The following is a 288,358-nucleotide window of genomic DNA, read 5'->3' on the forward strand; positions in this document are numbered from 1 at the left end:
GTTTCTTGATATCACATGCAGTGAATCGAATTGGCTGAAGACTGGCTTCTGTGATGGTGGGGATATCGGGAGGCGGCCGAGATGGATCATCCACTCGGCACTTCTGGCTGAAGATGGTTGCAAACGCTTCAGCCTTGTCTTTTGCACTCACGTGCTGGACTCTGCCATTATTGAGGATGGGGATGTTTACAGAGCCTCCTCCTCCCGTTAGTTGTTTAATTGTCCACCACCATTCACGACTGGATGTGACAGGGTTGTAGAGCTTTGATCTGAACCGTTGGTTGTGGAATCGCTTAGCTCTGTCTATAGCATGTTGCTTCCACTGTTTAGCATGCATGTAGTCCTGAGTTGTAGCTTCACCAGGTTGGCACCTCATTTTTAGGTACGCTTGGTGCTGCTCCTAGCATACTCTTCTACACTCCCCATTGAACCAGGGTTGATCCCCTGGCTTGTTGGTAATGGTAGAGTGAGGAATATGCCGGGCCATGAGGTTACAGATTGTGCTGGAATACAATTCTGCTGCTGCTGATGGACCACAGTGCCTCATGGATGCCCAGTTTTGAGCTGCTAGATCTGTTCTGAATCTATCCCATTTAGCATGGTGGTAGTGCCACACAACACGTTGGATGGTGTCCTCAGTGCGAAGACGGGACTTCGTCTCCACGAGGACTGTGCGGTGGTCACTCCTACCAATACTGTCATGGACAGATGCATCTGCGACAGGTAGATTGGTGAGGACGAGGTCAAGTAAGTTTTTCCCTCGTGTTGGTTCGCTCACCATCTGCCGCAGGCCCAGTCTAGCAGTTATGTCCTTCAGGACTCGGCCAGCTCGGTCAGTAGTGGTGCGACCGAGCCACTCTTGGTGATGAACTTTGAAGTCCCCCACCCAGAGTACATTTTGTGCCCTTACTACCCTCAGTGCTTCCTCCAAGTGGTGCTCAACATGGAGGAGGACTGAGTCATCAGCTGAGGGAGGGCAGTAGGTGGTAATCAGCAGGAGGATTCCTTGCCCATGTTTGACCTGATGCCATGAGATTTCATGGCTCCAGAGTCAATGTTGAGGACTCCCAGGGCCACTCCCTCCTGACTGTATATCACTGTACCGTCACCTCTGGTGGGTCTGTCCTGCCGGTGCAATGAGTGCTGGTTCACTGTTTACCTTCAAGAGAGAGCTGGACCAGTTCCTGGATAGGGCAGAGATTGGATCATACAAGAGATACGTACAAAATCATATAAGTTATGATCAATGTGATCGCCTGGACTAGATTTAATCGCCCAGAGGGATCGGAGAGGAATTTTCTAGATTTTTTTCCTGATTGATGTTGCATTTTTTGCCTCTCCCAGGTGACTACATGCCACTTGGATGGTAAGGAGTCTCTTGACGTGATGGCATCACAATTGAATGGGACAGGCTACATGGACCAACTGTTCTTTTCCTGTCCAATGTTTTTGTATATAAAATCAAGTGAGAAACCTGTCTGGAAGCTCCATAGTAAGGCTGACCAAGAAAAGATATTAAAAATAGATTTATTATAAACATCTTTCACTCATTCTCGTACATTGACCTGATAGTGCAGAACAACATGCCACTGCCTCCATTTATTTTTGTGACTGGGTACCACTCCATAAAATCTAGCTTACTTAAAGACACACAGATTGCCACACAAGAAGGTTTTCTAGGCATTCCAACAACCCACTTCAAAATTTCTACTGCTGGGCACCGTTCGAAGAACAGCTGTGGGCAGTGTGTGGCGTTATTCGAAGAACATCAGTGGGCGTTATTGGAAGAACAGCAGTGGGCATTATTGGAAGAACAGCAGTGGGCACTATTCAAAGAGCAGCAGGCACTATTCAAAGAGCATCAGCGGGCACTATTCGAAAAGCAGCGGGCACTGTTCAAAGAACAGTGGGCACTATTGGAAGAACAGCAGCAGGCACTATTCAAAGAGCATCAGCGGGCACTATTCGAAAAGCAGCGGGCACTGTTCAAAGAACAGTGGGCACTATTCGAAGAACAGCAGCAGGCACTATTCGAAGAGCAGCGGGCACTATTCGAAGAGCAGCAGCGGACACTTCAAAGTAAGTCAGTGTATGACATAAGCAGTGTCTCAGGGTCCAAGCGCTATGGAAACCACCCATGATGTAAATGGAGTAGATTACTTAGCTCTTACATCAACAGTAAAACAGCTGCACACATGCAAGCTCTTGTCGCACAGTTGATTTTAAGTTGCGATTGGTGGCTTTGGTTTAAAAAGAATTTCTGTGACTTTAAATCTTTAGGTGATGGAAAACAGCATTTAACTTTTAACAAAATTAAAGAATTTATGTTTTTTTTTAAAAGTTAAATTCCTTTAAATGAATAAGATGTATATCTATTGGTTATCTTTAACCAAGGTATTCCCTTCACGTTTAGGTGTATATGTTTTCTGGGCAATAGTTTTGCTTCTGATCATCTATATAACACACCAATGAACTGTGCTAAGTTTTTTTTATTCATTCTGGGGATATGGGCATCGCTAGCACAGCCAGCATGTATTGCCAACCCCTAGTTGCCCTTGAGAAGATGCTGGTGAGCCTTCTTCCTGAACCACTGCAGTCCATGTCGTGTTAGATAGGGAATTCCAGGATTTTGACCCAGCGACGATGAAGGAAAGGTGATATATTTCCAAGTTGGGATGCTGTGTGACTTGGAGAGGAACTTGGAGGTGATGGTGTTCCCATGCACTTGCTGCCCTTGTTCTTCGAGTAACACAACACCATGCATTTTAAAAAAACACCGACATCATGTTCATTTTTATAACAAATGAGGCATAGTAAAGATACTGAAGGAGCATTTTCATTCTTTCCAGCAAAAGTTGGCATTTTACAAGTATTCTTGTCCTCTTGCAATCACTCCAAAAGGCCTGACACCCAAGACAGTTTTGTTGATGACCTTATACTCAGGTGTTAAATAACAACCACTATTAATATGCACCTGTCTATCAACTGGATAGTAGCTGGCTGCCAGCATCAGCCAGAATAGAAATGGCCATTGTAAGTATTCATTAGCAATCCGTTGGCAGCAGTTGCATGGGGCATATTAGCTACCACCTGGGTCTCTGGCCTGGCATTCCGATCAGTTTCTGCTGCCAACGTCGAGGGTATGGTAGAATAGTAATTATGTTACTGGATTAATAATCCATTCATGAGTATGAGTTCAAATCCCACCATAGCAGCTGAGGAATTTAAATTCAATTAATTAAAAATAAAATCTGGAATAAAAAAAAACAGTATCAGTAATGATGGCCATGAAACTACCGGATTGTCGTAAAAACCCAGCTGGTTCACCGATGTCCTTCAGGGATGGAAACCTGCCGTCCTTACCCGTTCTGGCCTATATGTGAAACCAGACCCCCAACAATGTGGTTGATTCTTACTCACCCTCTGAAATGGCCTAGCAAACCACTCAGTTGTACAATCTCACTACAAGAAGTCATAATAAGAATAAAACCGGAGGGACCACCCAGCATTGGACTACTGGGCACCGGACACGACAAAGGCAAACCACGCCCAGTCGACCCTGCAAAGTCCTCCTCACTAACATCTGGGAACTTGTGCCAAAATTAGGAGAGCTGTCCCACAGACTAGTCAAGCAACAGCCTGACATAGCCATACTCACAGAATCATACCTTTCAGCCAACGTCCCAGACTTTTCCATCACATCCCTGCGTATGTCCTGTCCCACCAGAGGTGGCGGTACAGTGATATATAGTCAGGAGCGAATGGCCCTGGGAGTCCTCAACATTGACACCGGACCCCATGAAATCTCATGGCATCAGGTCAAACATGGGCAAGGGGACCTCTTGCTGATTACCACCTACCGCCCTCCCTCAGCTGATGAATCAGTCCTCCTCCATGTTGAGCACCACTTGGAGGTAACAAGGGCACAGAATGTACTCTGGGTGGGTGACTTCAATGTCCATCACCAAGAATGGCTCGGTAACACCACTACTGACCGAGCTGGCTGAGTCCTGAAGGACATAGCTGCCAGGCTGAGCCTGGGGCAGGTGGTGAGCGAACCAACACGAGGGAAAAACCTACTTGACCTCATCCTCACCAATCTATCTGCAGCAGATGCATCTGTCCATGACAGTATTGGTAGGAGTGACCACCGCACAGTCCTTGTGGAGACGAAGTCCCATCTTCAGACTGAGGACACCATCCAATGTGTTATGTGGCACTACCACCGTGCTAAATGGGATAGATTCAGAACAGATTTAGCAGCTCAAAACTGGGCATCCATGAGGCGCTGTGGGCCATCAGCAGCAGCAGCAGAATTGTATTCCAGCACAATCTGTAACCTCATGGACCGGCATATTCCTCACTCTACCATTACCAACAAGCCAGGGGATCAACCCTGGTTCAATGAGGAGTGTAGAAGGGCATGCCAGGCCTACCTAAAAAGAAGTGCCAACCTGGTGAAGCTACAACACAGGACTACATGCATTATAAAACAGCGGAAGCAACATGCTATAGACAGAGCTAAGCAATTCCACAAACATTGGATCAGATCAAAGCTCTGCAGTCCTGCCACATCCAGTCATGAATGGTGGTGGACAATTAAACAACTAAAGGCAGGAGGAGGCTCTGTAAACATCCCCATCCTCATGATGGCAGAGTCCAGCAGGCAAGTGCAAAAGAGAAGACTGAAGCGTTTGCAACCATCTTCAGCCAGAAGTGCCAAATGGATGATCCACCTCGGCCTCTTCCCGATATCTCCACCATCACAGAAGCCAGTCTTCAGCCAATTCGATTCAATCCACGTGATATCAAGAAACGGCTGAGTGCACTGAATACAACAAAGGCTATGGGCCCCGACAACGTCCCGGATGTAGTGCTCCAGAACTAGCCACGCCTCTCGCCAAACTGTTCCAGTACAGCTACAACACTGGCATCTACCCGACAATGTGGAAAATTGCCCAGGTATGCCCTGTCCACAAAAAGCAAGACAAATCCAATCCGGCCAATTACCACCCCATCAGTCTACTCTCAATCATCAGCAAAGTGATGGAAGGTGTCGTCGACAGTGCTATCAAGCGGCACTTACTCACCAACAACCTGCTCACCGATGCTCAGTTTGGGGTCCGCCAGGACCACTCGGCTCCAGACCTCATTACAGCCTTGGTCCAAACATGGACAAAAGAGCTGAATTCCAGAGATGAGTTGTGAGTGATTGCCCTTGACATCAAGGCAGCATTTGACCGAGTGTGGCACCAAGGAGCCCTAGTAAAACTGAAGTCAATGGGAATCAGGGGGAAAACTCTCCAATGGCTGGAGCCATACCTAGCACAAAGGAGATAGTAGTGGTTGTTGGAGGCCAATCATCTCAGCTCCAGGACATTGCTGCAGGAGTTCCTCAGGGCAGTGTCCGAGGCCCAACCATCTTCAGCTGCTTCATCAATGACCTTCCCTCCATCATAAGGTCAGAAATGGGGATGTTCACTGATGATTGCACAGTGTTCAGTTCCATTCGCAACCCCTCAGATAATGAAGCAGTCCATGCCCGCATGCAGCAAGACCTGGACAACATCCAGGCTTGGGCTCATAAGTGGCAACTAACATTTGCGCCAGACAAGTGCCTGACAATGACCATCTCCAACAAGAGAGAGTCAAATCAACTCCCTTTGATATTCAACGGCATTACCATCACCGAATCCCCCACCATCAACATCCTGGAGGTCACCATTGACCAGAAACTTAACTGGACCAGCCACATAAATACTGTGGTTACAAGAGCAGGTCAGAGGCTGGATATTCTGCAGCGAGTGACTCACCTCCTGACTCCCCAAAGCCTTTCCACTATCTACAAGGCACAAGTCAGGAGTGTGATGGAATACTCTCCACTTGCCTGGATGAGTGCAGCTCCAACAACACTCAAGAAGCTCGACACCATCCAGGACAAAGCAGCCCGCTTGATTGGCACCCCATCCACCACCCTAAACATTCACTCCCTTCACCACCGGCGTACTGTGGCTGCAGTGTGTACCATCCACAGGATGCACTGCAGCAACTCGCCAAGGCTTCTTCGACAGCACCTCCCAAACCCGCGACTTCTACCACCTAGAAGGACAAGAGCAGCAGGCACATGGGAACAACACCACCTGCACGTTCCCCTCCAAGTCACACACCATCCCGACTTGGAAGTATATCGCCGTTCCTTCATCGTCGCTGGGTTAAAATCCTGGAACTCCCTTCCTAACAGCACTGTGGGAGAACCTTCACCACACGGACTGCAGCGGATCAAGAGGCAGCTCACCACCACCTTCTCAAGGGCAATTAGGGATGGGCAATAAATGCTGGCCTTGCCAGCGACGCCCACATCCCATGAATGAATTAAAAAAAAGTAATATTGAGTTGTACCACAGAAAAGATTCCCTGAAATGGGCAGTGGGAGTACATTGAAAAGAATAGAAAATGGGTTGGGTTTCTAAAATTGAAGTCTCATAAACCTGGATTTTTCCTTAATAGGAAGAAAGTCTTGGATTTATATAGTGCCATTCATGCCCTCAGGACATCCCAAAGCACTTTACAGCCAATTAAGTACTTTCGAAGTGTAGTCACTATTGTGATGTAAGAAACACAGCAGCCAATTTGCTTACAGCAAAGTCCCACTAATGTCAATGTGATAATGATCAGATAATCCATTTGTTTTAGTGCTGTTGGTTGAGGGATAAATATTGGCCAGGACACCAGCGAGAGCTCCCCTGCTCTTCTTCAAAATACTGCTATGGGATCTGTTACATCCACCTGAGAAGACAGACGAGGCCTCGGTTTAACACCTCATCCGAAAGACGGCACTACTGACAGTGCAGCACTCCCTCAGTACTGCAATGAAGTGTCAGGCTTGATTGTGTACTCAAGTCCCTGGAGTGGGATTATGAACCCACAACCTTTGGATTCTATGATGACAGTGCTACCAACTGAGCCACAGCTGACACATAAAAGGATTAAGTTGTATAACTGCTGAAAAAGCAAACATAACCTGTCAAGGCAAAATCTAATTTACTGTTGAGTAATTAATCATTAGTGATTTTACACTGTACATCAGCTTGCAGATTGTCATCCATTTTCCGAGCAGCATAAAAACAAACTTATAGGTTCAACAGTCTTGATACATCATACAGATGTTTTAAAATATCAGCAGCTGAACAGTTTATTGGAAATTACCATTTCATATTTGTGTAAAACACTAAGGGCCCAACATTCTGTTTTAATTAAATAACGTGTTAAGTGCCTCTTTTTCTTTGTGATTAATGAACCACTAATGGAAAATCACAGAAACGGGCGAGTTTGAAATATGCAATTTCCAAATAATACGATTCTTTTAGTAACAGTGGAAAAGCACCAGTCAATCACAACCTGTAATAATGATCCTTTAATATCTGTCAAGAAACTAATGAGGCACTTAATGGTTAGAAATGTTGAAAATTGATTCATCTCGCTTTGAGATACACACATTTTGATGAAAATGGTTGGATTTATTTATTTTGATTTAATAAGGAGCCCTGTACATTGCCGCAGTTTCTGTAATGGAGCAATACAATGCTTTTAGGGAGCTGTTCCACCAAGAATTGAGCCAAACGAGAGTTGTCCCTTTTGGCACTGAAGGACACCTTCCGAACAGGAGAGCCATCCAATCTGCATGGAAGGAGGTGACATTAGGGTCAACGTGGTGCCTTACATTCAGCATTGGAGGAAGAAGTTTACCAACCTCAGAAAATCTGCCACAGTAAAGCTACTTTGCTCATCTACTTTATGTAGAGAAATGCGAAGTATGCATACCACAAAAAAGAGTTTCCTTTCAAATTGTTGGGCCCTGTGTGAGTCCACACGTAAAGCACTCAACCGTACAGCCATTTACATGTATATCTTGCAGCAGGGTAAACTTCCTAGCAGCACTTTAAATCTGGAACTATTGTTGAGTTAAAATCTCTAAAAGTGAGCCCACAAAGCAAACTTCCAACAAAACCTTCACTCACACATGCTGGGATGCAGCATCAGCAGTTGGGTGTACTCTTCAGACTTCCAACATCTCAAAACTGCTTCTCTGCTCACAGGACTAAGCGACACAACAGGAGGGTGGGGGGTGGTGGCGGGAAGCTGCCCAAGAAGGCCCTGAAACTTCAGTACATTTAAGGAAGCAACAATGGAATTCCCTTGTGCTAGAAATTTTAGATGGAGAAGGGCAGGGGGAAGCTTGAGGCCTCCCCCAAGCGTAGGGCTGGTGTCAGCCTTTACCTTTTCTTCTTTTTCCCCTCATTTACATGCATACATTCAAGTGCAACACCATGCAAGGGCTATTTGAAGTGATGTTTCGTCGCCAGCATTCTAAGATACATTCCCCTTCTCTTTCTACAGCAGTTTCCACAAGAACCAAACAGAGGTCCCAGTGACACAAAAGAAGTCAGCACTTCACTGACTCAAGCATCAATTATTCCACTTGTCCCAAGCACCTTGCCTTTTCCACTGCTCAATGACTAGGCAAAATTATGTTGCATGTAGCAGACAGTAATGACCTTGGAGATTCTAGAGAGGCTGCACTGTATTATGTCTAGGATTTGTCCAAGCATTGGAAGTGCTGCCTCGAGATGCCGGAAGTATGCTCAATAATTATCCAAGTGGCGGCACAAGCCTCATCATCTCTTAACTCAGCTGATATTGCTAGTTATCACAAGGATGTCATGAGCCAAGGATGAAGGAGGTGACCTTTGTCTTCTAGGAACCTTCATAGCGCCCAGGCATAGAAAATAAGGAATCATAATGCTGCTCAGAAAGTGGGCATTTATGGAGTGGAAGATGAATGACCCTGTGTTACTGGCCCCGACCACCTGGATACTGGTACAGGTCAGGAACACCATAGGAATATGCATAAGAGTACAGTTGGCCACGTGGATGCCATCAATAATGCCCTGGACTTTGGATAATTCTGCAATATGGGAAAATTGCTGTTCTTTTATCAATCTGCTGCTGGTTTTCCATAGCCTTTCTGATCTATCTATGCACTGTGCATTATTGCTATTACTGATATCCTCTGTAGTAGATTGAAATGAGTCTGCGGCATAAAGGTTCAGGGTTGTGGTGTCTTTTTCTCTGTTGGTGGTTGTCTGCAGGTCAGATTCCAGCAGATATCACAACTCCATTACTGACTCTATGCACATCATATCTCCAGGTCCTCATATTTCCAGGTAGCTGTGCCTGGGACTGTAGTCTCAGCTGCATGGAGGTAAGGGCAGATGCGGAGAGGCCGCCTCTGCTGTGAGTGAGCCTGCCTTGATTCCTTTCATTCTCTCCTTCTGCCGCGAAAAACAATTCAAATAGGAGGACACAATCCACTATCCTTTGAAAAATTTAGGTTGCAGCAATGAAAAATCCAGCAATATAGCTTTAAGTGCTCAATTCCTGAAATAGCCTTCCCCTTATCACCCATTTCAAATAGGAAGCCAAGTGCAAGGTGCATTTCCTGTGAGAAGATCGGTGAATTACACCCAGCCTCACTTTAATCTAATTTCCCTTGATTATAATATTTAAATTGAGCTTTCACACAGATAAATGAGAATACTTTAGGCCAGCCGAAAAGGTGGCTGGCAGACACAGTGATACATGATTTGAGTCGGGATCTGCCGATTATGGATCTCCACCTGGTTTTCAAGGCCTCACTCACCCATTCCGTACCAGTGTGAACCATCACACGAGCCAGAAAATCCAGCCTAATGTTCACTACTTAAGTTAGTTTGGCTCAGAGTGGATCCTAAATTTGTCCTCTAATTGCTAATGCTGCCTGGAATCACTGAATATCTGCTGTTGGTTCTCATTCTCCGTTATTACTATTACACTTGCACAAATACAAGAGGATAATCGATGAGTAGCAACGAGTTACAAGATAGTCAATGGTAGTGACATTAGGCTTGGGCGGCAGGCAAAATGGGCAATAGCAAATTGGCAGCCCGTTTTACACCCCGCCTGGTTTTATTTACCATGGAAAAGAAAACCAGGCAGGGGTAAAGCGGGTGGCTGATTATCGCCCGTTTTGCGTTATCGCCCAAGACATATTGCACCTCCAATAAATCTCAGGGTTCTGAAGACATAGTAAAACATAAGAAAAAAAAGTCATTATCATCATATCCCTGAGTTGAATTTATTATTTTCTATTCACCGTCAACCATTTGCTATGTAATACTTTGTTCCTATTGAAGCATAAAGTTGGTATTATTTCTGATACAAAATAGCAGCACTGAATTTTGATAAATGATTACCACCTCATTGATGTCTCCTTGGTGTGTGAAACAGAACTTTAAATAACATAAGTGAAATGGCCAATATAGAGGGCAGTGGCCTGAGGTTAGAAAAGCTTACATGACTAGAAAAGTCATATAACCAGCAACGGTTTTGTTTTGGTCGTAAATTATGAGAATCAAAACCTGTGTAAATAAAACAGGAAAGTTTATAAAGAACACGGTCATGATTTTGCTGCAAATAAGGAACAGATGAAACCTTCCTCAAGACTGTCGTAATAAAACAAAACCTTTGCCTAACTTAACTCAGCCTTCCTGTATGTCTCCCACCTGCCCTGCTGTGGTAACATTTTCCTATCTATGGGATATTTGAATTCTGCTTTTTATTTTACATTTCCATTAGGACTGTCCATCAATGTAACTTGTTCTTGTAAAAACTGACCAACAACAGTAAATGGAAGCCTCTGGCCTGGAGCCTCACCCACTGAGCGCAAATATCAGGACATCGCAAACATACTTCCCATGATTGTTCCATTGATTATTTGGAATGGTGCCTGGAATCACTGACTGTCTGCTGTTGGTTCTCATTCTCCATTATTACCATTACACTTGCACAAATACAAGAGGATAATCGATGAGTAGCAACAAGATTAGACACGCAAAATGGGCAATAGCGAATCGGCAGCCCGTTTTACACCCCGCCTGATTTTATTTACCATGGAAAAGAAAACAAGGCAATAGCAAATCGGTGAATCAGCTGCCAGGTTTGTAGATCTGCTTGTAAACTGTTAGGAGTACCAAACTCATGGGAGATGAGGAAAATTGTTTTTACTCAGTGAGTGGTTATGATGTGGAATGCACTGCCTGAAAGGATGGTGGAAGCAGATTCAATAATAACTTTCAAAAGGGAATTGGATACATACTTGAAAAGGAAAACATTTGTAGGGCTATCGGGAAAGAGTGAGGGGAGTGGGACGAATTGGATAGCTCTTTCAAAGAGCTGGCAATGGCACGATGGGCCAAATGGCCTCCTTCTGTGCCATAAATTTCCATGATTCTATATGACAAGTACAACCTCCTGGGATAACAAAGATTTGAGGTCATTCGGATTTTTACTAAATGCATAAATTATGAATCATGCATTACCTGCCTGCAAAAAAAATAATGTAGTCACTGTTGTACTGGCTAATTTGTCACATTAATCATTAAGCTGTTTCATTGACATTGCTTTCCTCTTCATGACCTACTGTTTAGCAGGTGCTTGGGTAGCAATTCATTATTTTTTTTTGCATTAAAGGATGCAAGCACCAGGCACAAGTTGTACAGCAATGCAGTGTTGTTTAATGGACACAGGATGAAAGTGTACCTAATAAAGACTGGAAATGTATGAAAACACTGTACTGACAAGTGCTCAACCTTGAAAAGGAGGATTTAAAACCAATAGTTGAGGTGGGATGCACCAACTCTCATTTTATAATTTCATACAGTTTTAAAGATATGGCCTGAACTTTGCTTCAGTCATCAAAATATAGCCAGTGTCAGTATACGCTTCAGCTTACAAACATATGAAAGGACCAGCAGGTCCATCAAGCCTGCCCCACACAGTCGTGATACCTTAATTATCATGATTCACAATACCCGCCCACCCACCAGCAGCCATGTAATCTCCTGGGAGAGGCAAAAAAAACAGATTTTGAAAACCCAAAGCCAATTTAGGGGGGGGAGAAAATCTGGAAAATTTCTCTCCGGCCCCCTTATATGTTCAAAACTAGGCTGGGAGACAAAAATTGACCATTATTTATATTATCTAGTATTCCAACTAGCTTTTCTATGCCGTGATCACCCCACTCCATCCAGGAACTGCTTGAGGTCTCTTTTGAAGCTATGCAGCGAAGCAGCATGCACCACATGAGCCGACAACTTCTTCCTTAGCTTTACTATTCTCTGGTACAAGAAGAACATCCTGGCATCTAACCAAATCCTGCCTTTAGGTAGCTTCCAATGGAGTAACCAGTCATTCGTTACTGCAATCACAATGCAGTGACCTTGTTAGGATTAGACCCCTGTTTCTGAGCTATAGAGAATTGCAGACCAAACAATACATATTAAATTGAAATCTTCATTCAATGGTAAATAAGGAAGACCTCCCATTTCTCCAAAAGACATTGAGAAAGAAACCAAGAGCATTTCTGAACTATTTTAAATTATACTTTCAAAAAATAATTATCATTAGCAACTCCAGTGTTGGTATTTTAATGTGTACACCTGGAATGACACAAATGGAACTGATCAACCATTCATTCGCTTTAGAAAAGAATAAAGTCCTGCAGCAAATAATCTGGTTAAAGGTTTTCACCTTTCTTTCTTTAATAGGAGAGGGAATGGTGGAGAGGAGATTTAAATTCCAGTTTGAGGTTAACAGTTTTAGTTACAGTTTCAAACTGAACTCAGCAAGAAAACTATCAGAAAATGCAGTTTGCAAAAAATATATACTGTAACATTATCTGTGTTGTGGTTTTAGATTTTGAACTATGAGCACACAACACAGCTATCAGATTCAGCAGAAGTGCACTGATCCATTGATCTGTTATCCAAGATACAAGCAGTTGTAGAATAAATCAGACAGAATCACCGCATGATAGAAAGAAAAAGGGATCTACCCTCAATCGAGAAAATGCTTTAGCCTTGAGCCAAACATGACAAGAAATTAAGACCAGAGTTTAATTATTGAAAATAATATTTTCAAAAATGTTTGAAAATTATTAACTGTGACATTCAGTTTATAATTTTTATTTTTCTGGTTGAATGTAGAAGAATTTTTAATAGCTTGCTTTTAAAGACTTAAATGTTTATCAGACCCAAAGGATGATTACAACGAGGCTCTAAGGAAAGCACAAAAATTTTAAGTAAACAAGTTATTTTGTAAAATATAAATCAATGAAGATTTTGCATTAACTAAAAAGTGGAACTGAGGCAATTAATCCCACTGAAAGACATGTATTTGGAGGGACTGGCCTCACTGTTCATTAGCATCATTGTTCCCTCTCTGTGATCAAATCCACAGCATCCCAGAGAGCAAGAACAATCCAAACTCCTCTTCTTCACCTCCTCCGATCTCCCTTCATCTCTCCTTCCATCCTCACCTTAAGCATTATATGTGAGGGATTAAGGGACTAATTTATGTCCAAAATCTAGGTCATCCTTACAGCTACCTCTGTATCTCCTGATCCCTCCCTAACCCCTTCCCCCTAACTCCCAGCTGTACCTTCTCCCCTTGAGCCCATGTCCCACAATCCAAAGTTTCTCCCCTCCCCCACCCCGATCATATCCATGAAGCCCCCTCACCAGCTCTCCTGTCCCAGCTCCACAATATATGCCACCACACCCAGCTTTACCTCTCTGACACCCACCTTTGATTCTATTGGTATTGGCACCCTCCCCAACTGCCTGTCCAAATTAGACCTGGATGAGTTGCAACTTCCTCCAAATTAATGTCGGTAAAATCAAACAATCTTTTGGCCGCGGCCAGAAGCTTTGTGCCTTTGCCCTGGCCTCCATCAACTTCCCTGTCTCCTATCTCAAGCTTAGCCCCAAGGAGTGAAACTTCAGCATCTTGCTTAACCCCAAGCTGAACTTTCTTCCACCTCCAAAGTATTACCCATTTCTGTCACTCCCTCTTCCTCACCGCTGTTGGAAGCCTTTATCATCTTATGGCTTGAGTTCTCCAATATTCTCTTTGCTGGCCTCCCTGCCTCCATCCTTCACAAACTACAATTTATCCAGAATGGTACAGCTTACACCCTCTTCCTTGCCAAGTCTCACTGGCTCTCTGTATCTCAACAGATCAATAAGATTTTCATCATTATGTTCAATCCTTCTGTGAATTGTCTCATCCATGCACAGTCTGTGCTCCTCCAACACTGGTCTATTTTTCATTCCCTGTTCTCTCTATTCCATGTTTGGTGGCCATTCCCTCCGCTATTTTGTCCCTGTCCTCTGGAGCACCCTCACAACATCCACATAACAGATTTATTCAGAAAATAGAAGCACATGGGGTTAATGGGACGGTGATAATTTGGGTACGTAATTGGCTAAGGGATAGGAGGCAGAGAGTAGTGGTGAATGGATGTTTTTCTGACTGGAGAGAAGTATGCAGTGGGGTCCCCAAGGGGTCGGTATTAGGACCATTGCTTTTTTGTTATCTATAACTGACCTGGACTTGGGTATAGGGAGTACAATTTTGAAGTTTGCAGATGATACAAGATATACCACAGAAATGTTGGTTCTTAGAAATTTCAGCACAAAATGGTGACCAGCTTTTTGATTGAACAGTCAAAACACTTTAGCGCTATCATCAATCTATGTTCAAGCAATAACAGCGTGTATGGTAGCAGGCTATTGAGGTTGGGCAGGTCAACTGAAGGCCATGAATTTACTACTTTATTAATAAAAGCGGTGGTTCTCTCTCATCAATTTAGTAATAAAGCTGACAAATTATTTAATATCAATTCAGTAATAAAACTGGTGAATTATTTAATATGAATCAAATTTTAAAAGTATCAGATTCTGAAATATCAGTGCAGTAATCTAAGTGGCAAATTCACAATGGATAACAACCGAGTAATGCAGCATGTGGCGTTCTAACATATTGCCCCATAGAACAGACGGATATGGGTTCTCAGTCTTTGTCATATCATCACAGGAAGATACTTAGTGGAGCTCAGCCACTTGCAGCATAAGATTGGGAGGGGGGGAGCGGGTGGAGAAGGATGTGGAGCAGGGAGAATTGGAGGGCACAAGGAGGTGCTAGTGAGAGAAGTAGGTAGAAACTGAGGTCAAGTCAGCCTGAACTGCTAATGTGCACCATCCAGTGACTGGGTATATAGCAGCAGTGCTTCTGACCACCTTCAAACTTAGAGGTGGTGCATGGCATGGAGAGATCTAAGTAAAAAGGTGAACAGTTTTTTAAAAAATAACTGAAGACATGATAAGATGCTGGATAAATTCACATTCTTTCTTTTAAGGGACAAATTCCGTCATTTCAATTTGCTTGAGTTTCACGAAAGCGTCACTTATTCACTCCAGTTTCACTTTAATGTTTTAAAACACGTTGCACTTTTCACATAAGAATTGGCTAAGTAACAGGCTCTGAATACATGAGACTGCATACAACTTCAAGGGATGAATATATGAATATTCCCCACAACACTGCCACACACAAATTTCCATCAGGAATAGAATACGCACAAGGAAATATAAAAATTGTAATATGCAAGTTTTTTTAATAACAATTTCTCTTGCTGTAAAAAAAGAGACTTACTGTTTACCCCTTCAGAATAAACATCGTTGTGCAAAAGCATATTTGCCCTTGAGGGCATCATTTACAAATCCCATTGACTGTCATGTACATAAATACAAAAAGCAAAAAGACAGATTTTTTAGGCAAGGTTTCCACTGAATTAATTATGTGTCACATAAGATGCAAATAGGCTTTTAGACACTCATCACCTATCATTATATTTTGCTCTCCATTGGCAGCAATCACAGCCACGTGCCTGTCAAGCATTTGCTTAACAGGATTAAGTGCCAAGTAATGTTGCTATGTTCCTCTGGGAGCTAATTCTTAAATGTTTCCTGTCTGTTTAGCTTTCTGGCATTGACTGGGCCTTGCAAATGATAGCTTCACCACAGGATAGAATTTACATGTCATGATTCTTCAGGGTTTTAAAGCAAAGACCCCTTGTTGTGAATTAAAAAGGAAGATTTTTTTCCCCTCTTTGTATACCTTATATTATTTGCTGGTGATGAGTTTTTCTTTTATTTATATGTGAATGGTATAGGCAGGTGCGCAGCATAGCAGACAGGGTATTCAAACATTCGTTTTTCAGTTGTCGAGTGAAGGTAGCCGTGGGTCAGAGGTCGATGGCATTTCCAATCTGGGGAGGGAGAGGGTGGGGGAGAAAAAAATGTAACCAAACATTTCTGTTAGGCTTGCAACATGGAGACAAGTTTGTCAAGATTTTCAGAACAAATGTAATTTCCAAATACATAACTTGCATATTACTTGTAGAATCAGAATGTAATTCAGGAGGGAAAGGGGGATAGAAAGTCCAAGCCCATTACCAGAGCTTCTTGCATTAAACAGATAGTCTTACTATGTACACATTTGAACGTAAAACATGGATAAGAATTAAGTGCATAATAATAGATGAATTCCTTAATGTAACCACAATTTGAAGAAAAATGTATTTCTCGACAGTGCCTCATGACGAGCTTATTCTCAAATGTCATAAGGTATATATGTCATTGCCCATCGGTGAATTCTATTTATGCCACAGGTATAAATTTAGACACAAAACAAATTTTATATTTATTCAATAGGTTACTTTTACCTGTGTTTCAACACTAAAGGGAGCTTAATCTCCTTTACCCTACAGACTACCCTTCCATTATTAACTATTTTCACTCTGCATACATCAAAATAAGGTTTGAACTACAACAGTTTTTTTTCAAAGATTATTTTTGCTACTTTGAGATAATGTTACCTTTCCTTTGATGTCATGACATCACCACATCTACAGCCCGCTACCTCATGTTATTTCTTTTTCAAACTTTAATAACAATCTAAGTTTATCTATTTCAGGCCTGAGGATACTTTGGAGACATAGGAACATAGGAACAGGAGCAGGCCATTCAGCCCCTCGAGCCTATTCCGCCATTCAATTACATCATGGCTGATCTGTATCTCAACTCCATTTACTCACCTTTGTTCCATATCCCTTAATACCCTTACCTAACAAAAACCTATCTATCTCGGCTTTGAATTTTTCAATTGACCTAGCCTCAACAAGCTTTTTGGTAAGAGAGAGTTCCAGATTTCCACTACCATTTATGTGAAAAAGTGCTTCCTGACATCACCCCTGAACGGCTTAACTCTAATTTTAAGGTTACGCTCCCTTGTTCTGAACTCCCCCACCAGAGAAAATAGTTTCTCCCTCTCTACCCGATCAAATCCTTTAATCATTTTAAACACCTCAATTAGATCACCCCTTACTCTTCTATACTCGAGGGAATACAAGCCTAGTCTATGCAACCTGTCCTCATAATTTAACCCTTTTAGCCCCAGTATCAATCTGGTGAATCTACGCTGCACCCCTTTTAAGGCCTTCCTGAGGTGCAGTGTCCAGAACTGAACACAGTACTCCAGATGGGATCTAACTAGAGCTCTATACAACTGTAGCATAACTTCCGCCCCCACTTTGTATTCCAGCCCCTTTGAGATAAAGTCTAACATTCCATTTAGCCTTTTTAATTATTTTTTGTACATGTCCATTAGCTTTTAGTGACTTCTGTACATGGACTCCTAAATCTCTCTGCTCCTCCAAAGTTCCTAGCTTCTTACCATTTAGAAAATGCTCTGAGCTATCTTTCTAAGGACCAAAGTGTATGACCTTGCACTTCCCCATCAATCATAATATTCTTTCCAGGCCATCATTTTCCATGCAAGATGTAATCACGCCATCACATTCTTGATACCGAAGCTAGTCTTTTATTAATTCCTTTTCATGTCTAGGAGGAAGGTTTTCTCTGTGTGCTTTGTGCAGTAAGATAGTTTGCCTGTGCTTTAGTTTGTAATAATCCATATAATACTCATTTGCAGAGTGGAACTGGTGCACAGGTATGAGAGCGCACTTTACGGCAAGATCAGCAGTAGACAATGATTTGTTTTCCAGCAGTATGCTCCTCTCCCAGAGGGCAGTATTCTTTTGAGCTCACGATACTCAGTATCCAGCACTCCCTTGTCATCGCACGTCATTTCAGAGCTCGGCACCTGAATGGACTAACAGCACTGACCATCCTGATGTGGAATAACAACTGGATTGTTATAAAAATATATTATACCAAAAATGGTAAGTTAGCAATGTTTTTTAAACATTGTATTCTGCTAGTTTCTAAGTGAAAGTTCAAAAGTGTCACTTTCACCAGCCTCTGTTGACATATTCATTTGAATTTTTAGATGTATGGCATCTAATTCAAACTGGTTAGTGCATCATCCCATTCAGATTGCTGATCTATGCAGAGTAGCACCTTCAGATTAGTAGTGTTACACATCAGACATTCTGTACACCCCTGCTTGCTGCCATATATCTCAGTCATAGTACTGAGCACAACTCACTTGCAACTGTCATTAAATGAGTTAACCGATCCGCCCACTCCTGGGATATAAATGCTTCCCAAAGCTCCTCATCACTGATCCTTCATATACGCCATGGCCACCAGTCATGCCATATGATGACTGTTACGTTTATGGATCTTTTCCTCCCTCCGTATTCTAGGTTTTATGACTTCTATATTTTAGATTACTGTTATAGGAGAGTCCCAACTCCCTATCTCTTCAAGAGTATCCTCACTAGCCTGGATTCCAGGTGCGCTTTTGATAACATGCCCAGGACAATGAACAGCAAAATCTTTCTGATCAATATTTTTAGCTATTGGAATTGACCGGTGCCTCTACAATTCTCTCAACCTCGATAAACAGCAGTATATCACACAATCAAACCTTGTTTTAGGTTTAAAATATCACATTTATTGAACAAAAAATGAACTAACTAACACAACACATATATATTTACAGTAGATGTTACACTATCTAGCTCCTCCAAAAAAGCTTCTCAAAAGAAAAGGTTGGTATCACTATCCTAAATAACTTTTTCACACAAAGGGTAGCAGAAATCTGGAATCCTCTCCCCCAAAAGGCTGTGGATGCTGGGACAATTGGAGCTTTGAAGACTGAGATCGATAGATTTTTGTTTGACAAGGGTATCAAGGGATTTGAAGCAAAGGCGGGTAAATGGAGTTGCGGTGTACAATCAGCCATCATCTAATTGAATGGAGGAGCAGGCTTGAGGGGCTGAATGGCCTACGCCTCTTCCTAATGTTCTTATTCTTTTCAATGAATATTTTATCTAATGATTCTTTTCTTATATTTCTCACCACTACAGAAGGTGGTCTAGCTTGATTTAACTCTTGAAAGTACTAAGCAGAATCTCCCAACTCACTTCCATTTAATTCAACTCGGTCACATATATATTCCGCAACAGTTGTGGATTTGAATAACTGACAACCAATTCCAAAATAACTGTCGGAACAAATAAATACATAGTATGAGTTTGTTTGAATGTTGTTTGGCCCCTCTTCAAGTCTATAGCTCTAAAACCAGGGTGAAACATCCTTGCAACATTTGTAAGCCAGGATATTACACTGTGCGATATTATAGTACAAGCATCTATTGCAACCATATCAAACTGATCTATCTGCTGGTTCAATAGAATTCCACTAAAATACCCATTCCCACTAAAATAGTGGAGAAAAGAATTTGATAAAATGCATTAAGTGTTCATACAATATAGCACAGTGTGATTTTCAGGCTTATATACATTTTGAATTTGATACTGTGTATACTTTTGTAGCTACAATGGGGACCTTTACAAGCGTGACGAGCTGGATAACAAAATTGCATACGCAAACAATTCTGTTGCAGGCTTTTATGAAATATGTGTGGATGATGCACCATATGAGCAACATGTGAACAACACCATGTGAGCAACAAAAATCACAAGCCAGTTATTAAATTTTCAACACATATTTAATAAAAAGTCATGTCACACTTCGGTGTGTGGGATCCTGTCAAAAGAGGTGATTATTGCATGTTATTAAAATTTATATTCTTTAATGGCACAGAGTGAGAGTTAACAATAATAACAGGGTATTAGAGGGAGAACACTGAGGAAAATAAGTAGTCTGTAAAGACAAAGGGAAATTTAAATTTGACAGCAAAAGATATCTCACCAAACACGATCACTCATTATATAAAATGCCACCAGATGAGGACTGCTAGAACTTTAACAAGTCATTTCTAATTTCAAAAACGCATCCTCTCTAAGTAACTGAAGTAACTAAACCTATACATGATGCAAAAAAGAAAACTTGCATTTATATAGCGCCTTTTACGACCTCAGGACATCCTAAAGCAATTTACAGCTGATGAAATATTTTTGAAGTGTAGTCACTGTCAAAATGTAGTAAACATGGCAGACAATTTGTGCACAGCAAGCTCCCACAAATAGCAATGTGATAATGACCAGATAATATGTTTTGGTGATGTTGGTTGAGAGATAAATATTGGCCAGGACAAACAATGCTATCACAACATGGTCTGTGTCAGGACTACATCATAGAGTTGTGAATATTTCCATGCCAAATTTATTTTCTGGAATATTCCCCCTCCCCCAGTACAATTCTGATAATCAATCACAGACGGTTACAGCCCAGCTAATTGATTTAACCAACCAAACATCACCTCAGCTGTTTACAAATCGCCTCCCGCCCCCACCGCCCCCCCCCCACTCCCGCTACAGTTTGGTCTTTCTGTTCTCAATCCCCATTGTCTTGCTGTAGCTTTTGCTCCCTGTCTCACCCATTTATTGTAAAATATCATAACTATTTGCTCACTCATCTCTCCGTCAATTGGCCATACATCTGAGTGTTATGTGGGAGGATCTTGCTGTGTGCAAATTGACTGCCATATTTGCTTGTATAGCAGTGATCTCATTTCAAAAAGGAATTTGCGTGAAGTGCTTCGAGACATTTCTCAGATACATGATAAGATGCTATGTAAATGCTAGTATTTATTTCATGTTTAAGTGGACAGAAGGAACTCAAGGTACCATTTGGGCAACTAAATGGCTCACGTCAAAGGAAGACGGGTAAACAATAGCATGTTCCCCTTTATATAGCACTACTTCCATTTTTAACTGTTCGTTTAAAATAATTTGTGAGGAGGTGATATAGAATCTTTACTATTAGTTACAATAAAATTAGGGAAACAAAAGTGATGCAGTTAATTTGCATCCCATTTAAGGATTGCCCATTTATCTAGAAAGCATCATTCATTCTCTTCCAAATATAATTTTAAAAAATACTTGAAAGAAACAAAAGTACCGACACACACAATAACACAGTGAATCCATTGCACAATTAACACCACTTAAACAGATTATCTGGTCGTTAGCTCATTACTGTTTGTGGGAGCTTGCTGTGTGCAAATTAGCTGCTGCGTTTCCTACATTACAACAGTGACCACACCTCAAAAGTACTTCATTGGCTGTAAAGTTCTTTGGGATGTCCTGAGGTCGTGAAAGGCACTATATAAATGTCAGTTCTTTCTTTCTTTATGTAAAGCTCCAGCATTGTAAATAATGGATTCTCAGATTGTTCTGAAACAAAGTTGCACTGGAAACAATCATATCATTTATTCTGAATTTAGAGTTAGATTCAGATTAGTTGTGTATTATTTTTACTGATGCTCCACAACTGAAGCACAAACTGGACTTGCCCATTCTAATCTGTGTTCATTTGTTTCACAGAGAGCAGAGATCTGTAGTTGAATGTGCAGCCTGCAGACCCCAGCTCACTAATGAAATGATCTGACCATCACTTCACTGTCATCTGAGAATTAGATTCGACCTGAAATCTCAGAAATGAAAGCATCCAGCCAAAATATCCATCCGACTGTTCCACCATTAATTTTGCTTTGTATGACTTTTTCACAACAGTCAGGAGTGTGATGGAATACTCTCCACTTGCCTGGATGAGTGCAGCTCTAACAACACTCAAGAAGCTCGACACCATCCAGGACAAAGCAGCCCGTTTGATTGGCACCCCATCCACCACCCTAAACATTCACTCCCTTCACCACCGGCGCACTGTGGCTGCAGTATGTACCATCCACAGGATGCACTGCAGCAACTCGCCAAGGCTTCTTCGACAGCACCTCACAAACCCGCGACCTCTACCACCTAGAAGGACCAGAGCAGCAGGCACATGGGAACAACACCACCTGCACGTTCCCCTCCAAGTCACACACCATCCCAACTTGGAAATATATCGCCGTTCCTTCATCATCGCTGGGTAAAATCCTGGAACTCCCTTCCTAACAGCACTGTGGGAGAACTTCACCACACGGACTGCAGCGGTTCAAGAAGACGGCTCACCACCACCTTCTCAAGGGCAATTAGGGATGGGCAATAAATGCTGGCCTTGCCAGCGACGCCCACATCCCATGAATGAATTTTTAAAAAGTCCTAGGATCCATTCTTTACAGTTCTGGAGATTTACATTATACAATGGATTCTGTGCATTATTGCTTTTGTTGGTATTTTGAAAACTCAATCGTTTTCAATAAGATTTTATTTAAAATCTAATAAGGTCTTTTTTTTTTACTATCAATCCCTTTATGTTGTCACATTTGCTACAAACCTTCCCTGTGTACATTTTTTAAAAATTAATTCTTGAGATGTGGGCATCGTTAGCATGGCCGGCATTTATTGCCCATCCCTAGTTGCCCTTGAGAAGGTGGTGGTGAGCTGCCTTCTTGAACCACTGCAGTCCGAGTGGTGAAGATGCTCCCACAGTGCTGTTGGGCAGGGAGTTCCAGGATTTTGACCCAGTGACGATGTACAATCATTTTCCTGTGCCAGTAGATGCAAGTATTCATAGCGCCCTCTGATTGGCCAATCAGCAGCTCTATGTAACATTATAGTTGCAGTTACTGGAACGTCTGGCTGGTTTTAATGCCAAACAGCTCGTCTCTACTCTTTCCCGAGGAAAGTGGCATCTACTGGAATCAAGGCCCGTCACTTTGTGATTGTTGTCAACTTGGGGCAGGAGAACTGAAAAGGACTGCAGCATAAATCCACTGGAAAATGCATTTGTGCCATGAGCTGCAGTCATTTAAATTTTGTATCAGCTTGTTCATTCTCAGGGCTAAAAGAACACTTCAATAACTCGACACCTCTCAGAATCACACTTCTGTCTCCACAGACTGCAGGTGTAACACGAGAAAGGAAACATCCCACTGGTCACATTTTCATCTCTCATTCTTGTGACTGAGCAACATTGCAATATCATTGGGAAATTATTTAATTAAAAACCATTTCTCTCCTGGTCCCGCTCCTGCCCTGACTCTCCTTACATCCCACAGCATCGTTTACAATGAATCAAACCTCCAATATGACAAGTTGCACAGTTCTAAGTCTTTAGAAACTCACAGAAAGGAATTGACACCAAAGGCCGATAACAAAGGAGGGCATTTCTACAGCCTGAAAGGGAGAGGAACAAAGTCAGAAGAAGAAACAAAACCTCAGTAAGGTAAATGATTTTGCCAGTGCCCTTCCTACATGTCACTACTGACTTTTTAAAAAAAACTGTCCTCTCCCTTCTGCCCCCATCTTCCCTCTTTCCTTTGCTCTCCTCCTTCTACCGGAGAAACACGAACCAAATATTACCTTCTTTACACGCAATATGTTAAAACTGCAGATTTTCTCATCAACCAATAATATTCAAGGGCCGTGGACACACATGGTAGACAGTTCCTCTGGACGGCTCAATTTCTGGAACAATTTGCTTTAAAACTTCAGTCAATGGGGGTAATTTTGATTTTGGGCGATAGTGTAAAACTGGAGATAACGGATCAGCCGCCCAATTATACCTCTCTTCCGATTTGCATTTCCATTGAAGTCATGTTTTCTTTATGCCTCTGAAGCTCCTTGGAACATTTTTTTATGTTAAAAAGTGCTATATAAATGCAAATTATTGTTAATAATTTCTTATACTTTGAGCAGTGGAATTAGTTTGAATACTGTGAGTCCAAAGGTAGGTAGAATGTAGGTCAGTGGTCCAATATTCTACAATGCAGTCTTGCTGAACACTGGGTGGCAACTTTCTCCTGGTAGTTGTTTGAAAAGTTGAGATCAAGCAGAGGAACCGTAGTTTAAAAAGAGGAAAATAGGCCTCTGGAGAGAGGATAAGCTCAAGTGAGAAAGATGAAAGGTACATGGAGATACAAAAAGATGCTAGACATGATAAGAAGTTCAAAAGGGACCAGCAGGTGGGAGTGCAAGACACAACAGTAAAAAGCGTCTGGAAGTACAACTTATGTCAAGGACCCTGTATAAAGAGAGTAACAGACAATAGCACTATGATGAGCAGGCGGAAGATATCAGACAGCAGATGGTGCTGCTGAGTTTGAAAGGCAAGTAAGAGGCCAAATAAGGGACAGATACAAAATAGTGAAAAGCAGCATAGAACGTATGGGTCAGTAAGGAACGAAAGAGAGAGAGAAAGACACATTGAGATTGATTTTGGGCAGCAGCATTTCTTGTGCATGCATGAAATAGAGACAGATTGTGTAGAGATAGAATCACTTTGTGGAAGAAAAAGAGAGCAGAGAGGAGGTGACAATTTTGGTACCAAAAACTCTGGGAGAGGAAAAAACATTCTAATTTTCATAAAGACATGATGTGAGAGAAAGACAAAGGACAGAGAGATTATTTTAGCTATCAATAGGAATAAAAGCCATTTTTGGGAAGGAGAAAGAGAAACTAAAGACACAGTGTCACCTTAAGGGTTATTCCCCACATCTGTTTACTTGTAAATTATTCCACTTCATAACTGTAAAAATCTGCAACTCAGTCTTTAAATGAATGTTTATTTCCTTGTGTATACTGAAAGGTTTCTCTTCTGTACATCATGAAGCAAATCTAACAATTAATTTTCTCTAAAACTAATTAATTTTTTAGCTCAGAATATAATCATTCCAATTTACTGATCCCTGCAGCCAATTCTAAATCCACAAGGTAGAAAAAAGTCTAATCTTATTTTAAATTGACAAAGAAAGTGGTCCAGTTACTGCAATGTCCTCCTGACAGGAGTTAGCTAAGATTGGATTGTACATTGAATGTTTTTTGATTAAAATAGGATCATTTTATTTAATTTGAATATTTTTAATCATCAGGATATTGCAGATTACATAATTGTAAAGAACAACCTCTACAAAATAATACAACATGTAACATGCTGGACATGTGAAACTGAACTCCAGACCATTATCCAGTGATCTATTTTAGAAATTCCACTTGTATGGAGTTTTGGCGATGACTAGTTCAAGCTCATCTGTGATGTCCCCGACTCCCCAATCAAATACCATGCTGACACCAAGTGTCTGGACTCATACTTGAAAGACTTCCCACCTTGCACCCTCTGAAAACTTGAGTTCATCCAAAACTCTGCTGCCTGTATTCTAACTTGCACCAAGTCCCGTTCACCCATCATCGCTGACCTACATTGGCTCCAGGTCTGGCTGCACCTCGATTTTAAAATTCTCATCCTTGTTTTCAAAGCCCCCCCCATGACCTCATCCTTCCCTATCTCTGTGACCTTCTCCAGCCCTCCGAGATCCTGCAGTCCTCCAATTCTGGCCTCTTGCACAGCCCCGATTTTCATCGCTCCACCATTGGCGGCCATGCCTTCAGCTGCCTAGGCCCTAAGCTCTGGAATTCCCTCCCTAAACCACTCCGCCTCTCTATCCTCCTTTAAGATGCTCCTTAAAGGACCAATCTTTTGGGCCCCTGTCATAAAATCTCCTTATGTGTGGCTCAGTGTCAAGTTTTGTTTGATAACGCTCCTGTGAAGTGCCTTGGGATGTTTTACTACATTAAAGGCGCCATATAAATGCAAATTGTTGTTGTTGTTAAAATAGGACCATTTGGGTGAGGTACTGGAGAAATATCAAATCCCAATATGAGTCAATGCTGTCGGAGTAGAAGGGAACTTTGGGAGGGGGAGGGGCGGGAGCAAGGACAGAATTATTTAAAAGGAACATTTATTTCTCAATAATAGTAAGATTTAAAAATCTAACATTTTAGACTGAAATAATATAGTCCTTAAGACATTAATGTTACAACTGAAAAAAGCTCAATGGTCAGAACTATTGCATATTGAGAATTGCCTAAAATTATTTTTGGTTATTCCCATTAGTTATTTGTTCCCTTCTGTTTGGTATCTTCATGTAGTGTGGGTACAGTAGCATATGGTTATGTGACTGAACAAGTAACCCAGAGGCCTGGACTAATAATCCAGAATCAAAAATCTCACCATGGCAATTTGATAATTTGAATTCAGTTTTTAAAAATCTGGAAATAAAATGGTGGTATCAGTAAAAGTGACCATGAAGATTGTGCTTTAGGGAAGGAAACCTGCCATCCTTACCTGGTCTGGGCTATATGTGATCCGTCCCACATTAATGTGGTTGACTCTTAACTGCCCTCTGAAGTGGCCTAACAAGTCACTCATTGTATCACCACCTTCTGCGAACAACTAGAGATGGGCAATAAATGCCGGCCTTTGCGGTGATATCCACATCCCAAGAATAATTTTTTTTTAATTCCCTGAGAAAGTGTACAAGCGACCTTCTCCCAAGTCTCCAATGCTCTTATGTATTGTAACTTACTATGAGAAGTTAGGTGAGAGCAGGTGAGGATGCCTTGCTCTTTGAGCTTCCCTCCCTTCTCCCTGTGGGAGAGGAACAGATCTCTGCTCACTACCTTCCTGTAACAGTCCAGCTAAGATCAGGAATGAGCCCAAGTTTATACTATACCAGGTGCAAAGTCCAAATGGTGCAAGACTGCCTCCTGGAGGCACTCTCACTCATCTTAAAAACTTAAGTACACTCAGGAGTCAGTTCATTGACCTGATGCCCAAGTAACATTACAGGTTTTCCATCGATGCACATTGTGCCAGTTTGAAAGCCTTAGTATATCAACACTGTCACTCTGACTCCCAAACTTACACTTGTGTAGGTGAGATATTGTGACTTATCAACATAGGAATAATAACTGTTTTAGAACCTACTCTATTTTAAAAAAACAGGTACTTCTTACTAAACCTTTTTCAAAAGTATAAAGCATACCCTTTTTGTATATAGAGCTTATTCAGATCCATGTAGAAAGGGGATTTTTGTTAAGTGTATAGTATTCCAATCAATATAAACACCACTTACTTAGACAACAGATCGATGGCCATATCTTTCACCTTTGCAATTGCTACCCCATTAATACTCGTTTGGAAAGGTCAGTTTACTTTATTATTCACTGAAGAGCAGCTAGTATAAACGACACGGTTACGTGCTGCTTAAGTTGTCCTAAGATGCCCCATTGTCATTATAGGACCGCATTGTTTCACACAGCTGTAGACTTTATAAAATTACTTTGGTTAGTTTATACGCTGGATTGTCATAATGGTGTCTCAGTATACACGCATCTGGCATTTTATAAAACTGCATGTGTATCACAAGAGTTCACTGTCGCGAGTCTTTTCAGAGCTCGCTCGCCCCGATGGTCTGCATTGCTTCCTAGGCACTAGTATCACAGAACTCGGTTCTTAGAATCAGATTGATGAACAGATTGAATTTTGTCACAGTTAATGGTGAAAATGTTGTAAGACATGCTGTCTGGTGTTAGCTCCCGCATACAAATGGGTTCCTCAAAGATCAGGCTTCATACACCATGCAATATGGAGTGCCAATAACATGCATACTAACAATAAACTATATTTAACCCATTCAATCTCTCGATATATTCTTGTGCTTTTCATTATGTATTGCGTCTGCTCCCGGTTCCACTGAATTGTTACACACATCCGTTATTATTTGTCTGTTTGCAAACAGAATGCCAAGACAGAATAAGCTGCAACTGTACTGTACAAATGTAACGGGTTTACACCGACACTAATACCGTGGGTTATCAAAATATTGCCCACTGTCCCATTCACATCATTTGCCAACAGGAGCTCCGTTTTATTTTGTTTTCCCTCCAAAGTAACCAGCCAAAATTAATGTTAAATTGTGCCCATTTTCACTGCAGCAAGCAACAGAGCTGCTAAACCCAGTAAACTGCAACCGTGCCCGCCGGTGTAATTTGGAACATTTAGCACCTGCACTGAATCTTGTTTGCCACTTTATACCGAATAACGTGCGCGTGTAGTGCGCTTACATTGGGTGTACACTGAGGGTCTGTGCTAACGCTTGTCTTGTACCAGGAGGGTCTGTGCTAATGCTTGTCTTGTACCAGGAGGGTCTGTGCTAACACTGATCTTATACCAGGAGGGTCTGTGCTAATGCTTGTCTGGTACCAGGAGGGTCTGTGCTAACACTGATCTTGTACCAGGAGGGTCTGTGCTAACACTGATCTTATACCAGGAGGGTCTGTGCTAATGCTTGTCTTGTACCAGGAGGGTCTGTGCTAACGCTGGTCTTGTACCAGGAGGGTCTGTGCTAACGCTGGTCTTGTACCAGGAGGGTCTGTGCTAACGCTTGTCTTGTACCAGGAGGGTCTGTGCTAACGCTGGTCTTGTACCAGGAGGGTCTGGGCTAACGCTTGTCTTGTACCAGGAGGGTCTGTGCTAACGCTTGTCTTGTACCAGGAGGGTCTGTGCTAACGCTGATCTTGTACCAGGAGGGTCTGGGCTAACGTTTGTCTTGTACCAGGAGGGTCTGTGCTAACGCTTGTCTTGTACCAGGAGGGTCTGTGCTAACGCTTGTCTTGTACCAGGAGGGTCTGTGCTAACACTGATCTTGTACCAGGAGGGTCTGTGCTAACGCTTGTCTTGTACCAGGAGGGTCTGTGCTAACGCTTGTCTTGTACCAGGAGGGTCTGGGCTAACGCTTGTCTTGTACCAGGAGGGTCTGTGCTAACACTGGTCTTGTACCAGGAGGGTCTGTGCTAACGCTTGTCTTGTACCAGGAGGGTCTGTGCTAACGCTTGTCTTGTACCAGGAGGGTCTGTGCTAACGCTGATCTTATACCAGGAGGGTCTGTGCTAACGCTGATCTTGTACCAGGAGGGTCTGTGCTAACACTGATCTTGTACCAGGAGGGTCTGTGCTAACGCTTGTCTTGTACCAGGAGGGTCTGTGCTAACGCTTGTCTTGTACCAGGAGGGTCTGTGCTAACACTGGTCTTGTACCAGGAGGGTCTGTGCTAACGCTTGTCTTGGACCAGGAGGGTCTGTGCTAACACTGGTCTTGTACCAGGAGGGTCTCATCCTCAGATCACGGACCCATAATTTGAATTACTTGTCTCCCGGAGCGTAAACAGAACTTATGAAATTACAATTTTGTCAGCATTTGGAGAAAGGGAAGATAGGTTATGTTGGAAGGAGACTTCCACTTAAAAATAAACACCAGCATAAGTAGGTTAGAAACACAACGTGGTCCTTGTCGAGGTGATAACAGGAGTCCGATAATAGGCATATTAATAGCACAGTTAGCAAATGATAGGACTTTCCTTAGACCCAAGCATGTTACTTATAAGTGGTGACATGCAGCCTCCAAACTGGTTTGCTGGATAGTAGGTTGGCTGATGACACAAAGTCGATATGAATAATAATTTCTTCCATTCATTGGATCATAGAAACCAAAAACAATAAGATCTTTGTTGCAGAAACAGTAATTAAACCTATAAGAGATAGCTCCCTCTTTGCCATAAGCTGTGTTACATCAATTATACAGCTTTCCCCAAGGATGCATGTGATCCTGTATCGATTAAGACTGCAGTGGAACTTTATTTGCAATCTCGTTGCATAACAGACGCCCTGAGATAGCTGCTTTGTACTAAAAGACGAATTGCAATTATTCGCCACAGTTTTCCTTCTCTCTCTCCCTCCCCTCCAAACTCTTTCACGACCTCATTCAATGCAAGTATTTTTCTCCCCTTCATTCCTTCCGCAACCTTTCGCCAGAACTTGGGTCTGAATGATATATAAAAAACTTCAACAACCACCAACCAAACGCCCTTAAGAAACTCTTCGAACTTCCTCGCCTCGCTCAGGCTTCTGATCGTCGAAACTTGTTTCCTGAACCGTGTCCCAGGCTCCCTTTTCAGGTCTAATCCTATTTAACCCTATCCCACTCCTGTCAGTGGTTAGACCACGACTCGCAAATTGTACTTTTAAGTACGAGCCGCAACTAAAAGAATTATTGATGGTTAGCGTGTAAGAAAGAGGGAATTCAAACATCCACAGGACCCCTATTTAGCAAACCTAATGGTCCCACTAAATACACCGCTTTATTATTTATGAAGTATATGCGATCTCGTTACAGTTAGCATTAATCAGGATATAATTGTTATTAATAAATATCAATAGTGCCTCAGCCGGCAAGAGTCTAAATGTTCCTTAAACACACACGTAGACACACACACAACCACTCACATGTATACACACACACGCTCACACACAGGGACACACAGGGACACACACACAACCACTCACATGTATACACACACACGCTCACACACAGGGACACACACAGGGACACAAACACAACCACTCACATGTATACACACACACGCTCACACACAGGGACACACACACAACCACTCACATGTATACACACACACGCTCACACACAGGGACACACAGGGACACAAACACAACCACTCACATGTATACACACACACGCTCACACACATACACATACACACAGAGACACACACACACAGACACACACACACCGGGACACACACACACACAGACACACACACACCGGGACACACACTCACCGGGACACACACACACCGGGACACACACTCACAGAGTGATCTTACCTTAAAAAGTCTCAGTATATTGGCCACCATGATGGAGACTGAACTTGCAGAGGCTCCTATAACTCCCACGATCTTGTCGGGTTTGGTCACGATCGGAGGCTCTCCGCTGGCACATCTCACGTCCGTGGCATCTTTTTCGATCAGGGCTTGGACGAAAGTCAGAGACTGCTCCAAGGCATAAGTGTCCCTGGAGCAGGTATCGAGGATGCGGACACCCAGGGTGATGTTAGCCAGGAGCTCGGGGTCACGGTTGAGTTGGTCCACGGCGTGCAGCATCGCCTCCATCCTGTGGATCCCTTTCTCCTTCTTGATCTCGCCGCAAGCGGCCCCGGACGGTCCCCGGGAGTGGACGGGGAAGAGCCCCCCGAGGATGATGTCCCCCTCCAGCCGGATGGAGTGGGCATGTTCTTGGGCTTCGCTCCCCTGCATCACGGCGAGGAACCAGTAACACTTGGCGGCGAGGAGGAAGAGGAGCCGGTGCCGGCAAGAGGCTGGTCGGCTTCCCTCCAGCCTCATCTTCCCAGACCCTGATCTTCCTGGCTTTCTTGTGCGAGCTCGGTGGCTTGGGGCAGGTGAAGTGGCGGCGCATCAAGGCTCCGGTGGCCCAGGGGCTACTAGCAGTGGCGGCGGCAGTAGCGGCGGCAGATGCTGCCCAGGTGGACGGGACGGAGGGTTGAACATTGGCTGCAGGCTCCCAGCGCTTCTTTGATCAGGTCCGTGCCCAGCATCTCTCACATTGCTTGCAGCTCACTCTCTCTCTCTCTCTCCCCCCCCCCCCCGCCCCCCCAAGTGCCTCGTACAGGCGGGGTCCACGCCGTTGCAAGGAGGGGAGCGGTGGACCGTTTCTCTTCCCTTCGCTCTCTGACGCTTGGGCGCTCCTCTCGGTTCTTCGGCGTCAGATTTATTTTGCAAAAGATGAAGAAGAAGCGGCTTCACACTCTCTTGCCACTCGGCGCCTCTCCCTGAAGGAGCCCTGTTGATGTGCAAGAAGAAACTAAATCAATAAATAAATGAAAACGATCCCAAGATCAAGGGTGAGACAGTTAACCGCTTCTCTTATGTTTCTACTGTTGGTCTTATTTTCTATCTCTCCATTTGGGTGAGGTGAGCTCCCTGTAACTCAGGAGAAGTACCTGGGACAGTACTGACCCCCAGGTCTGCAACACCGAACCATCAAAACAGAGTGTTCCAAAATCCAAACACTCAAAGATTCAGATACTAATATCTAAATCGATATATATATATAGATAGATTATATATCATAATCTATTTCCACTTCATGCCAGTCACATTTTCCAACTTCACGTTCCATCACTGACATGTCAACATTGTTCCCACATTTAAAAAAATAATTGCCAACCCAAGCACTTTAGATCATCGACTGTTACTGTGCGTCCTTGTGTCCATCGGCGCAGGGACTGGAGTTGTGAGGTTGGAACTCCCCCTCCAGTATCAGTATCCGGCACTCCCACGTCAGGCACAGCATTACATTAGATTCTCCACACGAATGCAGTTCCGTGTCAGCTTGGTTCCTTTGGTCTGGTCTCTAAAGCTCCCTCTAAAGGTCTCCATCTCCTAGCATCTGGATCTCCCACAGCTGGCAACAACTTAGAAACATAGGAACAGGAGTAGGCCATTCATCACTCGAGCCTGCTCTACCATTCAATTTGACATCATAGAATTTACAGCATGGAAACAGGCCATTCGGCCCAACAGAACTATGCTAGTGTTTATGCTCCACAGAAGCCTCCAACCACTCTACTTCATCTCACCCTATCAGCATATCCTCTACTCCTCCCTCTCTCATGTACTTATCCAGCTTCCCCTGAAATGCACCTATACTATTTGCCTCAATTATTCCATGTGGTAGTAAGTTCCACATTCGAACCACTCTTTAAGAACATAGGAACAGGAGTAGGCCATTCAGCCCCTAGAGCCTGTTCTGCCATTCAATTAGATTATGGCTGATCTGTATCTTAACTCCTTCGACCTGCTTTGGTTCTGTCACCCTTAATACCGACCAAAACTTTATCAATCTCAGTCTTGAAATTTTTAATTGACCCCCAGCCTCAACAGTTTTTTTGGGAGGGAGAGTTATAGATTTCCACTACCCTTTGTGTGAAGAAGTGCTTCCTGACATCGTCCGTGGACAGCCTGGCCCTAGTATTAAGATTATGCACTCTTGTTCTGGACTCCCCCACCAGGGGAAATAGTTTCTCTCTATCTACCCTTTCAAACCCTTTAATCATTTTAAACACCTCAATTAGATCACTTGAGGGAATACAAGCCTAGTCTATGCAACCTGTACTCATAATTTAACCCTTTTAGCCCCGGTACCATTCTGGTGAATCTGCGCTGCACCCCATCAAAAGCCAATATATCCTTCCTAAGGTGTGGTGCCCAGAACCGATTGTAGCACTCCAGATGGGGTCTAACCAGAGCTTTATACAACTGTAGCATAACTTCTACCCCTTGGCAAATACACTAAGGCCAGTGGCCAGGCAGACTCGGTAAAAAAAATGAGTCTTCCCCATCACAGGCCTTAAAATCTGGTTAAGTTTACTTTGGTGTTGCTGACGGTTGCACCATGCCCACTCTGAGGGAATTCCAGCACCCAAATTAAACTCAATGTGAAAGAGCTTGCAACAGGAGATTGCGAATTCAAGGCCCACTCCAGGGCGCCAGTACCTAAATTTGACTGGCAATACAGTGCAGTGCTGAGGGAGCACTGAGTTGTTGGAAGTGCTGACTTTTGGATTAGATGCTAAAGGTGCCAACACATGCTAAGCTAAACTTGACTCACACTTGGCTGTTTGCAATGATGGGGTGCATCACAGCCAAGACTAATCCAGTCCTCACCTGATGTCCACACTTTCTGGCAGGGGTGACTGGAATACAATTAGGAGTGGGAACCCTGAATGATATGCCCCTCTACCCCTGCCCCCCTCCCCCATGATTTGCACAGAGGCTAATTGCAGTGTCAATCCTGACACCCTGGCTCAGAGCAATTATCTCAGCACAGAAATTATTGATGGCGAGTTAACTGCTCAGGAAGATATTGCATTTCAAACATATAAATCTAGTTGTCCGCCCTTGACTATAAATAAACAGATATCTAGCCTGTAGTGTGTGTGAGTACAAGCAATATATATGCATTAAATAATCATTTTAATAATAATCAGCAATTCAACCGGCTGAGCACATATTGAGCAATACCCGATCATAATATACAATTTCACATTGGGCAATAAATTTACCAGAGCTAGAAATGGAACATAGGAACAGGAGTAGGCCATTTAGCCCCTTGAGCCTGTTCCGCCATTCAATGAGATCATGGCTGATCTGTGACCTAACTCCATATACCCGCCTTAGCCCCATATCCCTTAATACCTATGGTTAACAAAAATCTATCAATCTCAGATTTAAAATTCACAATTGAGCTAGCATCAACTGCCATTTGTGGAAGGAAATTCCAAACTTCTACTACCCTTTGTGTGTAGAAGTGTTTTCTAACTTCAATCCTGAAAGTCCTGGCTCTAATTTTTAGGCTATGTCCCCTAGTCCTGGACTCCCCAACCAGCGGAAATAGTTTCTCTCTATCCACCATATCAGTTCCCCTTAATATCTTGAAAACTTTGATCAGATCACCCCTTAATCTTCTAAATTCCAGGGAATACAACCCTAGTTTGTGTAATCTCTCCTCGTAATTTAACCCTTGGAGTCCAGGTATCATTCTAGTAAATCTATGCTGCACTCCCTCCAAGGCCAATAGATCCTTCCTAAGGGGCACTGCCCAAAACTGTACACAGTGCTCCAGGTGTGTCTAACCAGAGCTTTGTATAGGTGTAGCATAACTTCTACCCCCTTGTATTCTAGTCCTCTAGATATAAAGGCCAGCATTCCATTAGCCTTTATGATTATTCTCTATACTTGTCCATGACAATTTAATGATCTATGTACGTGGACCCCTAAGTCTCTTTGGACCTCCACTGTTACGAGCTTATCATCATTTAGAAAGTACTCTGATCTATCCATTTTAGGTCCAAAGCAGATGACCTCACACTTGCCTACATTGAAATCCATTTGCCACAGTTTTGCCCATTCACTTAATCTATCAATATCTCTCTGTAATTTTATGTTTCCATCTACACTGCTTACAATGCTGCTTATCTTTGTGTCATTGGCAAACTTGGATATGTGGCTCTCTATCCCATCATCTAAGTCATTAATAAATACAATGAATAGTTAAGGCCCCAACACAGATTTCTGTAGGACACCACTAGTGAGTGCAAAAGACAAGGCTGAAGCATTTGCAACCATTTTCAGCCAGAAGTGCCGAGTAGATGATCCATCTCAGCCTCCTCCCGATATCCCACCATCAAAGAAGCCAGTCTTCAGCCAATTCGATTCACTCCACCTGATTTCAAGAAATGCCTGAGTGCACGAGATACAACAAAGGCGATGGGCCCCAACAACATCCTGGCTGTAGTGCTGAAGTCTTGTGCTCCAGAACTAGCCACGCCTCTAGCCAAACTTTTCCAGTACAGCTACAACACTGGCACCTACCCGACAGTGTGGAAAATTGCCCAGGTATGTCCTGTGCACAAACAACAGGACAAATCCAATCTGGCCAATTACCGCCCCATCAGTCTACTCTTGATCATCAGCAAAGTGATGGAAGGTGTCGTCGATAGTGCTATCAAGCGGCACTTACTCACCGATAACCTGCTCACCGATGCTCAGTTTGGGTTCCGCCAGGACCACTCAGCTCCAGACCTCATTACAGCCTTGGTCCAAACATGGACAAGAGAGCTGAATTCCAGAGGTGAGGTGAGAATGACTGCCCTTGATATCAAGGCAGCATTTGACCGAGTGTGGCACCAAGGAGCCCGAGTAAAATTGAAGTCAATGGGAATCAGGGGGAAAACTGTCCACTGGCTGGAGTCATACCTAGCACATAGGAAGATGGGAGTGGTTGTTGGAGGCCAATCATTTCAGCCCCAGGTCATTGCAGCAGGAGTTCCTCAGGGCAGTGTCCTAGGCCTAACCATTTTCAGCTGCTTCATCAATGACCTGCCCTCCATCATAAGGTCAGAAATGAGGATGTTCGCTGATGATTGCACCATGATCAGTTCCATTCGCAACGCCTCAGATAATGAAGCAGTCCATGCCCACATGCAGCAAGACCTGGACAACATCGAGGCTTGGTCTGATAAGTGGCAAGTAACATTCGCGCCAGGCAAGTGCCAGGCAATGACCATCTCCAACAAGAGAGAGTCTAACTACCTCCCCTTGACATTCAACGGCATTACCATCACCGAATCCCCCACCATCAACAACCTGGGGGTCACCGTTGACCAGAAACTTAACAGGACCAGCCACATAAATACTGTGGCTACAAGAGCAGGTCAGGAGCTGAGTATTCTGCGGTAACTGACTCACCTCCTGACTCCCCAAAGCATTTCCATCATCTACAAGGCACAAGTCAGGAGTGTGATGGAATACTCTCCACTTGCCTGGATGAGTGCAGCTCCAACAACACTCAAGAAGCTCGATACCATCCAGACAAAGCAGCCCGCTTGATTGGCATCCCATCCACCACCCTAAACATTCACTCCCTTCACCACCGGCGCACCGTGGCTGCAGTGTGTACCATCCACAGGATGCACTGCAGCGACTCGCCAAGGCTTCTTTGACAGCACCTCCAAAACCCACGACCTCTACCACCTAGAAGAACAAGGGCAGCAGGCACATGGGAACAACACCACCAGCACTTTTCCCTCCAAGTCACACACCATCCTGACTTGGAAATATATCGCCGTTCCTTCATTTTCGCTGGGTCAAAATCCTGGAACTCCCTTCCTAACAGCACTGTGGGAGACCCTTCACCTCATGGACTGCAGCAGTCCAGGAAGGCGGCTCACCACCACCTTCTCAAGGGCAATTAGGGATGGGCATTAAATGCTGGCCTTGCCAGCGACACCCACATCCCATGAATGAATAAAAAAAGCCACATGGGCAGGTACTCATCCTGCCAATTTGAGTACCTGCCCATTATCCCTACCCTCTGTCTCCTGCCGCTCAGCCAATTTCCTAACTCGGTCAATAATTTGACTTCAATTCCATGAGCTTCAATTTTAGCTAACAATCTCTTACGAGGGACTTTATCGAATGCCTTCTGGAAGTCCATACAAACAACGTCCATAGACATCCCCTGTCCACTACTTTAGTCACTTCTTCAAAAAATTCAATCAGGTTCATCAGGCACGACCCACCCTTTACAAATCCAGGCTGGCTCTCTCTGATCAGCTGAAAATTTTCAAGGTGTTCAGTCACTCTATCCTTAATTACAGTCTCTAGTAATTTCTTGGAAACAGATGTTCGGCTAACTGGTCTATAATTCCCTGATTTCCCTCTCTCACCTTTCTTAAATAGCAGAATAATGTGCAATTTTCCAATCTAAAAGTAACGGTTCCTGAATCGAGAGAACTTTGGAACATTATAGTTAGAGCGTCTGCAATGTTCTCACCTACTTCCTTTAAATCCTGGGATGGAAACTATCTGGTCCTGGGGATTTGTCACTCTTTAGTGCCATTATTTTCTTCATTACTCTTAATTTGCTTACATTAATTATGGTAAATCCCCATCCCTGATTCAAAATTAGTGTCCTTGGGGTGTCCAACATGCTATCGTCTTGCTCTACCGTAAATACTGACACAAAGTAATTATTTAACACGTCCGCCATTTCCTTATTTTTATTATTCGTTCATGGGATGAGGGCATCGCTGGCAAAGCCAGCATTTATTGCCCATCCCTAATTGCCCTTGAGAAGGTGGTGGTGAGCCGCCTTCTTGAACCGCTGCAGACCATGGGGTGGAGGCTCTCCCACAGTGCTGTTAGGAAGGGAGTTCCAGGATTTTGACCCAGCGACAATTAAAGAACAAGTCGGGATGGTGTGTGACTTGGAGGGGAATGTGCAGGTGGTGTTGTTCCCATGTGCCTGCTGCTCTTGTCCTTCTTGGTGGTAGAGGTTGCGGGTTTGGGAGGTGCTGGCAAAGAAGCCTTGGCAAGTTGCTGCAGTGCATCCTGTGGATGGTGCACACTGCAGCCACAGTGCGCCGGTGGTGAAGGGAGTGAATGTTTAGGGTGGTGGATGGGGTGCCAATCAAGCAGGCTGCTTTGTCCTGGATGGTGTCGAGCTTCTTGAGTGTTGTTGGAGCTGCACTCATCCAGGCAAATGGAGAGTATTCCATCACACTCCTGACTTGTGCCTTGTAGATGATGGAAAGGCTTTGGGGAGTCAGGAGGAGAGTCAGTTACTGCAGAATACCCAGCCTCTGCCCTGCTCTTGTAGCCACAGTATTTATGTGGCTGGTCCTGTTAAGTTTCTGGTCAATGGTGACCCCCATGATGTTGATGGTGGGGGATTCAGCGATGGTAATGCCGTTGAATATCAAAGGGAGTTGATTTGACTCTCTCTTGTTGGAGATGGTCATTGTCTGGCACTTGTCTGGCGCAAATGTTAGTTGCCACTTATGAGCCCAAGCCTGGATGTTGTCCAGGTCTTGCTGCATGTGGGCTCGGACTGCTTCATTATCTGAGGCGTTGCGAATGGAACTGAACATTGTGCATTATTTTCATTTACAGTATCACCATTATCAGTTTTTAAGGGGCCCACATTGCTCTTGACCACCCTCTTTTTCCTAATATTGTGAACATTTTTTGTGTTGATTGATATCCCTTTCAAGTTTCTTTTCATACTCCCTTTTTGTAGCTCTTACTATCTCTTTTGTCACCCTTTGCTGTTCTTTGTATCTCTCCCAGTCACCAGGATCTGTGCTACATTTTGCATTTTTCTATGCTTTTTCTTTTAGTTTGATGTTGTTCTCTATCTCTTTTGTCATCTATGGCTTTTTTTTTGGCAAGTAGAGTTCTTGCCCATTAGGAATATAAACTGGTTCTGTGTCACGTTAAATTCTTTCTTGAACACCATCCACTGATCTTCAGTCGTTTTACCCATTTACAAATTTGCAGTTTAATGTGGACAGTCTCTGTCTCATACTGTTGATGTCGGCCTTACCTAAATTTAGAATCTTAGTAGCTGATACAGGTTTCTCCCTTTCAAACACAACGTGGAACTCGATCATATTATGATCACTATTAAATAAATGTTCACACACCATTAGGCTGTTAACTAAATCTGGCTCATTACTCATTGTTAAATCTAATATGGCCTGACCCCTTATTGGTTCGAGGACATATTGTTGCAGAAAGCTGTTCTGAACACACTCAAGAAATTCGTTACCTTTCTGACATGAGCTCGTCTGCTTACCCCAGTCAATATGAAAGTTAAAATCCCCCATTAAAACCACCCTACCTTTGCTACATGCTTGTCAAATCTCTGCATTTATACATTTTGCCACTTCACAGCTGCTACCAGGGGGCCTATACACAACTCCCACTACAGTCTTAAATCCTTTTATATTTCTTAATTCTACCCGTAAAGTCTCCAATGCCTGCTAACCTCTCATTATATTCTCTCATCATTGAAGTAATTTCAGCCTCGATCTTTAAGGCTACTCCTCCCCCTCTCCCAGTTTCTCTATCCTTCCTATAGACCTTATAACCTGGTACATTCAGTTCCCAGTCCTGACCGTCTTGCAGTAATGGCTATCACGTCATGCCCTCTAATTCATTCAGTTTGTTCCTTATAATCCGTGCGTTTGTATAAAGAACACTTATTTGGCCACACACACTAACCTGTCCTGCTGCTCGAATGTTGTCTCTCCTCACATATTTCTTATTTCTTTCTCCTAATTTAGTGCTTTACATCTTGTAATTTTCCTTTTTCCTGTTGGGCCTAAAACATAATTTCTGACTATTACTCTACTCTCTTCTTTATCGTTTGTTTTAGAATTATTATTTATACTACCTTTTCCATCTGAGCCCCCTCTCCCCATTTACTAGTGTAAAGTCCTCGTGACCGCCCTGTTTAACCTTTCCGCAAGGACCCTGATCCCAGCCCAGTTCAGGTGGAGCCCATCCCCACGGTACAGTTCCTTCCTGTCCCAGTACTGGTGCCAGTGTCCCATGAAATGGAGCCCCTCTCTCCCACACCACTCCTTCAGCCACATGTTCACCTCTCTATTCTGCTTATCCCTATGACAATTTGCACGTGGCTCAGGAAATAATCCAGAGATTATAAACCAGAATGGAGGCTATGACCTTATGTGCTTGCAAAGTGTGGACTTTGTTGCGATAGGTCTTTTCGTATGCTGGCTTGACCGCTACATCCACATAGGGGCTCCATCAATACTGCAATGGCAGTGAAGGGCAACCAGGCATTCGGCCATGGTGTGCGAAACACTGTCAGGGTGACGGTAAAAACAGTTGATAGCGTTACGCCGATGGATCGTGCGTTTTTTGTGAAGCAAGTTTTGTTGCACAGTTGTGGATTCAAAGCAACAGACATCTTCTGCCTACAGGATTTCCCTCGAAGCGGATACTTTGACGTCACCTTCAAGACCGTCGCTGGATGCCAGAAGTTTCTTCAGGTGTTCGAGGAGAAGGGGAGTGAAGGACCGCTGGCGATCCTCACTGCGGAGCCGCTCTTCACCCTCCCAATGCAGAGGAATCGGAAACTGATTGTACACATGTACAACCCACATGTCCCGGTCGTCGACGTGCTGACGTTCCTCGCCGGATACGTCAACGGGGCGGAGAACAGCGTTGGCGTCCACGACCGTTTCTGGATCTGGACCAGTAAGAGAGAAATCACAGCAACTTTGAGAGTGGACGATCACGGCAACATCCTCCACCCCCCCCTCCAGCTTCGCCATTGGAGGAAGTCGAGGGTACATCATGTACGTGGGGCAACCCAGAGTCTGTTGCACCTGCGGAAAATCTGGACACATGGAGGCCTCCTGCACTGCAACCATCTGCAAGAACTGCAAGCAGGAAGGGCACCAGACTAAGGACTGCAAGGAGAGCAAGCGCTGCAACCTGTGCGGGGAGGATGGCCATCTCCACAGGGCCTGCTCCAAACGCAGCTTCAGCTGCGCCCAGCCGGCCAAGAGCAACACAACGGAGGAGGAGGGGGCAACAAGCAAGGCTGCTCCAATGAAGGCCAAGAACCCTTGCCCTGCTGCGACCCCCCCCAAAAAGACCATGACCCAGGAAGACAAGGAGCGAGGAAGGAGTCAGGCTGAAAACTGCCAGACCTCGACATCCAACTCCGAGCCTCCCCACCAGACGACAGAGTCCATGGACGAGGAGGCAGCAGAGGGAGAATGGCAGCTTGTCAACAAAAAAAACAGGAAAAGAAAGCCAGAGGAAAAGAAACGAGCCTCTACCGACACTGCAAACAGGGGTAAAAGAGCGCTCGAGTCACAGTCGGACGACAGCGACTACCCCGCGTCTGACGAGGAGGGACGACAGGAGCGAGGCAGCCTGGCTTCACATCGTAAGCGTAAAAATACACAAGGCGACAGCGACGGGATCAACAGCCCCCACCTCTAGAACACTGGGAGCGACAACGCCTCCAGCACCCTCCAGCTCCGGAATGCCGGGAGCAGCGAAGTGCCCAGCGCACACAAGCTCCGGGACACCGGGAGCAGCAACAGAGAGAGTGAAGACCAGCTCCGGGAGACTGGGAGCAGCAACAACGAGGAGCCCCAGCCGATCGAGGATCGCAAGGACCCTCCACCCAACACCACATCGCTGATGTCACCCAGGCGGAACTACGACCCCCTCTCTGAGGCAGAACAAGACTCGTACCTTAACTCAGGGAACGTGGAACACTTTGCAAAGATCACCTTGATGCAAAGACACGGCCAAGAGCTGGAAGCAGCAAACAGACTGTTGGGTGAGACTTTAAACTGTTGTTAAAATGGGTTTGAAAGTCGCATCCATTAACGTGCGTAGCGTTAAATGCACTCCGCGATGTGTGTCGACCTTGGACTACCTGGCCCAGGTCAAGAGCGACCCACTATTCTTGCAGGAGTGCGGCCTACCACATCTCAGCAATTACTGGCAATGGTCACAGCGGTGGGCCCACGGGCCGTCGATCTGGTCAGGAGGCAACGACAGCCGTGCCTCTGGCCTGGGGATTCTGCTGCAGGGAGGCAACTTCACCATCACCGAAGTAAAGGAGATAGTGGGGGGCCGCCTCCTCGTAGCAGACGTAATGTACAAAAACGCTCCGCTCCAGCTGATCAACGTGTACGTCGGGACTCTAAACAGTGAACGGCTGGCCGTCTTCCAGCAGCTCCCACTGCTGCTGGCAACGTCCAAGCCGGTCATTCTCGGCGGTGACTTCAACTGCATCATCGATGTGGCTGGACGATCCGGCAGAGCTGACAACAAACTGGACACAACGTCCAAACTCCTAATGGAAGCGGTGAAAGACGCCAAGCTGTGTGACGTCTTCAGCAACCTTGCAGACGGAGCAGCGCGTCAATACTCCTGGTCCAGACCAGACGGGTCCGTCCGTTCCAGGATAGACTTCCTGTTTGTGTCCCCGAAGCTCAAGGTCAGATGCACCAAAGTCACACCGGTGTTCTTCTCTGACCACTGCCTCCTCCTGGCCGACTGTCACCTACAGGACGATCAGAGAGTGGGCAGGGGGATATGGAAGCTGAACGTGAAACTGTTGACCCCGGGAAACATTGAGGAACTAAAGAGGGATTACAAAGGTTGGAGAACCGTAAAGCCCCTCTTTGACTCCCCAATGCACTGGTGGGATGCCATCAAGGCAAACATCAAGAGGTTCTTCATCCTCAAAGGTGTTCACAAGGCGAGAGAGAGGCAGAGGGAAACATCCCGACTCCAGAAAAGCATGCAGAATTTTCTCCTGCTGCAGTCGATGGGGATCGATGTCGGGGAGGAACTCAGAGAGGTGAAGGACCAGCAAGCCTCGCTCTTTGCCTCCGAGGCCTCCAAGAACATTTTCCGGTCCAGAGTCCGCTCCGTGGAGCAGGACGAGACTTGCTCGCGTTTCTTCTTCCAAAAGGTGCACAGAGAGAGTTCTGTGATCAGCAGCCTGAAGGAAGAGGATGGCTCGGTCACATCCTCGCAGCCCGACATAATGAGGATCTGCAAATCCTTTTATGCCGGACTGTACGACGCGAAGCCCACAGACAGCGCGGCCTCCTAGTCCTTCTTGTCGTCTATCACGGAGGTTTTAGATGACAACAAGTGGGAGAGACTGGATCAACCGCTAACTCTGGACGAACTGACAAAGGCCGTCCGTTCCTTTGAGAAGAGTAGGACTCCCGGAAGCAACGGTTTACCGGTGGGGTTGTACTCGGCTCTGTGGGACTGGATAGGCCCAGACCTGCTGGAAGTGTACGGGAGTATGCTTCTGGCAGGCAGCATGTCAGACTCCATGAGGAAAGGCATCATCACCCTCATCTACAAGCGGAAGGGGGAGAGGGAAGAAATCAAAAATTGGCGACCCATCTCACTGCTTAACATGGACTACAAAATTCTGTCCAAGGTCATCGCCAATTGGGTCAAGTCAGTCCTGGAGGTGGTAATTCACCCCGATCAGACCTGCGCTGTACCCGGCAGGAAGATCTCTGATAGCCTGGCGCTACTCAGGGATACGATCGCCTACGTACAGGACAGGGGGGTAAATACCTGCCTGATCAGCCTGGACCAGGAGAAGGCCTTTGACAGAATATCCCACACGTACATGATGGACGTGCTCTCCAAAATGGGGTTTGGGGAGGGAATCCGCAATTGGATCCAACTGCTCTACACAAACATCAGTAGCGCAGTTTCAATCAACGGGTGGGAATCAGAAAGCTTCCCGATCAAATCTGGAGTCAGGCAGGGCTGTCCTCTCTCCTCCGTCTTGTTCATGTGCTGCATCGAACCCTTTGCCGAGTCTATCAGGAGGGATGCGGGCATAAGAGGGGTGACGATCCCAGGTAGCGGAGGCACTCAGGTCAAGGCCTCCCTGTATATGGACGACGTCGCCGTCTTTTGCTCGGATCAGCTGTCGGTCCGCAGATTGACGAGCATCTGCAACCAGTTTGAACTGGCCTCAGGGGCCAGGGTAAATCGTACCAAGAGCAAGGCCATGTTCTTTGGGAACTGGACCGACCGATCCTTTGTCCCCTTCACCGTCAGGTCGGATTACCTGAAGGTGCTGGGGATCTGGTTCGGGGGGGCCGGGGCGCGCACCAAAAACTGGAAGGAGAGTATTTCCAAGGTGAAGCAGAAACTGGGACTGTGGGATCGACGATCCCTCTCGATCGTGGGCAAAAACCTGGTCTTCAGGTGCGAGGTGCTCTCGGTGTTGCTGTACTTGGCACAGGTCTGGCCCATACCTCGCTCCTGCGCCGTGACAGTCACCCGAGCCATCTTCCGCTTTATCTGGAGATCAAAAATGGACCTTGTCCGCAGGGACACGATGTACAAATCTCTGGAAAAAGGGGGGAAAGGTATGCCCAACGTGGCCCTCATCCTGATGGCCACTTTAGTGTGTGGCTGCATCAAGCTTTGCGTGGACCCTTGGTGTGAAAACACAAAATGTCACTACGTGCTGAGGTTCTACCTATCCCCAGTGTTGCGAAGGATGGGCCTGGCCATGCTGCCACGGAACACTCCGTCCAGTTGGACCGTTCCACCCCACCTGTCCCTCATCGAAATGTTTATGCAAAAAAACACTTTTGACCACAAGGCGATCAGTAAGTGGTCCGCACGTAACGTCCTCGAGACCCTGCGGGAAAAGGAGATGGTGGATCCTGTCAGTTGGTTCCCCGAGCAGACTGTCAATGTCATTTGGCAGAACGCCTCATCACCAGAACTTTCAAACAAGCACCAAGACATAGCTTGGCTGGTGGTGAGAAGGGCCCTTCCTGTCAGATCATTCATGCACTCCCGGACTCTCAGCGCCACCGCACATTGTCCCCGAGGAGGCTGCAGTGCAGACGAAACCGTCACCCATCTCCTTCTGGAATGCGCCTTTGCAAAGAAGGTCTGGAGAGAGATGCAGTGGTATCTGTCCAGGTTCGTACCAAGCAGTTCCGTAACACACGACTCTGTGGTCTACGGGCTGTTCCCGGGGACGCACACTGAGACAGACATCAACTGCTGCTGGAAAACCATCAACTCGGTGAAAGACGCCCTTTGGTCTGCCCGAAACTTGCTGGTCTTTCAGTGCACGGAGCTGTCCTCGACCGAGTGTTGCAGACTGGCACATTCCAAGGTCCAGGACTACGTGCTCAGGGATGCACTGAGGATGGGTGCGGCCGCTGCAAAGGCTCTGTGGGGAAAAGCAACCATTTAGAGCCTTCCCATCATTGTATACCGAGGGGCTGCAATCAGGGAAAAACCCCCTCAGGCAGAATGTAAAATTCAAATTGCTGCAATGCACCTGTAATGCACCTGTAATTAATCTGTAAACAATAATCTGTATTGAGTATAATGCAATGAGACACCCCAGAGTGTGATGAACTGTAATTATGTACAATGTGTTCACTGAACTGTACTTGATGTAACCGGCAAATTGTATAATCTGTATTGTGTATGTTTGGAATGTGATATGACAACTGTTTTTTATGTTTTTTGCTACAAATTTTATGAAAAAAGCATATTTTTTGGAAAAAAAATGGATAGAGAGGTCCTAGTTGGGGAGCTTGCAGTGCTCTGTACCAGTAAGCTGCATGGTTTTACCTAGTGAAATGCCAGCAGTATCCCTGCACTCATTTGCGGTCCCGAAGCCTTTCTTTCACCTGCCAACTTGCCACTGTCTTGACTGAAATAAATAGGTTGTGCCGCCTACAGGGAGACAGTGTGCCCTCCATATTAGAAAAACAGAACCCTTCTGAAACATAGTGATGGGTTTCCACGTGTGTCTGATAGGAAACAAATGTTAATTCTACTTATTATTTATAAATATGTGTTGCGCGTATGTTATTTGCCTGATTAAGCGTGTTGGTCTTTTTTGCAGCCTTGACCCGAGGCTCAGAAGCTGTAACGAGTCTCATGTTGAATGTTGCCAACTTTGTTTTGTAATCTTTCGATGATTTTAGCATGCTACAATTCACGTGTTAGTCGGAGAGGAAGGTTATTAAAGCCTTTCTCTCAGGGCCACAGCAAAGCGGCTGATATGTTCCCAACGCTCCCTAGGAAGTCCATGAAATGGTGTAAACATGACTCTCCCAGACACTTGGCTTCTAGTTTGATGCTTTTCCACAGCAGTATGACTGGGGTTTGGACTCAGCAGGCTTGGGTGGTGGTGGAGGGTGATTAATGATGCATCCACACTCCTCAAGATAAGTGTCAGCACAACTTTACACCAAAGCTAAATTGGGAGTGTAAATCGGGTTTGAAGGCCTGAAGTGAAAGGGGAAGAGAGGGGGAACTCTGCTTTGTTCCGCTCTTAGGTCCGGCCTCGACTTCAGATTCAGGCCTCATTTACACAACTGCAGCATTGGTGTGATGCCACATTTGCATTGTAAATGCACATTCAACCATTCTACAGCATTGGTGCTCCATCATCTCAGCTAGCATAATTTAATATTTATCTGTGAACGTTTATTTTTACAGGTGTGATTTACAACAAGGGAGTGAGGCCATCAATTGAATTTTCCAGAGCTTACCTACAAAAGAAACTCCAGGAAAAAAATAATTCAAATTAATTAGTTTCATTCGCAAACATAATGCAACTGTTACAGATATTTTATGGTCCTCAATATATTCTAATTTCTTCTTCCATCTCCTTGCTTAGCTATTTGTTTAGCCTTTTCAGTATAATATAATTACACTGGCAGCCTTCCATCAATGTGCTGGTTCTTTCAGTTGTGCATCGGTGGTGTTATACGTCTTCAATATTATCAACTTTTAACATTAACCTTCAGAGCCACTTTTACTTCCCCTCATCAGAATGGTTATTAGCCCATGAGATCTTGGTGTTTCCCTATTAAGATCTAAGGAATCGTATATTCAGACCCACAGCTAAAACCCAAAAATGTCTCCATCAATTCTTCAAGAACCACATTATACGATAAATTTGCCATCGTTCAGAATTAAACCAAACTTTTGCAGCCTGACCGAGTTTGCATCAATCAAAAATAATTTTCTTCACAATGGCCTCCAGTCACGGTTGATCAGACATTAATTTCTAAAAAGTGATCCTGCGTCAGTGCAAGTCATCCGTTCCTCCGGACTGATCAGAGTGTGTGCTGGCTGCTTCATGGGGAAGGCATGTTTCCTTGTTACTAAAGCTGTAAGTCCTGACTGCGCTCAGATTCCAAACTCTGTTTTTCTATGTATTACATCCATCGTCATTAAACTTCATAAAATGTAACATTTCTCAAAATTAATATGTTAAAAACGTGAGAGGTCAATAGTTTATAGACTACGTCAAGGAGGTCATCACCCAAGTGTCACTATCTGTCAGTGTATTTGGTCCAGTGACAACATTGCTTTATTCCTATTTAGCATAGAGTAAGGTTGTCAGTCTGGGGCAAGCGCTGATCTTTGGAAGCATGTCTTGTAAATGATGTATAAATGTTTAACAGAGACGTGTATACAAACACAGCTTCATGCATTTGTCTACAGTTGCAAGTTCCCTCTTTATCCTTTGCTAGGTCACATAATTTTTTTAAAATCACATGTTTTAAAGTTGCATGTGACACTATCTGTTACAGGTTATAATAATTCATTCTGCTCACAGACACCTGGGTTCCCCAGTGCCCACTGTTTCTCTATTCATTACATCCATCACATTTCAAAATTATTCCAACCTTGCATAATTATGAAAGTAGACTCCTGGTAAAGTAGAAATTCGCGGCATCCATTTTTAATAAAAAAGTGAACAGCAGATGTACGATATTAATTATTGGAAACATTACTTTGGACTCGAGCCAAAGCTAAGTGACAAAGTTAATTTTGAAACACGTAAATTAATAGTAACCATTATCTTTTAAGATGGCAATATGGAATACTTAATTTAAAACACACTGCTCCACTAATGGGATACACTAGCGGCATTGTGTAATTGTAGCCCTTTTGTTAGGTGAGTGGTTTTTGCTGTGTTGTAGATCATCACCTTCACATTCTGAAGCAATGTTATGCATAAATTTAACAAATATGCAATTATTACAGATTGCTCCTGAGTGACAGATTGTCCATAGGGGGCACGCAACACCATTAACCTGGTTTCCTCGTGTATTCTGTCAAAACACTGCCGTCGTTTTGTTGGCATGTTACAAACACGACCTGTAATCTAGCTGAAACATGAGTCAACAAAGCTACAATTCGCCTGCATCCCTTGCAATAAGATCACAAAAATGGTTATCGTTCTGGATACATAGTGTTTAAATTCTGTGAATAACAGATTCCCAATGTGCCGGGACTTACTCAAGGTACAAGTGACCCATGATACTGCACTCCAATATTCATGACAAAAACAATTTCAGTGATTGGAGACATTAAAAGAAATGCATGTCTAGTTCATTAAACAGTTAACAGTTGAACCATTTTGTAGTTCTAACACTATTTAAGAACATAATATGTTATGCTTACACTGCCACCTAAAGCCTCAATTTAAAGCAAAGCAGCAACTGAAATTACTGTATCACACATTCCTGTATACCCGTAATAAAGATAATTTACAGTGGAATCCATTCTTTCTCATGATAGCTACTTTTAACAAGAACAACTATCATCTTGAGAGTCTTACTACCATTACACGAGTGGCAGGTTTAAATGTCAGTTAATTTCATTACGGCCTATTGTGATCTGCTTTACACAATTTTACACACCCTGGGGGTAGATTTTCGCCGTTAAGCATTGCCTGGGTGGAGAGCAGCAAGGAAAATTTTGCGGGGTGGTGGGTGGGGGGTGATTGCACGCCCCCTGCAGAACCCACCAGATTTTCCTACTATTAATTTGAATATCAGACAGCTTCTGCTGCCAGAGTGCGATGGCATGTAAATTAACTAGGTTGCTGAGTTTCTTTTTGCTCAATTTAAACTGTAAAATAATAACCTCGCGTACTCAAAAGGTATGTACAGGAAACAATACAAATTAATAATCGGCCGTGATGTACCTTATTAATGTCAGTCAGCTGGGGATGCTGATGGTAAACATTCGCACTTTCTCTAATCTCCTCTGGCCTTTCATCTACTTTGATGTTGATTCTCTCAAAAAGAACAAAAATCAAACACTATCTGGGTTGAAATGCTGCATGGCTGTTGGTTCTCCAGACACAGCAAATGTCCCAGTAACACCGCCGTTTACAATCATCAGCGGTACCAACAGAGTGTGCCCGAGGCACCATAGATCTTGTCTCTACAAGCACAAGCCAGTCTTACAGACTTCCACAGTAATCTCCACATTTGTCATTTTGATGAGAATAACGAGTGATTCATCAAACTACATGACTCACCTCCACTGTGTTGAAGTCTGGTCACTTATCATCTTACACTATTTTATTAGATCCATTAGATGCAAATCATTTCATACAGTTTTATACGGTAGACTCCATAAAAAACTGATTTATGCCAGACATAATTTGCTAAAATTAGTTTGACTTGTACTGGATCATTTTGGACTTAAGATGATGCCTATCGTATTTTATCGGTTCATTCTTAGAAGAGCTTGGTTGAGACTGCTTTCTGAATGATTGAAAGTTCTGGACGAGTAACTCTGTTCAGTACGGTCACGAGCATTACGTTATATATTTGAGCATGTCCCAATTTTATATGTACAAAAATCAAGTAGAAACAGTGTAATTCAACAAGAACAACAATTTGAATGTATATAGCATCGTTAATCGAAAAAATAACCCACGGCATGTTATAGAGGCATAGGAGAAATGGAAGCCGTGATTAGGAAGGGTGACCAAAAGTTTAGTCGAAGTGGGTTTTAAGGAGGGTCCTAAAAAGGAGTGAGAGGTGCAGAGGTTTATGGGGGGAATTCTAGAGCCTGGAACCTAGGCAACTAAAGGCATGGCCGCTAATAGTGAGGCAATGGGAATGATGGATGCACAAAAGATTGGAGTCATAAGAATGTAATTTGGAGCTTATAGGGCTGGAGGAGGTTACAGAGATAGGGAGGGTGAGGTCATGGAGGGATTTAAACAAAAAGGATAATAATTTTAAATTTGACATGTTGAAAGACTGGGAGCCAATGTAATTCAGTTGGATTAGCTGATGGTCCAGCACCTGAGAAGAGGGAACCATTTACAATACTGGCTAAAATGGGGGTTAGGAATGGAAGTTGGGTAATCAGGACAATCGTGGCAGTGGGCTCAAAGGAGCATAGGGTGAGTTTCATGGATGAGATGAGCTCAGAGAGGGCAATGGCGGTGGAGATAAGGGTAGAAACTAGAGAGACAGGGGTTCAGTGCTAGGGTGGAAACAACAGAACAGGCTTAATGAGCAACAGGAATGGGGAGAAGGGAGTAGCACAGGCTGCAGAATGGATTGTCTCTACCTTGGAGATGAAGAAATTTTGAGTTTCTCACACTGGTTTTCAGAGGAGAGTGGCAAGGAGACAGCGCTGGTCGAGAAAAGGAGCCTGGGGTTAGTTTTGTTCTCTAGGCTGATCCTATAGTAGTGAGCCATTTTGGCATAAGAGGGCAAGGCCCGTAGAACTTAATATGATCAAGCCAGATCTGGAAAAGGATGGCTGTAGTTTTAGACTCAAGTTTGCACCTTTAGACTTGAAGATCCAATATGGGGACCATATATGGAGGAATGACCAGAATGGGAGATGCTGATGCTCTGCTGGAGACAAGCATTTCAAAGGTGGAGACGAGGGTGTGGTTGAGCAAATCAATAGTTGCAGCAGGAGCATAATGAATGGAGGGCTAAAGGCTGTGCAGAATGAAGTTCCAGAGTGTGGTTGTAAGAAATTGGAGGAGGGTGAGTTTTTTCCCATCTCCAAGGGCAGTTGCAGGAGGAAATGGGGTTGAAAGAGCATAAGAGGAAGAGGATGGTAAGGAAGATAGAAGGAAGTGGTCAGAGATGGCCATATCAGTCTTGGAGATGATAGGAGTGGAGAGGCCACTCGAGGGGTATCTCGAGGGCAAGCCATGAATATGGGTAGGAGAGATTATATGGAGGAAGGGGTTTAGAGAAGACAGGAGAGCTGTGAATTCAGAGGAGAGAGGGCAAGGGGAGCTGAGATGGACAGTGAAATCATCGAGAATGAGGAATAATTTGGTGCAGACTGAGGAGCCCTCCAAGCCTTTCTCCAACTCTGGCCTGTGCATCCCCGATTTCCTTTACCCCACCATTGGCGGCTGTGCCGTTTAGGCCCTAAAGCCTGGAATTCCCTCTGTAAACCTCTTCACCTCCTTTAATACCCTCCTTAAAACTTAGCTCTTTGACCAAGATTTCAGTCACCTATCCTAATACCTCCTTCTTTAGTTCGGTGTCAATTTTACTCTTATTACGCTCCTGTGAGGCGCCTTGGGACGTTTTATTACGTTAAAGGTTTATAATAAATGCAAGTTGTCGTGCGATATGAAATAGGTTATAATTCTAACATAAAAGAAGGAAGCGTTAAGAAGCGAGCAGCAACTGCTTGCCTTTCAAAAACAATTCGGTCTTTGCATTGGTTTTGATTAGCTCACGCTGCAGAAAAGCTCAGTTTCAACGGTTGACCTTTCACTACCTACCCGGCGTGTCTGACAGATAAGTTGTAATTTATAAACTGCACAACAGCAGCGAAATCCTAGTATAGTTTTACAGGCAGGATATTTAATATAAAGCACAAGGTTGGCCGGGTTTACAGGTCAGAGCTGTGTGAGTGTTCCGCAGAGTTTGATTACAAAAATGACCGAGCTTATTTAAGACAGTGCTGCCTGGGTTGTTTAGCTGCAATACTGGGATAGCGTTTTGTCTGCTTTGTAAAGTCACTCACACTTTGGCTTCGCGTGAACTATGATTCTCCAAACGATTCAAAATAAGGTACAATTATCAACTCTAACATTTTAATCAAAAGCAAAATACTGCGGATGCTGGAAATCTGAAATAAAAACAGAAAATGCTGGAGAAGCTCAGCAAGTCAGGCAGCATCTGTGGAGAAACAGTTGTGACAAAAGGTCTTCGACCTGAAACATTAACTCTGTTTCTTTCTCCACAGATGCTGCCTGACTTGCTGAGCTTCTCCAGCATTTTCTGTTTTTATATCTAACATTTTAATCGTTGCTTTTAACAATCAGAAGACTCCGGTGGCAAAAAGAGCTTTAGTAAACGGTTATGATAGCTAAACACGAGGACTTTGTGATGAGACCCACATTAGAAGCAGAAAGCAAACTTACAAATCGGATCATACTGATTCTTACCAAACCAGCGAAATGCAGACCATCCAGAGAATGGACTCCTACTACGGTACCGGATAATTAAACACCTTTATGGTAAGTGGTTGGAAGCTGCAATCGGATTCATTTTAGAACCAATCTCTAGCAATGATTGACCACTCTGGGGGTATATTCACTTGACAATCCCACAAACTCTCATGAATTGACTGACTGGTCTCAACCGAGTCTCCTGAGTACAATGAATCCGCAAGACAAATCTCCCATCGGAATTCCGATTCGGTATTAACTGACTTTACAAAAGAAAAATGCAATCGCGAAGGAGGATATAAAGAACTTCAAAGCAGAAATAAGATTTCAACATTTACAAAATAAAACATCTGGGAGGCGAGATGACGTTATATATCGGTCAGTAAATTTAATCCACCGGTTGCCAATCAACTAAGGGGCTTATTACAGCATTAAACTGTGAAGGGGGCTCATACATTATTCATGACAGCACAACAAGCGAGCCCAGGAGGCTTTGTTTTGGGAAGGTACGTTGCAAAATTGATCCAAACATCAGTCCTGTCATTAATATTTCTCTCAGCTATAGGAGACTCAAGGAACCTTAGGTGTCAGCCTTGGTTCAGTGTTAGCATGTCCCCTCTGTCAGAAGGTTGTAGAGTCAAGCCCCACTCCAGAGACTTGAGCACAAAATCTAGGCTGACACTTCACTGCAGTACTGAGGAAGCGCTGCACTGTTGGAGGTACTGTTTGGATGAGACATTAAACGGAGGCCCGGTCTGCCCTCTGGGGTGGATGGAAACGATTCAACTGCACTATTGGAAGAAGAGCAGGGGAGTTTCTCCCCGTCCCTCAACCAACAAATTAAACAGATTATCTGCTCGTTTATCTAATTGCTGTTTGTGAGACCTTACTGCACCCTGTGTTTCCTTCATTATAACAGTGACTACACTTCAAAAGTATTTCATTGGCTGTAAAGCGCTTTGGGACATCCTGAGGTCAAGAAAGGCGCTATGTAAATGCAATTTTTTTTTCATGCTCTTCTGACCCTAAAATTGCACAGATAAATAGCTTCAATAACACCTATCAGCATTCCAACAGGTTGAAAGCTGGGTACAGCCATTAGGGCGAGGGAAAGAACAGGGTAACATAACTTGTGCAATCCACAGCGAGCACAGAACCACTCGACCTGTCTTACTTTGCAGCAGTCTTCGAATTAACCCTTTGTGAGCCACCCTCCAACATGTAGTCTCGTGTCGCTCTTTATCTGTGTGCTGACTGGAATGTGTCACCAACACGGCAAACCGTAGGTAAAGTGCTGAACAAAATAAGAAATAAAGGCCAATCTAAGTTCTTGAAAGCAGAACATTGAACAGATTCCAACTTGGCAATGACCCCCAACCGCCTTCTCGAGAGTAGTTGAAGGTTTTCCAGTACCGCCCTTGTCTTATCTCACTCCCTAAAGGTTTACATGCTGCAGGAATAGTGACATTGGTTTACTCCATTCACGTTGACAATTTACGTGTTTTGAGACCAGCAACAATATATCTCATCGACTTTCTGAGTTGCTCTTTAACTCTGGATGCTGTGCTTCGGGGCAACGGCTCCATCATAGGGACTAGGTGTGCGATTGGTGCCCGCTCGTAGGACGGGAGAACTTAACATTAATAGAAATGTCAAGGGAAACCTGTTCCCCAAGTTCCAGACTCGTAGACTGTCGGGCTTCGGGATATAAGAATTGCTTTAATTCAAAATAAACTACTAAGCGGTAGATTCTGTATGCAGCAGGATCGGATAGCACAGGGGCCAGGTCTATTGCAAGTTTTTTTTAAATGCCATTAGCAGGTAATGGCCCAATTTCATAAAATGGAATAGGTTTCTATGCTGGAGATTTTGAATAAAGAATGACAAAATATGCTACGCGAAGCCTGAGATCATATCATACATTTGAAACAACGCAACTGCACATACTTGTTATCCCGAAACAAATGCAACGGTTTGTGTGCGAAATCTTACTCCACCAGGACTACATGTGCAGGTCGAGCTATCGGTGTCAATCGGAGATGGGCGTGTGACAGGTTCCTGGGTCAGAATTAAAGTGGAAAAAATTGATTTATCAAAAAGCAATTGGCACAATATGATTGTTGATGGTATGATCAGGGATGTTTAGATTTACATGTCAGTAGTGGTATCACTGAGAACGGTTTGGAGATTGTTGCACGACCAGTATTTCGCAACAGCTGTACAATTGCACGTCTGCATTCTGCAGTGATGAAGCGTATTAGGCGGGGGCAAAGCGCCAAGACATCAAGTGAGCGAACAGATAATCAGATGGTCAGACCTGCTGCACTTTTCTGAATACAGAAGATTTATTCTGCCCACATCTGGGATCCAAAAATACAACAGCAACTGTAAATAGCAACATACAAGTGGGATGCTACAATCTGATACTATTGTCTATTCCCCATTAACTGCCAAAAACATTATATAAAGACTTAGAAACTCCTCGCAGCTATGGATAATTCATATGTAATCGGTATTACCTGCTCCCGGAGCTTGCTACGCCATTTTTCGAAGCATTTGCCGGATCCGGAGAAGGAGCTGGCCGCGGTGCTGAAGCGCCGTTTCCCAAGGCACGAAGCTCTCCAGGCAGCACACACCAGGGTCACCACCTGTCCCCAACTCGCTGCGCTGCAATAAAATGTTCCGAGATGTGTTCGCAATCCCAGGGACGGCTCAGTCAGGCGACAAGCTGCACCTTCGGAGAGCGAAGCCCCCTATATGGACCTGGTCCGTTAACACCGACCAACGGAGCAGAGATATTGGGGGGGGGGGGGGGTGAGGGGGGAGATGGTGGTCACTGGAGAGTTAGAAAACGATTCTGCGATAAGCAGCTCAGTGCATAGCGATTTACAGTTAAACAGAGACTCGTGGTACAGTACACCGTGGTTTGCAGTGTGTCTGAGTGTCGTATCTTTACATTAGATAAGGTTGGGATACAGGAGATCCGAAGGCAAAAGGTAGGAAGAATAAAATGTTCGATTAAGGAGCACTAGGCATTCAAAGTGATATATTACAGGGGAGTCCTGATAGGAATCACTTCATTTGACCGAATGAATTGTTAATGAAGTCCAACTGAGAAATGATCTTATCAGGGACGTCGATGCATGAAACGTGATAAAACATCTTACGTATGCAAACAGGAAGGAAAATGGTGCCAGGGATGATCAGAGTGGTCCAATGCAGAAATAATATGGTAAGGGATGAAAAGACATTTATCGCTTTAAATGAACTTAAACAGCATTAGAATTAGTGTAAGAGATGTATCACCATCAAGAACCATTAAAACCATGTTACGCTAATGGATACGTGTTGTGGAATGGAGGTTTGGTATGAAATTGGTATGTCCATGATGGCTATTATGTACGTTACTGGAACTTCACTTTGACAGTGTTACTTCTGTTTGATTAGATGCCGCCAGTTATTTTCACGATACATTCAGTGCACCGTTTCGCGAAGAACTTTACATCAAATTCACCACACACTGTGTTCAAATTGTATGTTTATTACCGTTTTTTCGATCATACCAGTTATATTCCTTCTCCGGTAAGTATAATGAAGACTGTGAGACACGTTCCCTTGTCAAAGAATTAATGAATGCAACAAGCCACCCATTGACTTGCTGGGGTGTTGGTTCATTTCATATGGAATTTCATACGGTGGCAGGTAACTCTCGGTAATGTGACTATGTTTTGTTCGCATTATTCATAACACGACCCAAATATTAAGATTGAAGGCGGTAGAGTCTGTGTTTGATGATATTTAATAAAATTTGAATACTATTTAGTTTTTAATGTCAGATTTGGCTCAGTGGTAACACTCTCACCTTTGAGTTAGAAGGTTCTGGGTTCAGGTCCCACTCCAGAAAATTGAGTAAATAATCTAGGCTGGGACTTCAGTGCAGTACTGACGGAGTGCTAAATTGTCAGAGGCGTCATTTTAGTGATGAGATCTTTACCCTAGCTTATGGAAGTAAAACATCCCATAGCCCTATTTCGAAGAAGAGCAGAGGAGTTCTCCCAGTGTCCTGGTGGGACCTTGCTGTGCACAAATTGACTGCTGTGTTTCCTACATTACAACAGTGACCACACTTCAAAAAGTACTTCTTTGGCTGTAAGGCACTTTGAGAGTCCTGAGGCTTTGAAAGGCATTATTTAAATGCATGTTGTTCTTCTCAAATCAGGGAAAATGTATAAGCCACAGTCCGAGTGCACTCCACCTCAAATAGTTCAACTCGATGGCTCCTGTATAGGAAGTACAGATAGATATCAATGAACAGGTGTTTACTCCAGGTTCCTTCTGGTGGACAAATAACTAACTACAAAATCAACAAGTATTTTCTCCAGAAAGGAAATTGATTGAGATTGGCACTAAAATGCACATCTTAGTTTGCACTCTCTCTAAAAGATAGTTAGTCATATTATTAGAATGTAATTAGTCCTCACTCTGGTGTGAAAACCATGATTTAATGACCCAGTAACAGGTTATTTTAATTACTGTATAAATCATTTTTTACTAATTCTCAGGATGTGGGTGTCGCTGCCAAGGCCAGCATTTATCGCCCATCTCTAGTTGCCCAGAAGTGGTGGTGGTTGGCCTCCTCTTGAACTGCTGTGTATAACAGTTTGATACAACTGAATGGCTTGTTAGAACACTTCAGAGGGCAGTTAATCATATTGGTGTGGGAACTAGAGTCACATATACGTCAGACCTGGTAAGCACACAAGATTTAATTCCCTTAAGGACATTTGCGAAACAGTTTTTTAAAATTCATTCATGGGATATGGGCGTCGCTGGCGAGGCCAGCATTTATTGCCCATCCCTAATTGCCCTTGAGAAGGTGGTGGTGAGCCATCTTCTTGAACCACTGCAGTCCGTATGGTGAAGGTTCTCCCACAGTGCTGTTAAGTAGGGAGTTCCAGGACTTTGACCCAGCGACGATATATTTCCAAGTCGGAATGGTATGTGACTTGGAGGGGAACGTGTAGGTGGTGTTGTTCCCATGCACCTGCTGCCCTTGTCCTTCTAGGTGGTAGAGGTCAAGGGTTTGAGAGGTGCTGTCAAAGAAGCCTTAGCGAGTTGCTGCAGTGCACACTGCCGGTGGTGGAGGGAGTGAATGTTTAAGGTAGTGGATGGGTGACAATCAAACGGGCTGCTTTGTCCTGGATGGTGTCGAGCTTCTTGAGTGTTGTTGGAGCTGCACTCACCCAGGCAAGTGAAGAGTATCCCATCACACTCCTGACTTGTGCCTTGTAGATGGTGGAAAGGCTTTGGGGAGTCAGCAGGTGAGTTACTCACCGCAGAATACCCAGCCTTTGACCTGCTCTGTAGCCACATTTATGTGGCTGGTCCAGTTAAGTTTCTGGTCAATGGTGACCCCCAGGATGTTGATGGTGGGGGATTCAGCGATGGTAAGGCCGTTGAATGTCAAGGGGAGGTGGTTCAACTTTCACTTGTTTGAGATGGTCATTGCCTGGCACTTGTCTGGCGCGAATGTTACTTGCCACTTATCAGCCCAAGCCTGGATGTTGTCCAGGTCTAGCTGCATGCGGGCACAGCACAGTACTAGCATAAACGTGAAGTCATAATACAGTCCTTGCTGCTAACCAATCCTATAATCTCTAAACTAGTTAACTGTGCTATTCTAATCAATATGTAAATATGTTGTTGATCTGATCAAATAGTCATTTGTAGAAGAGTATAGCTATTTACAGACACCATAAATGACATTTCAACATAGAATCATAGACTGGTTACAGCACGGAAAGAGGCTATTTGGCCCATCGAGTCCGTGCCGGCTCTCCGCAACAGCAATCCAGCTAGTCCCACTCCGCCGCCCTTTCCCTGTAGCCCTTCAATTTTTTCCCCTTCAAGTACTTATCCAATTTCCTTTTAAAAGCCATTATTGAACCTGCTTCCACAACCCCTCGGGCAGTGCATTCCAGATCATAACCACTCCCTGTGTAATAAAGTTTTTCCTCATATTGTCTTGGTTCTTTTGCCAATCACCTTAAATCTATGTCCTCTGGTTCTTGACCCTTCCACCAATGGGAACTGTTTCTCTCTATCCACTCTGTCTGGACCCTTCATGATTTTGAATACCTCTATCAAATCTCCTCGCAACCTTCTCTGTTCCACGGTGAACAACCCTAGCATCTCCAGTCCCTGGATCCATTCTATTAAGTCTCTTCAGCACCCTCTCTAAGGTCATCACATCTTTCCTTAAGTGCAGTGCCCAGAATTGGACACAATACTCTAGTTGTGACTGAATAAAGGTTCATCATGACTTCCTTCCTTTTGTACTCTATGCCACTATTTATAAAGCCCAGGATCCCGTATGCTCTTTTAACCGCTTTCTCAACCTTCCCTGCCACCTTCAAAGATTTGTGCACACGTACTCCCAAACTCTCTGTTCCTGCACCCCCTTTAGAATTGTACCCTTTAGTTTATATTGCCTCTCCTCGTTCTTCCTACCAAAATGTATCACTTCTCTGCTTTAAATTTCTGCCACGTATCCGCCCATTCCACCAGCCTGACAATATCCTCTTGAAGTTTATCACTCTCCTCCTCACTGTTCACTATGCTTCCAAGTTTTGTGTCATCTGCAAATTTTGAAATTGTGCCCTGTACACCCAAGTCCAAGTCATTTATTTATATCAAGAAAAGCAGTGGTCCTAGTACTGACCCCTGGGGAACACCACTGTACACCTCCCTCCAACCGTTCATCACTACTCTCTGTTTCCTGTCACTTAGCCAATTTTGTACCCATGCTGCCACTGCCTCTTTTATACCATGGGCTTCAACTTTGATGACAAGCCTATTATGTGGCACTTTATCAAACATTTTTTGGAAGTCCATATGCACAACATCAATTGCATTGCCCTCATCAACCCTTTTTGTTACCTTATCAAAAAACTCTATCAAGTGAGTTAAACACAATTTGCCTTTAACAAATCCATGCTGCTTTTCCTTAATTAATCCACACTTGTCAAGTGACTGTTAATTTTGTCCCGGATTATCGTTTCTAAAAGTTTCCCTACCAACTAGGTTAAACTGACTGGCCTATAGTTGCTGGGTTTATCCTTACACCCTTTTTGAACAAGGGTGTTAAATTTGCAATTCTCCAGTCCTCTGGCAAAACCCTCGTATCTAAGGAGATACAGATCAAAAACAGGATTTGAGAAACAAAAGCAAAATACTGGGGATGCTGGAAATCTGAAATAAAACAGAAAATGCCAGAAACACTCAGCAGGTCAGGCAGCATCTGTGGAGAGAGAAACAGAGTCAATGTTTCAGGTCAATGACCTTTCATCCGAACTCAGGATTTGAGAAACGTCGCAAACTCTTAGACAACTACAACAACCAACAACAACTTGGATTTATATAGTGCCTCTAACATAGTAAAACATTCCGAGGCGCTTCACAGGAGCGCGATCAAACAAAATTTGGCACCGAGCCACATAAGGAGATACTAGGACAGATGACCAAATGCTTGGTCAAAGAGGTAGGTTTTAAGGAGCACATTAAAGGAGGACAGAGAGTTAGAGAGGTAGGGAGACAGAGAGGTTTAAGGAGAGAATTCCAGAGCTTAGGACCTAGGCAGCTGAAGGTACGCCTGTCAACGGTGGAGTGATTAAAATCTGGGATTTGCAAGAGGCGAGAACTGGAGGAGCGTGGAGATCTCGGAGGGTTGTAGGGCTGGAGGAGGTTACAGAGATAGCCATGAGGCCATGGAGGGATTTGAACACAAGGATGAGAATTTTAAAATCGAGGCATTCCCGGACCGGGAGCTGATGTAGGTCAGCGAGCATAGGGGTTGAAAGACTATTCCACTATGTGTCAAACCTGTATCATGTGTATTTTGTGTAGTCACCCTTTGATTAATCAAGCATAGATGACTGTTAGCATATTTTGACCCAATGTACCACATGTATCTTTGATTTGCAACCTTTACTGTTTTAAATGATCGCCTTTTGTATTAATCAGACAGCATAAAATATTTAATTTACGCAAGAGTGTTTTGTAAGTTTTACAAAGCCATTGAGTGTACGCGTGTGAAACGAAGCGTTTTGATTCTAATATAATTAATAGAATTGTGAAATTGCTAACATAGCAGTAGTTGTAGCCGCACTAACAAGGTTGTGCAGTTGTAGCCACAAGATGAAATAGCTGTCCAAACTGCCAAAGGTCAACCTTAAACATGACAATGGGGCCTCAGAATTGGTAGATGGAGAACAGACATAGAATGTGAGATAACAGGCCCAAAGTTGCTAACTCCAGCCTTGGGAAAAGCATAATGAGATAGGATGGAGAGGCAGCCCCTTTCTGGAGTTGTAAGCTGAGGATTGGCTAACTAAGGGGTATGGCATCTTGAGGACCACTCAATCATCTTCTGCTCACGAAAGGTAAAGATAAGGAGCAGGTGGACTCCTCTCCCTTTGTTAGGTCACTTTGCCCTTTGGAAAGGCCCCAATAGGGTAATGACTTGTGTCAATACCAGCCATGTGCCCACCCTCAAATGTGGCATAAAAGAGAGACCCATTGTGAGAGTTAGGTTGCAGAGAACCAGGACTGGAGCAAGGGCTGACCCTGGAGAGGAACCAGGCAGCAGCGGCCAAACAAGGAGAGGTTCTGGATCCGAGGAAACCCCAGGCAGGGCAAAAGCTTCCTTCAAGACTCCTACAAAGTGAGCATGAACTCTACCCAGCACAGAACAGGTGCTATACTTCCCGTTCTGTACTGTTAGCTACTGCTTAGACAAGCATAGATGCTGACCATTGTGTAAAGCTTAATAAAACACCATTGTACCATATTGGAGTCACATCAATCATTGGGAAAGGGCGAATTCGCCCTACAGGGTGAATGGGTCTTGGTGCAAGTTAGAATGCGGGCAGTAGAATTTTCGATGAATTCAAGTTTATGGAGGGTGGAAAATGGGAGGCCGGCTAGGAGAGCATTGGAATAGTCAAATCTAGAGGTAACAAAGGCATGGATGAGAGTTTCAGCAGCTGATGAGCTGAGGCAGGGGTGGAGATGGGTGATGTTACGGAGGTGGTAGTAGGTGGTCTTGGTGATAGAGCGGATATGTGGTCGGAAACTCATCTCAGGGTTAAATAGGATGCCAAGGTTGCGAATGGTCTGATTCAGCTTCGGACAGTGGCCAGGGAGAGGGATGGAGTCGGTGGCTAGGGAACGGAGTTTGTGGCGGGGACCGAAGACAATGGCTTTAGTTGGAGGAAATGTTTGCTCACCCAATACTGGATGTTAGACAAGCAGTGTGACAAATCAGACAGTGGAGGGGTTGAGGGAGGTGGTGGTGAGGTGGAGCCGGGTGTCGTCAGCGTACATGTGGAATCTGATATCATGTTTTCAGATGATGTCGCTGAGCGGCAGCGTTTAGATGAGAAATAGGGGAGGTCAAGGATGGATCCTTGCAGGATTCCAGAGATAACGGTACAGGAGCAGGAAGAGAAGCCATTGCAGGTGATTCTCTGGCTATGACTGGATAGATAAGAATGGAACCAGGCAAACGCAGTCCCAGCCAGCTGGACGACGGAGGAGAGGCATTGGAGGAGGATGGTGTGGTCAACCGTGTCAAAGACTACAGACAGTTCGAGAAGGATGAGGAGGGATAGTTTACCATGATCACAGTCACATAGGAGGTAATTTGTGACTTTGATAAGAGTAGTTTTAGTACTGTGGCAGGGGCGGAAACCTGATTGGAGGGATTCAAATATGGAGTTGCGGGAAAGATAGGCAAGGATTTGGGAGGTGACAACACATTCAAGGACTTTGAGAGGAAAGGGAGGTTGGAGATGGGCCAGTAGTTTTTAAGGACAAAGGGGGTCAAAGGCGGGATTTTTGAGGAGGGGGGTGATGATGGCAGATTTGAAGGGGAGGAGAGGGATCCGTTAACAACATCAGTTAACACGGGGACCAGGAAGGAAAGTTGGATGGTCAGCACTTCGGTGGGAATAGGGTCGAGGGAGCAGGAGGCGGGTCTCATGGTCAAGATGAGCTTGGAGAGGGCATGAGGGGAGATAAGAGAGAAACTATAGAAAGATGCGAGTTCAGGGCTACGGCAGAGGGGAACCATGGGGGAAATTTGGCTTGGTGGGCTAGGGGAAGGGAGGGAAGCAGCAGAGGCAGCTGAATGATGGTCTCAATCTTAGTGACAAAATAGTCCATGAGCTCCTCTCATTTGTTGTAGGTGAGGGTAGAGAAAGCAGGAGAGAGGGGTTTAAGAAGACAGTTTGTAGTGAAGAGAAGCCAGGAGTTATCTTTGCATTCCAGGATGATCCTGGAATAGTGAGCAGTTTTGGCAGAGGAGAGCAGGACTCAATAGTGCTTTATGTGGTCCAGCCAGGTCTGGCGATGAATGGCTAAACCAGTTGGCTGCCATAAACATTCAAGTTTGCGTTCCTTGTTCTTAAGCGAGTGGAGATGAGGGCCGTACCAGGGGGAATGACCAGGGTGAGAGGGAGTAACGGTTTTAATAGGGACAAGGGCATCAAGGATGGAGGTGAGCAGATCGGTGGTTGCAGAAATGTTGTGGTGAATGGAGGGCCAAAGGCTAGACAGTTGGGAATTTGAAAGTGCCATTATAAGTGACATGGGTGAGATATTTTTCCAGGGCAAACATAAAAGGAAGTGGGATTGGGAGGGGGAAGGGGGAAGTGGATGGAGAGGGATACAAGGAAGGGATCAGAGATGGCCTTATCCGTGATTGACACAAGGGGAGTAGAGGTGCCACGTGAGATGGCAAGATCGAGGGGATAGCTGTGAATATGGGTAGGGGAGTTTATATGGACGGTGAGATTAAGGGCAGATGGTAGGGCAGTGAACTCAGAGGAGAGAGAGAGCATGATGAGTTGAGATGGAAGTTGAAATCACCGAAGATGAGAAGTCGCTCGGTGCAGAGGCTGAGGGAGGAAAGCAGTGAAGATATTTTGGTGAGAAACTTGGCGTGGTACTTTGGTGGGTGGTAGAGAACGAGGATTTTATAGGAGAGGCGAGAGGGGTGGAACAAGATGAGATGCTCAAAGGAGGAGAAGGTGCCAGAGGAAAGACCAAAGTGTAATTTGGTAATAACGGCCACATTGCCACCATGGCGGTCTGGGCAGGGCAAGTGGTGGAGGGTAAAACCGGGCCGGGAGGTTTCCTCATTAAGGAGGAAGGTGCCATCACCCATCAGCCAGGTTTCCGTCAAGGCCATGATGTCGATGCAATCATCCATGATAAGTTCACGGATGGCAAGGGCCTTTTTTCAAAAGTGAACGGACATTCTGGAGGGAGCTGTGGAGAAGGGTGGTGATAGCTGATCCACTAGCAGAGTCCACAGGGCCAGCGCTGGGGTGGGGAGGGTGAATAGGACGGGAAAGAGATTGGCTAGATTTGCCCCCAGCGAGCGCACTGGGCGGGAAGGTCGGTGTGAGTGTACGATGAGGCAGTTGGGGTTGCTGCTGGTAAGGAGGCAGCGACGAGTGCCTCGATGGGCCCTTTGGAGGATGCTAAGAGGGGCACTGAGGGAAGCTGTAGCCTTATCAAAGAGGGAGTCAAGCCTGGGATGGCGGCAGAAGAATAGGAAGGTTGAGGAGTGCTGAAGAGTTGGGGTAGGGATTTGAGGGGGCGAGTACCCAAGAGGGGAGAAATGAAATGAGGCATGACAGGAGAGAGGGGCCTAGGAGGGATAAAGAGAAAATACGAACAAAGATGAACAAAGGGGAAATAGAAGCAATGTGCTTGGGTACAAGAGGCATTACATAGAAAGTGCAGCACAGGAACAGGCCATTCAACCCAACAGGTCTATGCCGGTATTTATGCACAACACGAGCCTCTTCTTCATCTCACCCTATCAGTAGAACCTTCTATTCCTTTCTCCCTCATGTACTTATCTAGCTTCCCCTTAAATGCATCTATGCTATTCGTCTCAACTACTCCTTGTGGTGGCCAGTTCCACATTCTAACCATTAGATACAAATACATCAGGAAAGCTACATTCCTTCGCTATAAACAAGTTGGATGCTTCATTTTTGAAAGAAGCATGTTTCAACTATCATGTGCAACCGGAAGATCAAGGTAAGTCCGTGCACCGAAAGGAAAATATAGCGAGCAGTGTGGACCATTGTAAAACCAGTAAGGCACTGTTACTGGGACAGTGTATCAGCCACATGCCAATTCAAGCACTTCACACCTCCAGGCTCCAGTGCACAGTGACACTCTCATCTCTTTCTTTTCTGTTGTCAGTGGGACCTTAATCATTGAGCTAAAAGGCTGTTCTGAATTTAGCGATCACAGCAAGTCAGCCCAGTTCTCAAGAACCTTCCATTTGTCCAGCGGTCAGTTTGTCTTAATTCCAGCTCAAGGTAAATGACTTCCTTGTATTTGGCACTGAGTTAATTATTTTGATACATTTTTCTGTACAAGGTATGGAGCATGAATTGTTATTGGTGTTTGATGATTTCCAGGAAATAAAGCTGCATTCTATATTTAATGAATCGGCGAGATTTCAATAAAGAAGTAAACACAAAGAATAGTATCTAATCCACAGAATGTTTCCTGAATGTAAGACAAAAATCGATTACCGTGAAATTGACAAATGTTAGAATAAGTGGCAGCTACAATTTATACAACTGTTTGCAACGTTCAGTGGTTATATTGTCCAAAGATCTTCGAATAGATTGTTGTTAATCAAGATACTCAACTGGGAATACCACGGTGATAAAATACTGAGTTGTTTGTCTGTGGTGATCGTTTTAGAGTTTTAAAGAGATTTGGCCAGCAACCTAAAAGCTGAGAACAGTAAAATGCGACATCTAGCGATTTACATTCGTAGCTACGGTCCAACATGCTCTGCCTGAGGCTATACTAACCTTTGAACCCAGTTACATGGATGCTTCTGAAATATAACAGATCAGTTCTACTGCACAGTTTATGTCAAGATCTCTTTGCGTCAACACAAACTGCGCCCTGTGAGTTGTCGGGAAGTCACTGGAAAGCCGCTTAAGCAAATTTAAAAATAAAGTTTCCTAAGTGCCCGGTAATTTGGCAGTAATTCACTATTTATCACACCACAGAATTCCCAATTTGTGAAAAATTGTGTGTTGGTAGAACTAAGAGATAGACAGCAACTGCCCAATTCATTTCACATAAGACCCCATACAGCTAACATACAGAGACTTTCAGCTCATCGGTCTGGGCTAGATTCCAACCCAAGTCCCATGAGGTGAAAGAAGGTACAATGCATCATCCAGCATGGTCAGTGAGAATCCTAATGTGATTAGCTGGCCTCACAATACCATAAATGTAATGTATTCTGACAACTTTGATCCAGGAATAGCTATGTGCCTCAGTAGTGGAAACCTGCCAAAAGACACACGTCCAATGAAAGACATTGCAAGCCATTCTTTGTTGATACCTCTTGAGTAGAGAGAAGGGAAAAAAAAAACCAAAACTCTGAAAGCCATCCTTGGTTATGAACCCCAGACTGACAGTAGACCAAGTAGATGGAAATACACCAATTTGGTCCTTGCAATCCCTCAGCTACAAGTTAGACAAATCAGGAGTACCGCATCAGCGGCATTTCCCAATAGTCAGGAGCAAATCCATAAAATGCAGGATAATACCACCAAATGAACATATAAAATGAAAACAGATATATATGGCATTTAACTGCACAAGAACATCACATGCCACAATTGAACATCGTTCAGTTTGTGTTTCCCTGAATTTCCATTCCCCAAACCAGGCTTATTACAATGTATGCATAACCGTCTAACATAATTACACTGGTACTCACCTGTGATTAATTATTTAAATTCCAGGCAAGGAATGGTCCACAAACTTCTCAGTTAAAGTTAGATTTACCTTTAAATACCAGGTTATCTCCACACCTGATCTCTGAAAAGGTCGAAATATAACCCTCTGCATTCTGGTCACCAGTATCCCCCTCTCCCCGAGTCTATTCGGCACAGTTCCTTGTAATGCTTCCTGTAAACACTGGTTCACTCTTAGGAACATGGGAACAGGAGTAGGCCATTCAGCTCCTCGAGCCTATTCCGCCATTCAATTAGATCATGGCTGATCTGTAGCTTAACTCCATCTACCCGCCTTGGGTCCGTAATCCTTAATACCCTTACCTAACAGAAATCTAGTTTGAAATCGCAGTTTTGAAATTTTCAATTGACCCCTGGCCTCAACAGCTTTTTAGCGGAGAGAGTTCCAGATTTCCACTGCCCTTTATGTGAAGAAGTGCTTCCTGACATCACCCTTGAACGGCCTAGCTCTAATTTTAAGATTATGCTCTCTTGTTCTGGACTCCCCCACCAGAGGAAATAGTTTCTCACTATCTACCCTATTAACACCTTAAATCATCTTAAACACCTCAATTAGATTATCCCTTAATGTTCAAGGGAATACAAGCCTAGTTTATGCAACCTGTCCTCATAATTTAACACTTTCAGCCCCGGTATCATTCTGGTGAATTTTTGCTGCAACCCCTCCAAAGCCAATATATCCTTCCTGAGGTGCAGTGCCCAGAACTGAAGGCAGTATTCTGAACGGGGGCTAACCAGAGCTTTATATAACTATAACATGACTTCCATCCCTTCGTATTCCAGCCCCCTTGAGATAAAGGCTAACATTCCATTGGCCTTTTAAATTATTTTTAGTACCTGTCCACCAGCTTTTAGTGATTTCTGTACTTGGACTTCTAAATCTCTATGCTACTCTGCAGTTCCTAATGTCTCGCTCCTCTCTGCCCCACACAAACACAATTACAGGCAAAACAGGCCCAGGATACATGTACCTCCTAGTTGAAGAAAGTCTATTGAACATTCAGTAAGATGCAACCATAATTACGTGGGGACAGGTTGGAAGTCAAGTTTTTAATATCCATTTTGAGTAACAGTGCTAAGGAGGAAAAATGCACATTTATTGTCCATTAATCCATAAACAATAAAACAAACGAGACAGTGTTGGCCACGGGTAAACCAGAAGTGGGAACATTACCAGAGAAAGGTACGGGGAAGGTATGGATACATCCAAAGTGAGATGAAGAAATGTAATTGATTGGACCAGTGACTGTTGCCAGCAACATTACACTGACAACATAGCAACTTATATGTTTATGGTGCCTTTAACATAAGTGCTTTACAGAACGGAGGGTGGGGTTAAAATACATAAAGGAATGGAGCCCAAGGTGAGGAGGAAGAGTTAGGAGGGGTGACTGAAAGCTAAGTCCAAAAGATTCATTCTGAGAAGCTTTTTAAAGATGGAGAGAGAAACGGAGAGACCAGAAGTTCAGAGAGGGATTTCTAGACAATAAGGCCCAGGTACATATGCTGTTTTCTTAAATATAATACTTTCCAATCAAATGTGATTTCTTTTAATGGGAATGTCTGTTTAAAAGCGGCACTAATTCCTCTCCCAAACATGCCACATGAAAAAATGTAGTTTGGGGTTTACGTTTCCACTGGTATAATTGCTAGCCAGCTATAACAGCAGCCAACAACCCACTGTTGACACTGGATGTATTTTAGCATGTTAAACATAAGGAGCAGAGTTTTATTTTGAATGTGTTGATCAGGCATTGTAACCCCTTGTACTGGTTTGGTTTCTCCTAAAAGATTATGGTCCAATTTTACTGGACACACGGCACCAGATTGGGCCATGCATGCAGTACAACACTGCCGGTGTCGGAGTGAACAGTTTGGCATTACCAAAGTTATCTGCTACCATTGCCCGTGCAAAACTTGTAAAACCAGCTTTATAAACGCCAAGATTAAAATTTTTAAAAAGGATTCTGGCAATCACCTCACATTTAAAATTCTCATCAACTGTGTTCCAACCCCTCCATGGCCCTGGTACCTCCCTATCTCTGTAACCTCCTCCAGCTCTACAACTCTCCAAGAACTCTGCATTCCTCCAATTCTAGCCTTTTGTGCATTCCCGACTCCTTTTGCACCACCATTTGCTGCCGTGCCTTCAACCGAATAATTACATCAAGACTACATCACAGAAACAGGCATTCGGCCCAACTGGTCTATGCCAGCGTTTATGCTCTATATGATCCTCCTCCTTCCCTACTTCATCTAACCCTATCAGGATATCCTTCTATTCCTTTCTCACTCATGTGTTTATCTAACTTCCCCTTAAATGCATCTATGCTATTTGCCTCAACTACTCCTTGTGGTAGCGCGTCCCACATTCTTACCACTCTTTGGATAAAGACATTTCTCCTGAATTCCCTATTGGATTTATCAGCGACTATCTTATATTTATGACTCTCGTTTTGGACTCCCCCACAAGTGGAGACATTTTCTCCACATCTAACCTATCAAACCGTATCATTACCTTAAATACCTCTATCAGGTCACCCCTCAGCCTTCTCTTTTCTAGAGAAAAGAGTCCCAGCCTGTTCAGCCTTTCCTGATAAGGATATGCTCACAGTTCTGGTATCATCCTTGTGAATCTTTTTTGCACCTTCTCCAGTGCCTTTTTATCCTTTTTATAATATGGAGACCAGAACTGTGCACAGTATTCCAAGTGTGGTCTAACCTAAGTTCTTTACAAGTTTAACATAATTTCTTTGCTTTTCAATTCTATCTCTCCAGAAATGAACCCAAGTGCTTGATTTGCCTTTTTTAAGGCCTTATTAACCTGCATCACTACTTTTAGTGATTTGTGTATCTGTACCCTGAGATCCCTTTGCTCCTCTACCCCATTTAGACTCTTATTATCCAAGCAGGATGTGGCCTCCTTATTCCTCCTACCAAAATGCACCACCTCACACTTATCCATATTGAAACTCATTTGCCAATTACATGCCTTTTCTGCAAGCTTATTGATATCCTCTTTTGACGCATTCTTCCTTTTTATTAATTAAACCCCCCAATTTGGTGTCGTCAGCAAATTTTGAAATTGTACTTCTGACTCCAAAATCTAAATCGTTAATATAAATTGTGAACAACAGTGGTCCCAGCATTAATCTCTGTGGTACACCACATCCCACCTTTTGCCAGTCTGAGGAGCTACCCTTAACCCATACTCTCTGTTTTCTGTTTTGCAGCTAAATTGCTATCCATTCTGCTACCTGTCCCCTGACTCCACAAGCCCTGACATTAACCGGGTGTCTACAATGTGGTACCTTATTGAAGGTCTTTTGAAAATCCAAATATATTACATCTACTGCATTACCCTTATCTACTCTTTGTTACTTCTTCAAAGAATTCAACAAGGTTGGTCAAGCATGACTTTCCTTTCTGAAATCCATGTTGACTGTTCTTTATTACATTTTTGTTCTCTAGAAGTTTTTCTATTATATTGTTGAGTAAAGATTCCATTATCTTTCCTACCACCAACATTAAGCTAATTGATTTATAGTTCCCTGACTTGTTCTATCTCCCTTTTTAAATATAGGAATAACATTAGCTGTCCCCCAGTCTTCTGGCCTATTCCCTTTTCCAGTGAATTTTTATATATATGTAAGTACCTCTGCTCTTTCCTCCCTAACTTCTTTTAATATTCGCAGATGCAATCCATCTGGACCAGAGATCTTATCCTCTCTAAGTTTGACTAGTTTATCAATTATCTCCCCTTCTATCTTAAATGTTTTAATATCATTTTCGACCTCTTCTTCTAATGTCCTGCCCACCTTGTTAGTCTCCCTGGTAAATACTGAGGCAAAGTAACTATTCAATATTTCTGCCATTTCGCTGTCATTACCTGTGAGTATATCTTGTGCATCCCTTAGTGGCCCTATCTCTATCCTGATTTTTGTTTTGTTAGTTATGTGGCTGTAGAATACTTTACTATTTCTTTTTATATTCCTTGATAATTTAATCTCATAGTTCCTTTTTGCTTTCCTAATTGGCTATTGACCTCTTTCCTAACCTCTTCGTATTCCCTTTTGTCATCCTCTCCTTTATTGTCTATGTACTTAGAGAATGCCTTTTTCTTTAGTTTCAATTTTACCCTTATCTCTTTATTCATCTATGGTGTTTCATTATTGGCTAGTTTGTTCTTGCCTTTAGAGGAATATATTTCTCCTGAACTCTACTGATTATCGTTTTGAATATTATCCACTTCTGTTCTATTTCTTTGTCTGTCAAAAGTTTTTCCCAGTTTACCTGCCCTAGTTCCACTCACATCTCCTCAAAAATTAGCTTTTTTCATGCTATTGCCTAGATATTCCTGTATGCTTACTTCTCTTATCTGTTCTGGTTAATTTCCCATTACTAGATCCAGCAGTGATTCCTCTTTTGCTGGGCTTCTCACATACTGGGTAAGAATGGAGTCATGTACACACTGTAAAAAAACTCCATTCCCTTTTCTCCTTTCCCTACCTCTTCTTGCCAGTTTATTTGGGGATAGTTGAAATTTCCCATGATTATTATTTGATTTTTTTTTCTCATTTCATAGATTTGACTACATATTTCATCCTCCACTTCCCTTCCACTATTAGGTGGTTTGTAGAATATACCGAACCTTGTTATCTTTTATCTCAATTCATATGGATTCTGTTGCTATCTTAATGTTACCTATGTCACTTTTTCCTTTGCCACTATGTTGTCTCTAATTAGTACAGCTACCAGCAACGACCCCCCCCACTTCCTTCCTTCCCTATCCTTTCTAAATACATTATATCCTGAAATATTTAACCTCCAGTCCTGTTCCTTATGTAACTATCTTTCAGTTATCCCTACCACATCTGCCTTCTCACTACAAATTATTGCCTCCAGTTCCCCCATTTTGTTTCAGATGCTCTGCACACAATTTAATTTGTTTTTAGTAATTGTTCCCCATCCTTCATTTTTAACAGTAATTTTGCACTGATGTTCTATATCCAGTCAGCGTGGATTTGTTAAGGGAAGGTCGTGTCTGACTAACTTGATTGAATTTTTTGAGGAGGTTACAAGGAGGTTCGATGAGATTAGTGCGTTTGATGTAGTGTACATGGATTTTAGCAAGGCTTTTGACAAGGTCCCACATGGCAGACTGGTCAACAAAGTACAAGCCCATGGGTATCCAAGGGAAAGTGGCAAGTTGGATCCAAAATTGGTTCAGTGGCACGAAGCAAAGGGTAATGGTCGACGGGTGTTTTTGTGACTGGAAAGCTCTTTGCAGTGGGGTTTCACAGGGTTCAGTACTAGGTCCCTTTCTTTTTGTGGTATATATTAATGATTTAGACCTAAATGTAAGGGGCAAGATTAAGAAGTTTGCAGATGATACAAAAATTGGCCGTGTGGTTGATAGTGAGGAGGAAAGCTGTAAACTGCAGGAAGATATCGATGGACTGGTGAAGTGGGCAGAAAAGTGGCAAATGGAATTCAATCCGGAGAAGTGTGAGGTAATGCATTTGGGAAGGACAAACAAGGCAAGGGAGTATACAATAAAAGGAAGGATACTGAGAGGTGTAGAGGAACCGAGGGACCTTGGAGTGCATGTCCACAGATCCCTGAAGATAGCAGGACAGGTTGATAAGGTGGTTAAAAAGGCGCACGGGATAGTTTCCTTTATTAGCCAAGGCATTGAATATAAGAGCAGGGAGGTTATGCTAGAACTGTATAAAACACTAGTTCGGCCACAGCTGGAGTACTGCGTACAGTTCTGGTCACCACATTACAGGAAAGATGTGATTGCACTAGAACAGGTACAGAGCAGATTTACGAGGATGTTGCCGGGACTGGAGAATTTTAGCTATGAGGAAAGATTGGATGGGCTGGGGTTGTATTCATTGGAACAGAGGAGGCTGAGGGGTGATTTAATTGAGGTGTATAAAATTATGGGGTGCCTAGATAGAGTAGACAGGAAGGACCTATTTCCCTTAGCAGAGGGGTCAGTGACCAAGAAGCATAGATTTAAAGTAATTGGTAGAAGGATTAGAGGGGAGCTGAGGAGAAATTTCTTCACCCAGAGGATGGTAGGGGTCTGGAACTCACTGCCTGGAAGGGTGGTAGAGGCAGAAACTCTCGACTCATTTAAAAAGTATTTGGATATGCACTTGAAGTGCCATAACCTACAAGGCTATGGATCAAGTGCTGGAAAGTGGGATTAGGCTGGATTTCTCTTTATCGGCCGGCACGGACATGATGGGCTGAATCGCCTGTTCTGTGATGTAACTTTCTATGATAACTGTATTTGTTCCCTGACCGTTTATGTTACCCTTATTCCTTAAGGATCTAGGCTCTAAGCTCTAGAATTCTCTTCCTAAACTTCTCTACCTCTCGCTCATCCTTTAAGATGTTCCTTAAAAGATACCTCTTAACCAAGCTTTTGGTCACCTGTCCTAATAGCTTCTTTGGCTCAGTATCAAGTTTTGTTTGTTTACGCTCCTGTGAAGCTCCTTGGGACGTTTTTCGACATTAAAAGCTGTTGTTTTGTTGTCTGATGAGTTGTCTTTAAATTGCTGATGATGAAGAACAGTTGACCCTCCTGTTGGCTCTTTCTAACATTCAAACTTCACCAGCATTTGAATGCTTGTGAACAAAGTTCTGCTTGTGCATTTGGCGGGCAGTATAACCATCACTGTTCGCACTGCACCTCCTATCGTACTGAGGTGAGGCGTAGTATAACCGAGGCATTAGTTGGTATGCAGCAACTCTTACATAACCTTATACTAGTGTCATCAACTCATCGCATTCCAAGGAGCTCAGTGGCCAGTTTTACAAGCCTCATCACTTCCTGAAAACCTGCAGCTGGATTTCGGTTAATGTCTATTTCTTAGGTTTCATTAATGGCTTCCTTCCATCTGGCATTAGTACAGATCATTTTAATAATATATACTTCTATCCTAAAGCTACCTATAGTGCGGAAATGAATTACCAGTAACTCTTCTGAACAGTGTTTCCACAGCAGGTTTTGAATATTTTACTTACTATACTCCAGGAGCGGCAGAGCCCGTCATTCCACAGCAAAATTTTAAGGCATTAGGACATTAAATTCAAACATATTTTTATATTGAACACTGCACAATACCTTAAAAATCGGAGATCAATTCAACTGCAATGGAAACAAATAAGATTTTTTTCCTGTATTGCAAATTAATATTGTTTGGAACTTTAAAAAAAACTGTAGACAGCGCAACTTTCTCTCTTTCAAAACTTACATTCTACACCATCATACCACACAAACCAGACAACAACTAACCACCCCTCTTCCTTTTTTGCATTCTGCTGTGTTGTTAATGCATTCTGCTGTGTTGTTAATTTATTGAACAGACTGGCTCCCAGTGTGATAAACATTGGTTTACTTTAAACATTCAAAAGGGAATTGGATGGATTTCTGATTCACCAGGTGGGAAAGGGTGGGGCAAAAAAAATGGAAAATCTTAAAAGATAAAAAGAAAAAAAAACCGAAAATATTGTTAATCTGAAATAAAAACAGAAAATGCTGGAAATAAACAGCAGACCCATCAGAAAGGAGAACAGACAAGTTAACATTTTGGCTGTGGACCCCGACTCCAACATTCAAGTGTAGTTCTTTGTGTCTTTTCTCTTTGCAGATGCTGACAGACATGCTGTGCATTTCCAGCATTTTCTGTTCTGATTTTAGAAGACATTCTGATAGGATCTGGGAAGGCAGGGAGCTGAATGGGATTTCTTTTCCAACTGCTAATGATCTGACTGACTGTGATGAGCATCCAGTTGCCACCAAACAGAAACACAGACTGATTACATTAAACTATTGTAAACAATTTTACAACACCAAGTTATAGTCCAGCAATTTTATTTTAAATTCACAAGCTTTCGGAGGCTTCCCCCTTCGTCAGGTGAACGATGTGAAATTAAATCCTCGAAATGAAATCGCATTTATAATTCACAGAACAATGCTTGGTGAGTACAGACAGTTTTTTCAACTGCCCGTTGCCAAGGCAATCAGTGTGCAGACAGACAGGTGTTACCTGCCAGGTCTCACAGAATATACAAATCACCAAAAAAAAACAACAAACAAAAAAAAACAGAGATAGAGAGGTAGAAACATAGAAAAGACAGCAACTGACCCGTTATATTAAAAACAGATAACATTTGTTCGCTGGTGGGGTAACGTGTAGCGTGACATGAACCCAAGATCCCGGTTGAGGCCGTCCTCATGGGTGCGGAACTTGGCTATCAATTTCTGCTCGACGATTTTGCGTTGTCGTGTGTCTCGAAGGCCGCCTTGGAGAACGCTTACCCGAAGGTCGGTGGATGAATGTCCATGACTGCTGAAGTGTTCCCCGACTGGGAGGGAACCCTCCTGTTTGGCGATTGTTGCGCGGTGTCCGTTCATCCGTTGTCGCAGCGTCTGCATGGTCTCGCCAATGTACCATGCTCTGGGGCATCCTTTCCTGCAACGTATGAGGTAGACAACGTTGGCCGAGTCACAGGAGTATGAACCATGCACCTGGTGGGTGGTGTCCTCTCGTGTGATGGTGGTATCTGTGTCGATGATCTGGCATGTCTTGCAGAGGTTACCGTGGCAGGGTTGTGTGGTGTCGTGGACGCTGTTCTCTTGAAAGCTAGGTAATTTGCTGCGAACGATGGTCTGTTTGAGGTTGGGTGGCTGTTTAAAGGCGAGTAGTGGAGGTGTGGGGATGGCCATAGCGAGGTGTTTGTCCTCATTGATGACATGTTGAAGGCTGCGGAGAACATGGCGTAGTTTCTCCGCTCCGGGGAAGTACTGGACGACAAAGGGTACTCTGTTGGTTGCGTCCCGTGTTAGTCTCCTGAGGAGGTCTATGCGATTTTTTGCTGTGGCCCGTCGGAACTGTCGATCGATGAGTCGAGCGTCATATCCCGTTCTTACTAGGGCGTCTTTCAGCGTCTGTAGGTGTCCATCGCGTTCCTCCTCGTCTGAGCAGACCCTGTGTATTCGCAGGGCCTGTCCATAGGGGATGGCCTCTTTGACGTGGTTAGGGTGGAAGCTGGAAAAGTGGAGCATCGTGAGGTTGTCCGTGGGCTTGCGGTAGAGTGAGGTGCTGAGGTGCCCGTCTTTGATGGAGATTCGTGTGTCCAAGAAAGAAACTGATTCTGAGGAGTAGTCCATGGTGAGCTTGATGGTGGGTTGGAACTTGTTGATGTTATCGTGTAGTCTCTTCAGTGATTCCTTGCCGTGGGTCCATAGAAAGAAAATGTCGTCGATGTATCTGGTGTATAGTGTTGGTTGGAGGTCTTGTGCAGTGAAGAAGTCCTGCTCGAACTTGTGCATGAAAATGTTGGCGTATTGGGGTGCGAATTTGGTCCCCATGGCTGTTCCGTGTGTTTGGGTAAAGAACTGGTTATCGAAGGTGAAGACATTGTGATCCAGGATGAAACGGATGAGTTGTAGGATGGCGTCTGGAGATTGGCTGTTGTTGGTGTACATTAAACTAGTGATGGATTGTTCAATTGGTAACAAACAAAACCCTTTCCTTTTAGGAGAACAGTTCAGTTGCATACTAGCCTAGAAAATAATTTCCTATTTTTATGCCATAAAGTCGTCACATGCATACACTTCCTACTGGGAAATGTGGATCTCCTAATCTATAAGTGAACATCAGAGACTTCTTCTGCCATGTAAATATGGTACAGGCCACTGTGGAGTCAGCTAATCCCTTGGAACACAGAAACAGGGTTGTGCCATTCAGAAACCCCACCCCCTGAGCCTATTCCATCATTCTATTAGATCATGGCTGATCTGTACTTCAACCCCATTTACCTGCCTTTGATCCATATCCCTTGATACCTTTACCTAACAAAAATCTGTCAATCTCAGTTTTGAAAGCTTCAATTGACTCAGCATCCACAGCCTCTTGGGGGAAGAGCGTTCCAGATTTCTACTACTCTTTGGTTTCCTTCATTATGTACACTTTCTCATATTTTACCTTGAGCCACATTACAGGTGGAATATTGAAAGGTAAATCCTTTTGCCTGACAATGCATTTGACTTCTCAACTGAGAGTTCAGTTTGCATATTTAGATATGTGGACTTCCTTGCTGGGTTTTCCTTGCTCTTGTTTCCAGGTTTTGTGAAAGATTGCATTTAATTTCGGTATCACAATAGTGTGGTAGCCACTGCAAGGAATGGTGAGCGTGGTCAGATTTAAAGTCCATTTGAAACGTTAGCCCATTTATTAATGATCAATCATTGGTTAAATCTTATCAGTTTAGCTGCTCATTCTTATTTGGCGCTCTCGTACTTTTGGGTTAAGTGACTGATCACCTTACAGGATGATCAAGATTCATTGTATAATAAAAGAATATATTCAAATCATCAGCAATAAATGATATAAATCACAATTATTTATAATTACTTTCTAAAAGCAGCATGAATTTCTCTTGCAATTTAGGAATACAACATAGTACAGCCTGCAGTTCTAAACAACGCATTATGCAAAGTGCTTTGGGATGTTTCTGAGATATATAATAGGGCACCATAAGCACAAGTCCTTTCTTTATAATGAAATAACAATGAAGTACTAGCAGTAAAATAGTAGTGTGAAAGTAAGACCTGCTTAAGTTTTTTTAAATTCGGTCATGGGATGTGGGTGTCGCTGGCGAGGCCAGCATTTATTGCCCATCCCTAATTGCCCTTGAGAAGGTGGTGGTGAGCCGCCTTCTTGAACCGCTGCAGCCCGTGTGGTGAAGGTTCTCCCACAGTGCTGTTAGGTAGGGAGTTCCAGGATTTTGACCCAGCGACAATGAAGGAACGGCGATATATTTCCAAGTCGGGATGGTGTGTGACTTGGAGGGGAACGTGCAGGTGGTGTTGTTCCCATGTACCTGCTGCTCTTGTCCTTCTAGGTGGTAGAGGTCACGGGCTTGGGAGGTGTTGTCGAAGAAGCCTTGGCGAGTTACTGCAGTGCATCCTGTGGATGGTACACACTGCAGCCACGGTGCGCCAGTGATGAAGGGAGTGAATGTTTCGGGTGGTGGATGGGGTGCCAATCAAGCGGGCTGCTTTGTCCTGGATGGTGTCAAGCTTCTTGAGTGTTGTTGGAGCTGCACTCATCCAGGCAAGTGGAGAGTATTCCATCACACTCCTGACTTGTGCATTGTAGATGGTGGAAAGGAGGTGAATCACTCGCCGCAGAATACCCAGCCTCTGACCTGCTCTTGTAGCCATTTTTTGCCTTTTTGTATGCCCTTTCCTTTAGTCTGATACTATCCCATACCTCTTTAGTTGTCCATGGCTGTTTTTTATTATAAGTAGAGTTCTTGCCCCTCAGAGGTATAAACCGGTTCTGTATCTCGTTAAACGTTTCTTTAAACATTTCCCACTGATCATCAGTCGTTTTACCCATTAACAGATTTGCCCAGTTTACTGTGGACAGTCTCTGTCTCATCCCATTGAAGTCGGCCTCACCCAAGTCTAGAATCTTAGCAGCGGACTCACTTTTTTTCCCCTTTCAAACACTACATTGAACTCGATCATGTTATTGGATAGATCATCGCTATTGGATAGATGTCCACGCACAGTTAAGCTGTTAACTAAATTTTTTTTTTTTTATTCGTTCACGGGATGTGGGCGTCGCTGGCAAGGCCGGCATTTATTGCCCATCCCTAATTGCCCTCGAGAAGGTGGTGGTGAGCCGCCTTCTTGAACCGCTGCAGTCCGTGTGGTGACGGTTCTCCCACAGTGCTGTTAGGAAGGGAGTTCCAGGATTTTGACCCAGCGACAATGATGGAACAGCGATATATTTCCAAGTCGGGATGGTGTGTGACTTGGAGGGGAACGTGCAGGTGGTGTTGTTCCCATGCGCCTGCTGCTCTTGTCCTTCTAGGTGGTAGAGGTCGCGGGTTTGGGAGGTGCTGTCGAAGAAGCCTTGGCGAGTTGCTGCAGTGCATCCTGTGGATGGTGCACACTGCAGCCACAGTGCGCCGGTGGTGAAGGGAGTGAATGTTTCGGGTGGTGGATGGGGTGCCAATCAAGCGGGCTGCTTTATCTTGGATGGTGTCGAGCTTCTTGAGTGTTGTTGGAGCTGCACTCATCCAGGCAAGTGGAGAGTATTCCATCACACTCCTGACTTGTGCCTTGTAGATGGTGGAAAGGCTTTGGGGAGTCAGGAGGTGAGTCACTCGCCGCAGAATACCCAGCCTCCGACCTGCTCTCGTAGCCACAGTATTTATATGGCTGGTCCAGTTAAGTTTCTGGTCAATGGTGACCCCCAAGATGTTGATGGTGGGGGATTCGGCGATGGTAATGCCGTTGAATGTCAAGGGGAGGTGGTTAGACTCTCTCTTGTTGGAGATGGTCATTGCCTGGCACTTATCTGGCGCGAATGTTACTTGCCACTTATGAGCCCAAGCCTGGATGTTGTCCAGGTCTTGCTGCATGCAGGCTCGGACTGCTTCATTATCTGAGGGGTTGCGAATGGAACTGAACACTGTGCAGTCATCAGCGAACATCCCCATTTCTGACCTTATGATGGAGGGAAGGTCATTGATGAAGCAGCTGAAGATGGTTGGGCCTAGGACATTGCCCTGAGGAACTCCTGCAGCAATGCCCTGGGGCTGAGATGATTGGCCTCCAACAACCACTACCATCTTCCTTTGTGCTAGGTATGACTCCAGCCACTGGAGAGTTTTCCCCCTGATTCCCATTGACTTCAATTTTACTAGGGCTCCTTGGTGCCACACTCGGTCAAATGCTGCCTTGATGTCAAGGGCAGTCACTCTCACCTCACCTCTGGAATTCAGCTCTTTTGTCCATGTTTGGACCAAGGCTGTAATGAGGTCTGGAGCCGAGTGGTCCTGGCGGAACCCAAACTGAGCATCGGTGAGCAGGTTATTGGTGAGTAAGTGCCGCTTGATAGCACTGTCGACGACACCTTCCATCACTTTGCTGATGATTGAGAGTAGACTGATGGGGCGGTAATTGGCCGGATTGGATTTGTCCTGCTTTTTGTGGACAGGACATACCTGGGCAATTTTCCACATTGTCGGGTGGATGGCAGTGTTGTAGCTGTACTGGAACAGCTTGGCTAGAGGCGCAGCTAGTTCTGGTAGGGATATCGGGAGGAGGCTGAGATGGATCATCCACTCGGCACTTCTGGCTGAAGATGGTTGCAAACGCTTCAGCCTTGTCTTTTGCACTCACGTGCTGGACTCCGCCATCATTGAGAATGGGGATGTTTGCAGAGCCTCCTCCTCCCGTTAGTTGTTTAATTGTCCACCACCATTCACGACTGGATGTGGCAGGACTGCAGAGCTTTGATCTGATCCGTTGGTTGTGGAATCGCTTAGCTCTGTCTATAGCATGTTGCTTCCGCTGTTTAGCATGCATGTAGTCCTGAGTTGTAGCTTCCCCAGGTTGGCACCTCATTTTTAGGTACGCCTGGTGCTGCTCCTGGCATGCTCTTCTACACTCCTCATTGAACCAGGGTTGATCCCCTGGCTTGTTGGTAATGGTAGAGTGAGGAATATGCCGGGCCATGAGGTTACAGATTGTGCTGGAATACAATTCTGCTGCTGCTGATGGCCCACAGCACCTCATGGATGCCCAGTTTTGAGCTGCTAGATCTGTTCTGAATCTATCCCATTTAGCACGGTGGTAGTGCCACACAACACGTTGGATGGTGTCCTCAGTGCGAAGACGGGACTTCATCTCCACGAGGACTGTGCGGTGGTCACTCCGACCAATACGGTCATGGACAGATGCATTTGCGACAGGTAGATTGGTGAGGACGAGGTCAAGTAAGTTTTTCCCTCGTGTTGGTTCGCTCACCACCTGCCGCAGGCCCAGTCTAGCAGCTATGTCCTTCAGGACTCGGCCAGCTCGGTCAGTCGTGGTGCTACCGAGCCACTCTTGGTGATGGACATTGAAGTTCCCCACCCAGAGTACATTTTGTGCCCTTGCTACCCTCAGTGCTTCCTCCAAGTGGTGCTCAACATGGAGGAGGACTGATTCATCAGCTTTGGGAGGGTGGTAGGTGGTAATCAGCAGGAGGTTTCCTTGCCCATGTTTGACCTGATGCCATGAGATTTCATGGGGTCCAGAGTCAATGTTGAGGACTCCCAGGGCCACTCCCTCCTGACTGTATATCACTGTACCGCCACCTCTGGTGGGTCTGTCCTGCCGGTGGGACAGGACATACCCAGGGATGGTGATGGAAGAGTCTGGGACGTTGGCTGAAAGATATGATTCTGTGAGTATGGCTATGTCAGGCTGTTGCTTGACTAGTCTGTGGGACAGCTCTCCCAATTTTGGCACAAGTCCCCAGATGTTAGTAAGGAGGACCTTGCAGGGTCGACTGGGCTTGGTGTTTTGCCGTTGTCGTGTCCGGTGCCTAGTGGTCCGATGCCGGGTGGTCCGTCCGGTTTTATTCTTATTATGACTTTTCGTAGCGAGATTTTACAACTGAGTGGCTTGCTGGGCCATTTCAGAGGGCAATTAAGAATCAACCACATTGCTGTGGGTCTGGAGTCACATATAGGCCAGACCGGGTAAGGGCGGCAGGCTTCCTTCCCTGAAGGACATGAGTGAACCAGATGCGTTTTTATGACAATCCGGTAGTTTCATGGCCATCATTACTGATACTAGTATTTTAATTCCAGATTTTTATTTAATTAATTGCATTTAATTAATTAATTGAATTTAAATTCGCCAGCTGCCGTGGCAGGATTTGAACTCATGACTCTGGATTTGAGTCCAGGCCTCTGGATTACTAGCCCAGTAACATAACCACTATGCTACCGTACCCTGGTTCATTACTCATCACTAATCTGGTATGGCTTGCCCCCTTGTTGCCTCTAGGACATACTGCTGTCGAAAACTATCCTGGACACACTCAAGAAATTCACTGCCTTTCTGACAGTTGCTAGTCTGCTTTCCCCAATCTATGTGAAGGTTAAAGTCCCCCATTAAGACCACTATGCCTTTCTTACACGCTTGTCTAATCTCTACATTTATACAATCTTGCACTTCAGAGCTGCTGCCAGTGGTCCTATACACAACTCCCACTATAGTCTTAGATCCTTTCCTATTTCTCAATTCAACCCATAAGGTCTCTGTTGGTCCATGTTTGGACCAAGGCTGTAATGAGGTCTGGAGCCGAGTGGTCCTGGCCGAACCCAAACTGAGCATCGGTGAGCAGGTTATTGGTGAGTAAGTGCTGCTTGATAGCACTGTCGACGACACCTTCCATCACTTTGCTGATAATGAGAGTAGACTGATGGGGCGGTAATTGGCCGGATTGGATTTGTCCTGCTTTTTGTGGACAGGACATACCTGGGCAATTTTCCACATTGTCGGGTAGATGCCAGTGTTGTAGCTGTACTGGAACAGCTTGGCTAGAGGCGCAGCTAGTTCTGGAGCACAAGACTTCAGCACTACAGGCGGGATGTTGTCGGGGCCCTTAGCCTTTGCTGCATCCAGTGCACTCAGCCATTTCTTGATATCACGTGGAGTGAATTGAATTGGCTGAAGACTGGCTTCTGTGATGGTGGGGATATCGGGAGGAGGCCGAAATGGATCAGCCACTCGGCACTTCTGGCTGAAGATGGTTGCAAATGCTTCAGCCTTGTCTTTTGCACTCGTGCTGGACTCCACCATCATTTAGGATGGGGATGTTTACAGAGCCTCCTCCTCCCGTTAGTTGTTTAATTGTCCACCTCCATTCACGACTGGATGTGGCAGGACTACTTAAGTGAAGAGTTTATGAAGCCACATTTTAAAAATATCCAGGGTACCTCCTCAGCACTTGTTAAACTTACTTTCACCGGTTTAATTGGGAGAAAATGGATATGCCTGTCTGCTCTCTTCCGTGTGTGCATTGGCAGTTCAGGGGTAGAATTCTCGCCTGCACTATCAGAGGTGCTGTCTTTCGGATGAGATGTTGAATCGAGGCCCTATTAAGATGGATGTCAGGTGGATGTGAAAGATTCTGTGACACTATTACGAAAAAGGGTAGGAGAGCTATCCTCGGTGTCCTGGCCAACATTTATCCCAACATAACTAAAAAAGATTATCTGGTCATTAGCATATGCTGTTTGTTCGCGTTTGCTATGTGCAAATTGGCTGTCGCGTGTTCTGCATTGCAACACTTCAAAAAGTGCTTCAATCGCTTTAAAGCGCTTTGGGACGTCCTGAGGTCATAAAAGGCACGACATCAATCCAAGTCTTTCTTTCTCCAAGGTTAAAAATTGGCCCGAGGGGTAGAGGGGCTCTACGCAAGCGCCCCAAGTACTTTGGACTGAGATCTGTAACTTCAGTATACCTGCCCCCTAAACCATCAGCTTCTAGTTTCATGTCACTATTACTCGAAGTAAATCCTAGGGAACTTCACCTCATTAAATCCCTGCGTTCAATCCTTCAAAACCTTGAATCTGTACCTTGTTACTAAAATTCTTTCATTCCCCCTCTTTTGTGAACAAAGTATTTTACCAAATGAGGTGATGAGTTGAGCAAATAATAGGAAGAGAATGGCTCAGATTCTAACCCGTGATAATAGCTCTGGAAGAGTTCAATAAGAGCGAGGAAAGCATGATAAATTTGCCATCAAAATTCAAGTGATTTATTCAGGATTTTAACAGTATCATTTTAATGAGAATTCTGCGACTTGACAGAATTCCATTTTCGGTTAATAATTTAGGCTGTGACTAATTTAATTTTTTTTCTACCTGCACTGCAAAAATTATCTTATCTGTGACTGTCTTAAAATAAAATCACTGCAAGTGCATTTTTACCACAGTATTTGGCTAAATAGTTAGGGTGTGTACATTTTCGTATGTTGCTGGTTACGGTCTTTAAATTTGGGTCAGTAAAAATATACCATGCACGTATATCCCCAGATAACTATTTTTACTCTTTTTGTTGAAAGCTGCTGATATAGATGTCAGTGTAATTTAAGAATAGCCGCAGCTGCTACTTCCCCAGCTCCCAGTTTCACAGATCTGTGCCGATAATACCATCTACCTTTACCCAGCAAAGAACACCAGCACGAAACCAATAGCTACTTATAGGCAGGCGATCTTACTGTGACAGGCCATAAGAATGGTTGCTTTGGGAAGTGGGAATATTCACAGAGAGAAAGTCACGTGCATATTTTGAGGTTGGCTTTTATGTACATTGCTGGGATAAGGTAAGGTAATGGATTTCAGTACAAGGTATTTTCTATTCAATGTCCACCATGAGTCAATCGCTTGGACACTTGGACTAAGAGCTCCAAAATTGGTCAGCGACCTTGTCACTCATTCAATTTGATTGCCTGACTTCCCCAGTCAGAATCCTGGTCACTCTTGCGGTTAGATTCCCCCAATTACCTCGTCTATGGATTAGGTATCAAATGTAGAAAAATTAATCCTATTTTCAAGGAAAAAGACTTTCAGCACCAGAGCAATCATATCAGGAGCAGTGAACAGCAATAAATTGTGAATGTCTGAATGTCTTGAGTTAGCCCTTCTTATGCACAGGAGATGTCTCCAAGCGTTTTAAGGTGGAGAGGGGGGAAAAGTGGAAGCTGGGCAGAAATGGAAAAGAGAAAGCATAATGAGTTGTGGGGGGGCGGGGGGGTGCGGGGATTGGAATCAAAGGCATGATCGAAGAGGAGTGTTTTGAAAGTAGGGAGTGCAGTGGCAAAACAGAGGCATGATAGAAGGACATTACAGAGGGCAGGGGCATAGTGACTGAAAGGGCAGCCTGCCAATGTTACAGCACAGGGAACAAGGAGTAGTCTGGTAATGCAGGAATGAAGAATGTGTGGGGTGTATGGCTGGAGAAGATTGAAGGTAGGATGGGAAAAGGTATCTTGAAGTGAAGAACAGTTTCCTGCATTTTCATTTCCTGGAAGGAATATTTACTCACGAAGTCAGTTAGATCCATTATGAAGGTATTCTTACTGAGAGAAATCAGTGTTTAAAATGGAGCTATACAGCATCCAGAGTAAAAAAAGTTAGAGACGATGTGCACAAATGAGATTTAAATATTTTTCAACGCCTATTTTTAACTCTGGTATGGACAGACAATAAACCCATCTGTGACTTGGGGTGAATGTGATTCAATATTTGCCCATTTCAATTCAATTTAATTTAATTAATTTATTGCTGACTAGATTCCATACCAATCACTATATAAAGCTGCTGGTTGTTTGATTTTTAAATACTCTAAATTAAAATGACTTGTAATTGATGATTATTAAGAACAGGATATTTCCGTATCTTAAAGTTCGAATTTTAATCTCCCACGAACCCACTGGAAATCCGAAATAAGATTATTGTTACCAATGTTCAATTTTTTCTCTCCAAAGTTCTTCCCTTCATTTCCTCCCCTGAAGGGGCAGACTCAGCCCCTAGAGCAGATCCACAAGTGGCAGTCATTGTCCATTCCTCGCTCAAGTGGGCATCATTCTGTGAGACCTTTGACAGTGAGTGCTGGCAGACTATCTGACAGTGAAGGCATTGCAGCCAAGCCTAGTCCTGTCCTGTCCTCACCTGACTTCAACACACTACCAGGAGTGACCGTATAGTAATCAGGAGATCGAACCCTGGCTGATTTTCTCCTGTCTCATCCAGGGCAACCAGTGCTCTGTTAATATCAGCTCATTCAGCACAGACAGGGGGATCAAATTTATCAATGTTCAATTTTACTTTGAAACATCTGTTTGCACTATTCATGATGTGGAGATGCCGGTGATGGACTGGGGTTGACAATTGTAAACAATTTTACAACACCAAGTTATAGTCCAGCAATTTTATTTTAAATTCACAAGCTTTCGGAGGCTTCCTCCTTCGTCAGGTGAACGATGTGAAAATGAAAACCTCGAAATGAAATCGCATTTATAATTCACAGAACAATGCTTGGTGAGTACAGACAGTTTTTTCAACTGCCCGTTGCCAAGGCAATCAGTGTGCAGACAGACAGGTGTTACCTGCCAGGTCTCTCAGAATATACAAATCACCAAAAAAAAAACAACAAACAAAAAAAACAGAGATAGAGAGGTAGAAACATAGAAAAGACAGCAACTGACCCGTTATATTAAAAACAGATAACATTTGTTCACTGGTGGGGTAACGTGTAGCGTGACATGAACCCAAGATCCCAGCCTTTTCCAGCTTCCACCCTAACCACGTCAAAGAGGCCATCCCCTATGGACAGGCCCTGCGAATACACAGGGTCTGCTCAGACGAGGAGGAACGCGATGGACACCTACAGACGCTGAAAGACGCCCTAGTAAGAACGGGATATGACGCTCGACTCATCGATCGACAGTTCCGACGGGCCACAGCAAAAAATCACATAGACCTCCTCAGGAGACTAACACGGGACGCAACCAACAGAGTACCCTTTGTCGTCCAGTACTTCCCCGGAGCGGAGAAACTACGCCATGTTCTCCGCAGCCTTCAACATGTCATCAATGAGGACAAACACCTCGCTATGGCCATCCCCACACCTCCACTACTCGCCTTTAAACAGCCACCCAACCTCAAACAGACCATCGTTCGCAGCAAATTACCTAGCTTTCAAGAGAACAGCGTCCACGACACCACACAACCCTGCCACGGTAACCTCTGCAAGACATGCCAGATCATCGACACAGATACCACCATCACACGAGAGGACACCACCCACCAGGTGCATGGTTCATACTCCTGCGACTCGGCCAACGTTGTCTACCTCATACGTTGCAGGAAAGGATGCCCCAGAGCATGGTACATTGGCGAGACCATGCAGACGCTGCGACAACGGATGAACGGACACCGCGCAACAATCGCCAAACAGGAGGGTTCCCTCCCAGTCGGGGAACACTTCAGCAGTCATGGACATTCATCCACCGACCTTCGGGTAAGCGTACTCCAAGGCGGCCTTCGAGACACACGACAACGCAAAATCGTCGAGCAGAAATTGATAGCCAAGTTCCGCACCCATGAGGACGGCCTCAACCGGGATCTTGGGTTCATGTCACGCTACACGTTACCCCACCAGTGAACAAATGTTATCTGTTTTTAATATAACGGGTCAGTTGCTGTCTTTTCTATGTTTCTACCTCTCTATCTCTGTTTTTTTTGTTTGTTGTTTTTTTTTTGGTGATTTGTATATTCTGTGAGACCTGGCAGGTAACACCTGTCTGTCTGCACACTGATTGCCTTGGCAACGGGCAGTTGAAAAAACTGTCTGTACTCACCAAGCATTGTTCTGTGAATTATAAATGCGATTTCATTTCGAGGTTTTCATTTTCACATCGTTCACCTGACGAAGGAGGAAGCCTCCGAAAGCTTGTGAATTTAAAATAAAATTGCTGGACTATAACTTGGTGTTGTAAAATTGTTTACAATTGCACTATTCATCATTAACTTATCTCAATAACAGAACAATACCTCACAACAAAACATTACAAATGCCACAATGGCATTACCAGAATCACTATGCCGTCTGTGTGATAATATAGGTTCCATTCAAACTTAAAATTTATATCCAACTTACCATTTTAATTCCTCAGCTATTATGATATAAATGAATTACATAATGGATTAAATCTCTATCTCACATTGCTGACCATAACTCATGAGCAAGTTAGATCAGTCCACTGGTGTGTTATAAATCAGATCCACTGCTCCTAATCATATATCGTTTCCCTTTTCTTTTTTTGTTATAGGGATGGGAGACCTTGTTGATCTCATCACCGAACAGTGTGCTGAGATGTCCTTTACACCCAAGGACAGCTCCCAGTGAAGGCTTTTATTTGGCGTGGGAATGGAAATCCAAAATGCCGCTACACAAAGTTTTTTTTAAAAATTGAATTTTCAAGAGTTCACATTTAAGAAGCCATTGCATATTCTGGTTACCAAGTGCTTACAGAATGAGGGCAATGATGCATTAAAGTTTCTTGCGTTGTTGTACTCATGGAAGCAATGTGGGTTTAAGGGTGTTGAGGCAAGTTTCTAGACTTCAATTGAGTCAGGGAATCGGTGGGTGGGGGGAGGTGGTGGAGGAGGGGGAGGGACAAGCTCATTTCGAGCAAGTCATATTGGTTTGGTCATTTCAAGAGCTTTTAATTTTCTTGATCGGACAGGCTGCCTTACCTTGGGCATATGTAATGCATCAAATAAACAATCTTGATTTTTGTCCCAACAGAGAACTAGTCACACTGACCTTTGCCAAGAATACATCAAGCTACTCAAGCCTCCACAACATAATTTCCTTGTTCTGGTGCCATGAACACATACAAGTCTAAATTGACAAGATCCAGAAATCCATTTTCCTCTCTTAGAAGTGAAGATCTTTAAAACTTAACACGTCTGCATGTTCTCGATGGTTAAATTTTGTTGCACGTCCTCCAGGGAGCCTACCTGAGAAGAACCAAATGAACTCATTAACAGTACGAGAAAGCCAAATTTAAAATGTAATTTCTATGTGGGACTTGCAAGCTGTACTGGGGCTACGGCGATGCTTCTGGCTCAGAGACCTGTTCAGTTTATTTCAGTGTATTTAATTGTGAAATATCTATCTGCTGTGCATAAAGTCTATTAAAATTTAACAGTGAACCTCAGATGTACCACTAATCCCAAAAAACTGACTGACCACCCAACTTCCCTTCTTGGCTCCCAATTCTAGCTGACATTGTAAATGGTTCTATCTTCTCAGGCATTCTCCACTTCCCTTTCAAAACTGCCTTCATCTACCTCCTGAAACTACCCATTCTCTACCCATCTCTCCTTGAAAACTAGCGCCACAAATCCAACCTCCTTTTCCTCTCAAAGTTCTTCGATGTGTGGTTGCCTCCTAAATCTGCGTATTTCTCCATCAACTTCCTGTTAGAATCTCTCCAATCAGGTCCCCCTCCTCCAGCACCTAAATCAGTCACAAACTATATTCCCATGTGACCGTGGTGTATTATCCCTCTTCATCCTTCTTGATCTCTCTGCAACATTCAACATGGTTGACCAAATCATCCTCCAGTGCCTCTCCTCCATTGTCCAGCTGAGTAGGACAATAGAGAAGTGTTGAAGGAGGACGCTTGGTTCCACTATTACCTACCCAATTGCAGTCGCAGCATCTCCAGCAACGGCTTCTCTTCCCAGCCCACACTGTTACCTCCAGAGTCCCCAAGGAGCAATCCTTGCCCTTCCCCCTTGCTGATCTACATGCTACCCTTGGTGATATGATCCGCAGTCACGCTGGTCAGCTTCCCTATCCACACTGGTGACACCCAGCTCGACCTCTCCACCATTTCTCCTGGTTATCCACTGTTCATCAGACTGCTTGGAAATGAAAATTGTGCGGGTTCTATGAAGAGTGGGTGATCCACTTTATTCCGTCAGATTATTGCCCAGGCAGTGAAGATGAAAATCCACCCTGATATTTGTGAGTTCTATTGAGAGTGGATGCGTGCCACAGGACTGGATAGTGGCTAATGTAACACCCATTTTCAAAAGAGAAACAGAGCTAATCCAGGTAATTACAGGCCAGTTAGTTTAACATCTGTGGTAGGAAAATCTTTGGAATCTTTTAACTGAAAATGAAATTACTAAATAGCCAGAGAAAAAAAATAATTAGAAGCAGCCAAGGTGGATTCCAGAAAGGAAGATTTTGCTTGACAAACCCGATGGAGTTCTTTGAGGTGGTGAAAGATATGGTGGATGGGGGAAAATCTAGTGAATATGGTATACATTGACTTTTAGAAAGCCTTTGACAAGGTAGCACTAGGAGACTATCAGGAAATTTAAGGGGTATGGAATTAGTGAAAGGGTAGCAAATTGTATTACATTTTTAAAAAATTTGTTCTTGGGATGTGGGTGTCGCTGGTATTTAATGCCCAGAGAAGGTGGTGGGGCCTTCTTGAACCACTGAGTAGCGGTTTGATACAACTGAGAGTGGATTGCTAGGCCACTTCAGAGGGCAGTTTAGAGTCAACAACCTTGGTGTGGAACTGGAGTCACATATAGCCTGGACTGGGTAAGGACGACAGGTTTTCTTCCCTAAAAATCATTAGTGAACCAGTTGGGTTTTTACGACAATCTAACAGCTTCATTGTCACTTTTACTGATACCAACTTTTATTTCCAGATTTTTTTTAAAAATGGAATGGTGGGATTTGAACTCACTTCCTCAGGATTATTGGTCCAGGCCTCTGGATTACTAGTCCAGCAACATAACCACTACCAACACTACTGTACCCGATTTATTAGGTCGGAAAGGAGAAGAGAGAGAGTGGGAGCCATGGGGAATTTCTCAGAGTTAGAAGTGGGTAATTGTATCCTACAGGGATTTATTCTGGGACCACTTCTGTTCACTGTGTACATCAATGATTTGGATATAAGGCTAGGCGGAGTGGTGTCCAAGACATAAATGTATGATGCTCAAATATGCAAAGCTCAAAGAAATACAGTAATCTAAGGATGCAGTCTGAGAACTACACTCCAGCAATATGGATGGTCCTTCTGACCCCTCGAAGAGTAAATATGAAGACCGTACATGTTGTGGGTTGGTAAAGGCAATGTAAATATCATCCAGTACAGAAATTCTTCACTTTAGAGTTGAAGTCTGAATGCAGACACTGTAGGACCAAGGTGAAAACCTCCTAAAACAGAAGTAATTCTGCAATCTATAACAGAGAGACAACGTGCACAGAAATTCAAGTTTGAATGGCTTTATTTACTGTTATACTTAATGTGGTTGCCAGTACAATACTCTATTGCTAGTCACTGCCACCCAGAGGAATTTTTAGGCAACTTTTCTTTTTTGTTTTCTGAACAATATTCAGGACAAACTGTCGTATGATGAGATCACAAAATAAAATGATGGACAGATTAATCAGGGATGGTATTCGATTGCTCTGCAATGCCAACTACTCTTGTTGCTGCACCAGTGCAGTTTCTTCATCAGTCTTCCTCAGTATACCTTTGTTCCTATATTTTGCTCCACAAAGTTTGTCTACATTCAATTTACCTATAGCAGCAAGTAATTGAAAACACATTCCTTCATATATACACACACACAGAAGCAACAAGATTCTGCAATTTTCTAAAGAAAAAATACTCAATAGAAAATTGCCCACTATAAATTGAACATCTGTTCTAATTGAGCAGGTCCATCGCCTAACCAACCTGACTTGTTTCCACCATGTTTCCTTTTCGCGCCAGGGTAACAAACTGTGCCGGTACCTGTCGCACTCTCTGGAACCCTGAAAAAGTACCCTTCCAAAGAACGAGGTTGAAAACTGATGACCTCTCGTTATTGGAGCCAAAGGTCAACTGTCGCAGTGATTTGAGAGCCTGTTTCAAGCTTCAGTAAGCAGGTGTCTCTCACTAGAAATCAAAGAACAAAATAAAAGTTGCTCAATGCAAATAGGGGTCAATTGTGTCTGGAAGTACAGGTGACATTGGTTGCCTAGTCCTAAAATCAGGTAATGCAGTTCACTAATTTCTTTATTAAATGGACTCCTTATGTATTCTCCATACACACGTGTTAGTAATACTGTAGCACTCTGGATTCTAGTTTACAATTAAAATTATGTGACAGGTTTACTCAAAAAGTGTCCTTGTAGCCTCATTGTTATAAGAGTAGTTTCACAGGTTGGGGTTTTAGGGCTACTCGACAGTCACATCCACAGGTAGGATGTATTTAATTGGTTCTTGGTCTGACAGAACAGACACAGTTTGCATAAACTAAACATTTCATCTTTTTCTTGGTGGCGGGAAGGAGGGAAAACATATCTTTTTTCTTCAATTTTTTTGTTTTAGTTTTCTCCCCTCATCTCCCCAAGGTGTCGACTCCCTCACCGGAGGAAGCAGTTTCCAGTGCCTCATCCATGGAGCCATTATTCACAAAAGACTTGACACTAATTGCCGACAAGCTATTGGACCGTGGAGGACATCACAGCCAAGCCTGATCCTATCCTCACCCCGTGACCACATAACCATGTATAACCATCAAAGTTGGGGGTGGGGGGGGGGGGGGGGGGGAAGAGACACACGACTGTGTCCCAACTTTTCCATTCTGTAACACGGAGTACAAAAGCCAACCACAACATTCCTATGACAGGCCTCAGATATGATCAGATAATTGAGCACCGATCAGGGATCAAACATTAATTCTCTATCTCACCCCGGCATAAGCAGGCCACCTGCCAGCTGATAATAGAACAGCGGCCAAACTGAAGCTCGTGTAGCCAGTAGCCTAGATAACTTTGTGACTCTCCATGCTGAAAGAAAAAAAAAACAAGAGATGCTGCTGAAGGACTTCAAATTCTTGGTTGTGTAAATGATTATCATAGTTGACTATTGTTAACTATCTATTAAATAATGCTCTTAACAGATATCTAATTTCCTCAGAATAATAAGCCGTAGACAAACTCATTGGACCTTACCAACATGCATGTGGTCAACTATAGTGTTTGATAGAATGTTATGGTTAAAAAAACTAAATGAAAAATGAGCAACGGTCACCACCCATTTTGGTGCATTGCAAAGAAGTAAATATTAATAGGACAAGGATAAAAATGTCGTCATTCATCTGCCTTATTTATAACTACTATAAACAAATGTATTAACTTTATCCCTTCACCTTCAACTAATTCCTTTTAACACATCAGTTTAGTGCTGTTTTTGTGGTAATATGCAACACACAACTGAATGCAATTTTGTTTCCTCAAAAGCAACATTTTGCTGAAACCTCCATTGGTGCACATCATTTAAACTGTTCATTAGTTGGACTGGAAGTTGTTCTTCCTGTAGAACAGCTGAAATGGAGAATTTTGCTTTTAGGTCCTTAGGAGTCACTGCATTTACTTAGTGCAAAGCTTTAGTAAGACTATTTTTGTGCTTCAGTTCAGAAAGTATCCATATTGTCATTACTACAGCATATTATGATATTACATTTGTAGGCTTGCCAAGCTTTTTATTAAAAAAAAATCTGCAAACTCTTAATACAACAAATCCAGACATGTGTACTCAACAAGGACTGGACAACAACACAACTACAGTGCCCAAGAACTGCTCATTTCATTGCCAATGTACTTCAGAAGTACTTCACTCGTATCCTTATTTCTGTATGGTCAATCAAAAACAAAGTTGTCATATACTCCAAGTAAGAGTATACACCGACAGGATTGCCAGACAGTTGCATACGTTTAGCCAGAGGATCTTACTGCCAACTTTTGGGGAGCGTATGTAGACCAATATTCCATAGATGCCATACCCTTAACACAATGAGTATGAAGATTCCTGTTCAATTAAGACTTCCCCACCCTTTCATTTCAGTAAAGGCAAGGTTTGTGATCGGTACCTCCACAGACTGATCCAAACTAGACTGCTGGCCCTGTGTTACTCTTTGGCCAGGGAACACAAATGCCAGTAGCAGTTGGCTCGTTATTAACATTAAAAATTACATTTTAAAAAAAAGCACCTGGGAACTTCACACTAGACATGGTCTCGGACAACTTGACAAAAATCAATTCGATTGACTTCACACCCATGTCACATCACACCGCTGCATCAATGAGAAGGCAAAGCTGCTTCACGACACAGAATGTGTACAGCTGACTTTCAAGCAGACTCCTACATACAGAATTCTGTTCATCTATTTCAAACATCTGACTAAACATAATAATTTGTTGTGCTTCTATTTACTGAAAATTGGTAATGCAAAAATAAGTTCTTTTCCGAAGTATTGGAGCATTTCTGAAACATAATTTTTTTGATATTAAATCTTATGAATACTTTAGTTTTTCAGAATTTAAGAAACTCTAGAAATAAAAATAAAAAAACTGTTCAGATATTTACAGAAAGAGATTCTGCCATTCTCTGCAGGTGCGCATTGTTTCCTATATTTTAATAGTTATCTCTTGATTCACAGAAACTAGACAGTTGTCCTGTCAAATTGCATTGAAAGAACACTGACAATAAAAGCTTCTGCTGCCATCAGTCCAACCGATCAACCTAAAAACAAAAATTGCCGGACAACAAATGGACTGAACTCAGAAGAAAACAATTTGTAGTCTTGCCAAACATTAACTACTATATTACAAGGCTCATTATCAGCAAACCATAATTTTGTTTGGTAGTTCAAGACCGTTTTGGACCAATAATCATAAAAATACTAGGCCATTTATAAGGAAAAACAATTAAAATTGGCCATGGTAGTTGATTACAGTACAATTTGCACTAGAAAAGGTTAGCAGATTTTAGAGGATATACAGTTGAGGGCAGTAAATGGTGTTACAGCGTTTGCATATTCTGCTTTCGTTCACTTTTGCAACACAAACCTTTCTTTTCCGTTTCTAAGAACATCCCCAAATAAAATTACACTTCAGGTGAGCATATTGGACTTTTAAGTGCAAACAGTTTGCTGTACCTAATCACAAATGTTTCATTTTTTAAACTGGCTTCTCAATTTAAAACACAAAGACACAAACAAAAAGTCATGGTTTTAAAAAAAGCTTTCCATCTTCAAAAATCTATTGCTTTTTCCTGTGAATGACTATCAAAACATCCATACTTTTAGTGTAAGTGTTAAAAGAAAAACTACTTACTATGTAAGAATTAGGTATAAATTACAAATTCTTCTTGCTATCAGGATATAATTCTGTTACTGTTTCTAATATCTGCTATAAGCACGGAGCAGTTAATCGTATTTTCTTATGACCCTTTTATAGATATGTAAAAGTTTTAGACGTGACCGTCACACATGCAAAAGTTTTGTATTACACTTAAAAAAATATATAAAAAGGAGAAGAAAAAACAAAGTCATTTTCTGCTGGTTCCTTTGTCCTCTAGTTGATCTCAGGAACACACAGCAATTAAAATTTGTGATCTTAAAAGGGACATGATAGGTTGCACACTGCTGAGTCTTTGCTGCAGAATAATAGTGTGCACTGCCTGGTGTAGTGCTCCTTCCTGTTCAAAACAACGTTCCTCTGACTTACCCTGATCAATGTCATGGGAGATCTGCCAGCTGTTCATAACAAACATACAACACACTAGTAGCAGACTTATACTGTGTCATGATTTTTGATAACCTTGTTCTGAGGTGATTCTCACTCAGGATTTGTAGGACCGGCTGTACGGTTTGTACACTCGTGAGTGCAGATCGCATTTCTGCGAAGATGTTGGAAAGAAACTTGGTATTCAAAGCCTGTACAGCTCAGTACATTGCTGTCATAGTGGCTTCACAGTCAGTCTGGAATGTTGTACCATCTTACATTCGGTACGTTAAAAAGGGCCATGGTAATTTGAATGCCATTACCGTCTCTCGTTTTAAACGTAGTTTCATAGAATCGCTCCTAATTTTGTGTCTGTGCTGCTTTGGTTTCATGTTCTTTCACAGCCTGGTATTTAGTCAGAATGACTCTCAATGGCTCGGCCACCAAATTCAGGCTTCAAACTACAAGAATCCCATGAGGTCCATTTGTTGGCATGTCATCTGGAAGTATCTGGGGAGGGAGGAGATTAAAAACAGACAAGTTTAACGTGCTGATGTTTGCAACAATGTTAAGCAGTGGCAATAACTATACATTAGATTGTTTAATCCATTAAAACCTTCATACTTCCAGCAACCACAGCTAAATAAGAAAAAGGCTACTCACTGTAGTAACTTTTCTTCTTCAAATACTGTATTTCTATCAAATATCTTTATTTGCTGGCTATGCCACCTACTGTTGGGTAGGCAAGTGCAGCTTTTAAAAAAAACTAGCACAGTAACAGAGTCTGTAGCTATTACATGACCTCCATAGTCATACTGAATCTATGGTAATAGAATTACATTTATCTGCAAGGTCTATTGGACCAAGACGATAACAAGCCAGGGAAAGATGTTACAATCCTTTCGGCTTGCTGCAAATATAAGAGACATCATCTTCGAATCAGCGCCCAATAAACGTTCTCTCTCAAAGGATGGATCAAGGCGTTTAGCTCGGATACCAAGGGCCTGTATTTTGTTAGAAATGTAACAAGCTTTCGGCCTCTCTGGGCCTGGGGAGAACCATTACTCTCAACTCCAGAACCAACCAACTTGGGACACAAATTTGTTGTCAATTGCATGGACCATCGAACTTGCCTTGAACTCTATTTGCACATCTTATTAAACTCCTTTGTCCTGGGTTTCTTATTTCTGTGTCTCAAAATAATTATAACTTCTTGTGTCTATCTAGAAAGGTTCACTGGCTTTTTGCTAAAGACAAATCAGCTATTTCACAGGACAGGAAGTTTTTTTTTAAAGTAGGCATCCCACACATCGATTTAGAATAGACTGGGAAATAATGGGAGTTCGAGTACAGTTTTGACTAAATCAGGAAGAAAAGGGAAATGACCATCTCATGTCCAAATGAAACCCAGAAGTTCCAATTCGAGTGACAATTCAAAAAAAGCCTACCTGCTGTGAATGAAATTACCTCTGTACAATCTCCAGGTTCTCACATTTTTGTTTCTGTTCTGAATTTTTACTGGCAACAGTATGAATTGAGGATAACGTCTATTGTATGAAGCAACTGAATCAGCTCCAAATCAGCACAGGAATTATCCACGCATAGGTCTCAGAGGAGTTCCAATTTAATCGCTTGTGAATACCTCCCAGAATATAACAGCCAAATCAAATCCCTACTGCTGCATTACCTCTCCTTCCACACTGTCTGCCACTGCCCAACTTGTATAGAATCATATAGCACAGAAGGCGGCCATTTGGCCCATCGTGCCTGTGCCAATTCTTTGAAAGAGCTTTCCAATTAGTTCCACTCCCCTAATCTTTCCCCATAGCCTTGCAATATTCTCCCCTTCAAGTATTTATCCAATTCCATTTTGAAAGTTACTACTGAATCTGCTTCCAGGCAGTGTGTTCCAGATCATAACAAATCGTTGCATAAAAATGTCTCATCTTCCCTCTGGCTCTATTGCCAATCATCTTAAATCACTGCAATCCAAAACCAATATTAATTTTGAGTAATAAAAATCATACTATCCATACACACCTAACAGGTAGTTGTTCTTAAGGTATGCAGAGGTGATTTTGAGTTGAAGCAAGCCGCTTCCACCAGTAAACCCAGATTAAAGCAATGAGCACCCACACAAGATGCAAGAACTTACTGTGAGGCAGATGGGTTAAGGTAAACATGGAAATTTTTAAAAAATCTTTCATAAATAAAAGAAAATGTTTTCTTTTAACATGGATGTGACTAGTGGAGTCCCGCAGGGATCTGTCTTGGGGCCTCAATTATTCACAATATTTATTAACGACTTAGATGAAGGCATAGAAAGTCTCATATCTAAGTTTGCCGATGACACAAAGATTGGTGGCATTGTAAGCAGTGTAGATGAAAACATAAAATTACAAAGCGATATTGATAGATTAGGTGAATGGGCAAAACTGTGGCAAATGGAATTCAATGTAGACAAATGTGAGGTCACCCACTTTGGACCAAAAAAGGATAGAACAGGGTACTTTCTAAATGGTAAAAAGTCAAAAACTGTGGATGTCCAAAGGGACTTAGGGGTTCAGGTACATAGATCATTGAAGTGTCATGAACAGGTGCAGAAAATAATCAAGAAGGCTAATGGAATGCTGGCTTTTATATCTAGAGGACTAGAGTACAAGGGGGCAGAAGTTATGCTGCAGCTATACAAAACCCTGGTTAGACCGTACCTGGAGTACTGTGAGCAGTTCTGGGCACCGCACCTTCAGAAGGACATATTGGCCTTGGAGGGAGTGCAGCGTAGGTTTACTAGAATGATACCTGGACTTCAAGGGTTAAGTTACGAGGAGAGATTACACAAATTGGGGTTGTATTCTCTGGAGTTTAGAAGGTTAAGGGGTGATCTGATCGAAGTTTATAAGATATTAAGGGGAACAGATAGAAACTATTTCCGCTGGTTGGGGATTCTAGGACTAGGGAGCACAGTCTAAAAATTAGAGCCAGACTTTTCTGGAGTGAGATTAGAAAACACTTCTACACACAAAGGGTGATAGAAGTTTGGAACTCTCTTCTGTAAATGGCAATTGATGCTAGCTCAATTACTAATTTTAAATCTGAGATCGATAGCTTTTTGGCAACCAAAGGTATTAAGGGATATGGGCCAAAGGCAGGTATATGGAGTTAAATCACAGATCAGCCATGATCTTATCAAATAGCGGAGCGGGCTCGAGGGGCTGAATGGCCTTCTCCTGTTCCTATGTTCCTAATCTACGGTACCAGACGAAGCAAAGGGGGCAATTTTAACCTAACTCACCGGGCGGGAAACCCAGTTTCGGGTGGAATGCTGGTTTTACACCCTGTCCAATATTCAGTAATATTGGGCTGTGTGTAAAACCAACGTTTCACCGGATCCTATGGGTTTCCCGACGGGCGGGTTAGGTTAAAATTGTCCCCATTAAAGCTTTAAATATAAGGACACAAACTTTGAACTAAAGGAGGGTTGGGGGCGGAGTGAAGGGTAATGAAATAAAATTTGTTTTGAAATCACGAAATGAATGACATCAGCGCAGGCTTACCAGAAAGAAGGGCCTTGGATCGGGTGCTGCGGCCAACATTTTTGTTTTCTTCTGGTGCTACAATTGTGTTTTTGTGGGTCTTCTTGTGATGCTCCAGGTAAGTCTTTTTGGCAAACGCTTTGCCACACTTATTGCACTTGTGCAGCGAGAAGTGTTTGGTGAATTTCACTTCAGTGCCGGGCTCTGCTCCGTCGGTCCTCCTGCTGACGACGGTGCACGGAACTGGGGAGGTGGAGGTGCCGTCGTGCTTGTTGGCGTGCCTGGCTTCGTCCCTCTGGGGCCCTCTCCTAGGCACTCTGTTCAGGACAAATTCAATCGGTTTCTTCACCGCCCGGCTCTCTAGGTTGGCAGTGATTTTGCCCAGGTAGCGGGTTGACTTCTTGTGCACCACCGTTATGTGCCTGACCACGTCCCTCTTGCGACGCGTCTCATAGGTGCAGAGGGGGCACTTGTAGAACTTGACGTAGAAGTTATTGCCGTCCGTGTGCAGCTCGATGTGCTTCGTCAGGTTCTGCTTGGAGGTGAACTGCCGCTTGCATAGCTTGCAGTAAAGCTGCTTGAAGTCAAAGCCCATCGAGAGCTTGGGCTTCCTGGGTTTGGGATGGCCAGCTGCAGCAGCTGGGCTCGACGCCTTTGGGCTATCGTTCTCTTGCTTCACTTTGTTTTTCAGCGTCGGAGTGTTTTTCTTCTCCCCCATTTGACTCGAGCCCTTGGGCTCGCCCTGAGGTGACGGCCTAATGGCCGGCGGCGATGCCTCCACGCTGCCCGCACAGTCGGCAGCAGCTTCAGCTGTCTCCATGCTGCGGGCCACTGCCGCGCCCTGCTCCGGGAGCTTGGACGGGCTCTCGCCCAGATTCATCTTGTGCACGATTAGCATGTGCCGCTTCAGCATGACCTGCGAGCTGTACTTCCTCTTGCACAGAAGGCACTTGCACGCTGTCAGGTTGTACTCGGCCTTCGAGGAAGACTTGCGTCTGCGCGGCGGAGGGGTGGTGAGCTGCTCGGGGGATGTTTCTTCCAAGCTCAGCGGCTGCCCAGGTTTGGTGGCTATGTCGGGGGTAATGCAGTCCCTCCTCAGGCCTCTGTGTACCTCGTCGAAGTGCCTGCGCACATTCGCTTTCGTGGCAAAGAACTTGTGGCAGACAGGGCAGTTCCTGCCAACGGTGACCACCCCGATGCCCCTTGAGCGCCCCCTGGTGGTAGATAGGGAGGACTGGTGCCCTGTGCTAATCTTAGTTTCAATGTACTTCTTCAGCTCTTCCATCTTCTTCTTGTGCACTTTCCGGATGTGCCGCCTTACACTGCGCCGGGAATTGAACATTTTTGCACAGAGGCAGCAGACCAAGTGGGGAGCAAGATCGGAACCATCGGAGAACTCCACTTCTGAGAGGAGGGGATCCGGGCTTTCTTCTAGTCTTTGGGCTGCTACTTCTTTCTTGATAAGCTCTGCAGGAACCGAATTGACGAGTTCCAACTCTTCCTCTGGTACAACCTCCGGCATCTGCTCAACATCCGACTCTGGCGCTGGTATTGGGCTTGGGGTTTGGGTACTGTACGTCTCTATGTTGAGGGTTGGATCGTCGAGTCTAGTTACGTGCTGGTACACTGCATTTTGATTAGTTTCTATGGGTTCTAGTTTGATGATGTACTCTTGCTTGTCAACCCTAGGATAGATTGCTTCCAAAAGTTCCCGTATAGTTTGACTCTGTTTATCACTTGAATCTGGGAAATCTAAAGCAGTAAAAATATCTTACTTGGATGCAGTGCACAAAATAATAATCTAATAATACCTTAAAATAACTTCAAAAGATGAATTTACAAATTCAACCAATACAAATTAAAATTTCCCTGTATAATTATTTTAGTGTAGATTATTGAAAGAATTGAACTGCAGCTTTAACACATATTGTAAATATAATCTACAAAGGTCAATGAATCATATTTTCGGTAGACTAATTTAGTATCTGTGCAGATACTGGCAGTTTCCGTCTCCATTTAAACTGAATAAGTTTGCAGTCGGTGAACTATTATTTCCTGGACAAAAGATAATAATGAAACCAAAAATAAAGAAAAATGTATTTGTAAGGCTCTGACTAACACCATCTTCTCACGTGATGAAACAGTAAAGAAATATAGCGCCTTTCACGACCTCAGGATGTCCCAAAGCGCTTTACAGCCAATGAAGTACTTTTGAAGTGTAGTCACTGTTATAATGAAGGAAACACAGGGTGCAGTAAGGGCTCACAAACAGCAATTAGATAAATGAGCAGATAATCTGTTTAAATTGTTGGTTGAGGGACAGGGGGAGAAACTCCCCTGCTCTTCTTCCAATAGTGCAGTTGAATCGTTTCCATCCACCCCAGAGGGCAGACCGGGCCTCCGTTTAATATCTCATCCAAACAGCACCTCCAACAGTGCAGCGCTTCCTCAGTACTGCAGTGGAGTGCCAGCCTAGATTTTGTCCTCAAGTCTCTGGAGTGGGGACCCCACAACCTTCTGACAGAGGGGACATGCTAACACTGAACCAAGGCTGACACCTAAGGTTCCTTAAGTTTCCTATAGCGGAGCGAAATATTAATGACAGGACTGATGTTTGGGTCAATTTTGCAACGTACCTTCCCAAAACCAAGCCTCCTGGGCTCGCTTGTTGTGCTGTCATGAATAATGTATGAGCCCCCTTCACAGTTCAATGAGGAAACGCGGCAGCTAATTTGTGCACAGCAAGGTCCCACAAACAGCAATGAGATGATGCCCAGACAGTGATGTTGGTCAAAGGATAAATATTGGCCAGAACACTGGGGAGAACTCCCCTGCAACCACAGAAAGCCAGGACGGTTAAAATTACGAAGTAGGTTTTCTTGGGTAGATGCCACCCCTGGGGTCAAGAACAACAGATTTAACTGGATGGAGTAAACAAAGTAAAAATTCCACAGAATGTTTATCAGGAAATATATATTTTTTAAAATGATCAAATTTACAATGTTTTCCTGGAAGGGGAGGAATTTTATTGCGAAGCAGCGCTGTACAACTGTACATAGTTGACAGGCAATGTAGTCCAACCTTTAAATGAATGTGACAGGGACACTTTATTGAATGGTCCCAATTCACTGTCAAGTGCTCAAAGCAATCACTGCAGTGTGCTTTAAATATTGATCCCTATGCAAGTTCACAAAAACTAAATGATATTTGAAGATAAAATTTGGTGAAAAGCAGCCCTCAAGTTTTTTTTTTCTCTTTTTAAATATTCCTTCAGGCATCGCCTATCAAGTGGCACTTCTTCAGCCTTACAGGTTTACTGAATACATAAATAATCAGAGTGTCATAACAGTACAACACTTTGGAATGCAACAAATTAGTACAGAAAAAAAAGCATGGCCCAAGAACATCAGAAGTGCCAGAGCAGGTCGAGCACTTGCACTGCTAATAATGGAGGATGGTCTGGCTTATGAAAGGAGGGTGAGCCGCCTTACAGTATTTGTAAGGTGACGGTTTAAGCAGTGTAAATGGCAGAAAAATAAGCAAATGAAAAATCCCATTGTGTGAACGTCTACCCGACCAATGTCATTTACCTTCAGACACCCCTATTCTTGTGCAAGACAGCTCGTCGGATAGAAGGTTATCAGTCAAACACTCAGTTACATTTGTTGCATTGTGTGGGGAGGAATAAATAAAGAACAAATTTGCATTTCTTGACCTCAATGTCCCAAAGCGTTTCACAGCCAATGAAGTTCTTATGAAGTGTGGTTATTGTTGTAATGTAGGCAATGTGGCAGCCAATTTATGCACAGCAAGGCCCCATGCAGAAAGCAATGAAATAATGAGCAAATAATCTTTTTTTTTTTTTTAAAAGTGATGCTGGTTAAGGGATAAACGTTGGCCAGGAGAATTCCCTGCTATTCTTCGAATAGTGCTGTGGGATCTTTTACCAAGAGGGCAGACGAGATCCCGGATTAACATCTCATCCGAAAGACAGCACCTCCGACAGTGTGGCACTCCCTTAGTACTGCACTGAAGTGTCAGCCTCAATTTTGTGCTCAAGTCTCTGGAGTGGGATTTAAATATGACAGTAGAATAACACTTCGGAAACTACTGCATCGGTCACTGTTCCACATATTGTCTGCAAATAAAGACTGGTTACATATGGATGGAAAACAACAACTGCAGTCCATTCAGCACCACTCCCCCCCATTCTTTAAATGGTGACCCTGGTAGACAGCAGGAATAAAACCTGCCTTGCTATCAGCCAGTGCTGGCACTGGGTGTATTAGCATATTGAAACCAATATCCTATATTAAATATCCCACTTCAGCCAGACTGCTTATTTCATGATACTCAATGTATCACCTCAAATGTCGCCCACTCTTGCCTCCATCGTCATCGGGAACAGGCTTGTAATCACCTGTGTTATTAAACTCAAAGTGCTGTCCAAAGACGCAACCCAAGTTTGGAAGAACAAAATCTACAATTGTACGCACTAAATCTCTACCTTTTCACATTCAAGTGGACATCATATGAAAATTTCTCAGACACACCGTAACACTTCACAGAAATCCTAGTAACAACATTGATTGCTTTTTATCAAACTGAAGCACAAGATTAACAATGGTCCTACCCATTTTTTTTCCCATTATAGCCTACCATTTCACATATTAATGTAAAATGAAAGACATGAAGGCAACCATACAGACAAAAATGAATGCTACAAAAGACAGATTTCAGTCTTTTACTGGATGCAACTGGCATTCAATAACAATACAGGCAGAATTCACTGCTCATCTGCCTGTGCTGATGGAAAAATAATGCAGCCACACAAACCATTATTCCACACAAGGTTGCTTGCCATTAATCAAGAAAGGAAAACTTCTGGCACGAAAGAGAGTCATATTTATTTAAGGTTTTTGAGCTACACTTATTGACATCAGAAGTAGTGGCAACATTCCCGCAGACAACACTTACTCGATTCTGAGATTTACAATGACCAGTTTCACAGCCTACTACAGGCTGATTACATTCAGCCAGAGACACATAATTTAGTTAAGGCAGTAAATCTATAAAATCTGATGAGAATCCTGAGGTTTACTTAAGTAAGAACTGCTGCTACTTTCATTACCTGAAGATGACTCATACTGATGTACAACATGTATTGGACAAAGAATTTTCAAATAATTAACCAAAAGCTACTTTTTTTGATCGAGCTCCAGTAAGTGAATCCTTGGGCGAGGACAGTAACAGTAACAGTCATTGTCAAAATGTAACAGAACAAAAACCTTGCATAAAATCTAAACTTTTGTACATGCACGATGAAGTGATTCCAGGTTGAAGCATTCGGCTGCTGGCTACAAACCGCAACTGCTGTGTTCTACCTGATTCGGCTATCAACCAGCTTCTCAAACTCCAACTACCCCATCCTTGAACTCTAATTTCTTGTTCCTCATCTGCCATCCCACACCCTCTTCCGCCTTCCTGCATTTCACTGAATTTAAATGAAGACACAATTGATGTCTCCGAACCAAACTTGTTTTTTCCTAGGATCCCAAAGTCATGGGTCTCCTTACCTCCCTCAGTCTTCCCTCTCTCCCTTTTAAAACTCAAGCTTTGTGTGACCTAATCCTTACTTTGAGATTTTCTTCATCTCTTCTACTTCTTTCAACCACAGTGGTGTCCTGCACTTTGGGCCTCAGTCTTTCACCCAGGTGTCTTAATAAAAAATGATGAGCATCATGGATGATCTATGCAAATGACCTGGATTCAGAAACTCAATACAAGTTGGCCAAATTTTCAAATGATATGAAACTGGAGGGGGCAGTAGAGTTTGATGAAGCAGCTAAGGAGTTACAGAGAACTTAAGACAATTTGCAACTGGTAGAATTATGGGAAATGAAGTTCAATGCAGATAAGTGGATGAAAAAGGAAAGAAGCTAATGAATGGGAGAGGCTGAAATAGATTGGGAATCATAGTAGACCCAACAACGACCTTATCCAGTCATTGAGAGCAACAATTAGCAAAGCAAAATATTGAGCTACATTGCCAAATCAGTGGTGTTTAAGTTTGAGGTGGTCATATTGAAGTTGTACAGTGTTCTGGTCACGTCACACCTCAAATACTGAATTTAGTCCTGATCAGTGAGGCACAAGGAAAGCATCCAAGCCCTGGAAATGGTGCAGAGAAAGACGGCAAGTTGGATCTTCAATGTCAGAGGACTATGATGAGGGAAGGTTAGTGTGGACTCTTGGACCCTGCACAAAGGCACTTAAAAAAAGGCATTTGAGAAGGGATCTTATAGGGATACTTAAGATACTTAGTGGAATAGAAAAAGTTAATCATGAGCACAATTTCAAATTAAACCACAACTGCAGGAAATGGGAACATAGATGTGAACTGTAAAAGGCAAGTTCAGAACTGATGGTCAGGAAGCACTTCTTCATACCAAAAGTGATGATTGCCTGATGTTTCTTCTTGGTCGGGTAGTAAAGGCAAAAATCCTGAGTCATTCAAGAGGCAGCTGCATGCTGTAATGAGGAAGTGGGAACTGTATGTTTCTACAAATGATGAGCTGGATGGGGTGAATGGACTCCTCCTCACCTATCTTTGTGATGATAATCTGATGCCAACTTGGAAACAAGTATTCTGTGAGTCTGTTAGTATAGGACCCAAAAGTTTCAGCATGTTCAGGTCCTCAAGCAATTGACAAGGGTTCATATCTAATAACATTTCGATGCTGAAGCAATTCTAACATTGCAGGCATTCAATACGTTATGTAAATAGTACAAGTTCCAAATACTTGCAGAAAACAGATGAAGGGAGGAAAAATAGATGCCCTTGCATTTATATAGCACCCTATCAAAGGCTGTCCCAAAGTGCATCACAACCAATGATAACTGATGTCCTCTTCTGTCATTATGTTGGCGACATGGGAGTAAATTTGCACATAGCAAGGGCTGGAAACATCAAATGCAACAAAGAACCAGTTCATTTTTTGTTGTGGTGTTGATTGAAGAAGGAATATTGGCCAGGAGACAAGAGAATTCCATGGAATCTATAGCCTCCAACTGAACAGATTGCCAAGATCTCAATTAAATGTCCTATCTAAAAGAGGACACCCCCCCCCCCAACAATGCACCAGTCCCTCAGTACTGCACTGAAGTATTTGGCTAGATTTTGTGCCCAAGTCCAGGTGCTCTGACTCAGAGGTGAGTGCTACCAACTGAGCCAAGCAATGCTTGTCACTACACAGTTTTTACATAAAAAAATCTTCTGGAGCCATAAAAGATGGGCTCTGAAAATTAGACTAATGGAAGTTTGCACTCACATTCAAAATAAGGGGGCAAGATTTCCTCTGTGTAAACAGGTTTACAATTTGAATCTTCCCCCATGATTTTTAACTAATTTAAAATAACCACAAGGGACTGATTTGCTCTGCATAAGAGCTATGGCATGCACTAAACGCATATTATTGGAAAGTAATTTTGTGATTAGGCGTTAAGTGGGCAGATGCTAACTTTGGCCAGAGTTCCAAGAGCTACTCCAAGGAGTAAATATTTCTAATATATGTTATCCCACAGACTCAGCATTAACAGTTTATATTTGTTTGTTAGCTGTTTATTAAGCCGCAATTGATGTAGAATGTGCAACTTTACTCATCCGAACATATGAAATTGACAGGCAGGAAAAGACCAGCTGGTCCAACAAGCCGGTCCAACACTCATGATGGCCAGAGCATCATGACTAGATACTTCCCACCCAAAGATAGAAAAACCCAGGGTCAATAAGGGAAAAAATACCCTGGAATATTCCTCTCTGACCCCCTCAGGCAATCAAAACCAGGCAACCAAAATCATGCTTAAGATGATTAAAGGATTTGATAGGGTCGATAGAGAGAAATTATTTTCTCTGGTGGGAGAGTCCAGAACAGGGGGCGGGGGGCATAACCTTGAAATTAGAGCTAGGCCGTTCAGGGGTGATGTCAGAAATCACTTCTTCACACAAAGGGTAGTAGGAATCTTGAACTCTTTCCCTCACATCAATGGAAGATATCACTTGGGTCAATCAGTCGAGTTTACCATTGCATTACTGAGGTAAGTGTCAGCCGTGGCTCAGTGATAGCACTCTCGCCTCTGAGGGTCAGAAGGTTGTGGGTTCAAGTCCCACTCTAGAGAAGAGCACAAAATCCAGGCTGACACTCCAGTGCAGTACTGAGGGAGCGCTGCACTGTCGGAGGTACCGTCTCAGGTGGACATAAAAGATCCCATGGCACTATTTCAAAGAAGAGCAGGGGAGTTACCCTCAGTGTCCTGGCTAATATTTATCCCAACATCACTAAAAAAGATTATCTGATCATTATCACATTGCTGTTTGTGGGTCTTTGTTGTTCGCAAATTGGCTGCCACATGTCCTACATTGCAACAGTGACTGCACTTCAAAAAGTACTTCACTGGCTGTAAAGCCCTTTGGGACATCCTGAGGTTGTGAAAGTTAATATATAAATGCAAGTCTTTCTTTATAACCAATGTCCTTTTCCACCATGTGTCACCAAATTCTTCAGCAAACTGTTGCTTGCTGAGCTCCACGTTGGCAGTTCTCATGCTACCCCAGTTGCAGCAACCCAAGTCCGTTTCCTGTGGCTCAAACTTCCCAGGTAACTGGCTTCTCTTGTTGCTGCAGCAGAGACAGACCTAATTTTACCAGTTGTACCACTGCCCAAGTACAAGGCACCACTGGTTACACCATGTCACTATTCAGACACAAGCAGGCAATGCCCTCCAGAAAGGTTACTGTTCCCCTCCAGAAAGGTTACTGTTCCCCTCAGATGATACATGACTACCAGTCAAAATAATTAGGCAAATTAATGCTCATTTTCCAGGGAATCCTCATGACACTTCCTGAGGAAATCAAGGATTCCACAATTGTTCCCGTTGGAGTCTGTGCTGTCTGAGAATAGACACTACTACTCTTCTCCTACACAGACACATTTATAGTTTGTTATTTTGCAAATATTACAGCTTTACATCTGATGTTCAGTTTTAACAGAACATTTGTTTTCTGGTGCAGCTTCCAGCTGTGTTCCTGATGTAATTCAGTTCTCCTCACAACATGCACAATTACTTCCTGTACCTGTGAAATCATGTACTTACAGTCAGTTCTGTAGATTAATAATGTCACTAACCTGCTAACTGTCACTCATTTGGAGTGAAAGTAACTTAGCTTATTTTTTTTTTTAAAAAGTCTTTTGTTTTTTTGTCAATCTCACTGATAGTAAATGGCACTCTTAACATTCACACACTGTTGAAAGCTCTTGATGTATTTGTAGTTCCCAAAACATGTATTTATTACCTGGTGCACCGCAGAGATCCAGTAATTCCACAATATAAAATATCACTGTACATTAAGGGTGCCAAACTGTGATGGACTAGAGTATTCAGGGGCTCCTTTACTGTAAAGCTAGTGTGAATACAGATTAGTACACCAGTATTTTGCGTCATCCAGAATTTGTCTAATGGAAAACTATTGCACTTGAAGGCTGCTTTACTTTTATTTATAGACTGCTTTACAGGAAATTTTTAAAAATGATTTTACTGGAAGTATAAGTCAATATGTTAATGCTTTTCAGTAATAAATGCAATGGTATGCCTCAGTACATCGGCCTGCAAATACTTTTGAATATTACAGGGAAGGAATATGTCTATGAACACAGAAGATTTGATCTTCACTTCCTGACTGCAATGTAATCAAATCCTTACTACACACAGAGCCTTGTGGATTTTCTTTATTTTCACGATTAATTAAGGAAGAACATACTTGCATTTATATAGCGCCTTTCAAGATCTCAATGTCCCAAAGCGCTTTACAGCCAATGAAGTGCTTTTGAAGTGTAATCACTGTTGTAACATAGGGAAACGTGGCATCCACGAGTATTGCACAGCTGGATTATGACAATTTTTACAGCACTTCTTACATAAGGAAAATACCTTGGAGCACTTGACATAGCAGGAAAAAATATGGATGCTTAGTGGGAGAAATAGGGGAACACAATTTTTGGGTTGGGAGCTGCATTATCGCAACACTCAGTGGCAGTCAATAAAACAAATCAAATGATGGGATTTATTAAAAAGGTCAATATTGAGTCGAAATCGTGAGGAATTCCTGCCACTTTATAAATTATTGGTGGGGATACAGAAGGCAGCAACCAAAATAACTGAGGGGATGGAGGGATTGGATAATGAGAAGCGATTATGTAAATTGGGCATGGAGAAGGGAAGGTTGAAAGGTGATATGATTGTGGTTTTTAGGATTCTAAAAGGGACTAGATAATTTCGACCATGACAAGCTATTTCAGCTTGTCCAGAACAGTAGAACCAGAGAACACGCCCTGCGCTTAAAGGGGGGTAAATTCAAAACTAATCTGCGGAAACAATATTTTAATGAGCGAGTTATAAATCTATGGAACAGACTCCCTATAACAGGGGTATCAAACTCAATTTACATGGTGGGCCTGATCCTGCATCCTGGCACTTGGAATGGGCCACATTCAGAAGTTATTTGGACTCATTGGGATAGAAACTAGTATGCGTTCTGCCCGTATTTTGGGTGTAAAGTGGGTGCAATTTTTTATAAATTGTAAATTCCCCTCCATTCTTCCTCTTCTGTTCTCTTTCACAGATCACCCTGCTTCATCTAAAAAAACAGAATGGACTGAGCCAACGTAAGGCACAATTCAGGTCGGACAAGTTCCTGTTGCTTCCTGATCCCACAGGTGCAGCACTGCATCTAATTACCCTAAGGACTCCAGATGTACATTTAACCAGGAAAGAAAAGTCAAAATTACAGATGGTACCAGGGTACAGACACCCAACCTTCTGATTGGGAATCCAGTATTCAAACCATTTTGAGTGGTTTACGTGCACTCCAATTAACCATTTTTCTCCATTGCTTACTAAACATGCTTTGTCTATAAGTCTGACCAGCATGTGCACGGCAGATTACAATACTGTTGCAACTCTAAGATTTGAGTCTGCATCAGATAGCTTTAAAAATACCCTTGGCAGCTAGGGAAGAGAGTTTGGGTTGTTTCAACTCTGTTCCTTGTTTGGAACTGGAACAGAATAAAAAAAATACATTTTTAACTTTTAATTGTGGCCAACAAAGAACATCGTGGGCAAAGTTTTTACAGTTTGATTTTGGCAAGATGTGTAAAAAGCAGCTTTTCAAAGAAAGGTTTTGCATGAAACATCCAACTCATGACAATATAGATCTGTCAGGAAAAACAAGAACTCTTTTAGAGATTGATAGAATGTTTGTTTAAAGAACCTATCCTGTGCGACACTAAGCAGTGAAAAGGCTGCAGCAGACAACGCTAATTAACGGCATTTGATTACTGCACTGTAGGGCACCAGAAAGATTCCCAACTGAGCCCCATTACTGTCATAACTGCAAAGCACACACTCAGGATTTGGCAGGCATAGAATATAGTTGTTGCAGTAACAACTATAACAAAACACCAGGAAACAATGGAAATACAATTTAACTCCAACTGCGTGTCTGTTAAAGCAAATTTCAGTTCAAGGGACAGCTCCTTTGCAAAATTTCCGGATCTGTTAAAAAGTTACAGTGCGCATAATAACTCACGATAAACACAAAGTATACCAGATCACAAACATTTATTATAGTGCCCAGCAGTACGATTCTGCATCAAAGAAAGTACAAGCAGCCCATGCATGTTAGAGTAGCTGGAAATCATAGGTTTTGAGTAGTCCATGCAGAATTAGAAGTTAGTAATGTTTAAATGTTGCTTACTTTAAAGGGGGCCACTATCCCTGAAATACTTTATTTACATAGCAGAAATCTCTATTAAACGAACCCACAAAGTATAGGCACTAGTAAAGTGTAATGGCAGGTTTGACACTTGGTACTACCAGCAGATTTCCATGGAGCTGCTCACAATATGTAAGGTGTGCACTGTTTTACAACAGCAGGAGCATTATATCATGTAATGCACAATGTATTATTAGGAACACAGGAACGGGAGTAGACCATTCAGCCTCTCAAGCCTGCTCAGCCATTCAATTAGATCACGGCTGATCTGTACCTCAACCCCATTTTGCCACCTTAGCTCCATATCACTTGATACCTTGACCTAGCAAAAATCTATCGCTCTCAATCTTGAAAGCTCCAATTGTCCCAGAATCCACAGCCTTTTGGGGAAGAGAATTCTAGATTTCTACTCCCCTTTGTGTGAAAAAGTGCTCCCTGATTTCCCTCCTAAATGGCCTGGCTCTAATTTTAAGATTATGTCCCCTCATTCTTGATTTCCCCCACCAGAGGAAATAGTTTCTCTGTATCCACCCTATCAAATCCTTTTAACATTTTAAACACCTCGATCAGATCACCCCTTAATCTTCTTTACTCACGGGAATACAATCCAAGTTTAAGCGTAATTTAACACTCTAAGTCTGGTACCATTCTGGTGACTGCAATTATTGTGCTGCTAAGCTGGAAGTGTGTCCCTTAAGCTCCACTAGGTCTAACTACTGTAAATAGATCTTGGAGAATGATTAGAGAGTGACGGCTTCTCTTGAGATTGGGAGTTAGCTGTAAATCCCTGACTCATCATCAAAGTACAAAGAACCCAACATAAAATGTCTGGCTTTCTTTCTGTGTTTAAGACTGTTTTGCAAATGTAACAGTGAAAGACATACACTTGAAGGAGAGAGAGAGCGAGAAAAAAAAGAGGAGAGGGAGAAAAAGGGAGACAGACAGAGACATTCTTGAACTATGAAAAATACCCTGCAGTACAACTGTTTTGTCCTTCCAAACTTGGCTTGTGTCTAGAGAGAGCATTTTAAGTTATATAGCACTAGGATAATGTACTGATGGCTACAGGCCTGTCACTGCTGGTGCAGTGGCAGGCTCAATACAAAGTGATGAATTAAGAGTATGGCACAAGCGTGATGAATTGAAGATTGGTCTCATTTTTAATCATGAGCAACTCTTATTATTATTTCTTCACAGAATTTTGATGGTTGGCCAGCTAGTGGTCACTATGTTTGCTGCTTGGGCAGGCGGGTGAATGAGTCATCTCTGTCTAAATCAACTGGCAAATGAGTGGTAATTGGCAAACCCACACAGATGACAGAGAGACTTAATATTAATGAGCTGGCTTTGAGAAGTTGACAGAGATAATTGTTTGGGGTTACCAGCCCACCAATCAGGAAATCTAAACTTGTTCTGTACAGGTGCAAACACTGTACCAGGAAATCCTGTCAAGCCAATTCTTGCCTTTGAACCCTATTTTAATTCAAAGCTTTGTCTATTATGAAAGTGTCGTTTTGATTGCCCTTCATCGCAATTCAGCCTTCAAAGTGATGATAGGTACAATTTTGGGGTTGTGCATCAAGGTTTCTTTAGCGAATACCTGCCTCATAAGGCCGTTGATGAGCTGAATTGAGTGGAGATATTCCATGAATGTTTGGTTTCATATAAGTTTTTCCTCACAGGCATGTGATCCATGTTATGAGAATTACAGACATTCTGAATTGTTTTGTTATTTTGAACCAGATTCTGTAAGCTAAGTAAGCCACTGTGATTTTCCATTAGCCTGTTCTCAGATTTTTCTACTGCTAATTTTATTTTTCAATATACCTAATTCATATTATGTAACCCAATATTTATGGTAGTTTGCTATTTGTCCACCAGTCAGAGAGGTCAGGAGTTATTACTGTCAGTGAGATTATCAGCAGCATGTCAAGTTTATTCTAGGAAGGGTCATCGACCTGAAACGTTAACTCGGTTTCTTTCTCCACAGCTGCTGCCTGACTTGCTGAGCATTTCCAGCATTTTCTGTTTTTATTGTAGACCTTATTGCTCACCCTGGTCATGTTACATTATCAGATAGTTTTCACACAAGGTCATACTGCAGTTCATTGGGAGCAAAGGCTTGTAGTTGTGTGTGTCGGGCACAAGAAAAATGTATTTGGCGGGAACTTGAATCGTAACAATATTAAAGTGTGCTAGCATAAAATTAATGCCTATTAGCACAACATTAAAGCATACTGGTTTAAGTATGATTTTTCCTATAGTGTATTGCTTGCGAAAACTTTTGGAAGATTAAGCAGGATATGGAAGGCTAAATATATTATGGTAAAAACAAGATTTTATGAAGTGATGGTTATCCCCATATTATTGTACGGATCTGAGTGTTGGAATATGAGAAAAGTTGATGAGCGAAAGATACTAACAGCAGAGATGAGTTGGTTGAGAGGAATACTGGGAGTGTCCAGGATGCAAAGAATCAAGAATGATATAATAAGAACATGATTTGGACAAGAAACAACGCTGATACAAAAGAGCCAAAAAAGATGTCTGCGATAGTTTGGTCATATTTCAAGAATAGAAACAGCTAGAATATCTTTCATGCCCTGCACACAGAAGTGCATGGAATAAGAAGCTGAGGAAGACCAAGGAAGTGCTGTATAGACAATGTCAAGAGTGACTTGTCACAGAAAGGGATAGAGATGACTGAAGCGACCAGTCTAGTTCAGAACCGACAACAATGGAGTGAATTCATTCGGCCCCATCATCGCTGATGAGCTGATGGATGGGAATTTAGTAATAGTAGTAGTAGTACTGGTATCGATACATTAAGTATGCCCAGTGACAACATATTAAAGTTAGACCCACTTCCACTAAGATGGCACAGTGGATTACCACACTAGCCTTTCAGCTTTGGGAACTGGATTCAGAACCAGGCCAAACTAATGGAATGAGTATCCCTTTTGTCCATTGGCTCCTGTGATCCAATATGAAATGTTTGTGCAGTCTCAATCCAATGCCCGGTTGGCATGGGCACAAAGCATGTCAATGTCAATTAGCAATGTCACTCAGAGTGGCGAAAGGATTGTTGGTGGAGGAGATGGAAAATGATGCCGCAGAGGGTGGGTCCGAGGTCCACCACCGAGGCAGAAAAGAGGCCGTTTTACACTTCAGTTAGTTAGATATTTGATGATGATTTGGAAAGGACAGCCTACCAAATCTCAAAGATTAAAAGTCAATCTGGCTACCTCTTATAGCACAAGGGAATCTTTACTGCTGCGAGGGTTTATCTGGTCTGTCACTACCAATGGGACATCAGACATGACTATTTAATGAAATTTTAATCTCTACACCATAAAACTCACATCAAGGGGATATAGATTTACCAAGTGAATATCAACACTGGACTTTAAAACACAGCCAGGAACAGAAAAAATAAGCATGCTTGCCTCAGGACCAGAGAAATTTGAGAATTAGGTAGTCAGAACTGGCCTGAATAAAAGGAAAATCTATACACCAGAACAAAAAAAAGGCTATAAACTTACTTTCATCCATCTTCAGACTCGGGAAGCAGTAAAACTCCTTATGTGTAATCAGATTGGGCAATCCTCTGAATAGACTGCGACACAGTTTGCATTCAAAGATGGTGTCCACCTCTTTCAGTAAAATATGTTTCAGTTGTGTGGTCCCTATGTGCATGAAATATCACATATATTCAATAGGGATTCCCAAATAAAGGTTCTTAAAGTAAAGGTTTTCTTAATAATATCAACATGTTATCACGATTATATTTATTCATTACTTTACATGTTTTTGTCAAAAATCAACATGAAGCAACAAGAGTTTTCTTTTAGTTGAATTAAAATTTTGTTAAAAACAAACTCAAAATTGAACAGAATATATGTGGTAAAACAGTTAATACTATGACAAAATGTAAAACTGCAATCACTTTCACTGCCTTGACTTGCATGGTATCAGCTTGCAGCAAAATTTGATATATTCTTAAAATAGCCATTGAATTTTACAGTGTATTCTTAAAATAACCATTGAAGTTTACAGTGCGAGTGCTGGAAGATGAGGAGAAGTGAGGACAGCGGGGAGAAGTAGAACTAAGCGTTCCACTGAGTGACAGATTGAGGGTTTAAATTTAACTTCTGTTCACGTTGCAGATAATGATAGGACATTGACACTTAGATTTGGATTACACTGGGCTCTATAGGGGTGACTCTGCAATTCCATGCATCCAGTCATGCTTGCAGGGAGCACAGTTCTTAGATAGGAGTAGAATCATAGAAAACTTACTGCACAGAAGGAGGCCATTCAGCCCATCGTGTCCATGCCAGCTGAGAAACGAGCCACCCAGCCGAATCCCACTTTCCCGCATTTGGTCCCTAGTCCTGCAGGTCACGGCTCTTCAGGTGCACATCCAGGTATTTTTAAATGAGTTGAGGGTTTCTGCCTCTACCGCCCTCTCAGGCAGTGAGTTCCAGACCCCCACCACCCTCGGTGAAAAATTTTTTCCTCATTTCCGCTCTAATCCTTCTACCAATCTCTTTAAATCTATGCCCCCTGGTTATTGACCCCTCCGCTAAGGGAAATAGGTCCTTCCTATCCACTCTATCTAGGCCCCTCATAATTTTGTACACCTCAATCAAATTAGTACAACACTGTGGCCCCAATTCTCCAACATGAGCTTCCTGCTGGATGTATAAGACTGCAGAATCACCCCTTATAACTCATGTTAGAAACTTGATGCTATAAATTTGGAGGTTTTGGCAGTGTTTATAAAAATATTACTGTGCTAAACCAATCATTAAAAGGTGAAATTGATACAATGATACCAACATTTATTTTCCCTTTTAAAAACACGTTACTTTTTTTGGCAAGATTTCATTTTTAACTGCAGTTAATGCGTATTCTTATCAATGAGAGACGACCGCTGCCAGGTGGTCTTGCATTGGTGCACATTTGCCCATTTTAAACTGTACATCTGGTGACAGACCAGCATTCAAGAAGATGCCACACTGACACTGAAAGAGCAGTGTGAAAGCACCACTAAAAGTCCCTATGGCAGAGGCAACATACGAAATTCATGGGGCCACCTTTTCCATAAATACATATTACAAATAATGAGCGAGTCATGGATTTAGAATGAAGACTTAATGCCATACAAGTAGTATGAAAATTTAATAATTTATAGTCAGCCATTATATTAAAAGAAACACCCTCTTACTGTCTCAGTTAGAATTAAGATAGCAGTCAGAAAGGGAGTAGACATTCCAGTTGCAATGTCATCACTCACTGGAGTGTGATAAATTCGATCTGTCTCATTTTACTTATTCTTTGCTTCAAACCATTAATGAAAATGGACAAGATTATTTTGTTCAATTAAGTCCATAATGGGCCATCAGAGTAATCAGTTATTAAAGTAGAGACACGTTTTACTCTGCGGAACAATCTTGAGGAGACAGGAGTCAAAGATCCATCAGTAACAATTTCTCTGTACCTGTTCGGAAACACTCAATGATTTGCTGAATTCCTGATTTTGAAGTTGGAAGCTGCTGTTGTAACAAAGGAGGGTCTCCTGGCTCCTGTGTGTAAGCTGTAAAGTTTATATATAAAAAAAAGAGCAAAGTGACACTGGGACATAGAAATATGGTCGACACTTCTTGAACACACGATACTGTGTTAATTGTATCCATGTGATATCAATTAGTGTTAATTGTATTCAGGTGGTGTGCATCAATTGGGGCTCTCTTGTATCCATATATGAGTGTGCTTATCTGGAGTATGTAAGGAGAATCTCTGAATAAAGATTGCAAGCAACTAAATACCAGGCTCTAGTATTCTATCCTTCACCACATGGCCATCCAATTTTAACAACCGGATCAAATCTACTTCACATCCAAGGTAAAATCACACTGTGCAGTATTAGTAACAAACATGTTAAAACATTCGTACAAAATTCTTTTGTCAACTCTTAACAAAAGATGTGCACCCAGTTTCTTCCTTCTATCAAATTGGCACAAGAATTTTATGCAAACCCGATAACCTGTTCATATGCCTGTTATCGCGCAGCATAATTTCACCCCAGTAATTGTTCAACATTAAAATATACTAGTCTCAAACAATGATGATAAAAATGATCTCCCACGGTGTTGCATACAATAGCTTAGATGCCACGCTGCTTCATAATGACAGGAATGTAACACCATGCAACGCACAATGTATTATGTTGCTGCTGAGGTGAAAATGTTTTCAAGATGGACCGTTCCCTTAAGGCCATAAAGTCTAATTGCTGTAAGTAAACACCGCAATTATACTCTGATTGACCTCCAACTATTTGCTAAAGGAAGTTTCAGATTGGAAAGTTCTTGTAAAATTCTGCCTCAATGTCGGAAAAAAACAGCATGGAATGATTGCATTTTTAATTCTTTTAGCACTTGGACATTTGGTAGGCGTCAAAACACTTATATTGATAGATATATTTTTGCTTGTTTCAGATATGTGTGCCTAGGATGTTGCTGTTAAGTGTTTACTTTTAAAAGAAGCAAAATAATCTTTACCAAATAAACACTATCACAGCAAGCCACTTTAATATTTGGACACTGCAGTGGATTAAAACTACTACTTGTCTTAAAGGGAAATGAATCACATAATCTTGAACATTGCTAACGGTTTGTGGGTTGGTACCTTTTGTGACAGTGATGCTTCAATTTAGCAATGACAAAGACAGCAATGGCAGGACTGCAGTGTGTGCCCCAGAACTACCTCCCAGGTGGGCCTCCAAGAGGCTGGACACGAGTACATCACCAATTCTATGGTACAGATCTGTTGCCTGTTGTCAGCCACATGTTACAAAGAAGGAGGGGAGGGGTTATCAGATGATACTACACATGAAGGAGAACTTTGGTGATTCCCACTGATTCTTAAATTAATTGGTGAAGCCTATTTGCAAAGACATTTCAAAATACCTGGTTCACAGCAGCCATGATGGTGGTGGTCTGTCTGGCAACATTTGTCCCTCACCAGCGTTTTTTGAATTCGCAACCTATTTTCTTCAATATCAGTTTCACTCCGACTATTATACTAAAACAAGCAATACAAAAAGAGAGCAAATTTTACAAACCATGAAATGTTTCATCACATCTAGATATTCATTATAAAATTGCTCAGATCTGATATTCCTCAAAGTTTTTATCTTGAAAAACAGAGTTTTGGCTGACCCAAGGGGCAAGCAGGTAAACGCAACCCCAGTGTAGCATTAAGCCACATACCAGAAAGTCCCAGGTTTGAACCCCCATCTGTGCCAATTTCGCTAATGTCGGCTGGGGCAGCAGTTGGAGTGCTATGTTTGCCTCAGCATCAAGGGAGGAGAAAAATCAGCCAGGTTTCTGATCCCCATCCAGTAATTCCCACCGGAAAGTGTGGGTGTGGACATCAGATGAGGACTGTGCTTGATGATGATTCCCTTATGGTTAAACAGCCTATTACTCACTGTCTAAGATCAATACCGGAGGGGCTTCTTGTGTCCCTGGAATCAAAACTCAGCAACACTCTTCAAGAGAAGATAGGAAGAAAAGAATCAGAGGGGAGATGAGGAGACATTTTTATGCAGCGAGTTGTTATGATCTGGAATTCACTGCCTGAAAGGGTGGTGGAAGCAGATTCAATAGTAACTTTCAAAAGGTAATTGGTTCAACCTGAAGCCGGAGAGGTGGAAGGAATTCGTGGCAATGGTACGGAGTTTGTGGCAGGGGCTTCCATCCTCCCAATGTTTAACTCGAGGAAATTGTAGCTCATCCAAGACTGAATGGGTGGAGAGGTGGTGCTGGGTGTCATCAGTGTACACGTGGAAACTGACCCTATTTCTTTGGATGATGCTGCTAAGAGGTAGCATGTAGATGAGGAAGGAGAGGGGGCCAGGCATAGATCCTTGGGGGACTCCAGAGATAATGGTGTGGAAGCAGGAAGAGAAACGAGTACTGGAGCTGCTCTAGCTATGATTGGATAGGTAATAGTAGACCCATCTCCCCTCCCAACCCCCAGTTTATTGGTCAACCATGGCCTAAAAAATTGTCTCCTGCTGCGTTCTATAAGCTGGGCCACTCCGGTACTGCTGGTACAGTCCTTCAAGTAGTACACTAGGTTTTTGAACTAACTTGTGCACCCAGACCACAATTTCCAAATTGAAATAGAATAGCCCAGTAATTCCAACTGATAAAGCAGCTACAAGTTGGGGTTCACACGGCCATTAGTCATTCAAACTGCCTTGGGTGAGTAGTGTTAGTTCCCACTCAGGCTGCCAGAAACTAACAGTCAGCTAACTCCTTCCCCCACTTAAATCACACCTCCAACTGATGGCACATAAGTCCACAACCCCAGATTATGCTCCTTTATGGTTGGCGGCCAATGTCGAGTGCTACAGACTGGAAGGGGAGGAGGTGATCTCACGTAATGCGCCATGGAATCTGTTGAAAATAGTCAGCTATTTAGAAGTGTCAATACTCTACTCAGAATAGGTTCTGAAAACTAGTGTAAACGAGGTTCGATCATCGATGACAAGTTGTTCTAATTTAACAAAACATCTCACCTTATTCATATTGGGGGGAATTACGGACACGAAAGGAAAATCCGGCGGGGTGTTTAACGGGCGGCCAATCCGATGTCGCCCATTTTAGGCCCCCGTCCAAGTTGGAAGTTCCAGCGATTGTCTACTTACTGTAATATCTCAAACTCAGCCGACTCTCACAATAAATTAACGTAATAAATTATACAATGTGTGACCGTCTGTAATTTTCTCATCCTGGTGGCATATCCTCTCTTGCTAGGTCCCTCCTCCCCACCCAATCATGTTTCTCGTGCATCTGTGATCAATTACAGTGTAATCTTTTCAAAGGTTTTAATGGAGCAGCACCACTGGTGATGCAGGTTACAAGAGCACTCTATCCAAGAGCAGAGCGAGCATCTCAGCTGCAGTAAATGTTGAGAGGATATGAATAACGAGGGGCTTAATGGTTATTGATTTGTGTTACATTTAAAAACCCATTTGTGGCACTAGGCAGATCAAGAAACCTATTCTCCTCTCCCTCCATTTAACCCCACGTTTGTTTTACAGTTTGTCACAAAGGAGGATGGAGTTGCCAGTATATAATTACTTTTTAGGTGGTGCACCTGCCCATTAGAAATGGAAGATGGGATTTTCCTCTCCCGCAGCGACGGTCAGCCTAATATTCCCAGCAGGGTTTCCGTCAGGGCCTCAGAGGTTGGAAATGGTGGAAAAATGTAAACGAAAAGGCGTGAAACAACACAGCTGTGCTGGGGGGGTCTTGACATCACTGACGCAAATGGTAGCCAACTGAAAAGAACACCGTAAAATCCCACTCCCTGCCAGCCTAATTCGGGTTTGGTTAGTTTGAGTTTTAAAGTTGCAAGCTTGAAAAAAGAATGCAAATTTGCAACAGGATAACCCTCCAGAGTGCTTGTCAGGCATGTAAATTAATGATTTTTTAAAAAACGTTTATTGAAAAAGAGAAACTGAGTGGTGCAGCGAGTTAGACACTGGTCTTTCACTTCTACGTCCTGGGTTCAAATCCAGCCTCCTCCAATAGGATAAAAGTCTTCTCTGTCTGGCTGTAAAGGGTTTTACATGAAATGAATTTGGACAGTCTCACTCCAGTTCCCAGTGGGCATGGTACAGACAGTACAAAACTGTCCTATATTCAGGACTAATTGGCAATGCCACTTAAAGAAGCCCCAGGATGGTACATGGAAGAATTGTCACACTGGTGCAGCAGGGTTGGGGCAGGGTAGAGAGAGATTTACTCTGCATCTGGGTGTGCTACACCTAACCTGGAAGTGCATGATGTTGGCAATGGGTGCCAGAAATGGGAAGAGTTCCAATCCCTGGCAATAACATACCTCATCTTGATGAGCATTAAAAAGTAGGAAAATGAAAATTTGATTTGCATTCAGATCCAACAAATGAGTTTTTCAAATTTGAAAAAAATACTGTTCTGTGTCCCTTCATTTTGGGAAAAAAGACTCCTGACCTAATACAACACTGTGTGGAACCATTTTCTTCCATAGCCAAGATATCCCACTGCACCAATACACGATAACTGAAGGCAAATTATTGACCTGGTTAGGAGATTGGTTAGGTGGTAGAAGACAGAGAGTAGGGATAATGGGTATGTACTCGAATTGGAGAGAAGTGACTAGTGGTGTCCCACAAGAATCTGTGCTGGGGCCTTAACTATTCACTATATTCATTAAAGACTTAGATAACACAATAGAGAGCCATATATTCAAGTTTGCTGATGACACAAAGATTGGTGGCATAGTAAGCAGTGTAGATGGGAGCATAAAATTACAAAGAGACTTTGATAGATTAAGTGAGAGGGCAAAACTGTGGCAAATGGATTTCAACGCAGGGAAGCGTGAGGCCATCCATTTTGGATCAAGAAAGGATAGATCCGAGCCTTTTTTAAATGGTGAAAAGCGAGGAACAGTGGAGATCCAAAGAGATTTAGGGGTCCATGTACACAGATCACTAAAATGTAGTAGTCAGGAACAAAAAATAATCAAAAAGGCTAATGAAATGTTAGCCTTTATAACTAGAGGGCTAGAATATAAAAGGGAGGAAGTTCTTCTACAGCTATACAAAGCCCTGGTTAGACCACATGTGGAGTACTATGTACAGTTCTGGGCACCAGACCTTAGAAAGGATATACTGGCCTTGAAGGGATGTGGCGCAGATCCACCAGAATGATACCAGGGTTCCAAGAGTTAGATTATGAGGAGATATTACATAAACTAGGCTTGTATTCCCTGGAATATAGACTGTTAAGGGGTGAATTGATTGATTTTTTAGGATTTTGACAGGAATTGATAGGGTAGATAGAGAGAAACTTTTCCCACTGGTGGGGGAGTCTAGGACAAGGGGACATAACCTTAAAATCAGAACCAGGCCATTCAGGAGAGAAGTTAGGAAACATCTTTTCACGCAATGGGTGGTAGAAGTGTGGAACTCTCTCCCAAAAAAAGCAGTGATGCTAGCTCAATTAATAATTTTAAATCGGAGATAGATAGATTTTTGCTAGCCATGGGTATTAAGGGATATGAAGCCAAGGCGGATGGATGGAGTTAGGATACAGATCATCCATGATCACACTGAATGGCAGAACAGGCTCAAATGGCTGAATGGCCTACTCCTGTTCCTATGTTCCTAATCCAGAGAAATACTTTTACTATCGGATAACATTTATTTGTCTGGTGGTGTGAAATGTTACTTTGCCAACTTAGCTTGTAAACAAGCCCTCGGAACACTATGGCTTATGGCACTGGCACACCACTTAATAAAATTCAGTCCCTGGTTAGAATTGGACTTTTTGTTTTTCATTATGTTTTATAAATATTACCATAATAACACTTGTAACAGATAATCAGTTATTTAACCCTTCGGCAAAGCTCAAATGTTAATTCAAAGAAAAATGCAATTGATAAGGAAGTTATTGGAGGAACTGTCTTCAAATTTGAATGAATCCTTTTTTGCATTCAGTGGCCTACCTTACAGCTGGGACAAAAACAACAGAAGGCAGGGAAGACTGAATCTCACCAAAACTGATATTCAAACTCATAAGGGGTAGAATTCCTTTGTGTGCTGAATTACAAACAGGCTTTTGATTTCACTATCAAACAGAGGAAACCTTCCATCGATCTTTGTAGCTGGGAGCTCATAACTTCAGTACTGAAGACTGAACTATCTCATAGCGTTGCACCTAAAATCAGAACCAAGCCCAGAGTACAGGTTTCGTTGTTTACATGGCCCTTTCTTCAGTCTCTCATCCCCATTCCTTTTCATCTCCCAGATTAAGAATGACTTTTCGGCCTTTCTGTGTCATGGACTATTCCTCGGCGGAATTGCACGCAACCTTTGCCAAGGCTGCTGCTAAGGCTACTTGGCACCAACTGGCTCACCCTGTAATTTTCTCTGCTTTGTCAGGAAGAACCATGACCATACTAAGTTCCTCCCAAGGAACAAAATGAGCTGGGACCATGAACTTGTTGAATGGAGAGTCACAAGCACAAACCACTGCTCTATGCCTCATTTTTACATGGGCCTTTTTTACTCTCCACGTTTAATCGCCAAGGATAAATCTGTTATGAAAAGTGATATTTTGGCTTCTAAATTATTCCTAAAATGCTTGGGTCCCTGAATACATATTTCAGACGCTGATACTTGCTGTAGATCATTTTATTAAACCCGACACACAATAGATTTTGATAGGAGCAGCTTCAGATTTACCTGGTTTCGCTTCCGCAGTGCAGCATTTGTTCTATCCATCGCCACAAGACAGCAAATTTATTTTGAAGATCCGCGTATGACCTGTCAAACAAAAAGTCCAGAAGTCACGCTGGTGACTGTTTTACCATGGAGTAAAATATAATTAACTTATTAATTCTTTTAAAATATGCTATCGCTGTTCAAAATATATACCATAAGTGCAAAAGAAAAATACATTCTCATTTTACAAAAAGCTTGTTAGTTTTGGGATGAGATGGGGTTGAAAGTCCATCTTTAAACAAAAAAAAAGGAACAATGCCTATGGTTTTTCCAGTAATTAGTGACCCGCTAACAAAATCCTGGGAACATGGTTTTGGAATGTGCTAGTTCGTCATTGATTGCAAAGAGAACGTGCATTTTGCCATTTTTCAATACAAGGAAGTTTGCTCCACACAACCAATATTGTCAATACTAAACCTGGAATTCTTCCCGTATTCTGGCCGACATTCTCCCCCAATAAATACCAGCAAAAGCAAAAACCACAGATAAATTACTAATTCGTCCTATTGCTATTTGAGGGACGTTGGTGGCAGTGTGGCTGCTGCATTTGCCCACATACCAACAGTCACTGAACTCTGAAGAGAAAGTCACCAAGTAAGGCACTTTCAGATGCTTCAAAAACAGGTTAAGGCCCCATCGCTGGGAATTTCCTTGGGGTCCTCCCTATCGACCGCTGTAACTTTGACAGAAAGATGGCAGAATAAACAGTGTAAAAAGGGGCTTCTGCTGATCTTCCATCGAAGTTACAATGGCTGATCAGTGGAACGACCAAGGAAATTCTGGCGTGTACAAGTGGAATCTTTATTTAAACAATGCTTATAAAATCAAGAAAGGAGGTTGTTATTTCTACAATAATTATGGTTTACATGATTGTGAATTATGAGATGTTGCTTCAAGGAACAGATTGTAAGATTACTTTTGGTGTACACACTAACTCATGAGATTTGCCAGAGATTATTCCCCACTCCCGCACCCCACTCCTAATTGGTAAACCTGCTCACAGAGGCTGAAGGGAAAGGACATACTGCCAGCCTTATGGTGGAGTCTTGCAGCATTACAAGCTGCATTTCTCCAAAGTGGCACGCAGCAAGATAGAGTTAGCGCAGGATAGAGGGGTTGTGTTATTGAGCATCTATTAAAATAGCCCCCCTATCAATTTTAAAAAAGGTAACTTCGGCCTACAAGCTCCATTTTTTAAACCATCAAAACTGATTTGTTATACTCTGCAATGGTGGGAGGGTAGAAAGTACCTGTGAACGAAAAGGCACTCCCTCATAAACACCACAAAGTAGGAGAAATCATGAACTAAAGGGGGGAGACTGCAACCTCTGCTGCAGTCCCTCCACATCCACCCCCACCCAGTACTGATATTGTCCTGGAGCACTGGGATTGGCAACCGGGACTATGAAGGATGCTTGTCCCTGCTTGATTATAATGAGAGCTTCCCAAAGAAGGACTTGGTGCACACATTACCCAAGCAAGCTTTCTCAGACAGGAGACTGGACAAGGCTCATAACAACCTGAAAAGCTGGAATTTCTCCTTTGAGGTAGAAAAAAATACACAATAATTTATTTTAAAGTGTCTGTTGAATGGGAAAGTACTTGAGAGTATTGTGCGCTCCTACCCTGTCCCTCCAGAGTACTGCTGCACCAACTTTTTATGCAATCTCAGCATGGTGTTGAAAGATCAGTCGCTTCAAATCAGTGCAGTAAACCCAGACAAACACTGTAGTTCAGCTCATTAGCTGTGTGAAACATCACATCAAATTAAAGGAGAACTCGGGGAAAAGTGTGGCCCATGAATTAGCATTAACAACATCTACAGAGTTCTGTCATATTCTTCATACCATGTAATCTTTGCAGGATGACTGCACTTCATGTGAATGCAGAGTTCCCTAATGAAATAAATATATAAATGATTCTACTTATTTACCAAGAATGTTAGGTGGGTCCGTGGACGTTGAGTATTTACTTTTCTCTGCAAATTAGTCAGTATTTCTTGTTCACCTGTTAATAGAAAAGGGAAAAAAAAACACATCTTTGTGAATTAAAATTGATTAAACTGTTGATATCTGCAACTGTTAAAATTTACTGTATATACTTGCATACAAGACTTGAAATGTCCCAAATGGGCCCAACCTGGCAGAGGAATTTCTCCAAAGATGGTGGACCCAGCATCATGCCCAGTGCAGTTCTATCCACTCCTGCCCTGCTGCTGCTCCCTCAGTGCCTGTATACTTAAGTGCCAATTTCCCCTCTCTTCGGCCAACCTCACTCCAGCAATGGGAACCAGAATAGGTGTCACGAGGGAGAGCTGCTGCTCAAATATCGTAGCTGGAGGAAATTAAGGCTGACATGAGAAGCAGCAGAGAGGAAACGTTTGTGCGCACTCCAGCCAATATGAAGGTGAGAATTTTGAAGGACAGAAACTTGAATGTTGACCCTCATCTTATGTGGGTCATAGATTTTTCACAGCTTTTTTTTTTAGGTGGAGTTTTCAGGGATAGTCTTAAATGTGGGCTGTCTTATGTAAGAATATCAATGGTACTACTTAATGTACCTGAACAGTATTCTGGGGGAGGAGGGAAGAAGACACATTTTGAAGAAGAATTTGACTATACCATTAGTTGCATCAGACAAAATACACAACTAGAGCTCCAATTCAAAGTTCTTGTTTTAACAGTAAATGGAGATTTAAAATTTTACATCTGATGAGCTACAGGGCAGTAGAGTTTTATTTTTCAGATAAAATTACAAGGCAACATTCAAACAAACATTATTTTGGAATAATAACATGTGTGACCCAACATGCATTGAGGTGCTACACACAGGACGGAGCTCAGGCATGAACTGTTGGTAGGCCGGATCATTTATAAACAGCCTCAAATGTTTTAAGTACTGTGGCAGAATCACATTCATTAAAGGAAGGCAAAAAGACAATGGGGTCGATTTTAGGGTGGCCGAGCGGGTGCGTTGGGGGCGGGGGTCTCGTAAAATCGGGGAATCCTGGAGTGGGTCCGGAGCCCAGCTCCAACCCGCCCACTTCCAGGTTCTCCAGTGACGCGTTCCGGTGCGCGCGCAGCTCCTGCACGCGGGACTCCGACCGGCAATTAAAGCCGGCGGGATGACAATTTAAATACTTACTAACCTAGCTGAGGTACTTGACAGACCTTATTGACAGGAGATTTTGGCAGGGGTGCAATTTTCATGGATCCTCAGCGTGATTCCCGTGCTGTGGGAAACACTCCCTGTTGGAGCAGACGTGTTTCAGTCAACAGACAGTGGGAGATGCAAAGGATTTTTTGACAATCGGGGGGAATACCTCATTTATTGCAGCAGGGCACTCTGTCACTTCAGACAAAGTTTTGGCTGCAACACCTTGGTCTTTCCGCTCAAAATTATTAATTTATACCCTAAACTCTGCTGTGCAATCACATTTACCTATTTTGCGGACCCCCTCAAACTCACACCATCAGGATGGGGTGGGGGGGGCGCCATAGCTGCATTCATCACTTCATCCGAGGACGAGCAACATCACCAGACTCGTCCACCTCTGCCACGTGGAGCTCCACAACAGTTCTGCACCACAGGCGCCTGCACAAAATAGTCGTGCAACTGCACATACACCCACTGTAGGATGACCCAATGGGTGGCATCAAGTGTGGGTGTTCATGGAGAACCTCATGAAAGGGACTTATTGCACAAGCCAGTTAAGAATGGCCAAGACGTGGCAGTAGTGGTGATAATATAATATTTAATGTGAGTTGAACCAAAATCAAATATAAATAAAAAACATGACAATCCGACAAACACCCTTGTGCATCCCCTTTGTGCTCACGAAACCTTTGCCTTACACTTCCTACTACTCATACATGATGCATCCCCTGTGGCTGCAGCAAAGGTACTGGCAGGTTGGGTGAGGGTGACCGTGAAAGAGATGTACCAGAGGGTGAGTATGAGACAGAGCCATGAGATTGTATGAGGATTGGGTTGAATGGTAGTGGTGGGATGAGTACTGGGGAGGTGAGTAAGTGCAGGTAAGTTGAGGATGAGGTTTGAGTGGGTGTGAGGGGTGATGTGATAGAGTAGTGTTGGCAGTGCAGAAGGAGTTGTGGGGTGGGGGCAGTGATGTGGAAGACTGAGTGTAGGAGAATGAGCAAGTGTGCTCACTTTGGCTGACCTATTAGGTCATTGATGCGCTTCCTGCACTGGATCCAGGTGCGGGATATGTTGCTGATGCTGCTGACCTCCTCTGCCACCTCGAGCCAGGCCTTCTTGGTGGCAGAGGCAGGTCACTTCCTCCTGTCTGCTGGGTAGAAGATCTCCCTCCTCCTCCTCACCCCATCCAGTAAGACCTGGAGTGAGGCATCATTCAACCTGGGAGCAGCCTTTCCCCTAGTCTGCTCCATGCTGTAATTTTGGCTGTTTGCTGCAGGAGCAGCATTGGAGGACTGCCCTTTAAATAGGGCTCCTCCAGCTGACAGCCTGTGATGCGGGTGCGCAGTCCACCCACTGCGCAGGTTTCCAATGGGAAACCCGGAAGCCAAGGTAAGTGGCTTCAATTTACTCGCGATCGCGTGGGGAACCCACCGATTTTACTGGGCGGGTTACCCACGTGCCCAGTCAACCCCCCGCTGCCAACCCGCCTTCCTGGTAATATCGGGGCCAATGTTTTTCAAGAGGCTGAGACTTCAACACTAACTGATGGATCTGTTGATGGAGATGGTTGTCTGGGCAACTGCTCATCAGCTTTCTGAGCCAACGTGACTAGTCCTCCAACAGGCCGGAGTGATCACTGTAAAACTACATGAAGGAGTACTTGATATCAAAAATACCTCCTCCACACTAAAGTTGTTCAAGGATTGAGAACTGACTGCATGATTGAAAATATCCACACGAGGGAGCCATTTACTGTAAAGGCTACCTTTAAAACAACTGAATGTTATCTACCAAACCTTCATAAATAAGTCACACGATGGACTTCTTCTATTTCAATATTTTGTTTTCTGTGTCAAAAATGTGAGATAGCTCAGAACATGGCCCAGGTTATCTACATAACTAAAATTAAAATGTGAGCAAAAGCTTAAACAAATAAAGCCTACTTTCCAATACCTGGGGGAGTTTTCATTGGCCTCAGCAGCTGGAGTACAAAAAGATGACACCATACGGTGAAATGAGGCCTGAATGGACAATAATTACACATCCACAGCTGGAAAGTAAATGCAGGCCCATGAACCGTGTCACCAACACAACTACACACTTCGATTTGAGCAACCTCTACCCCAAACAACATTAACCTATTCTCTATTTCACTGGCAGCTTTAGAATAATCAAACATTATACCCATGAGTGAATCACACATCTTTTCCCATGTTAAACATAAAGTTCAAAGTTAACCATAAACAGCTGAAATTCCTGTATCAAAAGGCTCTGTACCATCCTAAAAAAGAAAGGATTACTGGCAAGACTTCAATTTAGGGTCAGCTTAAAATAAAAGTTATACATTTCTTGTATTACATATATTTAATAAATGCTAATTTGAGAAATAAAAAGATGCATGGTTCAACAAAATCCACTAGACATCCCAATTCAGCAGTAAAAGAACAGTGGCTGAGGAGAATCGGCAGCACTGAAAAACCAACACTCCCAACATTGTCTGTTCCTACTGGCACCACAAGCTGTTAATTCAGATGGTGCAGGTCTGTCGTATCAGAATTAGCTGCTTGCTGTGTCAGTGTCACTGTCGCTGACTAAATAGTGAAAGCACACTGGTGTTTCTCACTGACTGAAATGGACAAACCAGCATATGAGAAACAATAGAAAATAATGAAATATACTTCCCCATGGCATCAAAACCTTGGAACTCTTACCTCCACCTTAAGTCTTCCTTTCTACAAACAACAAGCTTCACATTGATTCATTGATTCACATTCATAATGATTACTTATTGATTTGTTCCTATTTGCATCTCACTGTTTTCAACCTGCCTATTGTCTTGCACAATGGGTGCTGGTTGGTCACCAAGGTTTCTCAAAAAAAAACATAAATTGCAACCGGGCAAAAAAAAAAGGACAATTTAAAAAGGAACAGTCAGGTTCAACATAAGGTAACATACTTCAACATCGTAAACCTTCTGACATAAAAGTTTTAAGATTTATAAACTCTCATGGATGCACTAGTTTAGTGGATATGGTACTGGACTCGTAATCCAGAGGTCACAAGTTCAAAACCCACCATAGCAAGTAATTTGGGGTTGGCAACAGGAAAAGGGCAATGAAAGGTGGTGAACTGTCGTAGGGAGCGCGGTGGCTGCCGGTACGGTCGAGGCCTTCCGCGACCAGCGGGCACCGCAGGAACTGGAGTGTTTTGTGGGCACCAGGAATATTATAATTTAGTCTTGTAAGTTCCCTTTGTTTTGTTCAAAGTTATTGAAAAAAAAGAAACACATACAGGAGCTTACCCTGCCAGGCTACCAAGTCCTGTAACAAGACCAACTCCATGTGCACTCTTGGTTGACATTAATGAATTTCTATATTTTTTTAGAAGAGATTACTGTCCTATGTATTGTCTAATTGCCAGAAAGGACCATTTTCTGTTGAAAACATATACAACTTATTTTTTCTGTGCACGTCAGGCAATGGGCAATCAGACTGATCCCATGCCTTTTGTACTTTGACCATTATTTAGGATGCTTAAGTACAAGGTTCTAAACCTCATAATGGTTGTACTGCAATGTTTTGGGTTGTTTGGCCATACAAGAACTGGCTTGTTGTGGAGTGAAGTCTGAAGTAATTCATTTAAAGTTATACCAATCTATCGATGTACCAGGTAGGCCACTTCATTCACAATCAATGCGTTGAGGTACCAGTCTTTTATGATTTTACCTACCATTGAAAATTCTGACAGACCTTGTGAGTGTTCAAGAAGAAATTACAGGAGCGAACAGAAGTAGGCAAAGAATAAAAACTTTGTACTTCACAAAAAATTTCAAGTCAGGCAATAGAGCAAAGATCAGCTGATAGAATTAAATAAGCAGAGTCCGAAAATACTTCAGATTACTGTTGAGCAAAGTCTTCCCACCGTAACACATTGGAGTCTCAACACATGGTGACATGGAATGGGTAATATGCATGTTCATTCACATATTGAGTTACTTACCTCTCCAGTAGCACAGGAAAGTGCTACTGAAGATCAGACACTTCCTTACTGTAAGGGAGGAAGAGAATCAGAAAACAGCAGGCTGCTCTTAGGCACCTCTGACTGATCAGTTCCCAAAAAATATTGGACCAGGTGGTCTGCCAACTCTATGGGCAAATAGGTAGTACTTTAAAGAGATTTACCCTAAACAGACTGCTCAGACAAATGAATAATAAAGCAACTGATGAGAGAAAGAAAAAAACAATTTGCCTTTAAATAACGCCTTTCACGACCTCACAACTTCCTTCCCTAAGTGCTTTACAGGCAATGAAGTACTTTTGAAGTGTAGCCACTGTTATATTGTGGGGAAGTGTGGCAGCCAAATTGCAAACAGCAAGGTCTAAGACAGCAATGTGATAATGACCAGATGATCTGTTTTTTTTTAAAAAGTGATGCTGGTTGAACGACAAATGTTGGTCAGGACACAGGTAGAACTCCCCTGCTCTTCTCTAAATGGTGCTGTAGGACCTTTTCCATCCACCTCAGAGTCCAACTTCCCGAATTCCATCTTCGCTAATCTTCTCCAATCGTTTCCTACATGATACCTTGTCAACATCTTTCTGGAAGTCCATGCATACTACATCCGCTGCAAATTCCCCATCCACTATATACGTCACCTCCTCAAAGAACTGTATCAAGTTTGTCGAGCATAATCTTACTTTTTGAAATCCATGTTGGCTGCTTCTAATTTTTTCTTCCTGCAGATATTTACCAATTTCATCTTCAGTTCAAGATTCCAAAATTTTTCCTACCACAAACGTTAAACTAACTGGCCTGTACTTACCAAGTTAGCTCTCGTCTCGCTTTCTGAAATGAGTATTATACTAGATATTCTCCAATCCTCCAGCACTCATCCACTCAATAGAACCCTGAAATCTAATTAATAGGGCCCTCTGCTATTTCTTCCCCCATTTCCCTCAGGATCCTTGGATGTAGCCAGTCAGGTCCTGATACTTAGTCCTCCTCTTGCTTAGCTAACTTCTCTAATACTTTCCTTTTACTTATTATTATATCTTGCTTTGAACTAATTCAGGATTTACCTCTTCCCTGTCATTTTACAGTTTTACAGTTGTTGATAATTTTTTTTTTTTGAGAGTCTCTCTCTATACTCCCTCCTAGTGTTCTTTTTCATTCTCTTAACCTCTTTCCTTATTTTATCATATTCTCTCTCTTTTAACCACAGCATTCTTAAACTTGAAGTAATCTTCTTTTCTAATGGTGTATATTTATTCTGCATCTTTACAATCTCTTTTTTAAAAATATCGCATTGTTGATCGACAGTTCTGTGTGCCAATTTCTCTTTCCACCCCACCTCAACTATCTCATTCCTCGTCTTTCTAAAATTCACCCTATTCCAATCCACTGTCCATGTTTTTGTACTAAACTTTTCCCTTTATATTTGGACCTCAAACCTCATCTTATTATGGTTACTACACCTGAGGCGCTCCCCATATTTAACTCATCTACCTGATCTATTTGGTTACACACACATTTTAAGAATTCCATTCAATTTTCTCCATTTACTCCCTCCCTGTCCCAATCAATGAATGGCTAATTGAAATCTCTTAGAACAATAGTTTTTTTATTCCTACTCAGCTCCCTGATCAGTCGATACATTTCCCTCCCACAATTAGGGAGTCTGTAGTATAACCTCACTAATGTAACAATCCTTTTTTTTAATCTGATCGCTAACCCTAATGACACTGTCTGAATCTCTATCTTGTGGACACCAGCGCTCTCTACAGCATGTATTTTCCTCCTTCACCAATACTGCCACTCCCCCTCCTTTCTTACCTATTCTGCCCCTCCTAAAATTATAACAAGGTGTTTATTTTCCACTCCTGCCCAGATTGCAGTCAAGTTTATATTAGTGCTATTAAATCTAATTGCACCAGTTCAGCTCCCACCCTGAGCATTGCAATACATGCACTTTATCTTTGTTTTGTTTGAGGCTACGTCAATTGAAAATTTCAAAACTAAGATTGAAAGATTTTTGTTAGGCAAGGGTATTAAGGATTATGGAACCAAGGCAGGTGGATGGAGTTAAAATACAGATCAGCTATGATCTAAGTGAATGGCTAAACAGGCTCAAGGGGCTGAATGGCCTACTCCTATTCCTATGTTCCTTCCTTCCTTGTATTTAACACAGCTCATTTTTACTCAAGTTTTTTGTCTATTTGATTTTCCTTCTCTACTTCTGCATGATAGCACTTTTGCAATTTTTTTTTATTTGTACATTAACCTCATCTGTTTCTACTTTCTCTAATTGCTGTTGTTTTTCCTGCCCCCTTTCTTACTAATTCAAATAACCCCTCACTCCGCTATTTATTTGTTTTGCCAGTACTTTAGCTCCCTTACTGTTCACACATAGTCCATCCTTGCACAATAGCTCCCATCTTCCCAGAATTGGTGTCAATGCCCCATACAATCGAAACTGTCTTCCTGACACTACCCTTTTAGCACATGGCTAGGGGAGTAATCTAGAGATTACCACCCTTTAATTCCTGTTCATAAACCTTCTTTCTAATCGCCTAATGCAGGACTTCAGGCCTTTCCTTTCATATATTGTTGGCTCCCATTTAGACCATGATGACTGACTACTCTCCCTATCTTTCCAAGATCTTTTCCCGTCTTTCCGAAATGTCCCTTACACTAGCACCTAGGAGGCAGCAAAGCATCTGGGACTCAGTTCTATCTATAACTATATATATATATATATATATATATATATATATATATATATATAGATATAGATAGATAGATAGATAGATAGATAGATAGATAAAGTCCCAGTTTTGTTTCCCCCTGGGAAGACTAGAGATTAGCGACTGCGTCAAATTGCTTGCTAGGCACAAGCATGTTCTTTTCCTTCAGCCAAAATATGACTAGGAAATTCAAATTACATGTTAGTAGGACGTGGGTGATTTAAATCTGTATTTTGTTTGCAGTAGGTAACTCCACCTGATGGCTTTTAAAATTGATGGCATCACTATTTGAAATATTTTCAATTTAACCTCACTTGTGGATCGACTGCAAATTTCACCTGCCAAGTAAAATACTCTCATAAGGAACTGACAAATATATCCCTAAAGCAAAAAAAGTTCTAATATCTGACAAGAAAATTTAGTCAAAGTGCAGCAACTCATCACCACGAAGCACAACACGGTCAATGTGTGGTCTCTGTTGAATTATGTTGCACACTGACAATGCATTCACACTGCACAACTTTAGTACTGGTGAGAAACCGAAACCTCTTCACACCAACATTAAACGTGGAATGTAACCAGGTGTGAAGGCCTGAACTGATTCCAAAGCAAAGCAGAGTGAGAATCACTCCTCCAGGGGTCACACTCCACACAGGGGTTGGGTCCCGACTCTGAATTCAGGCTGCTTTCACACTATTATTGCCGTGGGGTCTGGGTGAAGTGAAACCACTTCTCAATGGTATAATTGTAGTGTAAATGCACCCCAAGATATACTTTAGATATCTATTTCAGATCAACATCCTTACATTATAATATACAACCCGCAGTCTCAAGTTATACTGTTGGTTGAACCTGAGTCACATTAAGCTCAGTGACAAAGGAGCACGACACAGAGCCTCCCTTCCTGAGTAGCAGCTACTTTACAACATCTACTTGCATTTATAAGCATCTTTAACATAGGAAAACGTCCCAAGGCGCTTCACAGGAGCACAAGATAAAAATTGAGACCGAGGCGAAGAAGGAAATATTAGGAGGGCTGACTAAAAATGTCAGGAAAGTGGAAGTGGAGTTACTAACACTGAAACTATTCCATGCTACGCCGGGTATTCTAATACAGTAGGCTGGAATTATGCTACAATGGTGCCTGCCCAAACTACACAGACTATCGACTAGATGTAGTCTCACATCTTCCAGCTTTAGTGCACTCATGATTCCGAACGATTCTGGAGATTTGCTGTAACTCTCATAGCAATGCCTATTGAGAACCATACTAATCAGTTTAATGCTGGATTCCCCATGGTTTTCCACTTTGATATAACTTCCACTCCAGTGCCACCTTCTGATATGGTTTCAGAGTGCCAGTGAACAGTATTGTTGAACAGCTGCCTGTAAAGTGCATTTCTCTTTTAATGCTTGGCTTTTATTTTCTCCCATTCCTTTTCAGCCCAAAGCCAGCTTTCGGTGCTCAGCTGTTTAAAATGCCAGTGAGTCCTGAGCAAGGCTCCACTCGAGTGTGTTGGGGTTTTAATTCTAGTGATAATTTGGCTTATTGCCAAATGGATCACTAACGGGATTCCACCGCACTCAAATGCGCTTTGCAGGATATCCCTTGAAGATTCCTCCTGCGGGAACACAAGGGACCCATGCGCCTGTGCTAAAAAAAAGTGGTCAGCCAGGTTCAACAATTCAGATCATCGGACGAGTATGAAGCGTAGTGAGTGAAAAAATTAAACAAAATAATGTAAGAGGCTAAGACAGAGGGGTAATCACTTAACACTGAAGTACATCTCTACGGTTACCTTCAGCTATAGCGTGACGCAGCTGTGGAACCTCAACAGAATCACATATGCAGCTGCAGAATAAACAGAGCTCAATTCAGCGCTTAGATCTGGATTCCACTGAATAAGCAAATTTATTCTCTGTATCTGCAGAAAACAGGTGGAAAACTGATGGATTTTTCTGCGCCTTTCTCCACTATTATAATTTATTGTCTGCATTTGTTACTTGAACTGCGACAACAATGCAAACTGCCCGCCAAATGTTTCAGTATTATTCAATCATGTTCCAGTTGCCCATTAATATTGACAAGAACACAAGAGATGCAAATAAAGACCGCAGAGAACACTGGTGACACTGGCTTTTGTGAAGTGCCGCACCCAAAAAAAAATAAGCTCTGATCGCATTTTACTGGAGAAAAAAAACTTGGTTACCTTATTCATAAAACTACAAACAAAGAGAGGGGGGGAAAGACAAGCCAATTTAAGGGAGGGGAAAAAAAAGAATCCCCAGCATTTAATTTTATTCATCTCGTGATCGCACTGTTCAGATTTTTTTCCACGGTTAATCAATCTGCTGATCATTATTGACACCAACTCTGAAGCATGAGGCCCGCACATCTGACATGAACACCACTTCATTTTCTTCACATTCATCTGCACACCTCTACATTATAAACAACATGCTTCATCAATTAAATGGTAGTGAATTACATTTCTTTTTTAAACTCAACTTTTTATAGTACAATATCATGGCTCGAAATATTACTGCTCACAAAATGTTAACTGTAATGCAATCAAAACTGTAGTGTACAAAAGACTCCCTGCCCCCCACCCCCAGTTAAGCATGACATGAAACGAAAGCCTGAAAAGTTAAACAATCTCACCATTTAATTTGTATTTCTAAAATGTCTTTCAAACTGTCCTTGCATTATGTTAGAGAGAGAAAAAAAATCTCAGCTCAAAACCGTCACTTCCAGTGTGGCCTTTTTCTAGAAAAAAAAGTACATAAGAATTTGGCAAACTGCCATTCTTTTATTTAAAAAAATTAAACACTGTTGAAAGTTCTCACTGTCTGCACTGTTGCACCATAATAAGCAAGTATGCTTGATGAATGGTATTATAAATTACACTGTATTCTGAAAAGAAAATGCAATCTTTAAACTCAGTTGAACTTAAAAAAATGTAATGACAGATCCCCAAAGCATCATCCTTCCTAAACATGCCAACTTGGGAAATTCAAATTTAAAAATTATTGTTAATAAATAGGTAGGTGTTGAACCCTGCACAGATCATTGTCAATGTTTGCACAAAATATGGTTTATATTCCAATTTCCTTTGGAAAATAAGTTCCAAGAAAGATAGTACAACATGGATGAAATTTATTTTGATCAGTAAAATTCATAAACCTGCAAAATGGAAAGTTCAAGGGCTCCATGCATATATTAAGGTTAGACTACAAGACAAATGTTGATTACCTTAAATCAGATTTTACTGCGCACAAGTTACAAGGCACATTTTGGTACTGCAACAAATTCTGAAATGTAATACCACATTATCGCATGTGTGTTTTTTTTTTACTGAACACCCACCATTAATCAGTAATAGAAAACCACTTCAGAACATCACTTTCTCAATGTGGGCTCTTATAAATATTCATACGAAGAACAGGTCACTATTTATATAAATACAATCCCACGCAAAAACATAACAATTGCTGAAGCTGATCATAAAAATTGGTATAGCATCACGATTTAAAAATGAATTGAATAGAACTGTATCAACATGAGACTGAAAAAATGTGGCTGATTTAGAATTCATTCAATTTATTAAATGATAGAATGTATTAAATTAGTATATATTACCCAGCATACTGTAATACCTTTAATGGACATACCTGCAAGTGCTGCCTAATCTATATGGCCCGATGAAATACAAAGGCTTTGTACCACTCAATAAAATACAAAATGGCCACCTTCGAATGAACTGCTATTAAGAAAGGGAAAAAGCCCAACTGTAAATATCCACAGGATAAAGCGTTAGGGAAATTCTGTATTAGTAAAATATTTTGAAGGCCCGTAAACCTATGATTTATGGGGGACTGGATAAAGAGGGGACAGTGACTTCTTGAGTCAAATTACGTTCTGACAGCACTTTCGTTAAAAAAAATTGTAATATAGTACTGGATTGTCAGATCTTTGTCAAAGCAGGTAGAGTGCATCAGCTACCAAAGCTCACCAACTCTTCTAACCAAGCACTGAGCTAAGAACAAAGCAGTTTTACAGCCACAGAAACCACAGCATCAAAACAACATTGCATCAACTTTTAAAGCCTGGGACTTGCACAAGGACTTAGCAGTGAGTCTGATGCATCTAGCCACTTTTGTGAAATGGGAGAGCCGTAATGTTGTTCCACAGAGTTCCCTTGCAGAATTAAAACAAGAGGCAGGTGTGGCAACACATAATCCTAACAGCTCAGTGCCAACACTCTCTCTTCTCGGAGTCAGAAAGTCATGGGCTCAAGCTCCATTTCAATACTTGAGCACATAACTTCGGCTGACACTTTAGTGCAGTACCGAGGGACTACTGCACTGTCAGAGGCACCCTCTTTCTGACAAGAAGTTAAACTAAGGCCCTACGTGCCTGCTCAGGTGGACAATCCTATGGCAGATTGCTCATGTTCATGCCCTGACTGCTTAGATGCTTTTGGTCCAGACCCTCTGGGTTTTGGAGCCCAGGAGAGCCGCTCCAAAGACTACTCCACCTACTCCTGTGCAGGAGCAGACTCAGCCACCTGGAGAGAACATAAGAACATAAGAAATAGGAGCAGGAGTAGGCCATTTGGCCCCTCGAGCCTGCTCCGCCATTCAATAAGATCATGGCTGATCTGATCCGAACCTCAAATCTAAATTCATGTCCAATTTCCTGCCCGCTCCCCGTAACCCCTAATTCCCTTTACTTCTAGGAAACTGTCTATTTCTGTTTTAAATTTATTTAATGATGTAGCTTCCACAGCTTCCTGGGGCAGCAAATTCCACAGACCTACTACCCTCTGAGTGAAGAAGTTTCTCCTCATCTCAGTTTTGAAAGAGCAGCCCCTTATTCTAAGATTATGCCCCCTAGTTCTAGTTTCACCCATCCTTGGGAACATCCTTACCGCATCCACCCGATCAAGCCCCTTCACAATCTTATATGTTTCAATAAGATCGCCTCTCATTCTTCTGACCTCCAATGAGTAGAGTCCCAATCTACTCAACCTCTCCTCATATGTCCACCCCCTCATCCCCGGGATTAACCGAGTGAACCTTCTTTGTACTGCCTCGAGAGCAAGTATGTCTTTTCTTAAGTATGGACACCAAAACTGTAAGCAGTATTCCAGGTGCGGTCTCACCAATACCTTATATAACTGCAGCAATACCTCCCTGTTTATATATTCTATCCCCCTAGCAATAAACGCCAATATTCCGTTGGCCTTCTTGATCACCTGCTGCACCTGCATACTAACTTTTTGATCTTCTTGCACAAGGACCCCCAGATCCCTTTGTACTGCAGTACTTTCCAGTTTCTTGCCATTAAGATAATAACTTGCTCACTGATTTTTCCTGCAAAAGTGCATAACCTCACATTTTCCAATATTGTATTGTATAGAGGAGGCAGCATTGCAGGTACTGGTTGAGAGGGGGGCAACGGGTGAGACCTGGGAGCGCTTTGAGTGGCGTCCCCACTTCCATGTCCCCTTTTGCCATCGTCCCACTCCTGGGCCAGGCCCACATCACTCCTACCGCCCTGCTGGACGACAGTGTGGTGGACACGTGTGATGTATTGGGAGGCAACTTCTAAAGTATCTGTCAGCCTCTTTAAGGAGGCAGAATGTTGTTTATCCAGAGTCCAAACCACCATTGTTAGGGCCTGAATGAACTCATTTGTGAGCCTTGCTTGAAACTCAACGGAGGCTAGCCTTCTCTCTATTGCAGACATTCCCGCACTTATCTGCAACACTATCTCAGAGATTCCCTCCCGTACCTGTGCCACCATTCCACTAGTGCAGGAGTTGGACTCCTCCATCCTCTACACTATTGTGGAGAGTGCACATGGCACCTGTTCCAGTGCCTCGCAAATGTGCTGCTGTCCCTCAATCATTCTCCTTATAAAGGATGGAGTCCGGGGTTCACCATCTGCGTCCAGCTGAGCAGAGCCTGGAGAGGAGTGCTCCCACCAACACAGACTCTCCACAGCTGCCCCTGCCACCAGTGTCTGCTCGTGTTCACTTGTGTGTGGTGACTCACCAGGTGCCAACTAACTGAAGACTAGGACCCACGAGGTGAGTATCTGCGCTGGTGGATGGCTTGCTATGATGTGATGGTGCACCCCCAGAGGCCGGCAGGTCCTCTGAGGAATCACCCTCTGCCGTCACTGCGGTCGTTGAAGAGCCTGTAAGAGAACAGAAGGCAATATTAAGCATCATCATAGATGTGTCATGTTGCGATGAGCATACTGAGGTGTTGAACATGGCAAGCATTGTTAACATCAATTCATATTGTGTGTGATGAATGTTAAAGTTGTGTCACCAGACGATTGTGGGGTGCCAGTCCCCGACGGACAAGCACTCGAGGGTGTTCCGTGTCTGTAAGGACCACTACTTGTTGTGGCCCCTATCCAGTCCTCGCCCTCTCACGTGCATTTTGCGCTCTCTTCTCCTAGAAGGGGAGAAAGAACAGACGTTTGAGTGAGTGATGGTGAAGTGGCTAACCGATTAATGCATTGCTTTGGGTGAGGCTGACCATGAAAGAGATGCAACAGAGGGTGAGTATCAGACACAGCCATCACATTGGATCAGGATTGGGGTGAGTGGTAGTGGTGGGGTGACTAATGGGGAGATGAGGAAGTGAAGGTAAGTTGAGGATGAGCCTTAAGTGGGTGTGAGGAGTGATGTGATAGAGTCGTCTTGACAGTGGGGGTAGTGAAGTAGAACACGAAATGTAGGAGAATCAATAAATGTACTCACCTTTGCTGACCTAGTTAGGTCGTTGAATCACTTCCTGCACTGGATCCAGGTGCGGGAGATGTTGCTGCTGCTGGTGACCTCCTCTGCCACCTCGAGCCAGGCCTTCTTGGTGGCAGAGGCAGGGCACTTTCTCCCGTCCGCGGGGTAAAACACTTCCCTCCTCCTCCTCACTCGGTCCAGTAGCTTCTGCAGTGAGGTATCGCTGAACCTTGGAGCAGCCTTGCCCCTGTGCTGCTCCATTGTGGTTTCTGGGTAGAGCAATGGCCCTTTAAATAGAGCTCCCTCCAGCTGAGAGCCTGTGATGTGGGTGCGCAGTCAGCCCGCTGCGCAGCTTTCTGACGGCAAACCCAGAAGCCGCGTTAAGTGGCAACGATTCACTTGGGATCGTGTGGGAAATAGACATATTTTATTGGTTGGATTACCCATGCGCCCATTCACCAACCCCCACCCCCCCTCACCCAGACCCCGCCCACTGCCATCCTGCCTCCATTCTAAAATCGGGGCCCAGATCTAAACTGGAGCAAAATACTCACCTTCTTGAAGATTTAACATTGGAAGCTCTCAATTGTGCAAGAGTTTCTCATGTCTGGCCTTCAACTAGATCTTAACGATTCCTACATTACAACAGTGCCCATACTTCAAAAGTATTCCCAGTCTACTCTCAATCATCAGCAAAGTGATGGAAGGTTTCGTCGACAGTGCTATCAGGCGGCACTTACTCACCAATAATCTGCTCACCAATGCTCAGTTTGGGTTCTGCCAGGACCACTCGGCTCCAGACCTCATTACAGCCTTGGTCCAAACATGGACAAAAGAGCTGAATTCCAGACGTGAGGTGCGAGTGACTGCCCTTGACATCAAGGCAGCATTTGACAGAGTGTGGCACCAAGGAGCCCGAGTAAAATTGAAGTCAATGGGAATTAGGGGGAAAACTCTCCAGTGGCTGGAGTCATACCTAGCACAAAGGGAGATAGTAGTGGTTGTTGGAGGCCAATCATCGCAGCCCCAGGACATTGCTGCAGAAGTTCCTCAGGGCAGTGTCCCAACCATCTTCAGCTGCTTCATCAATGACCTACCTCCATCGTAAGGTCAGAAATGGGGATGTTCGCTGATGATTGCACAATCCATTCGCAACCCCTCAGATAATGAAGCAGTCCGAGCCCGCATGCAGCAAGACCTGGACAACATCCAGCCTTGGGCTCATAAGTGGCAAGTAACATTCATGCCAGACAAGTGCCAGGCAATGACCACCTCCCCATGACATTCAACGGGATTACCACTGCCGAATGCCCCACCATCAACATCCTGGGGGTCACCATTGACCAGAAACTTAACTGGACCAGCCATGTAAATACTGTGGCTACAAGAGCAGGTCAGAGGCTGGGTATTCTGCGGCAACTGACTCACCTAGTGACTCCCCAAAGCCTTTCCACCATCTACAAGGCACAAGTCAGGAGTGTGATGGAATACTCTCCACTTGCCTGGATGAGTGCAGCTCCAACAACATTCAAGAAGCTCGACACCATCCAGGACAAAGCAGCCCGCTTGATTGGCACCCCATCCACCACCCTAAACATTCACTCCCTTCACCACCGGCGCATTGTGGCTGCAGTGTGTACCATCCACAGGATGCACTGTAGCAACTCGCCAAGGCTTCTTCGACACCTCGAAGGAGAAGGGCAGCAGGTACATGGCAACAACACCACCTGCACGTTCCCCTCCAAGTCACACACCATCCCAACTTGGAAATATATCGCCGTTCCTTCATCGTCGCTGGGTCAAAATCCTGGAACTCCCTTCCTAACAGCACTGTGGGAGAACCTTCACCACACGGAATGAAGCGGTTCAAGGTGGCGGCTCACCACCACCTTCTCGAGGGCAATTAGGGATGGGCAATAAATGCTGGCCTTGCCAGCGACGCCCACATCCCATGAACGAATTTTAAAAAACTGTAAAGCACTTTGGGACATCCTGAGGTCATGAAAGGTGCTATATAAATGCATGTCTTTCTTTCTTAACGAGGTAGCTATTTTTCCCCAACATTTCTGCTGAAGTCCATTAATCCACTTTTGCAGGAGGAATCTTCAATGACGTGCTAAGCATGGACAGATAGTCCATTTGTACTTTCTCCACAAATTCTACCACTTTCAACTCATCTAATTTTTCATTAAAATTAGCAAAAATTGAATTCCTTCATACCCTACACTTGAAAGCACTGAATTTATTGATTAATGGAACAAATGAAAAATTCTGAACACGACACGTGCAGTACTTTACATATTCATAACTACAAAAAAAATCTGAATGGCTTTTCTGATTGGTTGAAATTTCCCATTTACTGCACAGTACCACTATCCACTTTTAATGTTTGGCTTAAATCTTGAATTAAATCAGAACAATTTTACAACTATCGTTACCTTTCGCCAACTTCTGCCATATCCTCAGACTAATTGCAAGCAACAGCACAGGAGATTCATTATAACACATAAAATCCTGTAGATTGATAACTATATTTTTTTGGCACTTTACCGCCACAAAAAGGTCAACCCAACTTAACTTAATTTTTTCTTTCCATTGACAAACTTTTGCTAGTGGCTTTTATCAATTAGCAAACCAAAGCAGCGCAAAAATCATGTAATCAGATGCCTGGATGGCAAAGCTGTCCTAATGTTCCGGGCTCAATTTTAAAATCAAATGGCGGGTGCGTTGGGGGCTGCAAAAATCCCGAGAGGTTTTGGAAGTCGGCTCCAACCCGCCGACTTCCGGCTTCCCGAAAGGCACGCCTGTGTGTGCGAGTGCTTCACGAATCCGGACGTCCCGCCGGCTTATGAACGTTGAAGGACCAAATGTACCTCATTGAGGTACTTAAGGTACTTTATTTCTGACGCAGTAGATAGTTGAAACGATTTTAAACTTACCTGGATGGCTTTCCCACGGCTTCCGATTCACGTCTGGTTAAACCAGGCATGAAGGGCCGGATCAGGCAAAAACAAACAAAATAAATGAAATAAAAAAACAATTGCACAAAGTTAAAAAAACAAAATAAACCTACCTATCCACCCTGCTCCGATGTCTAATGTCTCCCTCTCCGATGTCTCCCTCTCCCTTCCCCCGATGTCTCCCTCTCCAATCTCCTCCTCTCCCCCCCCCCGACGTCCCTCTCCGATCTCCTCCTCTCCCCCCCGACGTCCCTCTCCGATCTCCTCCTCTCCCCCCCGACGTCCCTCTCCGATCTCCTCCTCTCCCCCCCGACGTCCCTCTCCGATCTCCTCCTCTCCCCCCCGCCCCCCGACGTCCCTCTCCGATCTCCTCCGCTCCCCCCCCGACGTCCCTCTCCGATCTCCTCCGCTCCCCCCCCGACGTCCCTCTCCGATCTCCTCCGCTCCCCCCCCCCGACGTCCCTCGCCGATCTCCTCCGCTCCCCCCCGACGTCCCTCTCCGATCTCCTCCGCTCCCCCCCGACGTCCCTCTCCGATCTCCTCCGCTCCCCCCCGACGTCCCTCTCCGATCTCCTCCGCTCCCCCCCGACGTCCCTCTCCGATCTCCTCCGCTCCCCCCCGACGTCCCTCTCCGATCTCCTCCGCTCCCCCCCGACGTCCCTCTCCGATCTCCTCCGCTCCCCCCCGACGTCCCTCTCCGATCTCCTCCGTTCCCCCCCGACGTCCCTCTCCGATCTCCCCCACTCCTCCCCCCCGATGTCCCTCTCCGATCTCCGCCTTCCCCCTCGATGTCCCTCTCCGATCTCCGCCCTCCCCCTGTCGATCTTCCCCACTTCCCCTCCCGATCTTCCACTCTCCCCCACCCCACCCCGATCTTCAGCGCCCTCCACTCTCTGTTCCAGCGTTGGATGATGTCTCGCGCTCTCTCTTTCCCTCCCCCCCGCCATTGCAGCTCCCATCGGCAGCCAGCCTGTCAATCAGGCTGGCTGCCGGACGCGAAACCCGGAAAGAAATTTAATCACCATCAATTACATTGCGATCGCATCAGAAAAGGTACATTTTTTTTAAATTTGGGTTTGCCACTCGCACCTACCACCCCCGCCCCACCCCCCCACTGCCATCCCGCCACCATTTCAAAATTGGGCCCTCCAAGTATGAGGCATCAGACTTTGAAGCTTAACATAAAAATGTGACTGTCTATTTTAATGGAAGATTCCACTAGCTTTCTACCACTCCACTATTAAACTGCAACCCTGCAGCCTGTACTGGCTCAGAACAAAAAAAAGGATACTTTCCTTCTTCAACAGAAAACACAGCTTTCTAATTAACTGCCATTATCTGGTAGTGCATGTCAAAGGTCAACTGTGGGCAGTGTGCTTTTGTACTATTTGTCACTCGTTTGAAGAGCTGAAGGAGGAAACATAAAAGCAGTTGTACGCTACTGAAGTCGGCATTATCAGCAGGTGCACAGCGCTGCAACTAGAGGTTAGGTGGGCAAAGCAGCAAACCACATCACTGAGAACCAGAGTGCCTCCAGTATGAATTCTGCATTAACTTCCTATGGTTAGGTAGAGAACTAGGCCATGAAAACATTTTTTCTGTATAGCAAAATCATTCGAATTGGACTGTTTCATCATACATTCGATTATTCTATTTTCTTTAACCTCTACGAATACTGCAATACATTGGTACTTGAACGGTAGCACGAGTTAACAGCCATAAAAGAAGTGATTTCCTTGGTCGGCCTCCTAAATCACCACTGAATTGATATATTCAAATTTTTTTTGAAGTACAGTACAATATCAGAATGATTTTTATACTAATTTGTCACAGCCTGTAGATGCCAATCTACAAGGTCATTGATTTGGTTAACTGGCTTCAAACATGGGTATTCAGTGCACTTTATATTACCAACAGTAACACACATCTGAGAACTGTCCGTCCTTGGTCCACAAAGTGACTCAAACTGTGAAAGAAATTCTGATGAATAGGATTCTTTTACAAAAGTAAAATCTTCATGGATTACAATTGAAATTGGTCCAAAGTTAAGGGCACCATCTTAAACAAAAATATGACAATTAGAACTTATAATTGCTTAAGGTGAGGGTGCTGTAAATGATTATTCTTTTGTTTGCACCAAAATCCTGTGTTTTATTCGTGCTTTATTTTATTTCATGAAAAAAGTCAAATACATTATAAAATTCAATGAGTTTTTTTTCATAGAAGTTTTGGCCTCTTAGAATCACCTTTCAAGGCCAAGATGGCAAAAAAAAACAGTGCAAGCAGTCAGGATGCTAGTGATACTTTCCCTGCTGAAGCTGATAAACTTGAAGAGATGGATTTGCAGGGATGGGTTCAGCAAGTGAATAAAAGTACACGTCTGCATTAAAATCTCAGCGTGATGTGAGTAACAAAGGCAAGAACAAGATCGTACAAAAATCCTCCAATCATTAATTTAATGGAGATGTTAGATGTCACTAAAATGGCAACGGATTTTCACTGGAACAACTTAATGCATTTGATACTAATATCAGATTTCAACGCATTTATGTCAGAGGCATTAAAACAATGAAAACTAACTATACTGTTTTCAAAGTTTGAAAAGAATTCATGCTTTTTATCTGGATCAATTTCTTGTGCTGGATGTCACAGCGATGCTTCATCCACTTCCAGTACAGCTACAACACTGGCATCTACCCAACAATGTGGAAAATTGCCCAGGTATGTCCTGTCCACAAAAAGCAGGACAAATCCAATCGGGCCAATTACCGCCCCATCAGTCTACTCTCAATCATCAGCAAAGTGATGGAAGGTGTCGTCGACAGTGCTATCAAGCGGCACTTACTCACCAATAACCTGCTCACCGATGCTCAGTTTGGGTTCCGCCAGGACCACACGGCTCCAGACCTCATTGCAGCCTTGGTCCAAACATGGACAAAAGAGCTGAATTCCAAAGGTGAGGTGAGAGTGACTGCCCTTGACATCAAGGCAGCATTTGACCGAGTGTGGAACCAAGGAGCCCTAGTAAAATTGAAGTCAATGGGAATTAGGGGGAAAACTCTCCAGTGGCTGGAGTCATACCAAGCACAAAGGAAGATGGTAGTGGTTGTTGGAGGCCAATCATCTCAGCCCCAGGACATTGCTGCAGGAGTTCCTCAGGGCAATGTCCTAGGCCCAACCATCTTCAGCTGCTTCATCAATGACCTTCCCTCCATCATAAGGTCAGAAATGGGGATGTTCGCTGATGACTGCACAGTGTTCAGTTCCATTCGCAACCCCTCAGATAATGAAGCAGTCCGAGCCCGCATGCAGCAAGACCTGGACAACATCCAGGCTTGGGCTGATAAGTGGCAAGTAACATTCGCGCCAGATAAGTGCCAGACAATGACCATCTCCAACAAGAGAGAGTCTAACCACCTCCCCTTGACATTCAACGGCATTACCATCGCCGAATCCCCCACCATCAACATCCTGGGGGTCACCATTGACCAGAAACTTAACTGGACCAGCCATATAAATACTGTGGCTACGAGAGCAGGTCAGAGGCTGGGTATTCTGTGGCGAGTGACTCACCTCCTGACTCCCCAAAGCCTTTCCACCATCTACAAGGCACAAGTCAGGAGTGTGATGGAATAGTCTCCACTTGCCTGGATGAGTGCAGCTCCAACAACACTCAAGAAGCTCGACACCATCCAAGATAAAGCAGCCCGCTTGATTGGCACCCCATCCACCACCCTAAACATTCACTCCCTTCACCACCGGCGCACTGTGGCTGCAGTGTGTACCATCCACAGGATGCACTGCAGCAACTCGCCAAGGCTTCTTCGACAGCACCTCCCAAACCCGCGACCTCTACCATCTAGAAGGACAAGAGCAGCAGGCACATGGAAACAACACCACCTGCACGTTCCCCTCCAAGTCACACACCATCCCGACTTGGAAATATATCGCCGTTCCTTCATTGTCGCTGGGTCAAAATCCTGGAACTCCCTTCCTAACAGCACTGTGGGAGATCCGTCACCACACGGACTGCAGCGGTTCAAGAAGGCGGCTCACCACCACCTTCTCGAGGGCAATTTGGGATGGGCAATAAATGCCGGCCTTGCCAGCGACGCCCACATCCCGTGAACGAATAAAAAAAAACTTCAAAAGGCACTGTAGATGGTGGGTGTCACGACAGTGATGCTTGCCCTTTATCACACAGGGTGGCCGAGGTAACCTTACAGCTGGGCAGTTGTTGCCAATCAGGACAACAAGGTACATGTAGCAGGCCTCAACTTAAAAAGCTCTTTGCCAACCTTACTCCCACTGTGCGATTTTGTTAATGATTTACTGATTTTCCACTATTGATTTAGTGCCCAGGAATTGCAGGAGTGGAATGGATCACTGTACTCTGTTCTTCCTTTTTATGAATCATACACATTAACACAATTAGTGCAAAATCAATAAACCATTAATGAAATCATGTATGTTGGCTCTACTGCTTATGCTCGGATAGAATTCTGGAATCCAGATCAACTATATTGAATACTCATGGGTGGAGATGTTCTTAGGTCTTAATAATTCCAACAATAGGTGCCATACTCTCATTCAGAAATCGCAGCACGCAATAAACCATGTTCCTCTTCACTTCACTGTCCAATGTAGTTTTGTAACACTTAATTTTTCTTTGATTACTTCTTCACTGAGCAAAACATTATTTCCTGGTTACTCTGTACTGACGAAAAAGGCCCAAAAACCTATCGGAACTGGCATTCGGGGGGTAGATGCAGGGAGGATGTTCCTGATGGCTGGGGAGTCCAGAACCAGGGGTCACAGTCTCAGGATACGGGGTTTGCCATTTAGAACCGAGATGAAGAGAAATTTCTTCACTCAGAGGGTGGTCAACCTGTGGAATTCTCTACCACAGAAGGCAGTGGAGGCCAAGTCATTAGATATATTCAAGAAGGAGATCGATATATTTCTTAATGCTAAAGGGATCAAGAGATATGGGGAAAAAGCGGGAACAGGGTACTGAGTTAGACGATCAGCCATGATCATTTTGAATGGCAGAGCAGGCCCGAAGGGCCGAATGGCCTACTCTTCTCCTATTTTCTATGTTTCTATGTATTTTCCAGTCACTCAGGCCACGAGCTCAGAAGTGGAACAGGCCTGAACAGGCTAGGGGACTGGAAGATCAATATTGTTGGATCTGCACCATTTTGGACAGGCCTGAATTAGTCTTGCCAAAAAGGAGCCACAGCTTCATTTAAATGTTATAATGCATGGAAATGAAATGGAGTGCGATTTTCTGTCTGTTTAGGTAAGGATTGGGTTGGACTGTTGGTGCCCATCATAAGCAATAGCTCAGAGGTCTTTTTTTTTTAATTTTCCAGTTTTATGCTACATTTTTAGCATTGGTTTCTGTTGTTAATTTTTGTTGGCATTGTTAATAAGAACATAAGAAATTGGAGCAGGAGTAGGCCAATCGGCCCCTCGAGCCTGCTCCGCCATTCAATAAGATCATGGCTGATCTGATCCCAACCACAAATGAAAACATTTTTCAGTTTTTAAGTTAATTTTTGGAGCTTTTTTCCGTTCTCCTGATGGAACATGGAACCTATAAGAGTCAACTACCACTTGGTAATTCAACGGAAAGCTATCTATAATTGAAACATTTCCAGTACTTCAGCAGAAGGAGAAGAGCTGAAAAACAGGGGAAATGAAAAGGAGCTTCCAAGAAGCTCAGGGAACGACAAGGCAGCTAAATAAAGAATCTCGTATCGGGCAGTAATCCAAGTTAAAATTAATCATTGAGATGGGTTTTGAAGCATCACAAACCCAGTATTTCACAATTGAATGGTACAAAATGAATGAAGGCATTGTCAGAGAGATGAGCAAGCACCAGAGCCAGTCAGGCCACATCCACCATTATACCATCAATCATACCTGAATGCCCTGTCACATCTAATTGGCAATGACCGAGAGGAACTGGTTCTGCAGACTCCAGGTCAGCATGGAGCCAGTTTTGCAGGTCTGTGCCATCTTCTGCAAAGATACCAGCAGCTGCAACGGCACTGCCGTTGGCAGTCAAGATCACCTCCTCCCTCAACTACTTTGCCTCCGCCTCCTTCCAGACGAGCAGAGAGATCCATCAGCAGCATCAGCCAATGTGCAGCCCACATGTGTATTAAGCAGGCAACTGATGGGTGCTACCATCTTCTCTTTTCTCACTGAATAGCAACAGCAGCACAGCATGGCTGCCCAATGTCACTGCACTTCTGTATTATCCAAATTAAGTGGGTAGCTGACGGCAGCCATTTGGCCATCCTGTGCATCAATGGGTACCATTCATCGTGCATTGGGTTACAGTGATTTTATGTGTGAAGCCTGTTGAAGTTGTAGGTATGCCAAGGGTTGTAAATCGTAGCTTAACTGTGCGCTCTCAACAGCACGCTGCTTCTATGATTTGGCAACGGCTCGGGGAAGACTGAAAAAAAATGACTTACTCTGTATGGGCTAAACAAAACACATACGTCCATTGTCACCAAACACATTACAAGAGCTTAGCTGCACATCACTCCAGCACACTCACCCCTCTAATGGGGATTTTATGCTGGATTCTCTAACTGCAATTACTTGATAATCAAATGGGGGAGGAAGGGAAAGAAGTTGCCTTGGATTTACACACAGATAAATAATATAAAATACACCTGGTGCTGACAAAATGGGAAACTGCAGCCATACAGAATTTGTTTTTCAAAAGATACACTAACCTTGGTATTCTAAGAATAGAGGTTTAGTAGTTCATACACCCCATACCTTTTCAATAGCATCAAACACAAGTGCAGTGAGAAAAAAAAATCCCAAATCTTTCAGTGTAATGGCAAGGGTTTCCCTGCCCACTGAGATGTCAGTTAGTACTGATTAGAAGCATCTGAAGAGAAAACTTGACGTTCATGCAGTCTAAGTTTTGCTACTTCACTTACAGTCTTTGCTAACAGGATACAGATGCTCTTTTGAAAGCGGCCTTTTCCTGTGCCAAAACCAAAACCTGCACAATGGCAGCCATGGCTGTAGTGCATGCCATATGGGACCACTGCAGGTGTAAATACTGTTAAATAATGCTCACATAATTAGGTCCTTTTGTGCACGCTTTCAAATGTTCCTGAATCAGTGGGAAACACAATGAAAAGCTACTAAATTGGATTGCAAGAAATCTATTAATTCAGCTGTTCACTAAAGTCGTCACGCTGAGGACTTCAAACTTTAAGATTTAGGTGTTTTTTCTGAAAGAAACCAACAAGCAAAAAGAAAAAAAAACCATCTACATGTACACAATGCATTACCTTCTCCTTTAAAATGTTGTTTAGTGTGTTATAGGCTTCCCTGCCATTCCCACCACACTCTAAATTCTGGTCTGCCACAAGCTCTCACCACCTTAGTAGTCAGTAGATAAAAGGAATAATCACAAAGTTCAAAATAAGTCGGGTCAGTTTCCTTTGAGAAGGATAAACCATTTTAAACTAACAAGGAGTGGTAAACTTCCATTCGCCAGCATCAAATTGAGCAGGCGTAACACCTATGGGCCCTGTCCTCTTATCGCCTGGTTACTGGCGTTTCCCAGTACTGCTGCAGCCTTTTTATCAGGCCAGAGCCAACGTAGAAAGGAAAGGAGCTTACTGTGACCTCCGAGGAACTGGAGTGCCCAAAAAAATCTGGTAATAATCTAAGAAACCAGCCTAACTGTTCTGAAAAGTTCTGAAATTACGTGATTACATCCGTCATTTTGGTATGGATAGAAGGAAACAGCAACAGATGAACGGACAGGGCAACTACTCCATATCAACCCGTCCTCCTGGAAAAGGAGGAGGGGGAGGGGAGGGTTAAAAGGCAGGGTTAAACTTAGTAACAGAATCAGAAGAAAAACAAATCACCCATCTTTTCTGATGAACATGATGATTACTTTCACTTATTTTGTAACCCCACCTTGTATCAAAAATATTTTTAAAATGCACAATATGATCAGAACGGATGTCCTTAGTAATTTGTTGGCATGTCATTTAACATGTAATGAATCATCAAAATGTTTTCATGCATTAATTTTGTGTCACATCACTCAGAGCATGTGGTGACTGGTTCACAACTATTTTTTCTCAATACATCTTACTAGATCAACTCCATTATAGAACAAATATATTACGTATAGGAAAGGAGTTCTCATTTATAAATAATATGATTAAAATCATTAAGTTCAAAAACTAATATTCAAAGTTGCCAAAAAATTCAAGAGCTGCAGGATTTAGCAGTTTCCTGTCAATTGTGCAAGAATCTCAAAGTACAAAATGGTGTTTTACAAGTTTTCAAGGCATAAGCTCTATGTGGACTTATGAGTTTTGGACAATATGATCTGCCACAAACGAGCAGTCACATGCATCTTCTGCAATTCCGAGCCACTGAAGCCTTCACAGAGAATGAGGTTGCCAAGTCTCCTGCTGATCCACAATCCCCACCATCTGAATGCTGCCAAATACTCATTATCTAATGAAAGCAATTAACATTTATCTCTGCCCCATACATACTTTTGTCCAGTTGTGAAGCAGTAAAAGGCCGTTCTTTGCATATCATCAAGTAATAAGATTCTGAATGGTGTTTTGGTTGCAAAACTACTCCAAGTATCCCCACTGAGGCAATGCAAAGAAAGTTAACTCTGAAAAAGGCTTAAGAAGGAGCTGGCCAACTAGGGTAAAATTTCAACACATTTAATGAAATTGATAATGAATAAAATCTAGGTAAGATCCTGAAGGGGATTTGACCCTCATTCATGTAAGAACTCTGTAGTGATTTTTTTTAAATCATAAACAAGTGGCTGGAGTTATTCTGGCATTAATTAACCATCAACACTTTCACGACATGTGAAACCGAGCGCTTTCTAGTGATTCAATCACCTCATGGCAACGGTATTATTACTGTCTAATTGACAGATGGGTTCAAACGATGGGCCTATAGTGAAAGGAGCAATAGTATTGACCAGTACAACGCAAGAGTATTGATTGACAGGGCACTTTGCAATTTTCAGTGATATGCTTGAAAGTATTTCTTGGATATATTTTAAGAGTGCAATCTACAATTGAGCACAGAATTAAAAACAATAAATCCAGTTTTATGGGTTTTTCTTAAATTGAAAGGCTAGGAATTAAGTAAATTCCATGGGCACAACAAAATGGTTAACTTCTACATGATACAAAAAGGGCCATATTGGGATAGACAGGCGTTTCTGCAACTGCAGACATGAGTCCCCCACTTGGTGTGTTACCTCCCTGGTGCCAGGATAAAGGAGATCACTCATAGGGTGCAGAACATTTTGAGGCGGGGAAGGGGAACAGCCAGAAGGTGTGTTGCATGTGGGAACCAATGACATAGGAAAGAAAAGGGTTGTGGTCCTGCAATCAGAGTTTCAAGAGCTGGGGAGGAAGTTAACAAGCAGGACCTCAAAGGTAGCAATCTCTGGATTACTCCCAGTGCCATGCACTCATGAGTAAAAGAATAGTAGGATGAGACAGGTTAATGCGTGGCTGGAAAAATGGTGCAGGAGAGAGGGCTTCAGATTCCTGGGGCATTGGGACCAGATCTGGGGCAGGAGGGACCTGTACAAGCCGGATGGGTTGCATCTCAACAGAACTGGAACCAATGTCCTCATGGGGAAGATAACTAGTGCTGTGGGGGAGGATTTAAACTAATTTGGCAGGGGTATGGGCACATGGAAGGAACATTAGAGGAGAAACAAGGTACACAGAGGACAGGGAGAGACAAATAGCACTGGAGTAAAGAATAGTTCAGAAATAGGAGCGATCAAACAGGGAGCAAATTCGAGGCAGTCTAAGATGGGTTTGGAGTGCATGTGCATAAATGCATGTAATGTGATAAATAAGGTTGGTGAGCTGCAAGCACAAGTCACCACATGAGACTATGATATAGAGGCAATAACAGAGACCTGGCTCAAAGAAGGGGAGGATTGGATACTTAATATTCCTGGCTACAAGGTGTTCAGGTAAGATAGGGAAGGAAAGAAAGGGGGGGGGGGGTAGCTGGCAGTATTGATCAAAGAAACTATTATAGCACTGGAAAGGGATGATGTAGTTGAGGGGTCAAAGACAGAATCTATTTGGTTAAAATTAAGGAACAATGGAGAAGCTATTACACTACTGTGTTTGTACTATAGGCCACAAAATAGTGGCAAATTACAGAAAGATGCAAGGACTATAGAGTAGTGATAATGGGGTCTTCAATTATCCCAATATAGACTGGGATAATAACGGTGTGAAGGGCAAAGAGGGGGAAGAATTCCTGAAATGTATACAAAAGAACTTTCTTCATCATTGTGTTTCCAGCCCAACAAGGAAGGTATCAGTGCTGGAATTAGTTCTGGGGAATGAAGTGGGGCAAGTGGTGCATGTTTCAGTGGGGGAGCATTTGAGGAACAGTAATCACAATATCATTAGGTTCAGAATAGTTATTGAAAAGGACAAGGAACAATCAAGCATAAAAATACTTAACTGGAGAAGGGCTAATTTCAGTGAGTTGAAAGAGATCTTGCCTTGGTGGATTGGAATTATAAATTGATAGGCAAAACAGCAATTAAAAAATGGGAGGCCTTCAAGGAGGAGATGGTTTAAGTACAGAGTAGACACATCCCCACGAGTGGGAAAGGAAGGGCATCCAAAGCTAGGGCTCCCTGGATGACTAAAGATACAGAGGTTAAAATGAAAAAGGAGGCTTATGACAAGTGTAATGTTCATATTATAGTAGAGAACCAAGCTAAATACAGAAAGTACAGAGGAGATCTAAAAAAGGGAATAAGAGGGGCAAAGAGAGAGTATAAGAATAGATTAGAGGCTCGCATAAAGTCTTTTATAAACTTTGGCAGGGGGATGGGCACTTGGAAGGGACATTACAAAGGAGAAACAAGGTGCACAGAGGACAGGGAGAGACAAATAGCACTAGAGTAAAAAATAGTACAGAAATAGGAGGGATCAAAAGTCTTTTATAAACATATGAACAGTAGAAGGGTAGTCAAATGAAAGGTGGGGCTGATTAGGGACAAAAAAGGAGATCTTGTGGAGGCAGAGGGTATGGCTGAGGTACTAAATGAATACTTTGCATTGGTCTTCACTGGAGAAGATGCTGCCAATGTAGCAGTAAAGGAGGAGGTAGGAGCAATATTGGATAGGATAAAAATAGATAAAGAGAAGATACTTAAAAGGCTGGCAGTACTCAAAGTAGAAAAATCACCTGGTCCAGATGAGATACAATCCTCGGATACTGAGGGAAGTAAGGGTAAATATTGCAGAGGCTCTGGCCACAACCTTCCAACTTACTAAGATATGGGGGCAGTGCCAGAGGTCTGGTGGATTGCAAATGTTACACCCCTGTTCAAAAAAGGGGAGAGGGATAAATCCAGCAATTACAGACCAGTCTAACGATGTTGGTGGAGAATCTTTTAGAAACAATAATCTGGGACAAAATTAAATGGCACTTGGAAAAGTCTGGGCTAATAAATGAAAGTCAGCACGGATTGGTTAAAGGAAAATCGTGCAAGACTAACTTGATTGAGTTCTTTGATGAAGTAACGGAGAGGGTTGATGAGGGTAGTGCAGTTGATGTTGTGTACATGGACTTTCAAAAGGCATTTGAAAAAGTACCACATAATAGCAAAATTGTAAGCAAAATTAAAGCCCGTGGGATTAAAGGGACAGTGACACCGCAGATACAAAGTTGGCTAAGGGACAGAAAGCAGAGAGTAGCGGTGAACAGTTGTTTTTCAGACTGGAAAGAAGTATACAGTGGTGTTCCCCAGGAGTCAGTATTAGGACCACTGCTCCTTTTGATATATATTAATGACCTGGATTTGGGTATAATTTCTAAGTTTGCAGATGACACGAAACTCGGAAATGTAGTAAACAATGTAGAGGATAGTAACAGACTTCAGGAGGACATGGACAGACTGTTGAAATAGGCAGGCATATGGAAGATGAAATTTAACAGAGAAGTGTGAAGTGATAGATTTTGGTAGGAAGAATGAGGAGAGGCAATATGCACTAAATTGTACAATTTTAAAGGGGGTACAGGAACAGAGACACCTGGGGGTATATGTACTTCAATCATTGAAGGTGGCAGGACAAATTGAGAAGCCTGTTAAAAAAGCATATGAGATCCTTGGCTTTATTAATAGAGGCATAGAGTACAAAAGCAAGAAAGTTATGCTAAACCTTTATAAAGCACTGGTTAGGCCTCAGCTGGAGCATTGTGTCCAATTATGAGCACCACACTTTAGGAAGGATGTCAAGGCCTTAGAGAAGGTGCAGAAGAGATTTACTAGAACGGTACTGGGGATGAGGGACTTCCACTATGTGGATACAATGGAGCAGCTGGGGTTATTCTCCTTAGAGCAGAAAAAGTTAAGTGGAGATTTGATAGAGGTGTTCAAAATCATGAAGGGTTTTGATATGGTAGATAAGGAGAAACTGATTCCAGTGGCAGAAGGGTTGGTAGCTGGAGGACACAGATTTAAGGTGATTGGCAAAAGAAACAGAAGCGACATGAGGAAACATTTTTTTATGTAGTGAGTTGTTATGATCTGGAATGCACTGCCTGAAAGGGTGGTGGAAGCAGATTCAATAATAACTTTCGAAAGGGAACAGGATAAATACTTGAGGGGAAAACATTTACAGGGCTATGAGGAAAGAGCAGAGGAGTGGGACTAATTGGATAGCTCTTTCACAGAGCCGGCTCAGGCATGATGGGCCGAATGGCCTCCTTCTGTGCTATAACATACTAAGATACTGCTATGATACCATATTCTACTGATCCTGGTTTGCAGCGAAACAGAATTCAAATGGATCAGGATCCATTAAGCAATGGCCTGGGGAATAGCAAATGGATTTTAAGTACAATAAATGTAAGGCAATGTGTGTTGGAACAGGAAACATGCTGAAGGTCAGTCCACCAAAGATGGAAAAATTTCAGGACTGTTGACCTGAAACAAAAAGTTGCAGTCAGTAGAGTATGTTATTAACACTATAAATCAAACATTTTGTGAAGCCACTCTATGATAAGTTGAACCAAATTATACTCACCTTGTACAGGTCATTCTGATGCCACATTAGGAATATTGTGTTCAATTGTGGGCACTCTACCTCCAAAAGGAGATTAATGCATTGGAGTTACTTGATATTTAAAACAAAAATCCTAGTTTTGCCATACTACTATATACTGAACCTAAGCATCTGCTTTTTACATATAGTTACAGCCCATAAATTAACTCCAAATTATTTGCTTGCAATCAAAGATTTTCTTTTAAAACACAAGGCTTCAGAAAATCCACAAGGCCGCTTTCAATTACAAAATCACTGCACTGGAGATGAAACACTGTTCAACTTCGAATCAAGAAAACACCAAGTTTTTTTTTTAAGTGTACAGTTGGAAATAATGCTTGGTTCCAGTTTTGCTTTCTCTGACAATGGACCACAAGTCCGACCTCGGAACAGCAACTGTGACATATAAGTATGATCATTCTGTTACTACCTTCTTTCCCAACAGACTGGAGGTTTTCCAAATGGTGTCAAATTCTAGACAACTGATGCTGTGGATTTATGTGCGCCACAAACCAACACAAGGCTGAAATGATTTAACTTGCTTGCGGCCCTTTATAAATTGCTGTATTGAATTCAAGATCTATCTTTCTCTGAGGCAAAGAAATGTACCCTGACCACATGGGTTTTTTAAAAAAAATATGAAGCACAGGTCACCATGTTAACTAGATTCCCGTTATGTAAATTAAATCATAAAAAATGGGTCATTTTAGTCACTTTGTTAATGTTAATCAAGCAAATTTACAATTAGGCTAGTTAGGTGAATGTATTAAGGAATGGCAAATGACATTCAATGTGGAAGAACTCTAGGTAATGCATATTGGTGCAAGAAACATGTTTACAAAATAACAAAGGTGGAAGAAGGGAATGATTATCAAACATGCATTCAATTGCAAGACCATTATCCACAAGCCTAATCAAGTACTGGATGCATCTTCAGGGCATTTGGTTAAACTGAAGCAGATTATTTTAGCCATGTTTAACTCATTGATAAAGCCACAATTGGAATGCATTCTGGATGCCCACTCTTTTAAAGGATATTGATGTATTAGAGAACTTGAAGAGTAACAATAATTTTGTGATTAATAACAAAATATGAAGAGAAGCTTAACAGAATTTATCAGAAGGGCAAGTACATATACAGATGATAAAATACCCCGTGGAGCACTATGGCTCCAATCTTGCTGAAGCCATGGAAATATTATACACTGAACAATATTGGTCATGGTTCAACAATGTGGTTTGTAAGGCTAGACTGGTGTCCTGAATTTTTCAATCAAATAACTTAGGAGATCAGGAAGAAAGTTCACATATTTCGCACCTGTGCTCATCTTCTCCAAAGATACAAAATAAATGGGAGAGAATCTACAATAGTGCCAATTGTAGCATTGTCTTGTTGAAAGGAAAAGGCTTTCTCTCATTCCGTAATCTCTTACTTCTGTCACAGTCATTGGCTTACAATAGTGATATCTTGACTTAAGTTAGGTTTACCAAGAATTTCAAAGCTTCTGATTTAGTGATGTTGGACACTACTAGGTGAAAACTATGGGCGCTAAATTGGGTCGTGTAGCGCTCATTGTTCCGGTGCGACGTGGCCTCTCCAACATCCAAGGTGGCGTCTTGCGACTGCGCACGCATATTTCCAGCGTAGTGTGTGCCGGACGCCATCTTGGTTTCGGAGTTAGCACATGCGCAAACAAAGAACGCTGGAAGCTTGTCAAATAAGGAGAAAATGGATACAATCAGTGTGCAACGCTGATTTAAAGTGATAGACACCATTTTGACACTTAACACTCAACTCAATGCACAGTCTTAACCCCGACCATTTGAACGTGTCTTAGAGTGCCTGGAGGACCCCCACCAGCGCTATTTAAAGTTACCATGCAGGATTTACAGATTAGTGGCTGGATTATTGCTTCTGGCTGCCGAGACATTTGTAACTGTTTTTGGAGGTCTCCTACACTTGAATACTAGGACGCGGGGACATAGCATAACATTTAGAGCCAGGATTTGCAGGAGTGAATTTAGGTAACGCTTCTCGACGCAAAGGGTGGGAGACGTTTGGAACGCTCTTCTGCAGACGGCAGTTGATGCTAGCTCAATTGTGAATTCTAAATCTGAGATTGATAGATTTCTGTGAACCAAGGGTATTAAGGGATATGGGGCTAAGGCGGGGATATGGAGTTAGGTCACAGATACACCATGATCTCATTGAATGGTGGAACAGGCTCGAGGGGCTAAATGCCATTGCCACTTGCTGCCTCCTGATATGCGCCACCTTCTCCTGCAAGGAAGCGAGACTTTTGTCTGGGTGATGTGCCTGTCATGGTTGAATAGCTGCCAGTGTGCGTGGCCTGAGAGTTGTGGGTGGGCGGCTTGAAACAGTGGTAATGTGTAACGGTGAGAGGGAGCATCTGATTGGAAGAGTTGAGTACTGACGGAAAATGTTTGTTGGTAGGTGGGTGTCCGGGGTGTATTGCATGGAGTAGTGGATGCGGCTAGTGGTGTAGTTGGTAGGAGATGCTACTTGACAGTTGACCTCGCTCACCTTGACCACTCATGTCAAAGCATTGAACTTCTTCCTGCGCTGCATCCATGTTCATGATGCTGTGCACCAGGCATGGACTTCGTCCTCCGCTGCCTCCCACTGCCATTTGGGTATACGTGTGGAGGGCCTCTTGCGTGCCGCGTGCCCCCCGCCCCCCCCAACGCAGATATAGGGTGTCCCTCCTTCTGTCCACCTCTTGCACCAAGGCCTCGAATGCATTAGCAGAAAACCTTGGTGCATGCACTCTTGCAAGCCTGGTATCAACTCAGATTGGCAGATTGGTGAGGTCTGGCATGCAGATTGGAGGATGTGGGATTTAGTAGTGCGCAACCTTTATTCCATGTTTTAATATAACTCATCAGTTTGTAAACATAGGGACGGGAGCTGCATCTGTGTTTTGCATGTGCAATGTCTGCTCTCCATTCAGACTCCGTGCAGACAGCAGACTGTTATTTTCAGCAAATAACAGGTACCAGCTACCTTTAAGAGATTTCTAAGAGACAGCCGGCCTTTAAGAGATTGGGGCTCCTCCTGCTGGTGGAAAGTGCAAATTACATTGAATCCTCATTCAACGTTGATTCGGAACGCTGCTTGAAGGCAAGTCCTCAGGCCTGAGCAAAGTCTTGTCCTGCCTGCACAGAGGCCATTGGGCTAATAGCGGACCGCGCTAACCCCGCCCAATAATAAGCCCTATCCAATTTTTTTCTCCCATCATCTTTCATATTTGTCTATCAATTGATACTTTGGGTGGCTGACCACTGCTGTTTTCCCATTGGTGTACACAAGGTTACAAGAAGAACAGATCAGCATCAACAGTGGTTACAGCTTAAGGCATGACAAATATTAGAATGGATTTGCAAAGTACCATCTCAATAAAGGTACCGAAAGGAATTAAAAGCTTTTACTATCTATAATTCTTAGCACGAAGTAAAAGGTGACCCTGTCACACAAGAAAGATTATCATTAGGGATGGCTTTGAACAAAGATCTACTAAATCCTACCACACAAGAAAAGGCTGTACAATTATCAGCAACACCATCAATGAACAGATTAACTGGGCATTTGTCCACTGCTGTTTGTGGGATCTTGTTGTGCGCAAATTTGGCTACCGCATTACAAGAATGACTACACTTCAAAAGTACTTCAGTGGCTGTGACGCCCTTTGGAGCATCCTAAGGATGTGAAAGGCACTATATAACTGCAAGTTTATTCTTTCTTATAGAGGTCTTCAAGATTATAAAATCATACAATAAGAAAATAGCGATAGATTGTTTCCACTGGTCAATGAGGCTGTAACGACAGGGCAAAAATTTAAGATAATCACTAAGAATTTAAGGTGGAGGTTAGAAAAAAATTCTTTAATCAGAGGATGGTTAGAATGTGAAATTCTCTGCTAAAAAATTGTTAAAGGAAAGTTCATAATTTCTTTTGAAAGGGAATTAGTTTGTTGAAAACAAGGAACATTGAAGGTTACGAGTCGATCTCCCACGGAGTCAAGACCAAGTGTAGGCTTCAGGTGAAGCAGGGTTGGAAGAAGAGAGAATAGTTGAACTAGGGCACACAAGTGTAATTCAGCCCCCATTTTTAAGTCAGACATTCTATCATTATTTTCATATTTACATTATAAATTCCCATGTCCACATTTATAATGGAAACTGCTTCTGTAAATTTGTCGCACTGCAATTACACCCTCTCGCTAGAGATGGCGCTGCAGCCAATTGGCTGATTTCCGTGGTGTAACCTGTTCGGATTGTCGTTTATCGTTTATTAGATGCACCTGAATTAACTGGAGGGCTCCAGTAATGTCAGTGCATCTAATATTTTCAAACCACCATCTTTAAGATGATTACCCAAATAATCTTCCAAATCGGCCATCCAACTATTTGAAACATAGACGGGTCTCCCTACCCACAAGCGCGTGTAGAAAAACAATCCAAAATTTAACTGAGCAGATCTTCATCACTAGTATTGAAAACAATTGTCCAATGCAATTACTGCAGAAAATATATTATACATATACACATTTTTATATATATATATATATATATATATATATATAATTTCTACAATGGTAGAATTGCAATGTGGAACTGAGCCATACCACAGTAAGGGCCTATGTTTGATCCCCAGTCTATGTTGCATTATCCAATTTCAGGCAGAACACTTGGCCGCAATAATCTTGGGTTGGGAAAAGTAAAGTTAGCCAGTTACCAGTCCTTGCAGGAGGATTTCTCCTGTTCACTATTGATAGCACAATCATAATCGGATGTACAAAGAACATGCATATGATTTTGCTGCAAAGAGGAAACATTGAATGATTCCATCAATCAATATGCAGTAACAATAACTTGCATTTATATAGCACCTTTAACATAGCAAAACGTCCCAAGGCATTTCACGGGAGCGTTATCAAACAAAATTTGACACCGAACCACTTAAGGAGATATTAAGACAGGTGACCAAAAGTTTGGTCAAAGAGGTAGGTTATAAGAAATGTCTTAAAGGAGGAGAGAGATAGAGAGGCGGAGAGGTTTAAGGAAGGAATTCCAGAGCTTAGGGCCTAGACAGCTGATGGCAAGGCCGCCAATGGTTGAGCAATTAAAATCGGGGATGTGCAAGACGCCAGAATTGGAGGACGGCAGAGATCTCCGAGGGTTGTAGGGCTGGAGGTGGTTCCAGAGTAGGGAGGGGCAAGGCCATGGAGGGATTTGGAAACAAGGATGAGAATCTTAAAATTGAGGTGTTGCCGGACCAGGAGCCGATGTAAGTCAGCGAGCACAGGGGTGATGGGTAAACGGGACTTGGTGCGAGTTAGGATACGGGCAGCAGAGTTTTGGATGAGCTCAAGTTTATGGAGGGTGGAAGATGGAAGGCCGGCCAGGAGATCACAGGAATAGTTAAGTCTAGAAGTAACAAAGGCATGGGTGTGGGTTTCCGCAGCAGATAAGCTGAGGCAGGGGTGGAGATGGGCAATGTTATGGAGGTGGATGTAGGTGGTCTTAGTGATTGAGCAGACGTGCTAGCTAAGCACGTGTGGACATCTACTGGATCAGGCTTGGCTGTAAGAATCCTATAGTCAAATAGGTTGCCAACACTCACTGCTTAGTCTCACAAATGAAGAATGACCACTTGAGTGAGGTACCATAGAGAACTGTACCCCATTCTGAGTCTCCAGCTTTAGGAAAGGTGGGGAGAAAATTGAAGAGGGCAAATGAAAACAAAAAGTACGTATATCTCTGTATTTGGCTTATTTCAAAATTCGCTGACAGCAATCGGTTCTTCCCGAAACAAAAAAACTCAACTGAAAAGGTTAATCATGAAAATTATGACTCCTGTAAAACCCTTTGTACCTGCCCAGAACACAATGCTGCACAAAAAAGATTGAAATGAATCAAATTACCTAAGCGCTAACATACGTCAGCAGGCTACAATGCAGGTAGCTGTGTTCGTTATTAAACTTATGTGAAGGAAAGATACCAGGCATTGCGAAAACAGTTAATGAGAAATATTTCAGAAAGGGAGTGTATCCTTAAAGACTACACTACTATTTGGCAAGGTTAAACATCCCAGGAATTCCCAGGGAAATACGCAGATCAATAAACATTTTAAAGAAGGACCAGCACCATTTAAAACACACAGTCATGAGTTCAATTTCTAGTTCTCTGAATTATTATTGAAACAGCGAGTACTGATTACATTACATGGGTGGGGGGGGTGTTGGAGGGGTGGTCGTTCATAGTGATACAATTTCAACTGTGTATTCATCTTTATTGCTTGGTCTGGCTATGTAACTCCTCCAAGACCGTTCCCCTGAAAAAGTTGCCACTGTTCCCTGTTTAAACATTTTTGTTTTGAAGTATGTTAATCAGAATTCTTTTTTCTTTTTATTTAAAGGGGGGACCAATATGAAATTCCTTCTTACAAAATGTCAGTGATAGGCAAACTCAACTTTTCTTTGGCAGCATCTCCCCAGCTCACGAGCTCTACAAGGGCAGCCGGTGCACGGGAACATCATCGCCTCCAAATCATACACCATCCTAACTTAGAAATATGTCACCATTCCTTCATTGTCGCTGGGTCAAAATCCTTGAACTCCCGACATTATTACTTTCACCACATGGACTGCAGTGGTTCAAGAAGGCGGCCCACCACCACGTTATCAAGGGCAAGTAAGAATGGTTAATAATTGCTGGTATTGCCAGTAACGCCAATATCCCAAAGAATACTTAACAGAAACTTGCTGTGGGTGAAATTACACACTTATCCACAAATCCCAATAATGGCAAAATACTTTGCACCAAAGCTTTATGCCACACAACAGTAGACAAAAGTTTGTGCAGGCATTTCCCCGTGCAAGGAATTCCTACCCCTAATTGGGACTGGACCATCAAAAGGCCAATCAAAAGCTTGTTATAAACCTTTATAAAACTATGGTTGGGCCTCAGCTGGAGTATTGTGTTCACTTCTGGGCACCACACTTTAGGAAGGATGTCAAGGCCTTAGAGTGGGTGCAAAAGATATTTACTAGAATGGCACCAGGGATGAGGGACTGAAGAAGCTGGGATTATTCTCCTTACAGCAGAGAAGGTTAAGAAATTTGTTAGAGGTGTTCAAAATTATGAACGGTTTTGATAATGAATAAGGAGAAACTGTTTCCAGTGGTGGAAGGGTCAGTAACCAGAGGACACAGATTTACGGTGATCAGCAAAAGAGCCAGAGGTGACCTGAGGAAACATTTTTTTTATGCAGCGAGTTGTTATGATCTGGAATGCACTGCCTGAAAGGGTGGTGGAAGCAGATTCAATAATATCTTTCAAGAGGTGGAGATGCCGGTGATGGACTGGGGTGGACAAATGTAAGGAATCTTACAACACCAGGTTATAGTCCAACAATTTTATTTTAAAATCACAAGCTTTCGGAGATTATCCCCTTAGTCAGGTGAATGAGTGAAAGATTCTCAAATCGCATATCTTATATTAGGCTGGGACAGCACGTAAGAACGGGATATGACGCTCGACTTTTCGATCGACAGTTCCGACGGGCCACAGCGAAGAATCGCATAGGCCTCCTCAGAAGACAAACACGGGACGCAACCAACAGAGTACCCTTCGTCGTCTAGTACTTCCCCGGAGCGGAGAAACTACACCATGTTCTCCGCAGCCTTCAACTTACCATCGATGACGACAAACACCTCGCTAAGGCCATCCCCACGCCTTCACTACTCGCCTTCAAACAGCCACCCAACCTCAAACAGACCATCGTTCGCAGCAAATTACCCAGCTTTCAGGAGAACAGCGTCCACGACACCACACAACCCTGCCACGGCAACCTCTGCAAGACATGCCAGATCATCAACACGGATACCACCATCACACGAGAGGACACCACCCACCAGGTACATGGTTCATACTCCTGTGACTCGGCCAACGTTGTCTACCTCATACGTTGCAGGAAAGGATGCCCCGGAGCATGGTACATTGGCGAGACCATGCAGACACTGCGACAACGGATGAACAGACACCGCGCAACAATCGCCAGACAGGAGAGTTCCCTCCCAGTCGGGGAACACTTTAGCAGTCAAGGACATTCAGCTACTGATCTTTGGGTCAGCGTTCTCCAAGGCGGCCTTCGAGACACACGACAACGCAAAATCGAACAGAAGTTGATAGCCAAGTTCCGCACCCATGAGGACGGCCTCAACCGGGATCTTGGGTTCATGTCACGCGACACGTAACCCCACCAGCAAAAAGGGGAAAAAAAAGTTATGTGTTTCAATATTCTCTCTCTCTCTGCCATTTGGGTCTCTTTCTTTCTGTCTGTGTAATTGACACAATGTATATTCAGTGTACTGGGACGTGCTGTTCTCCATGACTGGCCTGTTTGAACAACAACGACACATTTTGATTGGTGTGATGCTGTCCCAGCCTAATATAAGATATGCGATTTGAGAATCTTTCACTCATTCACCTGACGAAAGGGATAATCTCCGAAAGCTTGTGATTTTAAAATAAAATTGTTGGACTATAACCTGGTGTTGTAAGATTCCTTACATCTTTCAAGAGGGAATTGGATAAATACTTGAAGGGAAAAAAATTACAGGGCTATGGGGAATGAGCATGGCAATGGAACATAATTGGATAGTTCTTTCAAAGAGCCGGCACAGGCACGATGGCCCGAATGGCCTCCTTCTGTACTGCACCACACTATGATACTTCCCCTCATGGAAGGGAAAACTGGAAAGTGAGTTGTGCCATGCCATGATCAAGGGATCTCCTATGCTGCTTCCACTTAATAGTGGTGCCACATTCTACTGAGCGTCCTGAAATCCGACCACATAATGTAAACAGGGCAATTTCAGAGCACCAGCAGCAATGTGAGATTTCAGTTATGTGGAAAAACCAGAAAAGCTGGGATTACATAGAATTTGCAGCACAGAAACAGGCTTTTCGGCCCAGCTGGTCTTGCCCCACATGAGCCTCCTCCCACCCTACCACCATCTAACCATATCATATCATTCTATTCTTTCTCCCTCATGTACTTATCTAGCTTCCCCTTAAAGGTAACTGTTATTTGCCTGCTCTCTGTTTTTAACCCCGGCTCCCTGTTCTCCTTAGAGCAGAGAATGTTAAGGGGAGATTTAATAGAGGTGTTCAAAATGATGAGGGGTTTTGAATAGAATGGTTAGGGGGAAACTGTTTCCACTGGCAGGAGGGTTGGTAACCAGGGGACACAGATTTAAGATAATTGGCAAAAAAACCAAGAGGAGATGAGAATTTTTTTATTTTACACACAGCTTGTTTGTTATGATCTGGAATGCACTACCTGAAAGGGTGGTGGAAGCAGATTCAATAGGAACTTTCAAAAGGGAAGTTGATACATATTTAAAAAGGAAAAATTTGCAGGGCTATGGGGAAAGAGCAGGGGGGTGGGTCTAATTGGACAGCTCTATCAAAGAGCCGGAACAGGCACAGTGGGCCAAATGGCCTCCTTCTGTGCTTTAAGATTCTATAATAGAGAAAAGTGCACATTCAATTGTTTAATATCACTATCAGTATTACTGTAATAGTTAGTTTGACCTCCAACCTGTAATTTTGCAGAGAACCCTGATATTTGTAGAGAGTGATGAAGCTTTTCTACCTACATGTGCTAACTGGTTGGGTGGGGGGGGGGGCGGGGGAAGAAATCATACACATAGTAAAATTTGCAGGGCTACGGGGGTAGGGCGGGGGAGTGGGACTAGCTGCATTGCTCTTGCATTGAGCCGGCGCGCACTCGATGGGCCGAATGGCCTCCTTCCTTGCTGTAACCTTTCTATGATTCTATGATAGCAACAGTAAAATACCAAGATATATTTTCAAAGAACAAACTGCATTGTGGAGAAGCCAAAAGCTTTACGCAGTCGATTTAGTTGAAAGACCAGTCAGCCCGTCATACCAAAGAGCTTCAGCTGCTGATGACTGGTAAATTTGATACGTCCTCAATGAAATGGACGAGAAGGGGGATCATTCTGAAATCTACCAGCGAATGGGTTTCTCCCTCTGCAGTGTTTGGAAGAATTCCAGGCAAGAAAACTTGGTACAGATATCAGGGAACTCAGTAGATGGGCAGTCAAGGATGTACACCCTCTACCTCACTAGTAAAGTGCTTTAGCAGCACTGAGAGGGAATTCAGTATTCAGCTCGTTGAATCTTAAGTCGGCGTTTTTACAGCATCGCTCTTCATGGGAAAAACAGGAAGATTACAGCCAGCAGGTGCCTGGGAACACCATCACCTCCAAGTTCCCCTCCGAGTTACACACCATCCCAACTTGGACATACATCAGCCGTTCCTTCATCGTCGCTGGGTCAAAATCCTGGAACTCCCTGCCTAACGGCACTGTGGGAGTACCTTCACCACACAGACTACAGTGGTTCAAGAAGATGGCCCACCACCACCTTCTCAAGAGCAACTAAGGATGGGCAATAAAAGCTGGACATACCAGCGACTTCCACATCCCAAGAACAAAAAAATATGGGGCTCTTGTTTGGGCTTAATCAATTACCCAGGTATTCATCTCCATTCTCCGGCTCTTTTATGAGAATCATGTCTTCTATTTTTGAAAATCAGAGTTACATCAGCCTTCTCTACTATCTGGAGGACCTCTTGGTCTTTGCAACCAAACAGTTTCATAGAAATTGTAACTAAGTGTTAGTCAGTAACAGCAGTATGTACTCAAATTGACACCCAAAACTGCCACTTTCTACATTACACTGTGTTTCTTCAGACATGCTATAGCTGGGAAAGGAATAGCAACTGACCCCAATATCACCATTGTCTGAAGCTGGCTTGATCGCAAGACCCCATCTGAATCAGGTCTGAATTGGGACTTTCTAATCAGTTTTTCTGTTCACGGTTTTGCCTTTTTAGCTAAGCCACTGTACGTACTACACTCTGGACTCAAATAGGGAGGTTCTGGAAGAGGGGAAAGAGGTAACCATGCTGCAGAAGACTGGACCACTGACTGTCAGTCTGCATTTGAAAAGTTGAAAGCAGTCCTCCTGAATACGGTTGTCCTGACAGCCCTGAATTTTGATAGGCCCTTCTCACTGTCAGTTGACAGACTAGTTTATGGTTTGAGAGCCTGTTCAAGACAAGTTATAAAGGATGAGGCCAAAGCTGGCTCACAGCTTTTGCCAATCTTGGAGCAAAGCCCAAACACATCATCTGCCTCACAGATTAGAATTGCAGGTGCTCAAGTGGGCAATGTATGAAAAATTCAGTCATTGCTTGAAGGAGAAGCAGTTCACCATGTGGACTGATAACAGCCCTAATTCATATTCTGGCGAAACTATAGCTGGATGCCTATGAACAAAGCTGGGTGCCGTTTGACTTTGAACTAAAGTACACGCAGCGGTCTAAGACTACCTCAGTCATGTGCTGTTTGTGAAGTCGCTGAATCAGCTTCTCACTCACGACTTAAAAAGAAACTGTGCGCAAAAGCAGAGATCTAGAGGAAGGGTATGGTGAAAGATGAATTCCACTGCACTATTGATTGCGATGTTCTTTAATATGTTCCTGGGGTTTCTCAACCAAGACTAAACTTATTTGCAAAGCTGTTATACCAATCACATTTTCTAAACATTGCTCTTTGGATCTGATTGCTTGCTAGAACCTCACCATTGGCAGATCTATCCTCTAGGTCAGCAATGAAACCTCCTTGCAGCATAACCTTCCAGAGTTTGACTACTCTGGCTTACTCCTGCAGTGTGGACAACGAAGCCTGAAGAAAAATGGATTATCTACCTCAATAGTGTCGTCTTCATTCTTCAAGTGAAGCATTCGCGACACCTCGCTCCCTCCCATTTATCCACACAACGCTAATAGGAATTTTAGTTTCGAATTAGGATGCATTATCGAGCCAAATTATGTAGCATAGGACAAAATAAACTGACACTAAGGTATGCTGACTGCCTTTTATAGACATTAACAATCACAAAATCAAGTTCTACCAATAGGAGCAAGGACAAGTTCCTGCTGTATATTCTTCAAGCAAGTCATTCTCGATAAACAGATTACCAAGGTGGGAAATCTGTTTTTCTCCCACTTTTTTGTTGAAACAGGATTCTCATGCCCCCATAGTCAGCATGCTATACAAAAGAAAAAACACTAAAGGCACCACAAAGCAATCCAATTTCTAGCGTGAAGATAATATAACTAAACAGTTGTTATCCAACAAGGATAAAAGAATAGCCGATCAGAATATAGCACTTGATTTTAATTGTTTTGTTTACAGGTTTCCCCAGTTGTTCAAATAAGCTTCTTCAATGAGTAGCTAAGCCATGGAGACTAGAACGATCAGAGATCTTTTAGGCCGGGTATCTACTTTGTGCCCCAATTGCGCGCGTCTCTGGGCACAAATACACAGGAAATTCCGGGCCACTATCTCAACAACAGTGTCATAGAGTCATAGAAGTTTACAACATGGAAACAGGCCCTTCGGCCCAACATGTCCATGTCGCCCAGTTTATACCACTAAGCTAGTCCCAATTGCCTGCACTTGGCCCATATCCCTCTATACCCATCTTACCCATGTAACTGTCCAAATGCTTTTTAAAAGACAAAATTGTACCCGCCTCTACTACTGCCTCTGGCAGCTCGTTCCAGACACTCACCACCCTTTGAGTGAAAAAACTGCCCCTCTGGACCCTTTTGTATCTCTCCCCTCTCACCTTAAATCTATGCCCCCTCGTTATAGACTCCCCTACCTTTGGGAAAAGATTTTGACTATCTACCTTATCTATGCCCCTCATTATTTTATAGACTTCTATAAGATCACCCCTAAACCTCCTACTCTCCAGGGAAAAAAGTCACAGTCTATCCAACCTCTCCCGATAAGTCAAACCATCAAGTCCCGGTAGCATCCTGGTAAATCTTTTCTGCACTCTTTCTAGTTTAATAATATCCTTTCTATAATAGGGTGACCAGAACTGTACACAGTATTCCAAGTGTGGCCTTACTAATGTCCTGTACAACTTCAACAAAACATCCCAACTCCTGTATTCAATGTTCTGACCAATGAAACCAAGCATGCCGAATGCCTTCTTCACCACCCTATCCACCTGTGACTCCACTTTCAAGGAGCTATGAACCTGTACTCCTAGATCTCTTTGTTCTCTCACTCTCCCCAACGCCCTACCATTAACGGAGTAGGTCCTGGCCCGATTCGATCTACCAAAATGCATCACCTCACATTTATCTAAATTAAACTCCATCTGCCATTCATCGGCCCACTGGCCCAATTTATCAAGATCCCGTTGCAATCCTAGATAACCTTCTTCACTGTCCACAATGCTACCAATCTTGGTGTCATCTGTAAACTTACTAACCATGCCTCTTAAATTCTCATCCAAATCATTAATATAAATAACAAACAACAGCGGACCCAGCACCGATCCCTGAGGCACACCGCTGGTCACAGGCCTCCAGTTTGAAAAACAACCCTCTACAACCACCCTCTGTCTTCTGTTGTCAAGCCAATTTTGTATCCAATTGGCTACCTCACCTTGGATCCCGTGAGATTTTACCTTATGTAACCACCTGCCATGCGGTACCTTGTCAAACGCTTTGCTAAAGTCCATGTAGACCACGTCTACTGCACAGCCCTCATCTATCTTCTTGGTTACCCCTTCAAAAAACTCAATCAAATTCGTAAGACATGATTTTCCTCTCACAAAACCATGCTGACTGTTCCTAATCAGTCCCTGCCTCTCCAAATGCCTGTAGATCCTGTCTCTCAGAATACCCTCTAACAACTTACCCACTACAGATGTCGGGCTCACCGGTCTGTAGTTCCCAGGCTTTTCCCTGCCGCCCTTCTTAAACAAAGGCACAACATTTGCTACCCTCCAATCTTCAGGCACCTCACCTTTAGCTGTCGATGATTCAAAAATCTTTGCTCGGGGACCCGCAATTTCCTCCCTAACCTCCCATAACGTCCTGGGATATATTTCATCAGGTCCCGGAGATTTACCTACCTTGATGCGCGTTAAGACGTCCAGCACCTCCCTCTCTGTAATATGTACACTCCTCAAGACATCACTATTTATTTCCCCAAGTTCCCTAACATCCATGCCTTTCTCAACCGTAAATACCGATGTGAAATATTCATTCAGGATCTCACCCATCTCTTGTGGTTCCACACATAGATGACCTTGTTGATCCTTAAGAGGCCCTACTCTCTCCCTCGTTACTCTTTTGCCCTTTATGTACTTGTAGAAGCTCTATGGATTCTCCTTTGCCTTATCTGCCAAAGCAATCTCATGTCCACTTTTTGCCCTCCTGATTTCTCTCTTAACTCTACTCCGGCAATCTCTATACTCTTCAAGGGATCCATTTGATCCCAGCTGCCTATGCATGTCATATGCCTCCTTCTTCTTTTTGACTAGGGCCTCAATCTCCCGAGTCATCCAAGGTTCCCTACTTCTACCAGCCTTGCCCTTCACTTTATAAGGAATGTGCGTACCCTGAACCCTGGTTAACACACTTTTGAAAGCCTCCCACTTACCAGACGTCCCTTTGCCTGCCAACAGACTCTCCCAATCAACTTCTGAAAGTTCCTGTCTAATACCATCAAAATTGGCCTTTCCCCAATTTAGAATTTTAACTTTTGGGCCAGACCTATCATTCTCCATAGCTATCTGAAAACTAATGGAATTATGATCACTGGTCCCAAAGTGATCCCTCACTAACACTTCTGTCACCTGCCCTTCCTTATTTCCCAAAAGGAGGTCAAGTTTTGCCCCCTCTCGCGTCGGGCCATCCACATACTGAATGAGAAATTCCTCCTGAATACACTCAACAAATTTCCCTCCATCCAAGCTCCTAATGCTATGGCTGTCCCAGTCAATGTTGGGAAAGTTAAAGTCTCCTACTATTACCACCCTATTTTTCTTGCAGCTGTCTGTAATCTCCTTACATATTTGCTCCTCAATTTCCCGTTGACTATTTGGGGGTCTGTAGTACAATCCTATCAAAGTGATCTCTCCCTTCTTATTTTTCAGTTCTACCCATATAGACTCAGTGGGCGAACCCTCGGATATATCCCCTCTCACTACTGCCGTGATGTTCTCCCTAATCAAGAACGCAACTCCCCCTCCTCTCTTACCCCCTGCTCTATCTTTCCTATAGCATCTGTACCCTGGAACATTGAGCTGCCAGTCCTGCCCCTCCCTTAGCCATGTTTCAGTAATAGCTATAACATCCCAGTCCCATGTACCCATCCATGCCCTGAGTTCATCTGCCTTGCCCATCAGACTTCTTGCATTGAAATAAATGCAATTTAATCTAGACTTCCCTTGGTCTTTGCCCTGCTTTCTCAGACCATCTGTCCGGTCATGTTTTGTACACTCTCCCTTACTGCCTTTTGTTTCTGTCACCACTTTACTTCCCACTGACTTCCTGCATCGGTTCCTATCCCCCTGCCACATTAGTTTAAACCCTCCCCAACAGCACTAGCAAACACTCCCCCGAGGACATTGGTTCCAGTCCTGCCCAGATGCAGACCGTCCAATTTGTACTGGTCCCACCTCCCCCAGAACCGGTTCCAATGGCCCAGGAATTTGAATCCCTCCCTCTTGCACCATTTCTCAAGCCACGTATTCATCCTAGCTATCCTGTCATTCCTACTCTGACTAGCTCGTGGCACTGGTAGCAATCCTGAGATTACTACCTTTGAGGTCCTACTTTTTAGTTTAACTCCTAACTCCCTAAATTCAGCTTGTAGGACCTCATCCTGTTTTTTACCTATATCGTTGGTACCTATGTGCACCACGACAACTGGCTGTTCACCCTCCCCCTCCAGAATGTCCTGCAGCTGCTCTGAGACATCCCTGACCCTTGCACCAGGGAGGCAACATACCATCCTGGAGTGGACCAAGCATTTGCAGTTAGTCCCACAGGATAACAGTGTGAAGCCAACTAACAGTAATATAAGAAACCCTTGTTTGGTATAACTTGATTAAAACACGATTCAATACAGTGTCTCAGGAACACTGTGCTAAATTTGGTCCTCCAACTGTAACAGTAGATACCATAGGTCATTAAAGGGTTATCAGTATAAATGTAACTTTCTGTGCCTTGATCTTTAATGATCCCACTGAGTAATCCTACGAGATACATCTCTACGTAACCTTATCTGCTCCGCAGGCAATCCATCGTGATATTTTGTGCTCCTGGAATACTGAACAGTGTCAGGTTTTGTTGATACCAGTGTCATAGCTGCATAATCATTAAAGCACACGGTCAGGAATAAATCCCTTTTTGTTCATATAATCTGCTGCACTGTTGCTGTCTATCCAGAGTTGCATGAATTTGATACAAATTTATCCATTGAAGAAGAGGGCAAAGTAGGCCATTACAAATTCGGATCGAACGTAGATATCTTCTCAGGTTCAGTGGTCTTAGTTGCTCCCTTAAGCAGTCTGAGCATTTTACTTTTAAGGGAGTTGACGTACAACAGCATAACCCAGGCATGCAACAATAGCATCCCCTAGTGATCTGGGCTGGATACTTGTGTCTTTCGTAAGTATATTCCTTCAATCTCTCTGAAAGCAATCCAAGCGAACACTTGGTGTGACGAAGCTTGATATGAATTGTTAAGCTGCTTTTTCTCGATTAGGAAAACAGACAGAACGAGTTCGGGTCATTTATTTCCCTCACTGCAACTTGCTTTTGCATAATAATATAAAAATAATGAATGTGCTTTGCTAGCCCATTTCAGTGGGTTATCTTACTTGGCTTAAAGCTAATTTTCTGACTCCTTTCTCCCATATTGCATCCTTCTTGCAACCTCTCGCTTTTACAGCTCTCTCTGTTGAAAAGCCTGATACCACTATCAGCTTTTCGTCAAAATGATTACCCCACTCCCCTGGGCAGAATCTACCAGCCTAACTTGGCAATGACCCCTGCTGGGTGCAAATGAATAGGTTTGATGTTGCTGCAATTTATGTGAATGATCATCGAAATGTCAACTTTCATAGACTACAGCACACTGGTTCGGATGCCCCATCTGAAACTTAATTTACACCTACCAGCTCTGCTGTCCTGTGAATGTAACATATTGTAAGCTGCATTTAGGATAACAGTAGCATTTTTAACATCTATCACATCAAGTTCCCCTATGGAAGCAGTCTGAAATCCTGAAATGTGATACAGGTGCTGCACAAAGTAGGTTTTCCCATTTTATAAGTGACCTGGGTTTTCCTCTTGATGGTAAGTGAAATTAGTATGATCTCTCACTAACCACTAAAGATATAGTCATGAGGCTGAGATGGACCGAAATCCCAAACCATCAAATGGCTTTTCATTCACACTAACACTAACACACTGATGTTATGGGTTTCTCAACTCACTGCCGGTACCCAAAAAAAGTAATCGACTCACCTAATACTGTTACTCAGCAGCAATGTTTGCTACAGTGTTGGTGAAAAACTCACATTTAAACTGAATTGAGGGCCGTCAGACATGATTCAAATGGCATTCATAAAACTCTCTATTATCTGACATGCCAGCCAATCATTCCAGTGATGTATAACCCCGGGATCTAATTTGCAAACCTTAAAAAAACACAACAGGTCAAGATTCAATCCAAAACTAAGTAAACAAAGTAATGGTTTCCACAACATCTTTTGTCTCCTGGGTGAACATTTACATGTTAACATTAATTTTTGGGGGGGGGGGGGATAAAAGATGGACAATTGTTCTGGGCACTATATACAGCAAAATTATAAACACATTTTGTTGGAATACATATATGACATTATCAAATGGTAACCACAGCAATTCGTCTCCCATGTCCCCCCATAGTGGGTACCACCCTCTAACCCTACTTCAACCTCAGGATCACCAGGTCTTAATTCCCCAAATGCAACCATGGGATATTTACTAGTACATAAAACAGATGAGGCTGAAGATGCGTTACACTTGGTAGGAACCTGCTAAACCTGTCAGGAGGACACGAAGAGTTAGCCAGCACAGACACGATGGGCTGAATGGCCTCCTTCTGTGCCATAAATTTTTATGATTCTATGTTCGAGAAAACAGCACCTTTTTTTAATTTATCTTTTGAAAAGTCAAACAGTGGAATTTTGTTGCTGACAGTGTCCAACAAGGGGAGAAGATTCCTGAAGATTCTATCCAGTCTGGTGATGTGTTTTAAATTACTGCGATAATATACCCTTTTGTACAGAGATAGGATGTGCCTATTTTCAATAGGTGCCCATTACACATTGAGAAGACTTAAAGGCCTGTAGGTTGTAGGATGAAGATTTGACTGAGGGAGGCAAGCAGCTCCACAGTTTTAGGGTTCTGAGAAAGAATATGTGAGAGTAGGAGGAAGTATAATTAATTTTGATTTCAACACAGAGGATTCAGTGAAAAGGGACAGCATGCAGCAAAATATATTTGCATCTTTGAGAAACAAAAGTGCACAATGACTGGCTCATGTAGCATTTACATAAAGCAAATCGATGATTAGCCTACATCACATATTAAACTATATATAAAAATCTTACATCAGTATGCATTTCCTGTCATCTTTTGCCATTATAAATTCCTGAATCAACATTTATAATGGAAACGCATCACGCTGTAATTACAACATCCTGCCACTGGGGGCGCTGCACAGCCACCACAGGCAGGAGGGCGTAATTATAGCGTGACACCACACCTTTACATAGGCAATTTCCAGTATAAATATAGACATTGGAACTTATAACATATACAAATAAGAACACTTCAAAATGGGGACTGAATTATGTCTACACGCCCTGGTCCAATTATCTCCACCCTCTTACCCTGCATCACCTCAATGCAATACCATGGGAGATTGACTAGTATAAGAAACAAACAGATGAGTGACCATCGGGCATAAAAATATATCTACATATGAGAGGATTCCACAGAAACAAAAAAAAGGAAAGGCTAAGCAAAATTTTAGAATTGATAATATAGGGAGGGAAGGAAGAAAAAAAATGTTGATCGTGCAGATGGGAAGTTTTACAGAAGTTAGGCAAGGTGGTAAATTAATACAGGCAAGGGAATCAATAGATGGGAAAGATAACAGGAGTAAAGCACTCAGGCAAAAGTGTTGTCTTTGTACCAATTGCTAGCAGTATTGCAAATAAAACACAAGAACTAGAAGCACAAATCTAGCTAGAAAAATATAATATGGTAGCAATTACAGAGATCTGGCTGCAGTCTAAGGAAGAGTGGGAGCTAAGTATACAAGGGTACAGGATTTTAGAAAGGCTAAAAAAAAGGAAAGTGGTGGTGTGGTGGCAGTGTTAACAAAAGAAAGCATCAAGGCAGTAGAAAGGAGTGATGTAAATGTCTGTAAATCAGCAGGTGCAATCACTATGGGTAGAGCTGTGGAAAAGGAAAGGATGCAAAACGCTGGTGGGAGTATTTTATGGACCTCCTGACTTTGATGACTTAACAGAGGAATGTGCATATATGCAAATTAAGAAGCCCTGCAAGAAAAAATATAGTAATAAAGAAATTATAAATTGTACAGATATTGGGAAAACAAAGCAGCACAAATATGTTGGAATGCACTGCCAGAGGAGGTGGTGGAGGCAGATTCAATCATGGCCTTCAATAGGGAACTGGATAAGTACTTGAAAGGTAAAAATTTGCACGGCTACGGGGATGGGGCGGGGGAGTGGGCCTAGCTGGAGCCAGCACGGACTCAATGGCCTTCTTCTGTGCTACAACCTTTCTATGATTCTATGAAATAGGAATGGCAACAGATTTAGAGGATGCATTCAAGACAGTTTCCCCTCTTGGACAAACAGTTCAGGTCAAACAGCTTGCTCTTTCCTACTAACAGTCAGTCAGAAACAGGTGATCTCTCCTGAAGTACTCAGCTACAGGTGGAAAGCTTGCTGGCTTCAAGGCAATCAAGCTATTGGTCCTTAGTTGATCTGTTATAGGTCTCTCGATCAAGAGCCCATCAGGATTGGGCAATCAGGGCATAATTTAAAATGGCTGTAGTATCAGGATTACTTTCAGTTGGGCCAACAGGGCAGGACTGGGCTAAAACAGTTTCCTAATGTAACAAAGGAGCAAGTAATACTCAATTTAATTGTGAGTAACAAACCAGAAACTGTGAGCTGGTAGTGAAAGTGCATCTCAGGAATAGTGAACATGCAATTGAATTCACTCTCAGACTGGAAGGGAAAGGAAGAGAGGAAGGAAGGTCAGAAATTAACCAGGGCTAACTTTGAAGGGATGAAGAAGGAACTGGGCCAGACTGGAGTGGGAAAAATTATTAGTTGGTAAGTCTATGGACCAACAGTGGAATCTATTCAAAAAAAAAATTAATGGATTATAAAACAAATATATACCCGAGAGGCAAGAGGAGCCCTTGTAGGCAAAAGAGGTACTCGTGGAGTGATGTAATCATAGTCTGTGGAAGTAGTTGGGGCACGTGATAAACCAAGGGTGACAACTTATGTATATTTACCGCCCCTGATATCTAGGCACATTTTGGTAACATGCCTAGGATAATAAACCGAAAATATTTTTCCTTGTTTACTGGGTCAATCCTGTACCTCCACTGGATCTTTCTCACATCTTCAAAAAGCAGCAGTGACAATTCATTGAATATTACGCTATACTATCTCCTCAAAAGGAATGTGCACAAAATGCATTTTAAACTATGAATTTATAGTTAACCGTTATACAATTATTCTTTTCTTATAGTTTTACCCACTGTAAGCACCAACTCACCTGACTTATCTCTTTTTGCATATTCCAAATCAACTCAATGATTTAAACAGTACAAGCTCATAAATACACCCCAGTTATAGACTTGAGTAATGTCAGCTAAATTCAAAAATGACAGTCATACACGTAACCAAACAAATCACACAGTATGGTTTTGTTTAAATGTGGCCTGACTTGTCTCTCAAGTTTATAGCCTCAAACAACCAAACTAATCTTCACAACATTTGTATTAAGTTATGCTGGAGAGATTATTTTGAAAGGAGCTGGTTTTAATTGGTATTGTGATTGAATTAAAGGGAACCATATCTAAGATGAAACTTGACAAAAATACCTGATTTTTGTCACAGTTGTATACATGGATGTTGAAATGGCATTTGGTATAGTGCCATACAAGGAATTGCTAGCTACAATTGAGGAACACAGAACTGGAGGCAATCTGTGCCGTGAATAGGAAAGCTGTTGGAAGGCAGGAAGCACAGAGTTGGGATTAGGAGACATTTTCCGATTGATGAGCAATGGGAAGTGGGGGCCTAGCTTTTCACCATCTATAAATTATATGAATTTGGGAATAGAGAGGAATAAATCCAAGTTTGCAGATGATGGAAAGCATTTTGAATTGTGAGCAGAGCACAAAATTGCAAAAGGACATGAATAGCAATTGGATGGAACGATGGAGTTACACAGGAATACATTTTGATCAGAATCCGACCACTTGCCCATCTATACTACCCTTCCAAACTTCCTATCAGTTGCCTTTCTACGATTCTTGATCTAATAGCCCTGCATCCCTTTTCCTTTTAGGAATTAATCTGTAACTAAGTGTGAGGTAGTACACTTCAAATGCAAAAAATAGCAGGTGGGAGCAAAACACTGGGGAGATAGATGAACAAAGGGATTTAAGGATCTAGATAATTAAGTCATTAAAAGCTAGCTCACAGGTGCAATGATCAAAATGGCTAATGGGTTGCTGAATTTCATCACAAGAGATACATAGAACATAAAAGCAAAGAAGCGATGCTGCAATTGAACAGAACAATGGTCAGACCACATTTGGAATACTATGTTCAGATTTGGGTGCTGCCCCTTAGAAAGGATGTTCTGGCCTTGGAGAAAGTTCAGCAACAATCCACTAGGATGATACCAAGGATGAAGGCACAAAATTGTAACGAGTGACTGGATAAATTTGAGTTGAGGGGTGATCGCATTTAAAATAACAAAGGGAATTGACAAGGTAGATAGGGAATGACTCTTCCCTCTTGGAGAGGATAACCTACTCAAAAGAAAATCAGGAAAAACAACTTCATTCTAAAGGGTTGCGAGATAGTTGAACCCATTGCCCCAGAAGGCTGCAGGTGCAAAGTCAGTTGAAGTCATTAAAGGGAAGATGGATATTTACTTGGTTAAGTAATGTGGAGAAAAGCAGGGTTTTGTGGAATTATAAAAAGATAGAGCTGTCACTGCTAATAAAATGGCTGACTTTCTAACTCAAATCAAAGATGAGAATGCTATCAACTAAGCCAAGCCAATACATCTAAGGACAAAGGCGTTTTGAAGTCACACTGCAACGCAAAGTGTAGAAACATGTGACTAAGAATGGAGCTGCCGTGACTAACAAAATGGCTCATCAGGATTAATTGGCCAATTCCTGCTCCTCTGAGCTATCTGGTCTGACAGCATGGCGTTTTCCACCAATTCGAGAGATCAGGAGTGTGTGATGGCCAATCCATGCTACCTCCAGTATAACCCAACAATAAAAGGGTAGATTGTCAAGCCTTGAGGCATATTAATCCCCTTTACCACATGCATATGGTCAAGTTTCAGTTTACCACAGCTTGAAACTTACAGGCATGCCACTGCAAGATCATTTCTGCAGTCGTAGATTATTGGGAGACAATCTAAATCATAATATGTTTGGATACTTTTTACATCCTTATTGGACCAGTCTGGGAGGATAGAAAGAGAGAGGCATCATTTGTCAATGAAGATTTTATTTTAAGTGTGTTCTAGATAAGTGGGTAGGCTAATTCTTGTGTTGAATGGTATGAGGACCATCCAGGGTGAGAAAATAACCTTGTATCCCTGGATGACCCCATTTAGACACCACCTGGTTGATAATGGTCCAGTATTGACAATAGTTGGATTGGTGCCCGTCTAATACCACCTAACCATTCCAGCCTGAGGCTGATCCTTGGTAATAAAAGGCTGCAATAAATAAGTAATTACTACAAGAAGTTTGAATATTGAAATGGAAAACTCTTTTGTTAAAAGTAGTTGCATTTTATTTAGGGCCAACAAGATTTAAGCTACCTTTTACATCCCCTTACTGCTTTACATATTAAATACACCAATTCTGAAAACAATTCCAGATTTGATCCCTGGGCTACACTTAGTTGACTGATGCCAGCCTTGGCAGTGGTGCAGGTACTACAATTGGCAGTTTATCTATGTTAGGGAGGGAATCAAATAAAAGCCAGAATCGCAGCACCTTGGCCAGGTTTTGCTGTGGCAGGGCATGCTACAGCAAAATCTGGCCCAATGACTCCTGCTATAAAGTGCACAGGTGGATATGGAGTGACATGATTGAGCTCAGGTTCCCCAAAATAAACAACTGTTTAAGCTTGTACATGAAGAATGGTCACCTGAGCAAGTTACTGTAGGACTGCTAGTATTTATGTAACAGGCACTGCATTCAGGATAGGAGGGTTAAAGGTGAAAAAAATTGGAAATAAAAGCATCACATCAAAATACAGTATTCAATCTCAAGGTCGATCTCAGGGCATGTTACAGAAAGAATGTTTCTTCAAGACAGACACACAGCCACACAGGTTAAACAAAAAATGATACTATCTCAGTGGGTTCTGTACCTTCAGCCCGCACATTTGAAAATCAGGGACACTGGCCTTAAAAATCAGGGCACGTCGGGGGTGATTTTAACCCCCCACCCCCCAGGACAGGTGGGACAGTGGCGCGGGGGTTAAATTGTTAAAAATGTGAAACCCGATCCCAACACGCCAACTTCCGTTTTAACTGCGGCGGGTTAGGCGTCAGGCGATTAACCTGCTCTCGAGAGGCTGGTCAGTAATTATAATTTTGCTGTAGCATGCCCTGCTGCAGCACAATCTGGCCAAGATGCTGCGATTCTGGCTTTTATTTGTTCGCCTCCCTAACATAGATAAACTGCCAATTATAGTACCCGCACCACTGCCAAGGCTGGCATCAGACAACTAAGTGTAGCCCAGGGATCAAATCTGGAATTGTTTTCAACATGGTATATTTAATATGTAAAAGGAGATGTAAAATGTAGATTACATTTTTTTGGCTCTAAATAAAATGCAACTACTTTTAACAAAAGTGTTTTCCACTTCAGCATTCAAACTTCTTGTGGTAATTACTTATTTAATGGAGCCTTTTAATGAGGCTGCATGCCTCAGATTTTGTCAGCACTTTGAATTTAACACCTCCAGCACAGGTTTCCCAGGGCTCAGGAAACCCGGCAGCTAAAGGGAGGCGAGAACTGCCAGATCCAGCAGGTAAGTGGTTTTCCGGCACTGCTTATGGGCCAGGAGAAGCAGGAGTGCTTTCCCCTGGACCCCAAGCAACCTGCCCTGATTTTCAGACCCGCTCCCATGACCCAATCTCTCACCCCGAGCGATCTCAATTCCCCCCGCCCGGGCGCAATCTCAATCCCCACCTCCCCACTACCGTCTCGATTCCCTCCCCCACGCGATCTTGATCGCCCCGCACGCAATCTTAATTCTCCCCCGATCTCAATTAACCCCCCACCCCCCGATCCCTCTGACTGAGAAGCATCAAAACAACAGATTAAACATTTCAGACTTGTTTCTTTCCCCTAACTACTGTAACTGTAAAAGAAGCTTTGGGATCAACTGTTTTGGCCATGAAGGACATTTTAAAATTCAGGAATGCTGCACCAAAGTCAGGGCTTTGGGACTGAAATTAACCTGCAAAATTTTAACAGGTGAGAGGTTGTGCCGGTACATTATATCGATAAACTATAATCTAATTCATCATTTATATTTGCTGTTGTAGATCAGGCGTTTTTCTTTTGTCAATCAATATCAATTACAGAGCATAATGGGGTAGAAATTGCTCGGAGCGGTGAGCCAACACTCCTCGCCGCTCCATAGATTTATACTAACTCACAAACTTCCTGCGGTCTTTTCTTCGGCCACTTCCTCGAATAGGAAATGGAGAAGAGCCCAGCGCCAGTTCAGGGGAAGCTAGGACCCTGGGAGAAGCGAGAGGATCGATCTCTCCCTTCACCCAATTAGATCGCAGTATTTTTGACAAGCTGTGTAACTCTCTGTGCAGGCTTGGAACATTAAACCAGGAAGTGAAAGGTACAACGTTTTAAATCAATGTAAAAACAGTTATAGACAGCAAAAAGAGAGGGTGAGAAATAATTGAATTAAATAAAAGAGACAAGGTAAAAGTAAAAAAAAATAATTTTTTAATTTAAAAAAATTTCTTTTAATGACCAAAAACTATTTTGGAGTAATGAGACTCCACATTTCTGAAAGTTAATTTTTAGTTGTTTGGCAGTCATTAAGACTTACCGCGCTGTTAAAATTTAGTTTAGTTTATTTTTAAGTGTACCTGTTTGGTGACGTAATTAGTTACTTTCCAGCTGGACTGATAAGCAAGTTTGCACTTTTTTCAATGATTTCTCTGATTGCACATGTGATGGCCCTTTAATTCAATGCTATCATATTGCCGGAGCACCACTAGGAGCAAGTTCCGGATTTCCGCGTTTCACTGCGAGTGTGCAAACGTCGGAACTTGCTCCTCCATTTCGCCACTAACGACGGAGAGCGCTGTTGAGCTTTCCGTTATTTCGGGAGCGACGTCTGCCCTATTATCATTGCATTAAATTTAAAGCAAGGCCACAATCATATACCAAAATAAAGCTACATTCAACTTTTTCAATCTGATGTATTAAGAAACTTATTACATTTATTGCATAAGTATGTCATTCCATTGTGAACCTTTGCCTCCTCACCACCCTCCCCCACCACAGGATATCAGACCGCTATAAACATAATATTAATTGCACATTTGTAGCCAGAAAGATTATGGCATAAAATATAATTACACAATTGTAAACAAATAATCTATTAGTTTAAAGTTTCCTTGACCTAAATCTTAGGCAAATAAAGTGCATTTCCCTCTGAATTGTTGTAGTCATTTCACCCTGATCTCTCGTAAACATTATTCTTCAGTGCAGTTCCACTTCTACATTTCCCAAAGCACACAAAATAACCAGCTTGTCCTCAATGTATTTATATAAATAATATGCAACCAAGAATAGCTTTAAATTTTGTACCTTTATACTACCAATAACATTTTACATCGTTTTGTGGCAAACGTGGTTATAAAAGTTTATTATTTGCATTTTCAGCCATTCATTTCTAATTGTTCCATCTCTCACTCAATGTACTTTTTTCCCAACCAAGACGATGAACACCTAACCTGGTCCCAAGGATACTCCTAACTCAAATGCTAGACAATATGCTGGAGTGGTGACTCACCCACTGATATTTACCTCTCCCCAGATGAAGTCAATACCAAGAACCCACACTAATGCAACAATCAACTGTACCACTTACAGCCCATTTGTTTTAAGCAGAAGTAACTTTTGATGCAGAACTGCCATTGTCCAGTTTGTGTTTAACTTATTTATTTAATATTCAGTGTTGTCTTCATCTGCCATCTATATTCTATTTAGTCCAGAGTTCAAAATTACATTGTACTAAAATAGTATTCCATAGAACCAATTAGCTCAGTTGATAGCACTATTACCTTTTAAGTCAAAGGCTATGGGTTCAAGCCCTGATCCCAGAACTTGTGCAGTACTAAGGAAGAACTTTTTGGATGAGATGTTAAACTGAGCCCCTGATTCACAGTTAAAAGTTTCATGGCATTATTTAAAAAAAGAGCAGGAAAGTCCCTTGGTGCACTTTTTTGAACATATCAGTCAATCTCCGACGGTAATTACACATGGTAAGTCAGAGAATATGGTCGCTCGCTTACCTGGCTGTCACCTTTGTGTTTCTGTTACTCTCTGCCTCTCCTCTTCTGCTTCCGTCTCTTTCTATTCTCTGCTGCTTCTCTCCCTTTAACTCTTTATCCTTCTCTCTGTCCTCATTGGCTTTTCTGTCTTTTTCTTCCTTCCTTCCTTTTGGGTGAGTGGTGTGGTGGAAAAATGAGCCACGAATGACAAGGCTGCATTTTATGGGTGAGGGCTATGGGGGAAATTTGAACCTCTGTTGTTTTCATCCCATCCTCTTGCCCAATCACTAACGTTTCCCCTCCCTGCTCCTTCCGAAGGTGAATCATGAGAGGATAGAGGCCCCGTCAACCAGCTTCCCTTCTCCTTTCCCCTCTGATCACCCTTCCTGTCTGCTTTCAAATTCAACATGTCTGCCTTTCTCTCTATTTATGTCTTTGTCTTTATATCACTCTCTCTTCCCCTTTCACAGGTGTTAGAAATTAGAACTCTCAGGTTTAAGCCATTGATACTGATCTTTTATAACTGTTAGCAAACATAGGTGGAGATAATTAGTTACTTTAAAATGCAATTAGTTCTTTTAAAAAATGAAAGTAACATTAAATGAATACTCTCTCTATCTTGGTCACTCCCTTTTCTCAGACACCCGTCTCTCTCTCTCTCTTTCACACACACACACACACACACACACACACCTGTAAGCAATAATTGTTCTTTTCTAACCGTCAACAAAACATGTGAGATAATTAGCTGGCTTCAAAATTTAACTTTTTGAGGGGAAAATGAGTATTAACAAAGATTATCTCTCCCCTCCCTCAGCTTAATACACTTTCTCAAGTTTACAGAGCACAAAACAAAAGCTACAAGTGTGTTATCAGAACAATGTCATTTTCCTTCCTCACACACACAAACAAACAAATACATACAGAAACACTGTTTAAAATACAAAATAAACTTTAACTCAAACTTGAAATGTATCATCTTGTTTTTAACAATTAATTGAAGAAAAACTATTGGGCAAAAACTACTGGAGCTAAAGAAAAATATTCCATCAGTACATCCCCCCCACCCACCCGTAACCTGGGAAGCTAGGCACATTGCAAATGCTCAGTCTGCACAATCCAAATTCAGCTCACATAGCTCTGGGAAAAAGTATCAGGTTAAAACCTGGGCTTTTGCAAAAAGCTGAAACCTTCAAGTTAAAACTTTAATGAAGGCATTAAAAAACACAAAAGCCAAATCAAAAGATAAAGTTATTGTGAAATGTCACTTTTAAATTTTTTTTAAACCTTTCTTTTAGACAATAGAAATTTCAATTGGATGAAAATAATTCTCAAAGCATTGAGTAATTTGTAGGTACCCAGTGACTAAACTAAAATCCAGAGGGCATTATAATTTCAGTATAAAACAGCAGCTATATTATTATTATGTCACACAGTGTGACACCTTTAACATTGGAAGAGTGTATCTCAGCACCATCTATAGCAGTCACACGCATTAATGAGTTTTCAATGAAATAGGTGCCCTACCTACCGAAGTTAAAGTATAATAGATGTATGCAAGAAACTTCTTACGCAAAAAAAGATTGTGGGTGCAGATATTTTACTTTGTCTTGAAGAACAGACTTTTCTATTGCAAAATATTAAATCATATAAAGATAGAATTCTTCCTAACCTTCCTAAATATATCAATGACACATGCCAAACTGGATCTCCTCAGGCCGAAACCAATGCCACGCTAAAAAAAAACTTCATTCGTTCATGGGATGTGGGCATCGCTGGCAAGGCCAGCATTTATTGCCCATCCCTAATTGCCCTTGAGAAGGTGATGGTGAGCTGCCTTCTTGAACCGCTGCAGTCCATGCAGTGAAGGTTCTCCCACAGTGCTGTTAGGTAGGGAGTTCCAGGATTTTCACCCAGCGACGACGAAGGAACAGCGATATATTTCCAAGTCAGGATGGTGTGTGACTTGGAGGGGAACGTGCAGGTGGTGGTTTTCTCAAGCACCTGCTGCCCTTGTCCTTCTAGGTGGTAGAGGTTTGGGAGGTGCTGTCAAAGAAGCCTTGGCAAGTTGCTACAGTGCATACTGTAGATGGTATACACTGCAGCCACGATGCGCCAGTGGTGGAGGGAGTGAATGTTTAGGGTGGTGGATGGGGTGCCAATCAAGCGGGCTGCTTTGTCCTGGATGGTGTCAAGCTTCTTGAGTGTTATTGGAGCTGCACTCATCCAGGCAAGTGGAGAGTATTCCATCACACTCCTGACTTGTGCCTTGTAGATGGTGGAAAGGCTTTGGGGAGTCAGGAGGTGAGTCACTCGCTGCAGAATACCCAGTCTCTAACCTGCTCTTGTAACCACAGTATTTATGTGGCTGGTCCAGTTAAGTTTCTGGTCAATGGTGACCCCCAGGATGTTGATGGTGGGGGATTCGGCGATGGTAATGTCATTGATTGTCAAGGAGAGGTGGTTAGACTTTCTCTTGTTGGTGATGTTCATTGCCTGGCGCAAATGTCACTTATTAGCCGAAGCCTGGATGTTGTCCAGGTCTTGCTGCATGCGGGCACGGACGGCTTCATTATCTTAGGGGTTGCGAATGGAACTGAACACTGTTCCAACTCTACAACCAATTATCAGATGGTAAGAGAATAGCCCTCAAATTTCCCTTTGGTGGAGGGAAACAGAACTGGTCTCCTTTCAATGCCTCACCTTGAGATCACAGTTGAGATCAAGAACTTGCCACTCAGTGCATAGCCACAGCACCAACCCAGAAAGTAAGATACCTACTTGTAGGACAGTTTGTTTTTTATTCTTCAAACAAATTACTATTATAAGCCCAGAAGACCAAAAGGAGAACCATTATGGGTACAATCCTGTATGTTTGACATCACAAAACGAAGAAAGCTCACAGGCTATTCTTCTTCATCATGCCGAATAAAAGCACCTTCCTCAAATCGACGTTAGTTTCCATGCCCCCGAGTCATATACAGAAAGAAAGAGCAAGTTACATGTGAGACTTTTCACAAGAGCAATAAGGTACGGGTACGGTAGCATAGTGGTTATGTTACGAGACTAGTAATCCAGAGGCCTGGACTAAAATCCAGAGTCATGAGTTCAAATCCTGCCACGGCAGCTGGTGAATTTAAATTCAATTAATTAATTAAATTCAATTAATTAAAATAAAAATCTGGAATTAAAATACTAGTATCAGTAATGGTGGCCATGAAACTACCGGATTGTCGTAAAAACCCATCTGGTTCACTAATGTCCTTCAGGGAAGGAAACCTGCCGCCCTTACCCGGTCTGGCCTATATGTGACTCCAGACCCACAGCAATGTGGTTGATTCTTAATTGCCCTCTGAAATGGCCGAGCAAGCCACTCAGTTGCAAAATCTCGCTACGAAAAGTCATAATAAGAATAAAACCGGACGGACCACCCGGCATCGGACCACTAGGCACCGGACACGACAACGGCAAAAAAACACCAAGCCCAGTCGACCCTGCAAGGTCCTCTTGACTAACATCTGGGGACTTGTGCCAAAATTGGGAGAGCTGTCCCACAGACTAGTCAAGCAACAGAATCATACCTTTCAGCCAACGTCCCAGACTCTTCCATCACCATCCCTGGGTATGTCCTGTCCCACCGGCAGGACAGACCCACCAGAGGTGGCGGTACAGTGATATACAGTCAGGAGGGAGTGGCCCTGGGAGTCCTCAACATTGACTCTGGACCCCATGAAATCTCATGGCATCAGGTCAAACATGGGCAAGGAAACCTCCTGCTGATTACCACCTACCGTCCTCCCTCAGCTGATGAATCAGTCCTCCTCCATGTTGAACACCACTTGGAGGAAGCACTGAGGGCAGCAAGGGCACAAAATGTACTCTGGGTGGGGGACTTCAATGTCCATCACCAAGAGTGGCTCGGTAGCACCACTACTGACCGAGTCCTGAAGGACATAGCTGCTAGACTGGGCCTGCGGCAGGTGGTGAGCGAACCAACACGAGGGGAAAACTTACTTGACCTCGTCCTCACCAATCTACCTGTCGCAGATGCATCTGTCCATGACAGTATTGGTAGGAGTGACCACCGCACAGTCCTTGTGAAGATGAAGTCCCGTCTTCGCACTGAGGACACCATCCAACGTGTTGTGTGGCACTACCACCGTGCTAAATGGGATAGATTCAGAACAGATCTAGCAGCACAAAACTGGGCATCCATGAGGCGTTGTGGGCCATCAGCAGCAGCAGAATTGTATTCCACCACAATCTGTAACCTCATGGCCCGGCATATTCCTCACTCTACCATTACCAACAAGCCAGGGGATCAACCCTGGTTCAATGAGGAGTGTAGAAGAGCATACCAGGAGCAGCACCAGGCGTACCTAAAAATGAGGTACCAACCTGGTGAAGCTACAACTCAGGACTACATGCATGCTAAACAGCGGAAGCAACATGCTATAGACAGAGCTAAGCGACTCCACAACCAACGGATCAGATCAAAGCTCTGCAGTCCTGCCACATCCAGTCATGAATGGTGGTGGACAATTAAACAACTAACGGGAGGAGGAGGCTCTGCAAACATCCCCATTCTCAATGATGGCGGAGTCCAGCACGTGAGTGCAAAAGACAAGGCTGAAGCGTTTGCAACCATCTTCAGCCAGAAGTGCCGAGTGGATGATCCATCTCAGCCTCCTCCCGATATCCCCACCATCACGGAAGCCAGTCTTCGGCCAATTCGATTCACTCCACGTGATATCAAGAAACGGCTGAGTGCACTGGATACAGCAAAGGCTATGGGCCCCGACAACATCCCAGCTGTAGTGCTGAAGACTTGTGCTCCAGAACTAGCTGCGCCTCTAGCCAGGCTGTTTCAGTACAGCTACAACACTGGCATCTACCCGACAATGTGGAAAATTGCCCAGGTATGTCCTGTCCACAAAAAGCAGGATAAATCCAATCCGGCCAATTACCGCCCCATCAGTCTACTCTCAATCATCAGCAAAGTGATGGAAGGTGTTGTCGACAGTGCTATCAAGCGGCACTTACTCACCAATAACCTGCTCACCGATGCTCAGTTTGGGTTCCGCCAGGACCACTCGGCTCCAGACCTCATTACAGCCTTGGTCCAAACATGGACAAAAGAGCTGAATTCCAGAGGTGAGGTGAGAGTGACTGCCCTTGACATCAAGGCAGCATTTGACCGAGTGTGGCACCAAGGAGCCCTAGTAAAATTGAAGTCCATGGGAATCAGGGGGAAAACTCTCCAGTGGCTGGAGTCATACCTAGCACAAAGGAAGATGGTAGTGGTTGTTGGAGGCCAATCATCTCAGCCCCAGGGCATTGCTGCAGGGCAGTGTCCTAGGCCCAACCATCTTCAGCTGCTTCATCAATGACCTTCCCTCCATCATAAGGTCAGAAATGGGGATGTTCGCTGATGACTGCACAGTGTTCAGTTCCATTCGCAACCCCTCAGATAATGAAGCAGTCCGAGCCCGCATGCAGCAAGACCTGGACAACATCCAGGCTTGGGCTCATAAGTGGCAAGTAACATTCGCGCCAGATAAGTGCCAGGCAATGACCATCTCCAACAAGAGAGAGTCTAACCACCTCCCCTTGACATTCAACGGCATTACCATCGCCAAATCCCCCACCATCAACATCCTGGGGGTCACCATTGACCAGAAACTTAACTGGACCAGCCATATAAATACTGTGGCTACGAGAGCAGGTCAGAGGCTGGGTATTCTGCGGCGAGTGACTCACCTCCTGACTCCCCAAAGCCTTTCCACCATCTACAAGGCACAAGTCAGGAGTGTGATGGAATACTCTCCACTTGCCTGGATGAGTGCAGCTCCAACAACACTCAAGAAGCTCGACACCATCCAAGATAAAGCAGCCCGCTTGATTGGCACCCCATCCACCACCCTAAACATTCACTCCCTTCACCACCGGCGCACTGTGGCTGCAGTGTGCACCATCCACAGGATGCACTGCAGCAACTCGCCAAGGCTTCTTCGACAGCACCTCCCAAATCCGCGACCTCTACCACCGAGAAGGACAAGAGCAGCAGGCGCATGGGAACAACACCACCTGCACGTTCCCCTCCAAGTCACACACCATCTCGACTTGGAAATATATCGCCGTTCCTTCATCGTCGCTGGGTCAAAATCCTGGAACTCCCTTCCTAACAGCACTGTGGGAGAACCGTCACCACACGGACTGCAGCGGTTCAAGAAGGCGGCTCACCACCACCTTCTCGAGGGCAATTAGGGATGGGCAATAAATGCTGGCCTCGTCAGCGACGCCCACATCCCATGAACGAATAAAAAAAAATTGTGGAATGCCATTCGGCCCATTTAGTTCATCCATCCAGAAAAACCTGACAGTTCCATTGAGGCATCCAAATGGTTTTTAAATAATTTCAAGGATATTGCCTCCATTACTTTGCCCATTTCATCTGTTGTGTGAGTGAAGAATTTTTTGACATCAGTTCGAAGTTTATCTTTTACTAGTTTTAACTTGTCCTGCTTTAGCAATTTAGTCTGCAATTATTTTCCAGATTTACCTTTTCCATACTGCTTGCTATATTATATGCCTCTATAAGATAACCTCTCAGTCGCCTACTTTCAAAACGGAAATACCCAGGTTTCTCCAGTCTTTGTTCATAGCACAGATCTCTAACATTAGAGACCAACCATGTGACTCCTCTCTCAACTGGTTCCAGTGCCTGTATTTGGTGATGAGACGTGAACACCACACTCAAGGTTTGGTCTAACCCAGGCAACAGCACTATACAGTTTGAGCCTGATTTCCTCTGACTTGTACTCTACTGCTACAGCTATATGGTTCAGCATTCTATTTGCTCTACTGATTGCTGCTCTCAAGTGGTTAGACACATCGAGCATCCATCAAGATCTCTCCCAATTTCATTCTTACTTATGTCAACATGATTCACAGAGTACGTGTTGCTCAATTTTTCTTCTATGTGCAATACTTTACACTAGTCCATATTAAATTTCCTCTGCCATTATTCTGCCCATTTCTATGTTCTGTATTTCTCAAGCTACCTCCTGAGAATCAACTGCCCTTCCTAGTTTGGTATAATCTGCAAATTTAACCAATTTACAGTTTCTGAATCCAAGTCAGTGACATAAAATAGAAATATAACTCCACTGTTTTCTACCATCCACCCAATGTCTTATACTTTCCCATCGTGTGACCTAAATCCTCACTGAATTGAGCTTAACTAGTAGGCTTCCATGCAGAACTTTGTTAAATTTTTGCAAGTCTCGTTACACTCTGCCATACGGCTTTCCACAGGCCATTCACGATGTCAGTTCCTCAAAAAAGTCAAAGTTAGTCAGACTAATCTGCCCCTTTTGAATTCATGTTGACTGCCGTTTACTAGTTTCTTACTGCACAGATGATCCTGAAGTTTGCTCCCGATAATTGATTCCATTATTGTGCATCGTATTGAATTAAGATTAATGGGAATATCATTGCCTACATCTGTTTTATTGCCCTGTTTAAAAACGTGCACCAAGTCAGCCTGTTTCCAATCTAATGGTATCTCCACAGTGTTCAACAAATCCCTCACAATGGGAGTCAATGCCTCATAAATCGCCTCCCCTCTCTTCGCACTCTGGGATAAATACCATCTTTCCCTGTGATTTATTTGTTTTGAGCCCTTTTAGCTTCTCTAGTCATTTATATCAAAGTCATTAATTCTACTTAGATTATCGCTACTTAGGGAGCACATGATTCTGTCTTTGTTTGTGAAAAATTGAAAGAGGTAACCATTCAAAACACTAACGTTCTTGTGTTCAAACTCTGTTTCAGCCCGGTTTGCACCTTTTTGTAGTTCTCACATCTTTTACTGCTCTCTTCCTGTTGAATAACTGAAAGAATCTCTTGCTACAATGTTTTTTGTGTACAGCTCTATTTTTTTTCCCAGGACTCTTTTTGCCCTTGTACTGTCTTTCTGCACAGTGAACCTCCTCACTTTTCTCACCCCAAGATTTGTAGAGGTTCTTCTTCCATTTCACTGCTGATTCATTTATCATTTATGGAAATGCGTGCTAATCGTAGGCATGTATTTATCCTGAATGCTTCGTAATATTTTTGAAGCTGTTTCACTTGTCTTCGACTGAAGTATTGTTGAACAACTACCGCCACACCCCAGCCCCAAATCAATTTACTTAAGCCATTCTTTCTTTGAAGATAGCGCTTGTTAGGTTATATACCTGGCTCTCGATATTTCTGAACCTCAAATCAAGTTGAACTTAATCATTCTTTGGTCACAAGGGTGCCTTGACTTCCATATACACTATCTGGTCAATTACCATAATCAGGTCTAGGTGTGCACTGTCTTTTTTCCCCTCATCGGAGAGTGCACCGGAGGGGACAAGGCTTTTAAAGAAAGAAAGAACTGGCATTTATATAGCGCCTTTCACAACCTCAGGACATCTCAAAGCACTTTGTAGCCAATGAAATATTCCTGAAGTGTAGTCACTGTTGTAATATAGGAAACATAGCAGCCAATATGCACACAGCAAGGTCTCACAAACAGCAACGAGATAAATGACCAGATAATCTGTTTTAGTGATGTTGGTTGAGGGATAAATATTGGCCAGGACACCGAGGAAAACTCCCCTGCTCTTCTTCGAATAGTGCCATGAGATCTTTTACATCCATGAGAGAGGTTTAATGCCTCATCCAAAGGACAGCACCTCCAACAGTGCAACACTCCCTGAGTACTGCACTGAAGTGTCAGCCTGGATTATGTGCTCAAGTCTCTAGAGTGAGACTTGAACCCACAACCTTCTGGTTCAAAGGTGAGAGTGCTACCAGTGAGCCAAGGTTAACACCTGCATCCTCCGTGAATGGCTCGTCTTGCTGTCAATCATAAACAATTCCATAAATTACCTCAGAAAAATATCAGAAGAGTACCAAAGTATTTTTTGATAAAACCTGGTAACAAAATGGTTTATATTATCAGGTTATTTTTTTAAATATTTAAATTGCCTCACAAGCTTTGGGATTTTTCAATCAAAAATAAATAATTAGTGTTTCACTAATTATACCTATAAAATATACTGCAGATGTATAACTGAATAATCATGCACAACCCTGAAACAAAAAGAAACCTCCAGGAACCCTCATAACTTGTGCATTGGCACCTTGTAACTTTGACATTGATAAAGTGCTCACTGAAAATAAAAATCTTATTTTTAAAAGTATACTGCCCTTCCAACAGACATCATTTTTAAACTATTCACAAAACAGAAATGCCAGAGTACTGGAGTCTGCATCTGGCAACCCATGTTATTTTCAGGTGCTACAGACTGATGCTCTGCTGTCTCAGCCTCCTGCCATCCAACTGCTCCCTGTTCAAATCACCTTAGACTGGTTTTTGCCCTGCCCATTATACTGAAACTGCCCCAGTCAGAAACAATATCCTATGTGACTGTAACCCTGGTGCCTTATCCCTATTTGTCCAATTCATCTTCCTCCATCACCTCTCCTCTTTGGTCCATCTCTATTGTACCACCCTCTCATAGCTCTTGTTCTACCTATCTCAGTATAACCAGCACAGCTCCTGCAATGGCTTCTCCTCCCATGCCTACTTGGTCACTGATTTGTTATAAAACAGCGTATCCTTCGACTCACCATGGCCAATGCCACAGGAGATCTATTGGTGTATATATATATCTAAAATGTATATTAGACATATGGGGATCAATTTAAAAGAGTGGCGGGTTGGCAGTGGGGGCATGAAGGTGCGCGTGGCAAACCCGCATGAAAAAAAACTTAACTTTTCCTACACGATCACGATGTAATTGATGGTGATTAAAGTTGTTTCCGGGTTTCGAGCCTGGCATCCAGCCTGATTGACAGGCTGTCTGCCGACAGGAGCTGTAGCGCCGGAGGAGGGGGTGGAAAGGGAGAGAGAGAGAGACACACACGTCATTTGGCGCTGGAACAGAGTGGAGGGCACTGAAGATGGGGTGGGCTGGGGTGAGAGGGGGAGAACGGGGTGGGCTGGGGTGAGACATCGGGGGCTGAGAGGAACATTGGCGAGGGAGACATCGGGGGGGTGAGCGGGACATCGGAGCAGGGGTGTGCAGGCGACATCGGTGGAAAGGTAGGTTTATTTTGTTTTTTTAAACTTTGTGCAATGGTTTTTTAGTTAATTTATTTTGTTTATTTTTGCCTGATCCGGTCTTTCATGCCTGATTTCACTAGGCGTCAATCAGAAGCAATACAATATTGGAAAATGTGAGGTTATGCACTTTGACAGGAAAAATCAGAGAGCAAGTTATTATCTTAATGGTGAGAAACTGGAAAGTACTGCAGTACAAAGGGATCTGGGGGTCCTAGTGCAAGAAAATCAAAAAGTTAGTATGCAGGTGCAGCAGGTGATCAAGAAGGCCAACGGAATATTGGCGTTTATTGCTAGGGGGATAGAATACAAAAACAGGGAGGTATTGCTGCAGTTATATAAGGTATTGGTGAGACCGCACCTGGAATACTGCATACAGTTTTGGTCTCCATACTTAAGAAAAGACATACTTGCTCTCGAGGCAGTACAAAGAAGGTTCACTCGGTTAATCCCGGGGATGAGGAGGCGGACATATGAGGAGAGGTTGAGTAGATTGGGACTCTACTCATTGGAGTTCAGAAGAATGAGAGGCGATCTTATTGAAACATATAAGATTGTGAAGGGGCTTGATCGGGTGGATGCGGTAAGGATGTTCCCAAGGATGGGTGAAACTAGAACTAGGGGGCATAATCTTAGAATAAGGGGCTGCTCTTTCAAAACTGAGATGAGAAGAAACTTCTTCACTCAGAGGGTAGTAGGTCTGTGGAATTTGCTGCCCCAGGAAGCAACATCATTAAATAAATTTAAAACAGAAATAGACAGTTTCCTAGAAGTAAAGGGAATTAGGGGTTACGGGGAGCGGGCAGGAAATTGGATATGAATTTAAATTTGAGGTTAGGATCAGATCAGCCATGATCTTATTGAATGGCGGAGCAGGCTCGAGGGGCCGATTGCTCCTATTTCTTAGGTTCTTATGTTCTAAGCCATAGGAAAGCCGCCCAGGTAAGTTTAAAATCATTTCAACTATCTACTATGTCAGTAATAAAGTACCTCAATGAGGTACATTTGTTTCTTTAACTATCATCCTGCTGGGTTTAATTGCCAGCGGGACTTCTGCATTTGGGAAGCATGCGCACACACAGGCACTTCTGCGGGAAACCCGGAGATCAGCAGGTTGGGGCCGGCTTCCTCACCCGCTCGGGATTTTCGTAGCCTTCCCAGCCCCCAACGCTACCGCAATTTTATTTGAAAATCAGAGCCATGGTAACTAAATAATCATGCAACACAGAAACAACCCTGAAACACTGTGTCTCCCTCCCCCCCCACCAAGGTTCCTTCCTTGGCCCCCTCCTATTCCTCAAACACGCTGGATGCCAGCGACATAACGTGTAAGCATGAGATTTACTTCCATACCAAAGATACCCAGCTTTACATTTCTGCCAATACCCTCAAAATTACAACTCTTGCTGTCAGACTGCCTGTTCAACATCAAGTCATGGGTAAGCCAGAACTTTGTCTCGCTAAATATCAGCAAGAATAATCCATCCCATTCAGTTCTTGCCAGAAACTCTAATTTAGCCTCCAGCTGCCCTCTCCCCAGCTCCTTGCTCAAACGAAGCATGACATCTCAACCTTAAGCTGAGCTTCAACTTCCACATCCAGTCTATCACCAAGATTTCCCATTTCCATCTTCAGAATACAGCCGACTCTGTACCTACCTCATCCCCAACACCAGTCAAAACCTCATCTATCCCAGTCATCTCCAGGCTCAATTTTTCTAATGCCTTCACAGAGTTCCATCCAAAATCAACTAGAGGGCGCAAGTCTAAAAGGGTTACAGGAACAGAGAGATCTGGGGGTATTTGTGCACAAATCATTGAAGGTGGCAGGGCAGGTTGAGAAAGTGGTTAAAAAAGCATACGGGATCCTGGGCTTTATAAATAGAGGCATAGAGTACAAAGTTAAGGAAGTCAAGATGAACCTTTATAAAACACTGGTTCGGCCACAACTGGAGTATTGTGTCCAGTTCTGGCACCGCACTCCAGGAAAGATGTGAAGGCCTTAGAAAGGGTGCAGAAGAGATTTACTAGAATGATTCCAGGGATGAGGGACTTTAGTTACGTGGATAGACTGGAGAAGTTGGGTTGTTCTCCTTGGAACAGAGAAGGTTGCAAGGAGATTTGACAGAGGTATTCAAAATCATGAAGGGTCGAGACAGAGCAGATAGAGAGAAATTGTTCCCATTGGCGGAAGGGTCAAGGACCAGAGGACATAGATTTAAGGTGATTTTGGCAAAAGAACCAAAGGTGACAGGAGGAAAAGCTTTTTTACACAGCGAATGGTTAGGATCTGGAATGCACTGCTCAAGGGGTGGGGGGTGGTGGAGGCAGATTCAATCATGGCCTTCAAAAACGATAGGGATAAGTACTTGAAAGGAAAAAATTTGCAGGGCTATGGAGAAAGGGCGGGTGAGTGGGACTAGCTGGATTGCTCTTGCATAGAGCTGGCGCGGACTCGATGGGCCGAATGGCCTCCTTCCGTGCTGTAACCTTTCTATGATTCTACACAAACTCCAACTCCAGATGCACCAAGTCCTGCTCAATCTTCACTCCAGTCCTCACTGCCCCATCAGCTCCATCTTCTCAACGCATAGACTTCAAAATCCTCATCTACAAATCCCTCGGTGGTCTAGCTCCACCCTTCCTTTACAACCCTCTCCAAACCTACATTTGTACCCTCCATTCTTTGAGTCTGGATGGTATTACATGCTACACCCACCATTATAAGCACCAGTGCCTTCAGCATCACGGCCCTGCATGCTGGAGTTATTTTTCTAAATCTCTCCACGTGCCCCGTCTCTTCCATTCAAAAGCCTCTTCTAAACCCATTTCTATTTCTCCATCCACATCATTTGTCACCTCCTCTAACTGTTCTGCAATTCCTGCCCCTCTATGAAACACCTGGGGACATTTTGTCACATCAAGGTATTAGTTAAATCTAAGTTGTTGCATATCATTCCAACAATGAATGTTGGAATTGAGTAATAACTGCTGATGTACAACTGAAAAAAAACTTGTATGCTACCCGACATGATCTGTAAGCCCTCTTAAAATCAAAGAATGATACAGCACAGAAGGCAGCCATTAGGCCCATCGTGCCTGTGCCAGCTCTTTGAAACAGCTATTCAATTAGTCCCATTCCCCTGCCCTTTCCCCATAGCCCTGCAAATTTTTCCCCTTCAAGTATTTATCCAATTCCCTTTTGAAAGTTATTATTGAATCTGCATCCATCACCCTTTCAGGCAGTGCATTCCAGATCATAACAACTTGCTGCGTAAAAAAAATTCTCCTCATTCGCCTTGGTTTCTTTCTATTTAAATGCACCTTCAATGCAATATCCTTCAAAAGCCCACACAGGTCTATTTTGATGTTTCTATCAATTGACTTTAGTAATTTAAGGGAGGAATCCTGTTTGTGTGATGTCAGCAGCAGAAATAATTTTAAAAAAACACTTCTCCCTTTCCTCTCCTGAAGGTGGTGACTCATGCTGGTGTACAGTTCCACAGATGCTGGAAGTTCTCTGGTACCTCACATAAATGGCCATTCTCCAGCTGCAAGTCTAGACAGCAGCAGGCGATTCCATCGTGGGGGGTGGGAGGAGGAGGGGTTTCACTATAGCAGAGCTCGATCCTGTTCTCACCTCATGTCCAAACAAAGGCACTTTCCATCAGGAGTCACTCAATACAACCAGGGGTGCAAACATTCGATGATATCTTTTTCCCTTGCTAGCCTGGGGCACCGTGTCCATTTGTAGTAACTTCACTGCTGCCATAAACTGGGATTGTCTAATTCAGCAGGGAGGAGGGATTACACCTGGGGATCTGGCAGTCTATCTCAGTACCACACTGCATGGAGTATTTATCCACTGAGACATTAGAGGAACTCCCAAAAATGTCAAATGCATGTAACTATTTTAAAAAATGGTATAAAGATTTTTGTCTTTAAAAAAGACAATTAAAAAGTGAAGGAGCCACTCCAAATCTTCTGCCACAGCCATGTTGGAACGGAAATTTGCAGCTGTGTGTTTCATCCCTTCCCTCCCCCTCATAGCCAGACTTTATTTCCCTGACAATAAGCTTGTTCCTGCACCTGCCACAGTACCTTGTTTCCCCTGGCTAAAGAGTCTAGAACTGGGGGGCATAATCGCAGGATGCGGAGTCGGCCATTCAAGACTGAAATAAGGAGGAATTTCTTCACGCAGAGGGGTGTGAATCTTTGGAATTCTCGACCCCGGAGGGCTGTGGATGCTGAGTCATTGAATATATTCAAGGCTGAGATGGATAGATTTTTGGACTCGAGGGATATGGGGATCGGGCGGGAAAGTGGAGTTGAGGTCGAAGATCAGTTACGATCTGAATGAATGGCGGAACAGGCTTAAGGGGCCGTATGGCCTACTCCTATTTCTTATGCTCTTATGTTCTTATACCTGACGGGATAACTGCAGAAGCCAATGGCATCAGCCAATTTGCTCATCCATCAAGATTCCCTTCAGGCAAACAAGGCAAATATAATTCAAAAGATTTTTAAGTGACAGAATAGTTAATAATACAATTCTGTTGTAAACGGTCTGCCGTATTTTTTAAAAAAATTTTGAGTGCCAAAATTAAGCAGTTAAGTGTCACTGTTTCTCTGAACTGTCATTTTAATTTAGATGGCCTTATATCACATCACAGGTGTGCATTCCCACTCCAACACAATGTGACTCCATTTCCAAGGCTATCTCAGAGTATAGGCTCAGCAATGAGTCTATCCCAACTGTACCTGTGACTAACTTTACATTACACCAGAGGCTGACAACATCTAATCTAATAAAGTAAATCCAATAGAAGGGCTTGAAACTATTCCATAAAGAGACTTTCAAAACAGTTCGACATCTTCAAGTAATGGGTGTGCTTGTTAATAGTTTAACGGAAAAGTGATGATGTGTCCTGTACATGTGTCAAGTTTCAGATGAATCTTCCAAAACAAAACTGGAAGAGAAATTCGCTAGAGTTGCGCTTCAATATAGTATTCCATAATTTCATAAAATGGATTTTCTAATGATATGCTTGACACGACCCCGGAGAGCGGAACCACAGGGCGCTTGACGGTATCGTTCAAAACTTAAACGGCGCAAAACAATATTAAATAGCGTTGCAAACGTCGACCTTACTTCAAAAACAAAACACTGCCCCTGGAAATCTGAAATAAAAACAGAAAATGCTGGAGAAGCTCAGCAAGTCAGGCAGCATCTGTGGAGAAAGAACCAGAGTTAACGCTTCAGGTCGAAGACCTTTCGTCAACTTCAATACTTCAGTACGGATAGCGAACAGTAATTTCTACTTTAAGAAATCCCCATCCCTGTAAAACCCCACTTTGAAACCAAAGCAATAGGAAGCCCCAATGAAGAACAGGCTACCCCAACTATCTCCATGACAGTGAACCCCAACTGGAACAACACTTGTCAAACTTGTTTCCCCCCCCCCATTAGTCTCCCAGTCGGGGCTGTACAAGTGGAGAGGAGGGAGTTTGCCGCCTCTTGTGCTCAAGTGTTTGAGCGACCGCTCGCTATCGGGGAACCTCGGCCAGGCGGCGTGGCGCAATTTGCATTCGGCGTGACCTGAGGATTACCTCAGTTAGGAGCGGGTGTGGGCGCAACTCTCTCCGCTCCAGTCACCGACCCCAATCGGCGTGGCCCTCACTGTATGATCTGCAGTTCAATTATTTCATTAAAAAAAAAATCCGCATTTTATCACCATTTCTTTTTTTTAAAAAAAATCCTACCCTCCCTCTCGGCGCGCTTCTAGAGAGAAAACAATTTTTAAAATATATATCTGTTATTGCCACTTTATGTCTGATTATATGATCGTCGCTAGCAAAAAGTTCCGTTTGGGAAACGAAGCCAATTCCCGGCCTCTCCGCACGCCGCACGTTTCTCCCCTCCCCTCCCTCTCCCTCTCCCTCGCTGGGGCTTTGGTTACTTCTCAACGCCCAGAACGCATGAAGTGAGACCGCGGACTCGGTGCCATTTCTCACCCTCTCCTCCTGCGGCCGCACTGGGGAAGGAGAGGAGAGGAGGGTGGGTGGGTGGGTGAAAGGACACATAAGTTACTCTCATGCCGCTACATCGCAACCTGGGAACTGGGGGGGGGGGGGGAAAGAGAAGACGCCGCGTACGAGCGCCGCACGCCGGAGAAGTGGAGCGGGGCTTCAGCCAACACCCAGGCTCTCAGCCCCTCCAGCTCCACAGTGCCAGCGGCTACAAGATGTCAGCTCCGAGTGTGCGCAAGGCAACATTTCGGTTGCGCAGATACAGTATCAGCACTTGCTGCAAATAAAACCTTTTTGCATGACACTCCAAACTCCCTCTCTTCAAGCCACCCTTTTTATTTCAGCCCTGTCTTCTTGCCACCGCCCGGGCGCACACAACAAACCCTCTTCTCTTTTTTTCCCCCCCCTCCGTATGGCACGATTTGCATCGCCCTATTATCCAAAAGGGGAGAGAGAGAGAGAGAGAGGGGGGTGGAAATCCTCTAACAGCTACTTTGTCAACAAAAAAAAAGAGACAGACTCGAAATTTGGGACCATTAAAAAGGCAGATTAACTTGATCAAAGGCACAATTGAAGGCTACAAAACGTAAACGTTTTCAATCTGCACAGAATTAGTGCCCCACGCTCGCAGTCACTTCACCAGACTGTCTGCGGCGCAAAGAGAAAGAGAAAAAAAGGAGGAGGGGGTGGGGAGAAGAGAGAATGCAAAAAGAGAGAGAAAAAAAATAACAGCAGCAAAGAGTGGTTCAAAAAAAAACAATAAATAAATAGCCGGAGATCCAAAGAGAGCAGGAGGAAGGCTTCCTTTTTTTTTTTGACATTACATATCTTTTATTGAAAAGGCGACTGCTGCCAATTATTGCAGAGAGGCGAGTGGTTAAGCGAGGGTGGTGTTGTCGGGGTGGGTGCCTGTGCCAAGCGCTGCTCGCTGGGTGCTCACCCGGTGCCGGCTGCAGCCCGTGCGCCTTTGGCGGCTGCCCGGTGCCCCACTCGGTTCCAAAGAGGCAGCAGCAGCAGCAGCTTGGCGCACAGCACCGGGGTCACCCCTTCCTCCTTTACGCGCCTGTCCTTCCCCCCCCCCCTCCCCTCCAAGGCTCGGCAGTAAACGCAGATGCAATTCTACATCTACCCTACCCGTGTGTTGAAAGATACAACCTCAGCTTTTTTTTTTGCAAAAAAAATAAAAAATTGCATAAGAGGCAAAAAAATTTTTTTTTTTTTCTTTTTTTAAAAAAAATATTAAACGCCGGCCTTTTCCTGCTTCGCCTTTCCCTTTAAATCCACTTTCTGCAACGCGTAAATATAAATCTACACACACACACACGATTGCATTGATATTAAATTTACCAAAAAAAAAAGAAAATGCAGCCGCGCACACATGCAGGGAGAGTGGGCTGACGACCCCTGACTTTGCTCCGCTCCTCTCCTCTCCTCCATGCCCCTGTCAGGAGAGGAGCGCAGGAGCCAGGGGCGCCATTTTCTGCGAACCCGGCCGACTACGGAAATCCACAGCTCCACAACTTGAAGTTTGCGGTAACAGCGCGCAAGCCAGTAGGCCCCACACGTCCCCCCCCCCCGAGCCCCACCGGCTTCGCTTGAGTCTCACCTGGGAGGAGAAGGAAGGAAGCGACGGCCCCCTCTCGGCTGCCCGCTCGGTTTTCGCCCGCTCGCCTTGTGTGTGTGTGGTGAGAGTGAGTGTTTTTTTTTTGTGGGTGGGTTGGGGGGGGGGGGGGGGACTTTCCTTTCCCCTGCTCGCTCTCTGCTCCTTCTCTTCCCCTCCAGCCGTGGTCTGTGGAGAGGCTGCTGACGGCGCGCTGGCTGGAGTGGGGGGGAGTGAGTGGATCTGCCAGTGGTTTTCGCCCCCCCTTCTCCCTTCAGTGCGATGTCCGTGGCGAATGACCCAGCGCCGACTGGAGAGAGAGAGAGAGAGAGCCACACGCTTCACTCCAGAGTGCACCGAGCTTGTCTGGAGGGATGAGGCCAACACACACTGAGTGAGTGTGTAAGAGCTGGAGTCCCGTCTGTCAAGGGATTCAGGGACTAGGCAACTGGATGGAGATTGAGCGACTGCTGCTGGGGCTGCCTCCAACCTTTTGTCACACACACACACACACACACTCTGCTCTGTAACCTTGCCTTGCGCAAAAAAGAGGTACATGGGATCAAAGATCAGCAAGCAGCGGGGCAGCCCAGCAGGCAGGATGCAATGCATGGAAAGGTTAGGTTTTAACAACCCACCGCCCCCACATCATAATTTCATTTCCCCATTCTCTTTAAAATGATCTCTTGATTCCTTTTCTGTGAACATTAGTTTCATTTTTAGATATCCATCGGATCCCAAAGGAGTGACTTTTTAGTCTTGCTTTTTTTTTAAATTGAACTTCTAACAAACAAATTTAGGAATATTCCCAATCTGTTATTAAATTAATTTAGATTATTTTGTTCTGATTTAACCGCGATTTAATCTTTGGAAGATTTGCAAACACTGATGTCTGGTGCATTGGAATTTTATAAATTTTCAGTCCGATCCGTTACTTCAAAAGTGAAACTCCGTTGAAACCACAGTTTCTCGACAAAAAAGTCATTTACTTCGAAACATCGGGGTCACACTGTTTCGAAATTTTACTGAAAGAATGAATTGTTATTAAATTAGATTTTTTATCCAATGGATTTAATAACTAGACACCTGCTGTTGTTCTGAACTCTGGACGGGACTTAAAACAAATGATCCTTAAAAGGCAGGATAATATTTACATGTATACGTGCAGATATATTGCACACATGCAATTTGTCAGAGAAACACCACTAAAATTTGAAAATTCCCCTCCCACAATACAAATTAAACAATGCAACACAAACTCTCTAATTTGACAATCTAATGTTCAGATAACCTAATCAATATTTCGTGAAATCTTTTTGTTTCTTTTAGTAAACTGTGTAAAATTGCACATTGGAACAATATTAGCTGTCGTGTTGTAATATTTTATTCTTTATAAATTAAATATCGAAATTCATATTGATATAAGATTTTTTAGTCATCTCAGTATTCACAATAGAACACAGCTAGAGAGCTAGTACCTTGAGTTTAGCTGAAGACTGGCTGAAATTAGGACAGAGAACTTTGCCAGCCTACTTCAACATATCTATGAGAATTGCAAATGTTACACCCTTGTTCAAAAAAGGGTGAAAGGATAAACCCAGCAATTATAGGCCAGTCAGTTTAATCTCAGTGGTGGAGAAACTTTTAGAAATGATAATCCAGGACAGAATAACAGTCACTTGGACAAGTGTAGATTGATTAGGGAAAGCCAGCACGGATTTGTTAAAGGCAAATCGTGTTTAACTAATCTGATAGAGTTTTTTGATGAGGTACAGAGAGGGTAGATGAGGGCAATACAGTTGCTGTGTATATGGACTTTCAAAAGGCGTTTGATAAAGTGCCACACGGTAGGCTTATCATCAACTTTGCGGCCCATGGAATAAAGGGGGCAGTAGCAACATGGATACAGAATTGGCTAAGTGACAGGAAACAGAGAGTAGTGGTGAACGGTTGATTTTCAGACTGGAGGGAGGTGTACAGTGGTGTTCCCCAGGGGTCGGTGCTGGGACCACTGCTTTTCTTGATATATATTAATGACTTGGACTTGCACAGGGCACAATTTCAAAATTTGCAGATGACACAAAACTTGGAAGGGTAGTAAACAATGAGGAGGATAGTGATAGACTTAAGAGGATATAGACAGGCTGGTGGAATGGCGGACACATGGCAAATGAAATTTAACGCAGAAAAATGCGAAGTGATACATTTAGGAGAGGCAATATAAATTAGAGGGCACAATTCTAAAAGGGGTACAGGAACAGAGAGACCTGCGGTATATGTGCACAAATCGTTGAAGGGGCAGGACAGGTTGAGAAAGCGGTTAAAAAAGCATACAGGATCCTGAGCTTTATACATAGAGGCATAGAGTACAAAAGTATGGAAGTCATGATGAACCCTTATAAAACACCGGTTCGGCCACAACTGGAGTATTGGAATCCAGTTCTGGGCACCGCACTTTAGGAAAGATGTGAAGGCCTTAGAGAGGGTGCAGAAGAGATTTACTGGAATGATTCCAGGGATAAGGGACTTTAGTTACATGGATAGACTGGAGTAGCTGCAATTATGGACTTTCTTCACCCAGGCCACTGAGGGACAATGTATTCCATGCATATTGCTCCCAGCATAAAAAAAAATTTCAAATACCCAAATGATGAAATAGCACAAAAACTCTTAAATAATTATGATGAGCAATACAATAATTAAAGTATCAATATACCTGATGGTGGCACAACATATAGATTATGAATTTTATCACAATTGCATGACTTCTGATCATCAAGAAACCAAACTCGAAGAATGTTGTGTGTAAATTACTGTCTTACTGTACAAAATTAATGTTGCATATTCTGGTGTGAATATTCATGTATTTTGCCTCTTGTAGGTCGAGCAGTACACACCATTTGTTCTCTGTTGTCTCAGAGCTTCATGTGATTACACAGAGGTGGAATGAATCAGAAAGAAGAACTAATGTTGATATGTTTGAGGCACAGTGATATTTGTTGCAGCTTTTCGTTGCTGTTTCACAGTTGGTCTGATGAGCATTCATCCTGAGTTGAATGGTAAACAATACCTGGCCAAACACAAGGTCAGTGTGCAGGCTGACCAGTAGCTTTGCATCTTAGTGATTTGTTCTTTGCCCACTTGTAAAATTATGTGCACGATCCTCTGATTGCTATCCATCTGGAGGAAGCCAGAACAATTAGCATCCACATTTTGGTCATGCCATTTTAGATTACAACCAGAATATTGGTGGCATTATTCTGACTGTCAGACAGATAAGTCCAAATTCCAGATTGCTGGTTTGTTTAATGTTTCACATTTCTGGTATAGCAGTCTGCATGGTGTCCGGCTATGACAGTTGTACAGCTTGCCATGCCAGTCTGCACAACTCCAATAATGCCAATTTGTGACTTGCTTTGCAGATTGCCCAAAGCAGTCTGTGACATTATGTGTAAACCAAAAGTACCTACATAATACATCTCCTGCAGCCTCTAGATTTGTTTGGGAATGCCAAATCTAATAGTGGGGCTGTACTAAGTGGGGCTGCTTTCTTCTTCAAAATAGTCCAAGTATTGATTCCTCCAATACCCGTGTGGATATAACAGCTGACTGCAGTTGTGAATGCTTTCTGTTTAGGAACTGAATTTAGGTCTGGAAATAAAACTCGCCGTTCGTGGCGGCGGTAAAAGTGGTTTTACCATGTGCGTGTGATGGTCATAAGAGTCACTCTTCATGCTGTCAAATTGTGGAAATGTTAGCAATGAGAGTTATAATCAAAAGGAATGAGATAGATGAACATAATGAGGTGTGTTTATTGATTAGAAGGAGATGCATGAAATAGGCAACATTTTGAAGCAAAATAAGTGAATTTCACTCTAGATAAGTGAGAGTAATTGGTCTGCTCACTCATGATGAACCTGGAGCTTCTATATCTACTGAGATAATGAACTGTGAACAGACCAGTACCGTCACATATTTAATGGGAGTAAAAGCCAATAAGCTGAATTTATGGTTTTCCTTCTTGTCCAGAGCACATACCCATAAACATATGGCAATCTTCATTTTAACAATATCAAGTACACTACCCCTGCCTGTACAGCATGGTGATAACTATACATGAAAGGAATACAGTGATGGTGCATCTACAACGTAAGTACAGAGGCCTTTCATTTTTAGCTATTATTTACAATGTTGATGAAGAACATAAACTGTTGATGCGGAATTGTAGTCCCAATATTTATTTTAATACTTGGATACCTTCCCAAGACCATTTAACACATATAAAACATTCTACTGTCAGCGCAGGGTTTTCAATAAGGCTCTTGAACATTGAAATCAAGTGTCATAGGTTTATTAAGCATACAGGACATGCAGTAGTGCTTAAATATATCCATAAAAGTTCATACTTACAACTACACCTGATGATGGTTGGTTGGGGATTCAAATGTGTTACAGTTATGCACTTAGTATTAGGCCTTTGAGAATCCAAATCCTCATCACAAACTGCCAGTTTTTATATATTTCTCTCACTCCCTCTATGTGACAATCCACATAATTCTGCATTACATAATTATATAAAAATAAAAATACAACTCCATACAATTAACTTATTCCTTATCAATGACTTTAGTTTTCCTTACTTAACTAGTTTTTTTTCTGTTGGGTGAACAAGTATAATCATAGAATCATAAAAAGGTTACAGCATGGAAGGAGGCCATTCGGCCAATCGAGTCTGCGCCGGCTCTATGCAAGAGCAATCCAGCTAGTCCCACTCCCCTGCCCTATCCCCGTAGCCCTGCAAATTTTTTCCTTTCAAGTACTTATCCAGTTCCCTTTTGAAGGCCATGACTGAATCTGCCTCCAGCACCCCCTTGGGCCAGATCCTAACCAGAACCTAAAAAGGTTTTTCCTCTTGTCACTTTTGGTTCTTTTGCCAATCACTTTAAATCTATGTCCTTTGGTTCTTGACCCTTCCGCCAATGGGAACAGTTATTCTCTATCTACTCTGTGTAGACCCTTCATGATTTTGAATACCTCTATCAAATCTCCTCACAACCATCTCTGTTCCAAGGAGAACAAACCCAGCAAAATCAGGCTACTGTAGTGAGTTGGTTTCCATGGCTAAGACACACAGCCTCTTCTCTGGAATATCCACTGTGATGTCGTGCTAAATTGCAATGTTGCAGAACATTATGTGGATAATTTATGAATCTTCTCTGGGGCATACAAAAGAGCACCACTATTGTATGGTGACATTTGAAATGGACTCTTGACATGCCAAAATTCTAGTAGATCTGTGGACCCGGCTGTGCAAATTTCCAAGGTTAGGTAGGGAGTCTTCAGCCATTATTAGTTGTAAGTCAACCTTGTAGCATTTGACCTGTCTGAAAAATTCATATCACAGGCAATTACACCAGAATGAAGGAATCATGTGTAAAGCCAAGGTAATTGGCATACAGTTGTATAATTACATTTTTGACCCAGTTGGATGTTCACAGTGAAATCTTTTCAATTTGGGGTATGCCAATGGATTGCAGATAGATGTCCAACTCTCAACATTTGTGCAGTCAATAGTACCCACTATCTTTGGTGATCTAGCATAAAATTATTAGAGTATTCAATCGCTGTTTTTCAGTTCTGGTGCAGTATATGTTTCCTCTTGGGCAAGTCATCTGTGAGCTGCTGTATACAATGTTTTGTGGTTGACTAATTGAGTCCTCTCCCAATAGGAGTGAATAACACAGAAGTTGACTGTTTCTGTGACATTCGCAGCGACTGGAAATGCAGCTGAAGTTACTTACTTGGTTTCCCGGTCACTCTCAAATTGCTCCTATAGATCAGTTAGAATGTTCTGCTGAGCCTAATCTGACAAGAGCTAGATAATCAGTTCTGAGCAAGTAAATTCTGTTCCTCCTCCACTCCAGTTACTGTGCAGCTGTTGCTATTATCTGTTATTAATGTCGCTGTTACAAACACTCCTTCAAAAAAAGTGGAAATTGTGTTTCTTACGAATTTTACACTGTTCTGGCAATAATTGTGATGAGCATTAGTAGCAATGGGTAGCAAACAACAACTTGCCAGTAATTCTGTTGGGACTGGATTTAATGACTCTCCACCCTTCAAAAAATTTGGTCCTACAATTAAATCTATTCAAATGCAAGCACCAGTAAGGAGAATCTAAGCCATGGAAATGTCAGTTAAGTAGCCCCTTTTACACATTAACACAGCAAAGATAATTATACTGGAAATCAAATGGTAGTAAATTAATATATGCTAATAACACATACAGAAATGCTGAAGAATTGGTCAACATTTGAAAGAGAAAGACTTGGATGAGATGCTTCAACAGAGGCCAAACTTAACCTGTCTTTCTCTTCTAGATGCCGACGGACTTGCTGTGTATTACTATTTTCTATTTTTACTATAGATTTCCAGCATTTGTGGTTTTTCTTTTTATCCCTAATATTTTGTCCCTTTATGTTCTTCTTTTTCCTAATATAACAGTTGCGTCCCTATAATTTAACAACCCATCCAGAAATTAAGCATGGGTTGCTAAAAGTTAAGAGAATTAATTAAAAGTTAAAGTTAACAGCAGTTGTATTTTGTAGATAAGCAATTATTTAGAGTCTGTATTAATCACTGATCAGTAGCCGAATGATAATACTGCTGGAACTTCTGCAGAAACAATATGAGGTGAAAGAAAATCTAGGATTGGTCAAGACCAGCAATTAGTTAAGAGAAATATTTTCACAGCTTAGACTGGTTAGATAACTCATTACAATCTCTCTCTGCTGACCATGGAATATTCTATTTATCACAATTGCATGTAATAAACTGGGGAAAAAATATAGGAGCTGTGTCATCTCACAAAAGGGTGTTCGAATGAAGAGGTACCATGGAAAAAAATCAGTTTTCTTTTTGTCAGCCAGGTATCTGACATGTGTATAAACCCATTGCTGTGCTTTAAAAGTCTCTGATGTGGAGATGCCGGTGATGGACTGGGGTTGACAAATGTAAGGAATCTTACAACACCAGGTTATAGAACATAAGAACATAAGAAATGGGAGCAGGAGTAGGCCAATCGGCCCTTCGAGCCTGCTCCGCCATTTAATAAGATCATGGCTGATCTGATCCTAACCTCAAATAGTCCAACTGTTTTATTTGAAAATCACAAGCTTTCGGAGGCTTTCTCCTTCGTCACACTCACCTGACGAAGGAGAAAGCCTCCGAAAGCTTGTGATTTTCAAATAAAACAGTTGGACTATAACCTGGTGTTGTAAGATTCCTTACATTTAAAAGTCTCTAACAAAGCTACCGAGAAATCTACACAGGTAGAGTTTCTGTTTACCCAATATAGATTGTGCACTATCTGCCCACAGGGAGAGGCCCCACTTCTCTCATTCCAGATAGCTTAGGTGCAGATTGGCAAGAGCCAAGGCTTAGGGACCCCCAAGCGCAGGGGTATGTTTGGAGCTTAACCAGCTGGAACTGTGCAGCTTATCAGCACAGTGCACTAGTAAGCTTCTCACCACTTGTCCAGCCAGCGCCTTCGTATCCATTAGCACTTTGGTTTGCAGGGTTATGAGGAAACAAGTGGGAAAAATCCCCAGTCCCCAGTGACAGATCTACCATTCCTGCTCCCATTAATGAGCTGGGCTGGCTGGTCCTCAATAGTGCCTGGAACACTGCAGACCTGTCGTGTTCAGATATGAGATTACTGAGTGTAGAAAAAAGGGTTGACTCATTTCCAATCTTCAATATGCAGGCATTTCACTGTGGAGGCAGCAAATATCAGCAGTACGTCAGTGGTGTTCCTGAGTGGTTTCTAAGGAATTTATTGACATTAGATCTATGAAACAGTTCAAAAACTCAGAATAATCAATATCCAAACTATTTCAAGACAACGCTATTATAAACAATACAATAAGAGGGAAAAGTATATATTTTTAAAATTTTACATTTTTCCACTCCTGTTCGTCAACAACAAAGAAAATTTCTATGAGTGGGGGCTACTTTGGGATCAGGTGTTTCATTTTTTTTATTAACTTGGTGCTTTGCCTTTGCATAATAAACAATGAAATCTGAGAAGATGATTGGAAAGAGGTTTCCACGTTCTTGCCAAAAGCACCAAGCCTTTCCAGCACAATGCACAGATATGCTCAAAAGTGTTCCTGCAACACTTTATACACACTGGCACTCCCTTCTTGTGGAGTTCAAAAAGGGAAAACACATGAATTTGAAGGCTTTGGAATTTCATGAATGCTTTGAAATCAATGGAATGAAAATTGGGCGGGTCCTATAACGGGCGGGCTGTCTGCTCCGCCAGATTACCGCCCAAGCGGTAGAGACGAGATTTGCTCCAATGTAATTACAGTACCAGCTCACTAAATTGCAGGTGAGAGAAATTGTGCTTACCTCTCAGTTCAAATGTGGTCATCATCATTATAGGCTTATGAGTAGATCTCCACAATGATGGGATTATTGATAAAGTCATATTATCACACTATTAACCACACTGTTGCTAATAATATTCTACTTCGTTAAAAGTTTATTTAAATCTAAGATAAACCATGCAAAACTGCACCCACTTTACAACATTCCTGAATCACCAAAATAACTGGCTTCACCTGTTCCCTTGGTTCCTTAGTTATAACTGTATTTGAATTTCTCAGAACGACATCTTGCATTTATATAGCACCTTTAACATAGTAAAACATCCCAAGGCACTTCACAGAAGAATAAGAAAAATGGAAGCTGAGCTAAAGAAGGAAAGATTAGGAAAGGTGACCAAAAGCTTGGTCAGAGGTGGGTATTAAGGAAGGTCTTAAAGGGCGAGAAAATGGAAAGGCAGAGCTGTTTCAAAAGGGAATTCAGGAGCTTAGGCAGTGGAAAGCAAGAACACTAATAGTGGGGCCAAAGGATTGGTGGATGCACAAGTGGCTGGAGTCAGAGGAAAGGAGAGTTTGGGAAATTGGCACTGTAGGATCTTACAAAGACAGAGAGGGACAAGGCCACAAATAGGCTTAAACATGGGTTGAAAAGGTTAAATTTGAGGTGTGTGAGGCACCGGAAGCCAATATTAGTCACCAAGGATAGGGACAATGGATGAAGTGGGACTTGGTGTGGGATAGGACATAGTCACCAGAGTGTTGGATGAGCTGAGGACGGGAGGCCGACCAGGAGATCGTTGGAGCAATCGAGTATCGCGGTGACAAAAGGCATGAATGAGGGTTTCAGAGGCCAAATGGGACGATATAGGATTGGAGGTGGAAATACAGAATATGGCGTCTTTGTGATGGATAGGAAATGAGCAGAAATTCCACTCAGAATCGAATAGGATGCTGAGGATGCGGTGAGGGTACTGAGTTTGTGATGGAGGCAAAAGATTACGCCTTCTGTCTTTCCACAGTTTAGCTGAAGGAAATTATGGCTTATTCAAGATTGGATCACAGACAAGTAACCTGAGAGCACAGAAATAGTGGAGGGCTGGAGCTGGTTATTGTCAGCATGCATGTGGAAGCTGACTCCATGTCTGTGGATGATGTTGCCAAGGCGCAGCATGTAGATGAGAGGGGGCCAAAGGGGGCCTTGGGTACACCTGAGGTGATGTTGCAGAGGATGGAAGAGAAGCGATTGCTAAAGATGCTGGCCACGGTCGAATAGGTAAGAATGTGGCAGTCCTACCAAGTTGGACAACAGAGGAGAGAAGTTGGAGGAGGATGGTGTGGTCAAATGTGTCCAAAGGCTGCAGAGAAATGAAGGAGGATTTTGCACCACAGTCACAGAGAATGCCATTAATGACTTTGGTTAGGGTTGTTTCAGTGTTATAGGAGGGGCAGAAACCTGATTTGAGGGTTTTAAACAGAGTTGTGGGAGAGATGGGCATGGATCTGGGAAGTGGCAACATGTTCAAGAACCTTGGAGATGAAAGAAAGATTTAAGATGAGGCAGTAGTTAGTGAGGGCAGAGGGGCTGAGCATTATTTTTTGGGTGGGACAGTACCTGTGGTGAGGGAACCATTTACAATGTAATTAAGCAGGGGATCAGTGAGAGAAGTTGAGTGGTCAGTAGCTTTGTGTGAATGGGGTCAAGGGAGCAGATTGGTCTCATGGATGAGATGAGCTTGGGGAGGGCATGGGAGTGGGGGGGGTGGGGGGGGGGGAACTAGAGAGATGGGAGTTCAGATCTTGGTTGGGAGGGGCCCGGGGGTCGGTTTAGCCTGGTGGGCAAGGAAAATAGGAGAAAGCAGCAGAGGCAAATGAACAGATGGTCTCTATCTTAGGTACGATGAAATCCAGGAGCTCCTCACACATGTTGTTAGAGTTGAAAGTGTAAGGGGTGGAAAAGAGGGGTTTAAGGAGGCGATTGTTAGTAGTTATCTTTGCCTGCCAGGATGATCCTAGAGTAGTGGATGGTTTTTGCAGAGGACCACAGTGCCCATGAGACCCAGATTTGGCAAAAATGGCAATCGGGATCCTATTTACATCATGGGATCCCAATTTCCACATTAAAAGGGGCCTATCACCTCAAACAGGCAGGCACTTTGGACACCCAGCGTTAGGCCTTTTTCAAAATTGAGCAGGCTGCATCACCGATGTGACCCCATTAGAGGCCATTACCACCCAGTTAACGCCAGGCGAAGGCTGTCAAAATCGACCCCACTGTGTCTAATTATTGCCTTCCACAAATTTATCGTTTGACTACTATCCTGATAATTTGTAACAGCAATCAGAACTCTTTCGGCAATGTCTGTTTGAAAGACAAAAAATAACAGGGATATGATTTGAAGTCAAAGCATAAACCTACTTTGACTTCAAGTAGCCTTGACTCAATTTAAGTTCACCCCACCTCAGTGTAAACACGTCCCAATGCAAAATTATTGTAGTGAAGTAATGTAGCAATTACAAAAATTCAAGCAGAATATATTTTTAAGATAACTTATCTAACTCGTTAATGCAACGTCTAATGATATTTCCATTTCCCATGTAATGATGCTTCAATTTCCCATGCAATGTTGTGGCACCACATAAATGTTGGCGACTAAATCGGATGTACTGTAATGTTCCACTGACTTAAATTATAGTCCACATATCAACTGCATTTAGATGCAGTATATGTATAAGAACATAAGAAATAGGAGCAGAAGTCGGCCATATGGCCCCTCGAGCCTGCTCCGCCATTCAATACGATCATGGCTAATCTTCGACCTCAACTCCACTTTCCCGCCCGATCCCCATATCCCTTGATTCCCCTCGAGTCCAAAAATCTATCTATCTCAGCCTTGAATATATTCAACGACTCAGCATCCACAGCCCTCTGGGATAGAGAATTCCAAACATTCACAACCCTCTGAGTGAAGAAATTCCTCCTCCTCTCAGGCTTAAATGGCCAACCCCTTATCCTGAGACTAGTTCTAGACTCTCCACCCAGGGGAAACAACCTCTGAACCCCCTCAGAATCCTATATGTTTCAATGAGATGTGTATGAATGTTCCATGGACCACTTCCTGCTTTAAATAAATCCACTATTCTATCAAGAAGGTGGAGCAAACTTCTAAAAGCTGTGGAACAAAATCTAAATTGCTGGGTGAAATGCATCTTAATTTCTTTAAAAAAATGATTGACTGGGATGGTGGTTTGTGGGACGTGTTGATGCAGAATAGTTACTAAATTATTGTACATAACAAGTCACTGCACAAAGTAATTCACTGTGCAAATTGCTATGTTATTATAATGATAAGGTAACAGATTGCTTAATATTTATCAATTAAAATATTTAAATGGTTCATGGCACAACATCTAAAGAATGTGAAGAACAAAAAACATATTTCCTGAAGGAGGGATCCGGTGCATGCAGTCAAATTTTGTGGCTGCCTCTGCACCTTTTATTTGGAAGGAGTTGACAGGCACAGAGCAACCTGAAAAATCATATTGCTAACATTACAAATGAAGCATGCCTCTTTGCATCTATATTCATTTTGGTCTAATACAGTGACAAAACTGATAACACCTCATAACACATTGATTCACAATTTATCCTGTCGCAAAAAAAAAATGGACTTATTAAGGTTCTCACCATGTTTCAAACTCAGTAGAGTGACAGCATAAATACAGTGCATAAATCAGCAACCACAAAACTTTTGTTTGCTCTTACTTTCAATAGCTCCGTTTATGCCAACTAAATTGCTTAATGTACCACAGTACACAACTGGTTTCGACATCTGAAGACCACCTCTGTAAGCCGGCACACAACACATACCATAAGGCAGCGCAGATTCATAATGCAGTGATGCTATTTTATGGGGATAGGCTTGCTTTTTTTGCATTTTTAGATTCTATTAATTTTACAAGCAACACAATACTGCTCTTGCCCATCTTTAACAATTAAGAACACCTTTAATGAATTGAAGTTCAATTCATTCTTTCTTCAACAAACACAATAAAGAATAGTACAGACACTATTTTGCTGTTGCTCAAGGCAATAGGGTACAAGGTAATGTGATGATTGCGACAGAGACCTAGAGCATCATTACAGACTAATGATGAAAGGTCATCGACCTGAAACGTTAACTCTGTCTCTCTCTCCACAGAAGCTGCCTGACCTGCTGAGTGTTTTCCAGCCTTTTCTGTTTTTATTTCAGATTTCTAGCATCTGCAGTATTTTGCTTTTGTTTTTGTTTTTTTATTATTATAGAGTACTAGTTACTCTTTCCACCCAAGAAATAATCTCCTAATATTACCAAACAACTGCATTTAATATTTTTATTCTATCCGTAGACCAAAGTTCAGAATATGATGAAATAAAATGATGTTAACTGGCATTAATTAAATTCTTTTGTATTTGCTTGTCAATTGAAATATGCAGGACCATAGTTCATCAGAAATTATAAACTAGAAATTATTTGCGAAATTAGTAGGCAAACACTTGCTGTATTCATATGACATGTCTCTGTGCTCTAATCAAACTGAGGCGTTAGGCCATTTATTATTAATGGGTTAATGCCTTTGCTAAACTTTATACAGTGCATTAGCATTCATCTGCTAACATCGCCAACAGTAAAATCTACGCTTTTATGACACGTTCAGAGAACAGAGGATAGCCCCCACATACCAATATCGCATGGGAAAGAACCTCTGGTGTCAGAATTTTAAAATACTGATTGCTTTTGAGAATAGTCATATCTCGATAGTGCAAAATTATTTAGAGGAGTTCTCTCCCTCGTTGGACCTTTGTGACAAGACATGCCGGACACGATAGAATTGCGAGGTGTTTGCTGATTTGTCCATCGCACAAAGGGGGTTTGAGATGTTCACACTCTCAAAACAAAAAACAATGGGCTCAATTTTCAAAGTGAAAAATGGGTGGGTTGGAGGTCGGGGGGCATTGAAAATTGCCACCAATTCAGACCCACCCCCAAACTGCTTCCAACCCACCCATTTCCAGTTTTCATTTGGCAGGAAGAGGGGCGGGCGACCAACCCGCTCCCAGGAGGCGGGTCGGGCCTTCAAACCTTTCAAGGAGGCTTCAGGCCTCCATTTTTCTGGACTTCCCAATTTCAACCCCGGGGGGCCTGGGATTCCCGGGACTTCTGTTTTAAGCCTCATGAAAGGAGGCGAGAAGGCCCGAGACTAACAAGTAGGTGCCTAGAAAGTCACAGCTTGTGGGCCCGGAGGAGCAGGAGTGCTTCCCTCATGCTCAACAAGCCTACCTGCACCGACCCCACCAACGATCACGGACACCTGACCCCCAATCGCAAACCCCCGCCCCCCGATCAACGGACCTCCAATCCCCGAACCCAATCCTCCCCCCCACTCTGATCCTCCTCCCCCGACCTCCAACTGCGATTCTCCCCCCCCACTCCAAATCATTCCACCTCGACCCCCGATCCTCCCTCCACTCCGATCTTCTGACCCCAACCCCTGAGCCTCCCCCCCATTCCGATCCTCCAACCTCTGAGCCCCAATCCTCCCCCCCAATTATCGCTGACCCCCACGATGAACCCCGATCCTGACACCTCCCCGTGACTGACCCCTGATCCCATCCATGACTCACGACCCCCGTGCCAACCTATGCCCACCCATGCCCCCTCGCCCACCCATGTGCCCCCGTGGCCCCCCCATCCATACAAACAAAGACTTATCTGCAGACTTACCTGAACACATCCTCTCCCTGGCTGATCTCCCATCCAACTAAGACTAGCCTGTCAATTAGGCCGGTCGGTGGGACTGGAGACTGTAGGGTGTTTCCGATCTTGTGAGGGCCGTTTAGCCTTGCTGGTCACAACCAAACTCACTTATTTACGGTCGAAGGTCTGGGCTTATCCTTAGGAATCACACTGAAGGATGATGAATAATGCATTCGACACAGGTTTCAGATTTTGAATAGTAAAAGTATGTTTAATATGTACAGCAAATCTCAATATGGCAAAACCGATGCCAACGTTCCTATATGACTACGAACAAATAGATTACTTCCCCTTGGACTTCTTAAACTAAGCCCCTCCGTGTTCCCTTACGCACGGCTGTTAACTCCCAACACCACACTGCTAAGGTTTGGTCGGGACATGCAGAGGTAACTCCCCACACGGCTGTGAGTTGAGTATTCTGCAGGCTGCGGTTGAAATGCTCACCCTGCTGACTTTGGCTGCTGGGCCATGTCTTCTACGATCGAAGTCCTTGGGGCCGTATCCATTCCTTGGGGCATGCGACTTCCTTCAGTCCTGGTTGTAGAAAGAGCGGCCTGCTCTGATCTTCTGAAGTTGTAGGGCTGTGTGGCTGCTGTCCCTTTGACATCCACTGTTCAACCTCCAATGTTCCCTTACTGTTCGACCTCCTCCTTTGTTCGACTTCCTCCTGTTCGATCCTCCACTGTTCGACCCCCTCCTTCCTGAGGCTGCAACAGTTATACTGTTATCTTCTGGCTGATCTCGTCAGATGATGCAAAATGCTACGATTGGTCCCTGGAGAGAAAGCTTTGTTTGAATGTGTATTATTCTCCCGCCTCTCATCTAGCAGGTATTGGAGGACAATGGGAACTGTCGACTATATGAGGTGTGAACTGTTTTCAGATGGGTTCACCGATTGATCAACCGGGGGATTTCATTGTCGCCTTAGCCAACTTGGAGCTGGTGATGGTGTATGGCACTGTCTCTGTTGGGTGGGGTGAGTTTTAGTTCAAAACCTCGTCTGGGAAATGTGTTTTGTAAAGGGTCCTTTTCACAGCCATTGTCCCAAAACTGGGGTTTTCCCCTGGTGAATAAAATCTTGGATTAAAAATGATAATCCTACAAGACCGACAAAAAAAAAATAAAAGCCTTATGTCAAAATCGTGAGGATGTCTGGGAAACCCGTACTAATGGGTTTCCCGCCCTCAACCTCCCAAACGTGATGATGTAACTCTGTAGATTGCCTCCGGAGTTGTGAATGTCGAGGTGAACTGTGGTCTCGATTACGGGGAGAATTCTCGCATTCGCCACCTGTACCTCTGTGCGGGGTTTAAAGCAGAAGGGCCGCTCAGTCACAGGACACCAGGTGTCATCGTGAACCCTGTACTGGTCGACGCCAGTCGTCACACAGTACGTTCCCCTGCCGGAGGTGACACCTGGGCCTGGGCAATCACCTCCATAGTGCAATTCACTGGCTCTGGGTCTTTGGATTTAAACCTACACACAGGCCTATCTAAAGTATACAGGTGTTGGGGACACAAAACTACAAGCGCCCCCCTTACCTGGCAGCCTTTGAGGTCACTGCCGGTCATGGCGTGCTCCCACTTAACCACGTACGGTGGGACCTCACGATGGCTCACGTATACCCCACCTTGCATGTACACTGGTGCAGGCTTTTGGGCCTTGCTCAGTACCGGCATCCACAACACTATCCCTATAATCGTGTGGTTTGACTGACCACAGTCCACGGGAACCGGGTAGGCTTCTAAAGCCAGGCAGAGCTGACAAAGGCTCAAACGGTCACTGTAAGGACTGAGGTTGGGGCCTGGTTACTAACCCAAGAAGGAATGCGACCGTCCCTCAGGTCCTCCAGATTACTGCATCCTTCATTTAGCAACCAGGCCCCACAAAATACACACACGTCATTCCTTGCAGCCTGAGCTGAGGCATTCCTGTCCTCCTTGATTAACTCGTTAATGGAGTGTGCATGAGACTCCAACTGCGCTATGACCGCCCTTAAATGGATAGTCATAGCCTGGTCTTCATGCAACTTCCCTGCCTCTACCGCGTTCCCCTCCCCTAGGACCTTTCGCAATTGGTCTCTGAGGGTATTGACCTGAATCTGCAATTCAGCATCATCTAGACTGTTGATGGCCGACACTCCTGTGCTGAACGCAGTCGCGGCATCATTTATTAATCCCTGTTTGTACCGTATAGAGCCAACGCTGCTCTCCTTATCCTGTGCATACAATACATCTAACTGTACATCCCCGTAACTTGACTTGTAAAATTGATGGTACATGTCCCGGAGCAGGGTTTCATACAAATGCTTCGTTTCAACCGGACACCATCTTGGCAGCTGCACACGGGTCAGGTTTAAAATGAGTGAAATGACCTGATGACCTGATGACCAGTACCTTTCCTGTGGGGACTAAAACCAAGCCGTTCCCTGGGCCCAGTGTGGTGGGGTAACCGATCTCTGTTCCCCTTACCGGTGGGGCTGTGGGCAGAGGCTTTCTTTCCTGGGCAACAAGTTCCGTGGCATTTACTGTGTTGGGAGGTCTCAGGGTTACACAGGAGACCAGACTCCTGCACCAACCCACCCTTGCCCCCGGAACCCTGCCGTTGCCTGCTGAACGCAATCGACATTCCTATGGGGCGGGCCCTCAATGACCCCCACACACACATAAATGCCCTGTTCCTCCTTCCACCACTTGTTCCAGCACACCTCTACACCCCCTTTCTGTCCCGTGATTGTCCGGTATGTGTCCATGGTCTGGTTCCCTTTTACTGGGTCTAACTTTCTCAACCACCACCAAAGTCCCAGGGGACTGTTCCCCTCGCATCTGAGACAGACGCTTTTCCCTTCAGTCACCCTAACCCTCGTGGCAGTAACCTTTATTTTTACACATGGCACGGAAGCCTCCCCCGAAGTGTAGCCAGAGTGGTTCATGTACCTGGTCGAATTCGACCCTACCCACCCTGGCCACCTTCCCTTGTGGAAATAGACCCTCCGTCCATCCGTCACCCCTGTACCCCCTTTAATCACAGTGGGTCCGTGTCCTCCAGTGCACCCGTACACAATGGATGCTTCGGTGTCTCCCCTTCTCACCCTGCCGGTCTGTACGGCCATCAAAAATACCAATCCCCATAGGGAGGTCTGCATCCTTCGTTCTTCTGATGTTTCCCTGCTTGAAAACAAAACAGACAGAATGCATAATTCTCTGTGAGAGGTTTAATCCTCCACAGGTTCAACTGGTTGTTTACAAAACATGGGAAAAAAAACTATCTACAAAACTCCACCGCCTTACTCGAGGCACCCATGCGATCCTGTTGCTCCTCATTACAGCCCCGGATACTGGGTCGTCGTCGTCGTCCCAGATGAACGGCGACAGGCCCATATCCACCAAACTCATGACTGGGCCTGGGCTCCCTTTGTTCTTTACCTTCCCTTCCTCAGGAGTAAACAGTTTACACTGGTTGATATGAAACCATTTTGTCCTCCCGGGCAGCTTCACTGCATAGACCATGGGGCTCGCCTTGTCAGTGATGTTGTACGGCCCCATGTACAGTGGTTCGAACGCCCCCACGCGGGCGTAATTCCGCACCATCACCATGTCTCCGATCTTCCATTCCTGGCAGCGCTGTGGTTCTAGCAGCAACTGGTTCTGGTGGTGCTGCTTCCCCAGATTGCTGGCGGCCTGCCAGTGAATGCTTCGGAGTGTCTCGTACAGATTCTGCACAAAACGATCCCGGGTGACGTCCCTCACCTGTAGCTCTGATAGCCCTGGAGCTAGCACGTGTGTGGGAGTTTTCATTACTCTCACCGTCATGAGCTCATGCGGGGAGTACCCTGTGCTTTTAGACGGACTGGTTCAAACTCCCGTTAGAATCAACAGAAGGACTTTATCCCACCGCTGAGGGAATGACCCTATCTCCTTTCTCAGCCTTTCTTTTAAAGTTCGGTTCATGCACTCCACAATCCCTGAAGACTGGGGATTGTGAGACACATGCCACCTTCCGTGTATTCCCAAGAGTCCGAGAGTATCCCTCATGACCTGGCCCGTGAAATGACTCCCCTGGTCGGACTCCACCACGTGCGGCAATCCCCACCGGGAGAACACTTCCCTCACCAGCAACCTCGTGGTTGCTAGTGTGGTGGCTGATCTACACGGAAAGGCCTCAACCCACTTGGAGAATACATCGACCAGGACCAAGCTGTACTTGTTCCCAGCCTTTGTCCTCGGTAGCGGTCCAATAAAGTCAATCTGCAAAGACCGCCACGGCCCCTCTACCCTTCCCGTGTGTCCTAAGGGTGCCTTCCTTTTCTGGGGATCGGGGTTGTTCGCCGCGCACACCAAACAGTTCGCGCAGAACTCCCGAACTCCTTCCCTGAGCAGGGGCCACCACCCTACCTCCTCTACCCTCTTCCAGGTAGTTTCTGGCCCTGGGTGCCCTGCTCCCGGACCCGCGTGGGCCAATTGAAGAAATTCTTCCCGGTGCTGTTCGGGAACCACCCACCGATCCCCCTTAAAGAACATCCTCTCTTTCACAACCACATCCGCTGTCCCGAGCGGACTCTCAACAATTTCTCCCCTAACCAGCTTTCCTAGGACCGCAAGAAGTCTGATGGGCAAGGCAGATGAACTCAGGGCATGGATGGGTACATGGGACTGGGATGTTATAGCTATTACTGAAACATGGCTAAGGGAGGGGCAGGACTGGCAGCTCAATGTTCCAGGGTACAGATGCTATAGGAAAGATAGAGCAGGAGGTAAGAGAGGAGGGGGAGTTGCGTTCTTGATTAGGGAGAACATCACGGCAGTAGTGAGAGGGGATATATCCGAGGGTTCGCCCACTGAGTCTATATGGGTAGAACTGAAAAATAAGAAGGGAGAGATCACTTTGATAGGATTGTACTACAGACCCCCAAATAGTCAACGGGAAATTGAGGAGCAAATATGTAAGGAGATTACAGACAGCTGCAAGAAAAATAGGGTGGTAATAGTAGGGGACTTTAACTTTCCCAACATTGACTGGGACAGCCATAGCATTAGGGGCTTGGATGGAGAGAAATTTGTTGAGTGTATTCAGGAGGAATTTCTCATTCAGTATGTGGATGGCCCGACGCGAGAGGGGGCAAAACTTGACCTCCTTTTGGGAAATAAGGAAGGGCAGGTGACAGAAGTGTTAGTGAGGGATCACTTTGGGACCAGTGATCATAATTCCATTAGTTTTAAGATAGCTATGGAGAAGGATAGGTCTGGCCCAAAAGTTAAAATTCTAAATTGGGGAAAGGCCAATTTTGATGGTATTAGACAGGAACTTTCAGAAGTTGATTGGGAGAGTCTGTTGGCAGGCAAAGGGACGTCTGGTAAGTGGGAGGCTTTCAAAAGTGTGTTAACCAGGGTTCAGGGTAAGCACATTCCTTATAAAGTGACGGGGAAGGCTGGTAGAAGTAGGGAACCTTGGATGACTCGGGAGATTGAGGCACTAGTCAAAAAGAAGAAGGAGGCATATGACATGCATAGGCAGCTGGGATCAAGTGGATCCCTTGAAGAGTATAGAGATTGCCGGAGTAGAGTTAAGAGAGAAATCAGGAGGGCAAAAAGGGGATATGAGATTGCTTTGGCAGATCAGGCAAAGGTGAATCCAAAGAGCTTCTACAAATACATAAAGGGCAAAAGGGTAACTAGGGAGAGAGTAGGGCCTCTTAAGGATCAACAAGGTCATCTATGTGCGGAACCACAAGAAATGGGTGAGATCCTGAATGAATATTTCACATCGGTATTTACGGTTGAGAAAGGCATGGATGTTAGGGAACTTGGGGAAATAAATAGTGATGTCTTGAGGAGTGTACATATTACAGAGAGGGAGGTGCTGGAAGTCTTAACTCGCATCAAGGTAGATAAATCTCCGGGACCTGATGAAATGTATCCCAGGACGTTATGGGAGGTTAGGGAGGAAATTGCGGGTCCCCTAGCAGAGATATTTGAATCATCCACCGCTACAGGTGAGGTGCCTGAAGATTGGAGGGTAGCAAATGTTGTGCCTTTGTTTAAGAAGGGCGGCAGGGAAAAGCCTGGGAACTACAGACCAGTGAGCCTGACATCTGTAGTGGGTAAGTTGTTAGAGGGTATTCTGAGGGACAGGATCTACAGGCATTTGGAGAGGCAGGGACTAATTAGGAACAGTCAGCATGGTTTTGTGAGAGGAAAATCATGTCTCACGAATTTGATTGAGTTTTTTGAAGGGGTAACCAAGAAGATAGATGAGGGCTGTGCAGTAGACGTGGTCTACATGGACTTCAGCAAAGCATTTGACAAGGTACCGCATGGTAGGTTGTTACATAAGGTTAAATCTCATGGGATCCAAGGTGAGGTAGCCAATTGGATACAAAATTGGCTTGACGACAGAAGACAGAGGGTGGTTGTAGAGGGTTGTTTTTCAAACTGGATGCCTGTGTCCAGCGGTGTGCCTCAGGGATCAGTGCTGGGTCCGCTGTTATTTGTTATTTATATTAATGATTTGGAAGAGAATTTAGGAGGCATGGTTAGTAAGTTTGCAGATGACACCAAGATTGGTGGCATTGTGGACAGTGAAGAAGGTTATCTGGGATTGCAACGGGATCTTGATCAATTGGGCCAGTGGGCCGATGAATGGCAGATGGAGTTTAATTTAGATAAATGTGAGGTGATGCATTTTGGTAGATCGAATCGGGCCAGGACCTACTCCGTTAATGGTAGGGCGTTGGGGAGAGTTATAGAACAAAGAGATCTAGGAGTACAGATTCATAGCTCCTTGAAAGTGGAGTCACAGGTGGATGGGGTGGTGAAGAAGGCATTCGGCATGCTTGGTTTCATTGGTCAGAACATTGAATACAGGAGTTGGGATGTCTTGTTGAAGTTGTACAGGGCATTGGTGAGGCCACACTTGGAGTACTGTGTACAGTTCTGGTCACCCTATTATAGAAAGGATATTATTAAACTAGAAAGAGTGCAGAAAAGATTTACTAGGATGCTACCGGGACTTGATGGTTTGACTTACAGGGAGAGGTTAGACAGACTGGGACTTTTTTCCCTGGAGAGTAGGAGGTTAAGGGGTGATCTTATAGAAGTCTATAAAATAATGAGGGGCATAGATAAGGTCGATAGTCAAAATCTTTTCCCAAAGGTAGGGGAGTCTATAACGAGGGGGCATAGATTTAAGGTGAGAGGGGAGAGATACAAAAGGGTCCAGAGGGGCAATTTTTTCACTCAAAGGGTGGTGAGTGTCTGGAACGAGCTGCCAGAGGCAGTAGTAGAGGCGGGTACAATTTTGTCTTTTAAAAAGCATTTGGACAGTTACATGGGTAAGATGGGTATAGAGGGATATGGGCCAAGTGCAGGCAATTGGGACTAGCTTAGTAGTATAAATTGGGCGACATGGACATGTTGGGCCGAAGGGCCTGTTTCCATGTTGTAACTTCTATGATTCTATGATTCTATGATAGCCGGGCCCTCTGCCTGGACCTTGGTTAGGTCTGGGGCTAACACTGCCCACTGGGTCCCTCCTTTGTCCCGGATCACTGCGACCGGCCCTGCCTGACAGGGATCCCAGAATTCTCCCTCTCTTGCTCCCTGTTTTGCCAGTTGGTCGGCCCTAAAGTTTCTCTGCCACCTTGGCTCTGACCTGGAGTGGGCTTTCACTTTGTGGATGTAAAAGCCTCTCCACTGCCTACGGCTGCAAGGATCGTTTTCAACAAAGGAGCTGTGTTTAAAGGGTTTCCCGTCCCCCGCTTTAAAGCCACGGTGGCTCCAAATCGCCAGATATTCGGTACACGAGTTGCAGGTAAACATCGAGTCCGAACAAATGGTGTAAGGAGTGGGGAATTCCTCGGGGTGTGTAACCACATACGCCACCACTGAGAGTTCTGCGCATTGGGCACTCACGGTATCGGGGAGTTTAATTGCCTTGGCCACCTTGGCCTCAGGGTCATAAATCCCACATCCCCTGAGTCGCGTCCCGTTTAAGACAGAACTTGAACCATCAACATAGATGTCCCTGCCGGTAGGATGGACTCCGGCCTTAAACCCTACATCGTGGTCCCAAACCCCTTCAACCGTGCAGCTATGAGCTTCCCTTGCATATGGGAGGTTCATGGTGAGTTTGGGCTCCGTGAGCCCCTGCATTTTCAAATTCAGCTGAGACAGTAGTAAAGTCCATGCACAATGTGAGCTCTGCTCTCCGTGCCGTCCTTTATCCTACCGTCCAGCAGCATTTGAGTGGGGGTATGGTGGGTTAACAACGTGATGAGTGAGCACCTCATGAAAAGCTGAGAGCGTTTCATGGCCTAATGCGAGGCTAAAAGATGCCTTTCGCAATTGGAGTACCCTCGCTCCACATCTGTGAGGACCCTTGAGGAGTACACCACGGGTCTGAACTTGCCGTGCCGCTCCTGGAGCAACACTGCTCCTAAGCTCTCCCCGCTGGCGGCTGCTGCCAAGAAGAAATCCTCACCCCGGTTAATCGCCCCTCGTGCTGGTGCTGTTTGGAGGTCCTCTTTGAGGCGCACAAACGCTGCCTGGCAGTTCTCATCCTCACTCCCATCCGAATCCCTTTCAGAGGAGCCGGAGCAGAGGGGCTGCTGTGGCGGTGTAGCCCTCAATGAAGTCGCGGCAGCACCCTGTGAGCCCCAGGAAAGACCTTACCCCTGAAACGTTTTTTGGCACTGGCAACTCCTGTACTGCCTCATCTATGCAGCACTCTCCTGCCCAGATGGTCAAACCCAGAAATTTTACTTCGGGCTGACCCATCTGGACTTTTTTGGGATTCACCTTGAATCCCACCTCCTTCAGTAGCCCGAGCAACTCTGCTAACAATGGGCCATGTTCCTCCTCCCCCTCTGAGAAGAGCAACAAATCGTCCACGTATTGGACTAGCTGGTATGGCCAGCTGAAAGCTTTGAGTGCATCAGCCGTGCTCTGGTAGAAGATAAACGGGCTGTTGTGGAAGCCCTGGGGAAGACTAGTCCAAGAATACTGTTGGCCTTTAAAAGTGAAAGCGAACTTATACTGGTCCCCCCGTTTTAAGGGGATTGACCAGAACCCATTTGAAATATCCAGCACCGAAACGTGGTTGCGGTGGCTGGAATGCTCCCTATGAGGTTGGCTAATGCTGCCACTGTAGGCGCGCATGTTGGCATGTTTTCATTAAGGACTCGATATTCCACGGTAGCTCTCCATGAATTGTCTGGTTTCCTGACTGGCCAGAGTGGCGAGTTCACATGGGTCGCTATCGCCCTCAATACCCCTCGCTGCACAAGGGATCCCGTCTCAAGGTCAGCCTCGGCCTCCTTGGGAAAACTGTACTGTCGTTGTGGCCGTGACATCGGGTCTCCTAGGAATCTAACCTCCACCCCGGTCATCCTACCACCATCGTGTTTGTGGGTGGCAAACGCTGCGAGATTGGCTCGCCCGTAGGCCTGGTACTGTGCTGGGATGTTCCCGACTAATGCTTCCTAGTCGTAACCCACTTTGGACTCATCGTACAGATGTTTCCCCTCTTATCCCTATCCTTAGGGATAACTTCCACTTCCTCGGATCTCCCTGCTCCCCATAGTTCCTGAGATCCACAATCACCCGGTTTGCTAACATAAAGCCAGCACCGAGGACTCCGGATCCCGGTTGCTCCCACTTCATCAGCACGCATTTCCACGTGGTGTGAAGCACCCCAAAAGTAATGGCGAGGGGTTTTGAAATCGCCCCTGTTCATTCCCAGTGAACCCCACCAGACTGAAGGGGACCCCGCTAGACCAGGGTGAAGTGGTCGGTTTATTTGTGTGGACTATCGTGCTGGAAGCCCTGATATCCACCAAATATTCCCCCTTAACCTTCTCCACCCCTATCTTCACACAGGGTCTGCCCCACTCGTCATAGGTGAGCGGACACAGGTACTCAGGCTGGGTGCGCTCTAGTCAGGGTTGTGGGGGGTATACGGGAGCTGTGGGAACTGTACTGGACACTGCAGCATCCAGCTTTCCCCTGCTCCTGGTAAAAGCCTCCTCCAACGCAGTCATGAAGTGTATGAACCCGGAGTCCTCGGCTTCCTTTGAGCGGGGCTTCTGCCCTGGAGGAGATTTCTGGACTGGCTTCCTCCCTTTGGGGCAGTCCTTCCTCCAGTGGCCTGCCTTCCCACACCCGTAGCAAGTCCCTGGCTTGGCGGTGTCACCCCCTTCCTGACGCCATTCTTTCTTAGGCTCACTGGCTCGAGCCTCATGGAGCTTGCCCTTTGGTTTGACCTCCCCTCCGGATTCGGCTTTAAAAAGCCAGGCTGAGCTTCCTCAGCACGCCTGCCTCCGTGTTCGCGAGGTCTTTGGGGTCAAACCAATTCTCGGCCCTGCTCCTGACCCCGGGCAAGTTGTTTGCCACGAGGAGCCTGAGCCAGTGATTCCTGGGAGCCCCTATCAACTGTGCCCGGACGACCATCCCCATTGGGAAGTGCTGTTGAAGAAGCCTTGGCGACTTGCTGCAGTGCATCCTGTGGATGGTACACACTGCAGCCACGGTGCGCCGGTGGTGAAGGGAGTGAATGTTTAGGGTGGTGGATGGGGTGCCAATCAAGCGGGCTGCTTTGTCCTGGATGGTGTCGAGCTTCTTGAGTGTTGTTGGAGCTGCACTCATCCAGGCAAGTGGAGAGTATTCCATCACACTCCTGACTTGTGCCTTGTAGATGGTGGACTTAACTTGGATGTTCCTGCAAACATGGCTTGCAGTTGACAGTTGGTGTATGGCACCACATAGTCCCTCTGCAACGGCCCTTGGTCCCCATTTGCTGCTGGCGGAACAAACTTTTGCTGTTGCAGAGGACACATGGGATTCCCTAGCATCTGTTGCTCTTCCTGGGATCCCATAACCTGACACCTACTGGCGGACTCTGCGGTAACCCTACTGGCGGGCTCCGCATCCTGGACCCAACTGGCGGGACCAACACTCTGAATCCTACTAGCGGATTCTACAGTAACCCTACTGGCAGGCTCACCCTGACCTTCCTCGTCCCTGACCAGCTCGGCTGCCCCCGGAGCTATCAGGCTAACCATCCCTCTGGCCTTCGACAAGGCTTTGGTCAGCTTTTGGATCTCCTGCCTACAAGGCCCATGATCCACATCCTCGTACCCCCTCTCCTGCACAACCTTGTACGCTACCCTCATGTCACTTAGGCGCCCCTCGGCTGTACCAGCCCTGGCTTGTAGCTTTTGGTTGTCCTCTCGGAAACCCTGAACTTGCACTTGAGCTTCAGTTACCTGACATTTCAAGTACTCGTTCTGGATACGAGATGCTTCCTCTCGAGCCCTGCACTCCTTCCTTGCGGAGTGGAGATCCTCCAGTAATCTACTCCCAGTCATCCCTCTAACCGCACACTCTTCTTTGGAGGCCTGCAGCTCTATCTCAAGCCTACCCACTTGCTCCCTGAGCTTCTGGATTTGCTTTTGCAGACATAGCAGCCACATGGCCTTTTTTTTGGACTTTTTGTGATTCTTGCTACTTGTCCATTCCGCTGCTCTCTGCTGAGGGCGGTCAGAATGGATCATGTCCAGAATCCACGGCTTTGCCACGTTAATTTTCGCATACACATATGAGGAAATTCTTTCCTCCATAACCAAACATTCACCTGAAACCATATTCATATCTTTCAGTGAGTTCATTGTCAAACTTCCAACCTGGCTCGCCAGATCTGTAGGGTGTTTCCGATCGTGTGAGGGTCGTTCAGCCTTGCTGGTCACAACCGAACTCACTTATTTATGGTCGAAGGTCTGGGCTTACCCCTGTGAATGGTACAGTAGCATAGTGGTTATGTTTCTGGACTAGTAATCCAGAGGCCGGGACTAATAATCCAGAGTCATGAGTGCAAATCCTGCCACGGCAGCTGGGGAATTTAAATTCAATTAATTAAATTTTTTTAAATCTGGAATTAAAATACCAGTATCAGTAATGGTGGCCATGAAACTACCGGATTGTCATAAAAACCCATCTGGTTTACTAAAGCCCTTCAGGGAAGGAAACCTGCCGTCCTTACCCGGTCTGGCCTGTATGTAACTCCAGACCCACAGCAATGTGCTTGATTCTTAATTGCCTTCTGAAATGGCCGAGCAAGCCACTCAGTTGTAAAATCTCGCTAGAAAAAGTCATAATAAGAATAAAACCGGACGGACCACCCGGCATCGGACCACTAGGCACCGGACACGACAAAGGCAAACCAAGCCCAGTCGACCCTGCAAAGTCCTCCTCACCAACATCTGGGGACTTGTGCCAAAATTGGGAGAGCTGTCCCACAGACGAGTCAAGCAACAGTCTGACATAGCCATACTCACAGAATCATACCTTCAGCCAACGTCCCAGACTCTTCCATCACCATCCCTGGGTATGTCCTGTCCCACCGGCAGGACAGACCCACCAGAGGTGGCGGTACAGTGATATACAGTCAGGAGGGAGTGGCCCTGGGAGTCCTCAACATTGACTCTGGACCCCATGAAATCTCATGGCATCAGGTCAAACATGGGCAAGGAAACCTCCTGCTGATTACCACCTTCCGTCCTCCCTCAGCTGATGAATCAGTCCTCCTCCATGTTGAACACCACTTGGAGGAAGCACTGAGGGTAGCAAGGGCTCAGAATGTACTCTGGGTGGGGGACTTCAATGTCCATCACCAAGAGTGGCTCGGTAGCACCACTTCTGACTGAGCTGGCCAAGTCCTGAAGGACATAGCTGCGAGACTGGGCCTGCGGCAGGTGGTGAGCGAACCAACATGAGGGAAAAACTTACTTGACCTCGTCCTCACCAATCTACCTGTCGCAAATGCATCTGTCCATGACAGTATTGGTAGGAATGACCACCGCACAGTCCTCGTGGAGACAAAGTCCTGTCTTCGCACTGAGGACACCATCCAACGTGTTGTGTGGCGCTACCACCATGCTAAATGGGATAGATTCAGAACAGATCTAGCAGCTCAAAACTGGGCATCCATGAGGCGCTGTGGGCCATCAGCAGCAGCAGAATTGTATTCCAGCACAATCTGTAACCTCATGGCCCGGCATATTCCTCACTCTACCATTACCAACAAGCCAGGGGATCAATCCTGGTTCAATGAGAAGTGTAAAAGAGCATGCCAGGAGCAGCACCAGGCGTACCTAAAAATGAGGTGCCAACCTGGTGAAGCTACAACTCAGGACTACATGCATGCTAAACAGTGGAAGCAACATGCTATAAACAGAGCTAAGCGATTCCACATCCAACAGATCAGATCAAAGCTCTGCAGTCCTGCCACATCCAGTTGTGAATGGTGGTGGACAATTAAACGACAAACAGGAGGAGGAGGCTCTGTAAACATCCCCATCCTCAATGCTGGCGGAGTCCAGAACGTGAGTGCAAAAGACAAGGCTGAAGCATTTGCAACCATCTTCAGCCAGAAGTGCCGAGTGGATGATCCATCTCGGCCTCCTCCCGATATCCCCACCATCACAGAAGCCAGTCTTCAGCCAATTCAATCCACTCCACGTGATATCAAGAAACAGCTGAGTGCACTGGATACAGCAAAGGCTATGGGCCCCAACAACATCCCGGCTGTAGTGCTGAAGACTTGTGCTCCAGAACTAGCTGCGCCTCTAGCCAAACTGTTCCAGTACAGCGACAACACTAACATCTACCCGACAATGTGGAAAATTGCCCAGGTATGTCCTGTCTACAAAAAGCAGGACAAATCCAATCCGGCCAATTACCGTCCCATCAGTCTACTCTGAATCATCAGCAAAGTGATGGAAAGTGTCGTCGACAGTGCTATCAAGCGGCACTTACTCACCAATAACCTGCTCACGATGCTTAGTTTGGGTTCCGCCAGGACCACTCGGCTCCAGACCTCATTACAGCCTTGGTCCAAACATGGACAAAAGAGCTGAATTCCAGAGGTGAGGTGAGAGTGACTGCCCTTGACATCAAGGTAGCATTTGACCAAGTGTGGCACCAAGGAGCCCTAGTAAAATTGAAGTCAATGAGAATCAGGGGGAAAACTCTCCAGTGGCTGGAGTCATACTTAGCACAAAGGAAGATGGTAGTGGTTGTTGGAGGCCAATCATCTCAGCCCTAGGACATTGCTGCAGGAGTTCCTCAGGGCAGTGTCCTAGGCCCAACCATTTTCAGCTACTTCATCAATGATCTTCCCTCCATCATAAGGTCAGAAATGGAGATTTCATTGTCTCCTTAGCCAACTTGGAGCCGGTGATGATGTACGCACTGTCTCTGTTGGGTGGGGTGAGTTTTAGTTCAAAAGCTTGTCTGGGAAATGTGTTTTAAACCCGGTCCTTTTCGCAGCCATTGTCCCAAAACTGGGGTTTTCCCCTGGCGAATAAAATCTTGGATTAAAAATGATAATCCTGCAAGACCGACAAAAAGAAATAAAATACGTCCTTACGCCAAAATCGTCAGGATGTCTGGGAAACCCGTACTGATGGGTTTCCCGCCCTCAATTTGACCCCGCTCACCTCCTTCCCAGCTCGGTTTTAAAATTGAGCCCAATGTGTCTATTGGCACCATTGTGTCAGCCAATGAGTTAGAGGCAGAGCGGCACTTAGGGCAAGACTTACAGAAAATAGATTATACAGCAAACAAAGTCTATTTATTGAGCAACAGCAAAGCAAATAAAGTCGATTTACAGAGTCTATTTAAAAAGAGTCTCCACCAACTACAGCAAATAGAACTCAGCAACTTCTCCCGATAAAAGCAGGGTGATTCTCCAGCAAAATGCAATGAGTGGAGGAGAGTTACATACAAATTATGTACGTAAAATCAATCCCAGTCAGTTACAGCAGTGCGTTCTCCAGACATGATTGATGGGAGAATTACCCAATTGTCTCCATTCTGGCCAGGAATAGTGGTGTCGTTATATGCAGCCAAAAAAAAACATGGCACAGCACTCTAAGCACTTACTCTCAACACAGATGCCAATTTAGTGATCCCAGTGCTTTCTCTCACAAATTTTGCTATTTCAGACTTGGCCATATTTCTCGTGTTGCTAAGCAAAAGAATACATGGTTGCCAACAGGGAGGCTTGTGCATTTCTTGAATCCAAGTCTCTTGTGATTTCAGGCCTGCATTTCCAACTGGCAAGTTGAGCCCCTGATTGATGAGAAGCACCTGAATGATTTAAAATAGTCTTGGGTGACAAAGTGACAAGGTCACAAACCAAAGGCCAGGACATAACAAACAAAATGTGTTTGATTACAAGCCTTCTTACTGTTACTTGCTATTTCTTCAATCAGGAACCAGCAAGAAAATTGTATTTAAAAGCCAAACAGTTAAACCTATGTACAGTTAGATTTTGCTACCTGTTCTCTGAAGTCTGAAATCCAAGCAATGGATCCACATTGATACCTGATCTGACAATGACCATTTATCTATGAATAGAAACATTTTGCTAATTTTAATCACGCCACATTTCAGGGTCAGAATGAAGTCCAGTCATTCTCATTTTCCACCTAAAGTTGTATATTAATGCCAACATTTTGGTTCATTTCATAGTATATCAACACTAATTTCAGATCAAAATTAGTGAATGTGCATGTTTTGCATATTTCCCTATTTAAAGACAAAAGCAGGAATATGTCCCTTTCTAAGCTCACAACAGGAGGACGATGATACCAGTGATTGCACCATGCTCTTCACATCATTCATAAACCAAATTAAAATTAGATGTTTTCATAAGCCTTTTAATTGAACACAGATAGAATTTGAGCATGCAACATAATTGTGTACGAAGACACCAAGCATAAGAACGAACATCTGAAAAACGAGGACTTCAAAGGCAAATGGTATAGTTTCCACTATAAAGTGGAGTTGGCATTCGTGAAACTAAATTCCATATACCATCTGCCTAACCTCACTGAACCTCGAAAATCTGCTCCTCTCAGAGACTTTTTTGAGTTTTCTGATGGCTTAGTGAGTAAAAGCATCACCCTCGGATGCTAATAAACCACTTAGACCAAATAGCCACAGGTTCAAGGGTCCAGTCTGTGCTATATACAGTAGCTTGATTTCCAGGGTAGCAGTGGACCCTATAATCAGCCATGGCATTTCTGGTCTAGGAAGGGGAAAATGTCAGCCAGGTTTCTCGATTCAGAATCCTGCTGGAAATTCTATGTTTGTGACGATGTTGGGGTAAGGACGTTGGGGTAAGGATAGCATCGGGCAGTGACGCCCTCCAATCAAATGACTTGCTGAAACTCACTAGCTCGGCTCACCCATCAAGAATGGCCACATGGGCAAGGCCATGGAACTGCACCCCGAAAAGATGCAGGACCTTCAGGAAAGGCAGAGAGAAAACTGCAGGAAATAGATTATTTTCCCTGCAGAATGCATTAGCATGAGATGACCAAGGAAAGGGAAAACTTTATTGAAATGGAGAATGTAACCAGCTGTAAAGGTTTGATTTTTTTTCAAGGCTCCTTACCATCTTTACATTAAATGTATCCAAAATATATTCTCCAGTTGCCAAAGGAACTCCTGATTGTAAGCCTGTTTAGAAAAAAAAAATCAAGTAAAGCCTTTATCCGTTTGTATGTTTGGCAATTGTATGTGGACCTTAGAGGCCATCGAGCCTTCAAGCTATTGTCCATTGACTGCCCTCTGGAAAGAAAAAGTAAATCACTCATCAAGAATGACACTTTAGAAGAGTAATAAAGGTCATTTATTTATTCCCCAGCCATTCTCCATTAACCTCTGGTTCGTGCATTTTTCTCCTGTAGTATTACAGAGTTAATCGAGACCCTGCGGGAAAAGGAGATGGTGGATCCTGTCGGTTGGTTCCCTGAGCAGACTGTCAACGTCATTTGGCAGAATGCCTCATCGCCAGAGCTTTCAAACAAGCACCAAGACCCCAGCTTGGCTGGTGGCGAGAAGGGTCCTTCCCGTCAGATCCTTCATGGACTCCCGGAGTCTCAGCGCCACTGTGTGCTGCCCCTGAGGAGGCTGCGGTGGAGACAAGACCGTCACCCATCTCCTTCTGGAATGTGCCTTTGTAAAGAAGGTATGGAGAGAGATGCAGTGGTATCTGTCCAGGTTCGTACAGAGCAGTTCCGTAACACAGGACTCTGTGCTCTACGGGCTGTTCCCGGGGACGCACACCGAGGCGGACATCAACTAATGCTGGAAGACCATCAACTCGGTGAAAGACGCCCTTTGGTCTGCCCGAAACTTGCTGGTCTTCCAGTGCAAGGACCTGTCCTCGATCAAGTGTTGCAGACTGGCACATTCCAAGGTCCAGGACTATGTGCTCAGGGACACACTGAGGACGGGTCCGGCCGCCGCAAAGGCTCTGTGGAGAAAGGCAACCGTTTAGAGCCTTCCCGCCATTGTATACCGAGGGGCTGCAATCAGGGAAAAACCCCCTCGGGCAGAATGTAAAATTCAAATTGATGTAATGTACCTGTAATGAATCTGTAATGTACCTGTAATGAATCCATAATCAATAATCTGTATTGAGTGTAATGCAATGAGGCACCCTAGAGTGTCATGAACTGTAATTATGTACAATGTGTTCACTGAACTGTACTTGATGTAACCTGCAAATTGTATAATCTGTATTGTGTACGTTTAGAATGTGATATGACAACTGTATTGTATGTATTGCTGCAAATTTTATGAATAAATTATATTTTTTGAAAAAAAAATTACAGAATTAATAAGGAAGCACAGGCTAAAAGTGGTGAAAAATCAACTTACAACCAATGCCAGGAAGCACAAAGACTGATCAGCACTTGGAATGTTCTTCTGGGTAGGGTAGTGAAGGAAGAAACCTTAGACTCATTGAAGAATCAGTTGGATGAGGTAAGTTTTTGAACTTTTATAGGTAAATTTAGATGGGACAAACGGGCTTCTTCATCTGTATTTGTTTTATGAACTAAAAATTATGAAACAACAATGTGAATTTAGCCTCCCAGGCTGGCAACAATCCAATGCTTGCTACCTGCATATTCAGCATTTCTAATTGCACAAAACAGTTTAATATACATCAGGATAACTGACAATCCAATGACAAAATCGATCATACGAGGAATACCGTTTTATAATATATCTATGGGAGTTTTTCCTATAAGTTGGCTGACCGAATAAGTCAAATTCTGTGAATTTTGCTAGTCTTTGAGAGATTACATTCAACGATTACATCCATTTTTTCGTGACAAACATAAATCAAAGGCCATGGATATGATCAGTTTATTCTCTTAATCAACTCAGCTTTTACCTAAGAGATTGGCCAGTGTCCAAAAGGTTACCTGCCAAATCCTCAATTATCACAGGCAGAGTAGGGATCCTCACCGTGTTTTTCCACATTTCCCCTTCCACATCCCTTTTCTTCTCACCACAAACAGCCCGTACAAATCTACTATTGTCTGTTTATTAAGACGATAATGATACAAGACTTGTGCCCCGTACAGGTCAAGAAATGTCACCCTAAGGGAGTAATTATGCCTCTCAGGATACAAGTACATCCTTCCCTTTCTCCCTTGCAGTGGTGACAGGTTCAGAGCCCTGGAAACCATCTTGAGCAATGTGTCTGTGTGTGCATGCAAAGCCTGCCTTTTATATGCCCTGTGGCATGATGTAAGCTCAAATGAAACAGGTGTACGTCACTTTTTTTTAATAATTGATCAACTTAAGGAAGCAAATTCTTTTGAAAATAGCACAGTGATCATAATTTTAACAGAAATGTCTGTTGATAACAAAGGAATCCTCCTCCCAAGGACAATTCTCCCAGAGCCAGTGGAGGACATACACAATTGAAAGTTTCAAAAATATCGTGCACCACAAAAAACCCGAATGATCACATCGAATGCACCAAATTAAATTCCATTGCAAAATTGAAACTTATTTGAGAATAGTGCCTGTGATGTTTAGCATCTTTACTTATCCAAACATTAGCATGGTCTGATTTTTTTTTGGCTGATGTTTTGCTAAGTAAATGTATTGAAACTGAATGACTTAAAGGTGACACTGACCACTAGGCTTCAGTTGAATTTGGCTCCTGACCCCGAACTCAGCTTTGTTTTAATTTGATTTAGAAAATGTTTTACCCGCCTGCCTTTATGTCACAATATGATATTTTGAGATTTAAAATCACATGCATCATTAATCATAATCAATTAATAATTCAAATATAGCACAATATTAATTCTGTCTCTTTCGTAACAAGTGAATGACAATCATAAGCAGATTCGGTCTCTTGTAAACTGAAACCTGCAGCTTTATTCTCCGATGTGTTTGGGTTAGCGTAGCCCAGGTCTAACAGTTAATCCTGAATCACACTGAACGGCTCACTAGGGAATATATAGGATGCCCACCACATTCTCCGATCATCTCAGACAGCAGTAATACTATACTGCTAGAAAGAAAGAACTTGCATTGAGATAGCATCTTTCATGTCCTTAGAATGTCCCACTGAGCTTCACAGCCAATTCATTACTTTTGAAGTGTAGTTACTGTTGTCATGTAGGCAAATACAGCAGCCAATTTCCACACAAGGTCCCATACAGCAAATGAGATAACTGACCAGTTAGTCTGCTTTGGTGGTGATGGTTGAGGGATAAATGTTTGTCAGGACACTGGGAGAACTCCCTGTACTTCTTTGAACAAAACCATAGGATTTTTCACATCACCAGAACATGTCATCTGAACTATAGCATCTCCAACAATGCAACACTCTGGGGGTCATTTTGACTTTGGGCAATGGTGCAATACAGACAATGACTTCAATGGAAATGAAAATCGGGAGAGATGTATAACGGACGGCTGATCTGATCGCGCCCGTTTTGCCTTATCGCCTAAAGTCAAAATGATGTTGCCCGCCTTCCGTACTACATATAAACAGGCTAATGTCCAGTTTTATTTTCAGATGCATTATACAAAGGCATAGGAAAGATACAATATACAATATGATAATCAATCTTACACTACGTACAAACTGGGTTCACTTTTTAAAAAACAAGTCAGTAGTTCATAAGAACATAAGAAATAGGAGCAAGAGTAGGCCATACGGCCCCTCGAGCCTGCTTCACCATTCAATCAGATCATGGCTGATCTTCAACCTCAACTCCACTTTCCCGCCCGATCCCCAGATCCCTTGATTCTCCTAGAGTCCAAAAATCTATCCATCTCAGCCTTGAATATATTCAATGACTCAGCATCCACAGCCCTCTGGGGTAGAGAATTCCAAAGATTCATAACCCTTCATGTAGCTTACATAGAATTACATAGAAGTACATAGAATTAACAGCACGGAAACAGGCCATTCGGCCCAACTGCTCTGTGCCAGTGTTTATGCTCCACATGAGCCTCCTCCCACTCAACTTCATCTAACGCTTTCTGCATAACCTTCTATGGCTTCACCTTAAAGGCATCTATGCTATTTGCCTCAACTACTCCACGTGGTAGCAAGTTCCACATTCTAATCTCTCTCTAGGTAAAGAAGTTTCTCCTGAATTCTTTAATGGATTTATTAGTGACTATCTTATATTTATGGCCCTTATAGCTTCTCTTAACAAGCTCAAAGGAAGACACAGTTTCTGTAGATACATACAGAAATATGGTTCAGTTGATCTGATCATGCTACTTTTGACATAAATTCTCACCTCATTGCTTTTATGTAAAAGTTCCATATGTGCGCACATTTTTTATTGCATTTTTTTGTCACACCAGTCAGATGCAAATATTCACAAGTTCCTGTGAGTAGGCAGAGTCCTCAAATTCTACACAGAACTGTTTCATTGTTCATTGCAAACATGGCTTGTGGTGAACCTTTCTCTGCATTATATTGGTGTGAACCACTTGTTTCAGAATTATTTTACTGAAAAGACATTTGTATTGACTATTTGAGGAAAATTGCACTATATTAGGATGACAGCACTGTCACATTTTGAAATGTCAAACTAAAAATAACAGTGAGTAGGTCTTTCCATCCCAACTCACTTACCCTTCATGGTTATTTTACTGAGGCAATGGTTTTTTGTTCCAGGAAGGGACCACAGCACAGAACCTGCAACAAAATCAACATCAACTTGCATTTATATAGTGCCTTTAATGTAGTAAAACATCCAAAGGCGTTTCACAGGTGCATTATCAAACAAAATTTGACACCCAGCCACATAAGGAGATATTAGGACAGGCGGTCACAGGGATAGGTTTAAAGGAGAGTCTTAAAGGAGAAGAGAGAGGTAGAGAGGTGGAGAGGTTTAGGAAATTCCAGAGCTTGGGGCCTAGGCAGCTGAAGGCATGACCGCCAATGGTGGAGCGATGAAAATCAGGAAAGTGCAAGAGACCAGAATTGGAGGAGCACCGAGACCTCGGGATAACAGAGATTGGTAGAGGCGAGGCCATGGCGGGTTTGAAAACGAGGATGAGAATTTTAAAATCGAGGCGTTGCCGGACCGGGAGCCAACGTAGGTCAGCGAGCACAGGAATGATGAGTGAACAGGACTTGGTGCGAGTTAGGATACGGGCAGCAGAGTTTTGGATGAGCTTGAGTTTATGGAAGGTTGAAGATGGGCGGCCAGAAAAGCATTGGAACAGTCGAGTCTAGAGATAACAAAGGCATGGATGAGGGTTTGAACAGCAGATGAGCTAAGGCAGGGGCGGAGACAGCCGATGTTACGGAGGTGGAAGCCTAAACGAGGGTGCAGAGGAGATTTACTAGAATGGTACCAGGGATGACTTCAGTTACGTGGAGAGACTAGAGTATCTGGGCTTGTCTCCTTAGAGCAGAGAAGGTTAAGGGAAGTTTTGATAGAGGTGTTCAAAATCATGAATGGTTTTGATAGAGTAAATAAGGAGAAACTGTTTCCAGTGGCAGAAGGGTCGGTAACCAGAACACACAGATTTACGGTAATTGGCAAAAGAACCAGAGGCGACATGAGGGAAAAAAATATGCAGCGAGTCGTTATGATGTGGAATGCACTGCCTGAAAGGGTGGTGGAAGCAGATTCAATAATAACTTTCAAAAGGGAATTGGATATATACTTGAAGTGGAAAAAATTGCTGGGCTATGGGGAAAGAGCAGGGGAGTGGGACTAATTGAATAGCTCTTTCAAAGAGCCGACACAGGTAAGATGGGCCAAATGGCCTCCTTCTGTGCTGTATCATTCTATGATTCTATGAATTAGTGCCTTATAATGCATGCTCTGTTTAAAGGTGTGCTTTGGAGCCAGCATTCTAACATTTGGCCTTTTTCTGTTACTGTAGATATGGAGAGACTCGGACACCATGCCATGGTGTGGGCCTCTCACCAATGTTTGTGGGCACCACCACACTGACACAAATCCCAGAGGTCACAATTAGCAAACTTGAGGAGGTAGAGCCAGACTGGGTTACAGTGTGTGTCACAGTGGACAGTTGAGCAGGTAGTGGTGGCAGAGAAGGAGCAGGAACCTGCTGCCTGGATGGCCCCATAGTTACAATCAATGAGCCCTCTACCCCAGAGACATTGGGCACTTGGTTCCTATTGCTTTAGCTATTCAGTGTGAAAGGAGATGATCGTATCGGCTATGCTGACTGATATATCAATCACCTGTTTGCTGCATATACTATTACTGTAAATGATCCCTATCCTAGCATGGATGGAGACAGAGACAGAAAAGATGAGGGGTGAAGGTGACTGACTGGCACTGACAGTGCCATCCCTTGCAGCATATGGCACAGCTCTGTGACTGGCATCCTGCTGGCTCAGAACCTGCAAAGCCAATTCCCTTTGTCACTGCTAAATAAGTGCACCAAGACCTTTAAGATATAGTTGGTAGCACAATGTTAGGTGTTGGCAGTTCAGATATGATGCCTGCAAATTTTCTAGGCATGCCTTCCTTCATCTTGTAGCAGCTTAAGCATAAAATAACCAACTCGTACAATTAATTTTAACTTCACTTTACTTGCAAGCTCTGTAACTTAAATGCCTTGCCATTCAGTGAGCTCCTGTGAAAATGTATATTTCCTCTCCCCTCTTTTTCAGCTCTTCCTCTTCTCCTGAACTCTTAGAAATGCTTCAATTACTGTCAGCTTTCCAGCGAATTAGAAGATAATATTTGGCTATTTTATGTTCCACTTAAACATCACGTGCTGTTACAACCAAGGAAAAAAAAATTCATAAAAAGGTACAAAGTTAACAACTAGAACTAAAAAAGTACTGTAAAACAAGAAAATAAAAAGTTTTTAAAAAGCCCCAGCCCCTTTAAGAGCTCCATTGTGCATGGACCTTCCCCATGGTCCTGTAGAGACAAGCAAATGAAGTACACAGTATGATCCCATCCTAAGCTTAATTTAAATGCATTAGAATGTTTAAATGAAACTCCCTCCCATTAAAAGCTGACAATGATTGTCCTTGGTGCAAAATGTGGCTCAGAACTGCCTGTGTGGACCAGAGCCCAATTTTCCATCTCCTGTTCAACCATTCACCTCCTGTGCCTTTGGTCAGAACAAGTTACCCTTTGAGGTTAGAGCTTAGGCAAATTGTTGGAGAAGCTTTCCTCTGCATCTGATCCAACTGACTTGGATGCTGCCACTGGATGACAAAAGTGGAAAGCAAAACTTTTCACTCCCTGGTACTGAATTGCCTCATCTGAAGCATGATGAAGCAGCTGTAGTAGAGAACTGTGAGCTCAAGTGTCTATCGTACTGCACTGTGTTGGAGCAATTGAACTGTTTCAATGGATGATCTTCAGGTATTACAAAGTTTAGTATTTCAGCAATGTTGAAAGGATAGTTTGTCCATTTCTCACCTCAAGCACTGGCCATTCATGATCAATCCAGCAGCTTTGAGCTGAACTTGTGGGCAGTCCTCTGCAGCAGATTTTAAATGGACTGAATATAATAGCTACCCCCTGCAGTATATATGTCACTGGGTGAGGGATATGCTGATTCCCAAAGACAGCATTTGGAGATAAAAGGTACAATAGTTATACAACTTGGATGCCAGCTGAGGTTTAGGAATACTTTCTTCTGAAAAGGAATCCAAAATATCTCCATCAGAAACACTACAACAACAACAACAACAACAACTTGCATCTATGTAAGCGTTTTTAATGTAGTAAGAAGTCCCTGCCCATTCACAGGGGCATTCAGACATAAAATTTGACACTGAGTCACATAAAGAGATATTAGGACAGGTGACCAAAGAGGTAGGCTTTAAGGAGTGACTTAAAGGCCCTCCCATTCCCCAAACACTGCAGCAAGTGCATAACAAATCTGTAATTATTGTAATTAGAAAAATACTTTATAGTATTCATGCTGAATGTGATTAAACATCTTAACAAGATGGCATGATTGAATGATTTTTAAATAAAAGACATGTTTACCAGTCTTTAAAATGGATCACTTGTTTATACTTTTTTACACAGTGCAATGAAACCAAATAGAGGCTCTGAAAGTTATAATTAGTAATCTCTTCAACATTGCACTGGGCATAGTGGATAGCCACTTCACACTGGATGTTATATAATGGTACCTGATAGAACAAGAAAAGGATATGCTGAAAGTGGGCAAGGCAAAGTAGCCTTTCTTTCCACAGCCAGTCAAGGACATGAATTATCATTTGGATAAACATTTATACAATTGCCTCTCTATTGCTTCAACATCCTTCTTAAAATGTGGAGCCCAAAATTACATCTCATTGCTGCTTATGGGACTTTGCTGCACATAGAACAGCTGCTGGACTTGCCTACATAACAACAGTCATTGCAATTCAAAATAATTTTAGTGTATGTGAAGCACTTTGAGATATTTCTGAGACATCAAATATGCTATATTAACACAAGTCTTCCTTTAAATCCTTCTCACAATAGCATCCCAATACAACTGGACCAGATGACAGGTAACAACAATGTAGAGAAGGCTGCCAACTCTTCCACAGAAGGAGGGACTTTTAGTGATATAGGTGAAGATTATTGAAATCTGTATCTTTAATAACTTGCTAGGAACCTGGTGAGAACACATCTCACTAAAGCACTTTTACAACTGGTTAGTGTAGTCTTTTTGTTCAAAACTTCATGCAAGATTTTTAACTATTTAAATTATTAAACAGTGAAGGAATTAATCCCATAAAGTGCAAAAAAAAAATTGCACCACACAGGGATAAGAAGTGGATTTATACCTGCAATTTGCCCGTACAAGTTCCTGATGTTGCCTTCGCCATCCTGGTGAGGTGCAAACTGGAGATGAGGTGCTCCTCACCGAGAGGAAAAAGAAACTGGGTGGCTGAGTCAAGCCAAGCTTTCTCATGGTTGCCTGTATATTATCAGAGGGCTGACAGTAGGTCACCAGTCCCCTCAGCTGCAGAACGATGAACAGCATTGGGGGGTTTCCACCAAATAGAAAGAGAGAGAAATATACCTGTTGGGACTTCTTTTTGTTAGAACAATGCAGATTACAAGGCAAGTGTTACAAATTATGAATAGATGGGACGTGGTAGGTAGAAGCAGACTGTTCCCTGTAGCTGAGGGGTCTAGAACTGAAGCAGGGTTGGGGGGGGCATAGATACAAGATTAAATGTAGAAGATTTAGAACAGAGGGCTGGATAAACATCTTTACACAGAGAGTTGTGAGGCTGTGGAATTCAGTAGCATGGTTAGTGGTTGAGGCAGAAACTATGTCAACATTCAACATTAGATTGGATAAGTGGAAGAAGGAAAAGGGAGCTGGTAACAGGGTGGATAAATGCGATTAGAACTATTTGCACACATGGAGGGTAAACACTAACATGGATTGGTTGACTGAATGGCCTGTTCCTTTGTTTTAACTTCTATGTATTTCCTTCAAGTTAAGTTGTTCACTACTTCTTGCATCCGATGGATTTAATTCATGTTCTTCAGGTAACTCCTGGTCTTCCAAATTACTCAGATTGGTTTTTACATCACATCAGTCCTTCAAGTCCCTTGTTACTATGATAGCGATAACGTCCACAGTTGGGGAACTTCTTCTGGCCATTTCAATTCCTGTTGGGCCAAAGCATTTTAATCAATGCGCTGTTCCATATATTCAGCAATAAGGTCACACACTATGTTCATTAGAAAGGCACTGTCATCTGGGAAACCACAGATTGCTCAATAGCCAGGTTGGTGATGTGAAGTCCTCACCGTCCCATCAGTTACTGACGTTAAAAGTATTTGAGTTTGTAGCTTTGGCGATTTGTAAGTGTCGATTCTGGATTTCAGATGTTAGCCTTGGCTCAGTGGTCAGAAGGCCTTGGGTTCAAGTCCAGAGACTTGAACACATAATCTCGGCTGACACTTCAGTGCAGTACAGAGGGAATACCTCAGTACTGAGGGAGTACTGCACTATTGGAGGTCCTTTGGAAACGACGTTAAACCGAGGCCCCATCTGTCCTCTCAGGTGGATGTAAAAGATCCCAAGAAGAGCTGGGGAATTCCAGTGTCTTAAAACAACATTTATACCTCAACCAACACCTAAAACAGATTATTGAGCCATTTATCTCATTGCTATGGGAACTTGCTGTGCACAAATTGACGGCCTCGTTTCCGAACAACTGTGACTATACTTCAGAAGTAATTGATAAGCTGTGAAGCGCTTTGGGACATCCTGAGGTGGCGAAAGGTTCAATATAATTACAAGTTCTTTCTTCCTTTCTTTTAAAATTTGCAGCACAATAAAATGCACCAAATCTCGTGGCTTGTGGCAGCCAATATGGAAGTGGTTGGAGCAATGATTCAAACTGAGTTTTTAGAGGAGACAGTTCTACAAACAGTTAAATAAGCAAGGATGAAAAATACACAATGCAGTGGAAATTTCCCATTAACTCAACAGAGTAGAAACCTCTCATGGGCAATCCTTATTTTCCAAAGCAAAGCATCAATAATAAAGGTCACCTAGTAAATGCTACACTGTGGACAACTTCTGTGATATAATTTGTAATATACTTCTGAAATAGCTACTATTTTAGAGCAGTTTGAGTAAGAAATTCAGGATAATTCCCCAAGAGCCCAGTGATTGGGACAAGATCTGATACTACCACTAGATGGAGCTAAAGCAAACTAGATCACTAACTAGATTCAGATAATTGTAAACAATTTTACAACACCAAGTTATAGTCCAGCAATTTTATTTTAAATTCACAAGCTTTCGGAGGCTACCTCCTTCCTCAGGTGAACGATGTGGAAATGAAATCCTCGAAATGAAAAATCTTTTCGAGGATTTCATTTCCACATCGTTCACCTGACGAAGGAGGAAGCCTCCGAAAGCTTGTGAATTTAAAATAAAATTGCTGGACTATAACTTGGTGTTGTAAAATTGTTTACAATTATCAACCCCAGTCCATCACCGGCATCTCCACATCATAGATTCAGATAAGGGAGGCCATTGGCCCATCTAAGCTAATCTGCCCAGAGGCCCCACGAACCCCCATCCCCAGCACTGCATCCAGCTGTTTCTTACATGTTGCTTCATATTCAGAACTCCATTCCACATATTGATCACTCTGAAAAATAACTGTCTTGAATTTGCATTTTACTCGTTTGAATCTATGCCCCTTTGTCCCACTGTCATGATTTACTTTTCTATACCATTTACTATCTTATATAGCCCATTAAGGTTACCTGTTAGTCAAAGCTAAATAGCCCAAGTTTTTGCAATCTTTCCTCATAATTTAGTTTTCTTCCACTATGAATCAAACTCAAGGCCTTTCTCTGCACCACCTTCCGAGTTTCAGTGTCTCTCTTGTGTCTCAGCGACCACAGCTAACACCTGGCAGGGGAGAGCTCATGATCCTGTATTGTAGACAATGAGGTATAACCGAAATGGATCTCCCAGGACAAGCAAGTAGAATCAGCTGTTACCATTTGGAGCTTTGCTGATGTAGAGGTGCATCCTAATGCTGGCCGGAGGACGGTCTAACACCTTTTTCCATAAGGGTGAAAACTATTTTTCTGCAGTGGACTTGGCAGTCACAGCTTCCCGAGCACCTAGGCACGGGGTGCGCGACACCATCAGGCTGACTGCAAGGATGGGTGAAGGAACCTCGCCGTGGCAACTCAATGTCTTTGTGAAGAAGGTGCTTCTCAAAGCCTGTGGATTCAAGGCCGCAGACATCTTCTGCCTGCAGGACTTCCCGAGGAGCAGATACTTCGACATGACCTTCAGGGATGTCGCAGGATGCCAGAAGATGCTCCAGGCCTTCAAGGAGAAGCGGAAGGAAGCACCATTGTTGTTCCTCACTGCAAAGCCACTCTTCGTGCTCCCACAGGAGAAGGAACGGATGCTGACGGTCCACATGTCAACCCGCATGTGCCCGTCATGGATGTCTTCAAGAGATACGTAGATGGAGCAGAACTGCAGGAACTGCAGGAAGGAAGGCCACCAGACACTGGATTGTCAGGAGGCCAAGTGCTGCAACCTGTGTGAAGAGGCCGGTCATCTGTACAAGATCTGCCCAAACGCAGACATAGCTAGGCGCAGGCAGCGAGGGGCGAGGCAACAAAGGAGAAGAGAACAGCAGGCGTGGCTGCCCCAAAAGAGTCCCGCCACCCCCCACCCCCCCGCCGTGGACCCCCGGAAAAGAGCCAACATCCAGTAGGAGGACAAAGAGCAGGAAGGGAGAAAACCAATCAAACCCCGACACTCAGCCCCGAGACTTGCCCTGAGCACACGGAGTCGATGGAAAGCGACCCAGGGGCAGAAGAAGGATGAACCACACAGGAAAAGAGAAAAAGGAAGTCCCGTACGATCAGAGGAATGAATGCCAAAGGTGGGACCAGCAGCAAGAGATGCTTAGAGTCCCCAATGGACAACAGCAACCACCCCCCGGCTGACAAACAGGGTAAAGGGGGGAGGAAACCCCACCTTCATCAAAGGAAGCGGCAAAACATGACAGTGACAAGAGACACTGACAACACGCTCCAGCTCCAGGAACTTGGGAGCAGCAATACCCAGCTCCGGGACACCGGGAGCAGCGGCGCACCCAGTACACTTCAACTCCGGGACACCGGGAGCAGCGACGCACCCAGTACACTTCAACTCCGGGACACCGGGAGCAGCGACGCACCCAGTGCACTTCAACTCCGGGACACCGGGAGTAGCGATGCAGAGAGCGAGGTCCATCAATTCTGGGAAACCGGGAGCTGGGTCGCAGAGAGCGAACCACCAGCGAGGCCCAAGGAGCCGGACCTGGTCGTGGATCTCACGGGCACCCCACGAGCCCCTGTCGACGACCCCTGAGTGCGGACATTCCCTCAAAGGAGAACAGGCCTCTTTCCTATGCCCAAGGTCCAGGAGTACATGGCAGCAAGGTCCGGCCTAAGCAAAGACTGTATGGGGAAAGGCCACCATGTAAGGCCATCCCACCTTTGTATTGTACACAATGTATTATAAGATATGTCATGTGTTTTGAATTGTAAGCCTGGGATTGTATTGTGTATGATTTGTATTGTATTGTTTTGAACTGTTTTGCTTGGAATTGTGATTTTTTACATTGAACTGTGTGTATTTTTAAATTCATTGATTAAAGTATATTTTGAAATTTTAAAAAAGCCTTTTATCAGACAAAAGAGAAAACCTTTTGTCAAGCCTGAGATCAACTGGTGGGGTCCTCACTTTTTTTCTGTGTGTGTGTGTGTGTGTGTGTATATGCCTATCCCTGGAGTTTCCTCAGCTCCATTGTGTTTTTTTGCTAAAATGAAGCAACTACTGAAGGGAAAACTCTTTCAATATTCCGTCCTTTATCCAGCTCGCCAATGGATTGAGCACACACAGATCCCCTTCACCTTTCTGGAGGCAGCTCCAACAGTATAAAACACCAGCATATTACAAAAATTAACACAGGGTCAATGGGTCACATGGTCAAATGCCTGCCAGCATTTAAATGAAATCAGCACATTTTCCAGGGGAGGTACAGCACTTTTGTTCATTGCCAACCTATACTGTTGTTTATTAGCATGGTTGGTGTGCGTACTGTTTGATATTTGACTGTTGGAGGTGCCATCTTTCGGATGAGATATTAAACCGAGGCCCTGTATGCCCTCTCAGGTGGGTGTAAAAGTTCCCATGGTACTATTTTGAAGAAAAGCAGGGGAGTTCTCCCCAGTGTCCTGGCCAATGTTTATCCCTCAACCAACATCACTAAAACAGATTATCTGGTCATGTATCTCATTGCTGTTTGTGGGACCTTGCTGTGCGCAAATTGGCTGCCGCATTTCCTCCATTACAACAGCGACTACACTTCAAAAAGCACTTAATTGGCTGCAGAGCACTTTGGGACGTCCTGAGATTGTGAAAGGTACGATATAAATGCAAGTTCTTTCTTTCTTTTTCACTTCTGTTTGAGCGTGAATTGATCATCAGATATCAGTTTTCTATCGTTTTTGTTTCTTTAACACAGTCGATCTCCTGCAGTGGTGCAAATGGTCAGTCAGAGAATATGGTCTCTCTTCCCTTTCTCTGAAGCCTCCATGTTACTGTTTCTCTGTCACTCAACTTCTGCTTCTGTCTATCTCTTTTATCATCTCTCGCATTAACTCTCTTCTCTTTGCCCTCCTCTGTTTCTATTTGTCTCTTCCTTTCGGGTGGTAGGTGGTACGGCGGGGAAAGTTGTAGGCTGCGTTTGGCAGGGGTTGGGGGGGCAGGGTTGCAGAGTAAATGTAGCCCTCAGTGGCTCCTTTTTCTTTCCCCTCTGCTAATCATTCAATCTCTTTCCTTTGAACCACCAGTTCAAATCTTGTATCTTAGCCCCTCCTTATTCCATTGTCACTCAACTCACCCGTACCCTTCCATACACTCTTTCCACACTCCTATTTGCTCCCCACAAGGATGAGTGGTGAGAGGCCAGAGGCCTCCTCCCCCTCCTTTCCTGTCTGTTTCCCTCAAAAAGACTTTGGTTGCTTCCAAAATGCAACTCTTTTTGTAAATCAAATTAGAATAAGGAAAGAAACTGCCTCTCTTTTCTCTACTGTGTCAGCCTTGGCTCAGTGATAGCATTCTTTCCTCTGAGTCAAAAGGTCATGTGATCAAGCCCCACTCCAGCCACATTTCAGTGCAGTATTGAAGGAGTGCTAAAAGCTTTTTAGGAGTCAAAAATTGTTTAGCCTGCACAACCTTTGGTAAAGCAACAATTTTTTTTTGACTCCACATGCACCTTTAGCGGGCCACATTTCTTTGAATCCTGGCTGCAGCTCTCTAAGAGCTGGATCTGCACTGAATATTCCGTTTTCCCTCTTTCCCCGTCCCCTTTGGCGAGCTTCCAGCAGGAGGCTTATTCTGAGTCAGGAGCTCACACTGCATATCTAATTAGGACCGACCTTTGTAGATTCAGCTGTTGCTATTTCAAAGCTCACAGCATACTGGTCCCAAAGCCGTGACCAGAAAATCTTGTTTTTTTTGTGTCTCTACTGGAATTTAAGAGCGACATACTTTAGTAAACACACCCAGGATTGGCCAGTTCCCGGAGACAGTGGTCTTGTGAAGTGGAAATATAGGTCCTGATATTTACAGGGAGGGAGCAGGGGTGCGTGTTTGCGTCAATACCGAGAACGCGGAGGTACTGCCGAATTTAACGGCAGGACCTCATTATCATTTTTTCACTCCGTTTCCCGTGGGACAGCTGGCCAGATTGACAGGCTACTGGCTGCTGGGCAGTAAAGCCAGCAGTAGAAGGCCACAGCCGGGGACCCTTAGGGACAGTGCCCAGCAATTGGAAAAGATCGGGGCATGGTGGTGGGGGGGGCGCTCGGAGTACAGCAGTGAGGAGGGAGGGAGGGAAAGACTGAGGCACAGTAGTAGGGGTAGGCAGACTGCAGGGGTGGGGTGGGATCGGAAGATCGAGGGCGGATTTTAAGATCGTGGGGAGGTCGGCAGGTCACGGGGGGTCAGAAGATTGCGGGGAGGTTGGAAGATTGTGGGGGTGTCGGAAGATCGCAGGGAGGTTGGAAGATCGTAGGGGGGTCGGAAGGTCGCGAGGGGGTCAGAAGGTTGTGAGAGGGTCAGAAAATCGCGGGATGGTCGGAAGATCAGGGGACAGGGAGTCGGAAGATCGCAGACAGGTCATCAGATCATGGCAGAAGATTTGCTTGAGGGGCCAGGGAAAGCACTCCTCCCAAACCCGCGACCTCTACCACCTAGAAGGACAAGAGCAGCAGGTACATGGGAACAACACCACCTGCACGTTCCCCTCCAAGTCACACACCATCCCGACTTGGAAATATATCGCCGTTCCTTCGTCGTCGCTGGGTCCAAATCCTGGAACTCCCTTCCTAACAGCACTGTGGGAGAACCTTCACCACACGGACTGCAGCGGTTCAAGAAGGTGGCTCACCACCACCTTCTCAAGGGCAATTAGGGATGGGCAATAAATGCTGGCCTCGCCAGCGACCCCCACATCCCGTGAACGAATAAAAAAAACTCCTGCTCCTTCTGGCCCATAAGTAATGCCCTAAAAAGCACTTAGCTGCTGGATCTGTCAGCTCCTACCTCTCTTTAGTTGCCGAGTTTTCCAAGCTCTGGGAAACCCAGCTCGCAGCCTTTAAATTTAAATGGCTGCCAAAATCTGAGGAACGGAGCCTTATTTAAATATTCTAATCCTGGATCCACCTCAACAGAGTGGGTTACTCAGACGCCCCCAAACCCGCCACAGTTAAAGGCACGTTCATGGCGGGTTGGGGTTGGGTCTTACATACTTACTGATTTAACCCCCCCCCGACCCTCTCCCACCCGTTGTGAGGGAGTTAAAATTCCCCCCATAGAAATCTTTGAGTAGAAACAAAGCTATTACATATTTACGAATAGGAGACATTGTTCTTCATGGTTTTGGCAATTTTCCACAAGGTGCACAGTGGGGACCATTTGGTGTGCAGAGATGACCACTCCTGATCTTCATCTGGAGACTTGATCAACTGGAGTTAGCTCATCATTGGCTTCCGGTGGTGGCGAATGCTGCTTGGGACATTGCTCGTGAATAAGAAGAAATCGGTCAAATTAGGCATTTAAACTCTGAAAGTGAACCTGAAAATAAAAGCCTACAGCTGGGCACAGAAACCATCAGGAGCAACAAATGGTTTAAAGAGCGGAAGATCAAAGTGTTCGAGTCTTTGGGACCCTGATGCACTGCAGTACTGTAACTGCAAATGTGAGCACTCCAGGACCATCCGGGAATAAGAAGCAGCATAAAAGTAATTTGGAGTGGGAAAAGTAGTCACTGCTGGGACAAAATCAGGAACTGCCAATATTTTATCCCAATTTGGATCTGTTGGAGCGTTCCGTAACTGATACAGCTGGAAGACAGCATAAGGCCTATTCCAGACCAGCATGGCAGCTTTAGGGAGGGAGAGATTTAAAGGGCCTACGACCAAACAAACAGAAGAAGAGAACAACTAAGAGTGGTCCAAGCAGATATGTCCAAAAACATCAGATAGAGCTAGGTATTAGTAACAAGGGATAATGTATTCTTCAGGTTCTAGTCAAAAGAGAGGAGATCCATTGGGTTATTTAAACTGTACATTTAAAGGTACTTTAGGCCGACGAATCAGATTGATTCTTTCGAAAATTATGTTTATAAGGTACAAGTGCTATGGGATGTAACATATGATAATGATAGGTAAAATAGATTGGAGAATAGATGTGAGAAAGAAGGAAGGAAGGAAAGAAAGAAAGAGTTATGGCCATATGCACAAAATAGAAAGTAGAATAAGAGGCTGGCAAGAAGCCAGAGAAAGAAGTGAGGCTCAGTAGTCATAGGGAAGTATTGTTGAGAAAAGTTGTTAGCCACATGTCACAGAAAAATAAAGCCTACATGATAGTGTCAGCGGTGGTCATCCATGTAGGGGTTAATAACATAGAAAGGAATTATGCAGAGGAACTCAGTGACATGCACATTAAGACCACCTCAACACTTACCAATGTAAGTATTGTTCTCAGTCATAATTCCAGTGTTTGGTAAAAGTGATGTGTTCAATTAAAAAAAATAGAAGATCTGAATAAATGGCTGGCCAACTGATGTAATAACAGTTAGGCAATTTTTATAAGTATCTGGGACTTTTTTCAGGTACGCTTAAATATACCAGGTCTAAACTAAGTTTTAACAGCGCAGTAAGTCTCAATGACTGCCAAACAATGAAAAATTAACTTTTAAAAACGTAGAATCCTTATTTTAATAGTTTTTGGTCAATAACGTGTTTTTAAAAAATTAGAAGATTAAAAACTTTTTTTTACTTTTTCCTTCTGTCTCTTTTATTTAATTCAATTATTTCTTACCCTCTCTTTTTTCACTAACTTTAACTGTTTTTACAGATAATTTTATTGTCGCTTTCACTTCCTGGTTTTTATGTTGCAGCTTGTACGTCAAGGGTTTTGACTCTTCGTGGCTTTTCAAATATGCTGCAATCTGATTGGTCGAGGGGAGAGCTCGCTCCTCTCGCTTCTCCCATGGGTCCTAGCTTCGCTGGAGTTAACGCTGGGCTCTTCTCAGCTTCCTATTAGGGGAAGTGTCCGTAGTAAAGACCACAGTAAGTTAGTGGGTTAGTATAAACCTATGGAGCAGCGAGTGCCTTTTGTTCGCCGCTCGGAGCAATTTACAGGCCCTTTGACTTTCCAGATCAAATCTAACTAGTGCTAAGGAATATTCTGCATTGTGTTTCAGCATTCAATACATCTTTTCTCTCTCTCTCTCTAATTTAACTGGACACAGCGGGTGTGGTTAAAAACAACTTTTATTTACCACTGAAGTGATCTCATCAAATTAAGAACACTATAAAAATCAAACAGACTCAGAAAATAGGCAATTTTTCAGTAAACCAAACTCACAGATAGTAAATAATCTGCCTTAAAATTATTCCCGTGCTGCTAACATGTCCATAGGTAAAAAGTATAGTGTTCTAAGCAAATGTATACAAATTATAATTCTCAACAAATGGAATGAATAAACCTAAACCTGAACCTGAATGAACAGAGTGAGCCATTGAGTTAGATGGCTCAAATCAATAAACCAAACTCAAGAAAATATTAACTAACTGGCAGCTTTCCTTTTTCACTAACATTTCTAGAATGTGAGTGACTGAGCCTAGAGCTCCTGTTTATGTACTATGTCCAAATCCAGGACTTCTTGACACACAGATGCCCTCCTTACTTGAATGAGGGTACAACCCTTCCAAGACAGCCTGCCTTACGTTAACCCTTTCTCTGCTGTTTTTGTGTTCCTTCTCAGATACACATGAATGGAAAGAGATTCGACTGCTCCGAGTGAAACACATTACAAAATAAACAAGTAATGCAAAATTTCAAATGCAAAGTTTCACGTCATATATACAACATATCAAGGTTACGGTAGCTTAGTGGTCGCACATTGCACATACTGCACCCAGTACATGCTCCATATCAGATGCCTGCTGTAGGGGCTGCGGCAGGAAGCACACCCGCCTACACATGTTTTGGTCATGACCTGCACTCAGCCATTCTGGATAGCAGTCCAGGAGATCGTGAGAGGTCTTACAACCCCAGAGGACCCAACTCTGTGCTTTATGGACCTGCCCACTGGATAGAAAGGGCCCCCACAATGAAAAGGCTAGCACAACTCTTGTTACTGATGCTTTCCCATCAATGGTGGAGTGCAGCACATCAAACACATGGTTAAAACAGGTAGCGCATCTGCCAATCAGAGCAAGTGGTATTTGGCCTCCACCTGGAATTGGGGATATTCCAGGAAGCCTAGGTCTCATTCTAGTAGACCCATTCAACACAAACTACTCCCTCAGGACAGCATCCTGCACACTGGCCACCAACCCAATCAACATGGCCTCTAGTATACAGGTCCCCTCTCCACCACCCTCAAGCCGAACCAACTTCCAGAACCAAGGGCCAAACAAGCTCCCATGGCCCTTTAAACTGCATTGTTCCCAGTGCAGGCAGCTTGATGCAGCGATACATTCCACGGTGCAGTTGGGATGCACAATGACTCCATAAACTATGTATGGGAATGTACACATTCATTAAATGTGTGAGATCATACACCTAAGTAAACAATGACCTCATAAAATGTTTATATGAATGTACCCTTAATCACACAATGGCTTCATAAAATATATGTGAATGTACATGTATAACAGCTTCATAAAATATACTTGTAAATACTTATATGCATAATGGTTTCAAAAAATATATGGCTGAATGTACATATATTTCAGACCCAACAAAAAAATGGGGGAAAAAATTTGTACTGCAAATAAAAATCATTTCACATTGCAATTGTGTTTCTTAAAAAAAACAAAAATGTGCACAAGAACATGGTTTGCAGGAAGAGGCACTGGGTGTACTTTGTGTTCTCAGCTGGATCTGAATGAATGTCTCTAGTCTGGAGTTGCAATCCATCATGCTCATTGAACATTAATGGTACTCCTCACATTTCCCTGTCAATGTTGAGCACTTCAATACAGATTGTGTGCATGTGCCAAAAATGAGACAATTTTGTCTACAATGCAGCTTGGTATTGGCTTCCTTAGTTCCTTCATCCGACATAAGAGATTAAAAACCAGCCTAAGTCACAGAAATAATTTTCTAGCTCAATTCAACACATTGTTATGATGATTGTTCAGTTGGTCACCAGGCAGTTTGCTTGAGGTTGGAGCCAATCCATTCAATTCAAAGACAACCACACTATGTGACTTGCTCTGATATCTGTCTTGTTGGCAGCCTTTTAAATTTAACAGTTTTTAAAAAATTCACAAAGCTTCAATTACTGTTTCAATATATTTATCAGCCTGTACTTTTCAAATCAGTGGGTTTGATCTGCAGCCTTCAAAGACAAGCTGTCACATTGAAATTTCTGAAGAGAATTAACTGAGCTAGACAACTCTCTTGGTGAAGAAAGGATTATGTAACTATTAGCACAAGAATTGCAAACTATTTATTGTTACTATACAGGGACATATTTACTGCCACCCCCTTGATCTTGCCATTTCACCTGGCCCCTCTACTCCCATCGTACTGATCACAGGCAAGACCATCTCCGTGAACTTCCTTGTATCCCTCGCTATCCACATTCCTCTACCCCTTTATTACCCCACTTCCTTCTGCATTTGCCCGAGAATAAACTCGCCCTCAAGTCACTTACAGCTGGACCTTCAAACTCCCAACTATCTAGCTTTTGACCCTCCTTCACTAAGATACATATTCAGCTGTCAATCTGCTGAACCACTCTCGCTCCTTCACCGTTGATGCTCTTGCCCCCAGTAAACCAATGTAACTCTTAACTACCCTCTGAAGTGGCCTGGTGTATCAAACAGCTACAAAAGGAAAATTACCTTCGCCACACAGACTGCAGCGGTTCAAGAAGAAGGCCCACCGCCATCTTCTCAGAGCAACTAGGGATGGGCAGAAAGCGACATCCATATCCTGAGGATATTTTTTTTTAAATTGAGAAGACCGAAGCCATTGTCTTCAGACCCTGCTGTAAACACCATACCTTCACTCTCCCCGATTTAATCACTCTCCCCGAGTAATGTCACCAGTTGAACCAGACTCTTCGCAACTTCAGCATCCTATTTGATCCCGAGCTCAGCCTCTGACCCCATATCCTCTCCATCACAAAAACCATCTGATTCCACCTCTGTAACATCATCCACCTTCACTCCTACCTCAGCTTATCTGCTGCTGAAACTCTCGTACACGCCTTTGTCACCTCCAAACTTGACTATTTTAATGCTCTCTTGGACGGCCTCCCATCCTCCACTCTCTATAATCTTCAGCTCAGCTAAAACTCTGCTGCCATGTCCTATCCGGCACCAAGGCCCACTCGCCCATCACCCTAGTGCTCGCTGACCTATATTGGTTCCCAGTCCACCAACACCTTGCATTTAAAATTCTCATCCTCATGTTTAAATCCCTTCATGGCCTTGTCCCTCCCTATCTCTGTAACCTCCTCCAGCCCTACAACCCTCTGAGAACTCTGTGTTCCTCCGACTCTGGCCTCTTGTGCTTTCCACCTCCTTTCGCCCCCGCTATTGGTGAATGTGCCTGCAGCCATCTAGGCCGACAATCTGGAATTCCTTCCCTCAACCTCTCTGGCTCTCCATCTCCCTCTCATTCTTTGAGGCCCTCCTTAAAATTAACCTCTTTCAGCAAGCTTTTGGGCACCACTCATAATATCTCCTTTTTTGGCTTGGCGTCCATTATTGTCTGATTACAATTCTATGAAGTGCATTGGGACATTTTTCTACATGAACGGCGATATATAAATGCAAGTTGTTGCGGTTCTTGTTGACTTCAGAATTGTTTTATCTTTCTCAACAGTCCACTCAATATCAATTCATTAAATACAGTTGATCATAAGATTTATCTATTAATACAAATTTTAAATAACAATGAATGTTTGCTATTTTCATAAGGATTTTTGAGGGAACTTGTAACATCTCAAAGACAATTTAAAGCTAATCAAAACTGACAATTTCGATTGAACAGCCAACAGTTTAGCAAACTTCAAGACAAGAAAGAAGTAGAAAGAGCCCAGAACAGTCTATGCTCGTAGTTCTGCACTACATAAAAGTAAATAATGTTTTATTTCACTTTGATCATATGAAAGGCTACTTGGTTTAAAACAAAGCTCGTTTCGAGCTCAGGCTTCAGCTGCTGGCCCGAGACCAAGAAAATACAGATGATAAAGATGCTGTTGCTCATTATACAGCATATTTTTCTTCCATAATTTTTCTCTCACACCAATTTTCTTCCCTTCTTTACTGAACACATTGAATCCTTGCTGGGGTGCAGACCAATGGCCACTATTTGACATCTGGGCACTTGCCCAAGTGGCCATTCTTCATGTGTAAGCTTTGACAGTCAAAGTCTGCAAGTAATTCACCACATGGACCCTCACAGCCAAGTCTGATCCTGTTCTCATCCAATGTATACACAGGCATTCTACATGGTCTCTGCTCCCTCTGCTCTACCTTGTCACCTACCTCCATGCTTCCAAAAGTCTTCTTTAGACCCCTCTCTTTGATTGTGCTTTGCCCTCCTCCCCACTACTCTTTTTGCCATTTCCTCGTTGTTCCTCTTGTTCAATGCCCACCTTGCATATTTCTTGGTACATTATGGCTATACAAGTGGTTAGTTGGATCACTTGGATTGGTGGACTGGTCCACTGGACAAACTATATTTTTTAATTGCAAATTGTGCACTTTCAAATTTCCAGTTTCTAAGTCTTATCTGATATTTTTTTCCAAATTCAGTTTTAATTTTACTGTAATGTACGGTGAATTTAATGGGATATGTGGAGATTGCTAATGGTACACAGAAGCCCTGATTTTCCAAGGCTCCTCACTGGGGACAGAGCCTCACTGTAGGCCAAGACAAATCAAGAAATATCCAAAGTGGGCATTGAACAAGAGGAGCAACGAGGAAATGGCAAAAAGAGTAGTGTGGGGGCGGGGGGAGGGCAAAGCACAAATAATAAAATTGGGCAAGGAGGCCTATGCATTGGGAGAAAAGCTACGCTGCATTTTGTGGCGAAGAATTTCCTGGTGGTATAGGAAGTGGAACTACGGGCCTGGTGAAGCCTCTTTGGAGACTCAAAAATTATTCTAACGTGGATATTACAAATTCAGGTCTGCCGTAGATACCTTCTCTGGTTCAGTAGTGTTCGTCAGTCACGTGAGCATTCTGAGCATCTTACTTTTATGGGAGTTGACTCACACTGTGCTTTATGTACTTGTAAAATAGCATAGCCTGAGGGTGTGACAATACCCCCTTGTATCCTAAACCAGATATTTGAGACTTTCACACATGTATTTTTCTTCAATCTCTCTGAAGGAGATCGAGCAAACATTTGGTGAATGGGGATTGATACGAATCATTAAACTGCTTTATTTCACAGCAGGTTAACATGCAAAGCAACTGTCATGATCAGACTCACTTCGTTTGAACAGTACTACTTTTCCTTGCATACTAATATAAAATAATGAACACGCTATGCTTTTCCACATCTACACGATGTCTGGCTTGACTGAAACAAAATGATTTCTGACTACTCACTTTTGCATTCCAATCTTCCCGCCTGACTGCCTAACTGTATTCTGTTTCAAAGACCTGACTGACTGACTGTCTCTGCATTTTGTCCCTTACTGTTCACAGCCAGAAAGGAAAGGCCATGCTGAGTGCCAGGACCAGGGACTTCTCAACACAATGGGAGTGAGATAGTTTATTGATTACCAAGACAAATTAATGAATTGCTTATTGCTTACAGTTTATCGGGAAACAACATCAAAGCTAGTCCATTCATATCTTAACTACCTATCATCTCAGGCTTTTTTTTAAACGTACGCAAATACGCCATGCTTTAAAGCACAACATTTAAAGATAACCCCCACTCCCCGCCTTGGCCTGTAAAACTGGTCATAACATCCCAAAATGTGACAGTGGGGTTAGCCAGATTTTGTATTTTCAAGGGCCTTTTCCCTTGAGAATGAGCTTGCCCAAGTAAATTTGGTGTGCAGGTAAATCTGAGAACTGAAATGCTCAAATGGGCTTCTTAAAGTGAGATTTGTTTCACAGGCGTTAGTTAAAAGGTTTGACATTTTGCTCAGTACATTAGTTCTTTTTGCAGGGTAATCTGCCATTTTTTTTTTGCCTGATAATATTTTGCTTCATTATTCGTGGTTGTTGCTGCCGTTTAAATCACATCAAATAAAGTGGTGAGGATGGAAATTCCTTTGGTATGGAACACAATTTACAGGAGGAAGCCATGTTCATGAGGGCAACAGCACCTGAGGCATTTTGTCCACACCACCAGTACCCAGGGATCCATATTTATAGAACCCCATCACACGTACCTGGACATGTTTGAGAAGACTGCTGTCTCCACATCAGGAGAGGCTGTAGAGAGTTTTGCCATCTGCTGTATGATGACCTGCAGGGATGGCTCTTTCCATAGCAGTGATGGTTACCAGGACATTAAGCTTTCAAGCGAGCATGTTCTTCCAAGTAACCCCAGGGAACATCTGCTGAATCTATTAGTCTGAAGTGCACACATGTATCAAGCAAGTGATAAAGCTGTCAAGCAGCAGCAGGCATCAACTGGACGAGACGCAGAACTTTCACCAGGTTCCCTTGAGTGCAGAGCATCGGAGATGACACTTATTAAGGAATCAGGACTCCTAATATTAACCCTCCGGACAGAAGGGGTTTGCTCTGAGCTAATATTCAGAAACATTATCATGTACATCAGTAGCCATTATCCAGGATCACCCATGCTGCCTTCACTAAGTGGCAGTCCACAGTGCTTGCATTATTTGAAGGAGAACAAAAACTGGGTGGATGGCGCTTGAGAGACCAGGACGATCCTCTACATCCATTGCTGCTGACCTGACTGAGAAACCCCCTAACAACAGAGGAGCACCTTGGGCTGGAAGACTGGGTGGCTGTTTGCTGTTCTTCAATGGCCCCTTCCACCTGCCGAAACAAAACAGGAGAAATTAAAACAGAAAAATGAAGTATTTAATCGTAATGCTGAGAGCGTGCGGAAAGAGTTTGCAGCATTGAAAACACATGTATTAAGGGATGTGTGATGCAATTGGAACAGCGGAGATTTTGGTTAAACCAGAACAGTGCCTGGAAGGTTAAAATGCCAGGTAAAAAGGGGTAGGTTTTATGGATCAGCGTGGCTGGAGTAGATCCAGAACTAGCTGCGCTCTCGAGCCAAGCTGTTCCAGTACAGCTACAACACTGGCATCTACCCGACAATGTGGAAAATTGCCCAGGCATGTCCTGTCCACAAAAAGCAGGACAAATCCAATCCGGCCAATTACCGCCCCATCAGTCTACTCTCAATCATCAGCAAAGTGATGGAAGGTGTCGTCGACAGTGCTATCAAGCGGCACTTACTCACCAATAACCTGCTCACCGATGCTCAGTTTGGGTTCCGCCAGGACCACTCGGCTCCAGACCTCATTACAGCCTTGGTCCAAACATGGACAAAAGAGCTGAATTCCAGAGGTGAGGTAAGAGTGACTGCCCTTGACGTCAAGGCAGCATTTGACCGAGTGTGGCACCAAGGAGCCCTAGTAAAATTGAAGTCAATGGGAATCAGGGGGAAAACTCTCCACTGGCTGGAGTCATATCGAGCACAAAGGAAGATGGTAGTGGTTGTTGGAGGCCAATCATTTCAGCCTCAGGGCATTGCTGCAGGAGTTCCTCAGGGCAGTGTTCTAGGCCCAACCATCTTCAGCTGCTTCATCAATGACCATCCCTCCATCATAAGGTCAGAAATGGGGATGTTCGCTGATGATTGCACAATATTCAGTTCCATTCGCAACCCCTCAAATAATGAAGCAGTCCGAGCCCGCATGCAGCAAGACCTGGACAACATCCAGGCTTGGGCTCATAAGTGGCAAGTAACATTCGCGCCAGATAAGTGCCAGGCAATGACCATCTCCAACAAGAGAGAGTCTAACCACCTCCCCTTAACATTCAACGGCATTACCATCGCCGAATGCCCCACCATCAACACCCTGGGGGTCACCATTGACCAGAAACTTAACTGGACTAGCCATATAAATACTGTGGCTGCAAGAGCAGGTCAGAGGCTGGGTATTCTGCGGCGAGTGACTCACCTCCTGACTCCCCAAAGCCTTTCCACCATCTACAAGGCACAAGTCAGGAGTGTGATGGAATACTCTCCACTTGCTTGGATGAGTGCAGCTCCAACAACACTCAAGAAGCTCGACACCATCCAGGAGAAAGCAGCCCGCTTGATTGGCACCCCATCCACCACACCAAACATTCACTCCCTTCACCACCGGCGCACAGTGGCTGCAGTGTGTACCATCCACAGGATGCACTGCAGCAACTCGCCAAGGATTCTTCGACAGCTCCTCCCAAACCCGCGACCTCTACCACCTAGAAGGACAAGAGCAGCAGGCACATGGGAACAACACCAGCTGCACATTCCCCTCCAAGTCACGCACCATCCTGACTTGGAAATATATCGCCGTTCCTTCATCGTCGCTGGGTCAAAATCCTGGAACTCCCTTCCTAACAGCACTGTGGAAGAACCTTCACCTCAAGGACTGCAGCAGTTCAAGAAGGCGGCTCACCACCACCTTCTCAAGGGCAATTAGGGATGGGCAATAAATGCCGGCCTCGCCAGCGACGCCCACATCCCATGAACGAATTAAAAAAAATATGCTCATTGGGCGCATGTCAGGAATTCAGGTGTGGAGATCAGCACATCCTGTCATTTTCACACCCCTCTAGATGGAAGACCATTTGGCACACAGTGATGACTGTGTCTGAAGTCCCAATATGTGCTCCCATTGGTTCTGGAGGGCTAATTCATAAAATACACCCCACAGAGTCTGCGGGGGAGGGGCCAGGCACAATGTAGTATGTGTAGTGGCAATAGGAATAAGAACACTGTTTACATTAAAAATCACCTTGGCTGGTGCAGAAAACACGTAGACTGAGGTTAAGGATAGCAAAGGCAAGGCGTTAACTATTGGTTGTTACTGACTTCCCAGACAGAAGGAGCGAACAGTTTGGAGAGAAATGTTTTTACAGACGATAGAGGCTTGTAATATGCCAGAATGTTAATCATTGTTGTGGGGTGTTTCAGTAACTTAGATAGTGAATGGGGAGAGGGGGGCATTCCCTAATTCGTTTTTTCATCTGTTGTTGCTTGTCTTTTTAATTTACCGGATCTTCCTGCTTATCATATTTTTTCCATGTTTTGAGGCATTCTGCTTGTTCCTAATACTATTTAATTTCCTCCTTAACCACAGAGGTGAGGGGAGAGTGAATATCCTTGACATCATGGCAACATTCAACTGACTGTAGCACCAAGGAGCCTTAGTAAAACTGAAGTCATTGGGGACCAGGGGAAAGCTCACCAGTGGCTGGAGTCATACCTGGCACAAAGGAAGATGGTTGTGGTTGTTGGAGGGCCAATCATCTCAGCCTTAGGACATCACTGCAGGAGTTCCTCAGGGCAGCGTCCTAGGCCCAACTATCTTCAGCTGCTTCATCAATGACCTTCCCTCCATCAAAAGGTCAGAAGTAGGGCTGTTCTCTGACGATTGCACAGTGTTCAGCTCCATTTGCAATTCGTCAGATAATGAAAAGGTCCATTTGCATATGCAGCAAGATCTGGGCAACACATAGACTGGGGCTGATAAGTGGCAAGTAAAATTTGTGCCACACAAATGCCAGGCAATGACCATTTCCAACAAAAGAGAGTCTAACCACTTCTCCTTGACATTCAACGGCATTACCATCACCGAGTCTCCCACCATCAACATCCTGGAGGTCGTCATGACCAGAACCTCAACTGGACTAGCCATATAAATGCTGTAGCGATTAGAGACGGTCAGAGGCTTGGTATTCTGCATGAGCGGCTCACCTCCTGACTCCCCAAAGTCTCTCCATCACCTACAAGGTACAAGTCAGGAGTGTGATGGAATACCCTCCACTTGGGGTAGCTGCAACAACATTCAAGAAACACGATGCTATCCAGGATGAAACAGTCCGCTTGATCGGCACTTTATCCACTAGCCTAAACATTCACCTCCTCCACCATCGGTGCACGGTGACTGCTGTGTGCCCATCTACAGGATGCACTGCATCAACTTCCCATGGGTTCATCAGCAGCACCTCCCAAACCCATGACCTCTACTACCTGGAAGGACAAGGCCAGCATGTGCACAGGAACACCATCACTTCCAAGTTCCCTTTCAAGTCTCACACTATCCCGACTCGGACATATATCACTGTTCCTGCATTGTTGCTGGGTCAAATTTCTGGAACTCCCTAACAACGTAATGGGAGCACCTTCGCCACATGGACTGCAGAGGTTCAAGAAGGCAACTCACCACTACCTCCACAAGGGCAACTAGGGATGAGCAATAAATGGCATTTTTTAAATTTTAAAAGTCTGATTCGTCAGAATCAATTTAGATGATAGCCTCACCAACATTTCTTATTATAATAGGACAAAGTCAGCATGGCTTTGTGAAGGGGAAGTCATGTCTGACAAATTTGCTTGAGTTCTTTGAGAACATAACGTACAGGGTGGATAAAGGGGAACCAGTGGACGTAGTGTATTTGGACTTCCAGAAGGCATTCGACAAGGTGCCACATAAAAGATTATTGCTCAAGATAAAGAATCACTGGATTGGGGGTAATATTCTCGCATGGGTGGAGGATTGGTTATCTAACAGGAAGCAGAGAGTTGGGATAAATGGTTCATTCTCGGACTGGCAACCAGTAGCCAGTGGTGTTCCGCAGGGGTCGGTGCTGGGTCCCCAACTCTTTACAATCTATATTAACGATTTGGAGGAGGGGACCGAGTGTAACATATCTAAGTTTGCAGATGATACAAAGGTGGGAGGGAAAGTAGAGAGTGAGGAGGACATAAAAAACCTACAAGGGGATATAGACAGGCTGGGTGAGTGGGCGGAGATTTGGCAGATGCAATACAATATTGGAAAATGTGAGGTTATGCACTTTGGCAGGAAAAATCAGAGAGCAAGTTATTATCTTAATAGCGAGAAACTGGAAAGTACTGCAGTACAAAGGGATCTGGGGGTCCTAGTGCAAGAAAATCAAAAAGTTAGTATGCAGGTGCAGCAGGTGATCAAGAAGGCCAACGGAATGTTGGTGTTTATTGCTAGGGGGATAGAATATAAAAACAGGGAGGTATTGCTGCAGTTATATAATGATGTGGAGATGCCGGTGATGGACTGTGGTGGACAAATGTAAGGAATCTTACAACACCAGGTTATAGTCCAACAAATTTATTTTAAAATCACAAGCTTTCGGAGTTTATCCCCTTCGTCAGGTGAATGAGTGAAAAGGTTCTCAAATCGCATATCTTATACTAGGCTGGGACAGCATCACACCAATCAAAAGGTGTCGTTGATATTCAAACAGGCCAGTCACAGAGAACAGTACGTCCCAGTACACTGGATATACACAGACAGACAGACAGAAAGAAACCCAAATGGCAGAGAGAGAGAGAGAGAGAGAGAGAATATTAAAAACATAACTTTTTTTTCCCCTTTTTGCTGGTGGGGTTACGTGTAGCGTGACATGAACCCAAGATCCCGGTTGAGGCCGTCCTCAAGGGTGCGGAACTTGGCTATCAACTTCTGCTCGACGATTTTGCGTTGTCGTATGTCTCGAAGGCCGCCTTGGAGAACGCTTACCCGAAGATCGGTGGCTGAATGTCCTTGACTGCTGAAGTGTTCCCCGACTGGGAGGGAACCCTCCTGTCTGGCGATTGTTGCGCAGTGTCTGTTCATCCGTTGTCGCAGTGTCTGCATGGTCTCGCCAATGTACCATGCTCTGGGGCATCCTTTCCTGCAACGTATGAGGTAAACAACGTTGGCCGAGTCACAGGAGTATGAACCATGCACCTGGTGGGTGGTGTCCTCTCGTGTGATGGTGGTATACGTGTCGATGATCTGGCATGTCTTGCAGAGGTTGGCGTGGCAGGGTTGTGTGGTGTCGTGGACACTGTTCTCCTGAAAACTGGGTAACTTGCTGCGAACGATGGTCTGTTTGAGGTTGGGTGGCTGTTTAAAGGCGAGTAGTGGAGGCGTGGGGATGGCCTTAGCGAGGTGTTTGTCGTCATCGATGGTAAGTTGAAGGCTGCGGAGAACATGGTGTAGTTTCTCCGCTCCGGGGAAGTACTGGACGACGAAGGGTACTCTGTTGGTTGCGTCCCGTGTTTGTCTTCTGAGGAGGTCTATGCGATTCTTCGCTGTGGCCCGTCGGAACTGTCGATCGACAAGTCGAGCGTCATATCCCGTTCTTACGAGGGCGTCTTTCAGTGTCTGTAGGTGTCCATCGCGTTCCTCCTCGTCTGAGCAGATCCTGTGTATTCATAGGGCCTGTCCATAGGGGATGGCCTCTTTGACGTGGTTGGGGTGGAAGCTGGAAAAGTGGAGCATCGTGAGGTTGTCCGTGGGCTTGCGGTAGAGTGAGGTGCTGAGGTGCCCGTCTTTGATGGAGATTTGTGTGTCCAAGAAAGAAACCGATTCTGAGGAGTAGTCCATGGTGAGTTTGATGGTGGGATGAAACTTGTTGATATTATCGTGTAGTCTCTTCAGTGATTCTTCGCCGTGGGTCCATAGGAAGAAAATGTCGTCGATGTATCTGGTGTATAGCGTTGGTTGGAGGTCCTGTGCAATGAAGAAGTCGTGCTCGAACTTGTGCATGAAAATGTTGGCGTATTGGGGTGCGAATTTGGTCCCCATGGCTGTTCCGTGTGTTTGGGTAAAGAACTGGTTATCGAAGGTGAAGACATTGTGATCCAGGATGAAGCGGATGAGTTGTAGGATGGCGTCTGGAGATTGGCTGTTGTTGGTGTTGAGTACTGAGGCTGTTGCAGCGATGCCGTCATCGTGGGGGATACTGGTGTGTGGGGGATACTGGTGTAGAGTGCCGAGACGTCCATCGTGGTGAGAAGTGTTCCTGGTTCAACTGGTCCGTGGGTGCTGAGTTTTTGTAGGAAGTCTGTAGTGTCGCGACAGAAGCTGGGGGTTCCCTGTACGATGGGTTTCAGGATGCCCTCAACGTACCCAGAGAGGTTCTCACACAGGGTTCCGTTGCCTGGTACGATAGGACGTCCGGGTGTGTTGGCTTTGTGTATCTTTGGGAGGCAGTAGAAGTCTCCCACGCGGGGAGTACGTGGGATGAGAGCACGTAGGATGCTTTGAAGGTCTGGATCGAAGGTCTTGATCAGTTTGTTGAGCTGGTGGGTGTAACAACGACACCTTTTGATTGGTGTGATGCTGTCCCAGCCTAGTATAAGATATGCGATTTGAGAACCTTTTCACTCATTCACCTGACGAAGGGGATAATCTCCGAAAGCTTGTGATTTTAAAATAAATTTGTTGGACTATAACCTGGTGTTGTAAGATTCCTTACATTTGCAGTTATATACGGTATTGGTGAGACCGCACCTGGAATACTGCACACAGTTTTGGTGTCCATACTTAAGAAAAGACATACTTGCTCTCGAGGCAGTACAAAGAAGGTTCACTCGGTTAATCCCGGGGATGAGGGGGTGGACATATGAGGAGAGGTTGAGTAGATTGGGACTCTACTCATTGGAGTTCAGAAAAATGAGAGGCGATCTTATTGAAACATATAGGATTGTGAAGGGGCTTGATCGGGTGGATACGGTAAGGATGTTCCCAAGGATGGGTGAAACTAGAACTAGGGGGCATAATCTTAGAATAAGGGGCTGCTCTTTCAAAACTGAGATGAGGAGAAACTTCTTCACTCAGAGGCTTGTAGGTCTGTGGAATTTGCTGCCCCAGGAAGCTGTGGAAGCTACATCATTGAATAAATTTAAAACAGAAATAGACAGTTTCCTAGAAGTAAAGGGAATTAGGGGTTACGGGGAGTGGGCAGGAAATTGGACATGAATTTAGATTTGAGGTTAGGATCAGATCAGCCATGATCTTATTGAATGGCGGAGCAGGCTCGAGGGGCCGATTGGCCTGCTCCTGCTCCTATTTCTTATGTTCATATTTCTACTCAAGCCTCTCAACCATTGCACTCCAATTAATCTTTAACTCATTCACATTCCATGCTTTAAAGCCTATTTTTTTTGTCAGTCCTTTTAGTGTACCCTTATTTAGTTTTAAGGGATCCAAGAAAGGTCCTCTGCTTCTAGCACCATATTTGTATCACTGCTAAAAATAAAGGCCTTTTTTGGTGGGTTTCCAGTATTAACTCGAGGCAGGAAGATTTTTGGCCAGCAAATCTGGATGGAAGCCATTTCCGCTGGTTTTCTGCAGCAAAATTGATCCCCCCTGAATTTACAAGTGCGATTTGGCCCTAATTAAAATAGTTGTAAATGAGGGCAAGTGGCCCTCCACAGTACTCCCTTGGTACTTTTCTAATATCTCTAAAGGAGAGAGAAGGCAAAAGAGGGATATACGGAACGAGATATAAATATCATAGTCCAAGAATTCTAAGAACTGCAAAATAGATAAATAGATTGGGGGTTGGCCACAGTGAGGCAAATCTTTACCTTTAAAGCCCCAATCTATATAGACTGATAGGCCTGGTCTAGGTAGTGCACTTTCTGAATCTGTTCTTCTTTAGGGTCCTGCCAACAGATGCTGGTCCCAAAGATGTGAGACAATGTGTGGGGTGATTCTGCATAATGTCTCTTGTAAAGCGACATCACTGATCTCTCTGAGTCTCTCTCGCCCTCTCACACACACTTTCAACTCAGCAGTTTGCCTCTGTATATTTTCCACTCAATAGCTTTTCTAAGTGGTTATGGTGATTTGGGTAATTGTTTTAAAATTATTTTAAAACAAACCGACGACACATAGAAGTAGATTTGGTGTTTGTGCGACAGTGTAAAACGGATGTCAATGGAAATAAAAATTGGGAGAGATATAAAACAGGCTATTGATTCGCTATCACCCGTTTTACACTATTGCAAAATCTACCCTTTATAGCTTAGAAAAGGTCACAAAATGCACCCATTATCAGTTCTAAAAGCTTATATTGTTCATTGGGATTTCTCCAAAGCACATCTGTAACTCCAGTGATGGAGCACGTTGGAAGTTGAACTATACTTTTGGATAACCTCAACTGTTGCAGAAGACACAGTACAGTGAACACCAATGGTTCTGAAGACAAAGTACAACTTTTTGGAAACAGCTTTAAGTCTGAATGAAAGAAATAACAATACCTGCAATATGCAATTTTCTCAAAAAAAATGGCAATGGCAAGAGTGTTGCCACAACCTTGGCGTCACAGCTATTGGCACAACAGTAACAGGAAAATTGCTGTGGTCCTTATGACAAATAAAAAGGTTTATGTGCATATCCAAACAAGAACTTCTGTCTATGCTCATTAAATCAAGGAATGATGGTTCAGGTAAAGGTACAATTTCTCTATATTGCCTAGATAATGCAGCTTTAACTCGATCTCAGAAAAGTGTGCCATCTCTCGAGCAATGGCTTATGTCATTCACACACTGATTCCAGACCTGTCAGTCCAGAATCTAACACAACTAGGTGTTGAGTTCAAGACACATCTGTGCTGTTTAGTCCTGTCCACCAAAGACTATCCTAGATTTCTGATTCATTTCCAAACATTAACAACCCATCGCTGAGAGGAGATACTCGTCTCCTGGTCGGAGGCGACAATAATTGCCATAACCTGCATACACACATATATTTATTTCCCTCTAAGACTGGGTGGAAGCAGAAACAAATTTGACATGAAGTGTATGGGCCTGAGGTAATCAAAACTTTTCCCATTGTTGCACATTGCTCACTTTAACTACTGTTCCCACCAGTACACAGATAGATATGGGGGATATGAATTTGGTTTCAGACACCTGTTTTTTCCTTTTACAGTTCGTGTTATCAAAATTCGAACTTTTTACACCCCAGAAATGTAATCACGTTTGTGCTGAATTTGGTGCATATGTGGCTTCTCACACACATGCTTAGCATTGTTTCCATCTAGTGGGCAGATAAAGAAACACAGAAGACTAGTATTTTACTAGAGTCTGAGATAGATCACAACAGATTTAAAATTAATTTGGCCAATCCTTGGGCAACAAACCACCAGTTCTCCCATCATAGGAATTAACTGTTTCTTAAGTGATTCCTGAGTTTTTGCCTCCACTACCTTAACCAGAAGTTCATTCACTTGTTGATCACTCTCGGTGTGAACAACAACTTGCATTTACATAGTGCCTTTAATATAGTGGAACGTCCCAAGGTGCTTCACAGGAGTGATTATCAAACAAAATTACTCACTGAGCCACATAAGGAGATATTAGGACGGGTGACCAAAAGCTTGGTCAAAGAGGTAGGTTTTAAGGAGCTTCTTAAAGGAGGACAGAGAGATAGAGAGGCGGAGAGGTTTAGGGAGGGAATTCCAGAGTTTAGGGCCTAGGCAGCTGAAGGTCCTAAATTTGTCTCGTCACTTCAAGCCTGTCTCTTTGTCGCACTGTCATGGGTTGATTGGAAGTAATGTTCCAGATCTATCTTGTCTATACCTTCTACTATCTCATTTATACACCTCTATAAGTTCACCTCTTTTCCAATTTTTCCTCTTTAATCTGTAATGTTTTCTCAAATTTAAAATTCTCATCCTTGTGTTCAAATCCCTCGATGGCCTCGCCCTCCCTATCTCTGTAATCTCCTCCAGCCCTACAACCCTCCGAGAACACTGCATTCCTCCAATTCTAGCCTCTCGTACATCCCCAACTTCCTTCGCCCACCATTATGGCTGTGCCTTCAGCTTTTTGGGGCCCAAGCTCTGGGATTCCTTCCCTAGACCTCTCCGCCTCTCTCTCCTCCTTTAAGATGCTCCTTAAAACCTACCACTTTGACTGAGCTTTTGGTCACCAGTCCTAATGTCTCCTTCTTTGGTTCAGTGTCAATTTTTGTCTGATTATGTTCCTGTGAAGCGCATTGGGATATTAAAGGTACTATACTAAATGCAAGTAGTAGTTGTTGTTCTAGTATTGATTGATTAACAGAGAGGTTCTTGCACTACAGTATTTGCAAAAATAGTTTGTGTGCGCATTAGAATAAATTTATTTTTGTGCACTCTGGAAGCGAAGAATGACAGTTCCAGTCAGTTACAATTCTAAATTCTTTCATATTGTTTGAAAAGAGAATCACAATCTTATCTCAGAAAACTATGGCAGATCCTGAGTATTGGCCATTATCAGACTCACATAGATTAATGGACCTGCCAGTCTAGAATCTAACACAAATACTATTGGTACTGAATTGGAGACACCTCTGCATTATGCACCCATTTCAACTATGCAGTACGCCAATAATGCCAGAAGTTGATTTCTATTCTGGGTTTTATTTTTAAACTATTCTAGTCAACTCCTTCTGTAGAGAAGAAATTGATACGTCCATTTTGGTGACTGACGTAGATCTGAAAATGAAGGGGCAAAGGAAAAAAAATGAATGCTGTAAATAAAAAGGATTCCTCAAATCATATTTTGTGCTTTTAGCACCTGTGGAGGGAGTTAGAAATTATAAGAGATTCGTAAGGAAATTAGAGAGTCTATAGTTTTCTATAACACCTGCTACAGGTAGGCTGCAAGGTTATGGAAGCTGGAAATGTTATTTACTAAGTTTTATAGGTTTGGAACTTTCCATCAGTAACTCTTGAAAAATAGTAGGTGCTTTTTCAGACTTACAATTGGACATATTAGAAGATCATGGAATAATAGAATCAGACGGCACAGAAGACCATTTCGCCCATCGTGCCTGTGCCGGCTCTTTGAAAGAGCTATCCAATTAGCCCCACTCCACTGCCCTTTCCTCGTAGCCCTGCAAATTCTTCCTTTCCAAGTATATATCCAAGATACTCCACAGTATAGACTAAATCTGCTTGTTTTCAAATGCTATGCTGGCAAGCAGTTGAGTATTTGGCTACACAGAAAATTGAATATATTGCATTTGGAACTTGTTCAACCAGGAGCAGGAATGGCCGATAGATATGGCTGTGTAATTTGATCAGCAGCTGTGTTGTAATGATCCCCAAATTCATGGCTAAAAGGCAAGGCCAGGAGCAGTATTCTATCCAAAGCCACGTTCAGGACAATACATGCTAAGTTCAGAACATTATGTGCTGCAGCATAAATTTTTCAATGAGATTTTTTCCCTCTCATTTCTTTTTACAAAAGAAAGACTTGCATTTATATAGCACCTTCCACGATCTCAGGACATCCCAAAGTGCTTTACAGTCAATGAAGTACATATTTTAAAACAGAAATATAACTCGAGGACAGGCAGTCATGTAATGTCACAGTACTGATCCCATCACTCTCTGCGTACAAATATTAAAAAGTATTTCACAGGACACATAACACTTAAATGTCGATTGTTAAAATGTTGAAAACAATGAGCCAGATTTTGCTCTAGCAGGGCATCCAACGGCAAATGTCGTTAGTTAGACTTATCAGTGCAACCTTCAGCTCAAAAAAATTTTGCCCACTAAGTTGCTGAAAGTGCGAGCTGATAACGGCACAGCGAGGGAAACAGGGCATCGGGGACCTGAGTGAACAGGGCAACCAACAGGGTATCTCCTTAACCCATGAGATTTACGCTGCGACAACGGATGAACGGACACCGCGCAACAATCGCCAAACAGGAGAGTTCTCTCCCTGTCGGGGAACACTTCAGCAGTCATGGACATTCAGCCACCGACCTTCGGGTAAGCATACTCCAAGGCGGCCTTCGAGACACACGACAACGCAAAATCGTCGAGCAGAAATTGATAGCCAAGTTCCGCACCCATGAGGACGGCCTCAACCGGGATCTTGGGTTCATGTCACACTACACGTAACCCCACCAGCGAACAAATGTTATCTGTTTTTAATATAACGAGTCATTGACTGTCTTCCTTCTCTCTCTCTCTCTTTTTTTTTCGGGGGTTTGTATATTCGGTGGCCTTTTAGGTGACACCTTTCTGTCTGCTCACTGTGATTGCCTTGGCAACAGGCAGTAATCACCAGGCATTGTTCTGTGATTTTCAAATGCGAAGGATTCGAAAATTTCATTTCCACACCGTTCACCTGAGGAAGGAGGAAGCCTCCGAAAGCTTGTGGAATTTAAAATAAATTTGTTGGACTATAACTTGGTGTTGTAAAATTGTTTACAATTGTCAACCCCAGTCCATCACCGGCATCTCCACATCATGAGATTTAAGGATTGGGAAATAAACACAGGAAGGACTGGGAAGGAGGGTGAATTGAAGGAGGTGAAACCAATGTCAAATCAGGTGCAGGAAGAGAAATAAAGAGAGGGAAAAAAGATTGAATTAAGAGAGAGAAAAAACGAGACAGAAAGGAAAAGTAAGAAAAAAAACAGAAAAATTTAACATTTCTTAAAATCTCCTAAAACAATTCATAACCTGAATGAATGAGACACCACACTTATAATAGATAATTCTCGGTGCCAAAGAGGTTGATTGGCAGTCATTAACACTTACCACGTCATTAACATGTACTTAGCTTGTGATTATTAGCCCGAAATATGTCTGGCGGGTTTAGTACGTATCTACCCCGCAAATACAGCAACTTCACAACATTCAATGCATTTCAATGGTGAGGCAGATATGCCGTTTTCGCAAAGCTAACGGTGGAGCAGCACAACACAGACAGCAACTTTTGGAGATTGGCATTTAACTGGGCAGTTGTCCCTCGCCTGAAGCTGAAGTACCATTTACACATAAATAACAGCGAGCGCCATCAGCCTTACCATTATTTTGACAGCAAAATCCAGCCCGTTATTGCAGCTGAAAAATCAAATCCAGTATGTAAACTGGATAAATAAATGCTTTCTCGTTGGAAAATAACGAAAGCAGCAGTAATTAAGTTTCAGTTAAATGTACTAAAAATGGCTCTGTTCCTAAACTACATAGGAACAGAAGAACAGGAGTAGGCCATTTAGCACCTCAAGCCTGTTCCGACATTCAACGAGATCATAGCTGATCTGTGACCTAACTCCATATACCCGCCTCAGCCCCATATCTCTAAATACCTTTAGTTACCAAAAATCTATCAAGGTCAGACTTAAAATTAACAATTGATCTAACATCAACTGTTGTTGGCAGAAGAGAGTTCCAAACTTCTATCACCCTTTGCGTGCAGAAATGTTTCCTAACTTCACTCCTGAAAGTCCTGGCTTTAATTTTTACACACTGTCTCGTTGACTCCCATACCTGTGCCACCATTCCATTCATGCAGGAGTTGGACTCCTCCATCCTCTGCGCTATTGTGGAGGGTGTGCCTGGCGCCTGTACCTCGTAAATGTGCTGCTGTCCCTCAATCATTCTCCTTTTAAAGGATGGCCCCCGGTGTTCACCATCTGCATCCAGCTGAGCAAGACCTGGCGAGGAATGCGGCCACCGACGCCGACTTTCCACAGTTGCCCCTGCCACCAGTGTCTGCTCATGCTCATTTGTATGTGGTGATTCACCAGGTGCCAACCCAAACAACTGACTACTAGGACCCACCGAGGTATGAGTATCTGCGCTGGTGGATGGCTCGCTATGATGTGACGGTGTGCCCTCAGAGGCCTGGATCTCCTTTGAGGAATTGTCCTCTGCCGTCACTGCGGTCGTTGAATGGCCTGTAAGAGAACAGATGGTAATATTAAGCATCATCACAGATGTGTCATGTTGCGATGAGCATACTGAGGTATTGAACATGCCAATCACTGTTAACATCAATTCAAGTTGTGTGTGATGAATGTTAAAGTTGTGTCACCAGACTTTTGTGGGGTGCCAGTCTCGGCGTCCCCAAGAGACAGGCACTTGACAGTGCGGCTGATCGGCAGGGCCTCCTCCTCCGCCTCTGTGAGGACCACTATTTGTGGAGGCCCCGCTCCAGTCCTCGCCTTCTCACGTGCATTCTGAGCTCTCTTCTCCTAGAAGGGGAGAAAGTACAGATGTGTGAGTGAGTGGAGGTGAAGTGGCCAACTGGTGAATGCATTGGTTTGAGTGAGGCTGACCGTGAAAGAGGTGCTTCAGAGGGTGAGTATGAGATAGAGACATCACATTGGATCAGGATTGGGGTGAGTGGTAGTGGTGGGGTCACAAATGGGGAGTTGAGGAAGTGCTGAGGAAGTGCAGGTAAGTTGAGGATGAGCCTTAAGTGGGTGTGAGGAGTGATGTGATGGAGTGGTCTTGGCAGTGCAGAATAAGTTGGGGGTGGGTGGGGGTGATGTGCAACATGAAATGCAGGAGAATCAATAAATGTACTCACTTTTGCTGACCGAGTTAAGTCATTGAAACACTTCCTGCACTGGATCCAAGTGCGGCAGATGTTGCTGCTGCTGGTGACCTTCTCTGCCACCTCGAACCAGGCCTTCTTGGTGGCAGAAGCAGGGCACTTCCTCCTGTCAGCTGGGCAAAACAGTTCCCTCCTCCTCCTCAGCCCGGACAGTAGCACCTGAAGTGAGGTATCATTAAATCTTAGAGCAGCCTTGCCCCTGTGCTGCTCCATTGTGTCTTTTTGGTCTTCGCTCCAGCAAAAGCCATTGGAGCAATGGCCCTTTAAATAGTGACACTCCAACTGACAGCCTGTCATGCGGGTGCACAGTCCGCCCACTGCGCAGCTTTTGGATGGCAAACCCGGAAGCCACGTTAAGGGCCACCAAATAACTTGCGATCGCTTGGGGAACGGTAAGTTTTTATTATTCGGGTTTGCCGCGTGCCCATTGACCCCCCCCCCCCCCCCCCCCCCGCTGCCATCCCGCCGCCCTTTGAAAATTGAGCCCTATATGAAAGTTAAAATCCCCCATTAAAACCAGTCTGCCTTTGCTCCATGCTTGTCTAATCTCTGCACTTATGCATTCTGCAACTTCACAGCTGCTACCAGGGGCCTATACACAACTCCCACTAGAGTCTTAAATCCTTTTCGATTTCTTAATTCTACACGTAAGTCTCCACTGCTCACCTCTCGTTATATCCTCTCTTATCATTGAAGTAATTTCATCCTTAATCAATGAGGCTACTCCTCCCCTCTACCAGTTTCCCTATCCTTCCTGTACATGTACTGTATATGATTGGGCTGGCATAGGTTAAAACAATACCTTATATGCTACATTTAAACCTAGTCCAAGAGATGCTGCTGCTTTTATCTTATAAACAATTGAGACAGTTCAGGAAACACAACTATTCCTAGTAGTTTGTTTTTGTTAATAACATTAATCTCTGATAATACAGCAATATTGTTTATTCCACTAGAATCAGCACACAACTTTTGGTTTCTCTCTTTAACCTTTATTATTAAATGAGCGACACACTTTATTTGCACCAGTCTGTTACTTATTTTAACACTATGATGATATTCTCATTTACCTGAACTGTTACTGTATTGCAACAATCATTCTTTTTAGTGTGTTTACGTTCATGAAGGGAAGAAAGTGGTGGAAAAATGAAACAGTTCTCCATTTCACACTGAACAATGGCACTGCCGTGGAGAGGGTGCAGAAGGAATTCATAAAGATGATGCCAGTTATGAGAAACTTCAGTTGTGAGGAGACTAGAGAAACTGGGGCTCTTTTCAATAGAACAAAGAAAGTTAAGAGAAGATCTGATCGAGGTATTCAAAATTCTGAAGGGTTTTGATAAGGTAAATAGGGAAAATCTATTTCCACTTGTTCTGGCATCTGTAGTGACAGGGCATAAAATTAAGATCTTCCTCAAAAGAATGAAGGACAGGTGAGGAAGAATATTTTTAAGCAGAGTATTGTTAGGACTTGGAATGCCCTACCAGTAACAGTGGTGGAAGCAGAATTCATAATAGCTTTTAAATGGGGTGGATAAATACTTGAAAAAGAAAATGTTTAAAAGAGTGCGAGAAAAGGACTGGGGAATGGGTTACATCTTTCAGAGAGCCGGCACAGGCATGATGGGCTAAATGGCCCCTTTTGTGCTGTAAAATTCTATGATTCTACGCTGTGGTGTGTTAGAGGGTGATTTCAATGTCTTCTTTTCTATACTTCTAAACTTTGGTGGTGTCTTCAAGTAATGGCTTTGGTGCTTCAATTAAGTTCCTCAATATTAAAAAAAGACTCAACGTTCATTAACTCAAATTCAGAACAGAACGCCTTATAATTCCATATCGCACGTTCTCTATTCTCATGGTCTTTGCATCATATAGAAGGTAAGCAGATTAATGGTTAATGAATGCATGGCCAACGTGATCTCCTGGATTATTCTGATCACCTGCAGGAGTCAGAGAGGAATTTTCCTTATTGGTCCTGGGTTTTTCTCGTCTCTCTCAGAAGAATACATGGCTGCAGGAGTGGGGCGGGGTGGGGTTAGAAAGTGTCTAGTTATGATTCTCCCGGCATCATGAGTGTGGAGAAGTGGAGAAGGCTTGATGGATCAGCTGGTCTTTTCCTGCCCGTCATTTTTGTCTGTTCATATGTCTTTCAATGCCAAACTAGAACCAGGATGGGAAGCTCCCAAATCTTATCCTCTATATTCGCTATGACCTATAGTAGCAGTTTTCAGACACACAGAAGTTAAGTCTATATTCACTGCACTGTGGACTAACCAAGGCCCCTGTCTGAATTCTTACATAGTTAAACAATATAAGATTAATACTGCTTTCACATTAGATGGTCCCAGGGAAATAGCACTCAAATAGAAAAAGATAACCTCCATGTTCCACTCTCTGCTTTTTGGCACCACTCCTGCCAGTCAGTCTAACGTCGGTGGTGGGCAAATTATTGGAACCAATTCTGAGGGACAGGATAAACCATTACTTAGAAAGGCACGGAGTAATCAAGGACAGTCGGCATGGATTTGTAACAGAAGTTCGTGTCTAACTTGATTTAATTTTTTGAGGAGGTAACAAGGAGGGTAGATGAAGGCAGTGCATTTGATGTAGTCTACATGGATTTTAGCAAGGCTTTTGACAAGTTCGCACGTGGCAGACTGGTCAAATAAGTACAAGCCCATGGGATCCAAGGGAAAGTGGTAAGTTGGATCCAAAATTGGCGCAGGAAGCAAAGGATAACGGTCGGCGGGTGTTTTTCTGACCGGAAGGATGTTTCCAGTGGGGTTCCACAACGCTCAGTACCAGGTCCCCTGCATTTTGTGATATATATTAATGATTTGGACTTAAATGTAGGGGGGCATGATTAAGAAGTTTGCAGATGATACAAAAATTGGCCTTGTGGTTGATAGTGAGGAGGAAAGCTGTAGACTGCAGGAAGATATCAATGGACTGGTCAGGTGGGCAGAAAAGTGGTAAATGGAGTTCAATCCAGAGAAATGTGAGGTAATGCATTTGGGGAGGGCAAAAAAGGCAAGGGAATACACAATAAATGGGAGGATACTGAGAGGTGTAGAGGAGGTGAGGGACGTTGGAGTGCATGTCCACAGATCCCTGAAGGCAGAATGACAGGTAGATAAGGTGGTTAAGAAGGCATATAGAACACTTTCCTTTATTAGCCGAGGCATAGAATATAAGAGCAGGGAGGTTATGCTGGAACTGTATAAAACATTAGTTAGGCCACAGCTTGAGTACTGTGTACAGTTCTGGTCACATTATAGGAAAGATGAGATTGCAATAGAGAGGGTACAGAGGAGATTTAGGAGGATGTTGCCAAGACTGGAGAATTTTAGCTATGAGGAAAGATTTCCTTGGAACAGAGGAGGCAGTGGGGTGATTTAATTAAGGTGTACAAAATTATGAGGGGTCTAGATAGAGTGGACAGGAAGGACCTATTTCCCTTAGCAGAGCAGTTAATAACCAGGGGACATAGATTTAAAGTGAATGGTGGAAGGATTAGAGGGGAGCTGAGGAAAAAGTTTTTCACCCACAGGGTGGCAGGGGTCTGGAACTCATTGCCTGAAAGGGTGGTAGAGGCAGAAACCCTCAACTCATTTAAAAAGTACCTGGAAGTGCACTTGAAGTGCCATAACCTACATGGCTATGGACCAAGTGCTGGAAAGTGGGATTAGGCTGGGTGGCTCATTTTCGGCCAGTGCGGACACGATGGGCCGAATGGCCTCCTTCTGCGCTGGAAATTTTCTATGATTCTATGAAATGCAGAGACTCAAGATTCCTGTTGCCAAAAGGTAGGGAATCTGGCTCCATGTTTTTACCTTTAACCGGAGATCCAACAACAGCCAGTAATACCCACAAAACTGTTGGTCTCCAGAGATTACGTCATTTTTATTTAAAAGTGTCATAAATGGGGGGAGTAGCACATATCTGTCGTCATTTGAATGTAAAACTGCCTTAATACTGCTGGGTTACTTCTCATTTGTATTTACATACCTGCAAAAAGCCATTTGGTCAGATTTTTTTTTTAAACTGTCGAAGTATCCATTGACCCTTTAGTCAGCCTGTTACTATTTCAGTGTATATTTTTGGTATTTAAAAATAGCTTTAAAAATAATATATATAGCCTGAAATAGAGAAATAAAAATAGGATGCAATAAAGCACTTGAATAAAATGGTTTGTATTTTGGATTAATATGATGTGTTGAGGACTTAGAGGCAATTTCAAAGTCAAGGTAAATATTGTTTATTCAAGTATACATATGTGGCAAATGTTATTTGCCTGCATCCATTGTACACTAAACATGGCGAGATGGATGTCTGTTGCTGTTATCCAAATAGTTACTGGTAAGGCTAAAAGAAATTAACTGGAAACAAAAGAAACTGCACAACTTTATCCAGTTTTGAATGTGGCACAAGTCTTCATTAATCCAGCTGTCCTGAGAATATGAACATAAAAACAAAATAAGTGGAATTAGACATTAAAAACAGCACACCATTTAGTCTAATATTATATACAGGTCAGAAAAGAACTTATAAATGTATAAATATCGTTTCACTACACCAGGAAAGTTTCTGAAGCTTGGCGAATCTTGAAGATATACCGGGAAGATAAATTATAATCTTTTTGATAAAGTATCTTTTAAGGGCCTGCGAGTTCTAAATATAACTGTTTTGAGTTCTGTCTGGCAATCATTTTTTTTTAAGGAACCTAATTGAATGGTTGATAATAGGAAGTCATGGTTAGGTCATACCATTCAAAGGTTTTAAGAGTTTCTACATTGTCAGAGGAAAGGAAGATTAAGGGAAGTCAGAAATTTCAGAGTTTTGAAGTCCTGGGAAAGATGGAGTTAGAGCAGCAGATAATGAGATGGATCCTGAATGTTAACACGAAAATGCAGGGAAGAGGAAAAGTGAGGACAGCATATTTGCATCTTAGCAGGAAAGAAGACGAACATTTGGAAGAATACTCAATTAGTCTTAACATCCTGTCACAATGTTAGCTAATGGTGGTATGAGAGTCCAGTTATATGATTGACAGGGTACTTAAGACTTGTACTGCCAAATAGGCAGAACCAAAGTTCAATAGCCACATTGGATATTAAATGGGAAGTTTCCATTGCTGGTCTAAGCTGTTACAGGGTATCCATAAAATACAACTGCACCTCAAGAACCCCTTGCCATCTTTCCAAGATCTATAGCTCCCAGCTGAATACCATTCTTCTTACCTAATTAACATCCAATCCCTATCATCTTCCTCCTCTATATCCCTAGTGTGCCTTCAAATATAAATCTGCTCTGGGGAGGGGAAGTATGCATGTCTACAATTTTCTCTACAACTTCCATGTTCGGCCACAAGGGCAATCATTACAACAGGACTCAAGCTTAACACTGAGTATGAATGCTCCAATGAACACTCTACAACGTAAACCTATGCTGACTACATAACACATGAAGCATTTTTGTAGGTATTTTACAAGTTCCCTTCAGGAAAGTATTGTGTTAAATTACAGGGAGTACATTTTTAGCTTCTATATACTGTTGAAAGACCAGTTGTTTTCATTGCAGGTTGGTTCAACCACCATAATTTCAGGAGTCGCACAACACCAGGTTATAGTCCAACAGCTTTATTTGAAATCACAAGCTTTCGGAGCTTTGCTCCTTCATCAGGTGAGTGAAGGGTTCCATAAAGGCACAGCATATATAGTCAGAGAACAATGCCTGGTGATTGCAGATAATCTTTCCAACTGCCCTTTATCACACCTCGGCAGAGAGATAATCACAGCAATCAAAGGAGTGGATGGTGTTCAGACAGGTTGGTCAGGGAATGTACTTGACTGCTGAAGTGTTCCCCGACTGGGGGGAAACCCTCCTGTCTGGCGATTGTTGTGTGGTGTCTGTTCATCCGTTGTCGCAGTGTCTGCATGGTCTCGCCGATGTACCATGCTCCGGGGCATCCTTTCCTGCAACGTATGAGGTAGACAACGTTGGCCGAGTCACAGGAGTATGAACCATGTACCTGGTGGGTGGTGTCCTCTCGTGTGATGGTGGTATATGTGTCGATGATCTGGCATGTCTTGCAGAGGTTGCCGTGGCAGGGTTGCGTCGTGTTGTGGACGCTGTTCTCCTGAAAGCTGGGTAATTTGCTGCGAACGATGGTCTGTTTGAGGTTAGGTGGCTGTTTGAAGGTGAGTAGTGAAGGCGTGGGGATGGCCTTAGCGAGGTGTTCGTCGTCATCGATGAAATGTTGAAGGCTGCGAAGAACCTGGCGTACAAAAACTCAGCATCCACGGACCAGTTGAACCAAGAACACTTCTCACCACGATGGAACACTTCAGCAGTCAAGTACATTCAGCCTCCGATCTTCGGGTAAGCGTTCTCCAAGGCGGCCTTCGAGACACACGACAACGCAAAATCGTCGAGCAGAAATTGATAGCCAAGTTCCGCACCCATGAGGACGGCCTCAACCGGGATTCTTGGGTTCATGTAACCCCACCAGCGAAAAAAAGTTATCTGTTTTTAATACAACTGGTCATTCTCTCTCTCTCTCTGTGATTTGACCCCTTGTGTATTCAGTATTCTTGGATGTAATGTTTCCCTGACCAACCTGTCTGAACACCATCCACTCCTTTGATTGCTGTGATTATCTCTCTGCCGAGGTGTGATAAAGGGCAGTTAGAAAGATTATCTGCAATCACCAGGCATTGTTCTCTGACTATATATGCTGTGCCTTTATGGAACCCTTCACTCACCTGACGAAGGAGCAAAGCTCCGAAAGCTTGTGATTTCAAATAAAGCTGTTGGACTATAACCTGGTGTTGAGCGACTCCTTACATTTGTCCACCCCAGTCCATCACCGGCATCTCCACATCATGACCATAATTTCAGAATGTGTATCCCTTTCTCCTCCTCCCCAAGTAAATGTACCCTCCGCTGCGAAGGACAAGAGCAGCAATGTTGTGGGAACACCATCACCTCCAAATTAATCGTGGTAAGTTGCTCCAGTGCATTGGTGGAGGAGGGGGTGTATATTGACTTCAGTGTTAGAGGTGCTGACTTTCGGATGAGTAGATGGATTCTACCCTTTCAGGTGGATGTAAAAAAAAATCCCATGGCACTATCTGAAGAACAACAGCAGGAAAGTTCTCCTGGCTAACACTCATTCCACAACAAACACTACCAAAACAGATTAACTGGTCATTAACTGTGTGCAAATTGGCTACTGCATCTGACTACAAAAGTAACAGTGACTGCACTTCAAAAGTAATTAATTGGCTGTGAAGTGCCTTGTGATATCTTGCGATGTGAAGCGCACTGCATAAATGCAAGTTCTTTGTTTCAAAGTAACTGCATTTGAAAAAATATATCAAACACCGACTAACTATTAATATTTGCACCTAAAATTATCTACTGCACAAAATTTAAAGCATGTGAAAATCATAGAATCATAGAAGTTACAACATGGAAACAGGCCCTTCGGCCCAACATGTCCATGTCGCCCAGTTTATACCACTAAGCTAGTCCCAATTGCCTGCACTTGGCCCATATCCCTCGATACCCATCTTACCCATGTAACTGTCCAAATGCTTTTTAAAAGACAAAATTGTACCCGCCTCTACTACTGCCTCTGGCAGCTCGTTCCAGACACTCACCACCCTTTGAGTGAAAAAATTGCCCCTCTGGATCCTTTTGTATCTCTCCCCTCTCACCTTAAATCTGTGCCCCCTCGTTATAGACTCCCCTACCTTTGGGAAAAGATTTTGACTATCGACCTTATCTATGCCCCTCATTATTTTATAGACTTCTATAAGATCACCCCTTAACCTCCTACTCTCCAGGGAATAAAGTCCCAGTCTGTCTAACCTCTCCCTGTAAGTCAAACCATCAAGTCCCGGTAGCATCCTAGTAAATCTTTTCTGCACTCTTTCTAGTTTAATAATATCCTTTCTATAATAGGGTGACCAGAACTGTACACAGTACTCCAAGTGTGGCCTCACCAATGCCCTGTACAACTTCAACAAGACATCCCAACTCCTGCATTCAATGTTCTGACCAATGAAACCAAGCATGCTGAATGCCTTCTTCACCACCCTATCCACCTGTGACTCCACTTTCAAGGAGCTATGAATCTGTACTCCTAGATCTCTTTGTTCTATAACTCTCCCCAACGCCCTACCATTAACGGAGTAGGTCCTGGCCCGATTCGATCTACCAAAATGCATCACCTCACATTTATCTAAATTAAACTCCATCTGCCATTCATCGGCCCACTGGCCCAATTTATCAAGATCCCGTTGCAATCCTAGATAACCTTCTTCACTGTCCACAATGCCACCAATCTTGGTGTCATCTGCAAACTTACTAACCATGCCTCCTAAATTCTCATCCAAATCATTAATATAAATAACAAATAACAGCGGACCCAGCTCCGATCCCTGAGGCACACCGCTGGACACAGGCATCCAGTTTGAAAAACAACCCTCGACAACCACCCTCTGTCTTCTGTCGTCAAGCCAATTTTGTATCCAATTGGCTACCTCACCTTGGATCCCATGAGATTTAACCTTATGTAACAACCTACCATGCGGTACCTTGTCAAATGCTTTGCTGAAGTCCATGTAGACCACGTCTACTGCACAGCTCTCATCTATCTTCTTGGTTACCCCTTCAAAAAACTCAATCAAATTCGTGAGACATGATTTTCCTCTCACAAAACCATGCTGACTGTTCCTCATTAGTCCCTGCCTCTCCAAATGCCTGTAGATCCTGTCCCTCAGAATACCCTCTAACAACTTACCCACTACAGATGTCAGGCTCACTGGTCTGTAGTTCCCAGGCTTTTCCCTGCCGCCCTTCTTAAACAAAGGCACAACATTTGCTACCCTCCAATCTTCAGGCACCTCACCTGTAGCGGTGGATGATTCAAATATCTCTGCGAGGGGACCCGCAATTTCCTCCCTAACCTCCCATAACGTCCTGGGATACATTTCATCAGGTCCCGGAGATTTATCTACCTTGATGCGCGTTAAGACTTCCAGCACCTCCCTCTCTGTAATATGTACACTCCTCAAGACATCACTATTTATTTCCCCAAGTTCCCTAACATCCATGCCTTTCTCAACCGTAAATACCGATGTGAAATATTCATTCAGGATCTCACCCATCTCTTGTGGTTCCGCATTTAGATGACCTTGTTGATCCTTAAGAGGCCCTACTCTCTCCCTAGTTACCCTTTTGCAAAAGTAATAAGTACAAATATTTTATTCCATCAGGAACTACCTTTATGAATGGATTGAACCTGAGCTAGCGAGAGTTTAACCTCTTTGCTACTCATAATCTGAATGTTCCTGACTAAATATCAGACAGCTAATGTCATCCACCCACGTTACTGAATTAAGTCAATCTATAAGTGGCAGAAAACACCTCAATACATTTACTGGCCTGACCCGAGTCCACACTCTGCCAAATTTACACTATGGCAGGTACAGTCATACTGTGAACACAGTGGGTTGATTTAAAGTGCGTTTATCATTCTGACAGTTTACAAATCCAGAAAACTATATTTTGTGTGATCTGATCAGCTGTCTGTGTATATGTTTACTTTATAAAAATAATAATTCTAATATTGCTATGTTATTGTCTTCAATGGACTTTAAAAAACTGAAAATAAAATAAACTCACATAAAAACACCATAGCATTTTCTCAGTATTTGTGAACTGTCAACACTAACTACAAAAGCAGAGCAATACACAGTTTGATGACTTGAAGGTCACAACTCAAACTTTTGCACGGCACAGAACTGACTTTTAACTACCGAGTGAAACAACCAGTTTATGAGCAACAAGAACTATTGCAGTACTAGGCACAGAATGAGTTTCTAGTCATTTCAGATGAACATTGCTCATATGTTACTGTAACTAACATCGATGCCTTAAAGTAATATTGTGCCACTTCAGAAGAATCACAGTTGACAGCAACAAAAGTTAAAATTAAGATGTTGAAATTACACTCGTCAGAGTCTGAGAAGTGACTGTAATGCCTTTACTGCAAAATAGAAACACAAGAGTATACCCAGCCTTTTTATGTGCCATTTACTGAAGAGAAAGGTAATAATACATATCCAAAGGGGATTATGAAGCTTCATTCTAACTGAGTGATTCAGATAGACAGTCTCATAATCCCACTCTGACATCTGCCATTTATAACATGTATGGCTTCAAGTTATTGTTTGCTTTCATGATTTTCTGTCAATTTTCTCTCCTCAACTGAAGGTACTGACTCCTTATTGGGTTACTGTTCCAAGGCTGCCCTCCGGTTGTTTGCCCAAGTGATCACTGTTCATGTGTGAGCCTAGATAGTGAGTGTCGGAAAGCTACTCAAAATAAGGCAACATCACAGCTAAGCTGATCCTGTCCTTATCTATTTCTGAAGGGATTGTGAGGTAGTGAGCAGAAGTGAGAACCGTGGGCAATTTTCCCCTCCATAGCCAAGAGGCATTGAAGCCAATTGCAGCTACCCTACTGTCGCCCTGGCTGAGATTGGTTAACTCAGCACAGACTGGAGATCAAACCTGGGGCCTTCCTGGCCTGTATTTTTTTTCAATTCATTTTCGGGAAGTGGACATCGCTGGCAAGGCCAGCATTTATTGCTCATCCCTAGTTGCCCTCGAGAAGGTTAACATAAGAACATAAGAGATAGGAGCAGGAGTAGGCTATTTGGCCACTCGAGCCTGCTCTGCCATTCAATAAGATCATGGCATATCTTCGATCTCGACTCCACTTTCCCGCACGATCCCCGTGTCACTTGATTCCCCTAGAGTCCAAAAATCTATCCATCTCAGCCTTGAATATACTCAACTAGTCCGCATGCACAGCCCTCTGGGGTAGAGAATTCCTAAGATTCACAACCCTCTGAATGAAGAAATTTCTCTTCATCTCAGTCCTAAATGGCTGACCGCTTATCCTGAGACCATGCCCCCTAGTTCTAGACTCTCAAACCAGGGGAAACAACCTCTCAGCATCTACTCTGTCAAGCCCCCTCAGAATCTTATATGTTTCAATGAGATCACCTCTCATTCTTCTAAACTCCAGAGAGTATAGGCCCATTCTACTCACTCTCTCCTCATAGGACAACCCTCTCATCCCAGGAATTAATCTGGTGAACCTCCGTTGCACTGCCTCTAAGGTAAGTATATCCTTCCTTAGGTAAGGAGACCTAAACTGTACACAGTACTCCAGGTTCTACCAAAGCTCTGTACAATTGCAGCAATACTTCCTTACTCTTGTACTCCAATTCCCTTGCAATAAAGGCTAACATGCCATTTGCCTTCCTAATTGCTTGCTGTACCTACATGTTAACTCTCTGTGTTTCGAGTATAAAGACACCCAACTCCCTTTGAACACCACCATTTAATAATTTCTCACCATTTAAAAAAGTCTGTCTTTCTATTCTTTCTACCAAAGTGAATAACCTCACATTTCCCCACATTATACCCCATCTGTCACCTTCTTGCCCACTCACTTAACCTGTCTATATCCCTTTGCAGACTCTTTGTGTTCTCCTCACAGCTCACTTTCTCATCTAGATTTGTAACGTCAGCAAACTTGGATACATTACACTCGGTCCCTTCATCTAAGTCATTAATATAGATTGTAAATAGCTGAGGCCTAAGCACTGATCCCTGCGGCACCCCACTAGTTACAGCCTGCCAACCTGAAAATGACCAATTTACCCCTACTCTCTGTATTCCGTTCGTTAACCAATCCTCTATCCATGCTAATATAGAACCCACAACCCATGAGCCCTTATCTTTTGTGTGGCACCTTATCGAATGCCTTCTGAAAATCCAAAAAACTACCTCCACTGGTTTCCCTTTATCTACCCTGCTAGTTACATCCTCAAAAAACTCTAATAAATTTGTCAAACACGATTTCCCTTTCATAAAACCATGCTGACTCTACCTAATCATATTATGATTTTCTAAGTGCCCCATTACCACATCCTTAATAATAGATTCCAACATTTTCCTGACTACTGATGTCAGGCTAACTGGCCTGTAGTTCTGTGCTTTCTCTCTACCTCCTTTCTTGAATGGCGGTGTTACATTTGCTACCTTCCAATCCACTGCGGCCGTTCTAGAATCTAGGGAATTTTGGAAGATCACAACCAATGCATCCACTATCTCTGCAGCCACCTCTTTTAGAACCCTAGGATGTTGGCCACCAGGTCCAGGGGATTTGTTGGCTTTTAGTCCGAGATGTGGTGAGCCTTCTTCTTGAACTGCTCCAGTCTATGTGATGAAGGTGTTTCCACAGTGCTGTTAGGTAGGGAGTTCCAGGATTTTGACCCAGTGACCATAAAGGAGAACTTGGAGGTGACGGTGTTCCCATGCACCTGCTGCCCTTGTCCTTCAAGGTGGTGGGTTTGGAAGATGTTCTCAAAAAAGCCTTGGCTGTAGGTAGTACACAATGCTTTGAGCATCTGAGGCATTGGAAAGCATTATGGCTTCAATTTTACATGGGGTTTGTCCCTTGGTTTGATTCTTTCTTCGTTCCTACAATGTAGGTACCAAACATCACTGCAGACGAATATGGGCATAAAGGAACAATTGGGATATCATTACTGCAGGTTCATACAGAATAAATCTGCAATTGGTAGACAAGGAAACTTGGCACCAACATGTTTTTGTTCTTTTACTGATAATTCCACTCAACATTCATCAACTTCCTTTGGATCATCATTCCCTCAGTGAACACAACCTCTACTGTTGCCATTAACTGAATCACTATGTCTTAATCTTCTCCATGTCCTTCAATGGGACAATGAAAATCTTGTTTTGTTCTCTTGCAGCCCAGTGAGCAAAGGTACCACTTAGTTTAGTGCTAAGCCATACAGACCAAAGGTCCTAAGCTCATTTTGAAGTCTGCGCTGATTTTAATCAAGGGAGCAATTCAGCACTACAATTGGTCACAGCACTACTGGGCTAAGGAGGAGAAAGATCAGCCTGGGTTCCCACGGGCCCATAACCAAAGCAACAACCAGTGCCTAAAGGACAGGAGGGGAAGAGATTGGCAGAGAAAATCTTATCTCTAACAACTTTTCAAAGAGTAATTTTTTTACCATGTCTCTCACAAGTCCAACCAACTTCATCCTCTATTGGCATATTTGGCCTCACTGTCTTCTCTAACCTCCCACATCTCCTTCATTGCTAAAACTGCCTTCAAAAAACCCTCTTGTGCCATTCACTTCTTTTACCCTCAACAACACATAGCTTTCTATAACTTCCTTTTTTTCCTGTTTTTAAAACTGAGCTTCATTTCATCTCATCACTTTTTCATTTATATTGTGTCCTCTCCTGTCTTCAACACTGGTGGTAATCTATGCTATGGGCTTGGACCTTTAACTAGGTTCCTCCATAAATAAATATATTACAAGTCACATTTACGGTAATAAAAAAATACATATGTAAAGACAAAGAACTGACAATGCCAAAAATCTGCAGATTTTAAAGATAAATGTACAATTTCCTAGATGGCAGATATTACAGTTGGCCAAAGCATCGACAGAAAAGCTCACAATTTAATTCTTGGATCGCGCAGAAGCTGTCAGAAACTTTGACCTCTGCTGAATAGTTTGGAAGTTACTCATGCGATCTTAAGAACAAGAATCCAGTACTTACGCCTCATTTTTGAAAGTTGCCAGACTGATTTCATTATTACTGGCACCCTCCGGCTGCGTTACAAAATTCTTTACTCCCAGGGTTTTCAAAGCTGAAATGTTTCCAAGCAAGGAATTAGTGCTGAACTTCAAAGTCACAGTCATTCATACAAAACAGATGTAGATCGTATACAACTGGACGTGAAAATCATACCTTCAGTGTACTGGTTCAAAGTTATATGTCCTTTTTTTGTAGTGTCTAAAATTCCAAATACAGCATCTAAATTTGACTCATCAAACAAGCAAGGGTAGTCTGTTTCAGTCTGTCTGGCAATCTTCAGTTTTTCCAGTTGATCTACTAAAAAGTCCAATGGCTTGGCTGCAAATATGAAACCAGGTTTAACTTTACAGTTGGTATTATAGTTCAGTCAACTATGTTATTAATTTTCTTAAAACTAAACAAAAATAACTTTCTAGGCTTTGTAATAGATAGGTCAACAACCTAACAGAAGAGCAGTGTGGTTTGAGTTTTCACAACAATCCTACAAACTGTTTGGAATTATTAGTCATAACTCCATTATGTTTTCTATTTTCTGTTCACATTCTTTAGTATAATGATCAAGGCTTTAAAAATCTAAATATTGACTGGTTATGATTTTTAAAATTGTTTCCCTAAAAGTAGATATTGGTTTGTTTATTGTAATTTTCTTTGCCTCTTTCCCCTGATTTTTATATTCACTTTTGAGTTAGTCACCTGCATCTGCACCTCCCTCCTTAATCAGAGAGCGGGATCACACCTGTCAAACCTCACTTGGTGAGGTTAGCGCATTTTGCTTTAAAGGTGTAATCTATTTTAACTGATCTCACATTTGAAAAGTAAACAGATGTCCATACCATCAGTCTCACACCTAATCTTGTGTGGCTTGGGGGGCGTGGTCACTCTGGCTACCTGCCTCTCTTCTGCGGTCTTATCCGCGCTCAGGTAGCCCTGGAGAAGGAGCAGGTGGTGTCTGCCAGCATGCTTGATGCCTTCTGTGACCAGTGGTTGCTGCAGGGACTGGAATGTATAATGGATACTGCCAACAACATTATGATTTAAATTTATAAGTTTCCTTTGTTTTATGATTTCATTCCTTATTAGTTGTGCCCCTCTAAAAAAGGGGGCACTTTTGCTTGGTTTTTGTTTGATGACACTGGGGCAACCCAATGGTTACTGGTAACCCACTCCTTACTGGTTTATTTAGAAGAGGCATAGCTAACCCTTCCCCAGTGTTGACAGCTCTGTGGGATATTCTGGCCCACTTCCCCATCCCCATTTTATTATCACCATTACAACATAGTTTATTAAAAAAAGTGACAATTACTCCCATGTTGGTTTAAAAACATGAGCTATTTTGATGCATTTAAACCACATTTATATTACAACATTGCTCTCCGATGCCAATGCACGCCTGTGGGAGGTGAATGGTGACTGGGGGCACCGTTTTATTCCGGTTCTCTGTCGCACTCCCGGCCCGCGGGGACTTCCAGCCCAGGGCCAGGGCCGGTCTGTTACACCGATGACGGGCCCTTTGAGCCAATGTGGGCTCGCTGTTTAAGGTCGGCCCGGCGGGGTGAGCCCGCCGCTCTGCACTCCAAATGGGGCTCGTTCCGCCGACAATGTTGGCCGGCCCGACGCAGCGTCTCAAGGGGCCTTTCAAACCGGATCAAGGCCGCCCGCGGGCCTCGGCACGAACGGTTTTCTTCAATGCCCGCTTACCCGGCCGGTGGTACAGCAGCATGCTGGTGAGATTGTCGAGCAGCTCCAGTATCTGATGCTGCCGCAGGTACGCGGTGGCCTCTCTCTCCCGGGGAGACGCCATGTCGACTGCCCGACGCCGTTGCCTAGTAACCGGCCCGGAAGCTCAGTCCTGATGGCGCAGTTTGCTTTACATTTCGGTTCATTTTCTTTTCGTTCACTTAAAAACCAACTAGAAGAAAAGATCATGAAAACTAGGAGGACCCCCCAACCAGTAAAATAATTATGACTGAACAGGTAAAATGGGCTAAAAATTGGTCTTGGGCGTTAGGGCAAAAGGGGCAGTGTCGCATTGGCCGCCTGTTATACGCCCCGCCTAATATTCAGTTCCACTGACTTCAATAGAATATCGGGCGGTGCATATAAATAGATACCGCCCGTTATGCGCTGCTGCCCTAGAGGAATTTCTAACCCAATGTGTTAAGATGGTCAAGGCCACACGAGGGTAGGTGACTAATGAGCCAAATTCTTTTTTATTGGGATTGGATTATGTTTCATCCCTTTTCAGTGAAAATGGTAAACTAGTTACATCCTTCCCAACTGTGCCCTTACCTGCCCTGCAGCTATTAAGAACCACCCAGTGGTAATGTCAGAGGACAATAATTGTATTGGTAGGTGGTCTGTTAGTGGGTCTGAGTTACCTTACTGCCCACTGCGGTTGCAGGTTGAGCTGACAGCACACTGTGGGTAGGGTTGTGTCATCTACCAGTGGGAAGCAGCATTTTGTTTTGGGGGTTGTTTGAGTTTGACAGAGCAAACAAAACCACTTCACGTGTCTGGTTTTCAAATGAGAATTTCACAGTGAGGTTCAAATAGAAACATTATTACTTCCAGCTAATGTAACAATTCAAATGAAGCAAATGGAAAGAAAAAGAGGTCTTGTCGTATATAAAAAAAACTCTAAAGCGCGAAGTCCAAGCGCCAGTTATGTGTCGCTAGTCTAACAAGAACTTTGCTGGTATTCACCGCAATATCCTGGTAAACATCTAGAAGCGCCAACCCAACTAATCGGTTTTCACTGGTTGAATGGCGGAATTGACCAGCTCTGGGAGAACATGCGTTGTTTCTATATTCTAGTAAATGAGCTAAGGCGAAAGGAGTGATCCGATAAAAAAAATCATAGAAATTTCCAGAGGTGTTTGAACGCTCTGAACAGCCTCCCCCCGCCAAGCCACTGTCTTATACATCTTTACACTTTACAGAGTTACAGATAAATCAGTTATCATTAGTACCTTAGTTCCAGACCTGGCAAAACCTCATGTATGTAGACTGTCTTTACCATTGACATGATGGCCAGGTTTGGCTATTGGAAACTTCCTTGAACTTGGCTGAGTCTGGCACTGCTGTTCATGCTGAAGTCCTCGGCTACACTCTGCTGTCACCAGCTCCTCTCAGGACTCTCTCCTTTTCCAGTCTGCTCTCACCTTCTCCAGGCTGCTGCAGAACTCCCTGCCTCCCAGCCTGCGCTCAGGCCTCCCGTCCTCCTGGGGCTCTTCTCAGGGCTCTCTTGCTCTGTCGTACTCTCGACCTGAGTCGACCTCTCACCACTGATCTGGGTTTCAGTTCCCTCTCGCTGCCGTGTTCCCCTCACAGTGACTCTAAACAGGTCTGTCATGTCAACTCATGCCTTGTTTCCCACACTTAATTCTGGTATCTCTCCCTGCTTTGTATTCTTCTGCACTCTGCTTTGTTTTCCTGTAGTCTCTCCTGCATATTCTTAATTAAATAGTTCTGAATGCCATCCTGCCCTTTTTAGTTACCAACTTCCTCTCAGCTGCTGCCTCTTTTATATTTTATTCTCTCACATTCACTTTTTTCATGCTCATTTTCCCACTCTCAGTTCCTTTTCTTGTGTTGCTTTTTCTCGCATCTTCCTGCACATCCCCTGTTCCCGTGCTCTCGTTCTTGCGCTCCAAAGATGTACATCAGCTGGCTCCCCCCTTCACTTAATTGATTCCTGAGAAGCGTCTTTCTCTCCTGCCAGCAATCTTCATGCTATGAGATGCATGCTCCCCCGCTGGTCGCTCAGAAGCAAAATTACACAGTGGCCTTGAAGATCACGTACAAGCTGTTAACATCAAGTAAATGTGAAAGATCAAGCTAATTTCAAAACCATTAAACATATGGAATTGTTTTCGTTTGTTTAAAAACAAGTATTAAAAGAGTTCTTTAGGTATACTTTTTTTTAAATTGAGAAACCAGGTAAGGGCTGTGTGTACACCTATCTGCAGCTGCTTCTTCTCTTGAAAACTTTTCTCTCCTGTCTCTTCCTATTTTTAATCCCTTTGCAGATCAGTCACCATTACTACCTTCATCTAGTAACATCTGAGTTGCAGCCTTCTCTGCAACCACTGCTGATTTGACTGCACAATTGTACGGCAGGAGGCAACATTCGAGCACTGTACAGTACCTAAAAACTCGCCATCAAGGTGCTTTTAGGCTGCATTGATACTGCAACTTTAGTAATGCTTGGGGTGAGCCTCGTGGTGGAGGCTGATTCACACCACTTAAGTTTGACACCGCCTGGACTCCAGTGCAGTGTCACACCTGGTTTATAAAGTGCTCAGGAGTTCCTTGGACCAGAGCCGATTTAAATACACTGAGACTATGCACATTTCTGCCTGTGATCGTTACATTTTAAAGGCTGGGAACGGTGATCCGACATGCATGCAAGCATGGACACACGGAGCACTTCTGGATTTGACAGTCCCAATCACAGCCAGGCAGTATGAACAAGGTACAGCCAGGTGCTAATAAATAATACAGTAATTTGTGAGCAGTGATTACAATATAAGTGCAGCCTTAAGCATAACTTTGCTGTATCATTGCAAATAAACGGTTCTCTTTTCTGTATACGCAGAAAAACTCCACTTAACCTGAACATAGAGTTTATTTTCTGGGATTGTTTCAGGAAAAGTAACTTTGTATTAGTCTTTTTTGTGAGCCAGCGAGCAAGTTGCTCCATCCAGTGGCTCGACTGAGAACTGGAGACACTTGAGTAGTCCATAGGTCAATGGAGCTGGCTGCAGTATAAACATTAATAGCGAAGGACTTTGGCACTTGATTTAAATAAGATGGAAGTGAATGTGAAGAAACAGAAACTCTTTAACTTTGGAAAGCAACAATTAAAATGTAATTAACAAATCAGAACAAAAACTCTTTATTTGTTGTATATATGTTACCAATTGTTACTCATTAGACAGCTTCCCATTATTTAGTGTTAAACAATTGTCTCTCGAAAAGTACTTTCAGAACCTGCGTGATAAACTGTATGTTAAAAAGCGTCAACAAAGTTATTATTTTAAAAGTTCTTAGTTGTAAAAAATGGTGTAGAGCAGGAAATTCTGGCAAAGAATTCCTCATCATAATACTAGAAATGACACACTGAAAGAAATCAGAAGCATTGCCAATCTGATTTGGTTAATCATTTATCACAGAGTTTTGGTAAATGACAAACATGTAGTATTTCACTGCACTATGTACAATTGTACCATTTGCAAAAATCAGCCTCACTATCAGGCTGTTCATTGATTCTCAGACAGTGGGACAGCAACATTAACGAAGATCAACAAATAGAAAGAAAAAAACTGGAAATCTGAAATAAAAACAGAAAATGCTGGAAATACACAGGATGTCTGCCAGTATCTGTGAAGAGAAAAGATAGGTTAATATTTTGGGGTGGGGCCTTCATTAGAATTGAAACTTGAAGATGAGTGAGCCCTTTAATAGAATTGAAGAAAAGGGGAATGAAGGAAAATAATGGGTTTCAAAAAATATATATATATTTGGGCATTCAACCCATAATTTCTCTTTCTCCCTCTTTTGTTTCGTCCCATTAAACGTCTCACTTATCTTCCAGTTTTAATTGAGTCCATAGTCGCAACATTAACCCATCTTTCCTCTTTACACTTGCTAGTGAA

The 288,358-nt window shown here is 43.5% G+C and overlaps 3 protein-coding genes across 3 annotated transcripts; all 3 read right to left on the reverse strand.

Moving 5' to 3' along the window:
* Positions 1–15,551: 15,551 nt before the first annotated feature.
* LOC137334823 (metabotropic glutamate receptor 8-like) lies at positions 15,552–31,331 on the reverse strand. Its single transcript, XM_067999828.1, has 2 exons — positions 30,771–31,331; positions 15,552–16,207 (listed from the first exon to the last, which is right to left on the reverse strand). Exons 1-2 carry the CDS (start codon positions 31,284–31,286, stop codon positions 16,184–16,186), a joined length of 540 nt encoding a protein of 179 aa, XP_067855929.1. The 5' UTR covers positions 31,287–31,331; the 3' UTR covers positions 15,552–16,183.
* Positions 31,332–89,645: 58,314 nt separating this feature from the next.
* Positions 89,646–199,486, reverse strand: LOC137334825 (zinc finger protein 800-like). The gene is made up of 8 exons (XM_067999830.1): positions 199,029–199,486; positions 123,576–123,649; positions 121,604–121,684; positions 116,271–116,385; positions 114,803–114,898; positions 112,842–112,985; positions 97,491–99,221; positions 89,646–94,443 (listed from the first exon to the last, which is right to left on the reverse strand). The coding sequence occupies exons 3-8, from the start codon at positions 121,640–121,642 to the stop codon at positions 94,430–94,432; spliced, it is 2,139 nt and encodes a 712-aa protein (XP_067855931.1). The 5' UTR covers positions 121,643–121,684; positions 123,576–123,649; positions 199,029–199,486; the 3' UTR covers positions 89,646–94,429.
* A 73,719-nt stretch (positions 199,487–273,205) lies between these two features.
* On the reverse strand, positions 273,206–284,733 carry si:dkey-42p14.3 (EF-hand calcium-binding domain-containing protein 10). Its single transcript, XM_067999831.1, has 4 exons — positions 284,400–284,733; positions 282,855–283,019; positions 282,663–282,753; positions 273,206–273,422 (listed from the first exon to the last, which is right to left on the reverse strand). The coding sequence occupies exons 1-4, from the start codon at positions 284,500–284,502 to the stop codon at positions 273,377–273,379; spliced, it is 405 nt and encodes a 134-aa protein (XP_067855932.1). The 5' UTR covers positions 284,503–284,733; the 3' UTR covers positions 273,206–273,376.
* Between the last annotated feature and the right edge of the window lie 3,625 nt (positions 284,734–288,358).

This window comes from Heptranchias perlo, chromosome 18 (assembly GCF_035084215.1).
Source record: "Heptranchias perlo isolate sHepPer1 chromosome 18, sHepPer1.hap1, whole genome shotgun sequence".
NCBI lineage: Eukaryota > Metazoa > Chordata > Chondrichthyes > Hexanchiformes > Hexanchidae > Heptranchias > Heptranchias perlo.

Coding starts and splice junctions, on each gene's coding strand:
- si:dkey-42p14.3 (XM_067999831.1), bottom strand. CDS start 284,502: ATGGCGTCTCCCCGGGAGAGAGAGGCCACCGCGTACCTGCGGCAGCAT. Junction 283,020..284,399: donor GCTGCTGTACCACCGGCCGG/GTAAGCGGGCAT, acceptor TCATATTTGCAG/CCAAGCCATTGGACTTTTTA. Junction 282,754..282,854: donor TTTGAACCAGTACACTGAAG/GTATGATTTTCA, acceptor GAAACATTTCAG/CTTTGAAAACCCTGGGAGTA.
- LOC137334823 (XM_067999828.1), bottom strand. CDS start 31,286: ATGAGGCTGGAGGGAAGCCGACCAGCCTCTTGCCGGCACCGGCTCCTC. Junction 16,208..30,770: donor ATATACTGAGACTTTTTAAG/GTAAGATCACTC, acceptor CTCCCTCCCCAG/ATTGGAAATGCCATCGACCT.
- LOC137334825 (XM_067999830.1), bottom strand. CDS start 121,642: ATGGATAGAACAAATGCTGCACTGCGGAAGCGAAACCAG. Junction 116,386..121,603: donor CACTGCGGAAGCGAAACCAG/GTAAATCTGAAG, acceptor TGCTTGTTTTAG/TATAATAGTCGGAGTGAAAC. Junction 114,899..116,270: donor TCATGGCTGCTGTGAACCAG/GTATTTTGAAAT, acceptor TAAACTTTACAG/CTTACACACAGGAGCCAGGA.